The 223,446-nt window shown below is 40.9% G+C and overlaps 3 protein-coding genes across 3 annotated transcripts; 2 read left to right on the forward strand and 1 right to left on the reverse strand.

Annotated features, from left to right (window-relative positions):
* The first annotated feature begins 42,855 nt into the window (after positions 1–42,855).
* Positions 42,856–130,287, forward strand: FAM184A (family with sequence similarity 184 member A). The gene is made up of 18 exons (XM_063124734.1): positions 42,856–43,084; positions 77,720–78,574; positions 83,100–83,235; positions 84,984–85,165; positions 85,967–86,164; positions 88,236–88,358; positions 96,458–96,619; positions 97,364–97,489; positions 97,642–97,788; positions 108,553–108,765; positions 111,217–111,370; positions 113,018–113,145; positions 115,041–115,225; positions 117,148–117,294; positions 123,528–123,645; positions 125,349–125,453; positions 128,182–128,381; positions 129,926–130,287. The coding sequence occupies exons 1-18, from the start codon at positions 42,911–42,913 to the stop codon at positions 130,005–130,007; spliced, it is 3,435 nt and encodes a 1,144-aa protein (XP_062980804.1). The 5' UTR covers positions 42,856–42,910; the 3' UTR covers positions 130,008–130,287.
* Positions 130,288–136,040: 5,753 nt separating this feature from the next.
* On the forward strand, positions 136,041–180,496 carry MCM9 (minichromosome maintenance 9 homologous recombination repair factor). The gene is made up of 13 exons (XM_063125732.1): positions 136,041–136,046; positions 138,493–138,809; positions 141,694–142,010; positions 143,878–143,959; positions 145,704–145,904; positions 150,278–150,403; positions 152,637–152,756; positions 170,191–170,365; positions 173,235–173,437; positions 174,703–174,906; positions 176,368–176,450; positions 179,554–179,699; positions 180,279–180,496. Exons 2-13 carry the CDS (start codon positions 138,500–138,502, stop codon positions 180,454–180,456), a joined length of 2,145 nt encoding a protein of 714 aa, XP_062981802.1. The 5' UTR covers positions 136,041–136,046; positions 138,493–138,499; the 3' UTR covers positions 180,457–180,496.
* On the reverse strand, positions 156,587–164,018 carry ASF1A (anti-silencing function 1A histone chaperone). Its single transcript, XM_063125731.1, has 4 exons — positions 163,867–164,018; positions 162,402–162,517; positions 159,098–159,274; positions 156,587–156,989 (listed from the first exon to the last, which is right to left on the reverse strand). Exons 1-4 carry the CDS (start codon positions 163,973–163,975, stop codon positions 156,777–156,779), a joined length of 615 nt encoding a protein of 204 aa, XP_062981801.1. The 5' UTR covers positions 163,976–164,018; the 3' UTR covers positions 156,587–156,776.
* Positions 180,497–223,446: the final 42,950 nt, after the last annotated feature.

A 223,446-nucleotide genomic window follows, 5' to 3' on the forward strand; every position in this document is an offset into this window, starting at 1 on the left:
ATAATTAACTCAACGGTTGTTTATCTAGGGGGAACTCCCAACATATCATGATAATAATCAACCGTCATGTGGATTAGGATCAGCATTGAGTTTACTATTTGTTCATGCCAAGTTGACTCACTCAACCCCCACCTTCTCTCCCCCCTCAGTCCTCCCATTAGTATCCCATCAGCCATTGCTGCTGAAAATCTATCCTGCCAGCTGGACTAGAGCGGCAGCCATCACTTTGACCCCTCTTGCCTTGCGACTTTCTGGCTGACGAAATAACGAACAGTGGCTGAGGAAATAACCAATGGTGCCCTCCACACAACACGATAACCAATGGTGGTTCAAATAGCCAACTCTGCATAGCGTTGGTTATTTGTGTTGGCTATTTGGGCCAAATAACCAACTATTAGTTTAAAAAAAACCTCCCTCCTCACACAATAAAGCACAGTAGGTTAAATAACCAATTGTCAACTATTTAAACTACTGTTGATTATCGTGTTGCCTGAATCCAGACTATTAGTTATTCTTGTGGTTGTTACTGATTCCACTACCATGGTGTTGGGGCTGGGTAAGCTGCTCTACTAGAACAATGCCCATACATTTGGTCTCAAGAAAAGTGTAAATAAAGTGACACATCACATTGTTTGGATTTGTTGCTCTTTTGAGTTAAACATTTTAAAATAACCATTACAAAAAGGCCAAAGTAATTTCACACATATCTACCAACTGCATTCAAATTAAGAATGATCTTTAGAAAAAAAGCTCTATGTCATTTGGGTAAATAGTAAATAGCCATTTGCCCAGACAAGTGGAGAAGACATTATTCTTTAATTAAAACTAATTAATAAAATAAAAATATTAATAAAATAAATTTATTAATAAATAAGATAAACTAAATCATCACCAAAATTAAACCAAGTGAAGATTAGGCATTTCCCATATTGTAGAATAAGATTAAACAAATGGACAATAATCAGAATAACGTATATGAAGAAGAAACAAAACACTTGATATCCATACATGCTGTTATAGCCTCGACAAATTTACTATAGCAATCACTAAACTGGGAAAGTAGATAGCTCTGGACTGCCACCTCCTGGCTTTTTGCAGGTACTCAAGCCTTCCGTTCTGCATTCATGTTGAAGATGAATTGTCTTGTGTCACCATCCCCACCTCCTCAACATCCATTAGGGTTCAAATCCATTTAATACAAATAACTAATGGCTTCCATAATTAGGTTTTTCTTAATAATGAATTTCCATTGTACTGCTATGTGCTGTAATTTTTAAAAATGACAGAAGTATTTTCGAAAGCTATTTCAGATGAAAGAGTTATTTCTAATCTTTGAAGTTTGAGATACCCTGAAATACTATATAATGTTTGAATGCAATATGTGGCTGCAGCCAGAGGTCTGATCAAATCCAGGACCACTTCTCATTGCGGGGCTCTGCAAATAGCAACACTTGACACCATCTTTTCCCATGTGTATTCAAATAATATGACAGAAAAAGCAAGCATTTCTGCTCTCAACACATGTACTTTATAAAGACACCTTTTATACGTAGTACCAAGTAGAAATAGCTATGCTGCTGGTGATGTGGGAAGCCTGAAGGACACGAAAATAGGTACTAGGGTGAAAGCTTATAATGATGGAGTGTCGAAAAGCAGCTCCACCTTAACTAATGTAGCCACTCTTGCAGCTGTGTTTAATATGTGAAAAATGGGCACAAGGCCTTCAAGAGCTGCCATTATTTCCTATCTTCCTAAGCAGGGCAGAAAACCGGAAACACATATTAGGGAAGGGAAATTCATTTCTTTTTTTGCTAGAAAAATGTTCCTTTACTCATCTGTTTTCATGCCGGAAAGTGGGAAATGTCGCCATCTTGAATCCGAACATCTCCTACTGAAGAGCAGCAAAGTTATTTTGAAATGCTTTCACACTGCAGGAGTCAAAGAACAGAGTGCTTCATTATGTGACAGGCACATTTCAGATACCCAGGGGTGATGCCAGGTGCCTAAAAGATCTGGAACACAGGCCCATAGGGCAAAGAAAATGCACAAATTTGCATATAGTGATTTACATATGTAAATATATGTGCATATGTAGACATAGTTACTACAATTTAAACATTATTGAAGGCAAGCTAATGAACATCTGGCTTGCTTTCAGGACAGAATTGTGCAATGTCCAAATGGTGTTTACTTAACATTTACGCCCATACATTTCCTTGGTCTTTCAGGACCAATCCAGATGGGGTAGACAGAGTACCTGGGACCAGCAAAGTGCATTCATTGCAAACTGAACATGGCACACACTGGCTACGGAGAGTATGGGACTGTATTGTAGACTATAATAACCCATGCTCTTAGTCTGCAAACTTACACTATTACTAGGAAGTAACTCCCATTGAACATACCTTAAGAGCATGTTTATAAAGTATCATTTGAAAATCACACTTCAGCTGTCAGACGCAAGATATCCTTGCAAGGCGTCCAGAATCCATTTCCTTTTTTGTACATTCCACTACCATCACTTTCCTGCCTTCTGCTCTGTCTATTTTTATTCTCAGTTTTGTTTTTAATTCCCCTGGCTTCCTCATGGCACTTATTTTGCCTTATGATGTTTTTAAGTCTAAAGTGCCCTTTTGCACTCATTAAGCTCTCAGCAGAAAATTGCTGTAAGGATAAAATGACTCATTCTGCCAGCGCGTCGGTTGTGAGAGAAGAAAACATTGCAGACGTGCTTAGTGCAGGCGGGTATGCGCGGGGCCTTCCTCCGTGGTGCCGAGGGAAGGTTAATAAATGGGCCAAAGGTCACCACAAAATGCTAATGCAAAATTCCCCTCAGCCAGCTCTTCGGCCCTTGAACAGAAGAAATAAAGGGATGCCAGTTCTTCAAGCTTCCCAGCTACGTCAATTATGGGATGTCGGAGGAAATATTCCATTCTACATTTATGAAGGGCAATTGTACTAATACGTCTGATTTTTCTCCAGAAAAAGAGTGTACTGTTTGTCCAGTTGCAATCCTACACATGTCTACTCCAAAGCAAGTCCAAGGTACGTGGTATAGGATTGCATCCCAGGCTGCTTCCAAATAGTTAGTTCCTCCTGCTAACAGACATTGATCTTCGGCTGTAATCTACAACGGAATTTCAACTGACTTTCCACACTATTGGGGATATTGCATTTTTTCTGTACCTTCATCTTGCTGTTTTCTAACCAACCAGTGAATGTGACATAACTCCTGTAGATGGAAAAGGGGGAAATCCAATTCACCTGAGAGGGCATTTTGCAGGAAGGGGATATCCAGGGCCAGATCTACACCAAGCAGGATATAACACTTTGAAAGTGGTTTGAAAATGCTATATGGAATGTGTCTTGGGCTCCAACAGTTGTCACTGCACTTCAGTACCATTGTAAAGTAGTATTATAGATCCTGCCTCTTATTTATTTAACCATGACTGCCCATGGCTAGATCTACACTACTGCTTTATAGCGGTATTGAAGTGCACTGATAACTGTGGGGGCACAATCCACATGATTTGACCCAAAATGTCCAAAGGGTTGGATGCAGATTTAGTCATACTTAAAGCAGACACACTGAAATCAATGTGACTTAATTTAAGCCTCATTGATTTCAACAGGTCTTAGGTAAGTATGGTGAAATCTGGATGCATTCCAATATGTTATTATTGAATTTAGATTGATCATTACTCCAGATCACCTTTTCCTCCATGGGATTAAAAGAGTACGTTTCAGGGGACAGGAAGAGAAGTGGCTTAGGAGTTAGACCCTGTGAACTGAGGGCAGGAAATCTGCGGCCAGGAAAAAGGATTTAGCATCCTTTCTACTGTTCATGCTTGCTGCTTCTCCACTGTAAATTTCCAAAGCTGCTCTCCCTCCTGTATGCATTACATGGAGTTAGACCCTTATAAGAAACTGCACTCTCTCCGCTGTGAACATTCCACTTTCCATGGTCATAAACACATTTCTTTTTCTCATGTCATTTCCCCACAATAGATAGCAATATATGCATACACATACATGACAGCATAACTACGTCTCTTTGGCTTCATTGCAGTAACATTTGCCTGATGTCATTCACGTCAATGTCATAGCATTTAGCTTTGCTTCACTGGAAAGAAGAATACTAAACTGAATATTCATATAATTTTTGTAGAGGAGAATGAAGACTGCCTGGTGTCATGGCTTTAATGTGCTGATCCAGGATTTTATCCACCTTCTGAAAATCCCCAGGAGGAGATTCTCCTTGAGCAGGTTCTTTGTGGACTACTGCCTGAAAGGCAAGGGAGGCTGCGAGTTTAAAAATTTACAAGAAGGGCATAGAGCACATTTTTTGCTGGGAAAACTCATTGAAACCCAGGGGAGCTGTAGCTAGTAACGTTGATAATCCTAAACCAGTGTTGATAATCCTGAGCCTGATGGACCCATAATCTGGTTTGGTATAAGGTAGGGTGGCCATTTAGGAATTGCAAAAAGAGAGGAAGTGAATCACCAAAGAAGTGGACAAAGGGGGGCACAAATTTGTATAAAGTCTGCATATGTAAAGATGCAAATTTAGGAAGAAACTGTAATTTAAATGTATATACAATACATCTCACCATAGCAAAGAACATAATAAGAACTCCCACCCGCCACCACACTACATGCCAGGTTTGGATTGCAGCACAGGGAATAATGGAAATGGCAGTTATGTGCACAGCACACATGGGGCCAGGGGGAGCAGCCATGCTGGTTGCTTCCATTGCCACAATCGTCCAAACCAAATCATGGTGTACCGTAGCAGACACCAAGGAATGTGTCCAGGGACTCACTGGTGCCCATGGGCATTATATTGCCTAACCCTGAAATAGATTTCTTTTATAGGACATCTGACCACTCTAGTATAAAACAACTTCTTATGTTCCTAGCTATTAAACATAAACGTAAGGAAACAGAAACAAGAGAGCAAACTGTTTTCCAGTCTAGGGATGTATGATTGTGCAAAATCCATTCCATCTGTGTCTCACAGATTGTCAGGTGCCTTTTGTTCTGCCATCCATCCATTGACAGAATTGGATTTTTTTTCTTCAGTTTCTGAATTCGCATATGCGCAAATTGCCCCCAAATGTGCATTTTCATACTTTAGCCTATTGGGGAAATATACATTTTTGGCTGGGATTTTATTTCCGCATATTTTTCTATGACAAAATTTGCACAAAATTCCCGACGGTTATGGAAACAGTCCACGAGTTGGTAGGACTCCACCTGACAGGGGAAAAGCTGGTCCACTGAAGAATCTGAGGTTCAGATTCATAAAAATCCAAACTCATTTGGTTCCATTGCAAGATTTCTTCAACATCCCTGGACAGGCCAGCCAACCATCAATCTCTGCTAAGAGTCTGGCTTTTACTGAGTGGAGATCCCCCTAAAAAAGATTCCCTTAGTCCTTCTAGAACTTTCCTATATGCCATCTAACGGGAACCCAGATTCTCTCTCTCCCTCAGATCATCCTCTCAGCAATAAATGTGGCATAGGCTTTGAAACCAAGGCTCTGCTCAAGTAGGTAATGTGACTAGACTAACCTTTTAATTTCAATTTGGACTTCTGCATGTGTGTGACTGTTGCCTACCTGGGTCCCCCCCCCCTTATTTCTCTTTTTCCCTCTAAATAAACTCCTTTTTATATTGGACTGTTGGCTGTGTTGTTTTAAAAAGGATTGCTCGCTGAATTCTTCCCCACGTGAAAGACAGCATGACTACAAAGCTATTGCTTATGTTTTAAGAGTTTTAAAAGGTTTTGGTAAGCTCTCTGTTTCTGGACTTCGGGAAGGAAGGTCCGAAGTACCTTTCTTTTTCTTTTTCCCAAGAGCTGAGCTGAAGGGAGGGACTCCTGGCAATAGGGCTCAGAAACTCTCCAAGAAGCTGGACAGACTAAGGCATGACAGGAGTTCTTCCTGACTGGTGGCAGCCTATCGGAAACTCTTTTCCTGGGGAACCCATGTAAAGAATGGTTCCAGCAGAAGGAAAAATGATCCTCCCCCTCCTGTCCCATAACACACAGTTTGTCAAAACACAGTGACTAAACGCGATTAATCAAATTAAGCAGCTACATATAGCATACTGCTTGCGAATGAGAACATTTAACAAAAGGAAAATCAGATGCTTGACAGTTCTATGGACAAAGCCTTTATTTTTAGAAACAGTCATTTAAATCTTCTTGCCATCAGAAGTATACTTGGACTCTAACCCCATAATTTGTCTGCCTACTGCACCTTGAGAGGAGTTCACCATTGAACAAGACCTCAATATCATTAACAGGCCGCCTGTCAGTGCTTTCTAAAATGTAAAGGCTGAAGCAAGGAAAGATGACAGAAGCAACAGGAAATGATGACTAATGCAGGGCAATTTTATTTTGCATATTCCTGCATGTCATTTAGCAACTAATAAGCAGGTTCTGAAATCACATCTAGATCCCCCTGGCAACTGGATTAACACCATTTCACTGAGACTGCCGGGTGTGGGGTGGGGACTATATATAGTATTTTCATTGGACTGTTTGATCTTGTTAGGAATTTGATGGGAAATGCATGAATGCCTCTGCCGTTTCTGGTATGTTGGATAGATAAAGTCTAACTATGATTTTTATCTACACTTTTCAGTCGTTCCAGGCCATACATGGGGTTGGCTTTGATAAATCTATTTTAAACAGACTTTGCTGAGTTCTGTCATATGACATCATGACAAAGAGAAAGAAACAAGAGGACTGGCCTTTTTAATAAGCACAACTTGCCTATATTATGATGGGAAAGTGTGTGAGGCAGAAAAAGTTATAGAGTGCAAGGACCACTGAGAGATGCAGTTTCACACAACACACTAACCCATACTCTGTGGTTGAGTGTGGGTTAGTGTTGAATTGTGAGTTGCTCGTTGAACCATGGGTTACTGTGTTGTCGGAACCCAGGCCATTTCCCATAGGGTGGCTTATTAACCATGCAGTGTGGCATGTTAACCACCCTGAACAACCCAGCAACAAACCATGGCTTCTCAATGTGGTTTATTCGAGAAAATCAGCCACACTGCATGGTTAACAAGTCATACTGTGGAAAATGTCTTGGGTTCAGACAACACACTAACAACTCACAGTTCAATCACAACAAACAACTCATGGTTCAACCACAATCTACACTCAACCACTGAGTGTGTGTTAGCATGTTGTGCGAAGTCTGTCTTTAGGCATCTTCCGATTGAGACTTATTGTGCCCCCCAGAAGATCCCTGACAGAGGGGCAGGTTTAGCAATCCCTACAACAGCATCACTGGTGGAGCATTTAACTTTCCCCCATAAGACTGAAAATGGCAAACATTCACTAAAATTGAAGAAAGGAAAAGGCCGTGCTTGGGCAAATTGGGGGAGGGACTAAATTTATTTCTTGCATATATATCCCAGTTGAAGAAACTCAGGACAGCCCTTCTCTCCCCAGCCTATTTTATCCTCACAGCAAACCCTTTGAAGTAGATTATGCCAAGGGAGAGTAGCTGACCCAGGATCAAATAACTACTTAGCCATTATGATGTGGTGGTTTGAGTAATGGACTTGGAAGACCCAAGTTCAAATCAACACTCTGCCATGAAATTCAGCACACCCAGAATATTTTGGGTCTTGACAAGAGAAGGAAGGGAGAGACATATATTTTTATTTTATTTATTTATTTATTTATTACATTTTTATACCGCCCAATAGCCGAAGCTCTCTGGGCGGTTCACAAAGTGCAGACAACTATCTCAGTATCTGGACAGGTCATGTCACAGTGGAGTCGAGACGTGTTGACTCTCCTTACATGTGTAGTTTGCGTTTGTGTATTTATTGGCATCACCATGGCATCTTGACTAAAGGATCCACCGAGAAGCTATTTTAAAACGTCCCAAGGCTCCGATGTGAAAGGAAATTTGTCCATAGACATCAGTGGAGAAATCAAAGGTGTTCATGTAGCTGAGATTGGGCACAAATGTGTTCAAACAGCCCATGGGGGAGGGGAACTCAAATGAAGAAAAAGTCTGGAGTGGTGGAAACTCTGAACAGAAGCACTTCACACTACAATATTTTGTTGCAGGGCCCCACTTGTACATATAGAAGGGAATGGGACTTTCTCTTTAGATTGGTAACATAGTTTATTTAGTGCTTTGTCTGATCTAGTGATATAAAAACTTCACAGCATAAAGAGACACCAGTGCACCAGGTGGATTGTATACTGCAGTTTATTTGCTACATTCCAGCTCTACTATTCCACAAAACGCCCTTTTGGGACATGAAGAAAGCTTTGAAGCCTAGTCAAAAAAATCTCCACAGCAACCACCTGCAATGTGTCACAAAGAAATTACTGTCTTTTCATGAAGGAAGAGGAGTAAGGACAAGTTCAACTCCTCAGCGATAAAGGCCTTCTTTCAATACAGTGGTTCCCAGCCATTTTACTGATGGCTCCCACTGATGGAATTTTGTTTTCACTCAGGTCAGGACCACACAGTGATGCTACTGTGTGGGCAGCCCCAAAATGAATGGGTCGTAAACTGACTTAAATCCAAGCACTTCGCCTTTCTTGGAGCTGGTTCACACCTATGTATTCATCACTTGGGGACTAACTACAGCATTATGTGGCAAGGAATGTGTGTGAATGTATTATCGCACATCAAGTGCCATGGACAGAATGTGATGCTTTACTCACTTAACACATTCAGCTACCAGCCATCAAATAATGGCTGTCTATAACTGGTTTGCCTCCTATCTAGAGGGTCGCTCTTTCAGCGTGTCGGCTAACGGCAGCTTGTCCTCCTCTTTTCCCCTTTCAGTAGGGGTTCCGCAAGGCTCGGTGCTTGGCCCGTTGTTGTTTTCTTTATACATGCTGCCCTTGGGTAAGCTTATTCAATCTCATGGCCTCCAATATCACCTGTATGCCGATGATACACAATTATATCTCTCATCTCCGGAACTTTCTCCTGATGTTCACGATCGGATCTCGGCATGTCTTTCAGATATCTCAGCCTGGCTGCTTCATCGTCGTTTGAAACTTAATATGGCAAAAACTGAACTGCTTGTTTTTCCTCCTAAACCTTCTCCTCACCTCTCATTCTCTCTTACTGTCAACGATGTCACGCTTACTCCGGTCAAGGAAGCTCGTAGTCTTGGCTTTATATTTGATTCCTCGCTCTCCTTTATTCCTCATATCGAGGCAGTAGCTAAATCCTGTCATTTCTTCCTGTATAATATTGCCAGGATTCGACCATTTTTGTCTGTCTCTTCTGCCAAGACTCTCGTTCACGCACTGGTTATCTCTCGGTTTGACTACTGCAACCTTTTTCTCACTGGCCTTCCTTCATCTCACATCAGTCCGCTGGTCTCTGTCCACCACTCTGCCGCCAAGATCATCTTCATGGCCCACCGCTCTGACCATGTCACTCCACTTCTGAAATCTCTTCATTGGCTTCCAATTCACTCCAGAATCCAATATAAACTTCTCCTGTTGACCTTCAAAGCTTTTCACGGTCTAGCTCCTGCCTACCTCTCCTCTCTCATCTCACACTATTGCCCCGCTCGTGCTCTCCGCTCCTCTGATGCCATGCTTCTCACCTGCCCAAGGGCCTCTACTACCCTTACTCGGCTTCGTCCTTTTTCTTCTGCTGCCCTTTACACCTGGAAAGCTCTTCCAAAACACTTGAGAACTACAAACTCAATCACAGCTTTTAAAACTCAGCTAAAAACTTTTCTTTTCCCTATAGCTTTTAAATATTGAGTTTGTTCTGACCCTATACTGTCAGCTTCACCCTACCCGGTGCCTGTTTACACTTCCCTGTGCCTGTTTGCATTCTCTTTCCCTCCTTATTGTTTGCTACAACTTTATTAGATTGTAAGCCTATGCGGCAGGGTCTTGCTATTTACTGTGTAATCTGTACAGCACCATATACATTGATGGTGCTATATAAATAAATAAATAAATAATAAAAATAATAATAATAATAATTAAGTGATGGAGGAGAGTGCTTTAAATTCATCTGAATTAGCCCTTGGTTTATGGACCTTTTGGCGGACTTTGGGCATTTCTACATTAGGCTTTGGCTTCTGGATTCTTTGCAGGATCACGACTGGCTCCTTTAAATGTACTTTTCCCCAAGATTTTTCTTTCTTTGCCTTCATTATACAACCAATAGATGGTACTGTGGTGTAGCGCAATTGCGCAATTACACAAGACTCTCATTTCACCATTTCTAAATAATATCAGACTTTCCTCGTTAGGAAAAACAAACACACAATAATAGCTGCAAAGCACAGGCCCTGGAAGAGGAGGATGTCATTATTATTATTATTATTATTATTATTATTATTTATTTATTTATTTATATAGCACCATCAATGTACATGGTGCTGTACAGAGTAAAACAGTAAATAGCAAGACCCTGCCGCATGTAAAGGACCTGCAAACTGCCACGAGTAAGCATGATAAAAGTTCCATGTAGAAAGGCCTTTTCATTGTCTAGTTCTTCCATATCCATTCTCACATAAACTCTATTTTCCCCTGACCCCTCAACCCCACAATACTTCCTCAAGCCCACTGAAACTGTGACACAGATGGCAGGGAATCTTGCAGAATAAGGGTGAGATGTGGAAGAGGGATCCCTGAAATGAAGTATTTCTTCCATAAGCAGTGCCCTTCCATCAAGAGAAGTCAGATGCTGGATCCAACCCATACAGAAAATGAACCAGTGTCTGGAAGCTGTTTTGGGATGGATGAGGGTGAACAAGCTGAAATGTACTCCAGACAGAGGTAAGGTGGGCTGGGAAACCAACTACTTTGTTTAGAGGTTTAAAAATGGTCTTAGATGGGGTTGCACTCCCCCTAAAAGACCAAGTGTGCAATCTGGGAGTCCTCCTGGACTCGGAGCTAACCGGGGAAGCCCAGGTGACTGCAGTGTCAAGAAGTGCATTTTACCAGCTTAGGCTGGTAGCCCAGCTGCAGCCCTTTCTGGAAAGGACAGACCTTGCCTCAGTTATCCACACACTAGTGATGTCCAGGCTGGTCTACTCTAATGCACTGGATGTGGGGCTGCCTTTGAAGACAGATAAGAAATGCTAGTGCAGAATGTGGCCACCCGAGTATTGATGGGAACAAAGTGATTTGATGCCTATACTGCGCCAGCTGCATTGTGTTTCCAAGCCTAATTTAAAGTGTTGGACTGCCTTCACCCATATCAGCCTGCCCATACTTTAAGACCAGAAAGAGAGACCCTTCTCATTTGCCTACCCATGAAAGCAGTGAAATGTGTGATCACACATGAGTTGACCTTCTCTGCAGCGGCCCCACAACTTTGGAACAAACTGCCATCGGAGGTTCGCCATGCTCATCATTGAAGGCTTTTAAGAAGGCCTTGACAACATTTTTATTTTATTTTATTTATTACATTTATATCCCGCCTTTTTTCCTCCAAGGAACCCAAGGCAGCGTACATAATCCTCCTCCTCTCCATGTTATCCTCACAACAACAGCCCTGTGAGGTAGGTTGGGCTGAGAGTCTGTGACTTGCCCAAAGTCACCCAGTGGGTTTCCATGGCCGAGTGGGGACTAGAACCCAGATCTCCCAACTCCCAGTCCAACACTTTAGCCACTACACCACACTGGCTCTGTATATTACCTTAGCCTTCTCTTGATATGACTGCTATTGTTGCTGTTATTGGCTTGTTGTTGTTGCTGCTGGTTTTATTGTTGGCTTTTATCGTTTTTAACATTTTTAACTGTTTTTATGTATTTTATTACTGTAAGCTGCCTTGGGAGGGCTTCTGCCCTGAAAGGTGGCCAAGAAATATTTTAAATAAATGAATAAATAAAATAAAATAAAATAAGCAGAGGCAGTAAGAGAACCAAATCCCTGCACACCAATGAGAAAAATACAACCCCCAATAGCATTCCTGAACCAGGCTAGCCTAAGGTTTTTGAAAGAGACAAATTTTAGCCTGGCACCTGAGAGAAGGAAATGTTTGGGCCTGACAGATCTCCCTGGAGAGCACATTCCATAAAGCCGGCACCACTCTGGAAAAGGTCCCATTCCTGGTAGCTGCCTGCCAAGCATCGTTTGCCAGTGGCACCAGGAGCAAGGCTTCAGGTGTTGATTGGAACGTTAAAGGTTAAATGCAACCCTTTAGGAGTATTAGGCCTTATCTAGACCTAAGGTTTATCCTGGGATCATCCCGGGGTCATCCCTGTTCATGTAAATGACACACAGGATACCCCGGGAGCAGGCAGGGACGACACTGGGATAAATCTTAGGTCTAGCTAAGGCCTAAGAGAGAAGTGTGCTTCCAATCTGAATTCATTATATGTATGCCTCAGCTATCTGAAGTATGGGAAATACCAGCTTAATTTACTGTGTATAATCTGTACAGCACCATGTACATTGATGGTGCTATATAAATAAATAATAATAATAATAATAATAATAATAATAATAATAATAATAATAATAATAATAATAATAGATCTGGCCTTTTCCATACAAAATGAAGTATTCTTCAAAGTTTATGAAAATGATCTTTTCTATTGCTCTTAAGACAGTCCTTTCTTCCTTTCGTGCATCCTACCTCCACTCTTTCAGCGTGCTGCAGCCGTTTACCCGTTGATCCGTCTACCACATTTCTGGAAAGGTCAAGTACCACAAGGGATGCCTCTAGTGCTCTTTAAAAACACTCCATTCCCTTGCAGAAAGGATGGTAATGCTCTCAGGTGGCAGGCTAATTAATTCAGCCTTTTCAGATGGCCTGAACTCTGTGACATTTATTATTTATTCTGAAATGAAAATAAAAATAATTTACCCTGGTGGTTGTCTTTAATAACTATTTTTCCCTTCTAAAACTCATACCTTACAACACACCCTAAACAAACTTACTTGGGAAGAAACACCATTTAACATAGTAAGACTTATTTCCAAGTAATAACGCACAGGGTCATGTAAATTGTCCTTCATAAAGAAACTGGCTGCTAACAAGGACATATAGGACATAAGGCCTGCTATTCTCTAAAAGGATATATGGCTGCGAGAGCTGGACCATAAGGAAAGCTGAGTGAAGGAAGATAGATGCTTTTGAACTGTGGTGTTGGAGGAAAATTCTGAGAGTGGAAGGCAAAAGGAAGAGGGGCCGACCAAGGGCAAGATGGATGGATGATATTCTGGAGGTGACAGACTTGACCTTGGGGGAGCTAGGGGTGGCGACAGCCGACAGAAAGCTCTGGCGTGGGCTGGTCCATGAAGTCACGAAGAGTCAGAAACGACTGAACGAATAAACAACAAAAGATTGAACAAGGTAATTACAACACCATAATTAGTGAAATTAGGCAAATACAGGTACATTATCAGATTCCTTTAAATAAAGATATGATTAGAACTCTATGGTATTTAGCCTCTCCTCCCCAGATAGAGATTTGATATCTAGTATTCATCCTACATACCAATAGCAAACTCATTCTCTAAGTCTAAGTGCCAACCCTATAGGGATGCTTACGTTGGATTCCTGCATTGAGCAGAGGGGTTGGACTTGATGGCCTTGTAGGCCCCTTCCAACTCTGCTATTCTATGATTCTATGATTATCCAGCCAAAATGGCATTATCAACATATAAGAGAGGTAACAGGTTTAAGGGAATCCCACAGTTTACAGAAGTACCAAAAAAGCAGGGAGAACCCTAAAGGAAGAGGGGTCAAAAAATAGATCAATGAGGACCAAGCATGCTTGGTAGCCACACAGTGCTGAGTGACTGTTTTGGGGAGGAGGGAGAGAGAGAGACAGAAAATCCAAGGGGAGAGAAATGGCATGGAGTACCCTGAAAAGGGGCAGGCTGCCTGGCACCCTAAACAGCAGCACTCCACACTGCGAAAACTTGTTGCAGGTGCCACTTGCATTCACTATTTCATATGCATTTACACTAGTGCTGAAACAAGATCACACATATTGGGCATGTTTGGTTGGAATGCTAATGGTGGCTTTTAACATTTCGTTCATGAGCTTGCATGAACCTCAGGTACACATGCTCCTCCCTCCTTCTCTGGTGTAGCCATGAGGAAAAGATCTTTCATTTGCACCTGTATTTTACATCGTTCCTAAAATTCACAAAGGAGTGATCACTCCTCCAGGCAGCCCCATAGTCTTGGGGTGCAATTCAGTGCTAGAACCACTGTGCCAGTTTGTAGATCATTTCCTAAAACCTTCATTCCACTATCGCCTTCCTTTGTACATGATTCCTCTGATTTCATTAATGAAATAACATGCATTAGTATAGAAGACAGAGATATTCTAGTCACCATGGATGTAAGATCACTTTAAACAAACATACCTCAGGAAGATGCCCTAAGGATCATACAAGACGCATTGGACAGGAAAGTACAAAAACTCATTTCCCTACTCATTTCCTTCTTGCTCTTTCAAACATAACTCTGATGAAGAATTAATTCAAATTCCATGACAGCAGACTAAAGGGGTTGCCATGGGGTGCCCCATGGCCCCATAAGTAGCCAATTTATATATGACTGGATTTGAAAAATAACTTGTGTCCCCTGATGGGCCATTTGCTGAACATCTCCTGGTGTGGCTGAGATATATTGATGACGTCTTTACAATCTGGACAGGGGGTGAGAGGGCTCTAGAGGCATGGGTTAACTCAAAAAATGAAAACATCAAAGTTGACATCCATTATAACATCCTGGAGATCCACTTTTTAGATTTAAAAGTGAGAAAGGAGAGGCAGCAGCTTAAGCCTTCTGTTTATAAAAAGCCTACAGATGTCTGAATAATAAATAATAATAATTTATATAGCGCTTTCTATATTTAGTAGCTCCCAACTCTATTTACTTAGTGAATACCTCCCACATGGGTAGTTTTTAAGATTCAGACAGGGATTACCCATTAAGAGTGATCCACCAGAATTTTAACAGGACTGGCAAATAAAAAACATGAGGGGATCTTTTGAGAGAACAGGTGGGGGGGAGGAAACCACTCTCAAATTGGATCAACTGCAGTTTAACATTCAACAAGGGAGCACAAGAAAACACTAGCATGTCCTACAACACATTCCCAGTTGTCAGGACCTGGTGAAATTCTCTCTTCATCACAACAGTTAAACCTGCAGGAGCCCTGCCCTTTTTGTATCTGGTCACTCTGAGCAGGGCTCCTGCAGTTTTAACTGTTGTAATGAAAAGGGTATTTCATCAGCTGCTGCATGCATACAAATGACACATGCTGAAATTCCCCTTTCGATACAACTTTTAAAGATACAGGAACCTTGTCTTCCTTTCCACATGGTTACCCTATTCGAAAAGTCTGAAATGGTCAGGAATAGCTGAAGTATTAAGAGAGCATTTCTGCTTCAGATTCCATTTGTCCCTGCTGTGAAATTCCCTTTGCAGACAGACCTGTCTGTCCCTTGTCACAAATCAAAACAAAGCCATTCTTCAACTGCCGAAGGAACCAGATGGATGCCTTCCCTTAGGCTGAAATCAGATGTACCTTTCATTCATTCACTATGTGACTTGTCCTGCCAGGAGACCATGCCAGCAATAAGGCTGCCACAGTACAACGCTAATTACTCTGAACTTTCCTTTCAAAAAATATATGCTGGTCCTTCATCTCCATTGCCTTTGTGTGCCCTTTCTGAAGGGTCCAGACACCTGGAAAGCATATCACATAACAGGAGATACATTCCAAATCTCACTCGTTTTGCACGTCACCTGTTCTTCTGGGAGGAAAACTTTTGTTCCCCCTCATTTTAGACTCACAGCCACCAATGTCAATTACAATCACCATTCTAAATATGATTAAGATGTGAAGAGTCTTGCTTTTTAAGCATTTCTAGAATGTATTTTAATTGTTTTAATTTTTTTGTGTACTGCTCAGAGAGCTTCAGCTATAGGGCAGTATGGAAATATAATAAATGAATGAAATGAAACTTAATTCTGTACATGAAACAGTGACTAAAGCATGTTAAAGACTAAGTAATCAGAGCTTAAGAAAGTTAACTCTGTGAACAGAGTATTGTAGCTCAGTGGTAGAGCATATGCTTTGCATGCAAATGGCTTCTGGCTTGATCCTTGGAGTCTCCAGATATGGCTGGGAAACACCCCTGTGGAATCCCTGAACAGCCACAACCAGTCAGCGGAGACAATACTGAGCTAGCTAGAGATCTGACTTGTTACAAGGCAGCTTCCAGAGCCAGTTACTTGTAGAGGATTATTAAGACCACTGCGGAGTTCTGAACATTTGATCATTGCAGATCAAGCCAAGATCATTGTTCATTCATGAACAAGAATTCCTTATGGTGGTAATAAATGCCTTGATCAAATTAGATGTGCAGTTGATATGGTGGATAAAGTATTGGCTGACCTTTTCTTTCTTTCATTTGACTATTTTGGCCTTGTTTGTTAGTTTTCAAACACACACAAATAAAAATGGTAAATATATATATAATCCTCAGAATCACCAACATTTCTCATGGGGGAGAAATAGATGTGGGATGCTTCCCTGGCGCATTCCTCCAAGGCTGTTTCTACGCCTGCCTCCCCCCCCCCCCAGGATCATCCCTGTACATCCAAATGACACACAGGGGATCCCGGGAGCAGGCAGGGATGACCCCTCCATTTGCCTGGGATAATCCTTAGGTGTAGAAAGGGCCCAAGTATAAAGCGGGAAGGAGGCCATGATCCATCAAGCTTCTTAGATCTCAGTTTATTGCCCAACAGCCTCTTCTGGCACTGCCTGGAAAGTCTTCTCCAGAACTGGCTAAGACTATTTGAAAATCGAGAATCCAGAGCAGCAGTGGGCACCAGGTGGGCTTGCGTGTGGTCCCCGTACCCAAATTGCCACTGAATTTCGGCAACACATGATGACTACACAAAAAAGGCAGCATTGCCGTTTTAAAACAAGGTGCACAAACTGTATTTTAATGAAAATTTTCACTCCCCCAGGGCTCCTGGGACCATGACTTTGCAATAAAACAAGGTAGCAGCAATTTAAGCACCAGAGGGTGGTCCCTGGTGGGTTAAATGGCTCAGGGATTGGCCTCAAAACCCTCCAAAGTTGCCCATCTCTGGCCTAGACGCTTGGTGTAAATCCAGATGAAGAAATCTCCACCATTCCACAATTTCCTGGCTGTCTTAGAATTCAAAACATGAAATAACTTTCTCAATTCTTATTTTGTTCTTCATCGTGCCTTTTCAATTAACTGATAGTCCTGCACAAACATCTTCTTTCCAACAGATTTCCTACCGCTTTAGCCTCTCCTCACAGGGAAGGTACTTCAACATGGACTGTACCTTTTCCAGTTTTATGTTATGCTGTCTAAAGCTTTCTCCCTTCCATTGTGGTACTACTACATCCATAGTAGTGAAAACACTGCGTAAAGAGAAAAATGCAAGGTTATTAAGAGAAAATGCAGGGGCTTAAATAGCTTAGAAAGGCACTAATGCAGGGATGTATTTGAATGGCTGACAGGTTAATAATGGGTTTCAGCTGCAGAGGGCAGCAAACACTCAAGATTTAACAATGAATCATTAAACCAAGCTATTCAGCTTGCATAAAGTAGATGCAAAACAGCATTCTTGAAGTATTAACAATAATTTACAAGATTATATATAACCATAGAGTTGAAAGGGCCGTTTAGGCTATCAAGTCCCTGCTCCGTGTAGGGATCCTGTTTAAAACATTCTTGACAGATACCTGTCCAGTCTTTGCTTGAATACCTCTAGTGATGGAGAGCCCACCACCTCCCTAGGCAGTTGGTTTCATTGTCTGACTCCTCTGTCCATTAGGTTTTCCTGATATGTCCACCCAAAATCTGCCTTCCTGTAACTTAAGTCTATTATTTCGCATCCTCAGTCTTGGGTGATAGAAAACAGGATGCGGCCATGTCAGTCACATTCATTTATAAGCTACATTTTCCCCAAAAAATTAAATAACTATGTAGCACTGCTAGAGAGAATATTTTTGCAGAAATTTAAACTAGACGTGGTAACTTCAGTCAATTTACAGTCCCCTTGATAAGAGGAATCGTAACAAGAAAAGCTCCCAATCAGTATGGTGTTAAGTTCCACAGCTTGTCATCCTTCCTCCTAAGACTTCCCCAAAGACATCAAAGCTGACAGCAAAATGAAATCTCAACAAGGCTGGTCATTAACATGTCTGTCTACCTAGTGCATTAATTCATGATCTAGCCTATCAAAGCCGGCAAGCCATTAACACACAGTGTTATATTACAACAACCCAAAAGGAAATAGAAACCAAGCAAAATATTTGTGCAAGAAGATCTCCCTTGCATATAAACCAACAGTCGAGGCTCCAAGGGCCCAATTACGTTGTAGGCTTAATTACAGACAGCCCTCTTCCTAATTTCCAAAGCCCTCTGCAAGCAATCAGTTCAGACTTCTGGCAAAAGAAATCTGTCCTTCATCCAGCTGAGTGGGAAGGGAAGAAAGAGAAAGGGGTGCCCCCCCTCCACGTGGCCTGCAACAAGACGCAGGCTTAACCGCGGGTGGGGGGGAGGTTCCTAATCCCAATATAAATGAACTCAAGCCCATGTACTATCTTGGTCCCTGAGAAGGAGGAAGCCAGGTTGCAGGATAAGGGACTGCCCCAATGTGTTATGGTGTGAACAGGAGATTGGGGAATCCAGAAATACAGGATCTTAAGGAGAAGCAGAGGTCAAGTGTGATGAGGTAATCCAAAAGTGGCCATGGCCCAACAGTGGGGTCATGAGGCACAGTCAAAATCAATCACAGTAGAGCAGCCCAAAGGCAGGCAGGATTCCAGGAGCCAGGTATTTACTGAGCTAATCTAGGGGTCAGTCAGGAATGAGAAATTGAGTAGCACAGAGTTAAGGGCTTCTGTTATCCCAACAACTAATAGACCAACTGAGGCCTTATGTACTCTGTTCTCCCAGCCCCAACTGCAACCCATTATCCAAGCCTTCCATGTTTCTTTCTCCTGAGGAGTCCTTTCTCCTGAAAAGCATGGCTCTTCTGGGCCTTGAGGCATATGCTCCATCAATAGGTGGCACCTGCACCTTCTGACACCAGTGTTCCCTAGGGCTGGGAGGGAGTTCAACCTCCTCCTCTGATTTCCCAAGCAAGGCAGAAGCTGTGGGTGCATCAGACACCCTGTCCATGGGTCCCTCTGCTGCAAATAGTCCTGTGTTACTTTTCCTGAAATGTCAGGATAGTCTGGGTACTCCATAGGGTCTTCAGTTGTGATGACATTGAGGTCTTCCTCTGAGGAGGGGGCATAATATCCCGCAAAGGACACAGGGATGAAAATATCAGGGTGCTGTAAGAAACTGGAAAGGGACATTGTTGTGAATGCTTATGCACATCTGAATCCACAAAAAGGAAATGAAAGACATGGCTGGTAACAGCTAAGACAAGCCTGTAGAAGTTGAGGCCCATGAAGAGGAACAAAGCCCATCAGCCATATTCTATGCCCACCATAGTCTAGTTAAGCACTTTGTTTTTGTTATCCCGGGTTGTTGAATTCCCTGGCTGGTGGGCTACATATGGTTTGGGTCACAGGTTGTACAGGTCTGATGCTGTGTTTTAATGCTGTGTTTTTAATATTTATTTTAATGTTATGAACTGCTGAGAGTTTCTATTATATTCAGCAGTATATAAATGTTACAAATAAATAAGAAGAATGCAGAAAATAAACTCCATCTCTATTATATCTAAAGAAGAGAAGCATTACATACCTACGCTGGTAAATGGTATTGCAAGTAAGTCTAACCAGAGGGACACCACCCCAGTGGACAAAGTAGCACCTATATATTAGTGGAAGGCCAACTGTGGGGCTGTCTATTCACAGGGAAAGCCCTGTGGTGCCTGCAGATCTGTGCTGCATCTGTTATACGACGCAGGCCTAGCTTTGCAGCTACCACGGGTCTTTCCAGTGAAGCTGCAGATTGAAAAAGTCGGGATTTACCCTGCCTTTTTCAATCAGAGCAACATCAGTACGGCTCTTCCACCATCTGACATAGATCTAGGCCAATCTGGGTGCAGTCCCTGGTGGAAGGCGACTGGCAATTGGTCACCTTCCACCAGGAAGAGGGCAGAGGGAGGCTCCGGTACCCAGTTGGCTGCCAGAACGCCCGCTCACTCTCCTCATTGTCAGGATTATCTAACTCAACCCTGGGAGAGGAAAACCATGGGGTTTTGGAGGGAGGTGGCACCAACCCAGTGCTGTGAAGACAGCCCCTTTGTTTCTAGGTAGGTGACAAATGTTAGCAAAGATAGCAATTATGGATCAAAACAAAACAAACGAAAGCCTCAGGAGAGATGAGAAGATGAAAAGGCAACTAGACAGGACTCAGTCAACTGCTGAAAAGGGTGCCAAAGAACCTCAGAGGGAAGGTTCAGGTAAAGGGCTCAGTAGGCCTTCTATTAGGATGCCTCTGTTAGAATCAAACTTAATACAAGAATATTTTAATATTTTAATATTTAATTTGCTTCTGTATGAAAATGGTAGCTTAGGAGAGTTTTGCCATTTATGAGAGAAATGTTGAAAGTCAATAACTTATTTTGGATAAATATTTGCAAGGCAGCCTATTATGCAGGTTGGTACAGTGCTCTTGCAAGATGCAAAGGCTTCTGAGGGAAATATTTGTCACACTATCCCCTTCTATCCTTCCATGGCACATTTTCAGCCATTCCACCAGGCTGCAGGAGACAGAGAAGGGGAGCTCTGCTGAGAGGACACCTGCTCAGCCATCCCTCTTGATCCCTTCCAGCAACTGTCACCTGGCAGCAGCCATTCCATTCCCCCCCCCAGTCAAATTGAGCTAATTAACTGTTAATTTCCCCTGTTAATTGTGTATTGTTGTTAATTTGCTATTGTGAAGTTATTGTAGATGTATAATGTATAATGGAAAGGAGGCGACAATACAAGTTGTACAGGGCAGAGGGAGATATGGTGATGGCAGGGCGAAGTGCCATTACAGGGGAAGGAGAAATAGATATTTAACACCCATCTTTTCTTCCAGTCGCCCTGCCACCCTGGGGAACTTGGAGAACGAACCAAGCCAACCACGGACCATCTCCTTGCTCCTATGCAATGCCAGGTCGGTTAAAAACAAAACAAATATAATTTATGATCTCCTCACAGATGAGGAGGCCGACCTGGCGTGTTTCACAGAGACCTGGCTGGGAGATGACAGTGGCTCCACATGGGCCCAGGCCCTCCCAGCTGGGTACTGTGTTATCGAGCAGGTGAGGAAAAGTGGGCGGGGGGGCAGAGTAGCTGTGGTCTATAAGGATAATCTCAACCTGACCAGACTTCCTGTCCGGGAGTTGAATCACATTGAGTGTGTGTACCTGAGTCTAAAGACCAGGGATAGACTGGGGATTCTGTTGGTGTACCAGCCACCCCGCTGCCTATCAGACTCCCTGGCCGAGCTCACGGAACTGGTATCGGAGTTGGTGTTGGAGTCGCCCAGGCTTTTGGTCCTGGGCGACTTCAACATCCCTTTCGGGAATGGTTTGTCAGGTGCAGCTCGGGAGTTCATGGCATCCATGACAAACATGGGCCTATCCCAATTGGTCTCTGGACCCACACATTCAGCAGGTCGCACCCTCGATGCTGTTTTCAGTTCCGAACAGACAGATCTGTGGGCGGAGGTGATAAATACCTCTGCGTTGTCATGGACAGACCATTTTCTGGTCAGGGTTAATATCATGGCTACCATCCGCCCTTGCAGGGGTGGCGGACCTATTAAGATAGTCTGCCCTCGAAGGCTGATGGATCCTCTTGGATTCCAGAAAGCCTTAGAGGGTGCTATGGCTGGTATTGTCGACGATCCCGTTGAAGCCCTGGTCAATAGATGGAATCAAGACCTAACTAGGGCTATCGACATGATTGCCCCCAAACGTCCTCTCCGACCTGCTTCCAATCGTGCACCTTGGTACACAGAAGATCTCAGGAAGTTGAAGCGGGAAGGTCGACGACTGGAGCGCCGATGGAGGAAAACTCATCTCATATCCGACAAGGCACGTCATAGAGGACATCTTCGTTCCTATGGGGTGGCAATACGTGCAGCGAAGAAAGCTTTCTTCTCTGACCGCATTGCGTCTGCGAATTCACGTCCAGCAGAACTGTTTAGGGTGGTGAGGGGTCTAACTCAGGCACCTCCTCCCCTAAACCCAGTTTTAGAGCCTTCGGTAGTTCGCTGTGATGCATTTAATGATCATTTCACAGATAAAATCTCTCGGATAAGAGCCAATTTAAATGCCGTCATTATAACAGAAGCTGAAGTGTCCAGCAACTCCGTGAGTAGGTTTACACTGGATCAGTTTCAGTTGGTGAGTACTGAATGCGGACAAGCTGCTTGGATGGGTAAGGAAGACAACTTGTCCTCTCGATCCCTGTCCTTCTTGGCTGGTCGCCCAGGGAGGAGATGCAGTTAGACTACAACTACAACATATTGTTAATGCATCTCTCAGGGAGGGGAGTTTTCCACCATGTTTAAAAGAAGCAGTGGTACGGCTGCTTCTAAAAAAGCCCTCCCTGGATCCCCTGGACCTTAATAATTACAAACCGGTATCAAATCTTCCATTTTTGGGCAAGGTGATTGAGAGGGCAGTTGCCTTCCAACTCCAAGCAGTCTTGGATGATGCAGATTTTCTAGACCCATTTCAAACTGGCTTTAGGGCAGGATACGGAGTTGAGACAGCTATGGTCACCTTAGTGGATGATCTCCGCAGGAGTATTGACAGGGGGAGTGTGTCCCTGCTGGTACTTTTGGACCTTTCAGCGACTTTCGATACCATCGACCAAGGTATCCTTCTGGATCGCCTGAGGGGATTGGGAATTGAGAGCACTGTGCTCCAGTGGTTCCGGTCCTACCTCTCAGGTAGATTCCAGATGGTGATGCTTGGGGATAGTTGCTCCTCAAAAAAGGAGCTGTTGTATGGCATACCACAAGGTGCCATCCTATCTCCAATGCTGTTTAACATCTACATGAAATCGCTGGGAGAGATCATCCGGAGGCATGGGGCGGGGTGCTATCAGTATGCTGATGACACCCAAATATATTTCTCTATGCCTTCAATAACAGCGTCAGCTAAGGATAGTGTGTCTCCTTTGAATGAATGCTTGGAGGCAGTAATGGGCTGGATGAGGAAAAACAAACTGAAGCTGAATCCAGACAAAACAGAGGTGCTTGCTGTCAAGGGCTCTGACCTAGGTTTGGAGGTGTGTCAGCCAGTTCTGGATGGGGCTACACTCCCCCTGAAAGACTGTGTTCACAGTTTGGGGGTGCTCCTGGATCTGTCGCTCCAAATGATAGCCCAGATAGACGCAACGGCCAGGAGTGCCTACTATCAGCTTCAGCTGATACGCCAGCTGCGCCCCTTCTTAGAGTCAGAAGAACCTAAAGACAGTAGTGCACACGCTGGTAACCTCAAGGCTTGACTTCTGCAATGTGCTCTACATAGGGCTACCATTGTACCTAGTTCGTAAACTTCAACAAGTTCAAAATATGGCAGCCAGGTTGGTCACCAGTACATCTAGGGGTGAGCATATTACCCCAACATTAAAATCACTCCACTGGCTGCCAATTAGTTTCCAGGCAAAGTACAAAGTGTTGGTCATTACCTTTAAAGCCCTACATGGTTTGGGTCCAGGTTACCTGTGGGATCGCCTTCTCCCATACAGTCTGCCCTGCACACTCAGGTCCTCTGGGGAAAACTAGGCTGACATCAGTTTCCCAGAGGACCTTTTCTTCTGTCGCCCCCAGATTGTGGAATGGCCTGCCGGAGGAGATTCGTAAAATTAACTCTCTGTGTGATTTTAAGGCAGCTTTAAAAACTAGCCTTTTCCGGCAGGCCTATCCAGATCAATGTAAAATCATGAATTTTTAAGATGTATTGATTCCTGTTCTAATGTTGTTCCCCGCCTCGATCCAAAGGGAGAGGCGGGTAAGAAATAAATAAATATATTATTATTATTATTATTATTATTATTATTATTATTATTATTAAATACTGTAACATCAGCATTCCAGGCACTAGGGAGTTTAGGAAATGCAAGTTCCCCTGGGCACCCAAATCCTTAGTATGAATATCCTGGAGGCTGCTGAGCAACAGGGGTCAGGTACTGGTGCAGCAGTCAGTAAGATCAGTCTGTAAAGAAACAAATATACTTCAGCTTTTAAATGTTTACTTATGGTTTGGCATTGATGTTAAGGCAGAATCTTAAACATGTTCGTTATATTTAGAATGTAAAGTATCAGAGAAACTAAAAACTTTGTGTTTTATTTTTTTTATTTTTTTAAATGTGTGTTTTTAATCTCACCCCCAACTTTTGGACATGGATCTCCTAGTGGTGATGAGGATGGTAGATCTTCAAAGAGGAGTTTATGTAATCACTTGACACTTCAGCTTCATGAAAGGAAGGTTATGCCAGTAATTAGGGGCTTTGCCTCACTCCAAATCTGGAAGATTGGGAAATTTTCCACACAGATGCAGCCAACACAAAGGTGATTATTCCACACTGTACATCATTCACGGTCTCCATCAACTACATTAATGAGTTGCTGGTTTTACATTTGCTGAAAATGAGTGTATTTCTTTAGGGAGTATAATCAAAATCAGGCAAGCTTAATTGTGAATGGTAGTACAGTAAGAAACTGTTTTCTCACTGCAGAATAGTGGCTCCAGCACAAGAATTTATTGGAGCAGAAGACATTTCCGGGGGCGCGGGGGGGGGGCGGGTGGAGGAGAGAGAGAAACAGTGTCACCTTATGAGTCAGAGAGAAAGGAGAATGTCCTTGGTGCGTGAGTGACGCAATGGGACAGGTTCACTCCCTGGGCAGAAATGTTAGGCATCACTTAGCAGTGGTCCTTATGACTGCATGCAAAAAGGCCTCCATTCTGTAATATATCCCCAGCTGAGAAATAGATGGAGTTCTGAAGTCACTTGGAGTGGGTAATGGAGGTACTTCCTTCCTTCAGGCATGGAAAGTCCCCATTTGCATTTTGCAGGTGAGTACATTTGTAGCAGATATTTCTAACCCACTAAAATATGCCTTGCCATTTTGAGAGAAATGCATGTGGGTGGGTGATCCCAGCAGAGCAATGTTAGCCAATGCTGCTATTCCTGCCCACTGTCCTTAAGCAATTTCCAATGCTGGTGCAATACCAACTCATGGCACTGTATATTGGTACATCACCCATTCTTCATCATCCTAGCCATGAGTTCCACATTGATGCAGCTCATAGTAACAATGCCATAGATAAGTATCATCTCAGGTTGTAACATTGCATGAAAAAGGAAATGAAGATGGCTTTGAGAATTGGCTTACACTCAGTGCAATGACACACAATACTACAATGGTCCTCCTGTTCAACCTCCTTTCCTTTGTCTTGGGCAGGATCTACACTACTGCTTATAACGGTTTATAAGGGTTATGACAACTGTTCAGGCCCAGGACACATTACATATACCGTTTTCATACTGTTTTAAAAGTGTTATATCCTGCTTGGTGTAGATCGGTCCTTGGCTATTTTATAATTGTCTCATTATATGATGTGCACTTTCTGTATATTTTCAGAAATATCCAATAGCTTCATCAGGGTAGCAATTAGTAGAAGAACAGCCTTGTGGTGTCTTAAAGACAGTCAAATCCTAAACTGTAGCCAATGGAGACAGTTATATTTTCCCTGACACACAAACACTGTTGAGAAAAATGAGATGTCTTGATGAGGCATCATTCTAGGGGCATCGTGTCCCAGGAACATGGTTAGGTTGCTCAGAGCAACCAGCAGCAAGGATATTTTTTTTTACATAAATAAAAGGAAGAACAAACCTTGGCCACCTTGAATTTAAAACTATGACCTTCCCCCACAAAACCCTTAGAATTTCACTCACCCACCCCAAAACATGGAATATCTCTCCCCATTTTTGCAGGAGGCAATTGTTCCCATGAACTGGGGGTGGAATTAATTTGGCCCATCATTGTAAAAGTTTAAAGAGACCAGAGAACTGTTGAATTTCCATTTGGTTCTGGTATGTAAGAAGAGTGTAGTTTCCTGGAGGGAAAGGGTAAGAACATAAGAACATAAGAAGAGCCATGCTGGATCAGACCAAGGGTCCATCTAGTCCAGCACTCTGTTCACACAGTGGCCAACCAACCATCGGCCAGGGATGAACAAGCAGGACAGGGTGCAACAGCACCCTCCCACACATGTTCCCCAGCAACTGGTGCACACAGGCTTACTGCCTCAAATACTGGAAATAGCACACAACCATCAGGGCTAGTAGCCATTGATAGCCTTTGCCTCTAGGAATTTATCCAACCCCTTTTAAAGTCATCCACATTGGTGGCCATCACTATATCTTGTGGTAGTGAGTTCCATAATTTAACTATGTGCTGTGTGAAGAAGTAGGTTTGATTGCATTCAGAGCTGCTGCTGTTGTGCACCAAAGAAGCACTTCATGTTACTGCAGAACATAAGGTGGGAGCAGGAGACATCTGCTATTTGTCTTTTGGGCACCAAAAGGGAGGGGAAAATGGATCCTGCTGGATCAGATCAATGGTTAAATTACCGGGGGGGGGGGATCTACACTACTGCTTTTAAAGCGCTTTAAAGCACTTTAAAGCGCTTTGAAAACGTTTTGAAACCTGTATATGCAGTGTGTCCTGGGCCCCAACAGTTGTCAAAACTGTTATTAAGCGCTTTAAAGCAGTAGTGTAGATCCCCCTCCCAGATCCAACATCCTGTTTCCTCTCACAGTGGCCATCCAGAGGCTTCTGGGAAGCCCATGAACAGGGCAATGGCATTCCTCCAGAGTTGTTCTGCCCCTCCCGAGTATGCTACTACCGTATTTCTTCGATTCCAAGATACACCTTTTTTCCCATATAAACATCTCTAAAAATGGGGTGCATCTTAGAATCGCGGGTGTGCTTATTATTTCTTAGAATCAAAGCTTTTTTTCTGTTGGTGGTACTGAAATTAGTGTGCGTCTTACAATCGATGGCGTCTTACAATCGAAGAAATACGGTAGTATTCAGTTGCATACTGCCTCCAAACATTTAGCTCTTGTGGGCTAATAGCCACTGATAGACACCCATGTTCCATAAATTTGTGTATTCCCATCCCTGCTAGAAGCCATCACCTTAGCTTGTAGCAGCGAATTCCATTATGCACCGTGTGAAAAAGTACTTCTTTTTGACCCTGGGTTTTAATGTGATGAGAGAAAAAATATTCACAACTACAGCCCTCATAGTCCCTTTCTACACCTAGAGGGAATCTACACGTTGTTGTGAGGGCGCTTACCTCCTCCGCCTCTTCCTCCGTCTCCTCTTTCTCGGTCTACACAGTCGTTGTGGGGGCGCACTGGGGGCGCATGTAAGAGCCCTCACAATGACATGTAGATTCCCTCCTACAGATGTAGAAGGAGGGAGAGGGGGAAATCCCAGACTTCTCTGCTTCCAGGATTGTTGCCCTGTGTCCATACGGCTGTGCAACATCCCGGAAGTGGAGAGGGACTTGTGCTCCAGCAAAAGGTAAGTATATATAAAAAAGCCACGACCCTGCTCCCCACCCCATCCACAATGTTCCTGGGCTGTCCCTGGCCCAGCTCCTTCCCTCTGCTGACCACTGCTACTTGCGAGGAGGAGGGAAGAAGCCAGGACAGGTGCCCACACCTCCCGCGGTCTTGGGACAATCCCGAGACCATGGGAAGAATCAGGTTTTCCCAGGGATTATTTATCCCTGGGAAAACCTGTGCTTGTCCCCCACCCCTTGCCCTCAGGAGTCCCTGTGCATCATTTGGACACACAGGGACTCAGCTGCGACCAGCCTGGATTTTCGGGCTGATGTAGAAATGGCCATAGCAATAACAATTGCAATGGAAGAGCTGGGGTGGGGGAGTCAAATTTTCCCACCAACAAAATATTTTATTTTCTACACTGGGAAAACAGGATTTGATCACAATAGCAGTATTTCTTCCAATGAAACTCTCTAGATCCTGTGTATCTCATTGTTCCACATTCAATGCTAAAAAAAGAAACGAAAAGAAAACCAGTTGGACGATAAACCCTTATAAGAAACCTCTCTACATGGATTAACCCTTAATGGCTTGGACAACACACGATTATTATTATTTTAACAGTTTCCTCGCAAATAAGCCCTTTTTACTTGTGCTACCATCTGTGAATACATCGCATAGTGATTGTGCTTACAGTCAGCTGCTTCCAATATTCACAAATGTCAAGCCACTTCACTGCTGACTCTTTTTTCCTCTTGCATGCACAGACTGAACATGAAACAAGCGGATCAATTGACAGAGAAGATACCTGTAAAATGCCAAATAACTATTGCACAACTAAGTGGAAAAAGGGGAAGGACAGCAGCATTTGAATTCAGCACATTTTGTAACATACATTATTACTCAGGATTCAACTCCCGCTAGAAGTAGGGTTCCAAGATGAGAGCCCTGCATCTATCCAAAGCACTGCCAGCAAAAGCCTGGCAGGACAGCAAAAACAACAGAGGCAATTTTGCCTCCTGTTTCTCCTACCCTTTTTTAAAAAAAAATTCAGGTAGATGGGCCTCCTAAAAAATAATAATATTCAGGTAGACAACAGCGAATGGGGATAGCAACAGAAAGGCCATAGGATCCTGCAGATCCTGGCCTCTCCTCACCACTCTCTGCCCACTGTCCCACCCCCTTCAACCTCCCTCAGCTCCTCCAAGGTCACTCTTGTGACCTTGGAGGAGCAGCCAATGTGGTATTTTTCATGGTGTCTGCAAGGTCCTGGGGCCAGGGATGGAGAATGGCCTGATGTCAGAAAAAGCAGGCCCAAAGTGTAGGGCTGTATCCCGGGGCCAGGGAGGGATGATCCTTCCCTGATCCCGGGATCCCCTGTGCGTCATCTGGACACGCAGGGATGATCTCAGGGTTCGCCCTGGGATAAAGGCTGGTCTAGCTAAGGCCTATATGTTTTTAAAGAACATCTGTGTTCCAAAGTGGGCCAACAGCCCCATCTATAGTGTCTGTGATTCTGGACACCTGCTGGGGAACAGATGTCCTTGGTTTTGTGTCCAATCCATTTTTCAGGTTTATTCCCATTTTTACAGTAATCTTTTCTTAGATTCAAAGATGCAAGACAGCCATTATGGAATGGTCTTACTACCTTTCCAGGGATTATTTTGTGTATAAGACGTGTAGTCCAAAACTACATCCCCTTCTGTTCAATAGGTTTGCTTACAGTCTTATTTAGTCCCTTAATAATTATCTACTGTATCATACACTGTTTGTGCCAAATGAAACTAATGAAAACAATGAATATTTAAAATCCACAATTTACCTCAGTTTTTCAAGCAAATGTAGGTCACCTGAAACTGCAACTAAGGCAACTTCACAGTTCACTGCTTCTTCACCTGAACTTTACCTAAGGGAGTCTGTGATGCTCATTCAAAAGACAAATTATACATTAAACGCTGGTGAAACACATATTTAAAACTCTAGAATTATGCCTTTGATCTCTATAAAGACAAAAATGAGGCCTGTTACAGGAGAATTAAACTAGAAAGAAAAATATTAAGTATTTGTAAAGGGAATTAAACATCTTATTCTATTTTAAAATAAAAGGTCATATTACATATTATATTGTAATTTTAATAAGTTTATTTCATTTAACTGAATATGCTATGAATTACTGAAAATGTCTAGTTGTTTTGTTTTTAAGCACATCACTATATTGCTGACTCAGCACTCAAGATTGCCTGATGAACTCCCTATTGAAAGATGTTTCAAAAGATTGGAGAACAAGATCAAATAATTATGGGGAACTAACTACAGGGAACAGATATATTCACCAATACTACCTTCAGAATCCATCCCTAGACATTGAAACTTGACAAGAGCCACTAAAGCTCTTGTCTTCCAAAACCTAGTCTTAACTTTGATTGGCATGGGTCAAGATCTAGGCATATTAGTTTAAGAAGGATTTTGAGAAATTGGAACATGTTCAGAGAGAGTGGTGAGACATTTAGAGACCAAGTCCAGGGAAGGCAGTGGGCTGTAATATAGATGTTGGAGCTTATTTGTTTTCTGCTGCTCTAGAAGGTTGGACCCAGGGTCAATGTCAAAGTAGGCCTACTTGGGCACCTGTTGAGGGCCCACATCCCAGTAAGGGCCCACTGATAAAACCCATCTGGACTTATTCCCCCTCTTCACCATTGCTACCTGTTTATTCATCTTCCTCTCACTCTATCCCAGTCAATGGTGGTGGTGAGAAGGAGGAGCAGTAGATTCGATTGCCTGCTTGTTCAATATCTCTCTGTCTAATAAGCAAGCAAATGGTAGCAATAGTGAGAAAAAGAATGACAGCTGGTGCCGAGGGTGGTAAAAAGGTAGAATCGATGAGGGAGGAGACCCATTAAGGATGTCTTGCCAAGAACCCTCAAAAACTGGAAGTTGGCATTAGTAGGACCCAAAACAATTGGTCCAAATTACAACAGGTCCAAAAAAGAATTTTCATAAATATTAGGAGGAACTTCCTGAAAGTGTAAGCTGTTCAACAATAGAAGAGATTGGGGCTCTTCGCACAAGACGGCAGCCCACTGTGGGTTTTTTAACCCACAGTGAACCTACAGCACATGCAGGATGTGTGCGGCCTCCATATGCAACCCACACTCAGAGGTTGCCGTGTTGTACAAACCCGTGAGTATGAGTTATATGAGGGTTAAACAACAATCGCATGACCCATGGTCTGTTTTAGGGTTATGCAAGAGTTGTTTACCCTAGCAACCCTCACATAACCTACACTTTCCAGGTTTGCACAATACGACAATCCATGAACTGGGATTGTATGTACAACTTGGTATCCACAGACACCACAGCTCATCTGAAACTTGGTTGTTGCCTCGCAAAGTAGTAGACTCTCCTTCATTAGAGGATTTTAAGCAGAGGCCATATTTCCTTTCGGTAGTGGATTTCTTGCATTAATGGGAGGTTAGACTAGATGATCCTTTAAGTCTTTTTCAACTTTATCAGTCTAAGATAATCAGCCTCATCCAAAATCACTTGCAGCTGCTCTGCCCCAATCTATCAATTACCTTGTCCAAAAATGGAACATTTGAGACTGATGTAAAGTTATTCACATCAGCCAAATCCAATCACTGTAGGATCAGGTCAATAATTGCCAAGAGGCATCACAACCTCTATATAACAGAAGTCCATAATCATCATTAGCAATAGGCCAAGACTCTCCTGGCTGGCCTTGATCTCTCAAGATAGACAAGCATAAAAGTGGGCAAATTTTCAAAGCAGTTTGTCTGCATCCTCAGGAGAAAGTATTTGAAACTGATCCAATTTAACTGGAGAAGAAATGGTTTCGGGCATCTTCACAAGAACTGCCATAACAGTAGCACTCGAATGGGATTAGATACAGTGCTCTGCAAACTAGTCACAGTGAATGGGTGAGAGGCCATCCAACTTCTCTGGTGAACAAGATATAACAAACCCATATAACAGAAAATAACTCTACCAGACAACAGAAAGCACAATGGTGTCAGCAATTTGTGTACAATGGCTTTGTTTCACCAACAGAACAGACACTGCTGGTGCATCAAATTTCCCTCCACCCTGTAGTCTCCAAATTCTGCTCCAGAGGTCTCAGGGACCCTCTGAAGCAGATAACTGGGTGTATGAGGGTGGTGCTTGAGGGAGGAGGGGCAAGGGAAGTCCCATTGCATGAGCAGAAATCATCTCACATAACCTTGGATTGAGCCCAGAGTAGCCTGCACCACGTGGAAATTGTGTTGGGGGGGTGGGCATGGGGATCCTTATACAGATGCTTCCAATGGATGTGTGAAACTATATAACTGAAAAGGAGTTTGCTAGAAAGCAAAGTGATACACACTATGGCTTAAGGGTCAGTGGCTAAAGAGGAAAAATACTCGAGGAAAACACAGCTTCAGCTGAACTAGATTTTAAAACCACAGGGGAAATCCAGCATATAGTTCTGACTGTGTAAATGGATACACATCAGTAACTACCTGCCCGTTGACTTCAGAGGGGTCAAGATTGCTTGCCAATAAAATCATGAACCAACAGAATAACTTCCTTAGGAAGCAACCTCAGCCATAGACAGAAAGCTATTAAATCAGCAATTAGAGGGGGGAAATAAACAATGTTTTAAAGATTTATGTTCATGGGATTATTTTGGGAATTGCTCCAATGGATTCAGCATGCTACAGCTTTTGTATAATAATTTTTCCTATAGCATCCTGAGATTTCTCTCCTTTTTTGTGTACATCTTAGATGCTCACCTGCCTTGCATCCTCCAATGGCTTCAGATGCTACATGTAATTGTCACACCCAAGCATCAAGTTTAAGTATGGTTCCAACTGCTGGATCTAACACAAATCCAAGAGTTGGCAATCCCCTCGAACAAGATGCATGTGCAAATTTGTTCCATAGATACAAAATGTTTCTTACATCTCACAGAATTTGTAGAGGAGTATACAAGAATCCTGTGATGTGTTTTTTCTAAATAAAACAAATTTGTAAAATATCACCCTGAAACAATAAAGCAACTGTTTTTATAATGTAAAACCTTGGCAGTGCTTGTGTTATTTTTTACACTATGATATAGTGACAATATGAAAAGCAGTTAACAACTGTAGTCAAAATCATTAATTTCTACTGGCTAATGAATCAAATAAAGGAGAGCTTCAAATAAATATTGTTCAAACCACCCAAAGAATGGATTCAGGCAATCACCAAGTTGCCATTACCATGACTGTATAGTAATGGACTGTCTGACAAAAATGTTTGTGTAACAATCTCAGCAACCAGTGTATGTCCATGAAACCAGACTGTTGACAGTTAGCAACTCTAGGTTTCACGATGCAATAGGAATTAAACAATCCAGATTCATCATCATTTCAAAACTCATTTAGATGATGCAGCAGCAGATTCAAAGCAACCTTGTGGAAAAGAGCTGAAGTTGCGCAGCTGAAAAGACAGGGACTTACCCCGACTTTTCCAGCCAGAGCGATGGAAGCCCAGCTTTTCTGCCGATTTGTCCTTGCTCAGGAGTCGCTCCATAACTGCTCCAGGGCATTCCGGGTGGGTGGAGACCACTGGGGCAGGGGTCTGGCCAGCGAGCAGAATGGCTATCAGAATGCCCCACCCTGCCTTACCATGGGGATAAGAGTTTTTCCCCCCAAGCTGCCTCCTCGTCCTCTTAAAATAAATTATTTTCTTCCCCCGAGCTGCCTCCTCCTCCTCCTCCTCCATAATTTCTGTCTCAGGGAGGGATGGGGCAGGGGCAGATGACCTCCGTAAACCCTGCGCTTGCTCCTTGGCATGGGGATTATCTGGCACAATTCTCCAGGAGTGAAAGCGTGGGGTTTTCAGGAAACGCGGCACCAACTTGGTGCTGTGAAGATTGTGCCTTGACCATTTTTTATTCATTTCATCCACCTTTGTTTCAGCTAGGGTGACCATATGAAAAGTGCAAGAGCTATACTACAGTGACTAGATTTAAAAGTGGGCAGGGCACCTGCAGCTTTAACTCTTGTGATGAAAAGGAAATTTCACCAGGTTCTCCATATATACAAATGTCACCTGCTGAAATTCCCTTTTCAATACAACTGTTAAAGATACAGGAGCCCTGTCCTCCTTTTCATATGGTCACCCTAGTTTCAGCTATATTTTGGGGTGAAGCAAAATTCTTTGGAGAGAAAAGAATCAGAGTGGCCACCATTTTGTTATTGTTTGTTTGTTTGTTTGTTTTTAAGAAGCCATTTTCTGAGGGGTGTGTAGGGGTGTGCATTTCAATTTTAGGAAATTCAAAATGGTTGCCATTGTAAAAAAAAGGGCTGACTCCTTTCCTCTAGCAAAGGGGTGGGCAACTTATGGCCCTCTAGATGTTTTGGGCTACAATTTCCATCAACTCCAGCCAGAACAGCTAATAGTGAAGTATTATGGGAGTTGTAGGCCAAAACATTGGAAGGGCCACAAGTTGCCCAGTTGTTCAGGTCATTTCATGAAACTAATACTCCTCAAATTACTGGGGCCAGATCTACACCAAGCAGGATATGACACTCTGAAAGTGGTTCTAAAATAGTGTATGGAATAAGTCATGGACCCCAACAGTTGCAAATACCATTGTAAACCATTATAAAGGAGGAGTGTAGATCCTGCTACAGTCTCGTCTTTTATGAACTTTTGGTTCAATCACTGTTTAAACCTATCCAGGTTTAAATGAGAGCATACTTGAACCTTCCACTGACATCAATAGGAATTCAAAGTGCTTAGCCTGGGGATTGTGCCCATCATCTTCAAACACCTATAATACATTTAGTCATACTTATTCTTTCTGTTACAATTGCAGTAATGACAACTACAAACCATGACCTTTAGATGAAGCTGGTTATAACTAAGAGACACCCAGGTTTCTCTATGATGAGTGTACATTAAGCACTTGAGCAGAAAGTTAACATTTTGTTCTGTTGCAAGGTATGTTTTGCAACTGTCAACATAAAGATATTAATTAACTTTGACAATTCTTCACCCAAACCATGCACTTCAAAATGAACTTTAGCTCATGTTAAAATACCAACACACCTAGAAGTAAATACAGAGCTTATAGGCCACCATTTTAAAATATTAGTTCATGCTTTCAAGATCTATACACATATTATTTATTTATTTATTTATTTATTTATTTCACTTATATACCGCTCCCATAGCTGGGGCTCTCTGGGCAGTTTACAGAAATTCTAAAATTAAGATAGAAACAAGTATATAAAATTTAAAATTCTAAAACACAGAACATACACACATAAAGCATTAAAACAGTTAAAAAAAACTAAACATGTGGGTGATTAAGATGTGCCGCCATATGCCTGGGCAAAGAGGAAAGTCTGAACCTGGCGCCGGAAAGATAGCAGCGTTGGTGCCAGGTGAGCCTCGTCAGGGAGATGAGGAAAATTAGTAGTAGGGATTAAGCTCCAAACACTGTAGTGCAGCATCAGCAACTAGATTTAAAAGTAAGGGCACAATCCTATGCATGTTTAGACCAAGAAAGTCCTATAACTCCCAGCAATTTCCCATTATTTAGATTGTTCCAGTTTTTTAAAAGCCTCAATTAAGCTATGGTATATTCAAAAACTCTCATTACTATCAATCTCAGTGCCTCAAGATTCCCCACCCACCCACCCTGATCTAAGCAATAAACCCTACAATGGACACATCCAACCATAGTCATGACTAAGTGCTATTAAAACAACAGAATGAAACCAAGTAATGATTAACTTATATCATATTGATTTCAATGAGACTAACATTTGAGGATTGTACCAGGGACATTGTTGCCTGAATCTTGTGGCAATTAAATTTATCCTTACTAGAGCACACCCAGAAAACCCTCCTGATCACAATGTATCCAAGACTAGGTTTTCAGAGCTGCAGGAGAAACATCAACTCCTTTCCTTGGAAAACAACCCAGAAGGAGGAGATGCTGAAGAATCAGCTTTTAACATTAAATGCAGGTTCCATAATACAGCTAGAATGGTTAGATCATGCCATCTCCAAATGTACTTCCCATGGCATTATAAATTAGATGCTTTCAATCATAGCTCATATTGTCCTTCAAAAATTAATGAAGGAGATCCAGAAAACTGTATGTCTGCTTCTATAATTGCAGAAGGACTTGCTAGAGAAGCCACTATTAAAAGGCAGATTTCCCTTGCTTCCATTTGTTCGAAATAGAAACTGTACTAGGTAATAACAGCATTGACACCTTCCAGTTTAGAGAACAGGGTCACTATACAAAAACATGTGGTTTGCTGGTACAAGATGTTGCAAAGAACATGGATAATATGTATATAAGTTGTCTAAGAGTGCAGACATATTTACTAGGAATTAACTCCCATTATGTCAATTCAATTTACTTCTTTGTAAGTCTGAAAAGGATTGTGACCCCAAACACATTATTACCTCAGGTTGCAAATGATGATGCAAGATGATGAGATCAACATACACCAAAGACCGTTTTGTCCCCCAAGATGGGTTCAGGTGGCCTCTTTACATTTAAATTAATTATCTGGGGGGCGTTTTTTTTCCAAATGGTCCAAAATCAAAATGAAATGTGTTTAATTGGCAGAAACCTGATACTTCACTGTGTACTATTATAGCACTTTTTAGATTAACTCAACATTCTGCCAAATTGTGCTGTGCCCATCAATAAAATTAAATACTTTTAGTATAAGGGTTGACTTTGGGCACAATATAGCCAACATTAATCACTGTAAAATCCATTTGAAATCAATATGTTCAACAAGTCTTAACTTTGATTGGATCTTGCTCAAGTGTCTTTCAGAAGTATCTGAGGAACTGAGCAATTTCAACCATGACAATGATACACTCCACATCTCAGGCAATGTTTAAGCCACCATTCCCTTCTATTCTGTGGATTACAGGAAGATCACTTACATTCCATATTAGACTTGTTGTTCTTTATTCGTTCAGTCGCTTCCGACTCTTCGTGACTTCATGGACCAGCCCACGCCAGAGCTTTCTGTCGGCTGTCGCCACCCCTAGCTCCCCCAAGGTCAAGTCTGTCACCTCCAGAATATCATCCATCCATCTTGCCCTTGGTTCCTTTTACCTTCCACTTTCCCTAGCATCAGCCTCTTCTCCAGGGTGTCCTGTCTTCTCATTATGTGGCCAAAGTACTTCAGTTTTGCCTTTAATACCATTCCCTCAAGTGAGCAGTCTGGCTTTATTTCCTGGAGTATGGACTGGTTTGATCTTCTTGCAGTCCAAGGCACTCTCAGAATTTTCCTCCAACACCACAGTTCAAAAGCATCTATCTTCCTTCGCTCAGCTTTCCGTATGGTCCAGCTCTCGCAGCCATAGGTTACTATGGGGAATACCATTGCTTTAACTATGCGGACCTTTGTTGTCAGTGTGGTGTCTCTGCTCTTAACTATTTTATCAAGATTTGTCATTGCTCTCCTCCCAAGAAGTAAACGTCTTCTGATTTCTTGGCTGCAGTCAGCGTCTGCAGTAATCTTTGTGCCCAGAAATACAAAGTCTGTCACTGCCTCCACGTTTTCTCCCTCTATTTGCCAGTTATCAATCAAGCTGGTTGCCATAATCTTGGTTTTTTTGTTTTTTTTTTGAGGTTTAACTGCAACCCAGCTTTTACACTTTCTTCTTTCACCTTTGTCATAAGGCTCCTCAGCTCCTCCTCGCTTTCAGCCATCAATGTGGTGTCATCTGCATATCTGAGATTGCTATCTGTCCATATTTCCCAGTCATTTTGCTGGCAATTGCTGTCCAGGGTCTCATATAGATGTCTTTAACCATCATCTGTTTCCTGTTCATTTTAACTGGAGATGGCACAGATTGAACATGGGACATTTGCATGCAAAGCATGTGCTCTACCACTGCTCTACACTCCCTCTAAACTTCTTTTGCCACAGTTTCTCAAGAAAATATCCATTCAAATTCCTCACCTTGTTTATATTTGCTCATCAATATTTCCTGACCTCTTTTCAGCATCATACCTACAACACTTTTTATTGGGTCTCAAACCAGTAGCACTCTTCTCCTATTTCATAAATATGTTCAGTAGAATATCTTAAGAATGAGTGCCTGCAGTTTGGCATTCCTGTGAAGTCTTGAATAGGCAAATACCTTTGTTTTTAAATACACATTCTCAGGATTATATTTTTATTATTATCATTTACAATGACAGAACTCGTTTGGACTGGCTAGTTCTTTTATCATGTAAGTGTAGAATAATTAAAGAAGTGGAACCAACCTCTAAATACATTTCTGATTGCCTAACTGGCCCATTTATATCAAATATAGCTTTTCTCATAATTGGACCAAAACCAGTTCTGTCCTCATTAAGAGATAGGCTTTTATGGGCCTCAAATTCTCATAAATACGTGAGGTTTCACCCTCAGTCTTCATCTTTCTGGAACTGACAAAACCAGAAGTCCTTTGAAGCATTGAAATCCAAGATTATAGTCAAACAGTTAAAATGCACCTAAAGGTGCAATTCTATGTATGCTTAGACAGAAAAAGTTCTACAATTCCCAGCATTCCCCAGCAATGTGCCATGGCCTGGCTGGTGAATACTGGGAGTTGTAGGATATTTTTTCTGTCTAAACATACATAGGATTATGCCCAAGGCTATATTGGCTTTACTGATGGTTGCCTTCCCCTTTCATTCCTCTTTTCCCCAAATAAATTGTCTTATACTGTACATGGATGCTTGGCTTCCTTGGTTTTAAAATGTATTTCTTTGGAATGTCTCACTAAAATCTTCCACATGCTAAGATTACATAATTATTAAACTACCACTTGTGTTCATAGGATATTTTGAAAGGTGTAGTGAAGTTGTTTCCTCTTGGCTTTGCATATGTAAATTCAAAGCTCCTTAGGGTGTCTCTACATGAGTGATTTATTGCACGCTTGTGATTGGCCCCACAGAAATTTGTGAGTCCTTTACACAATGTTACCAACCTCCAGGAAATCTCCCACATTTCCCCCATTTATTTTACTTTCAAAAAAGATCAGAGATAAGCTGTAATTTTTTAAAAAAATCAGGATGTCCCCAGTGTGTAATGCCAGCATACCACCATAATTCAGCAACTAGAAGGCACTGTTTCATAAAAATATAGAAAGCCCTGGTAAGCATGCCAAGAAAGGGCATTTTTAATTCCACATCACATGGTCGCCATCTAAAGAAGCCCATTTTAATTGCACTATGGAAACAGAAGCAGAAAGCCCTGGTAAGGCTGCAGGAAGCCCTCTGTATTTAATATTTCTAGAGCTAGGCTTACAAACTTCCCTAGCAGATGGACAGCCTAATGTTCAGGATAGAATCAGCCCGTGGTGGAAGCCTGTTACAACTCATTTTGAGAGGAGCCCTTATACAAGAAAGTGGTCTTCCACGAGGGAAGGTTTCCCCCACCCCCCAATCCATCACAGCTTGATGGGGTTTTGTCTTTGGTCTGCTGAGCCAGGAAGGAGGCAGGCCTGACATTTCAATAACTAGACCAATTGGATGGATGATTCTGCCAATATATGGTACACCTTTCTGATGCCTGTGCTGTTTGTGGCAGTCTTGTCACAGTTTGGTCATACATCTTATATGGCATGTTGATCTATATATTATAGAAATAGTTTTTTCCTTTTTTTTTTATTGAAAGATGAAACACTTTTACATAAATAAAGCTTATACCTTAAAATTGTTTCTGCATTTTAGAGCTTAAAAAAGACCGTTTTATAAACCTCAGGATTTCTAATAAAGTTCCAAAATATAGCAAGAATGTTGCTTGTGTTTTTATAGCAGTGGGCATCCTTCACTTAAACAGGCACTGTAATAATAATTGAGACATATTGTGCTCAAAGGATATAGACATTGGAGAAGATAGGGCTGTTTTAATAGGACATATACAAATGTGCAGTTAATTGTAGCCTCAGTTTTGGCAAGAAAAAAGTAATTAAATATGAATGAAGGCAAAAGTGGCACCGTTGGTCTCACAAGTGTGAGGAATCTGCTCCTTTGGGGCTGGTTTTTGTTTGGGATTTTTTGGTGGATTTCCCCAATCTGGAAATGGATGCCACCCCAGATGCACTTTGTGCCTGGAAATTAGCACATTTAAGGGCTTGTGATGCATTCCATGGAACAGGAAAAATGCATCTGATAAAATGCACATAATTGAAAAGTAAGTAAAGAATAATTCATTAAAAAAAAACCTACACAAATACACTTTATTCATACAAAAATACATGCACTTTGAACTATGTGGAATGGAAAAGGTGGGAAAAATAGGAAGTCCACAGAATTGTACTTTCCAAACCCACCCTTCCAACCAGCAACTGTTGCCAACCAGCAACTGGCATATATAGGCACACTGCCTTGAATACTGGCAGCAAATATTCATCAGGACTAATAGCCATTGATAGCCTTCTCCTCCACAAATTTGTCTAACCTCCTTTTAAAGCCATCCAAACTGGAAAGACCTGTACAACAATGGAACAGGCTACCTACGAAGGTTGTGGGTTCTCCGTCTCTGGAGGTTTTTAAGAAGAGGGTGGACAGCCATCTCTCATGGATGGTTTAATTGGTTTTCCTGCACATTGCAGAGGGTTGGACTAGAATAACCTTGCAGTCCCTTCCAACTCCACAATTCTATGAGTCTATGTCTTGTGGTAGTGAATTCCATAGATTAACTATACACTGTGTGAAGTACTTCCTTTTATCTGTCCTGAATCTCCCACTAATCAGCTTCATTGGATGACCACAGGTTCTAGCATTATGAGAGAGGGAGAAAAATGCCATACCATAAAACTGCAGTGTCACATCAACTTAAAACAGTTTAATTTTTTTAAAGTATTATTGATTATATAGGCAGAATCCTGTCTTAGCTAAAACAGATGGTAAAATTTATTACAGATAAATTGGGATGGGTCACCCTCCCTTTCGTTGGCTTCTTTAAACATAAAGTGGTTAAACACAGAGGAAATTAGAATATTATTTAGTGCCAATACTATTAGCATAATAAAAATACTAATCATGAATGGGTTTTCAACCCTTTACCAGCTTTCTAAAGTTAGGGAGTTGTTGTTTTTATGTACATTGAAGGACTTTGGATTATAAGGGAGCAATATAATGAGAGCCAGTATGGTATTGGACTGGGACTCAGGAGTTCCAGGTTCTAGACTTTGGGCCACTCACTAACAACAGGATTGTTGTGAGAATAACATGGAGAGAAGGAGGACCATGTAATCCACCTTGGGTTCCCTGGAGGAAAAAAGTCAGGATATAGATGTAGTAATAGTAATAAGAACATAACAAGAGCCATGCTGGATTAGACTGAGGGTACATCTAGTCCAGCATTTTGTTCACACAGTGGTCAACCAGCTGCCTGTGGAAAACCCCAAGCAGGACATGAGTGCAGCAGCATCCTCCCACCCATGTTCCCCAGCAACTGGTGCACATAGCCACCAATACTTATGCCTAAGTACACCATTAAAACAATTAGTGGTAAATTTCATTTTCATGTTTAGCCACCTTGTGAAAGCCCAAGGCCAGATCTACACTACTGCTTTAAAGCGCTTTATAACAGTTTTATAGTGCTTTAAAGCAGTTAAAGCGCTTTATAACTGTTATGAAGCGCTTTAAAGCAGTAGTGTAGATCTGGCCCAAATGGTGTTTCTATAAAAGCTGTTTTTATGCTTTTTATTGTTTTAAATTGTGTAATTGGTTTTAAATGTTCAATGTTTTTAATGGGGTGGTATATAAATGTAATAAATAATGATAATGATGATGATGATGATGATGATGATGATGATGATAATAATCTGCTAATGAATAAATATAGATTTGCTGTAATAGGATATATGTGCAACAAAGCTGCTCAAGCAGTAGGCAAAGCTAAGCACAACCTTCGCCACCAAATATCTCCTCTTGCATATACGGAGGCGGTGCTTTTCGTCTGGTCTCTCTCGCCCTGGAATATTCGTGTATGTCATGAACACTCTCAGTGAACAACCTCCGAAGTCCTTAGCGGGCGCCCGGGAAGGCCGTCCAAGTAACCTTCCCAAGTGACGGTCGTCATCAGTAAGCGGAGGGGGTGGAGGGAGTTATCTTCGCTCTCAACTGATGTTCGCATAGCAACCACCCGCTCTACCTGCCGTTGAGGCCACTCAGACGGTTGCGGCAGACGAGGAAAAGACGCAGCTCGCGCGCATGACGCCAGGAAGGGCGGGAGTTGCTTATTATAAGAATCATATCCCCAGAGCCATTTTCTTATGTCTATGGCATACAGTACTCCCTTTTGACAACTCCCCCCTCCCTGCCTCCTATTGCGCATGCGCCCACTGCCGGCGGGTTTCAAACCCATCGCCTCGGAGAGCGTGTGCGCGCGCGCGTTTTTAAAGCCCCTTTCCGAGGTTCTGAAAGGGGGCGGGGACTAGTAGCAGCCGGAAATGACGCCACGTGCACCGTGTAAACAGTTTGTTGAGAGCTTGGTAACAGAGCGTTCGCGTCTGTGGCCGAAAACGGTAGGGGGTGGATAACAGCCGCCGTGGCTCGCCTGCCTGCCTGCCTGCCAGCCGCGACTTCTTTTCTCTTTTCTGCGGGGCGAGGCGAGCGTCGAGAGGAGGGGGAGTCCTGTGGGCGCATCAGGACGGCGGGAGGTGCCCCCCTCGGGCTCCCCCTCCCCTCGCGGCGGCTAGGAAAGGGTCCCGCGGGCAGCGCCGTTCCTGAGGAAAGCGCTCCTGTGAGGGAAGAGCGGAGACGGGGCCGGCCCTCTTGGTCGCTCATCTCTCTTCCCCCCCCCCTCCACCACTCCTCCCGCTCCGCTCCTGCGGCCGGAAGGAGAAACGGTGGCAGGAATCCTCCGAGGAGCAGAAGGCGGCTTGTCATTACCTCAGAAGAACCGGAGCTCATCATCCCCCCCTCCCCCAGTCCCCTTCTTCCTCACCTGGACGGAAGGGAGAGGGGAACGGGGGCTGCTGGCCCCTGCCCCTCTTCCCTTCTGCCAACCAAGTAGGGCAATGATGCAGAAGGAGCCACAGTGACACACTGGGCCGGGAGGGAGGGAGACGCCGTGAGTGCCAGATGCTGTGTGTGAGTGCGCGCGCGCCCGTGTGCCTGTGAGAGAAGGTGGTAGTGGGGGTGAAGAGGTAGCTTGACCTGTCCCCCCACCTTCCGTCCCTTCTTTTCTCCCCACCCACCCTGCCACAAACACCCGCGCCCCTTCTCTATCCTTCTCTTCTTCCCTCTTCCCCCCACCCCCATTTTCCTGCCATCATCCTCTTCTACCCGGTGGCTGGCAGCGCGGTTGACAGGGTCTTTTTCCTGTGGAAGATGGCGACACCAGGGATGAGCTGGCAGCAGCATTACTATAGCGGCAGCTCCGCGGCGAGCGCTGGAAAATTCACCACTTCCTCTTCTTCCTCGACCACCTCCTCCCAGCTCGGCATGGAATATAATCAGGATCTCCATCTCAAAATGAGCAAAAAAATCGCTCAGCTTACCAAGGTAGGAGGGCACCCTCCATCCTCCAAGTCTCACTAGTAGTGCATTCTGTTGGACGCACATAGGCTGTTGTTGTTTTTTACTCCTACTTTTTTCTTAATGTGTGTATCTTAGATGTGTGCATTTAAAGCCTTACATCAGTTGCTGAGAGGAAAAATCCCCATTCTGTAAACCATTTAAATTACCAAAATTCTTTTCACAGAAAGACGTATTAATATCGCACTGACTGTTCCATCCCTTATTGCAGAAGGTCCCTTAGTAGAGGGTACGCTGTCTCTGGTATTCTACTTTCTCTAGATCCACTTACTAATAGTGTGTATTGCAATAAAGAGATTCATAAAATGGCAATTGGAATCCTGTACATAGTGGGACTTACTTAGGAACACAGTGGGACTTATCACTGTTGTCCGCAGGTTATGGACACCACATGGGCAAGACTTCCTCAATGGCCCCCCTCGCTCAGTGAGTCTACCTTCTCATCACCATTACCACCAGCTGTTACTCTTCTTCATCATCTTTCTCATCATTGCTATCACTGGCTTGATTGACATGCAGAGAACATCTACTGCTCTTCCTTCTCACCAGCAATGTTGTCTAGGTCAGACTGAGAGGCAGTTGAACAAGCAGGTTGCAATGGTGAAGAGGAGCAAGTCCAGGGAACTCTTGTCAGGGGGCCCTGCTTACCCTTGATGCAGGCCCTGTTACTTATGAGCAAAAATGCATATGATCAGGCTGCATGTTTGTTTTTCTGTGCCTCAAATTTGGTTACGTATAGATTTGTGTGGTTTAATAATTGGTTTGTTATAGCTTATGCACCTAGGCTTTCATTTATGCTAGCAGTAACTTTTTTATAACTTCTGTTGTAGCTTCCTTTTTGCATGATAGTTCCGCAGAATGAATAATTTTAGTTGAACTTTAACGGTGAATTAGAATGTGTACAACTACTTTAAAAGAAGAAAACCTGTCTTGTTTTATTAAAACTACTTCCGAACTGCTGTTTATGAAAATCTCATAATAGTTTACAAAATTAAAATAGTAAAATAATACAATACAAACTAAAGGCTCCGCATAAAAGAAAAGCAGCATCACAGTAAAACAATGTAGACTAGGGTATAATAATTGTTCATTCTCAAAGGCTCACTGGAACAAATTTTTTTTTACCTGATTGCAGAAAACGTTCTCTCTTTGAAGAGAGTTACGCAATCTCAGGGAAGCTACACAAAAGGCCCTGCTCCTATGCAACTGGGATTATTTAGCATGGATAAAAGGAGGGTAAGGGGAGACATGGTAGAGGTGTACAAAATTATGCATGGTATGGAGAATGTGGATAGGGAGAAGTTTTCCTCCCTTGAAGCTCATTGGTGGAAGATTCAGGACAGATAAAAGGAAGTACTTCTTTACACAGCACATAGTTAAACTATGAAATTCACTACCACAAGATATGGTGATAACCACCAATTTCAATGTCTTTAAAAGAGGGTTGGATAAATTCTTAAAGGAGAAAACTATTAAGGGCTGCTAGTCTTGATGGCTATGTGCCTCCTCCAGTATCAGAGGCTGTAAGCCTGTATACACCAGTTGCTGGGAAACATAGGTGGGAGGATTCTGTTGCGCTCATGTCCTGCTTGTGGATCCCTGCTTGACAGCTGGCTGGCCACTGTGTAAACAGAGTGCTGGGCTAGATAGACCCTTGGTCTAACCCAGCATGGTTCTTCTTGTGTTCTAATCTAGCCTGTCATTTAGATGTAATCCAGGGCAGAACCTCATTGGAAAAAAAATAAATACTATGTTCTGTCAACCAGTGTTTTAGGTTCAAGTACTGCTGAGAGAACCCAGAATTCCACAAGTTTTCATATATGCTTTTCCTGTCTCTCTCTCTCTGTGTATTAGATTTTATACCATTGCCCTGAACCCAGTGTGTTGTTTAGGTATTGAATTTTGATCCCAAAATAGATTATAGAAACTTGTTTTTACTTTATGTAAAGTAATCCTATTCTTTAACCTTCTTTAAATATGTTTAATGTGATGCAAAACTTCCTTTCAGGAGAATAGAATTTGCTTACTATCCAGGCTCCAGTTTGGTAGATTTTGGAATGGATATTATGGTGCCTATTTACCAAACTCTGTTACTATATACAGTAGTAGTTCTTTTTGTTAGAAACACTAAGTTTGTCATAGTAACTACAATTTTCAGTGCTAAAGTAACTTTGGAGGGCCTGGTATTGTAGGGCAACTGTGTCTGAAAAGCGGCTGACTGATAGTTTAAAGTATCAGTGGTATCTGTATAGTAAAGGACATGTTAACATTTTTTGAGACAAGTTCATACTTGCCTCAATATGGCAACATGCTCATGTTCATCTCAATGACAATTGAGAGTTCTGGGGGCGACCTTTATTTGACCATAGAAAATGGGTGATATAAACTGGCACCCATAACAGCAAATACTTTGAAGAAAGGTTGCTTGGTCTGTTCGTCAGTATAGAAATAAAAAATAACATCTAGTTTTAACTTTAACTAATTTCAGTTGCAGTAGGCTTGTGTTCCCAAAACGTATATTAACTCCTAATAATATAGTATCATAAATTCACAAATAAATAGGTCTACAGTGGCTTTCTTTAACTAGTTCATAAACTCAGATAGCTTAAAGGGAGGTTAGACAAAATTTATGGATGATAGGCTTATGAGTGGCTATGTGGAACTAGATTCAGAGGCAATATGCCTCTCAACTCAGTTGCTGGGAGAGCAACAGTGGGAGACAGCTATTTCCTTCAAGCCCCTCCTGTGCCTTTTTCCAGCTCACTGTGGGAAGCTGGATGCTGGACAAGACAGAACTACGCATGATCTGGCAGTGCACTTCATTTATTTATTATATTTTTAATCCAGTCAATAACAAACATTCTCTGGGCAGATTATAAAACAGTTAAAAGACTAAAATGCAATACAAACAGTTAAATATAAGATAAAATGCAAATATTTAAAATAATAAAATGCAATACAAAAGAACAAACAACATAGGAATAGATAAAGGTATTTGAGAACAGCCATAAAAATCTAGAACCAGGTCTTTAAAATATCATATGCAAATAAAACAAAATGTCTAGGCGATAACTAACTTTGTAGGTTCATCTCCATGTCATGTGAGAATACCAGAGTAACTATTTTTCATGGTCATTGAAAATCCAAAGGGTATAGATACTTTGTGTGTGAGAGAGACAAGCTGATATCTATTGTGCTCAGTGAAGAATATAATATAGGTATTGTGGGAAATGCCTTTTTTCTTTTACAAAATAGATTCTTCAAGCTCAATACAGCACAGGAGCAGGGTTTCTGGAACTCTTTGATAAGAGAGGCTAAGTCTGTGTTGTTTTTCCATCAGCAGACAAAAAAGTTTTTATTCAGGCAGGCCTTTGGCATATTAGCTGGTCAGATACTGAAGGGTTTTTTAAATTGGTTGGGTGCTGTTTGTTTATTTTATTGTTGTGTTATTCATTGGGTTTTTATGGATTAGTTTTTATGTTGCATTTTAATTGTACATTCCTTGAATGCAGTGATTCTTCACCATCACTGAGGGTGTTCTGGGTCCAGCACTGCTACCTTAGCTTCACATATTACCCTCCTAATGAGAGAACACATATATTTGATTCGCTTTCTAGCCTTTCCTCCTCCACCAACCGTTGCAGGCAGACTTGACTGGGGAGACTTGCAGAACTGGCTTGTTTTGTTTTGCTCTGCACTTCTTGAAAGCAGATGGAGCTCTGTCCTTGGGAGGAGGACCAGAAGCAGCAGCCGTAGCTCTCTTTAAGTAATTCACATCTTTAATCGGGTTGTAGCTGCCATTGCCGCTAGGGAAGACTGAGCATCTGTTGCCAGATTAAGGCTGCAGTCCCAAGTATACTTACTAGGGAGTAAGGCCCATTGAGCTCAGTGGGACTTAACTGTGCAATCTTAAACATGTTTACTTAGATGGAATCTACTAATATTTTTAAAAGCAACAATCTAAGCACTTACACAATAAGGTAAAAACGTAGGTCCTATCCACAGGTTTATAATCTTTAAAAAAATCAAAGAACTTGAAAGGTTTCTCTTTTCCTTCCCTTTTGAATGTTAAGTTCTTGTACAATTACAAATATATCAAATAACAATTAAAATTACATGTATGCAAGCCATTCCTATATTACAGAAATGCATTATTAAATAAATGTGTATTATGCGTATATATTATGGATGTAATTACACTTGCATTTAAGATTTCAAATATTTTTCAGTTAAAGAATTCTAATTTCATATTTGAAATATATCTAAATGGAGTATCTTGCATTTGAATTTCAAAGCATACATTTAGTCTAGTCTGCTTTACAGAACTAGATTAGTTGCAATAAGTTCTGAAGCAAACCACGTTAAACTCAAAGGAAGATTACTTATGAATAGCTTACTTTGATTGGACTCGGAGGGCTACATATGTATTGTCAGGTATTTGAAGATGCATGTGTAGTCTCCATTGATGTGTCTATTCTATGGCAAATTACGGGTATAAACTCTCCTAGATGGAATAATATGACAGAACACTGTTACCAGTCCCTTTAGCTGTACTAGCAGTAATTCAAAGCACTGTGCAAACATCCATAAAATGGTATATTTGAACAGTAGCATAGCTCTCTTTACAGTTGATTGGATCCTTCCCAGTGTAGATCAATGTGCCTCTCTCCCCCTCAAACCCCCTGTGAGTCAGGGGAGTTTCATGAACAGCATGTGATAGTGGCGTTGGAGGCTGTGGGAACCTTCCCCACAGGAGCAGAAGTGTCTTCACTGGTGTGCAGAAAGACCTTAGGTGTAACCCAGTATGTGCACCTCATTTGTTAAACCTTAGGTTTAAGCTTCAATAATTTGTCATAAATGTTGCTAATCCAGAGTTATGCAAATAAAGAGGCTTTAAATGTTGTTTAATAATAATAAAAACCTATTGAATACCCCTAGGGATGTGCTCTGAAATACCTTAACTTCAGATGCAAGCATAACATTTCTTCAGGTTTACTTAGTATTTCTTTGCCTGTCTTGAGAGGCGGGAAGTCTATACCACTCCTGTTGTAGAAGGTTTGTGTGTGTTTTTAACCAAGGCATTCATTCAAGTGGAAATGCTGGCAACTTGCCTGGAATGTAACAAACATTATTTCAGACTGAAGGGTTTGTCTACATGAAAATGTGTATGATAGAGTTCCTTTCTTTTTGTTTGTAGCTTTAATCAGTGTAGACACTTGTCCAAAGTAAAATTTCAGAAGAATAACTGCATTAGTCTGCAACATCATTGCAAAAAGTGCTATGGTATCTTGGAGACAGACTACCTTATAAAGGCAGCAGGACCTTTAATCATATGAATTGAATGGAGAAGGTGGAGGTTATGTTTTGCACATAGTCAGTCTCTAATACACCTTTCTGTACTGGTAACAGAAAGTATATGTGCCTATGAAATTCAAAGTTGTTTAGTAGACCATATGCTAGTTTTTAGAATCTTTGGGCATGCCTACACCAGTTGTTATCCTGGGAATTGCCCCGGGATCATCCCCGTGCGTCCACATGACACACGGGATCCAGGGGGCAGGGAGGGAAGATCCCTGCATTTCCCCGGGATAACCGGGATGGCTTTAATCCTGACTTTTCCCGCGGTCTTGGGATCATCCCCGCAGGAGGTGTGGGTGGCCGTCCCAGTTTTGTTCTGGCTCCTCGCGAGTAAACACAAGGAGCCGGGAACCGGGCATGGGGCACGAAGCTCCTCAGACACTCCATGCCCATCGGGGGTGGGGAGGGAAGCGGAATCGGGGTGTGTTTTTATTTTTTTATTTTCGCTGGAGTGCTCATGCGCTAAAAAAAATGGCCGCCGCGATAGGCACGATGCCCAGGATGTTGCGCAGCCACGTGTGGGCTGAGGGGGAGGATCTCGCCATCAGAAAATCGTGAGATCGTGTGTCCCCCTCTTGGAATGCCAGGAGGTCTAGAGATGCCCTTTGTCTCTAGACCCTTGCATGTTCTGTTCTAGAGTTATGCAGTGGGCTGTCGTGTTGTGCAAACCAGCCCATTGAAACTCTAGTCTGAAGGAAGAAACAACTTCCAGTTCTGTGCTAATTAAACAAAGGTGTTTTTCACTCTGAGTAGCTTGATGAAATTTATTTGTTTTCCCAGTTGTGGCCTTGGGATAATACCAGAATGGTGCTTATTTGTGTTTTCTGCTTGTTATATTCTATCCAAAATATAGTTAGTTCCTCTCCAGTGTAATACTGCAAGCTGTGTGCTCTTTTCTTTATGTAGATTTTAGAAAGTTTTTTAGGATGTTTTAAAGATGTTTTAATCATGTATGGTATGTTTTAAATCAGTTTTTAAGTGTATTTTATATCATGTTTTTATACTGTTTGTTTTATACTTTGAATGGTTTTAGTTTTTGTGAACCGCCCAGGAAGCTTTGGCTGTTGGGCAGTATAAAAATGCAATTCTTATTATTCTTATTATTCTTATTATTATTATTTAAGGGCTCAATCTTGTGCATGTAGGACTTCTTTCTCTCTAAACAGCAGCCATGCTGTCTGGGGCATTCTGGGACTTCTATGGCTTTTTTCTGTTTAATCATGCATAAAATTGGGCCTTAATTAAATTTTAATGTGCACCCTTCCCAGCTCTGTAAATGATTTGCTTCTCATTATGGCAAAATACTATGTAATCTGTCAGTAATTGAGGCTTGTTACATAGCCATCCTGTAAGATCTCCAAACTTTTGTGATATAAAACATAGATAGATCCAAATAATAATAGGCCTCAACATAACTTCTTGGGGGGGGGGGTGTTTTTTAAAAAAAACTGCCAAAAAAAAAGTAACTGCTGATTAGAGGCCTTTTTCTGATATATCAGACTTCTGAAATTGGCTCCAAACTGGTTCAGTCTGCTTCCGATGGTCCTTCAACCCTCTGGAACAGAGAGAAGTGGGGAGGGGTAAGTTCTTCAGCATGAACACAAGTTCCCTTGAATGATCTTGGATCTCACCCGCTGCCTGCACGGTTGATTCCCCTGCCCTTATGCTGCTTATTCTGTAGGTTGGATTCAGAGATAGACGTGCAGAACGCTGTTTTCAGAACAGTATTTCTGGCTTCTCCTCCCCACCCCTGTACCACCTTAGACCCCTTCAAAAGCTACTCCTGTGTGATAGGGCTCACAGGTGCAGAAAGTTAAGGAGAATTTGGCAGGGGTACCTATGCACTCAGAAGTGCCTTTCTGTTCATGCAAGGAATTTCTGGATCCAAGCCTATATGTTTGGATTTGCAGCTATCTGCAGAGATCTGAATTGTGGTCTAGCTTGTATATATGAGGGAAAGTATCTAAATGGTTCTTAGATAGTGAGAGAAAAAACTTGCCCTAATTCAGAAAACCCCTTCGCTATGCGGTAGGCAAGGAAATATGTACATGGACTAGTGGCTGAACATATGGAAAACATACAGTATTCTGCTACACATTGAAAACAAGCAGCTCCATCTGTCTTCCTTTTGTTTGTGAAAACTCATGTAGAATCCTGCTGTATGTAAGCAACAAAGGAAACCTGTGCATGTTGGCAGATCCACTCCTGCATGATTAAGGTTTTGTCATGGTTCTGGGAACCAATCAGCCTTGAACTCTCTAATGGATGATCTTTATCGAGAAGATGACAGGCAGAGAGCAATCCTGTTAATTTTGCTTGATCTCTCATTTAGGGTTAAAATGTTAAAAGCGATGAAAACATGAACACAGTAAAATATCAATAAAAAGCAACAATAAAACCAGCAAGAACAAGAAAGTCAATAATAGTTGTCAAGAGCTGCCCCTTTCAACATGCAACTCCTTTGCTCAGGGAACTGCACTGACTGCCTATGGTTCAAGGTTTTGGTACTAGTGTATAAAGCCCTAAACAACTTGGGACCATGATACCTCAGAGAGTGCTTTCCTACTTACCGACCTGCCTGGCAACTGAAGTCATCAGAGGGCATGCTCGGGGTAGTTCCACATGGACCTATGGCCCAATTGGAGTCCACCCAGAAAAGAGCCTTCATGTAGTGCCCCCTTTTTATGGAACCCCTGTCTCCAGAGGTCAAGCAGGCACTATGTTGTTTCTGGTACCTCCTGAAAAAATAATCTGTCGCTTCCTGAAAACATCCATGGTTTTTATTATGTTTTTTTAAGTAACTTTTTTTAAAATTGAGTTTTAGTCTTTTATCTTACTTTTAATCTTTTATTGTTCATCTTACCAGAATCTGTCAAGATGTGGAGTGGTGTATCCTTGATCAGATCCAGCATGACTCTTCTGTTCCTAATAGTTTCTGAAATGAAAGAGAGCTGTATTATAAACATTCATCTACAAGGACGCTGATTTTATTCCGGCGCCAAGTGAAAACATGGCTTTTTAACAAAGCTTTTAAATGAATTCACTAAGGCCACAGCTAGACCTAAGGTTTATCCTGGGATCATCCAGGGTTCACCCCTGCCTGAGCACTGGATCCCCTGTGTGTCACCTAGATGAACAGGTTTGACCCCTGGACGATCCAGGGATAAACCTTAGGTCTAGCTATGGCCTAAGTTGGCACATTGTTTTAACTGCTTTTAAATTATATATTGTTTTAACTTGGTTTATGGTTTAATTTGTTTTTAGCTGTGTATGTTTACTGGGGGGGGGTTGGTTTGTTTTTTAAATTTCTTTATTAAACTCTATTTAACAAAGCAGTTTAAAAAGTTAAATATATATATATAGAAAAAAACATACAAGTCAGACAGAGACCTCACGATTTCTGTAGATGCCGAACCAAGCTTGTTTTGTACTATTTTGTACTGTATGCTTTTATCTGTACGCTGCCCTGAGATCTTATTGATATAGGGCAGGATATAAATGTTTTAAATAAATAAATAAATAATATTTGGCTGTCCTTTCTACCAAGAGATAGTGGGAGAGGGAGGAAAAGGTCTCCCTATCCACATTCTCCATACCATGCATAATTTTGTACACCTCTATCATGTCTCCCCTTACCCTCCTTTTTCCAATGCTGTAAATACATTTTAAAAAATGATTAAGCTGGTCCCATAGTTAAACAAGCACAAAAGTGATGCATTGTGGACAGCTAGGCAGGATCTACACTACTGCTTTATTATGGTTTATAACAGTAGTGACAATTGTTGGGGCCCAGGACAACTAGATATACACTTTTCAAACCTTTTTCAAAGTGCCATATTCTGCTTGGTGTAAATCTGGCCCTAGTCTGTCTTTCCATACTAGTTATCAGCATCATAATGCAAGGGGAAGTGTATCTGGATCAAAGTATCACACTTAGTACTATATACATGCTGTGGCATTTCACATGAGTATCTCTGGATCGAGTTTATTTATCATCTAGACAGCAAAATCTGTGTATACCTAGAATTTTAATGTGATTGCATTGGCCAGTGATCTTTAGTACTCAAACACCCAGGAAGCCAAAACTTTGTTCCCATGCAGAGAAGATAAACGGATCACTAAGCAGTATGTGAAAAGCTTTCTTGAGGTTTTTTTTTAAAAAAATCTGCTTCTGCACTGTTTTGAATATCTATTGTTAGGATGCTTATTTCCTCAAACAATGGTAGGATTTGGGTCAGACAGTTCCCATAATATATTATTTTTCTTTTCTTTTTTTTCCAAATAGATAGCTTCAGTGCTTGGAAAACATTCAGAAATTTATGAACAAAACAAACTTTCGAAACCTATATATTGTAAAATTGTATAGCCTGATAAAATATGTCACATACATGGGGCAGGAAATGCCGTGTGTTAAACTAGATCTGCTTAAATTTGGACCATGGCTAGCACTACCACCAAAGTCAAGCATCCAAGGATATAAGAAAAGCCTTTCTGGATCATACCAAAAGCCTATCTAGTCTAGCATCTTGTTTCGCACAGTGGCCAACCCGATGCTTATGGGAAATTCCACAGTGGGACTTGAAGGCACTAGTCCTCTCCAAGTTGTTTCCCACTGATTGGTATTCAGAGAAATGCTGGCTCTTATCCTGAAAGTTACCTATAGCCACCATGGCCAGTTAAAATTGTCCTAAGACCATACACAGTTGGCACAACTTGAATCCTAATCCATTTTCCCTGGTACTTGACAACAGGGAGGGTGGAATTAGGGATGCTTCCAAAACCTTCTCCATATAAATTCCTTCATTTTGAGATTTCATATTGTTTCTGCTCATGGACCAACACTATTACATTACATATCAATGATTTGGATTGTACAGTACAAAGACAACTGAGCATGTGTTTACTGTTGCCACAGCTTTCTGTTTCTTGTTCAGGTTTTTACTCTAGATAAGTCATATGCAGAAGTGATTATATATATTGAAAACATATATAATCACTTTTTTAATGGTTTCTTTTCAAATCAGTCACCCTGATTCAGGTCTTGTTTGGGTTACTGTCACACGGTTGCTTCAGATGGAGATGTGCATTCCGGTGTGTGTCAGTAATACATCTAGCCAGTTAAATTGGTGCAGATAAGCATTTCAATGGAGAGGAGATATGAAATCAGGTGCACATTTGTATTCTCATTACCTGGAATAGTGGCTCTTCTGCAATAGCTAGAACAAAGTGCTAGATTTGAAACAAAACAGGTAACCATATTCAGCTGTGCATTTAGTGTATGCTCAAATCAGCACATCTTACTTGATTTGTTCTGCTGCTCCGTTACAACAATTGCAGAAAAACTACCATGCAAAGATTGGGTGGCGATAAAAAGCCATCATAGCACCCACTCAAACAGCTGCACTGTTGTTCCTGAAGCGTTATCAAGCTGTTGGCAGGTGGGTGGTAAGTTCTAGTATCTTCTTAAGATTCAGGAGTCCATTTGCTCTGCATCAAAATACCAGAAATGAGTAAGCGGTGTACTAGGGAGAGCAGGTCTCTTGCCATATAGTGGGAAGGTCTCTGCCACAAGGGCCCACAACCTGGATCTGGCCCAGGTGCACATTTAGCTCCTGACTTGGAGGGCAAGTTGTTTGAACTGATATCATTCATTCTGATGACAATTCAAAATATGCAGGTGTAGTTGTCAGAGCTCTTCTTTCCCTGTAATTAATATTGTAAAACTAGATGTTCTCTCTAGAAAGTAACTTGTGTTACCAATACTGAGCCCAGGAACTTGAGCTTTGAGTGTGATATACTGTATTTAATTAAATTATCAGATTTCTGAAGAACGCCTTGATTGCTAAACATTACATACTGAACAATGCTAGGCTTTTATGGCTGTATGCCTGAGTTCTGCAGTTAAGTGAATGTAACAGACTGGCTTTCTTCTGTTAAAAAATTTTTTTAACAGAAGAAAGATGACAAAATAGCCATGTTTGGGTGTTCATGTCTTAGTTGATTAAGTAGTGATATGAATGAAACTTTTGCACACAGCTCCTTCCCTTCTCAGTATGCTGCAATAAAATTTAAAAAGTCTTCAATGAAGCATAGTTTGTAGCTTATTTGAAATAGTATTTGCAGACATGGAGGTGGATAGCTCATTTAACTACTGATAACAGAAAGCTAGGCTCAGCTATTTGTATTAAGCTGAATGTGCCAGTTGCTCTAAGATACTTTACTTTATCAACTCTCTTTTAAGTTTCTCTCTATCTCCCCACCCCCCTTTTTCGGTCCCCAGAGTTCTATTAAGCCCCAAAGTGATAACTTGTGACAGATGAGTAAAGTCATAGCTTGGCCTTAAAATCTTTCCATTCTCATGTGCATACAGTTCATCCATATAAATGTACCCCAGAATATTGGTTTATTTGGGGAACAGAAACTGTTCTTAATCTAGTCTGCATGGTGTAGCATAATGTACATGAATATGTGTCTATGGTGAGCTACCCAGATTAATAGATTTACAGATTAATCCTATGCATATTTATTTGGAAGCTAGTCCTACTCAGAAGTGCTTATTCCCAAGTAAGTATGCATAAAACAGCAGTCCTAATCTAGTATATGTGCAATGACCATTTGAAGGAAGAAAAACAAGCAATGACCAATTTGCATGTAAGATCATGCAAGGCCGTTCTCCAAGTGCCTGTTCTCATTCCCCCCAATTAAGGAATGATCTCACTGACAAGGTCTGTCTGGCACCAACATTATTATGTTTTCTGTGCCAGGTTAAAACTATCCTCTCTTAGGCATTTGGCATCATATAATGAGTTTTAATGAGGTCCTGGATCATCTGCGGATGATATTTAGCAAATTGTTTTTAGATATATGTTGCCTATATATGTGTTATCTGTTCATATAGTATTTATGTAATGCTTTTTTGTACTTTGTATGATGTGTTTTAATTGGTTTTAATTTTTGTGAACTGCCCAGAGAGCTTTGGCTATGGGGCAGTACAGAAATATAATACATGAAATGAATGAAATATGCAACCTCCAATCAGCCTGATCTAAGGTTGCTTTGTGATATGTGAGCCCAAAGTGTCTGTTCATGGGTTTAAACAACCCAAAGTTAGTTGTTTGTTGGTTTAACCATACCAAAGTTAGTTTTGGGGGGGATGCCTTATTTTTTATATATTGTGTGCATAGAGTGGACATAGAGTGCACCAGACTCATTTCCTCCCCTCAAGGACAGTCGCTTGTAAAGTGCAAAACAATAATACAGTACAATAATCTGGATATTAACAAAGCATGAATTATAGTGGTTAAGTAGCAGTGTTCCAGAAGGGGGCACAATCAGCATATTGACCAAAGCTTGAAAGAACCCACTCTTCACAGCCCACTATCTGGCATTTCAGAAGCCAAGAGTGCATCCAGGCTTCATCCCTGATTCTTTGGAGAAAGTGCAACTAAATCCCAAATTGGCATTTTCTGGTCAACCAATTCTCCTATCATCAACTCTGTCTGGAGTTTGAGTTTATTTGCCCTCAGACAGTCTCTTACTGACTTCAGGTAACCATTTAAAGTTGCTGGTGCTTCACTTTGATCTGATGAAAATTGGCATACAGTGATTTTAAAAAGATATTAAAAAACATGGGAGACCAAATTAATCCTTGAGGAACCTTGCGAGATAATCCCCATGGTGAGGAACAATAAAGTCTCCTAGCATCTCTTCCCTGCAGAGTAGTCCCAGCTCTGAAAGACAGTCCATGGTTCCTATCTCTCCTTCCTATCTCTCCTCTCTCATCTCACACTATTGCCCCGCTCGTGCTCTTCGCTCCTCTGATGCCATGTTTCTCGCCTGCCCAAGGGCCTCTACTTCCCTTGCTCGGCTCCGTCCATTTTCTTCTGCTGCCCCTTACGCCTGGAACGCTCTTCCAGAACATTTGAGAACTACAAGTTCAATCGCAGCTTTTAAAGCTCAACTAAAAACTTTTCTTTTTCCTAAAGCTTTTAAAACTTGATGTTGTGCAGACTTTATACTGTTAGTTTTACCCTACCCTGTGCCTGCTTACCCTACCCTGTGCCTGTTTGCATTCTCTTCCCCTCCTTATTGTTTCATTATGATTTTATTAGAATGTAAGCCTATGCGGCAGAGTCTTGCTATTTACTGTTTTACTCTGTACAGCACCATGTACATTGATGGTGCTATATAAATAAATAAATAAATAAATAAATAAATAAATAAATAAATAATAATAATACATGGTTGATAGTGAAAATTGCTCAGATGTCAAGAAGAATAGAGGTGACACTTCTCCTTTCTTTTCTCAGCAAAGGTTATCCATCAGGGTGCCCAAAACAGTTGTCCTGAATAGTGGGCCTGAAGCCAGATTGAAATGGATCTAGATAACCAGCTTCATCCAAGAGTTCTTGGAGTGGGATGGCCCCAAAATGGGCAAGGGCTGTTTTGGCAATTTTCGGGGGGTGGGGTAATACAGCATTTCAAGAGGTGGGAACTCATTGCAGCACTGATCAACTGGTGGCTAATGTTTTGCTTTTCCAGAATGTCCCATTTATCGGTGTGGGGGGCATGTTGGAATGATAGCTGCCAGTGGGTGATGCTTTTTTGTGGGGGGCCCGTCATGTAAAAGAGCTGTTCTTTTAGTACTGAATTTTAGCCTTATAGATGTGTTTAATCTTAAATATCACTGAAGATATTTGGATTATAGGATTATCTGCATTGTAAACATTAAAGTGTCACTTATCTGTAAGCAGTTACAGTAATGCAAGCAGATGTCAGTATTCATATGGCTTAATTTACTGGAAGCTGCTCATTGGCACTTGGTTTCTAAGCACAACACTTTCTGATACCCGTTTAATAGCAGTTCATAGTCAGGAAGTACTTACTTGCTGTAACCCTGTAGATCTCAATGTTGGCTGTGCTTCAACTAAATTAGTGCCTGCTTTTTCCCTCTTCTATTGTGAAACTAAGTAGTACACACACACACACACACACACACACACACACACACACACACAGGCAATCCTGATAAAGATTGCTCTTTTTGCAGCAGGAAAAGAGCAACCTGTATGAAGATTACTGGGGGAGGCAGTGGAGAGCTTTCTCTCCACCCCCTCCCTTGAAACCTTGATTCAGAAGGCTCTCTACTCCCTCTCCCAGAAATCCTCATATAGATTGCTCTTGTCTCATTGGCAAGAACAACCTCTATTGCTGGTAGCAGTGATACTATTGGTGGGGAATCAGTAGGAGTGAGGGGATGGGGTCAGGGTGCACAGGAGGGCTGCAGTTAAAGCCTGGGGCCACAGACTGTCAATCCTTGATCTAAAGTCTGTGAATCATTAAACATTATGGAAGTGAATTGTTACTTTTAATTTAAATATTTATTTTATATTTTTAATTAAATTTTAATTCATTTATTATTTTTAAGAGGTGATAAAATACTTGTCTATTTTTTTAAAAAAAAAGCAATGAAAGGGAATGGATGTGGGGGTGGAATAGATTTGGTGGTGAGAGAATGAAGCAAGGAAATCAATCATTCATAAAGTATGTCTCATGTGAAGTGTGGGGAGAAAATATCAGTTTTGTCAGGGAAGCAGAGGAGTAATGATTGAGATTCCATGTCATTTTCATGTTTGCTTATTGTGCAAATTATTTTTGTAACTAATTACATTTCCTTTATACCCCAACCCATTTCACATAACCTTTTTTTATTCATGTATTTGATCATTTCCAGTAAATAATACATTAATAAAAGTCATTACTTACATGTAGTGATGGGCAAACTTAACTCAAATGAATTCATTATTTACTCAGAAAGTAAATTCTGAGTTCATCCATGTGAGTTTGGATGAGAGCTCTCCTTTAATATAAGATCTCATTCTGTGTATACATTTTTTTGTGTATGCACTGTGTCAAAGTACATTTGGACAGCTGCAGTTTGCAATCACATAGTGTTGCATGATGTCATGCGTCACCATGTTATGTGCCCTCTTCCTGATCGGTTGTTTTCATGTGGCCTGCCTGCATGATGATGTTCTGTGATATTTACTTGCCGATCACCAGCCTATGCACATGTAGAGTTCTCCTCATGGAGCCAGAGTAGCAGCATAACAACGAAGGAAGCAGTGGTGGACACACTGGATCATTCAAGGCTTAAACCAGCTCAGCACATGTCACAGAAATGACATTGTTTAGATGCAGGTTGTGCATGTCCCAAAGCTCACAATCAGTTCCAGATGTAATAATGAATTCATAATCCAGGGTCTCGACAAAGGTGAGCCTTATGAACTGATAGATTTTGACCAACAGGCCAATTAATTATGAAATTTGACGGCATCACAACTTACATGTAATGAGTAATTCTGCAACAGGCATTAAAATGTGTACTTGGAATATCATGTGACATTCAGTTGGGTTGGAATATATGATATTTCTATACAAGTGACAGTCTGTCAAAGGGCGATATGGGATTAAAGGGATTTTTGGAAGTGTGTGAAATACTTCATAAAAAGCTCAATTCATCTCTGTGAGGGTTTATTACTATTCAAAGGCTTTGCTTTTGACAAGCATCAGAATACTAGTGAGAGAGCTTGGATCACTTAGCAGGATTTGGAGTGGAATGTGCCATCATGAAATATGGCGACATTTATGTACCTCTGTTTTAAATGGCATTGTTTTAGTACTTTGTGTAAATCCACTTCAAGCCATTTGCTCTGTTTGTTGGTAAACTGCAATTTAAAAATAGCTTTTTATGTTGTAATAGTCCATATTATGCCAGCCTATAAACACTTTGGTAACACTTTGCATTTGGAAGTGGGAGTTAAAAAGGACACTGTTTAAGTCTCTTTGGAATGCATAAAAGTTCAGTTAATGTTGTAAACTACTAGAATATTGCTTTTCCTCTATATGTTTTATAAAATAAATTTCTTAATCTTTTTGAAAAATGTACAGAGACGATAGATATTTAATCTTTGTTTTGAACACAGTTATATATGTTCAGTTCTAAGCAATCATAGAGTAAACGTTGAATCCTGAAGAATCTCATACACCCAAAGCTGTGAGCTAACATGCCTCAAATACTCGTAACAGAAATGCTAATAAGGGGACCACCATCTTATGTGGTTGTCTCCTTATTCTATACAGGTGCATGCCACATTTCAAATCTATTTTATACCTCCAGTTAAAGCAAGCATTTCTCAACACAAACATGGTTTGAACTATGCCATACTCTGTAAAATAAAAAGGGTATTGAGATAAAGAGGCTTAAATTAACCGGAAGTTGGATGTCTTTCAAAGAGGCTCTTTTTCTTTAGTTTTACTACAGTTTTAGCTTTCCTGCCTACAGGCAGAAATTATCCGGATGGGTTGTTTCATGTCCTAAAGAGGTATATGAATTGAGATAATCCATTTACTTTTTCTGAGAGATCTTTCAGCTTGATGAATTTACTCTTGTGAGTATTATTGGAAAGGTGACTATCACTAAAAATATAATTTTCAAGCTTGAAATCTGGGCATTTATACATTGCTTTGGATAGTGTGTTTATGATGTAATGGCACCTTTTCCTGTGCTGCCTCTCAGAAATTACGTGAATTGTTCTGCATCTCCCTTAAAAGCTTTAACAGGTTACAGCAATTCCTTTTTAAAACAACAACAACAACCAAATTTAATCTCAGTTTGACTTAGTGCTCATCTACACCAAGAAGATATTCCACTATGAAAGTGGTATGAAAGCGGTATATAAAATGCAGGAGCCACACTACTGCTTTATAGTGGTATTGAAGTGCACTGACAACTTTTGGGACCCATGACACATACCATATACTGCTTTCATACCACTTTCATAGTGTTATACCCTGCTTGGTGTAGATGTGTCATGGGCCCCACAAGTTGCCAGTGCACTTCATTACCACTTTAAAGCAGTAGTGTAGATCCTGCAGTGCACTTCAATACCGCTATAAAGCAGTCGTGTGGCTCCTGCCTTTTATATACCGCGTTCATACCACTTTCATAGTGGAGTATCCTGCTTGGTGTAGATGAGCCCTTAGCCTGGCTTTCAACAACTGAAAGCCAGTCTAAACAAAGTGCCCTTGTACTTCTGAAATTTGCTTAGTTTCAGAAGGGGGCAGCTCGCAGCAACAGCTGAGCTGCTGCATTCTGTACTAGCTCCAGCTTCCGGAGTAGCCTGAAGGGCAGCCCCACATAGAGCGCATTGCAGTAATCCAGGCTTGAAGTTACTAATGCCTCCATAATTTTGTTAAGGAACCTCCCCACTTCCCCATAGAGTGTCTTAAATTCAGATTAGGGAGTCTGAAGGTTTAGGTACTCTGAACACTAGTCTGTAACCTCTTCCCTCAACAGTTCTTTCAATAAAGTAGTATTTCATAAAATAATTTGAAGAGGAAATCTAGTTCCAGTTCTCAACCAGTTGTTCTGGTATTTTCCCAGTACCTACACTCAGTCCTAAATCTGCTTTATGGAAAATTGAGATTGTTGAATGTCTAATGGCTAAGAGCTATTGTTTATAGTGGGTGGGAAGATCTCCATATGTTTTGGAGTTGAACTCCCATAAGCCCCTGCCGACATCACCAGGGGTCAGGAGTGCTGAGAGTTGAAGCCCAAAACTTCCAGAGGGAATCAGGTTGGGCAAGTATGCTGCATACACAGATGAGGGATCTCACAAAATTGTTAATGTTCAATCTTGAGTCTAATGGGGCTTATTTCCAGATAACTGTGCATAAAATTGCTGCTAAGGCCACAATTCTATGACCCTTGGAAAAGAATCCCAGGAGCCAGAGGAGAGATCTGATCGCCCTATTTGAGGCAGAGCTCTGATGTTGGAGGAGGAAATCTGATCTCAAATCCTCCCTACCTTACCCCTGTGGATCTTTCCGTTGTCCTTCCCTCTCTGACACCAGAGCTCTGACATCTGGCAGGGGGTGAAGCAGAGGCATGGCATGGGCAGAGCTGGGAAGGCTCTGGATACATGGTGTCCAAAGCCCTGCCAGGCCTATGTCACATCCCCAACATGTGGGAATTTAACACACACACATGAGAGAAAGTGTAAATAGATAGTGGTGGGATTCTTGGAAAAATGGGAGTAAAGGAGCAATGAGTGCTGCTCCTCCTTCCCATCTGTCCTGTCAGCAGGAGTCCAGCAGGGTTTAGGGCATGTTGGAGCATTCCAACCAAACAACAGAATTGCCTTGACAGTCACTTTGAAAGCTGTCCATTTATAGGGAACTGTGGCGTGGAAAATAAGTGTTTAGATGTCTCTTAACATGTAGACATCACCCTTCAACATTCTGGAAAGCTTTTAAAAATTAGGTTGTGTCATAGGCTTGTAATTGTAGTCCCTGTATAAGGTTGAGCATTCACAAAAATCCCTTGAAAAGACTTGGCTGTACATATTTCTTAAAATTCCAAGCATATTCATTCATACAACTTAATGTTCTTTATATTACTCTAAGTTTCCTTGCTTGTTAGTATTGGTATTTGACATTGTCTTTCTTCTAACAATTTTTCTAATATTGTTCAGAGTTAGACGGATCAGGTTGTATTATCTAATAGTGTGATACCCAGAGCAAGCATGTTATCTTCTGGCTAATATAGACTTTGGAGTGAAGTATCCAGGCGCATGTGTCTAATGACCTCCAAAAAATGCCAATAACCAAGGGCAAATATTCCAAAAATAACTTGAAAATCACTTAACATACATAAGTAGGCCATACTGTTCATTATCTCTGCCTACTTAACATATAGTCTTATAAAAATGAAGACTATGAGGAAATATCATTGTTTTGTTAGGCATTAAAAAGACATAGTTTGGGAACTGATCGGTTCATATACTCTTAGGTTTTATGTTTAACTTTTTAAATACAAATTATAATAATTGGAGCTTCCTTTCAAATAATTGCTCTTAATATTCTGCAAAATAATAGTTTGAGACTGCATCATTTGTTTAATAGGCACATTGAAACGAAAAGCTCAGGTTTGTAATTGGTCAGGTTTTTTAACCTGATGGGTATAATGTGGATATCTTCTAAGAGCTTTTTCAGATGGTGGTGGGGAGTTGAGTTTCCCTCCCGTTGCTTTGCTTCATGCTACTGTCCCACATTAGGTTCAAGCAGCTTCCTCTTCCTTTGGATGCTGAAGAAAGTAGTACACAAAGACTACATGGCCCATTCCGCGGGTGTTTTTATCACACTGCTTTCCCTGCACACAGCAAGAAATGGTGGCACATTTCACTGTGGGAGGGGAAACTTGATTTTCCGGGGCCTTTTTTTTAACGGGAGGCGCACAGAACCAGACTGCGTCATGAAAAGGATCTGCGAAAATCCGTGAGTGCCCAGTAACGAGCATGCTATAAAACACTCCTCTGATGGTCCTTTAAATGTATGGATAGTAATTATAGCAATAGCTTGTTTAAAGGGTGAAACTCACAATAGCCGCTGTCGCTATTTCATTTCTACCATCTGTCTAAACATATTAAGCACCAGCCCTGAACTAGGCATAGTTCCATCTAATCATGGTGTATCAGTCCAGTTGTAGTGTTTGTGCCACAGAAGTGGCATAGAAAACTTGACTACTGCAATTAGGAATACAGGAAGATGCCTTATACAGAGTCAAGTCATTGGTCCATCTAGTCCAGTATTGTCAACAATGACTGGTGACAGCTCTCCAGGGTTTCAGGCAGGTATTTTCCCAGCCCTAACTAGAGATGCTGGGGATTGAACCTGGAGCACAAAGCATGTGCTCTAGCACTGAACTACAGCCCCACTTTCATAAGAGAAACCAGACCTTCCAGACTTCTCCCTTTCATACAAAAGAGGCTTGAACCATAAGTCTGCGGGGGAGGACCATCTTAATCAGTCCCCCATCCCTGTAGGAAGGGTCTGTTACCAGCAAACCACATTTCACAAGGGAATGATCTGTCCATAACAACAGGGTTGTTGAACCCCCCCACCCAAAAAAATCAGATCATCCCCCATCCGACCAACAAAAAACACGTCTAGGGTATGTCCTGCCATATGTGTCAGGCCAGCGATGTACTGAGATAGCCCCATGTTTGTCACGGTAGCCATGAAGTCCGAGCTGGCCCTGTCAGGACAGCCTCAGCATGGATATTGAAGTCCCAAAAAACTACAATCCTAGGGTTCTCCAACACCACTTCCGAGACCACCCCAGCCAGTTTGGCCAGGGAGACTGCTGGGCAGCGGGGTGAGTGGTACACCAGCAGCATACCTGTTCTGTCTCTTTGGCCCAGCACAAGGTACAAACCCTCGAAACTGGTGCTAGGAGGGATGGGTTTCATTGTAAGAAAGATGGAATCCCTATGGATGAAAGCAATCCCTCCCCACCGGCCCTCCAATCTAGGCTGGTGCTGCACAAAGTATCCAGGTGGACAGAGCTGAGACAGATCGACTCTGCCCAGCAACTGTCCCTGGGGGGGTGGGGTGTTGGCAGTGGGAGTCAAAAAAGAGGATGGGGGTTGCATGTGGCCTGTGGGCTATGTGTTGCCCACCCCTGGGGCAGAGGAAGGCAGCTGCCCCAGGTTGATGTTAGGCTGCAAGTTGCCAATTACTTACTTTATTATTGTTTAGTATTTCCTATATCCTTTGGGTGGTGAGATGTTGTAGGGGCAGCATCTTTCCTTAGGAGAAGAAAGCAATGGAGACTTAAGATGACTTTGCAATATTTAAATTAATTAATTAATTATTTTTTATACTGTCCAGTATCCAAAGCTCTTTGGGCAGTTCACCACAATTAAAACGACAAGATACAGCATCAAGTACAATAGCAAATTTAAGAATGTGTACTTTTTAAATGTATTTTAATGGTTTTAAAATTTTGTGAACCACCCAAAGAGCTTTGGTTACTGGGTGGTATAGAAATTAATTAATTAATCAGAGCCTTTATGACAGCTAAAAGACTTATACTATCACATTGGAAGGACAAATCTACACCTCCCATAATGCAATGGATCGAGGACCTAATAACATTATCAACTTTTGAACGGGTGTTATATAGACACAACTTGAAAGTGATAAATATACGGATATCTGGTCTGCCTTTCTTGAAACCTTTGTATAACTCTCCCCCCCCCCTTTTTTTTTTTAATGAATGGTACATATGACGGAAAATGAAGATAATCTTATATACGTAATTTCCCCCTTTCTGTTTTCAGGATGTATTTTCTGTTCTGTTTTGTTGATATTCACAATTTAAAAAAGAGCTTTGGCTATGGAGCAGTATAGAAATACAATACATGACTGAAAAGTTTGAAAGTACAGTGTAAAAGTAAAACCAAAATAAAACCTAGCAATGCAGAGATTTAAAATACAATGACAAATATTTACTTAAAACCAATATCTAAAACAAATATTTATTTACAAATAAACAAATAGCTTCAGTGGAAGCAAATAGCATAAGCACATATTAGGAACGTAGGAAACTGCCTTATTCTGAGACGGACTAGTGGTCCATCTAGCCCAGCACTGTTGACGCTGACTGGCAGCAGCTCTCCAAGGTTTCAGGCAGATATTTTTTTCCTTACCTGGAGATGCTGGAGATTGAAGTGGTACCTTCTGCATATTGGAGTTACAGCAGAGCTGCTTTAAATAAAAGTGTGGCAACACAGTATTTAGTATTGACTGGCAATAAATGCAGGCTAGAGCCAGTTTTAAAAGAGGTTCAAATCAACTTATTAGTACTTTTATACATGTGTCAGAGAAGGCAATTAAAACACAGTTTAAATGAAAGCACCCCACTAACATTGGGTGTGTGAGTGTAAGTGAGCGAAGGCAAAAGTAATGGTTGCTAGCTTCCTTCAGGAGAGAGGCCACATGGCACTTGTTGCTGAGGCATAGGAGGAAGAGGAAGGGGAGGGAACAGGAAAAAAGGAACTGATCAAGCTACAGGACATTCTCTATCACCTCCAAGTGTCTCAAAGCATGTGAAGTTGTTCTTATTTTTCAATGTTGCATGCAAAGCATAATGTCCTTCCTGACATTATGGAATGCTTCCACTGTGTAGTGTGAGTGGCCCCCTCTTTGGATGTCCTTCGCTGGTTGTTGAAGACACTTCTATTCTGGCAGGCTCTTACCTCCTAAGTGTCAGTTTAATTTAAAGATTGTTTTATCTGCAAGGCTGGCACAAGCTGTCCTGCCTAAAGCAGGGAGAGCACACGTGCGCCTCTGCCAAGTCTCCCAACCCCCTCTATGGTCTACAGTATTACTCTTACTAAGCGTCATGTGGCATTCTTCAAAAATACAGTATAACACGACACATATATTGTAAGGCATTTTCTCTTTATTCCATCTGGCATGGAGTCAAATAATGATTTGTGTTCTACAGATAGCTTGTTATATGAAAGGTGGAACAGCATGGGCTCAGTGGCGGTCTGTCAATCCATTTATTAATTTGTCTAGCTGAATAGTATTGAAATTCAGAAACTGAATTTAAGGATGTAATCTTGTTACCAAGAATGTAACAATCTCTGTATACTTGAATTGCAAATAGTAAATGATTGAAAATAGTGAGAATACAAATTTATCTGTATTGTAGCACAAATTATGATATGCGTGTTGAAAGTATCTCTACTACATAATAAAACTATGATCCAGCTGCTGGTTTCTTGGCCTCTGCACACAAGAATCCTATGTGACCATTATGCAGTATTGCCAGTGGTAAATGCTTCAAATCTCACTATAGGACACCCATCTGCCCAAGCCTACTCTTGTATCCAGGTTACTACAGCTTGGACAGGTTGCAAGAGGAAGCAGTCTATCCTGAATGGTGTGTGTTGTAGTCTTACCATGGGTGGCCATGCTATAGGGCTGTACCCCCTCAACTCCATGTGCTATAACTGCACTTGGTGTTGCAGTATAGGTGAACACTTCTACTTTCTGAGCCTTGCCTAGAATAACTGCATCTTGTCCTATGTTTGGCGCTCTGTAGCAGGTTTAGGCAGAAAAACACAGGATTTAGCCAGGATGAAAAGAGCATCATGCTGATGAGATTGCTAGCAGCAGATACTGGCCCTTCTATAGTTGATCATGCAAGAATATGCCATCTGCTCCAGAGTCAAAATTGTGTCTTTGCCAAAAAAAAAGTCTTAAGGCTCTTAAATGCTGCAATGTATATTAAAACAGCTAAGCCAGTTTGTGTAGAATCATCTCAAGGCATACTGCAATCTAAATCTAAAGGAATATATTTTTATATGTAAATAAATCCTATAATTCTTTAATATAAAGCTTGTGAACCCCTTGGGGACAGAAGTGTTGACATTCGTAAAAACTTCTATAAGCTGCTTTGAGACATGAAATGGGGTGGGATATAAACCTAATAAACAGAATAATTTGTGGTAACAGTTCTTCTTCGTGGTCTCTATGCATCACACATATGGGCTTTGCGCCTGCGCAGAGACCAGACCGGAACCTACTATAGCTGAGTGGAACGTTTTTGGCGGGAACCCCTCCCCCCACGCTACCGCGCATGTCCATGGGGTTCCCGCCCTTACCTCAGTTCTTCGTCGTCCGCCATCGTGCTTAGACATAGAACCAGCCTACTTAGCGTATTCTCTATTAAAATACCTTTTTCTTCATTCTTTTCTCTTCTCGTTCGCTTCTCACTTTAACTTATCTTCTTTAGCCTTTATTCTGTCCTATATATATAAAAAAAAAATTGTTATAGTTAGATTTCTCCTCAGCGACTTCGGTCACGTGAGGCCTTTATGGCAATCAAAGCACCATTTAGAAAGTGCGTTAAGTGTGGAGCGAAGCTTCCTCCCTCGGACGGCCATTCTTTGTGTATTATCTGTTTGGGAGAGGGACATGTGGTAGAGACCTGCCACCACTGTATGTCTTTTACCAAGCAAACCAGAAAAAATCGAGCAGACCGACTCCGTTCGACACTCTGGGAAAAAGCTCTTAAGGCCACGGAGGCCCCTACGATGGAGAGAGCGGCGGTTCAAAAGTCTGTTGCCCGTAAGACGGCAGTTACAACGACTGTAACGGAAAAACCGCCAGACCACAGCACTGAAGTGCAGGCCAGAGCTAATAGGGCTGAGATACCCCTCACGCCTGGTCGGTCTTTATCAAGTTCGTTGGCTAAAAAGATCTCTAAAAAAGCCAGAACTTTGATACCTTCTTCTGAGTTGGAGAAGAAGAAGAAGAAGAAGAAAAAGAGGGACGCGGAGAAATCCACCATAGTGTCACCTCGGCCGCGGGAATCGGCCAGGAGCCATTCCACCCCTCCCGCCGCGCCGACCACTTCGATACCGAGGTCTCCTTCGGTATCGAGATCGATGTCGGTACCGATGGCCACGGTACCGACACGCCCTACAAGTCTATCCGAAGGCGAGATTCGAGATTCGGTATCGGTGGCCTCCGCTCGACAACCTGTTAGACCCCAGGAGCTCCAGGGTTTAATCCCCGGGCAGCCCTCGCCAAGACATACTCCAAGGCGTGAATGGGACAGAGTATCTCAGTACTCTGATCCCCAATCCAGATACGGCTACTACCAGTGGGATCGTTACCGACCACAGCAGTTTTTTCAAGGTGGCCAGGAGCATTACCAGCCTGAGGGCTATTATGCACATCCTCCTCCAACATCGAGGGTATGCCAGTTGCCCTTGCCTCCTCCTTCCGAGCATCAAGTCTCCACGGTATCGACCCCTCGACACCATGAGCAACATGTGATACCGATCGCTGCATCGACTGCACTACCTACACAGGAAGAACGTTTAGACTTGCAGGTGGTGACGCTGTCCTCGCCAGAAGGGAACTATCCATCTGACTCCGAGTCGGCTCACTCTTTGGTTCCAACCGCACCTTCGCCGGACGATGCAGTCGATGATGCTGACCCTTCTTCTCCGTCTGATGATATGGTCCGGTTCTCAGACCATATGCTCAGAATGGCTAACGCATTAGGTCTCGACATTCAGCAGGCAGATGAATCCGTCATCGATCCTATTTATGATGTGTTCCAAACAACTACAAATCAACGCTTGGCCATTCCTATACCCCACGCTCTAAAACAAGCGGCTCAGTTGTCATGGAAGACTCCAGCGGTGGCTCAAACAACATCAAAAAGACTAGAGACACTATATCGCGTTAGAGAGGATGAGGCACAATTCTTGGTACAGCATCCTAAGCCGAATTCCATAGTAGTAGAATCGGCACAAGGACAGTCTCATAAAGCCCATTCTGCGCCTGTAGATAGGGAGGGGAGAAAGTTGGATCAAACTGGAAGAAGAGTCTATGCATCCTCCTCTTTGGGAATCAAAGCGTCGGCGTATGAAGCAACTATGGCGAGATACCAGATTTTCCTTTGGGAAAAGATGGGTTCCCTATGCGAGCATCTTCCTGAGGATAAAAAGGAGCTCGCAAGAGTCTTTCAGAGCGAAGCGACGGCCATAGCAAGACAACAGTTGTCCACCGCTCGACATCAAGTGGACTGCCACTCAAAGTCGATGATGGGTGCCATTTCTTTGAGGAGGCATGCATGGCTCAGATCAGCTAATCTCACACAGGAAACAAAGTGGAGAATTGAAAATATGCCATTTGATGGCGAAGGTCTATTTAATACCAAGACCGATGAGACACTGGACTCCATCTATAAAGCAAGGACAACAGCAAAAAAGATGGGGTTTACTGCTCCTCCTCAGACCCAATACCGAACCAAAAGATGGACAAGGCCTCCCATACAACAACATCGACCACAATATCAGCCTCAACCTCGGCAGCAACAACAGCAGCTGCAGAGGAAGAGGCCTTACCAGGGCAGATACCAACAGGATAAGCGGCAGCCCGACTTCTCTAAAAAGCAGCGGGTTTGACTTTTCGGACCCAGATCCACCTCCCTTCGCGAACCGCCTAGCACCCCATTACCATCAATGGGAGTTAATAACATCAGACTCCTGGGTGCTCACTATCATCAACTCGGGCTACGCCATCGAGCTCGATGCCCTTCCTCCCTTTTCCGGCGTGAAAGTAACGGCTCCATCCCCTCCTCTGCTTCTCGAGGTACAGACTTTACTATCGAAGGGAGCTATCTCTCCCGTACCTGCAGAGGAGCTCAACCAGGGATTTTTCTCCCGTTACTTCACGGTCCCGAAGAAGGATGGAGGTCTTCGACCGATCATGGACTTAAGACATCTGAACAAGTTCATCACCCCGAGGAAATTCCGTATGACAACGGTTACTTCAATTCTGCAACTTCTACAGAAAGGAGTTTGGTTCGCAGTGGTGGATCTGAAGGATGCGTACTTCCATATCTCCATCAGGAAGTCGCATCAAGCTTACCTTCGGTTTTCGATCGGTGCATCTCAGTACCAATTCACCGTTCTTCCGTTCGGGTTGGCCACGGCGCCGAGGGTTTTCACGAAGGTCATGGCTGTTGTGTGCGCCCACCTAAGACAGGAAGGCATTTACATTTACCCATACCTGGACGATTGGCTCCTCGTAGCAGACAACAGAAATACACTCCAGTCGGACATACGAACCACCCTCAACCTCTTGGACTCGTTAGGACTGTGGGTCAACCGCGAAAAGTCCGTTTTGACTCCACAGCAGAGATTGGACTTCATAGGGGTAACCCTATCCTCTCAGGACGGGAGAGCATACTTACCTTCAACCAGGGCAAACACCTTGCAGCAGTTAGCCATCGATACCGAGAGCCGCCGAAAAGTTTCGGCATGGACAGTTCAAAGATTGTTGGGTCTGATGGCAGCTACTACGGCAGTCATCAGGTTTTCAAGACTCAGAATGAGGGTATTGCAGGCCTGGTTTCTGAGGACTTTCGATCTCAGGCACAATGCTCGACGAACTTACCTTTCGATACCGAAGCAAGTGAGGGCATCGCTGAAATGGTGGTTCTCGATGTCGACTCTTCTCGAAGGCGTTCCGTTCCAACAACAGGCGCCTTCGGTAACGATCACAACGGATGCATCTTTAGAAGGATGGGGAGCCCATTGCAACTCCCTTACCGCTCAAGGTCGTTGGCCTCGATCACAGAGAGAACAGCACATCAATCACCTCGAACTCCTGGCAGTAGAAAATGCGATAAAAGCATTTGCACAGTTGATCGAGGGCCAGAATGTCTTGATCGCGACGGACAATACTACCGTAGTGGCTTACATCAACAGGCAGGGTGGAACAAGATCTCACCCCCTGAACCGTTCTGCACTCAGGATATGGAACTGGTGCATAAAGAGAAGGACTTACCTGACTGCAATCCATGTAGCCGGCAAGGAGAACATCATTGCGGACTCTCTCAGCAGGTCCTTCCATGTCGACCACGAGTGGGAGCTCGATGTCGAAGTTCGAGAAAGTCTTTTTCGGTACTGGGGCCGCCCTGCTGTCGATGTCTTCGCTACCGAGGACAACGCAGTCTGTACCAAGTTTTGCAGCAGAGCAGGAAAAGGAAAGCGCTCTCTAGGAGACGCTTTCACCAGGACTTGGAGAGGAAACCTCCTGTACATGTTTCCTCCCTTTCCACTATTGACAAGAGTGATAGCCAAGATCCAGATGGACAACTCCAATTGCATCCTGATCACACCGTGGTGGCCTCGACAGACGTGGTTCTCTCACGCCCTTCGGTTATCGAGAGGGGATTACATCAGGCTCCCGTCGACACCGAAGCTACTGTCTCGACACCGGGGCAAGGTTCGACACGCAGATCTGTCGACCCTCAAGATGACTGCATGGAGGATAGCAACTACTCCTCCTTCGGTACCAGAACTTTGACTGTGGACCACATTATATTGGCAGCACTAAAGCCTTCCACAAGGAAAACTTATGCAGCAAAGTGGCAAAGATTTCAGGACTTTGCTTCAGAACAAGATCAAACACCAGAATCTTGCCACTTATCTTTCATCCTCAATTATTTATTGACACTTTTCCAGCAGGGACTTAAGCTCGCATCCATCAGGGTTCACCTTGCTGCGATTACATCTTTTCACCAAGGTATAGATGGGTTTACACCTTTTACCCATCCAACAACGAAGAAATTTCTAAGAGGTCTGAAGAACACGATACCGACTGTGAAAAGTATCGTGCCGCCATGGAGCCTGTCAGTTGTGCTGCAAGCACTGACACGCAAGCCCTTTGAGCCCATGGCGTCGACAGACCTTAGGCTGCTTACTTTAAAGACTGTCTTTTTAGTAGCCATCACATCGGCAAGACGTGCAAGTGAGCTTAAAGCTCTTAGGATAGATGTCCCGTACACTATTTTTCATAAGGACAAGGTTGTGCTACGCACAGACCCAGCCTTCCTACCTAAGGTAGTGTCAACTTTTCATCTGTCCCAGCACATTACTTTACCTGCTTTCTTTCCTAACCCAACTACACCTCTTGAGTCTTCCTTGCATACTCTCGATGTAAGAAGGGCTCTTGCTTTTTACAAAGACAGAACGGACAATTTTAGAAAGACAAAACAATTGTTTATTTGTTATGGGGAGCCTTCTAAGGGACTCCCTGTCTCCTGCCAACGACTGTCACGTTGGATAGTGGAGACAATTGAATTGGCCTACTCTATTTCTAAATTAGAGTTAGTGAAACCGGTGACAGCTCATTCCACCAGAGCTGTCTCAACATCGGTGGCCTTCACCAGAGATGTCCCACTGGCAGAAGTCTGTAGAGCCGCAACGTGGTCCACTCCATCCACGTTTGTCAAGCACTACAGTTTGGACACCCGTGCGAGGCAGGACTGCTCATTTGGGAGGACAGTGCTTTCAGAGATCTTCAGATGATGCACCAACCCACCTCCAAAGGTATGTCAGCTTGCTACTCGCCCATATGTGTGATGCATAGAGACCACGAAGAAGAAATGCAGGTTGCTTACCTGTAACTGTAGTTCTTCGAGTGGTCATCTATGCATTCACACAACCCACCCACCATCCCCACTTGGTGGTGTGAGACTTATAAATGACACTGTTTTATTGTGGAATGTACTTTACTTTATTTACACTCATGTTTATGGGGGCACAATGTCGGACTCCTGTAAACTGAGGTAAGGGCGGGAACCCCATGGACATGCGCGGTAGCGTGGGGGGAGGGGTTCCCGCCAAAAACGTTCCACTCAGCTATAGTAGGTTCCGGTCTGGTCTCTGCGCAGGCGCAAAGCCCATATGTGTGAATGCATAGATGACCACTCGAAGAACTACAGTTACAGGTAAGCAACCTGCATTTTCTGATAATGCTGCATGTAATGTTTCTGCATACAGTTAAGTGAATAAATTTGTCCCCAAACTGTGTTGAGCTTTCAAAACTAGATTCTAATTAGGAAAACTAAACCATAATAAAATACAGTAAAATGACATACTGTGGTTAAAATGCTGTGGTTGTGCATGTGTGTGTGGTGGAGATAGAGACAGAAAGAAACTAGATGTATTAATGGATTTTAGCCCATGTTTCAGGGTATTGCTTTCCCAAGATGACTCACAAAATTTAAAACAGCATAAAACAAATAGCTAAGAATTCATAGCAGCCCTCTCTGACCTGATGCTCTTTGGATATGTTGGAATACAATTCCCATCATCCTTAACCAGCATAGCCTTTGGTTCAGATATAAAGGAAAACTGGCGTGCTGCAAACTAGGATGTAACAAAGCAGAGCATATGACCAAAGGAAGGAATGTGCAAGTACTTGGTTTGGAGTTGCACATGAAATTACTTAAGAATAATGTGTTTCTTTTAACAGAGATCTGTTTGTTAAAAACAACAGTATCCTTCAATTTCCATTTCAAAGAAGCTGTTTAGATGTAACAGAATCATTACAGGGAGCAAAAACTTCCAAGCCAAGAGCTTGTCTTGAGAGGCCTGGATCATGCCTTCCCTGAGGTGTTCAGTCATTTGGTACGAACAGCCTGCTGAAGTAATGTTTGTACTAAGTGATTGAACACCTCCATGAAGAGATGATTCAGGCCTCTCAAGACAAGAGTGCGGACATGACAACAGACAGATCCCTCAAAGACCTGAGTGAATTGACAGGACCATGTGAAAGAAGAGTGCCCTAGTCCCAAACTGATTAGCAACCAGCACTTTGAATTGAGTTTAGAAACAGATTGGGAGCTAACGAAGCTTAAGCAACAGTATAGTTATATGATCTTAAAAACCAGCTCCAGTTAGAACTCTGCCACATTTTGCACCAATTACAGTTTCCAAACACTTTGCAAAGGCAGCCCTATGTAAAGCATATTGCCATTATCTGGGCTGAATGTGACTAAGGCCAAATCCGCCTTCTATAGAAAAGGGTGCAGCTGGCACAAAAGTTAAGATGGACAAAAGCACTCTTGGCTGGAGCTGCAATCTGGCTATCCAAGAACAGTCCCAACCTGCAAGCCTGGAAAATGCAAATTCAAGGAAAATGCAATCCTATTCAAACAGGCTCTACACCAGCTTCCATACCCATTTTCCTACTATACAAAAGTGCCTCCATCTTGTCTTGGTTGTCAGGTGGTTTATACACATCCAATCCTTTAATGATCCAGGATACTGGTTCAAAATCTTCACCCCTTCCCTAGAATCGAATGAAAAGGAAATAAGAGTTTCATCGACATATCGATGGTGCAGAAACACAAACCTCAAGATAACTTCTTCCAAAGAGAACAAGCACTTCAGTTCAGGATCAGGCATATATTTTAAACTGTCCTAGGCCACAGCTAGACCTAAGGTTTATACTGGGATCATCCAGGGTTCGCCCCTGCCTGAGCACTGGATCTCCTGTGTGTAGATGAACAGGTTTGAACCCTGGACAATCCAGGGATAAACCTTAGGTCTAGCTATGGCCCTATACTCTCTGAGGAAAAACACATCATACTACTTCTTGAGCATACATCTGTTTCATCAGTGTAAGTTCCTGCTGGAAAACAAAATGTTCCAGCATGTCACCTGGCCCATGTATGTGGTTGGTTATAGATAGATGCTTATCTTGGTAACAGAGCACTGTCTCAAGACATTAACCTTTGAAGAATAAGAAATCTGGGTGACCATCTCAGTCCATTGTCAAACTGAGGCAAGAAGTCAGTTATGGAGCAGAGTGGCCCGTAGACCATTATATCCAAGCATTCTGAACTAGTATTTTCACTGTGTACACATTATATTATGAAATATTGGAGCTACAATTTGGGAAGCCTCTAATGTTTGAAGATTAACAACCTAATTATGGAAGTGCTGTGTCAGTGCTTCTGAAATGAATAGGGATTGCATGGAGAAAGGGAATTGAGGATTACCATCTGGGATCAGAAGCACCTTCTGTTTTATTACTCACATTTTATAGTGGTTAGGCTACTCAAGGCTGTTAAATTATACAGAACATGCTTTTATCATTCCTTTTTGTTTGCGTTGAGAAGAAAAACTTGGAATATTTCCCCCCGTGCAGGCTAATGTGTAGAACTCATTCTGAAGAAAGATTGGGGGTGGGGAGTTGCCTATCAAACATTTAATTGTCTCCTGTTGGGAAGGCATGCATCATAAGCAACGCAGAGTGCCTGGCTCTATTTGTGCTTCTTAATATATCAAAGCAAACTTTGTCAGTGTTAATTCTAGAACCCTACATTGTAGACCTTTAACACAAACTGAACCATTTTACTATTCTTGTCCAAAGTAAATTTTGTTCCACTCTTTACCCAACAGACATTTGTAATAATATTTTCATTGTCATTGTTTGAGGTATATCATGCGAAGAAGACTACACAGAGGATACAAAACCATTAGCAATTTAAATAAATAAAGCTATTCAGAACCGGCCATGCAGCATACTGCTGCAACACCAAGCTGGAAACTTAGAAGCATAGTGATGGTATTACGTGCCCTGTTATTTTATATCTCAACCACAGTTCATAGTGTAAATTCTTACCAAGTTTCTGGCCATTGTAGTCCAGATGTAGAGAGCTGGTTTGATTTTATTCCCCTCCCCCGCCCCAGCAGGCTTATTTTCCCCAACCATGTAAATAAACTCACCAAAATTACTAGCCTGTGGAGTGTTTTGTTTTGTTTTACTAGGCTGCTAAGATGTCCACCATGAAAACAAAGTGGGCTGACAGAGGAGGGATGGAGCTGAGGGACAGCTTCCTGTCCTCCATGGCCAGCACAAAACCACATTGGACCCAGCCCACTCACGTACATGGATTTCCTTGTGGCCTATGGGTACCAGGGAAAAGGTTAAAGGATGGTGGTACAGATTTGTATGCATAGTTCTTTCTGCTTCCAGTACTATATGTGCAGCAGATGAGGTTGCTACCTATGCACAGTGGAGGAACATACTGCCTGAATGATCACTGAACAGCAAGAGAAGTGTGGGAATCTGTTTAAGATTTGTTATGCATTTACTAATGTTAACAAGGAACTGGTTTGGACTACTTAGAACACAAGGCATGGCTAGCTCCAGAGAAGGGCAGAGATCTATGCAGGACAGTAACTGAACTTTGCTAGTTGATCAGTAAAGTTGTTTCTATAAAGTACCAGTAAGTCTTGCTTCTTCAGATAGAAAACAACAGAAGAAGAGAGCATATGCAAATAAGAGAGCAGGTCAACCAACCAACCCCGCCCCCATACATGCACACTGTAAGTCACACCTATTTGCTGATCACCTGCTTCTGAATCTTCTGTTGTCCATGTTTGTAAGAGGTGAATCATGGCTGTTATGGGTGATTTTGTTCTTGTTTGGTTTGACCATATCATTTAGAAAACCTTTATCTTGTCATTTTCCAAAGACTGAGGGAAATTACAAATGAGATTTCTAGCAAAAAAAATGGTTGAATACCCAGTTTTAACACTATCTTTAAAAACATACTTTTTTCCTGTTCCCCTTTCCTTAAACATACATGGGTTTGCTTCTATAAAGAAAACAGAATAATCATAATCCAAATGCCGACAGAATCAAATGACTACGTTTACATGCTAAACATGTAATCTGAAATAATGTATTTTATTTTAAAAGCAGGCATGGGGGGGCAGTTTTCATTGGGACTACAGCACCCATAAAAGTTTAACGTTTTCCTCTTTGACCATGGTCCTGACATAACCTCCCCTCCCAAAAAAATCTCCCATTAGGCCCAAGAAGAACGTTTCCATTTTTTCCTCCTCCCTGGTGTCTGCTATCAGTTATTTTTATAAAATGGATGCAACTGTAAATCATGCATTTAGTATCATGCTTGGTTTGCCTCAAAACTGCCTTTTAGGCAGTTGATAAGATTATTACATCATGGTTTGACTGGCTTTACTCTTGCATGTTCAACATCTTTCTTCTAGAATTCTTTTAGTCCACTGACTAGTGTGTTAAAGTTACAGGAGCCATAATCCAAAACAAAATTAGGCTTGGCTGCAATTGATATGCTTACCCATTGAAACTGGTACGTTTAAGCAAGCTTAGTTCAGAGTTGGATTGTAGCCAGGGTCTCCTATCTTTTAAGATGGGTGGGAAACTTGTGGATCTCCAGATGTTGTTGGACTACAACTTCCATAATGCCTCACCATTGGCCATGCTGGCTGGGGCTGATGAGAGTTGGAGTACAACAACATCAAGATAGCTATAAGTTCCCCAGCCCTCATTTAAGGCATAGTTCATTTATGTTAAGTGATCCTAAGTGTGTACTCCTGTTTAAGAGCATAATATCTGATCAAAAGGCCGTCAAGCTTCTCTCCCCCATCCTCCTAGATTAGCAGGTTCTGTAGGGTTGGGGTCATCACTGAGAAGTTTCTGGCCTGTGGTCTAGCCAGCCTCTTTCCCAAAATGGATTTGTAGGAAGGCCTCTGCTTAATGACAAGGGGCACGTGGAACTGTATAGATATTTACAAATTCTGAGTTGTATCCAATGGCCTCTTTCACCAGCAGAATGAGCACAACTGACAGAATGGGTTACCCCTTGCCCTCCAGCCCCCCAGATCTGCTCCAGATAGTTGGGAGACCCCATAGGAGAGGAAGTCCTGTTGTGCAAGTGGATGGCCACTCTGTGATAGTGGATATAACCTTGAATCCATATATTGCTAGTATTGCTACTTACCTTCATGATACCTTTATCAAAAAAGAGTAATTAGGCCACTTTGGTATTGCTAGCAAAATGAACTAATTCTTTCATATTAATATATGCGTTGTATTATCATTCATTTTAGAATCATGATAACACCTTTCTTTTAACAACATGGAATGTTCTAAGTAGTGCCACAAATGCCCCATCATGTCAGGTTATTTTAAAATTCTTTGTTGTGAGAAAGGGAATAATCTTTTATATATTTATATGTGCAGGTAATATATGCTTTGAACACAAAGAATGATGAACATGAAGCTGCTATTCAAGCCCTCAAGGAAGCTCATGAAGAAGAAATCCAACAAATACTTGCAGAAACTAGAGAAAAGATTCTGCAGTATAAGACTAAAGTTTCTGAGGAATTGGATCTGAAAAGAAAGATCCAGGTTTTAGAGGAATCATTGGAAGATCATAAAAAGATGAAGCATCAAGCCTTAACCGAATTTGAAGCTTATAAGGACAGAGTTGAGGATATGCAACTTTGTGCAGAAGCGCAGCATGTCCAACGTGTAGTAACTATGTCACGGGAAGTAGAAGAAATTAGAAAGAAATTTGAGGAGAGGTTACGGAGTTTTATACAACTTCAGGTACAGTTTGAGAAGGATAAACGTTCAGCTCTTGAAGAGCTGAGATCTGCACATAGACTTGAGGTTCAAGAACTTCTGAAGACCCATCAGAATCAGAATGCTAGTTTAAGCAAGGGACAGGAAAAGTTAGAAGAATTACACAGGCGGGACGTGGAAGAATTGAATTCCAAAGTTGAAGAGTTAAGATTGGAAAGAAAAAAGCTTATTGAGGACTATGAAGGTAAGCTCACCAAAGCTCAATCTTTCTATGAACATGAACTTGATACTATGAAACGGTCACAGCTGTTTACAGCTGAAAGCCTAAAAACCTGCAAAGAGAAAGAAATGGAACTAAGAAAGGAGTTTCAAAGCCAAGAATCTATTTTACGAAAAAACTTGGGGAAGCTTAAGACTGAATTGCAGATGGTACAGGATGAAGCTGGCGGTCTACGAGAAAAATGCCAGAAGCTTCAAGTAGCACTAAGTACAGCAGAAAACAATGTACAGGTGAGATAAGCATTGCTACACTATTTATTTATAACAAAATCAATGAAACTTGTAAGAAGTTAAAGACATTTGTATATGAATTGCTTATGAAAATTCGTCTTTGTCACTACCACTTCACATTTTTTCTTTTTTGCTATGTTCTCGATGAACCATTTATTGAATATTGAATCTCAAAGCCATTCAGATGTTAAGCATTTCCTATACACAACATGCTTCCATGTAAGAAAAAATATAAACAAGCCGTGAGTTGTTGAATTCTGCATTGTTGTGATGTAAGAATCCAACCATTTGTTAACCATGAACAACCCAGAAAGACAATCTATGGTTTGTGAATTTGGGTTGTTTAAACCATGGGTTGCTGTATCATATGAACCTACAACCATGGGTTATTCATAGATTGTTTCACCAGGCTACAGTAGTGATGGGCAAGAGTAGAGTTGTAAAATTTCCGGAAATTTGAAGCCATGTGAAAAAAACTGATTTTTTTCTGGATTTTTTCAGGGGGAAATGGAAATTTCGGAGGGGGGAAATTAAATAATGCAGTATTAACACTTTTTACAGATTGAAAGTTATATTGTTACTTTGGGAACATAAAATGTAATTAAGTCCAAGTTGGTTTGACATAAAATTATTACATTTGGTATATTAAAAGTACAGTGTATTCAAGCAATTATTACAAATTAGATTTACTTTTTTATTTTTATTTTTTGTAACAAATGGAGCGACAAGCTCCTGAACTGTTAGGAACACCTGAACTGTAAGGAACCTCTTTGGTTTTGCCAGTTTATGAGGAGCAGGCAAAATATAATTTAAAACAAAACCAGAGGAAACCATCAACATTAGTAACAAAGAAAATTATTTATGTCTCCACTACTCCTCCACAGCGTCAAGCAGACATAAAGCACCCATTCCCATAAAAAGAACTAAGAAAAAGAGGGGACCAAGATTCAATGAACATGCATGAAATTTAATCAGACTCATTTTCTGAGCTATAGCTATCAGTTTCAGTCTCTCCTTCAGTGGCAGTACCCCTTAGAGGCAGAAATGCATCTTGCTCTTGCATTTGAGAGTTGTAGTCTCAGTTTGCAACCTAGGACTTGCTTGTCCTTGGTGCACAGAAATAGTGATAATCTGATACTGTACATAGTTTTTAGAAATCATTTGGAGAAGTAAACATTTGAACACCTTGTCTTAAACATTTTATTCATCATGCTAAAATAAAACATCCCATAATCCATTTTTCAATTTTTTGGAAAAAAACAGGAAAAAAAAATTCTGAATTTTTCTGTTTTTCCCCCCAGCCCTTCACATCTCTATGCAAGAGTAGTAAAACAACAACAAACCAGTACTACACAAAGACATTTGGGATACAACCCAGGAATTATTGAGAAAACAAACTATGGTCTGTTTAATTATCTGCTAGACAAATCCTGGGAAGGGCAACAAACCATAGGTTAACCATGGTTTAAATAAACCATGGATTAGTGTTATGTGTGAACCAGGTCATTATATCCAAGAATGGGCTTTCCATTCATATGGGCTGTTTCACTAATTCCATTGATATGTGAAGTCCTTCACGGCTTAGTCATAAATTCCTTCAGTTCTTGATCATATTTTTCTAAATTCTTGCTATTTGAGTATTCTAAACTAGTTGCCTTGTATGCATCTTTTGCTACTGATAAGAATATATATGTTACTTGTTTTAACATTTTAACTCACTGCATAGTTTATTTGATTTTCTTTCTAGAACACTATGGAGTAATGTACTCACATTCTTCCTGCAAATTTGGCATATACTGCTGTGCTAAATAATGCAATCATTAATATTTAGTACATTGCCATTTTCAGTCTACTGTCTCCATGCATTTTAAGCACTTATCAATTTTCTATGAGTGTCATCTAACATAGCCTATGGCTTGAAGAAAGGATAAAAATTGTATATTGTGCATGCATAATAAATGGCAGTGATTTGCACTCAGTGGCAGCTTAGTCATTCCTTTTTTTTTCATTTTGCTTCTAGGCTGCTTTTTGAATTCACATATTTTCTTTTTTAAAAAAGTTCATTTTTGAAACAGGAATTTAATATATTGTCTAACTGAGCTACATATTTATTTGTCATTTTAAATTAACTTTTTTTTGTTAGGGAAAAATGCCAATATGTCTAGTATTACTAGAACATTGGTTATTTTTATATGCACTGTAACTTTGTGAGTATATGGGACTTGGTCTTTTTTATGGTGGTGCAAAGGCTCTTGAATGCCCTCCTTGGAAAAGCCCATTTGGCCCCTCTACTTCCAGCCTTCAGAAAGAGTGACAAAAGCAGGGCGGTTTAGATATGCTTTTGACATTATCTGATCCTTAGAATATTTTTAACGCTTCTGTTTTGGTATATTGCTTTTTGTTTGAATTGATAATGCTTTAAATTGCTATTGGGAAGAATCCAACATCAGGAGAATGGGAAGCAGTATGACTTTCAGCAGTCCCCCCTCAACCACACAGCTCCCTCCCCCCTGCACAGCCATGATCTGCTTTGGAAAGTTGGGGGACCTTGCAGAGCAGATTTTGGGGAGCATAGGGTGCTGCAGGTGAAAGGGAGAATCACTGAAAATCCCACCCTTCTCTGTTCCACTGACAGAAGCGTTCCATCTGTGGAAAAAACAATGGGCATTCTGACCATTGTTTTGTCATGTTTTGTGAGTCACATTGCAGACCCTTGTGGTGTTAATATTAACATTTATAATATTAAAAGTGGATGTACATCTGCCTTTCAGCACCATAGCTCCAGAAACATGAGATTTAGACACCTGAAAGTTAGCATGCATGCTAAGGTGAGCGTAGGGGTGTGTGCCTCAGGGACGTTTGGTTTTTAAAATGCATGAATTAATTTTAATTAATGTAAATGTATTCATGTGTTTGGAGTTTACAGTACCATGCATAGTCTCTAGGTGACAGACTTCTCTAACCAGCACATAACTTCGCAGTTAATATTGTTTGAAGTCTGGGGGAGTAGTCAAAGTGACAGTTAAATGGTTGCCCTGTCTCCGTTGCTGTAGGGCAGTTGCCTCTCAAGAGAATGGAGTGGAGAGACTCTCCCTCAGGGGACTGCAGAGGTGCTCCATGGCAGGGACTTTGCCTAGGGGTTCCAGCAGCTCTGACTTCACTCAGGCAGCTCTAACAATTGTGTAACGTTGATTGAAGGCTCTGCTGTATCAAACCAAGGGTTATTCCTAACCATGCAAAGCTAGGTCCATTTGCTAGTGTGTGGCCCTGTTCAGAAGACAGTTTAAACCATGGTGTTTAAGGGTTTAAAGTTAACAAAAAAGCCTTAACCACCGTGGTTTAAGGTGTTTTCTGAACAGGGCCTGTGTCTGTTTGTGTATATAAAATATGTATATCTACACACTTAGTATGGTATTGTTTTCTATATATGTGATGTATAATATATAAATATATAAAATATAATATAGATATATGTGTGTGTGTGTGTGTGTGTGTGATGTATAATATATAAATATATAAAATATTATATATATATATATATATGGTTTAAAATTTTGTATACTTTTTTTAATGTCTACTTTTTAAAACTTTTGTAAACCGCCCAGAGAGCTTCAGCTATGGGGTGGTATATAAATTTAATAAAATAAATAAATAAAATATGCTCTCTACGGCTTCTTCCAGGTGAGCCTTTTATTGTGTAATCATCCCGGCTCATTCTTGGAATTTAACAGAGGGTCTAGAAGTCATTGTCTTTAATTTGTAACCCTCCTGTGTTTTCCCATTGTTTCCTCCATCTTTTTACTTACCAAAAAAAAATCTGTTAAGGAGAAAAAGACAGAATACCTGCGCAATGCCATTCAACTGGTAGCGCTAGGAGCCCTCTGTCTGGAAACTCAGTAGGTTGGATCTAGAGGTATTCTCCTGCATACAGAAGGTGTCTTTTACACATTCAAAATCTATTTATATCATGCTGTAGAGTGCTGTGAAAGAAAAGTGAAATTAAATCCAATTATATTCTTATGTTTGTGCAAGGATTTATGCACAAGTGGATGAAAGAGAACTACTACAGAATCTACCTGTTATAGCACTGTGTGCACCCTGGTATTACCTCTTTAAAAACACTATGTTTTACTTCTAGTCATGCTTCTTAGATTCAACCAGTCTGTGAAAAGAATGCATTTCCTGTTCACCACCTGATATCCTGTAATAGTAATACCACTTTGAATAATCTGCCACAAAATGTTAATATTTTAATCAAATGATTACTACCAAAAAGTAAAAGTGTAAACCTGGGTTAGTCAGACTTGTATGCAAAAGGAATGTACAGCTTGTGGAAATCTCAAGATTCTTTGATTAAGGCACTGCAAAACAATATGCGGGCAAGAAATGTTTTTTTTTTTTTTAAACTGGGTAATAATTTATAAAATTATGCTCAGATGTCATCTGCACTGGTAAATTTCATTCATACTTGTCCAATTGTAAGACTGTTACTTTGTCCTTTTAATAAGGTTCTTTATTCTCTTAGGCACTTCAGAAACAGCTAGATGACGTCAAAGATGAGGAAATGTCATTGTTAAGTAAACACAAAGAGGTTGAAAGTGAGCTAGCAGCTGCTAGAGAACGCTTACAGCAACAGGCCACAGATCTAGTACTGAAAGCCAGTATGTGTATATATATTTGTATGTGCTTTGTGTGTAATCTACCATAAGTATTTATTCAGAATGTTAGTTTTTGTTCTGTATTTCAGTGGGAAATGCATGGTAGCTTTTATACTTTTTTCTGTGCTTTTCATTTAATTTTATTTTTATTGAAAGCAAATTGTAGCCTTTGAAACAGGTTTGTTTAGCAGACTCTATTTCCGTTGTTTTAGTGAAAAATCATACACAGCACAATCCTATGCACATTTTCTCAGCATAAGTTCCACTATGTTCAGTTGGAGATACTACCAGGTAATAGGATTCTGGGCTTATGACCTAAATGTATAGTTCATGAATTAAAAGCTTATAGGATAACTCTCTTGGGACCTTTCTACACTTAAGGATTATCCCAAGAAAATAGAGGGATCGTCCCTGCCTGCTCCCAGGATGCCCTATGTGTCATTTGGGTGCTCAGAGATGATCCCAGGAAAAAAGACAGGTGGAGAAACGGCTTTGGTCTTGCCAGAATTATCTTACATTTTGAACTTTTCAGCCTATGTGTAAACTATAATGCAACAACTATGCTCTTTAGGCCTAATTATAACAGGCAAAATGCAAATTGAAAGTAAGTGTATGTATAACAGTCCAGTTGAAATGATTGCATTGCATTGTCTATTAGATTTAGTGGTGTTGTTGCATTTTTGAAGGGGTTGCTCCACACATTGGTGAATCCAGTGTTGGGAATGGGCCTGTGCCAGCCACTGTGTGTATGAAATGATGCACACATGCATATCCCTGCATGTTTAATATGCTTGATATCTACTATCATCCCACCGTTGGTTTTTGAAGTGGAGGGATTATGCTACATCATGCATCTGGCTGTGCTCACATATGCCACATTTACCATTGTAGTGTGCCTGTTGTGCACTGCTGTGGATTAAGTAATTGATTATTGAATTCATTAATGTGTGAATCCCTGAAAATGTTGTCATTGAGAATTTCAGTGTAGCAGCAATTAGAAACATTTTCATCGAGATTTTAAAAAAGAAAGTCTCCTCACAAGGCCAACTCTGCCGTGCCTTAATTATGTTTCTGATTCTCTCTTTGACACTGATGTGGTTCTTCCTTTACTTTCCTGACACTACTTGTAATTTGTAATTAAGGTTCAGATTATCAAATCAGAGAAATGTCTTATTGGTGCTTTTTGTATTTTTTAGTCCTGAAGCAGGCCAAAGTTGCATCATAGAAAGCTTTTTGTGCCAAAAATCAGAGTTTTTCAGTTGCTTGTGAGGAACAGACCTCTCTATTTTCATCACATGTGAGAAACACCCCACAAATAAGCACTACTCAGTGGATTCTTTTCATGGAAAATAAGGCTATCAATGGCTACAAGTCATTTTTAATATACTCAATATGTCTAAATGACTCTTGGACAGTTATTGTACTTGGACAATCATATCTTGGTTTAATAAGATACCCTGGCTTAATAAACCAAGATATGAGCAAGCTTTGGGACCATGCACAGAGCCCCTTCCCTCCACCCTTCTCAGCACAGTTGATCCTTGGATTTTTTAAATTTATAGATGAATTAACTGTAGTTTCTTATGTCCAAACAACCAAACTGTGGTTAGCAGGTTTAGAACAAATCAAGAACATAAACCAAATTCAAAGCATAGCTTAAGATCCAAAATATCTGAGCACAGTCTATATGTGAAGCGATTCTAACATGAGATGCCAGAAGTACCTGAGATTCTAAGCTAATATTTTTACAGGTCACATGGGAATGCTTCAAGCTACTCAAATGACCCATGAAGTTACAATAAGGGATTTGGAATCAGAAAAATCTAGATTAAAGGAGAAGCTGTCTCAGCTTGAGGAAGAAAGAAGTCTATTACAAAGCAAAACGCAAAGCCTAGATGAAAGACAAAGGCAGCAAATCCTTGCACTGGAGAAGGTAAATGAAGTAATACACTTTCAAAAAGAAAACTGTTTTAATGATGTATCAGGAAAATGATCAGATACTGAATTGACAAACACTACGCAACAGGTAAGATTTTATAATAAAATACTTCTCAAATGATAGCAGTAGAACTTGTGAACAATCTAGAAAATGCACATAACATTACATTCTTAGCTAAGTCGGAGGAGGAGGAATAGAATAAAATAGAATGAAACAAATGTTGCTCTGCAGTAACACACACCAAGTTTTGATTCTCATTCAAAACTCATTGACAGTAGCAAATATATGGAAAACCACCAAGTTCTGTAAATGCATGAGGGGGAAGTGAGTTGTTCCAACATTGGATGGGCTTCTAGTAAAGGCTTTTAAGCCAAAAGCCAGTTGGACCCGACCCAGAGCTCAGCTACCGTTATCAGAACTCTCTCTCTATAGCCCTATTCCTGAGGAATTACTTTCTCTTGAGGAGACCTGTTCTGGAGGCAAGATCTCCTGCGCAGAGGAGCCCTACTAGCCTGTCACTTGAGGCAACGATGTTTACAGCATCTGCTTCAGTAGGGGCATGACAATCAGAAGGAGGAAAAAGAGGGGGCATCTTTAGGGATAGAGTTCCAGGCATGAGGGGACAGCAAGAGATTATGGGTGGAGTCCTTTAGGGGAGCACGAGAGACCTTTAGATCTAGGATGGCAAGAGTTGCAAAACTGAAGGTCACAGGTAGGAGCAACGACTATAGTGCATGTAATTTTTTTAAAAAAATTAAGCTGATTTTGAAATTGTTGTATTATTTGAATTAACAGAAAGTGAATGAAGCAAGAGAAACACAACGAGAATATTATGAGAAGGAGTTAATAAAACTGCAAGCAAGGCTGGAAGGGGAGGCTGCACAACTAAATGAGGCTCATTCTAAGACCTTGGAGGAGTTGGCATGGAAACATCATACTGCTCTTGAGGCAGCACATAGCAATGCTAACAAGGAGAAAAAGAAACTTCAAATGGTAAGAAAACTATAATGTGAGGACCATTCTTGCCTTTGCTGTGAATAAAGCTTTTGAGTAGAAATTTTAACTATATGACATACCTTAATTGTTCCAAATATTTTTTCACTAAGACGTTTGTCAAAACCTTCAGCTACACTAATTATTCCTGGTAGAAAATAGAGACTGGATATTAATATTATTTAAATAAAAATAGGCAGCAATTCCCTCAGATTTGGCCAAGTATCAGGGCTTTTTTGTGGCAGAAGACCATGTCATTCCTTGACTGCCTGCTGGAGGTCAAGTAGGAAGTAACTTGGGTGTTTTAAATGAAGGCATGCCGGTTGGCAAAGCCGCAGGCCAGTAATGCCAGACATATGGTGGATTGCAGTTCAAAGGTTATGGCTAGTGCCATAGGTTTATGCATGGTTAAGATCTCTTGGTCTGAATAAGGAAGTCCAATCTTGCATAGAAGATCTTCCGTTTGATGAGGATGTGTTATTTAGTTCAAATGATACAGGACACCCTCAACCAGGTGCAGAGAATAAAAATTAGCACCAAGAAGGTGGGCATGGGATCAACTCCATAGTCATACTACCCATGTTCTCAAAATCCGTTCTTTTAAGGGACTTCAAGTTCATGCTCAGTATTCTGACTAAGCTAGGTCTCTGCATGAATCATGACAAATTATACCCCATTATGTACATTCAATGGATTGGAGCTACTTTGGATTCTAGTGTTCCTGCCAATGGACAGGTTGAGAAGACTGCCCTCAACAACAAAACTCACTACTAGACAGGGCTCAGTTTCTGCTTCTGTCATCCAGAGATTACTTGGCTTGATGGTGACAACCACATATATCACATTTGCCAGATTGCAGATGCATGTTCTACAATTTAGGTTCCTCTGAGCACTTTTGAATAATAGTAACTTGGTTCAAACTTGGCATTTACTACCAAATATGGTTTGTTGATTGCTTCACTAGCAGACTGTTTGTTCTCATCTTCTCAGAGGCTGCCCTTTCACACCTCAACAACCGTTCCACATAGTGGAAACAGGTACCAGGGATGGAGGGTGCACTGCCGGTGCATGCCACATAGTTGGACACTGAAAAATGGTTTCTCATCAATGCACCTGAACTTCTGGCAGTACTGAAACCTGCCCATGTGTCCGAACTGGTACTTCAGAATTGAGTTATCCAGACTACATTGGATAACACAGCAACAACCTACTATATATAAACAAGCAGGAGGGTTGAGGAGGCCAGCCTGATGCCAACATAGTGATCTTTTCGGCACCAGGTTAAAATTTCCTTTTTTTCCCCTCAGGCATTTGGCAGCATGTAATGAGTTTTTAATCAGGTCTTAGATTGTCTTTGCATGCAGTTTGCCAGTTCATGATCTCTGCAAAGCTGCCACATGGTCACAGCCATCTATATTAACAAATATTAAACATCGGTGCTCGAGCCCAGGGAGATGCTGTGTTCAGACAGGCAGTAGTGCTGTTGTTGTTGTTGTTGTGATCTCCTGCCCCACCACCTCTGATAAGACAGCTTGTTACATCATCCACTTGTGTGATGCTCAGAGACAACAACAGCTTTCCATCCCTGCTGCAGGTTTTCTTCTATCTAACGGTGTTTTGGGGCCACTATAAAGGTCTTTTGAAACTGCAAGGGAAGGCAGGAGCTGTGTCACTTGAGTATGTGCTGTAGGCTTTCCTTCTTTAAACTTCTCAGCTCTAGAATGTTCCTCTGCTCTAGAAAGCTCAGCACAGGCGTTAAACCCATATGTGTGAATGCACAGGTGACCACTCAAAGAACTATATTTACAGGTAAACAACCTGACCTTCATGCAAGGGCTTGCATTAGCCCAGAGGAAATTTTTCAAAACCCTGATGCTCAAACCATATAACAAACTGTTTTTGAGACTGTCCTCAGTTTTATAAGCAGTTTGCCATGTGACAAGGAGAAAAATGAATCTAAAGTCCTTTCGGGCTCACCAAACGAGTTTCTTGGTGGTTTGGATCCTGACTACAACTTCAGTACATAATGAACACTGAAAAGCCATGAGATTTTTTGTTCCATTTTCTTAAGGAACTGGAGCAGCAATTTGAAAAAGAGAAGCTACATTTTGAAGACGAGAAGAATCAGCTTCGACAGCAGTTGGAAAACCTGAGGGAAGAGCTGACAACCAAGCTGACTTCATCCAATCAGGAGGCAAGAATCAGCTTAGTCATATCTGCTAACTGTCGTGTGCATTTGACCACATTTAATCAGTAATGATATGTTTTAGAGTTGTATATTAAGATTTGGTATGTTCTTCTTATTTCTATTTAAAAGAAGCATTCTATAAACTTTTAAAATATATACAGTTTTTATATTCACAACGCCGCCCTAAGATGTACGGCGCCCTGAGATCTTATTGATATAGAGTGGGATATAAATGTTTTAAATAAATAAATAATAAATACATATATAAATGATGTAGTAGGGCAGATGTGGAATGAGGTGGAAAAAACAGCACCTCAATTAGTCATACCAGAAGGGAGGAAAGAATTCCAGTGCAGAGTGATAACAAAATCTTTAGTGTACCTCTACACATTTTGAAATAAAGATTTCCTTAGAAGCTTGCAAGAAAAATGCAGATTCCAAAAGTAGGAAGTTTTATTGCTCTAAATATGTATAAAACCTTTAACAATCAGATTAACAAAACCAAAGGAGAAAAGCAAGGTCCTGAAGGAGTCTTTATTCCAAAATGCATAGATCTACATTAAAGATTTCTGTTATCACTCAACACTATAGCAGAGTGAGAGAAATTGTTCTCTCTCATGATGCTAGAATAGGGTCTCTCAGCTGATTAGTTTTCCACACAATACGTAATTTACATGTAGAATTCACTACCACAAGAGATGGCAGTGGCCACTAGCTTAGATAGTTTTTAAAACCATTTGTCAAATTGACAATAGGGCTATCAATGGGTATTAGATGTGATAGCTAAATGTGGAAGCTTCATAGGCAATGTGTAAGTTCAAAGGCAGTATACCAATACCAGATGCTACAGATAAACAGCAGAAGATCATCATCTTTATGCCCTACTTGTAAAAAGTAGCCACTGTTAAAACTTGAATGCTTTATTAAAGCTTTCATGATTCTACATCCATTTTAGAATAACTGCAGTTTGCCACGTTATCTGAACCTGAACAAACTCTGGTTAATCTTAACTATGGATAGTGGAAACAAGCCAACTTCCCCATCTTTTCCAGGTAGGGCAAGGAAAGAATACTGCCTGAAACCCTGGGGATCCACTGCCAGTCAGTGTCGAGAATACTGGGCTAGATGGGCCAAGGGTCTGACTCAATATAAAGCAGCTTTCTATGCTCCTATAGTTTGAAATTTGACTACATAATAAGCAATCCCGTTAAAATCTTGTATACTATATATTTCCTAGAATGGAATAAGAACGTTTTTTCTATAAATTTTAACAGTATTCCTTAATTTATCTCCCAAACTTTTGTTTGTGCATTCATTTTTAAATTGCTGTATGGTTTTCCTGAAGGGGATTGTTTTTTTCTGAAAAAGAGGGGTATTATTTAATAACTTGAAAACCTTAACATCCTGTTATTGCTGTCTAAAATACTTGTAAAGATATAATACAGCACAATTTATTGAAGTATTGCTGCTTCTCATAATTTCCTTGAAGCTACTAGTAATCTTGTGAAAACCTATTTTATGCTTATCTTCAGAGTAATAAGCTGAAATGTTAAAAAGTCAGCTTTGCAAATAATTGAATGCTTATAATTTGTTACAGAAATTATTGTTACTATTCAGTATCCTGAAAAGACCAATTAAGACAATTAATAATTTCAAAACTATTCATCAGGTTATACTTTATCTCATACAGATATTAGTAAAAAGCTTTTAAAGGAATTAGGAGCTGTTCAGAATAAAAGTTGATTGCTTCTATTGAATACAGTGGGGCTTACTTTTCAATAGATATGTATGTATAGGATCCATGCTTCAAAGTACCCCCAACATTTGGTGGGGGACTCTTTCAGTTCAGAGGACTGCTGCTAGAACTTGGGAGCTAAAGGATCCTTGTGCACATGCGAAACACTAAAGATTGTGCTTCGAACTTGGCTGCTAAGTAGATAGCAGTGAAGGAGGGTTGTAGTAGAATGCTGCCTGTCTCACATGTGAATGGTCAGATCCCCATTGTGATTGCTCAAGATCTTAAGTTAACAAGGGTGTTGCCTACATAACAGACACCTTCTTAGAAAGAAAATACCAAATAAAAGAGTTGTGTATAGTAATTAGATGTATCTGCAAAATTTTCTTTTTTGGGGGCTGAGAAACATAGTTATATAATCACAACAATATTTTTGAAGCAACATATCTAATAAAGTATAACAGAAAATCTTTTTAAAGGGGGACAACAATGGTGAGGGGACCAAAAGTACCAGCAGGGACACACTCCCCTTGTCAATACACATACGAAGATTATCCACTAAGGTGACCATAGTGGTCTCAGCTCTGTATCCTGCCCTGAAGCCGCTTTGAAATGGGTCTAGAAAATCTGTATCATCCAAGACTGCTTGGAGTTGAAAGGCTTTTGCCCTCTCAATCACCTTGCCCAAAAGCTGAAGATTTGCTACTGGTCTGTAATTAAAGTCCAGGGAGGGCTTTTTTTTAGAAGCGGCCGTACCACCGCTTCTTTTAAACATAGTGGAAAACTCCCCCCCCCCCGAGAGATGCATTAAAAACATGTTGTAGTTGTTGTCTAACTGCATCTCCTCCCTGGACGACCAGCCAAGAAGGACAGGGATCAAGAGGGCAAGTTGTCCTCACTCGTCCAAGCAGCTTGTCCATGTCCTCGGTATTCACCAACTGAAATTGATCCAGTGTAAACCTATTCAAGGAATTGCTGGACACTCCATTCTCAGCTTCTGCTATAATGACGGTGTCTAAGTTGGCTCATATCCAAGAGATTTTATCTGTGAAATGATCGTTAAAGGCATCACAGTGAACTACCGAAGGCTCTAAAATCGGATTCAGGGGTTAATCCCCTCACCACCATGAATAGTTCTGCATGAAGAGAAGTCAAGTTTTCCACCATCGGCACTCCAGTCGTCCTTCCTGCTTCAACTCTCTGAGATCTTCTGTATACCAAGGTGTCTGGTTAGAAGCAGGTCGGTGAAGACGTTTGGGGGTGATCATGTTGATAGCCCTAGTTATGTCTTGATTCCATTTATTGACCAGGGCTTCTACAGGATCATCGGTGATACCAGCCATAGAACCCTCTAAGGCTTTCTGGAATCCAAGAGGATCCATCAGCCTTTGAGGGTGGACCATCTTAATAGGTCTGCCAATTCCGCAGGGGCAGATGGTAGCTATGATATTAACCCTGACCAGAAAATGATCTGTCCATGACAATGCAGAGGTATTTATCACCTCTGGCCACAGATCTGTCTGTTTGGAACTGAAAACTGCATCAACCTGCTGAATGTGTGGGTCCAGAAACCAGTTGGGATAGGCCCATGTTTGTCATGGATGCCACAAACTCCTGGGCTGCATCTGACAAACTGGTCCCAAATGGGATGTTGAGGTCATCCAAGACCCAAAGACTGGGCATCTCCAACACCAACTCCGAGACCAGTTCTGTGAGCTCAGCCAGGGAGTCTGATGGGTAGCAGGGTGTCCGGTACACTAACAGAATCCACAGTCTATCCCTGGCTTTCAGACTCAGGTACACACACTTGATGTGATTTAATTCCCAGACAGGAAGTCTGGTCAGGTTAAGATTATCTTTATAGACTGCAACTACTCCACACACATCTGCCCACTTTCCCTCATCTGCTCACTAACACAGTACACTGCTGGGAGAGCCTGGGCCCATGTCGGGCCACTGTCATCTCCCAGCCAGGTCTCTGTGAAGCATGCCAGGTCGGCCTTCTTATCTGTAAGGAGAGCATAGATTATATTTATTTTGTTTTTGTTGGGATGCCACCTTAGGTCATTGTTATTGGACTTCTGCCAACCTTGATAAACATGCCAATACCTCTCTTTGGTTAGTCCCATTTTGGATCCAGTCCTATTGATATTCACCACCTGAGTTTGTTATTAGAAGGAGTGGTGATGGTGACAAATATGTAATTGCAGGAGGAAGCAGATAACAGCCAAAGAAATATAGTAGCACTATTGCATTGCAGGTACTTTACCTATTTTGCTAAAATGTTTTGGAGCATCCACGTAGATACCTCTGAGTATTGTACAACATCATTAATTACATTAATTAATCTTTGTTTAAAACACATGTTATGGTCCATAGCTACATGTAGTTCCAACAATACTGAAAGAATCTCAGGTACATCTAAATTAGAGCGGAACCCTCTGAAGCAAATGTAGAGCATGGGTGGGGTGCTGTGGGTTGAGGAGAGGATGGGAAAGCCCTGTTGTCCCAGCAGATGTCCACTCAAATAATGTTGGATCCAACAGAGTGCCTTAAGAACAAGACTTACTTTTAACATGACAATTAAATGTTAAATTAATAAAAAGAAGCTTCCTTGCTGATTCCTGTTTTAATTCCTATTTATCTCAAGAACCCTGCCTCTTCTTCCTATGCCTCTAATACACAGAGCACTTAAATTATTAATATTTTATTCCCCTTCCCTGTCTCCTAGCTTTTATTTTCATAGCTGGATTTCTAAGGAATTGTTTTAATGTAGTTTCAAATGAAAACGAATGTAGGTTAGCAAACAGACACTAGTTGAATATTTTAGATCTACTTACTACAATATAACTAGAGTTATTTAGATGGGTTAGGTTGTCACTTCACCCATTTAATTTCATGTTCTCAATCAGTGGCCTCACATTCACATTGAATGAAGGAATAAAATAGAACCCTTCTGATCACCAAAGGAAGGTTCGCAAGAAGGCTCGCAAGAACTCTACAGGAAGGACAGGGAAGAGCATACTGGGGGTGGTGTCACTGTGTACATCAAAGAGGGCATAGTGTTGAGTACACTAGAACACCTAAATGGGTCAGACTCTTCCACAGAAGTGCTGTGGGTGACAATACAGGGGCCCAGAACTAATTTAGTGCTAGGAAAGTGCTATCATTCCCCAGACCAGAATGCTCAGAGTGATCTTGAGATGAAAAATGAAATCAGGGAGGCCTCCAAATGAGAAAGTGTTGTAATAACGGGTGACTTCAACTATCCTTCAGAAAATGGAAGTCCTGCCCAAGTGAGGAAAATAAAAGGGAGCACAAGCTTACACAAAGGCGATGCAAGCAGATAATAAGAGATGCAAAAAAGCATTTTGAAGAGCATATCACTTAGAATATCACGGCCAACAATAAAGAATTCTTTAAATATATCAGAAGCAGGAAACCAGCTATGGAAGCAGTTGGACCACTGGATGACAATTGAGTTAAAGGAGTACTAAAGGAGGACAGGGAGATTGCAGAGAAGCTGAATGAATTCTTTGCATCAGTGTTCACTGCTGAAGATACAGTACAGATACCTATGCCTGAACTGATGTTTTTAGGAAGGGAGTCTGAGGAACTGAGGCAAATAGTGGTAAAGAAAGATGAAGTTCTCAACCAAATTGACAAATTAAAATCAAATAAATCAACAGGCCCAGATGGTATCCAACTTAGAGTTCTCAAAGAACTCAAATATGACATTGCTGATCTTCTAACCAAAATATGCAACATGTCTCTAATTTAAACACCAATTTTTAAAAAGGGATCCAGGGGGATCAAGGAAACTACAGGGCAGTTAGTTTAATGCCTATTCCAGGTAAATTGGTTGAAATCGTTATTAAAGACAAAATTAGTAAGCCTATAGAAGGACAAGTCCTTCTGAAAACAAATCATGGTTTCCTAAAATGTAAGTCCTGTCTCACTAATCTTTTAGAGTTCTTTGAGAGTGTAAATAAACATGTAGACAGGGGTGATCCAGTAGACATTGTTTACTTAGACTTCGAAACAGGTTTTGCTAAAGTCCCTCACCAAAGACTCCTGAGCAAATTCAGCAGACATAGAATAAGAGGAGAGGTCCTCTAATTGATCAGTAACTGGTTAAAGAATAGAAAGCAAAGAGTAGGAGTAAATGGTAAATACTCCCAATGGAGGAAAGTAAAGAGTGGGGTCGCAGAGGGATCTGTATTGGGACCAATACTTTTCAACTTGTTCATAAATGATCTGGAATTAGGAGTGAGCAGTGAAGTGGCTAAGTTTGCTAATGACACTAAATAATTTAAAGTGGTTAAAACAAAAACGGATTATGAGGAGCTCCAAAAGGATCTCTCCAAGCTGGAAGAATGGCCATCCAAATGGCAGATGCGGTTCAGTGTAAACAAGTGTAAAGTGATGCACATTGGGTAGGGGGCGGGGGAATACCAACTTCAAACATAACCTGATGGGATCTGAGCTAGTGGTGACTGACCAAGAAAGAGATCTTGAGGTTGAGGAGCCATTTTCAATGGCTCCATGAAAATGTCCACCCAGTGTGAGGCTGCTGTAAAGAAGGCAAACTCCATGTTAGGCATTATAAGAAAAGGAACTGAGAATAAAACGGCCAGGGTCATACTGCCTTTATACAAATCTATGGTGCAACCACACTTAGAATACTGTGTACAGTTCTGCTCATCACACCTAAAAAAAGATATTGTAGACCTGGAAAAGGTGCAGAAAAGGGCAACTAAAACGATTAAGGGGCTAGAGCATCTCCCCTATGAGGGAAGGTTACAACAGCTGGGATTGTTTAGCTTGAAAAAAGGAGGCTAAGAAGAGCATTATAGAGGTATACAAAATTATGCATGGTGTGCAGAATATGGCTAGGGAGACATTTTTTCTCCTCCCATAATACTAGAACCCAGTGTCATCCCATGAAGCTGATGTGTGGGATTCAAGACAGATAAATGAAGTAATACTTCACACAGCGCATAGTTAAACTATGGAATTCACTACCACAAGATGTAGTAATGGCCACCAATTTGGATGGCTTTAAAAGGGGGTTGGATAAATTCCTGGAGGAGAAGGCTATCAATGGCTACTAGTCCTGATGGCTATTTGCTACCTACAGTATCAGAGGCAGTAAGCCTGTGTGCACCAGTTGCTGGGGAATATAGGGGGGAGGGTGCTGTTGCACCTGTGTCCTGCTTGTGGTTCCTGGTCGACAGCTGTTTGGCCACTGTGTGAATAGAATGCTGGACTAGATGGGCCCTTGATCTGATTATGTTCTTATAAGGAGCTGAGAGCATCCATGTATGCCTAATACCGCAGACTGACCAACAGCTCTTTTTTTTCTTACAAAATAAAGTTTTGACGTGGAGTCATAACTAGTTGTGAAATGAATATGAAAATCCATATACTGAGTAGTTGGTAAACAAATGCAGATACGAGATCTTCCCTTTAAAAGAGTGGTATTGATAACCTTTGTAAGAAGCAATACCCCAGTCTTACCAAGCACAATGGACAAGGTATAGCTTATCATTCTAAAAATATTGATGGATAGTATCAATGATACTATTGATGGATAGTATCATTTGAAAGCCATTCCATATGGATGATACAGATATAGACAGCTCAAACTTTAGGCCAAATATGAGCAGAATATAAGGGAAATGTTGCTTTGTTCATTGCATTCGCTTATGTGGCCATCAGATTCAACATCTTGTTGATACTGTAAATAGTTCTTGAAGAGGTGGATCAGACTGTTTGATATTTTGCTGTTTTGTGATAGAAAGAGAGAATTGCAGGAAAGTAAAGTGTGCTGTTTTCTCTATATTTGAGATAATCCTTGTGAATAAAAAGCTATAAAAGATTTGCTTTCCACAAAATCCTGTTACAGAAACCTTTTATAGAGTTTCAACAGAGGTCATGGATTTGTCAAGAGCTATAGCAAAGCCACCAAGTGGGCTTGGCTGCAGTGCAGTTGAATATCTTGAATAAAAGCTTCCACAAATAGATGTAGGTCTATAGCAAATGTAAACCACATTTGGCACTATGGTAGCCCTTAGCATCCCGCTCTTCTCTTTGTGATTGCCTTTTCTAACCTGAAAAAAGGAGGGAGCTAAGTATTAGAAATTCATATTTTTGTCTGTTTGAAATATTTTGGGTATTTTTTTAAAGCAATAGTGAATAATGAAATGAATTGTGAAGTTGCTTCCTCTGTGTCAAAATAGTATTTAAATGATGACGGAATACACAGAACAATTTTTAAGGGACTAAATAACATGAAGCAAGCACAAGTAAATAATCTGAAATTAATTTTTGTTACACTATCATGCTTTTCCCCCTTTCCTTATTGTAGATGGGTCGTCTACAAGATCTAGTAAGAAAAAGTGAACAGGGCCTTGGTACTGCAGAAGGGCACATCTCCAATCTCCAGGAAACCCAGGAAATACTACAAAAAGAACTAGAATTAACCAGGGCAAGACTCAGAGAGACCACAGATTCCCTGTATAATGTTGAGGTAATTGTGTAATACCTTAGAACATATCAACTCCATCACACAATTCAGATGCTCAGAGGAGCACACACATACGTTCCCCCATTTACTACAGTGTCATTTACTGTAACCTCACACATGTATCACCACTGTGATTTGGCAATGGATTCTAGGTTGGATGGGATGAGACAAATTAATGGAGGATAAGTCTAGGAATGGCTGCTTGTCATTATGGCTATGGCTACATGCAACCTCCAAGCTTAGGTTCAGCATGACACTTAATTCCAGCTGCTGGAAGCAACAACGGGACAGAGCTGTTACCTTCTATCATGCTTGTGGTATTCCCGGGTGACCACAGCGGAAAGCAAGATGCTGGACTAGATTGGCCTTTGGTCTGATCCCACAGAGCTCTTCTTACATTCTACATGCACGTCAAACTGCTCGCAGAATTTTAAGTGCTATCTGCTTAAATTTGTTTTATTTACTTAATTTTGATTTGCTTGAAATCCTTGTTCTTTTATGAATAGTTCATGGGGGGAAATAAACCTAGTTTATATGACTAAGTATTATAAAAATACTCATATTTTTAGGAGTCACGATAGTAATTAAGTAAAAATTTATGAACTAAAATGTATCTTTGGGGCACATTAAAAATCATTCCCATTGCTTGGGCATTTGGGATAGGCATTGATGTTGCTTCAGAGCAAAATATTGGCTTGAAATTATTTTGCTGTAGCTTAAATCGTCATGTAAACTTTGTGTTTCTAGGGGGAATTGGACCAGGAAAGGCAACAGCATGAGGCTATGATTGTAGCCATGAGAGAAGAGGAGAAATTTAAAGTTGACAGAATGGCCCGTGATCTCGAAATAAAATGGACAGAAAATCTTCGGCAAGTATTCCCCCACCCCTCTTTTTCTTTTTTTAAGCAAAGCATTTATTAAATGCAGTAACGTAGTATTGGTCAAAACTATGCATTTCAACAGCATTTTTCTACTGTCATTAAACACCAGAATGTGTTTTAGTTCTGTCTCTTCTTCTCAGGCAGGAATGTAGTAAACTTCGAGAAGAATTGAGGCTTCAGCATGAAGAAGATAAAAAGTCAGCGATGACTCAACTCTTACAGTTAAAAGAGAGGGAAAAAAATGCCGCCAGAGATAGCTGGCAGAAGAAAGTGGAAGATCTCTTGGATCAGGTAACTGGAATTATTACACCCATGTGTTATTACCATCTTTAAATTATATCTGAAGTCGGAATATTGTTCCAGGACTAATTCATTTAAAATTTAAGGAAGAAGAGAGAGAAAATCATATGCAGAGCTTTGTGGCCATTGTGTCTGTTATACTGACACTGTATTAAAAAATATGACATGACATGCATCAGTGATGAACTGGAAAATGCCTATAAAGGCTAAGACATGGTTCTGTTCCCTTCATTGCACAACTGTGGACTAAAAGAACAGCCAGATTCCTATGTGACTGTCAGCTCACGATCCAGGTTTGAGAGGAATTTCGTTTAAAAGACTGAACAATATTTCTTTATTCAACAGTCGATTGCATCTATCTGTTTCAAAAGCTCAGAGCTACTCAAACAAAGCATGAAGCATAACAATAAAATCTGAAATATGAAAGCATACAATTATTAATTAAAATCTATCATGAAGTAAAAGTTACACAATGTATACCTCACAGAGCTGAACAAAATCCATAGCTCTAAATTTTCAAAAGCATTTGAAATGCATATTTTGCATTGCTTTCAAAAACCAAGCAAAGATGTAGACACATGAGCTGATCCAGTAATAAATGTCTTGATAGTAACACATATTGAAATATCTGTTCATAATAGAAACCACTTGGTTTTCTGTATGAAATTCTTTATTAGACCCTTCATATTTAAAAATGTTGCTTAAAGTTGTCAAATCATTGTGTTAGGCTCTGTACAAAGAAATAGACAGTAAATAAAAGATAGTTAACAACTTGTAAAAATATTGTCCTTCAGACAGCATAGGAATGGATGTCAGAGCAGGATGTCAGATGAAATAACATGACCCTTTCAGGATTGTTCCAGCACTGCCACCAAACATGCCACGTGGAGACAGGAACAAATCCTCCTCTAGGGATTATCCCACTGCTAGTTCCCAAAATGTATTTTTGTTCTTTAACCAATTCACTGCCACCATGAAACTTCCACCCTCTTATTTATTAAACCCCTTTTTAGGCCTAAGATAGCTGACCATAGAACAGGACAAAACAAATCAGAAGTTCATGTAGCTTAAAACAAAGGTAAGGTTAAAATGTATTAGGAAATAATAAGATACCTTTCTGAATTATGATAACTGTTTCTAAGAGACTTTAACAATGTTACTGTAAGCACCAAGATCTGACTGTGGAAGCTTTAGTGCTTTTCCGTAGCTAACCATAGAACAATTCCCCTATCAGGCTCTGCCCCAATTAACTCACAGGCCTGGCAATGACAGCTTGATAAGCAGTCTTCCCTCTAGTAAGATTTGGCTATGAACTGGAATCTTTGATGCTGTTCACCAGAGTTCCCTTGAAATCTTCTGTTTTGGTCCAGCAAGTGCTCTGTCTTCAGATCATCACCACCAGCTGATACTCAGGCCTCAGCTCTTCCCCCAAAGGCTGCCTCACAAATCTTCTTCAGCTTCTGCACTGTAGGCTCTCAGCATTCAATTTGGCTTCCAAGTACTGCTGCTGCTATTCCTCCTGGCTGATGTCTTCCTCACACTCCCAGTTTCTCAGAGACATACTTGATGACACTCCCCCAGTATGCCTCTCCACAGCTCCTTGTATTTGTTCCAGCCAGACCCTCCAGCCAGTCAGCTTTGTTGTGGCCAACATTCCATCACCCCATCCTCTTTCAAACCCAGGACCAATACATGCATTTAGAATGTTCAGATAACTACCACTCAAATTGTACCAATTTGGATTCTACCTTCCCATATATAGAGCCAGCAACCTAGCTTCACATCCCCAGATAAACATTGTATCTCTCCTCTAGCTCAAGTGAAGAGTAAAGGATGCACATTAATCCCTTCATACTTCAGTCCTTGTTTCAAATCAGTACACTTGAATATATTGAAATTTAGCTCAGATAAATACAGTTTGTCCACACAGGGCAATTATGAAATCTTATCCCACCATAGTTTCCACAGGAGCACAAATGTGTCCCACTAATGGACACTAAAGGAGTTTTGCTCCATCACATCTTGTAAAGTTTTCGAATTGAGCCTTCTGGTCTTTAGACATCCTTTTTTTTTTTAAAGAAAAACTTCACCAAATAAACCTTTAATGCATCAGAACTAGAAAGCATCATCCTTGAAACCAATGGCTGTGGACAGATGGAGCATGGATTTAAATCCCAAGTGATGCATCCTTGTCCTCTGTAGGAATGCACACAAAGATTAAATAGGATAAACTCTGCATTTTGGTATATTCAACATGCAACCCGTTTATAGACACATTTTAGAAATGTAATAACAAAACATAGTTTAATCCTATGCACACTTCCCTGGAAGTAAATCTCATTAAACTTCATGGGGCTTACCTATGGGCAGACATGCATAGGATTATTTCATTAGATTATTAAATAATAGTAGGTAGTTTATCCATGTTCCTCACACCAAGATAAACATTAAGATGAAAATTGCTTTAGATTATGAGGTGGTTTGGGCGTGGAATATCTAACTCAGTTATCTGTATTAGCATTCAGTGTGGATTTTTCAGCATTCTGGCTCACATAGAAGGCCTCCACAGATACAGGAGTTCTCTTCTTCAGACTGTCACCCTCCACAAGACGAGGATGCCAAATCCGATGAGAGGGGGGCAGGGCTGGAGCAGTCCTCACACGTTGATTTAACACCTTTCTGAACACCTGAATAGGGCTTAATCTGTATTCCAATACAGCAAGCTGGTTTTGTCATAAATACAGCTGCAAGTTCCGACATTTCCTGGATTGGGGTATTTGTTTAGTAGCTTAAGTTTTCTGGATTTAATTCAAATATTTATTTACTTCAAAATTGAGATTGTATCAATTATGGAAATAGTATTTTGATTAGTATGTTGAATTTGCATATTGAAAATTTCTCTTTGTAAATTTAGACTTTGGGAAAATATGATTCATACTTCTTTAGTAAAAACATTAAGAAAGGAAAGTACATACATCAGTAAGCATCTTATTGAGACCCTTACTGGTTTGATTGAAAGATGAAACAATCTAAAATGACTGGTGTCTGAATCATAAATCATGTCTCCAGCTATGAAATTACCCATCATTCAATTTAACAATTGTATTGCTCATATGTATGTTACATCTGATGTATATGGTGATGTACCACTTATACATGCTGACAGTACATCTTCAGCTTGTTAGTAAATGGCACTATATTGCTATATATAAAATGTCATTTTGCTATGGACCAGAAAATAATAATATTAAGTAAAATTCATATATAAAAATAAAAAAATGATTCAGTAGACATTCAATTCATTTATGGATTGATTTGAGGTTGACAAAGAAACAGGCTTAGATACTTAATTATGTTGTCAAGTTACCTGAAATAGCAAAATGTATGTGTTCACTATTTTAAAAAAATTAGCTGAACATTTGTTTAAAATATTTAAAAGGATACGCTGACAAAGGCATTAGATAATTGACCATTCTTCCAGAATAGATTTACTGAAGGATCAGATATATTAATTTGAATTAAAGAAAATTAATTAAATACAGGAACATAATAAAATTCTGAGCTGTATACCATTTCCCCCAATTCTTATCGTTTTAAAAATGGGACAAAATACTTCAATGTAATTTCCATGTGTTCAGTGGATTTCTATAACAAACCATAGCAAAAACTATTCTATGTAATTTCTTTCCCAATCAGTTTTCAACATACTTTTCCTTGTCAATTTAATATTAATGTTCTGTGTTTTACTGTCCCTTCTTTATCCCATCTTCTTAGTTATTTCTGAATGTTTCCCTTTATTCCTGTGATCTTTCCTTCATAGCGGCACTGTCTCGGTGAAGCTTTGCATAAATCTATCAGCAATGTAAGTGACTTGCACTTACAATTTGTACATGAGGGCATGCTTGCACTTTTCAGCTTGTGTACTGGCCAGTGCTGCTTCAAAGCATTAGCCTTTGGAAGAAAAAAATGTTCAAGGGAAGAGATTACATATTAATTTCATAAAAAGCTCTGTGCTGCATTCATTCATACGTGTATGTGTTCATATCATTTAACATCAAGCATCACACAGTCATTTTATGTAATGTAAAAGCAAGCTTGCAGGCAGTACATTTGCACATTATAAAACTGTTTATAAGCATGAAATGTGTGGTACTATGCTATAGTTTAAAATAAATGATGCAACTTGGCAATAGTTGACCTACTATATATCCTTCTCTTTTTACAAAGGCATGAAAGACAATCAGTGAGATCCAAATAGCCATTTGCAGAACATTGTGCGTACACACAGCGTAGTCCCTTCTTCTCACATACATACAGAGATGTGTAATGCATCGTGTTGCAGTGCAGCTGCGGGGGAGGATGGAATTGGCAACTCCCCGTGTGCATGTGGAAGTGCCTTTCACTCACACTTGGGGCTGTTTGGATCCCAGCTAATATTTACAAGTTCTATTAGGATAAATGGAAGAATATTGTTGTTTTTCATCTTCAGGACTATCAAAACAATTGAAGATCCTCTACTGCAGCCTTTTGCAACCTGGTACCCTCCAGGTGTTTTTGACTTAAACTCCTATTAGCCCCAACCAGCACGGCCAGCTCAATGCTGTGAGTTGTTTTCCAAAACTTTTAGAAAGCACTAGTTTGGAGAAGGTTGCTCTAAGGCATTGAATTATAGTGATGAAGAATTTGTGCGCAAGCTTTCATAGTCATGCCACAGTTTACTAAAACAGAATGTCACTTCAGCTGTAATAGCACAGATCTGCCACTACTATAGGCTCTTACAGTGCAAACGTATAGCTGTCTAGTCAGAAGTAGGGTCTCACTGAGTTCAATGGAGCTTACTCACAGGTAAGTGGATATAGGATTAGAACTTTAGTGTCCCTGTGGTTGTAACTGTGGGTAGAATTGCAACCATGGGCATCAACTGTAGATAGCCACATACATAGATGAAGAAGAAGCGCACACACATCTGGAAGAGGATTCCCCCCCCCCCCCGCAGCCCTGCTGTTTTTTCATTTAAAACCAACTTGCCAGATCAGATGGGAGTTCAGCTGCAGTAGAAATGTTCAAAATACATTAGGCTGTATGTGGGTTTTCCACCACCTGCGTATATGGCTGTTTAGATTGTAGCCATGGTGAATAATAAAAATAATGAATAATGTCATTAGTATCCAAATGGGAAGATAATTGCAGTAAAAAAAAGAGTATTCAAGCTATTTATACTGATTAATACAATTGGATTATTTCTATCACTGTATGCTATTTTGGAGATTCACTCTTAACTAAATGCTTATGAGTTGTACCCAGTGGTAGTACTGACTTAACACAATACATGTATTTATTATTTATTTGTTTGTTTGTTTATTTGTGATACTCTATACTGCTTAAAATAATAAAATCCCTAAGTGGTTTGCATACAAATATTAAAATCACATTTAAAATCATTATTAAAAACAGTTCCAACTACAACAATATTACAGAGCAATACAACTTGTAGGAAGATGGAGCAGCATGAATAATTGCAATCAATTACTGTTTTACTCGTCAGGACACCCAATTTTTGTTGATCTCCCCCAACCCCGATGCCCTCTGAAAAGCTGCTCCTGAGTGTCAAGGGAACAATATGGGATATGGTGAGGAGAGTTGAGGAAGGAAGGGAAGATCAATGAAACTGGTTGTCCCAGCCTGGGTAAACCAAAGTGCTTTCCACTAAGATAACAACATCATTGGATTCAATACATGTAAAGCACTAATGCTTGACAAAATATAATATTTTGTCCAGCTTTTAATAGTGCTTTTTATCTGATGAAATATAAATCGTAATCATCTAAAACTGTACACACCTACAGGGGTGGGGTGCAGAATTGCTTATCATAGATTCCACTATTGCCAATATAATGCAAGGAAAGGAAACAATAGATTATTATTGATAACTAACAGAATTGAAAACAATTTTAAAATGTGGAGGCTTAAAATAGATTCCTTATATTTATATGTTTTATATTAAGAGTGAAGCAGCATTTATAATTCAGGCCATTATGTAGATGACCAAACTGAGTTTTCCTTTTTATCCTTGTCCTCCTCCTTGAAAAGGAGATAGTAAGTAAGTTTCTAAAATTGATTTTTTTAAGAAAACAACTTATTTCATGCATGTTTGCATTGCACATAAAACATTATGGGTTGGATCCAGCATCTGCCTTCCATGGACATGCTGATAGAAGGTGCCTCTGCCTGATTTTCAGGGAACTCCTTATACCCACACCACAGTTGACCCCATTCAACAGGGTATCCAAACCCTCTGTGTAGCTTTTTCAGGGCTGAAGGGACTGCCATGGGGAGGAGGTGTGGGGTTCTACTTCTATCAGCCAAGTTGTAGGCACCTAAATCTGGATCCAACCCTTTGTCCTTAATTCTGCCACTTTTTATGGAGTTGAATGTGATGCATCTCTTTTGTACTTTTGTTTGTAACAAAATATGTTATTTACATATAAGGTATGTGTCCTGATTTGATAATGATTTGTTAAATTTAAATAAGAGTAGGGCTCATGTCCAAGCCTGGTCAGTGCTGAGTTATCAGACGTTGGATATTACTACTACCAAGGGGATAAAGTTTAACTAATTAATTATTTCTTTAAAAGATTTTTAACCTGGTTTTCAGGGCATACTGCTCCCATATATTGCAATTGAATATACATTTACAATTAACACACAAATACATATGTAGGAGCAGCAGCAGCTAATGCTTTTTAAGGACCAAATTCAGACTAGAATAAATGTGTTTTCAAGGGTGTTTTTTTTAAAAAACAAAACAAAACAAAAACAAAGTTAGCTCAGATGAGCCATACATATCTCCCTGGGGAAGGCACTCCAAAGGTGTAGGACCACCGCTGAGAAAGACCTGTCCCTAGTACCTATCAGCCTAATGGCACATGCTGATGGGTCAAAGAGTAGGGCCTTTAACGTTGATCTTATGCTTGGGCAGGCTCATACAGATTTAGGCGGTCTTTCAGGTAATGTGTTCCCAAACAATTAAGGTCTTAAAGGCCAAACCCAGCACCTTGAATTGTGTCCAAAAACTAACAGGCAGCCAATGCAAATGATATAGGATAACTTGGCTGGGCAATTTTGGGAGGACCGGGGCTGTTTTGCCCCCTCCCCCCTCCTGCAGGCGGCAGTCTTCCAAAAAATTCATTTCTAAAACAATGGCATCCGGAGCACCCCAAAAAAGTGAAATCTAGCTGGTTTGCAAGCTAAATTTGACCCTTTTAGAACTCCATAGCCATAAATGGGTCAAATCCAGTTTGTATGCAAGCAAGCTAGATTTGACCATTTCGGTGCTTGGTTGTGGTCTGGACATCATTTTTTTCAGTATTATTACTTTTTACTATTGGGGTGTGTGTGGAGGGGGGGCTACATATTGCCCAGCCCTGCAGAACAGGAATAATATGATCCAAATGACTAGTTCCAATAAGCATTCTAGATGCCACATTATGTACCAGTTGCAGTTTCCAAATTGTCTTTAAGGACATCCCCACATAGAGCGAATCACGGTGATCTAACCTGGACATAGCCAAGGCATGTATCACTGTGGCTAGGCCAGCTTTCTTTAGAAAGGGCCATACCTACTAAATGAGCCTAAGCATATGATAAGTATGATTATCTTATTTATAATTGTCATGTTTATAGTGCAGGAGCATAAAAGTCAAAAGCAAAGCTTTGCTGAAACACTGCATAGGTTGATTCCATTGTCCCTGTGGAGCAGATGAAGTAGAATATAGCAGTAACAAGGAACAGGACCATTGCTGAGATAAATATTGTTTATGGATGGAAAAGTATTTTGGAAATGTATGTATGTTTGGAAACAAACTCCTCCAGTTTGAAGGCTCAAGTATGGGGAGAGCTCAAGTATGTGCAAAAGCCTCTGTTGTAGGGAGCTGAAATAGAGAAGAGTCCATTTCCCTTCATCAGTGAGTTTTGCAACATATGGGACAGAAAGAAGGCAAGAAGGGAAACTGGTGAATGACATTGTCTGGCAACAGTGGAGGAGACTCCCCCAGGCTGGGTCTTTTGGTGCTTTGGAAAGTTATTGCTAAAAGTTCAAGCCTTTCCTGTTAATTCTCCAAAAGGTTTCCATAAGATCAGTAGTTTTCATTACCAGTATTGATTCTGAGACAAGATGGGGTAGGTTTCATTAACAGTACTGATGAAATAACAAAAACTAATACTTTAGAGAAGGTGCAAAAAATGGAGACCATGAACCATATGTGGCCCACCAAGCTATTTCTGGTGTAGATAAGAAAAGACTTCCTTTGCAGCACTAGCAAGAGAAGACTGTGTATGTACATGAGTGCGTGTGTGCATGTGGATGAACAGCTATTGCATTTAACACTTTCTATTTGGTATAATCATATAATGTTGGAGATGTCGGCCATTTGAGATCTGGAGAAATGCTATAGTTTCTTTAACAGTTTGCAGTAACAGTGTTAAGCTTAAGGTAATTAACAACCCATCTGTTGTCAGTTTCAAGGTTATTAGTTCCCATAGATACATAAAAATAATATTAGAGGTGGGAGGAAAAGCTCAAATTAAAGATGTATTGTGACTGTAAGTGAATTTTAGTACAGGCACTGGAATAGTTGTAGTAGCCTTTCGGATGGTTGGATTATAGGTGTATCATTTATATTAGTTTCTACAATTACATTTTATTTATTTATTTATTTATTCATTACATTTCTATACCGCCCAATCTGGGCGGTTCACAGAAATTAAAAACATTCAAAGTATAAAACAACAGTATAAAACCATAATATAAAATACAATATAAAAGCTCAACCAGATAAAAACAGCAGCAATGCAAAATTTAAAACACCAAGTTAAAATTTATTTATAGACTGTTAAAATGCTGGGAGAATAAAAAGGTCTTCACCTGGCGCCTAAAAGCATATAATGTAGGTGCCAAGCAAACCTCCTTAGGAAGCTCATTCCACAACTGGGGTGCCACAGCAGAGAAGGCCCTCCTCCTGGTAGCCACCTGCCTCACTTCCTTTGGAAGTGAGTATTTGTGTATTATACAACTATAATGTCCAGTATAATAATTAATTTAATTGTTACTTCATTATTTTACTTCTAACACAGTGTAAACACAGCTTCACTTAAGATACTGTGAAGTATATAAGATACATACTACTAAGTATATAAGTATATATATAAGATATATATACTGCGCATATATATATATATATATATATATATATATATATATAAAAAAAAAATCATTCTTGGTATACTGATCTTTACTTTATTTTATGCTTTATTTTATGCTGTGAACTGTTACAGGCTAATGCAGGGCATATTAATGATTACACTGATGTTATAAACTAATAACTTGTTCAGTCTGGTGAAACATCCATCCTATTACTAAGCTGTTTGAGGGCCACTACCCAATCGGTAAAAGCATGTGGAGGGGCCTTTGGTCCATGCTGTTACTTCATGTGAACTTAATTCAGAGAATGGTGCTGCCCCTACCCAAGTTTAAATGATCTATGTGGCATCTGCACAAAGTGATGTCAGTCCTCAGAGGCCTCTGCAATATACTTTCCTGTTTTGTTAAGAAGAGTGCTGGATCCACCACTGGGTTTACAGTGGCACTTTCTTCTTTTGCCTACTAATTTTGGCTTCAGTGGTTCTATTTCCCACATAACTCACCACAATTACTGTGTGTGACAAGTACATTGCTTTCATTGGTCCCGTTCAGATGACACGCTAAGCCACGGTGGTTAAGCATTTTGAGCTAAACATTATGGCTTATTGTGTCATGTGAACCATGACTTAGCATGTCATTCTTAACCATGGTGGCTACATAAACATGGTTTAAACACGCTCACTTACCATTTGCTGGCCTAACCATGACTTAGCATGTCATCTGAACAGGCCCTATGTGGCTAGCACCCTGCTGCCCTTCACTCTGTTTGGCAAGTAAGTTTACTTGTTGGGCAGGAAATCATCTGGTAATTGGTCCAGAAAGATATGAGCTGTGCCATGGAGTCATAATAAATTACAACTGAATTAAAAGAACATGAACTTTCCTTAGAAAGTATGAATTTTTTAAAAAAATATATTGTTTATTTGGTACAGTGTAACATATTAGACAATTTTTGATTGTAAAAGAGTCTGATCAGTTTTTTTAACATGGTGGTGGAGTGCTACTTTAAAAAATATAGGTAATTTACAGCACAATCCTATATTTGTCTACTCAGAAGTAAATCCCATTGAGATTTATGTATAGGATTGCAACCTTACACAGTGCAATCTTATATATTTTTACAAAATTCAAGTCCCATTGGACTCAATGGGACTTACTCCCAGGTAAGTGGGCATAGGATTGTAATCCTGGACCATTACAAAAAATCCCCAAAGCTGGGTGTGTTTTCATCTTGTCTTTCAGATTTATGAGAATCTTACAGAGACAGATGTTGCTGAGGTAGTTTATAGAAGCTGGCAACCTGTCTAGTACTTTTCCTTAACTTTTTAATTAATTTATAATAATTTTGTTTAGTTCAGTAAAATAAAGTATTAGTTATGTAGTATACCTGAATTCCTGTGGGGTAACTGCTATTTGGCAGGGCGGGACAATATATTTGTGGATCTGTGTAGTTCTCTGGATTGTGATCACTGACTATAAATAATCTATAAATAAATATAAATACAGGATTTTTATAATTTAACATTTCTAATGATCTTTGCTTTCTTGTGAATTAGATCTCCCTGCTAAAGCAGAATCTAGAAATGCAGCTTTCTCAGTCTCAGACCTCGATGCAGCAACTGCAGGCACAGTTTAGTCAGGAGCGGCAAAGGCTGGCCCAAGAAATTGAAGAGCTGGAAGAAGAGCATGAGCAGAGGCACAAGTCCATGAAAGAAGCACATATCCTTGCATTTCAGAACATGGAAGAAACAAGAGATCAAGAGCAAAAGGCATGTTCATTTGGTCGTTTGTAACATCTAACATTTTCAAATGACAGACCAGAAGAAAGATAGAAATGTGAGCTTTGTTTTGAACTATTACTCAAAGAAACAGCTTTATGTCAAAGAAACACACAGAAGGTTTGCACAATAACTACTTTTTAATCCCCACATCCCATATTTCAGAAACCTGTGTGACCTCAGACATTGTCCCAAGTAAGTCCTGGACAGGCAAAAAGTTGGAGTGGGGAGGCACGGAAGGAGCTGCATCAGTGCCTTCCGCCTTCTTCTGAACGTAGCGTCAGAGAATGTAGAGATGAGCTATCATTCAAATGTTACCTCAGACCTCTCCAAAGCCCAAACAACACACAGACTTTTATGGTCTCTGCCAGTCTTCCCATATGATTTTTCCCAAAAAGTGGGGAAAAGAGGAAGGTGGGGTATTCTACTGTACCTATGAGTGCTTACATTGGAAACATGGGTGCATTCCATGCTAAAAGAGGAATGAATGACCTCTTCTACCACTGTTTACATTTTCTCCTTAACTGATCAGCTGTTATTGTTGGCATACCACCATACAGTAATAACTATAAACAAAATGTAAACATGAAAATATAGTAGCCATAGAATTCCATTGCACTAGTATTTGCATTTATTTATATGCCTTTCTTAAAAAATAATAATAATGCAATTTAACATTATAACATCGCAACTGGGACCTGCAACAAAATGTTGCAGGATGGAATGCCAGCCAACCACGGATACTCCATTCCTTCCTTGCCCCTCCCATTGAGTTTTTGTTTCCCCCGCAACAGACACTCATCATTCTGTGGTTATTGAACATGTTCAGTCCTCATTGGGTTCTTTTAGTTTTTGCCGCCTTAGATTTTTTTTCCCTAAAGGTTTTTGTGTTTATGTGTACTTATGCAAACCTTGGATTCCCCCAAGCATATGATTACCTCCCTTTTGTTTTTCAGTGGCACTGTTTTGACTTCAATCCTGTTGGCACGCAGCAGCTCGGTTTGCTGTTAGAGAGAGTAATAAAGATAGATTTAACTTAAAACTGATATTCATCACCAGCATTCATCACCCTCTACAAATCTCTTTACGTTCTAAGTTATTTCTGTCTACTGAAACTATTTTGCTGATCTTAAACATTATTAGTACTTTTTTCCAGTAGCAGAATCTTTTCAGTTATGATATATGAGAGTATTGCTACTGTCTGTCCACACCCATCCCTTTTTTTAACCAAAACTCATTAGGTAATTTTATTTGGTCATGTAAATTCAGCTATTTTAGGGGGGAAATGAATAGCCCTCAAATCTTATTTCCAGTTCTTGCTTATGATATTCGTTTAAGGCAGAGATCCTTCATGTAACAGCCACTGAAAGCTCCTTTCGATGAGCGTTTTATTGCACACTCGTTACTGGGCACTCAAGAAGTTTGCTCAGGTCCTTCCCATGACGTCGTCTGCCTCCAGTGCGCCTTCTGGCCTTCCTTGCGTGACAAGAAAAACCCTCTTTAGTTCGATGATTTTTTAAACTCGGAATTGCTGCTCTCTTCTGCTATGCGCAGGAGAAGCAGTGCCATTAGAACAACAGACTCAATAGGCCTCGTGCCTTCCTCTTTTGAAAAGAGGAAGTAACTGAGGAACAAAAACTCGAAGGTAGGGAGCGTGTTAACCCCCGGTGTGATGGAGCTTTAAGTCTGAAGAAACTTACTCTGCAGAATAGGTGCTTAATGTACCAGCGTGCAAGCAAGCAACTACTGCCCAATAGATCACCTAGCATTATAAACATTTTGTCCTTACAGACAAGCAACTTCTTTTTGTTAGTTATTTAGTAAAATATGTGGGAGTCAAAATGACCATTAAAATTTCTGGTTTTAAAATGCTTTTAATTTTGGATTAAAGATGTGGTATGCCTCTCAGAACCAGTTGCTGGAGAAAATGCAGCCTAAGAGAATATTCTCTGTTAGTTCCCTTCTTCCTGACAGAAATTAGAACTTGATGAGGTTTAACTATTTTCTTTTTCTCTCTACTTTCGCTCTTCTTGTTTTTCAACTATCTGTCATTTACTTCATATTGATTGAAAGCATCCAAGTTTTGTTGTTATCATTATCTTGCTCAGAAAATTTAAGATTAGACTTCATTGGGGTTTTGCGAGGGTTTGGGGGTTTTGAGAAAAGCAGCAAAACACAATTGTGTGGTTTGTGGCAGTAGTATTTTGTGCTTCACGTGAAAAATGGGAGGCAGGATATGGAATTTTAAAACTGGGGTATCACAGTTTGATGTGATAAAATAGGAAATAAAACTTTTTATAACTGCTAGATTGGGTTGAGTTAATAAATGGAGACTGTTTAATAACAGTGTTTCTTTAGGTGAGTTAAAAATAATTCTACGTACCTCATTGCTAAGAATATTTTTATATACATGTAGAACAATTTTCTTTTTAAATTTCTTAGGAACTTGAAGATCGTTTACAACAAAAGCACTCAGAAGAACTTCAGACTCTGAAAGAAGCACATAGACAAGCTATGGATGCTTTCAAACTAGAAATGGAACAGGAACTGCAGACTCTTCGCTTCGAACTTGAAGATGAAGGGAAAGCTATGCTTGGTACTGTCACTGTTTAAAACTTAAGTCAACACTTTTTCTGCAGAGGGGAGAAAGCATGTGCTGCCAAATATACAGAGAGATAAACATGAACGGTTTCCCAGACATTGGGGTACATCAAGCCTGTTTTACATTAAAACTCTGACTACCCTCTGAAGGGTAGTAAACACCTCATAGTTTTATAAATAATCATTTTATAGCTATGATAAATAAACATTTTATAACCACTATGGTGAAGTCTGAATCACATCTTATGATTTCATATCCCCTGTTCATATTAATTCTTCTGTTGTTGTTTATGTGCCGAGCGAAGGAACTTGGAAATACAAACTTTCCCATAATTGCTTTGAACAGATGTGTTTTGCTACCCCTATTCTTGGGTATTGCCTCCCCCCCCCATCTTTCATTATCCGAGCCTTTTCTACAATTTTAGACTTGTGCCTATCACCCATTTACTATCAGTCAACAATCACTCCTTCTATTAGCAAACTCAGTGCCCCCATGCCAACAGAAACTGAACCAAAACGGGCCCACTGGGAAACAAGAAAAGTGGTATCAGTATAATTAATTAATAACTCATGAAGCATACTGCTCAAAAAAGATTTATTGAATTGTGTGTGGCATATTAATACAGTGTAATTATACACATACGGTGGTGTGTGTCGGTGGGGTGGGGAGTAAAAAACAAAACAAATTTCTTCCCCCAATTCCTGGAGAAGCAGGGGAAACATGGTTAATGTCAAGACAGCAAAGAGCAAAACAGAAATGACACATAACTTGACTCACTCATGTTTAAGTTGAAACTCATGGATACTGGAAGAGTAGATGTTGATAAGATGAAACTGAAGACTAACTCAAATGCAATACCTTGCAGATGCAATGTTGCTAAAGGAGTGATATGCCTTTTAAAGTAAATGAAAATGTACACTTTTCTTCCTTTCATATAGAACCCCCACTAGCTTCATTCCAGAATCAATATTGCTATAGACTCCTCCCCCATGAGAATTGTGTGTCCCTGTACAAACCACTTTACTGGTGCTTATGTTTTCAAAGGGCTGTATCAGCCTTTCCCTGCTTGTGTGGTACATAAAAAAGCACATAAATGATTGAAAAACTTTAAAGGATCACAAAAAATAATATAGGCATGGAAGGGAAAAGCTGTGTTGCTTTTTATAAATATCACAGGTGATACATATGCAGCTACATTCCATGAAGTACTGACAAGAAATCGCTCACATTTTTCTAACAATAAAACAATGCTGATTGTCAAGAAAATGTTGTATGTATTTAGATTGCCCACAACAAACTAAAGCAGACCTGGAAAGGTCCTAATTCTGCAAGCTTTCTAATGCTTAATTTGCATTTTGGCACCTTTTTATTAAATATTATTATGTTTTAATAAAAAGGTGCCAAAATGCAAATTAAGCATTTCCTTTTATTGATTGTATGACAATACTTAATATTTTCCAACTGAAGGTTGGAAAATAACAGGAAAATACATTTGTTAAAACAGATTTGCTAAAAGCTAGGATTTTAGGCATTTCGCAAAGTAATGAATGTATGCATATAGGGGTTGTGGTGGTTTTTTTTACTATTTGTAGAGCTGTTTTTTTTTAAAAATCAAAAAAACTGTGTATTTGTATCTCCCAGCGTCTTTGCGCTCAGAACTAAATCATCAACATGCTGCAGCAATTGATCAGCTACGGCATAGTCACCAACAAGAACTAGCAGCTGCTAAAATGGAGCTTGAAAGAAGCATAGAGCTCAGCAGGCACCAGGTACGTTTCTTCTGTATTAGCCAAAATAGTTAATTAGGGCACAGAATATTTGTTCTTACTAAGTAAAAAATATAACCTCTCTAGTATACCTTTTAATACATAACTAACTTTTCAAAGGTACTAGCTTCATGCTTTTTGCCATTTATTCCATCTTCCAATTTCACAGGGTGAGTGTCAATGCTTAAAATGGCCTAAGCCTAGGAGGTAGGTATCAGCATGCTCAGGGGAACCCAGAGGCATGGAAAAACTGCTCTGTGGCTACTTCCCTGCATTCTGAACAAGGCTCAATCTGGAAGAATGCTCCCATAGACCTCGAGTAATAACACTCAAGAAACCAAGTGGGCAGGGATGGAGCTGAGCAAGAAGACAGGACATGGAGGAGAGAGACAATGGATATATGGAAGAGAGGGAGAGAGGGAAAGAAAGAAAACAGAGAGAGCAAGCAAGCAAGCAGAGAGAGCACAGCAGGGAAGCAGCAGCAAGACACAGAATCAGGCTCAGCAGGGGAGGAATAGGTGACTGGAATTGGCCCTATGCCAGACAGAGTAGAACCACCCCCACAACATTTTGTTGCAGGTCCTAGTGTAGAGTCACCGCTGTGCATTCTTGACAGCTTGGGTTTTATTCTAGAGTTCTGTGTTTCTGATGCTGTAGCAGTCATTAAATGTAATTCTAATCTTATTCAGACAATAATTACAAATTTATTGAGTTTACTTTTAAACGTTTAAAATACAAAGATAATTTTATGAGCTAATTAAGTTACACAAAAAATAACTTTAAAAAGAGACAGGCTGCTTTGTTACTAAAGCACCTTTCCCCAAACTGATGCCCTGTGAATGTTTTGGACCACAATGCCTAGCATTCCTCACCATTGGCCATTCTGCCTGAAGCTGATGGGAGCTGAAGTCCAAAATATCTGGAGGGCATCATGTTGAGGAAGACTATCTTAAATAAACAGACTGACCTTAGATCTGTAAAGAGCACTAAAAAATGTATTGCTTATTTTTCTACTTTTCCCAAACTTTTTTTGAAAAATAAAAACATCTCTATGCTTGGATCCAGTGAATAGAACTTCACTCGCAGGATGCTCCCATAGTAAAAGGAGTGGATGTGATATTTTCCTTTCCCCCTGCATCTCTCTGAAAATCTGTTCTTGGGGTTGGGGAATCCTCCAGAATAGTGTGGGAGGGAGAGAGCACAAGTGGTCATAATGGCAATAGGAAAAAATCTCCTCCTGCCCACCCCTTCCTTGTGCCAGTGGGAGCCTCTTTTGAATTCAAGACCTTTCCAAGCCTGGATCCAAGCCATTATATCAAGACATTCCAAGTGGCTTAATATGGTCAAATGCAAGGTAGGCGAGGTTTTATACTAGTGGTAGAGACCACCTAACCTTACAGAAATATAGCAGGTGAGTCAGGATGATCCCCAGTACCTTCCCTGGATCCTCTCTATATTAAGGTTTTGCATGTGCGCTTCCCTCATGCTATTGGGGGACTTCCCTGGCAATAGAGGGTAGTATCTGGTAGTAGCTCTGGGCTTGCAAAGGGCTTGGGAATTGTGTTGTCTGAGAAGAAGCAAATACAGCTTTGTTAAGCCCAATTGCATTTCCATAATCATTGTTCAGCCTTCCCTTTAGTGCCAAAATGCCATATTTGATTTGTTGCAGAGAAAAGGAAGAGCGGTAAAGGGAGGGAACAACCATTGGTCCCCCTAATTACCTATAAATTCCTACTTGTAATCTTTCTAAATTTAATCTGAACTATTAACTAGTGAGTAGAAATATAAAAGCAGGCAAGTGTAGTTTGTTTATTCAAATAGAGGCAAGCGTGCTGCATAAGTGTTATAAAGTGTTGTTTACTTTAGAGTGTTATAAAGTGTTGATACTTGCTTAACAGGAAAAAGAATTTGTGTGCCGGATATCAGATCTCCAGGATGAAGTGAGGCATCGAGACCACCATATATCTGAATTGGATAAGGAGATACTTTCACTGCATGAGAACATAAGTGCACTGACCAAGGAACTGGAGTTCAAAGGGAAGGAGGTTCTTAGAATACGTAGTGAATCTAACCAACATATTAGGTATGAATATTTGTGATACAAGGTAACATGTTCTAATTAAGCAGCCTAAAACTATCAAAGAACAATACTTGGTTTTTTGAGACTTATGTAGAATATTTTAGGCAGTCAGATTCAAACTGCTGAACCTATATAAATCCATTTCATGTCAGTTGATTGAACCATACAGTTTAATTTTTGGACTGTCACATGACATTGCAAATTGCACAATGTAGACTCTAGCTATTGGTAAGGTATACTCTTAACTAACTCTTTGCAAAATCATGGAAGACAGGTGAAGTGCCGGACGACTGGAGGAGGGCTAATGTCCCTATCTTCAAAAAGAAGGCACCTGGGAACTATAGGCCAGTAAATCTGACATCCACCCCCTGGGAAATTTTTGGAGCAGATTATAAAGAAGTCAATCTGTAAGCACCTTGAAGTGATTACTGGAAGCCAGCATGGATTTGTCAAGTACAAATCCTGCCAGACTAATCTGATCTCATTCTTTGATCAGGTAACCTCCCTTGTGGACTGTGGGAATGCTGTGGACATAATATATCTTGACTTCAGCAAAGCTTTTGACAAAGTACCACATGCCATTCTGATCAGCAAACTAGTTAAAAGTGGGCTAGATAGAAGATCTATTAGGATCCACAGTTGGCTACAGAATCGGACTCAAAGAGTGTTTAATCAATGGTACCTTCTCAAACTGTGGGGAGGTAACAAACAGGGTACCGCAAGGTGCAGTCCTGGGCTGAGTGCTCTTCAACATTTTTATTAATGACTTGGATGAGGAGGTGCAGGGAACGCTTATCAAATTTGCAGATGACACAAAATTGGGTGGGATAACTAATACCTTGGAAGACAGAAGCAAACTTCAAAGTGATCTTGATAGGCTGGAGCGCTGGGCTGAAAACAACAGGATGAAATTTAATAGGGATAAATGCCAAGTTCTACACCTAGGAAAAAGAAACCAAGTGCACAGTTACAAGATGGGAGACACTTGGCTCAGCAATACTACAAGCGAGAAGGATCTTGGAATTGTTGTAGATCACAAGCTGAATATGAGGCAACACTGTGATGTGTCTGGGGAAAAAAGCAAATGCTATTTTGGGATGCATTAATAGAAGTATAGTTTCCAAATCGCACAAAGTACTGGTTCCCCTCTATTCAGCACTGGTTAGGCCTGATCTTGAGTACTGCATCCAGTTCTGAGTACCACACTTCAAGAAGGATGCAGACAAGCTGGAGGAAATTCAGAGGAGGGCAAGAAGTAAGATAAGCGGTCTGGAAACAAAGCTCTATGAGGAGAGACTGAAAGAACTGGGCATGTTTAGCCTTGAGAAGAGAAGGCTGAAGGTAGACATGATAGCACTCTTCAAATACTTGATAGGTTGTCAGACAGGATCTCTTCTCAGTCATCCCAGAGTGCAGGACACGGACTAATGGGCTCAAGTTACAGGAAGCCAAATTCCAGCTAGTCATCAGGAAAAACTTTCTGACTGCTAGAGCAGTACGACAATGGAACCAATTACATAGGGAGGTCGTGGGCTCTCCCACACTAGAGGCATTCAAGAGGCAGCTGGACAGCCATCTGTCAGGTATGCTTTGAGATGGATTCCTGCATTGAGAAGGGGATTGGACTCGATGGCCTTGTAACCCCCTTCCGACTCTACTAGTCTATGATTCTAATTTGTGTTAATTAAAATACCGTTAAGTGTACTTTGTTTACATTTCAATGTTTATTTATAAAGCATTAAAGGAGATGATGTTTTAGTGAAATAAGCTAGAAGGTTAGAGAATCATAAATAGTAGAATTAGATATTATAGTACTTATCAGTGATACTGTGCGCAAAAGGCTTTACAAACATGGCAAGAAGTCAAGATGAACAAAGCTGACTGATGTAAGAATAACTTTTTTTAACATAAAATAAATTAAACAGGCTGCATGAACAAGATTTAAACAAGAAACATGAGAAAGAGCTGGATGTCATGACAGCAGACCACATCAGAGAGAAACAAAGCATGCTGGCAGATTTTAATAAGACCCAGGAACTGCTCAAGGAAATTAATTCAGCTTTGCAAGTTTCGTAAGTTTTATTACATTAAACAATTTCATATGTGGGCTGCATTTAAGTGGAGTGATCTATAATTTACTCAATAAATTATGACTGATATTGGAGAGGCATACATATGTAGTAGCACTTTTGAATGAGAAGCCTAAGCCTGACTTACTTGGTGTATCTACTAATTTTGAAAACATTTAAACCTACAGTGAATACAGAATTGAACCCACAGGAAACAAAAATATAAGATGCCCAACTCTTAGCATATTGGAAGGGTTAAGAGGTCAGAGTTTTTAAAAAAATGTTAACAAAATTTAAAATGATAGTAATAAACAAGCACAGTTTGGGAACGACCAGAACTCTTGGTAAACAAACTTAATTTTATTAAAACCTTACCAAGGTTTCACGTTACCATGTGATCCAGAAGGCTCCTCTTTAAAACGTGAAAACTTTATCTTCATTTTTCCATGCTATAACTCATGAATTGTTTAACAAAAAAGTTACAGTACTCATTTTCAGAAATTTTATTTATTTACTTTTTATATTCCACCCTTCAGCAGTTTTCACTGTGTTTTATAAAAACAAGATAGAATATACAAATAAAATATAAGAACAATACATTAAGAGAGAAAAATACACACAGTGCAATTCTGTTCATGTCCACTTAGAAGTAAGCCCTATTTACTTCAATGGACCTACTCCTGGGTACATCTGTATAGGTCTACAAGCTTTTAGAAGTCTGGGAGACAAAGTTGACACCAGGCAGGCCTCCCTGGGGAGGAAATTTCATAAAAAGGGCGCCACAACTGACAAGCTTCTCTAAGCATATTACCAATGGAGCAACAGCTAGGCAAAATATGGAGGTGTTTTGTAAGCCTTGAAGATTGTTTACAATGGGCTGCTTCATGTGATCAAAACAAGCCACCCTGGCATCTTGTGAGACATGGTATGTACAGGGCACGATTAGCATAATCACTACTCAGCCGCTGCTTACTGTGTCATCTGAATATAGACAACATGGCTTGCTGTAGGGTAAAACGGTCCTCACAATAACCCTACAACAGCCCATGGGGTATTTGAGGGTTGTTTAATCCTCCAACAGGCCATGCTGCCTGGATCGGACAACATGACAATCCACTGCCAGGCACATGCCACAGCTCACATTAAGCCACCATGGCTTGATTAAGCCATAGTAGCTTGTTTTGGTTGTGCAAACTGATCCATTGAAAACTGTGTTGGATTGAATTTCTTTGGTTGCACCATCCTCATGGTCTCTTTCATGTCAGTTATCCTTATCTCTGTCTCTGTCTTGTCTTCTTGTTTTCTTTGTCCTGCAGGGCAGTGAAAGGGGAGAAAAAGAACGTTTTTGGTAGAAAGTTTACATTTCTCCAGTCAATTCTTTATTATTTTTGCATAAATATATATTCAAGCTTTCAGTACAAACTTATAAAAATGTTTGGAAGAATAGTTTAGTGATAGGTAAACTACTTTGCATACTTGAATGCTCTTCTAGATTAAAAAAAATCACTGAATGTAGAAAACCAACATATCTCGGAAACAGCTATGATTAGATTTCTTATCTCTGACATGCTTATTTTCTCTGTGCATTGTACAGCTCAGCAAATTTTATTGCATTAGTTAATTGCTTTTGTAGACCAGTTCTATTTGTAGCAAATAAGTAAACACACAGATCTGGCCTAAGCACAATTCCAATGAGCAAGAAAAATAGAAGAGATCTAAAAAAGCTGATGTGGTTGCACAAAAAGCTTAGTAAGGAGTTGAAAATAAAAAAGGACATATTTAAGAAATAGAAGGAAGGACAGGTCACCAAGGACAAGTACAGATGAATAGCTCAGACTTGTAGGGATGGTGTCAAGAAAGCTAAAGCTCAGAATGAGCTGTAACTAGTAAGGGATGCTAAGAGCAACAAAAACAGCTTTTAAAGGTATGGATGAAGGAAGCTGTAGGCCTGCTGCTCTGTAAGGATGGTGAAATATTAATAGGTAAAAAACAGAAGGGAGAACTGCTAAACTCCTTTGTTGCCTCTGTCTTCTTCCAAAGGGGGAACCTCACATAAGTAGTTATCAAGTGGCAACATTGCACTATCAATTTTTCCTGTGGGAAAAAGTGGGCGCTCTCTTTAAGCACCTCCTGAAGGACAGGAGGGACTTGACAACCCACTTTGGTGTCAATAAGATTTCAATCTTGGTACCAAGAATCCACTCAGTTCTGAGGTGGTCTCAAGGAACTGAAGGAATAGGTAGGATGTATGCATGGGGATGGTGGGGAAGATTCCTGCCAAAAATGCCTCAGCTATAGACATTTCCCAAATGGGGCTCCGAGCAGGTGCAGAGCCCATATGTGTGAACACCCAAATGACCATTTGAAGAACTACAGTTGCAGGTAAACAACCTGTCTATGTGGGATACCTGGTTTTGCAGTAGTAAACGTGAAAAGGATCTCAGGATTATAGTCAGTCACAAGCTGACTATGACATAGCTGGATTTCTTGCATCAAGCAGGGAGGTAGACTAGATAGCCTATAATTCCCCCTCCAACTCTAGGATATTATATGTGACCTCAAATATGCAGACATCAGGTAATCACAGAAGTGAAGCAAGCCCACCAGGGAGGGTGGACCAGGCAGGCCAAATCACAGTCCCTCACCATGCCTATACTATCTTTGGAAAGACTGTAGAAACGCACATGGTTATATTACTGCCACATTGACTTGATTTTAATGTTCTCCTATCTTCAATCCCCCTGGATATAATAGCATCTCCCTCTCACCCAAAACCCCTACCTACTTTCCAGTGGAGCAGGAAATTTTCTAGCGCTCTATTTTTCTGTGGAAAATGTTCCATTTCACACATTCATTAGCAACAATGAATGGATGCCGATAGCAAATACTAAGGGCCTGTTCAGACCACACACTAAGCTGAACAGTGAGCGTGTTTAAACTGTGGTTCTGTAGCCACCATGGTTAGGAATGGTTCACACGACATGCTAAGCCACAATGTTTAGCCCCAAACACTTAAACATCATGGTTTAGCATGTTGTCTGAACAGGGCCAATATTAGCCAAATTTGGCAGTTTTACAGTTGTAATTAATGTTTTCAGGTGATTATCCCAAGCAAGTACATGAGAGAATGCATGTCAATAATATACATACATTGTCGTTACCAATAAGTAACGACAGCAAAACTGAAAGTGCCCCAACAATAGTAGTGGAAGAGAACTGAAATAGATGAGTGGTTGTTAGCATATCATGCACAGTCCTTTGGGTGGCTAACATTAATTAGTACAGCCTTCCCCATCCTGATACCAAGCATTCCAATAAAAAAAATCTACATAATATAAATCACATTAATGTGCTTTAATTCCCCCCCTCAAATATTTCACGCCAAATACTTGTGGTGTATGGAGACAAAAAAATTAACATGTTTTTTTTTTAGCTTTGTTGTTTACTAAACACAAGTAAAATAAACATGCAAAACTAAAGCATCAGAAAATCTGATGCAAGCTGAAAATGTTCCGAAGAAAATTACCCAATGAAAATTAGCCATAGAAAATTTTTCCAATTCTAATTTTTTGGGGGGTAAAATCCATGTCACTGCTCTTCTCCTACACTGTCCTTAACACAGCATTTCATTAGGATATTTTCATGTATGTTACTAAAGGCCAGGGGTGACTAATATGCGGCATACCAAGCCCATTTGTGCAGCCACTCCTGTCGCTGCCATGCTGCCAAAACCACCTCCTGATTCTGCTGAGAAAGAAGGCATGCCGGAGGTGCGTGCTGTTTCCCAGCAGACTCACTGTTTCTGAAGAGAAACAGGGCACCCTTGTTTACTTGCACAATTTCTGGGATTCCAGCACCGTGGCCACTTCCACTAGTGGAATGTGGCTCCCTAGTGGTCTCAGAGAGGGCCAGTACCACCATTCCCAGCCCTTTGAGGTTTCCCAGCCCTGTTCTGAACGTTTTTATACTCTTTTTGTTCACATGTTTATGTTCAGATTCAGGAAGGATAGCTTGTTAGTTCTGTACTACCTTTAAAGACTAACAAATACATTATGGCATGAGCTTTTGTGGATAAAGCACATGCCATTCAACAAGTCATAAAAATGGAAATGGAGCATAACATTTGTTCCATATGTTTCTGCCTACCACTTTGTTCCATATGTTTCTGCCTACCAAATAAGTTGCACCAATTCCATTTATTAGACTACTCTCCTGCCTGAAGTAATCTTGATATTTTTAGTAGCTTGTTGAAGAAGCTCTTACTATCAGAGAGAGAAAAATTGTCCTTGGAAAAATGACCAAATAGGAATATTTTGAAGCTGTCAGAGTTATGAAATCAGAGCTATGTCACCCTTTTCAACTTTGCACACAAGCTGACTAACAGCAGTTAGCCAGGGGATATCTTCTCAGTGCTTGGACTGAATAAACTCTTGTTCATCAGCTGTCATTCATCTGAGCCTAAAGCTTAGGTAGTAATGTATGATCAAAGTCAATTATCTACTTTTGTAGAAATGTTCCTTTGAAACAGTAAGTTACGTATGGTCCAAGTTCCTTTATGAAGGGCAGTTTGGTCTGGCTAACTACCTGATTCAATGGTTTGGGAAATGTATTTTTCCTACCTTTAATTCCACAGCCTTTCCTGAAAGTCCCAAGGAGCATTCTAGATTCTTGAAGAAAGTATTTTCTAGACACAATTGATGATGATAGCTTAGGGTAGGTTCACAGCCCAGTCATGGAAGCTTTAGCTCACTCCTATGTCCCGTCCCCCCAACAATGCCTAGGCCATGTGTGAACTGCCCCTTCGGTTTATGATTATCTAAAAATTAATATTATGAACCTGATTGCCGCTGTTCAAGGATGTGGAACTTTTCATTAATCAATTATTTATTACTTGGTTTATACACCACCTTTAGGTCACAGTTGTCCCTTAAAGATGGTGTAAAAGATTTCATAAAATACAGTAGCAGTTAAAAGAGCAACAGCAATTAATAAATAGACTGAAATAAAAATGTTTTAAATTGTTTCTTTAAAGTTTCCAAAGATGAATACTTTTATATTTCCTGGGGGACAGAGTTCCATGTAAATACACAGACACCGCGGAAAAATCCCTGTCCCTGGTAGCCATTAGCCAAATATCTCTTATAGATAGGCCAGAAAGCAATGCCTCAGTGGTTGACAGTAAAGCCTGGGCAGGTTTGTATGGGTGCAAGTGGTCCTTCAGATAATGTGGTTCTAAAGTATTAAGGTCTTTAGAAGCCAAACTCAGCATGTTAAATTGGGTCCAGAAACAAACAGACACCCAGTGCAACTAGTACAGAATTTGTGTAATATTTTCTGAACACTTGCTGTTGTATTCTGTATTAATTATAGTTTCTGAACCACTTGTAAATGCAGGCCCACATAGAGTACATTGCAGTAATCTAGTTGGATGTAACCAGAGCATGTTACAGAGACAAGGTCCACTTTCTCTAGATAAGGCCACAGCTGAGGTTGGTAAAAAGTGATGAGGTTGCCATTGATGTCACCTGTGCCTCCATTGAGAGCATGGGATACAGAAGCACCTTCAGACTGCATACCTGATTCTTCAGGGGAGTGCAACCCCATCTAAGACAAGGTGCACACCTCCATCCAGATCAGCAGATTCGCAAGACCTCCATTTTGTCTGGATTTAGCTTCACTTTGTTCACCATCATCCACCCCAAAACTGCCTCCACATACCTGTTCAAAACTTGAAAAATGATTAAATACCAAATAGCAATCTGTAGTTGTATTCAGAAGTTACTAACCTTTCTACAAAGACAAGGCTTTATTTTCCAGGGTTTTCTATACATCTGTTCTGTAAATTGGTGTACTTATTTCCATTCTCTCCTTTAATGCTTCTTCACTCTCTGTGTAAAACCTTTTCATAGTTTTCTTGTCTTAATTGCTATTTTATGTTGTGATGTTTATACTACTTGTGCTAAATTGTTTCTCAGCCATTACTTTGATACTGTCTTACACATCATCTGATTTATTTTAGTTTTATTTATTGTAACTCTACTGTCACTTCCAAATGACAGATGGAAATCAGCAAGCTCAAAAAGCTATTTCCTTTACTGTAGCTGACAATGGAAGAGACCTACTTGTATGTAGAAGCTTATATTCCTTAATTGAGTTGGTTTGTATGATTTTTGGGGATTGCATTTGAAATTGGAGCTATTATTAATCCATGGGTGATGTTTTTGTCTCCTATAAAGTTTAGAAGAAATGGAAGAAAAATATCAGAACAGAGAATCAAGACCAGAAGACTTGCAGCTTATTGCAGAATTGAAAGACCTGATTGCTGAGAGGGATCAGCTGATAAAGAAACTGATTGTAAGACAGCATAGAACTCTTTTGTTATGAGCATGCCAAAAGCTAATAATCCTTTTCTAATCTTCTAAAAAAAATAAAGCCCTGTCAAAGGAGACTTAAAAGTTACAAAATCAATAGACAGTAGTAATTCTACAAATCACATACCTCTGAAGAAGAAGAAAAAAGTAACTTTGAATTATTTTTTAACTCAGTTACATAAACTATAGGTATTCCAGTTAACCTTTAATCTCCTTTTGTATTCTTAAAGAACAATGGCTCAATTTTTAAAAATTGTTTTCCTGGTCCTAGCCATGAAATAATTCATTCCTTAAAATAGTTAAATTTTGTTCTGTCTCTGCAATCCACAAGCCACTTAAAAAAGAGCGCTTGCATTGAACTTGATACCCCAAATCACACACTTTTACACTGTAGATCATACTCAATCCCAAATGAATTTAAAGAAGGGGGCTACTGTTTTACCACTCTGTAAACATCTACACTACAAATACAAATGTGACTCATTTGGAGTAAAAGATAACTTTTGTTAATGTTGAAATAATTTTCATGCATTCCCTAAAAAAAAATTAAAGTTTCCAGTGCTGCCATCAGAATTTGGGGGGCCACGAAAAAGGATCCCCAGTGGGCTTCCATAAGATGGAAATAGTGGGGAGTGCGAAATGAGAATTTTATTATGGTACCTCTGAACTTCTTGGGTGTTCTGTATAATATGAGAGTGGCAGTGCTGTTGGGAGTGATGAGCCCTGGCGATTGCCCATCCTCACCACCTTCTTAAGCTGGCTTCTGAGACGCCAATTCCTCTGAGTCTATTATGTCACTGTGATTGGGTTAGGACAATGCGATAACCAATGGTGGTTTAAATAGTCGACAGTTGGTTATTTAAACCACCATGGATTATCATGTGGAGTTTTTTAGCCAACGGTTGGTTATTTGGCCAAAATAACCAATGCAAATAACCAACACTGTGCAGAGTTGGCTATTTGGATCATGTTGTGTGGTTATTTCATTTGCCACCGTTGGTTATTTCGTCAGCCACTGAGTCTCAAGACAAGACTGGTCAAAGTGGCGGTGGCTGCTCTAGTCCAGCCGGCAAGATAGTTTTTCAACAACAATGGCTGATGGGATACTAGCGGGAGGACTGAAGCAGGGAGAGAGGGTGGGGGATGAGTGAGTCAACTCAGCTTGGTCTGACAGGCAACTCAACAGTGATCCTAATCCATATCACAGTTGATTAGTATCATGTCCTGTGGAGAGTACCCCCTTAATAAACAACTGTTTATTACCTCACCATTGACTATCGTGTTGTGCAGACCCAGCGTATAACTGCTGATATGGTTTGCTAGACTTTTGATACTAGCACAAGGTCACAGTTGGTGACAGAAAATCAGGAACCTCTTACAGCCCCGTTGTGGGGGCTTCTCCGCTGGTGGTTTTCGCTTTCTGTGGCAGAGAGTAACATGATCTGCTAAGGTGCAATACAGCAAAGTGGATTGGGACAAAAGATGTTTAGAAAATTAGGAAAGGCAATATAACCACATGCACAACTATCAATGAAATAAGAGACTAAGTGAAAATGTCCATGGTATGGGACAAAGTTGGATTGCTGTACTGCGCTTGATATTCCAAGACACCTGATGTAGAAATATAATTGTGAATTATTGAATATGCTTGAAACAATATGAACTTTTATTTTTGTTCTTTATTAGGATGACAAAAAATTCTATCAACTGGAACTAGTCAATAGAGAGACTAACTTCAACAAAGTGTTTAATGCAAGTCCTAATGTTGGTGTTATTAACCCTCTAGTGAAGGTAGGTATCATAGCTTTACTGTTAAACAGGGGGGAAGTGATTGCTGATATTACACAAAAAGAAAGGTGCAATAATAGCCAAACGGGGGTAGGGGGGATATCCAAACTCCTAAAGACAGCTGTACAGGTGGATATATATGCCCATCAGTGTCGATACAGTGAGTTTTTTTTTTAAAGTGAAATGTTCATGTTTTCATCACTGCCATACTTTGAGTTGTGATGTTTTTGTATGTAGTGCATTGTAATTAGTGTTAAAAATTGTTTAAACATTAAGCTCAGAAGCTCTATGCACTGTGTATATTAGGGTCAGATACTATTTTATTTGTTTAATGGACTATATCATATTAGCTGTTGTCTTTTAGAGTGTTTGATTTTATATTTGTTTTTACAGAAACTTTTCCCTTGATAAAGAATTTCCTTGCAATGCATTGGGAATCTTATCCAAATGTGTAGCTGTCTTTTTGGTTTGCGATTTCCAATATTCCCTTTGAAAATCAAGCTTTGCAGAAGGTCCAGTTGAACAGTCACTCACATTCTAATTATATGCAGTGATGAGCCATCAAATGTTTTTCTAGAGCTTGTTAAAGTTAATTTCAGATAAGATGTTTGTCCCATTACTGCAGGCCTCTGAGGGTTCTTTTCTCCTACACATGGTTAGGGTTGAATCCAGGTTTGCCTGGACACTCCCGTAGGTGGAAGGAAAGGGAGGCAAGTTTCATCGATTCACCTTTCCTCCTGCAACCCTCTATGTCTTTTGAAAATCTGCTCCAAAGGGTTGGGGACCCTCTACAACAAGAACATAAGAAGAGCCATGCTGGATCAGACAAAAGACTTGTCTAGTCCAACAAGCAGGATACGAATGCTACAGCACCCTCCCACTCAGGTTTCCCAGCAACTAGTATTCACAGGCATACTGCCTCTGATTCTGGAGGTAATATACAGCCATGATTACTACTAGCCTCTCAACAGGTTGGGAGGTGGCACTGGGGACTGCAGGGGGATGGAAAAATCAGCAACAATTGCCTCCTCTCCTATTCACCAGCCGGAGTCTCCACTGGAGCCCTTTCCATTTGCAGACAGACAAGTCTCAATTCAACCCATTGTCTTTTTTGCAATTTGATCAGTTAGGCCCTTTCCAGATGTCAATTCCATTGTGCATGGAATATGCAGCCATTATTAAGTTGTTACATGGGATCCAAATGTCTTTTCCCTAGCTATCATGCCTGTTATGATAAATGGTTTGTGCTAAAATATTATCAGCAACCTCACCAGTTCATATGTATTTCAAGTACCGTATTTCTTCGATTCTAAGACACACTTTTTTCCCCATATAAACATCTCTAAAAACGGGGTGCGTCTTAGAATCGCAGGTGCGATTATTATTATTAGAATCAAAGCTTTTTTTCTGTTGGTGGTGCTGAAATTAGTGTGCGTCTTACAATCGAAGAAATACGGTAGTAAAAGTTTTTCACTCTATTAGATGGCAGACATGAATCTTTATTAGTCTGCCATCTAGTGGAAGGAAATATCATTTTTTACTTTCTGGCAAAAGGCTAGAATAATACTCCTTTAGTCATGCACTTTTTACAAAGAATCTAGATGACAGTGCTTCCAGTCTCCTAGCATTGTCAGTCAATGATGTTTGCTGTAATCTAAAAAAATTCAATGTTTTGGCCTACAGTTCCTATCATCCCCCACCATTTGCTATGCTGGCTGGTATGCTGGCTAGTGGGTGGTTCCAGATGAGGCATTTGTGCTGCAATCACTCAAACATGGAATCCAAATTATGTTTTCTTCCATTTGTAACCATTCCATGTTTTCCCACTGTTACTTTTGTCTTTTTTCCTTACAAAAAGGAAATGTTATGGAGGAAAAGATGGAATAAGATACACAATGCTTTTTGATTGGAAATGCTAGGAGCCTTTCATCTGGAAGCACAGAGAGGCTCAATTCATATGATTCTCACAGCTATTTTTTGAGGGAGAAGAATCTCACAAACTGGGCTCCGTGATCAGGAGACTGTTTCTGCACATGTAGAAGAAAGCAATTCATACCACTCCACCACCAAGCTTTCAGTGATCTTGGCTGAATGCATGAAGATTGGAACCAATAGGGTAACCCTTGCTACACTCTCTTCAATGAATTTAAGATTACATTTGTCATAAGAATTTGTAATCCAGAGAAATAATATAGATGAAAATGAAGATTTTAAACAGATTATATACTTCCATAGTTTTAATTTCATTTCCACTTTAATTTTCCCTTAGGAGTGAAATTTACTGGATCAGAAGGTTCTTTCTGTCTAGTTTTCTATTTAATTGTATCAGACTGGAGAAGTGGCTGAAATAATAGGGGGTGTTTTTTCCTCTCTCAGTGATATTCTCCTGTTATATTTGAACAGTTGGTACTGAATTAGCACCTATCATGTTAAGTGTTAACAGAAAGGCAGCTTCCGTTATTCTTCAAGAATAATCTGTGCTCAGACTAAATCTGCCAACATTATTTAAAGCTAAAATAGACACCTTAACATTGCAGTAAATGGGCTGAATCATTTAGCTTTCATATCCCTCCAGAGAAATGGTATAAATTCAGCGGAAGTAACACTGCAATAAATAAATGATCCCCCCAAACCTAACTTCCAGGTAAATCAAAGAAACATTTAAAAAATAGCACCCAGCAATTTCCTCACTTTTACAGGCCCTTCCTTACATTTGTTATTTTTAATGCAGCAAAAGAAGAAGAATGATAAATCAGCAAACAGGTTTGTGAGTGTCCCCAATCTAAGTGCTCTGGAATCTAGCGGAGTGGGCAATGGACATGCTAACCGCCTGGACCCTATTCCTAATTCACCCATCCACGATATTGAGTTCAACAGCAGCAGGCCACTTCCACAGCCAATACCACCCAAAGAGCCCAAGACGGTTTTGAGGTGAGCACTGCCTCACCAGTTTTTGTTTTTCCTAACCTAGAAAAAAATGGATTTCTTTTTTAGCTGAACCCCACCTGTCTTAAGAATGACAACACAGGAGTACAAATCTTACTTTGGAATTTTAATTTTCGCACTATATTTTAAACCTCTTTACAGTATCCCTTTTTTATTGTAAAACTTGTTGAAATGTGATTCCCCCTGCCTAATAAGTCTTGAACCCTTCTTTTCATTTTTTTAAGGAGCTAGACTATCAATAGGATTCATGTGTTTTCAATTGTTTACATTTATGAACAATTGTGTGAAAAGTATGTGTTATTACTAGCTGTTCTTTAAGAACATGTTACAATCCCCATATTAAAATTCAATATTGTGTAATAGTGGTTGTTACCTGACAAAACTGTTTACTGTGTTAGATAAATGTGTGGTGGTTTATTCCTTCCTTACTTCAGAAAAAAAAATCTTTTTTGAAAGCAAGCTTAGAATAAGTGCATGTTTTAGGTGTCATTTAATGCTATGCTTCAGCATTAAAATGCCCAATTTTAGCTTTGCTTTAACAAGTGGTGGAATGGGTTTTACTACCAGACAAAACAATTCTTCATATTCTGGAGAGAGTAAATCCCTTCTCCATCCTGCTTTTTCATTCATCTTCATTGCTACCTACAAAAGCTGGGGGCAGGGGATAGACTAGTAAGATTACAAAGTAACAGCATATTATTAATAAAGGCAAAGCTGAGTTCCTGTAACGTATAATGTTCCTTATTTTTCCCTATGCATGTGGTATGCATGTATACTCAGACGTCACTAACATGCATGTGCATGAAATCATGGATTGTGATGCTGGAGTTTCCATTGCAAATTATTTCGTGCCTTGTATTGCCCTCAGAACGGTAGGGATTATTTTCTTTGTTTTTCTAACCAAAGAATTTCATTTTTCTAAAGCATTAAAATTTATATAGAGATTACATCATACAGGTTTATTGGGAAATTATTTGTGGGTGAAAAGTGTGCTTGTTTTGCACTAAATTCCTTGTAATTATGTATTCAGCTCCATCTGCATGCAACTACAATAATTCAGTCGGAGTTACTTAAGATTTAAATTATGTAATTATTCAGTTATTGACTAGTCCTTGTTCAGCACGTCTTTAAGAATATGATGCTTGCATCATACTTCTGACAACTAGTGACCAGAAGAAAAGGATGCTAAAAGAGGATCTTCCAAAAACACTTTTACCCACAACACTTATTTTTAAAGAAAAGCAGCAACCCCATTCTTTTTTTTTCTTTTCTTTTTTTCCAAAAGTACTATTTTTCCACCCTGTCATGTGGCTTAGTGAGTTTGTCTGTGCTGCTGATGCTCTCCAATGGAGTGGATGATCAAAGGTAGAAAGGGGCATTAAACGGCATCCTGAGCTACTGAAATGTGGTACTTGAATTACAAACATTGATTGTGTGCTGTGAATCGGCTTCTCTGTGCTTTTTCCAGGCCTTTTGCACTTTCACTGTTGGTTGTGGGTTAAACCTGTCTTTTCTCTTTACGAATTTAGCCCTCCTCAGACTGAAGCTTCTCCAATGGCTTCACCAGATCCACAACGCCAGGAATGGTTTGCCCGTTACTTCACATTCTGAGAGATTATTTTTGTGTGTGGCACAGCGTGGTGTGGACTGTTCATAAGAGCATGACCTTAAAATAAACCCTTACGTGAACATGCTTTCCTGTAATATGTCAAACACTGTGAATGAGAAAGTATTTGTCTCTCTGATTTGAAAATGCACTGTATTTTATGTGATATTTGTTGGAATCACTTGACATGGTAATATAAACGTGCTTAACGACACTTATTTTTATTTAAAATGAAAAAGTATTTAAACTTTGTAATTACTGCATAATAAATTTTCATAGAAGAAACTTAAAGCTTCCCCTCTGCTTTTCCTATAAATATGTATTTTCTTTGGTTTCAGGAAAGGCTTTCCCCTCCTGTCTCCTTCCCCAAATGCAATCAATTGCATGGTTATTGTATATCAAAATAAACTGTCAACAGTTTTAAAAAAACAAACAGACTGTGGCAAGATGTTGAAATCCTGTTTTTATTGAGTTATCTTGTAGAACTGACTTTGAGAATTGTGTTTACTTTAAAAGTGTTGAAGAATGCAAAATAAATAAGTTTATAGTAGAATAGCTTGATGGCCTATAGAGGTGAGTGGTTTTAAGATCATAGTAAGAAAAATGGCATCCTTATTTCTTGTCTACAATTGATCTGCCCTCTAGTAATTATAATTACTATATTTTAATGTTGAATTTCATCAGATTTTTTTGTCATAAATGTTTTATAAATACCTACAAAGACAATGCTCTTTAGAATATCTGGGATACTACACTATGTAATGCTGTATAAATGAAGAATCATTTATGGAAATCTGCATTTTGAGGACATTTTCATCCTTTGGGCAAAACTCAGGCTTTACAAAAAAAAAAATCGTGCTAAACCAATTATGCATAATGAAGCATGTAAATTTTTCATTAGAGCTCCTGCATACTTAACTTACAAAGAAAGATGCTCCTTCTTCCATTATAAAATGGAAGCCAGGGACCACATGACCTTTTTCATATGGAGAGTGCCCGATTTTCCACTTTATTACACCTGTCTTACAGTTGTACAAGTTCTCTGGCAGAAAAGATGTAATACTCTGGCAAATCTGGTTTATATACTTTTGTTGATGCTGTTGCTGTTAATTCCAAGATTACCATAATGTAACCAACGCTGGTAATCTCAGGGAGAATTTTTTTCTTTGTTTTATGAATGTACTTTAAGACCTGATCTTTGTATCTTTAAGGGGGAGGGGGGAGATGGCTTGGTTATTTTAAATAAGATTTTTATCCTTAGATACAAAAGTATAGCTCTTCATTATTTCTGCTGAAGCCCTAAACTGCGTCTTCCCATTATGCAAAAGCATAATTAACCAATCAAAGGTACCGTCACTAGTTACAATAAGTTTTATATGTAGCATATGTATAAAATAATAATTTGTATGTTTTCATATAAAAATATAAAATATTCTAAATCAAAATTTTAAAAATGTATCTCCTGTAAACTCAGCCTGAAAGCTTCAATGGAAGCAGTGTTCTAACGCCGTCCTGCTAATCTAAAGCAGTACCTGGAAGATACTCTATGGTTGATGGATTTAACTGTGGGTATATGCAGCCTTTACATTAAAAGAAAGCCATATTGAATCAAAGTCAGATTTCTTGGCTGTTACCTAAAATAAAACACACTGGATGATTTTGCTATGATGTTCAGAAGTATTTGTTGTGTGGTGTTTTTTTTCCTTCTCTGAAGTTACTATATCATTTGATTAGAATAGGGCTAAGAGTGAGGGGGTTTGCATCTCATAGGTATAGCAATATTTAATGTCTACTTTAATTTTCTGATTCATGAAATGCTTTTAATTCTTTCTATTTTAATAAGTGTTATGTCAGTAGAATCTGTCTTCAAGCTGCAAAATTCCATAGTGAGAACAGGGAAAGAACCATCGCTTTCATTCCCATACTTGCATCTTCAATAATATTCTACTCTGGGAAACTTATACACATTATTTGAGGACTTGGGAAGGATTGTAACAACCAAGTATTACACTATTTGATGTAAAGTTCATGCCTACTAATTTTCATAGAATGTTTTGTTATTCTGTTAAAATAAGAGCCTGCATTGTTCAGTTATTCATTATGCCCTGTTGCACTGGTTTTATGCAGTGTTTTTCTTCCTCTTCCAAATCTCTTATGATTTAAGGTACCTTTTCCACATCAGTTGGACTAGTGAAGAACCCCTGCACATGTTACATAGAATCTTAGAGCGCACATCCAATGTACAGTTAATGCTGGTCTGGTTTGTTGGGCCTAGATAGTATGTCCTAGAATATACTCACACTTATTGATAGCATACCCTAGAATAGGGGTCACTAACCTTTTTGGCCTCTGGGCACATCTGGAAATTTAAGGAAGTATCATGAGCACCACCACAAAAAGCCTGCCATCAAGGGGGGCATGGCAAGATACAAAATGGCTGTTGTGTGGACAAAGGATAAGTAACCTGCCCAAGAAACTGAATACATGGCAGGGGTTGGGCCTGATGCCCAAATGCCAAACCACATATTTGACCCCACATAGCATATGTACAAAAATATTTGTTTCACAGAAGGCAAACCAATTAATTTCCCTAAATCGCTTCTAAATTTTTACAAATTTAATGTATTTCCCCCAAAATAAGATCACTTGCAAGTCAAATTTTCCTCGATTCATTACTCAGATCCATTCCTCTAGCTCAGTCCAGTCATTTCTCCTCTGCCAGTCAACTCAAATACAACCCAAATCTCATTCTCTGTCCACCCTGAAAGAGCCACCATTTGCATACACATTCTCACTCTCAGATCAGCCATCCACACATGCACTTTCTCACCCACAGACACACAGGCCTTAGCTAGACCTAAGGTTTATCCTGGGATCGTCCCTGCCTGCTCCCAGGATATCCTGTGTGTCATTTACATGAACAGGGATGACCCTGGGACAATCCCAGGATAAACCTTAGGTCTAGCTAAGGCCACACACTTCCTTTTCCTCACACACATCATCCATTAAGATGGTACAGCGACTGGAGGCAAACTGTGGTTTGCACTGTGTCCTGCCGCCCAGGGAGGTGATCAATTTGGGGGTAGCAGGGAGGACTCCACATTAGGAAAACCCATCCTGTTCCAGAGTGTGCCAAAAATTAGGAGCAATTTTTCAGAGGGGTACATGGTACTGTAGTTTGATGGAGTAGGTGGGAAGCTGTACAAGCAGAAGTCTGCTCATTTTGGTCCTACCCATAGTGACTAAACATATTACAAACTTGCGTTCACACGTAGTCTCTCAAACACAAGGCATGTGGAAGGATTGTTATTTTTCACCAATGTACATGTCTACAAGTGGGGAAAGGTGATTTTAAAAAAAAACTTTTAAGGATACATTTAAAATAAGTTTTAATATGTTTAATTTCTATTATCTTTCAATTTTCACTGCTCCAGAATCTGTTTAGATGTGCAGGATAAAAATGTTGTAAATAAATAGAGAAAAGAGCTGAGGTATATTTTTTTACTAGATGAGTTAAACATTTTCTCCTTATTATTCTGATTAGATAGGTATTTGATTATAATTTAGCTGAGGAATTACAAATGCAGTACCTGTTCACATGTGCAATTCCTCATCCAATTTGGGATATTGCATGTGAGCCTGCTTCTGTCTTGGTTTATACCTAGCTGGAATGGAGCACTCGAATTTGAGACAATATAACTGGCCTACAATGTGCCGATTTGTAAAACAAAACAAAGTTATGAATGAAATACCCCAAGTTATACATCCAATGGCCTGAAGCAGTATTTAAATCTTCTTTCAAATAAAAGATTTTCTTGGGGGAAGATGAATATATAATTCTTTTCTATTGCATTCACCATTTTCCATTGACTTAGAGCAGTGAAGTCATTTGCTTATTATATTCTATCTCCATATGTAAAAGGTACTTTATTTATATCAGTCTTATAGTCTCTCTTTCCTACCCACCCATCAGCTAAAAATAAGTGAATCAAAAATGAGTCAGTGGCAGTTTCAGGAAATGTAACACGGTTGTGAAAAAAATTCCAAAATTTTTATCATCTTTATTAAGGTCACAAAATATTATGCAAGTTTTCAGGTTCTTCAGAAATCTTAACCAAGCAAAGAGAAAACAAAGCAAGAGAGGGTGGAGATGGGGTGTGTGGAAGAAAAAAGTGGCTGATGTTGAAGCACTGTAATAGGGGTCCACAATACGCCTTTGCCTTGCAATTTCCCCCTCCCCTCTAGCCTTGTTACTTCTCTCCACCCCATCCCACCCCACCTCTTTAGATCACTTTTGACTAGTCAGGGCTTCATGGCAACCATTATGTGCTTAGCTACATCCACTATAGGAGCCATTTTGTGGTGGCACCCACAGCAGTTTCTCAAATTTCCAAATGTGCCCGCTGGTCCAATTAGGTTGGGCTTTTGCATTTAGCTTTCAAAATTTCATTTTGTGTGACTTGGGAGAACACTGAATTGTTCAGGGTGCCACATTGATTTTATGGGACTTCATTCACTGAGGACATACCCCATTCAACTGCTAGGTAAATCTACCCAATTTGGTATATACTGACCCCCCCTTTTTTTAAAAAAAAAAACCTACTACATAATGTAAAATTATTCCCAGCTTTGTTAATATAAAAACTTCTCTACTTGTTTTTCACCTACCAAGAAACCTGTATGTTTTGGATTAACTCTGTGGATTAACCATTGTTGATTTGGAGTCCTTGGTGCAACCTGAAACCAATACTGCTACTACTCAATGGCTATTAGTCTTGATAGCTGTATGCTATCTCCAAGATCAGAGGCAGTATGCAAGGGCAGCAGGAAGCTGCAGCACTCATGTCCTGCTTGTGGGTTTCTGGTGGACATCTGGATGCTGAACTCGATGGACCATTGGTCTGATCTAGCAGGACTTGTCTCATGTTTTTATGTTAAATGTCTGCAGCCTCTCCCACATTCAAGCAGAAGACTGACCAAATGCAGATTATATGGCTTCAGCATCCACCACATTTTCCCTTTGTTTTCCATCTACACAATGCAGTATTGACTTTCTTCGGCTTTCGTCTGGTCTGGTTGGCTCTCACACTCTTTTATGCCCTCTTCCCCCAAAACAGAAAGTAAATGAAACTTAACCAGGGAAGGAACCTTGACTGGAGAAATGAAACTACTCTTAGGGACACCCCCTCTCAACAGAAAACTCCAGGCCTGAGTTTATTACCTTGCCTCTGTAGGTCCCAAATTTTCACACATCCCAAATGATAGATGCTTGGTTGCTGACTGATTATCCAGTGATGAAAAGAACACTCTCCAAGTACTCCACTCCCTGCAATGCATTTCAGGACCAAGCCCTGGCGATGGACACAGGTTTGCAGCCTGGTATCTGGCTCCTTGCTACCCCCATTTTGAACTGAATGCACTACAGTAATTTCTCCATCAGTTCAAAAATCTGATAGACCACCCAGCGTATAATACATTCCCATTCTTTAGTTCATAAGAGGTTCTACATTGGGCCTTAAAAAAGGACAGCTCTAATGCAGGATTATTCCCACTTCTTGAAAACTGCAAGTCCAGTCCCATACAGTATCTCATTGTACAGTGAAATCCTAGGATATTTACTCAGAAAGAAATCCCAACAGGCCTTATCTCCATTGTAAATGTATGCAGTGCTAATACTCAAGAGCGGCTTACAACTGTTAAAACAACATCAAGAAAGCAGAACAGGCGGGCAGCTAATCTTCAGCGGGGTTGGCCTATCCGCCTTAATTGGGAGAGAAGGCGGAGACCGAGACGCGCCGCAAGCCGGCAGAACTCCCCCGCCCCTTGGCAGCGGCAAAGGCCGGAGGGGCGGGTCCGACTCTGCACTACACCGCACCGCTCTCCCAGCCCAGGTAAGCCCCGAGAGAGCCTCTCATCCGGTCTCCACCAGCTGCACAGCCGGAGGAGAGGAGTCAATTACCGCTGTTTCCTCTTCCTCCTCTGGGGTTAGTCCCTCCCGCTTGGCTTGCATTCGCCCGCCAGCTCTTAACTTCGTCCTGCGGACGGTATGTCGTATGACGCGGGTGAGAAATAATTTACTACCTTCGAGAGAACTCTCCTTCGCCTTGCATGTCGCCGGTGCGTTACTCCGCCGCCCACCCCACGGCTCCCCCACGACAGCGGGTTTGCTTTGCGTAGGCGCTTACAGGGTTACAGCCTCACTTATTCAGCCGCTCGCGGGCTGCCTCCCCGCCTGCTATCGCTTGGCCTTCTCTGACTGTTTGTGCTATGGCGCGCGCTGGCGACGTTTCGAGCAATCAAATCCCCGAGCTTTTGGCGCCATGAGCTCTTGGGGCGGGACCGGGAGGTTGGCTGGCTGGCCGGCTGTTAACTGCGAGTGCTACTACTGAGCGGGTGCTGCTGGGAGTTGTAGTCCCACTCCCAGCACATCTGGAAAGGATAGGTTGGAGAAGGCTATGCTCCGTTTTGGAGACAACGAAATACCGTCGTTCTCTGTAGCAGATGCAGCCACCGGACCTCTCCACCTACGTGGTGGTTTCATAGATCCCTAAGAACCTGGTGTTCTCCAGATGCTGGCTACTTACCGCTCCTTAAGAGCTGCATGGACTCTGTCATGCGCAACGGTGAGACTCCGCAGTTCGGAAATCCTAAGCACTGACACTCCCCACCAGCCAGCCTCGACGTGCCTGCTCCTTTCAGCAGGACTTAGTTGGGTCCCAACTTAGTATGTGAAGAGCACCTTTGAGCATGTACAGAGTTCCTTTTCCTCAACACTGGAGTCACTGTGCTAGACTTTTCTTTTTAATAGAAACTATTTTGGGAGGTGCGGTGTAGAAATAACAGTAATTAGATAAATATTAATAGAGAAGTGAGAACTTGGGCCATACAGCTTTATTCCATCTCTCTACCCCCTTATCTCTTTACCACAAATATTATAGGAATGGGAGCCTATTGTCTTCCTTAACAGCCTTAGGACAGTAGCTCAGTCCTAAGGCACCTGAAGTGTCTGGGGGGAAGCTATCAGGTGAGTTCCTGTACCACTCTATGGAAATCAGCCTATGAGCATTGGTCAAATTGCTATTGGAAGGCAGGTCAATTTTAATTTGAACTCTTTAATTCATTTACTTGCTTGACCAATACAATCCCTGTCCTTTAGTGTTAATATTTTCACAATAGCTATCTATTCCAAAAAAGAGTAGACCTCTTGTATTTTGAAGAAGATGGGGTGCGTTTTTAAATTTACCATGCTATTAAATTTTAACAGCCTCCCTTTCCAAACATAATCTGCACCAAACGAGGTTTAAATTTGCATGGATTTAAATAAGCACTGTTAGACCAGACATAGTCATACTTGAAGTAGATCAGCTGAGATCAGCAGGGCTAAAGTTAATCATGACCAACTTAAGTCTCATTTATTTCAATAGGTCTACTCTAAATATAATTGTCTGGATTCAACCCTTAGTGTAGCCTTTCCCAGCCTGATGCCTTCCAGATGTTTTGGACTACAGTTCTCAGCATTCGTGACCATCGGCCATGCCGATGGGAATTGGTCCACAACATCTGGAGGACTCCAGGTTGGGGAAGGCTGCCAGACTGTAATAAGAACATTAGAACTGATTTGCTAGATCCATCATAATATTTATCATTGGTTAAACTCTGACAAGTACAGGCAATAAGTATGACAAAATAAATGAGATTTACTATAGGTTCACAAATCAATGGTAAAAGGAAGAGAAGAAGAAACAAATGGTGGTGGAGAAAACCCCAAAATGAATAAATCAGTCCTTAGCTGTCTCTTAGAATTATCATGGTAGGCTTTCAACAAATGACTGACTGGATGTACAAACACACTTGACTGTGAAGTTATTGACCCATTATGCCACATGTTCTGAAATGTTTTGCAGCACTGCAAAAAGCCTGTAACTCAAATGAACCTTCCAGGTTTTTTTAAACAATGGAGCACCATGTACCCCAGACTTCCTAACCAACTGCCCCCTAGATGTTTTGGACTTCAGTTCCCACCAGCTCCAGCCAGCATGGCCAGTGGTGAGGACTGCTAGACTTGGAGTCCAAAACATCTGGAGAGCAGCAAATTGGGAAAGACTGTTCCACGCTCTCATCCTTTTGTGTTGGACCTGAGCAATTTAGTTGAACGCCTGGCTTGGTTTTGGATTTGCTATACATACTTAAACATTGGTGGGAAATAATGGTAGTGTACCACCATTATAAATATTTTCACTCAAATGTGCAGGACTGGAGAAAATGGGAGAGGCTTCACACCAGAGACCATGCAAAATAGGAAATATAATAGAAGTTCGTGTGAAAGGCTCCAAATTAATTATAGAAATAAATCCAGCAGGATGGGGGTTGAAATATTGTCAATCAACAATGCAATGCAGCTTCTGGCTATTGGGCAATCTAGAAATGTAATAAATAAATAATGATAAAGTAATTATCACTGATTGAATTTTGCCTGTCTTCTAATTATAGGTTCACTATGCTTCTAAATACTGAACAGATAACTCTAATTGGACAAGTATTTGAGTCATATGTTTTGGAACACCACAAAAATGATCTCTTGCAGATTTTAAGAGAAGAAGAAGATGATGCTCATTACTCAGTTATTGTTGATGCTCTGACTCTTTTTGAAACCAACATGGAAATTGGTGAATATTTAAATGCGTTTCCCAATGAAGTTCTCCCTATTTTTGATAATGCATTGCGCAGGGCAGCTCTGACACTTTCCCAGCATGTTTCTCAAGCTCCTGACTTCATCGTTAAACAGAATCTTCATGCCAGAATCTCAGGTAAGACGAATTTCATGAGGCAGCATACACATATTAGATAGCACTGTCGAGAATCTCTCTGGGTTTTATCGTTAATGATATTGGAATAAAATTCCTATTAACCCTGACCGCTGGCCATGCTGTCTGGGGCTGATGGGAGTTGGAGTCCCAACAACATCTGGTGGTGGGGCATAGATAGCCAATTCTAGAATTACACTGTGCAAAAAAAGTTGTGGGGCTGAGGGTGCTGACTGTGTTGTTGAAGAGGACAAGATTATGGGATTTCAATTCAAAAATACACCGGTATCCATCTTTCCTTCACCAACTCCCGGACTTCACAAACATTTTTACACTGCTGTCATGGTAGATTATTTTCCCATTGTAATATGTTATTCTCTCTGTTCAGTGGGCCTCAATTATTTTCCCTCTGGACAATTATATTCCTTTCCTTGCTTGCCTCCATATATCTCTTACCTTACATTTTGTAAGACAGCCCCTGACTTCTGACATACTTATATTTTACTTTTAGATCCCAATTGCCTGTTTGTCTGATGCTTTGTCTGACAAATCATGTGAAAAAGATGTGCAGTAGCTCATTGAAGCACTGTAGCTTTCTCTGGCTTGAGGTTCATAAGCTGTTTTTAAAGAAGGTCATACAGTTTAGGCCTATTAATAGGAAAAAGGATTCTGCAGGCAAAATTGTAGGAAAACACAAAGCTCTTCTTAATTTGTGTAGAGATGTATGTTACGTAAATATAGAATCTTTTTTTAAAATACCACCAGAACTAATTTTGTGTTCTAACTGATGGAGGGGTATTTTTATTTTTAAAAATAAAGTGTGTGTGTTTTATCTAGTTTTATATAAATCACTCCATTAAAGGTTTCTTCCCCTAATGTGCTAAACAGGAGTACTGGGAACTATGGGAGCTCAACACATTATAACACTGTTTTAACGCATCTGTTTTAAACCTTCTAAGTATTTTTTTGTCTGGCTTAAGCATATTACCCTCATTATATACTAGTACTTAAGTTTCCCCTATTTTAGCCAATTGCACATTCACAGATATTTCTCATGTCATACCCAATCTTTGTTTTTGACGTTTTTGCAAAGTCATTCAGATGGAATGTACTCCAGTATGTATTTCTGATGTAATTCAGCAGAAAATAGTACCTGGTGGGTTAGTTGTTAAATATAACAAAGGCAAAGATTAAGGATTTTGCAGCAGAAGTAAAAAAGAAACGTTCCGATTAGTGCAATCCTATACACATCTATTCAGGAGTAAGTACCATTAAACTCAGTGGTACTTGTTGAGGGCCAAAATTTATCCACAGATTAGTTACAGCTCTGGTGGACTTGGACTTGGCATAAAGCCATGACAGGTGCTGGTGACTCATGAAGAATCTGGAGAGGTCACAGATAAGAAGTGAAGATTCTGCTAATTGAATAATTGGACAATTGCATGAGTCATGTAGATAAGAAAGTGTATATAAAGAGTTGTAATTTTAATCATGTCTGAACTCGGAGATGTACGTGTCGTGATATGCTGTGTTGTGTATGAAGAAACTGAATGTACTGAAAAACGCTGTTTTATACCTGAGTAAAGTTTTGTACTGAAGTGAGAAACTCTGGTGTGAGTATTTCTTTGAACAAAGACTTTCTAAACTCTGCTACGTTGAGATTCCCAACAGTACTTACTTCTAAATAGATGTGTTTAGGATTGCAGTAATTGTGACGTTTCTTTTAGCACTGAATTTTACTCCGTTATTGAATTCTAAAGTTATGTGAAATAAATTATAAACTTTCATGGGCAAATATATGTGGGGAAGTGTTTTACTGAAAGTTACTGTTTTTGGTCTCTTACCCACGAATGGATAGCTGGAGTTAGTGGATCAACAGTGTAGTCCTATACATGTCTATTCAAAAGTAAGACCCATTGAATTCAAAGGGGCTTACTAACAGGTAAGTGGGTATAAAATTGCAGCCCTAGTTAATAAAACAGTCAGCAAATCTGTATCTGAGACCTATGTGCCATGACACAGGCTCTGAACACCAGACCCGGCCGCAGCTACTCCCTGCTCAAGCCAAGCACCACCGCTTGATACGCCTGAGGCAAGGGATAAAAACCACCTTCCTCCAAACTATGTGGAGAAAGGGGTTAAAATGGAGAAGGATTTTAATATATATAATAATGCGCTGTGAGTTATATCTGCTTAGGTGAATGATTGTCAGAGTGGGTGTTATATGTGTAAACTTAAGATGATAAATGCCAAACAGACACATGGGCTTTTTGTGGTAGTTTAAAAACAAAACAATCAAAATTTATTTTAAAAAGTTCATAAGCTTTGTTTCAAATAACAACATTTAAAAACCTTTTTGAAACCTTTCATACAATCCTGTCACTCATTAACATACGCGCTTTCCTTTTTCTCACACAATCACTCTTGAACTTTCTTTATTCTCAGTATTGATTAATATACATCCACTACGTGCACACCACACTCTAAAGACACCACTCACTACACTGACTCTCAAGTTTCCCAGAACTTAAGTACCATGAACACAGAGAGCACTAAAGACTCTAAGAGTACCTAACAAGTCTCCCTGAAAAGATCTCTCCCAATCCCCTCAGTCATTCCCTTATATATCACTCCTCCCCCTCCTAAGACATTCTAACTCCGCCCACTCAGGCCAACATTCTAAAAACCACAGACTTACAAACTGCAGACATACATTTGGAATTGACTTGTGGGGTGTAACACCACACTATGTTCTGGCAAGAATGCATTGCCACCTTGTACTGCTAAGAAACTGACAACTCAAACCAGGGGGAGTGGATCTGCAATATTAAAATGAAATGATCTTATAATTGGTGTGATAAATGTTTTCTGTGTGCTGATTTCCCAGGTTTACCTGTTTGCCCAGAGTTAACCAGAGAACACATCCCAAAGACCAGAGATGTTGGGCACTTCCTTTCAGTGACTGGCACTGTTATTCGCACCAGCCTAACAAAGGTCCTGGAGTTTGAACGGGATTACATGTGCAACAAGTGCAAGCATGTTTTTGTGGTCAAAGCTGACTTTGAGCAATACTATGCTTTCTGCCGTCCATCAGCCTGCCCTAACGAAGAAGGCTGCAACTCCTCTAAGTTCACATGCCTCTCTGGAACTTCCCATGCTCCGAACAGTTGCAGAGACTATCAAGAAATCAAGATACAGGAGCAGGTTTCAAAAAAATATTTAAATTAATACCATGAACTTGCTTGGTCCTAGCTTTAGTGAGGGAGTTAATGGATAACTGTTTGCTGCAGTGAAAGATCTTTCCCAATTGTTCTAGACAGTGGAGGTTGGTGGCTCCCACATCAGTGGGATAGTGAATCCACTCTGGGTTTCAGTCAGAACTCTAAAGGAGCTCAGCACCTTGGATAGCTCCTTTAGAGTTCTGAATGAAACACAGAGTGGATTCACTGTCCCACTGACTTTAGAATTTATTTATTTATTTTTATTTAAGGATTTTTATGCCTCCATTCAGCCAAAAAAGGCTCTCACAGCGGCTTACAAAAGTATTTCTTGACAGTCCCTGCCCACAGGCTTACAATCTAAAAGACATGACACAAAAGGAAAGGGGATTGGGAGGGAGGAGGAAGAGGGGGGAAAGGAAAGCAAATTCAGGCACTACAATCTTAGTTGTAAAGTTCAGCAGTTACAGTTGACAGCAGGAGGGAGGGGGCTCTCAGCTGGAGCTGGACCCAGGCACAGTGGAGAGGTGCCTGGCTGCTACTTCCTCCCTCACTGGTGGCCTTTGCAGAGACAGTTGGTAGCAGGAGGGAGGGGGAATCACCAGCCTCCACTGATTCTAGAGGAACCCCAACTCTCCAGAGTAGAATGAGGGGGGCATTGGGGAGGTTCAATGAAGATGGTTGCCTCCATTCCACCATCAGGACTCCACTGCTGGACCAGAAGCCTCCCGTAGAGGGAGGAAGGTTCTGGATCCAATCCAATATGTATTTTCCCTGTTATTTTTCATTTTAGTGTAATAGATTTTCCTTTCTTTTCAAAACTGCAACATTTATAAAAAAAACACCATTATGCTACAGCAAAATGCCTGCAGTAAATTGCAAAATCACATTAGGTACAGCATAATATTGCTCTTTAATTGCTTTTTCTATAAATGTTTCCCCAAAAATTCTGGGAGATATGAATTAAAATGATCAACTCGGGAAATGATTTGAGTCCCAAGTCTGGTGTTGTGTTGGCGGCCTACTTCCAACCACATTTCATGGGGGCACCATGGCTGTTTGCATGAGTTCTATGAGAGAAAGAGCTTCTGCTTTAAGGCGGGAAAAGAACGATTTTAGTAATTTGGTACTTTTGTATTACAAAATGTGGCATTCCCAAGCTAATGTTCATGTACAAGAGCAAAGTGGCAATTGGGTAGCAGTTCGGTTCCTTACTGATCTCCCAAATAACAAATGTAACAGCCCAGCTTGGTTTTATTGATTTGATGTATCAAAGAAACTTCCATGAAGTAACAATCTGTGTCTGGTTAAGGCTGCAATCTTGGACATGCTCATTTGGGAGGAAGCCCACTGAACACAGCAGGACTTACTTCTGAGTAAACTTGCATAGGGTCAGGCTTGCACATGGTTTGGGAAGGTGCCATTGTACTTATCTGTCTGTAGTAGTTGCCTGATTCAAAATCTTATTGCAATATAGACCAGATGAAACCACACTTGGACTTAGGCCATAGCTAGACCTAAGGTTTATCCCTGGATCGTCCAGGGGTCAAACCTGATCATCTAGGTGACACACAGTGGATTCAGTGCTCAGGCAGGGGCGAACCCTGGATGATCCCAGGATAAACCTTAGGTCTAGCTGTGGCCAACGTCTCTTGCCTGGTAACCTGCATGTAGGTAAAGAATCCTTTTTAGGTAACCAGGCAAGAAAGCTTGATATAAATTGGCCACCAGTAGAGAACACTGTTGGGAAACAGCAGATTGTCTGTTACCTTCTGTGGAGTCGTTTGCTCTAGACATTGCTCGAGCATTGTTTATTTTGAAATAAAATTAACACGCTTTCTGTTGCTGTCTAGGTTCAAAGGCTATCTGTTGGAAGTATTCCTCGTTCTATGATGGTTGTCCTTGAAGATGACTTAGTTGACACCTGCAAATCTGGTGAGCTCTGTCAGATTTCCTTTTGAAAATATATTCTTTTTAGGGCAGACCACATTTGAAGAAGGAGAAAGCAAACTTGTGTTTTAGTAGTTACTGTTGAGGTATTGTCAGATAGTATAAATGTATGTGTCATATTGCTTTGTTGATGTTAAAACCATTGTGGTCATAAAACATGAAAATGTCATCACCTTATGTCAAAACATCAGGTCATATAACTTCTGCATTTAAAGTTTCCAAGCCCCAAGAGTCTGTTTCAAGATATCTTTGTGGGCAGCACAATTCATCCTAGTCCATGCTAAAACATTTCCCCAGGATTTGGGTCCATGTGTTCAGATTAGAAACATTTCCTCCCTGGTTGTATGTTCACATTCTCTGTGCCTCCATATAGTATAGAAGATAAACATTTCTGGCATGCAGAGATTTTTAATACTGCTAAATAGACTCTTTGAACCACCTTTTGTGAACTTACTGTAAGATTACTACCTGTGTCACATCAGCATCCTTGGAAATTCCTGATTTACCAACCTCTGTCTGAGTAAAGCTTCTACTATTGGTGGCACATGTCCCAAATACTCTGAGTCAGTGAATTCCCAAGAGGCAGAAACATGTGTGTGTATCTCTCTTGATAGGGCTAAAACATTAAAATGATTAAGCAAATCATTTAATTGATGGAGGTTTTTATTTATTTATTTATTTAGAGTATTTTTATCCCGCACCTCAGCCAAAAGGCTTTCGGAGTGGCTTACAATTTATCAGTAAAGAAGACAGTCCCTATCCTCAGGCTTACATTCTAAAAAAGACAAGACACACAAGGAAAAGTGGATGGGGAGGGAAGAGGGAGAAAATAAAAAGAAATTAAGGAGACTGCTTAGGCTGGTGAGAAGGCCCTGCTTCGTCCTCTCATCTCCCAATGGAGGGGCAAACCAACAGCTCCTTCTTCTTCCCCACAGGGTGAAGATGTTATCCTTGTGGCGGGGGGGGGGGGGGTAGGGTCCAACTGAAGCAGGCTCCAATGGTCCCTGCCTACTCCAGTCTCCCTCACATCTTCTTCCCCACAAGGTGAAGGTTCTGTGGCTTAATTAAAAATAGACTGTTGATTAATCTTGGATTGCCCCTAAACCAGGGGTGAGCAATTGCTGTCGCTCCAGTTGTTATTATACTACAACTCCCGTCAGCCCTTGCAGAATAGCCAATGGCGAGGGATGATGGAAGTCATATCCCAAAACATCTGGATAGCCACAAGTTGTCCACTCCTGCCCCTAAACAAACCTTTTCCGTTTTAGGAATTTCTGATTCAAGCCTCACTATGCCCATCAAAAGATGGGAAATCATGGGACCCTTCCATTTCCTGATGGGATGGGTGTTTGGAAGAGGTATCGGAATGTGACTCTTGTACACCCCTTGTGGAACTCATGAGGTTCCTGGTCCACTCCCTCCAGACCCTTTGCCCATCAGCGCTTCTGGGATTTCTCATTTCCTGGTGGGAAAGGTGCTCCAGCAGGGCTGAAGGGCAGAGTTGTGCTCTGAGCCTTTCCGCATGACCCCCTCATTGTCTCTACTGGGAGGTGGAAGTGGCTTGGAGTATTAGGCAAGGTCCTGTTTGCTGCACACCAGCTCTCTTGCAGGGGAAGGGAGCTACTTGGTATGGCTGCTTCCCCTGCATCAGTCTCTTCTTTGAGGTTCCTATGTTCAGACTGTTATGTGTGCATAATATTATTGTGACCATTCCTGTTTTTATCCTCAGGTGACGACCTAACAGTTTACGGAGTAGTCATGCAGCGGTGGAAAGCCTTTCACCCAGATTCACGCTGTGATGTAGAGATTGTCTTGAAGGCCAATTACATTCATGTAAACAACGAGCAGATGGCAGGAGTTATAATTGATGAGGAGGTCCGCAAGGAGTTCGAAGATTTTTGGGGAAAACATAGGAGTGATCCCTTAGCAGGTCTGCAAAAGGGATAAGATAGATTAGTGTACACAGCTGTTGGTGGAAGAAGACAATGCTAATAGACGAATGTTGTCGCCCCTCTTCACGCGGTCTTTGAATTGTATTCGCTGCTCAGTTAGAACATAAGAGCCCTGCTGGATCAGACCAAGGGTCCATCTAGTCCAGCTCTCTGTTACCACAGTGGCCAGCCAGCTGCCGACCATGGAACCACAAGTAGGACGTGGTGCAACAGCACCCTCCCGCCCAAGTTAGATTGGATTTCTGTGGGGCCTGGTTTTGTAGGGGGCAGGGGGTTCAACTCTTGAACCACTTGGCTAATACAAAGCAAGGCAGATCATTAAGGAGCCTCTGTAATGTTTACTCTCCCAGGGCCTTCCTGCACTATCAGTTGTTTGCTCAATAAATGCACATTTGATTCCTATTCCTTACATTCTGTCAGCCAGTCTTTCTTCATGGTAGCACTTTGGTTGTGCCTCCAAAATTGGTTCTTGAGCATTAAAAAGCACTAAAATATATAACTGGAGAAATGCAATGCTTCCCCTGCACCCCACCCCAGATAGTGAATTCATAGCAAATTGACAGTGAATTCGTTGCAAGCTCTGTGCTGAATGGGGCCGTGCAAATGACCTTTTTGGAAAAAACAAAAAAAAGGCACTTATTATTGAAGAGTGCCATCACTCTTCTTCCATCCCTCTGTCATGCCTCCCATGTTGTGAACTTTTTTTAACATTTTAATTTTCGGATTTCTTAAGTGGCTGTGTGCTCCCCTGCTATACAGTTCGTTTATTTATTTGTGATATTTATATACCGCTGAGTACAGTAAAGTCTTCTATCTGGGGAACGCACATCTAGCAAGAAAGATTTTTTTGAAAAGCAGTGGACAGCAGCACAACTTGGCAGCAAGGCTGTTCCCTCCACCTATTTCATTTAGATGTGACACGGTGATTAAAATGTAAGGAGCATTACCTGAGGGACTCTGCTACCTATGAAGATCTGTTTCTGCAACAAAATTTTGGCTTGCTTCAGTGGGACTTGTGCATAGCTTCAGCACACTTATGTGACTGTGCAGAAAAGCTCTCATTAGTTGGTTTGCTTTTTTACTGCCCCAAATACCCAGCATTAAACTGAAATATATGAGCTACTAATAATGTTTAATGTAATTGTCTTCATGGTGCTATTCATCCAGTTCTTTAAAAAGAAAGGGGAAACGGGTGTATTTGCATTTAAGATCTGTTACACCACTATCTGTAATTGATTTATCCTGGAGCGGTTCTGTTGATATTAAGTGGGAATAATCTAGACCAGGGGTGAGGAACCTGGGACCCAAGGGCCACAGGTGGAATTCAGTCCATGGCTGGTTTTGACTACACACACTGCTGGAATGCAAGACCCCATACAGATTTGGAGTGAGGTAATATGGCCATGAGAGGAAAATGGTTTCCCAGCTCGAGATGAGGCCTGCACGACTTGCGACCCGCAAAGCTGAATACCGCTCACCCCCAGCCATGTATGGTGGCCTACAGGTGTTTGACAGCTCGCCTGTATTTGCACTCCCAGACAAGCAACAAGAACAGGAGGTTTAGTAACCCTGTATTCCTGGTGCGTTGTGGATCACACGTTGCGTGAGCCTGATCTTTGGCTTGCTAAAAGCTTGTTACCTATAACGTCAGATTCCTATACAGCCAATGCAAGCAAAGAAAGTGTGGCATGTGGTGGCAGAATTAGGTCCTGGGTTAGGATCATTCCCCTCCCCTCCCCTCCCCCCCACCCCCCCGTTCCTCCATAACAAGAGTATCGTTATGGGGGCAGAGTAGGGGCAGCAGAACTGCTTTAAGATGGTGTCTTGTTGGTTGTGGAGACTAATACAAACCTCCACGAGATGTAACTATTAGCAAAACGATTGAGAGGGGCTTCCTGGACAGCGTTTCCTAGCTTCCATGACACACATCTCTGGTTGTGTTGCATCAGCTTATGTTGATTCATTGACCTGGGGTTCTAGTCTCTCCTCAATTGTACTGAATCAGCATCATTGCAAATATAATCATTTTCCGATAATTTTGCAGAAAGGGTTGTTCTTGCCTTGTTTCAAAGTCAGAGGAAACTGCATGTAATTTCCTTGAGTCTCCATTAGCCACCGGATCACTTTTGTCTTTGCATAGCTAATGGGAAAACACACAACCATCTTGACATTTTAAGCAATTTAAAAGTGCGTAGCATCGAAAACATAGTGGTCCATTGGTTTGCCATGTTATATGGCATGTTGAACAGCATTCCATATTGTTTTGTCAGCACAGGTTTGCAAGACTTTCAATGAGAAATATCAGAAGAACGATAACTGATAAAGAAACTTGAATAACACTATACTACTAGTAGTAATGTCAATAGAGCATTGCTTTATTCAGGTCTATATTAGCATTGCTTTGAATCAGGAGTGAGGTGAATACAGGTTTTGGGTGTTATGCAACATGCAGCTAGCGAGGGCTGGATGGAGATCCAGGAGGACACACAGACTCCCATTTCTAAAATACCCTGGTGTGCTACTTCTGTGTTTGCTTGTGGGGTGCTCAGAAATAGGGGGAAGTGGAGTTACCATAGAGCCCTGCGAGAATCTCTTCCTGCACAGGGATTGTGTCCTGTAAATCCATCGCTGTTCCTTCTTCTAATTAGGAAAAGTTAGCCCATCCTAATGTCTTGTATTAATTTTCTACAATAGAAAGCCCTGTTGCTTGTCTGGGAGTGCAAATACAGGCGAGCTGTCAAACACCTGTAGGCCACCATACATGGCTGGGGGTGAGCGGTATTCAGCTTTGCGGGTCGCAAGTCATGCAGGCCTCATCTCGAGCTGGGAAACCATTTTCCTCTCATGGCCGTATTACCTCACTCCAAATCTGTATGGGGTCTTGCATTCCAGCAGTGTGTGTAGTCTTTGTGTATTCATGCCCTAGGGTAGATCTGGCCTCCTTTAGGGATAAAAGGTGTTACTTTTCCCCCCATAACTGGCAGTTGAGTTTACTATGCTGAAAGTGGCAGAATGCACCATTGAAAATTTGGTCTCTGATACACTGCAAGAATGAGCACATCAGAAGGCAGCATTCATTCTGTCATATCTCCCTGCCAGTAAAATCGGCATGAAAGGATAACACAGAAGGGGACAGAGAGAGAGAGAGAGAAAGGGACTTTAAAGAAAATGCAAAAGAGAGTGACAAGAGTTGTTTCATTGTTATCAGAAAATAATGAGGCAAGCTAGTTTTGTGCTTAATGTGCAATATGTGTTGTCTAGTTTAATTTCATAGTAACTTTTACTTCAACTGATGGAACAACATGATGTCTATTCAAGTTGATGGATGGGGAAGAGGTTCCTTAGAGTCTGCTGGAGCCACGTTGCTTTGTTTATTTCTGGGTCATGTTTGTGTAACTAAGAGACAGAAGGCAGGAAGTTGGCTTTTATGTATATAATAAGTCTTACATATTGTTTTGCCAATCCAGAATTGCATCCGCATTTAGATATGCACACAGATCTTCTGCCCATGAAGATATGCCCATTCATTTCATTGGAGAGACTTGATTTGCAATCCTTCTTGCACTGAAATTGATAGAGGAAGCTTTTGGTGATGGGAGAACTACACCTGCAACAGAGCTTCCATTGCCACAATCAGCCTCCCATAGCCATAGCTCCATCCATGGGAACTAATATTAAAGTCTATCAATAATTCAGTTTTCCCCAACATGGAGCCCTTCAGATGTTTTGTACTGCAACTCCCATCAACCAATATAACCAGTGCTCAGGATGATGGAAACTAGGGCAAAACTTCTCCAGCAGATTATTCAAAGTATAGATTAATTTATCTAATTTACAAAACACTTTGTGCTCTTGCATAATGGGCTCAAGTTACAGGAAGCCAGATTCCAGCTGGACATCAGGAAAAACTTCCTGACTGTTAGAGCAGTACGACAATGGAACCAGTTACCTAGGGAGGTCATGGGCTCTCCCACACTAGAGACACTCAGGAGGCAGCTGGACAGCCATATGCCAGGGATGCTCAAAGGTGGATTCCTGCATTGAGGGGGGGGGTGTGGACTCGACAGTCTTATAGGCCCCTTCCAACTTAACAGTTCTATGATTATATGAATGAAAAGTGCTGAATCTGGCCTTTTTCCTTTTAGCATCATGAAAGACCATTCCACACAAAGCAGAGGTTAAAAAGATCAAGACGCATCTGATTTTTTTTAAACCCACCTGTAATCATCTCTCACTTTAAACCAAGGATAACATGATTAGTAAATTAGAAGAAGCTTGCTTGGAAATTGTGTTTGTTGCCAGTTCTAGCTTGTTTATCAAGTGTACTAATTTCTCTCTCACTCTTTTCCAGGGAGGAATGAAATTTTAGCAAGCTTGTGCCCTCAGATTTTTGGATTGTATGTTGTGAAGCTGGCTGTAGGCATGGTGCTTGCAGGGGGTGTGCAGAGAACAGATGCTGCAGGCACTCGCATTAGAGGTTAGTATATAAACCTCGATTCTTTATCACTACATGCATAAGGCACTGGCTTGAATTGCAGCACCATTTTCGAGGTAAACCAGCTGCCACAATATTACTTTTTCTTCCTTAATACTCAATAAATTAACCCTGTTCAAGGCCTTTGTATAAAATTACAAGTTATATCCTCAAAAAAAAAATTGTAAAATTCAATTTATATTTTTACAATACAAGGAAAGGATAAATCAAAACAGCTACAAACAAAATCAAGACAAAAAGACAAAAACATGGCCTATGCTTTACCATTTTTAGAGCTGAAAACATGCTTTATTATAATGTAAAGAAAATGAATAAGCTCTTAAATAATAAATCAATAATATTTTCTCATAATGTATCCAATAAAACATAAGGTTGTGCTTCATCTTGGACTTCATTATTCCAGTGTATAATAAACTCAATTTCTCAATAAACCAATTTTGCTGTTTTCTAAATTCTCCCAGGGCACAATCCTGTCTTGCACTCTCAATAGACAAAGGTTTCCAAGTTCAAACTCCTCCGCCTGTCCCATGCCCTACCAGCAAGAGCCAGGCAACGCAAGAGGAACAGAGGCAATTTCGCTCCCATTCCTCCGTTTAGATTGCAAGAAGGGGGCCTCTGAACCTTTCAGTGGATGGCGAGAGGACTAAAGAGGACACAGGAAACTGTGTATCCCTGCCTCTCCCCTCCCTGCCCACCAGCACACACCCTTTTCTCCTCCTCTGACTGCTCTCATGAGGTTGCAATTGCAACCTCATAAAAGAAGCCTTCCACAGCAGCTTGGGGATCTACAAACAGATCTCCTCTGTGCTTGTAACTCTGTCTGCAGCACGATGGAGGAAATCTGCAGCATCTTATGGTGCCTCAGACACTGTTTAGGGGCCACAGGATTGCTCTCTTAATGTGTTTGTTAACTTGCTCTTATACACTGCTGCATCCCATGCTATAATTTGCCAACCATCCACAGTAAGAGAACTATTTTCCACTGGAAACAAATAGCTATTCGATAGCTGTCAGTAAACAAATCATCATTATCCTCTGGTATCCTCTAGTATACATAAAATGTATACTACATTTTAAATATAACACAAATTCATATCCTGTCTTTTTTAGTTTTGATTATAATAGAAATGTCTAATAGAAATTCAGGTGTTTTTTTAATAATATTTTTTTTTGTTTATAATAGAAAGTTTATAAATAGAAAATTCTGGGAAACAAACTTTCCCTTTCTGGTTCTGCTTTGGAAAATAAGTTTCTGATGTTCAAGAGACAAAGTAAAAACAAGGTCCTTGTCATCATATCTGCCACAGATAACAGAAAAAGTGGGGGAAGGCAATGGATTAAAAAAATGGGTAAGGGATGAGGCAGATTTATCTGCATTTCATAACACAATGTTGGAAGTCATAAAAGCACTTTGAGATTTAAATTTACCACTTAAACATTTGTCATAATGTTTAAAGTAGGGGTTTAAAAATATGTATTTTAGCAAACTGCTTTTCTTTGTGCTGTTGGAAGGCAGAAGTGCTGTGTGTGAGGTAGTGGTACATGTCATCATCAGAGTAGGTGGACATAATCGTAAAAGGGCTTTGTGTATGAGTATGTATATCCTAGGGTCACCAGTGCTAAATTTAAACACCATCTAAATTTAAAGCATGATGTCATTCCTGTAGAAGTCTATTAAGGTGGGGTTTTCTGAAATAAAGACTATTTTATAGTATGGGACAAATATTCTTAAGTAATGGCCATTTTTATCAGATAACCACTTCTCTATTTAGAAAATAGGTTAATGCATATTCTTCTTGCAAAAGGATGGAAAATTTGTAATAGTTTTAATAGAAGTCCATCTTTTCCCTATTACATGTTATAGCTAAGCTAAAAACACAAATAATGGCAATCAGCACAAAAATTATAATTCTTCTAGCAAGACGTCTCAAGGGACTTGCCATGGAACCTGATAACACACAGTCCTTGCTCAGCAAAATCTAAATATTGCAAGTTAGTAAGCTTATGCTAAGTTGGACTATGCATTAGGTATGCCAGTAAAACGTGTGGGCACCATTTCAGATTTTTTGGGTTGGATCGAGATGTAGTCGTACTCGAGTAGACTCATTGCAATCAACTCATTCAGTTTTATTATTCCTTATTCCCACTATTATAGTGACTTACATCTAAAATGTACTTTTTAGAAAACATCTGTACATTTTTGTTTCCCTGGAAGGTGAATCACATCTTTTATTGGTTGGAGATCCTGGAACAGGGAAATCTCAATTTCTGAAATATGCAGTAAAGATTTCCCCACGATCTGTACTTACAGCAGGAATTGGATCTACAAGTGCAGGTAAATGGAGACGCTGAAATGCAGGGACATCAAACTCAAACAGGCTGGTGAGAACTTGGTTCCCCACCTGGTACCTGGGGCCACACTGGTGATTTTGCAACATGGGTTTATTTTGAGGGTGGGACAGACTCAGTGATTCGCTCTGAGTGTCTCTCTGTGATCCAGACCTCCCCCCCCCCACGTTCCCTTCATCAGCAGCACTGCTGTCTTCTAATCGCCAGCTCCACCCACCATGGTTTATCCCTACCAACAGCTCACAACTCCCCACTTGTGTGGTTGCTGGAGAGAGGACTAGGATGGGGTTTCATGCTGCATGAACTAGCCAATTCCATGTGCATTTGGCTATGATGGCTGAAGCCATGGCTCTGGCAGAGAAGACCACATCTGGGCTGCCAACATCCCCATCAGCACCACTGCTGTTCTCTAATCGCCAGTTCCTTCCTCTCGTGGCTTACAGCTCCCTACTTTCTCAGCCCCTTCCCTTGCGTTATTGCTGGACCCCCAAAATCATTCCGCAAAGCAGCTGCCTCCACATTCTGCAAGCCTAAACACCCGTCATCCAAGTCTCTTTTTCCACTGAGCAACCGCCACCATCCATTCCACATCCCCCCCCCCCCCCCCGGCTGAAAATACAGGCCATCACTGAGGCAAGCAGTGGCAGCCATTGGTAGGTCAACCCTTTCCCCCTGCAAAGCATATCATTTCCAGTTCAATAACTTAGACCCTAGAAAATCACTGCCAGTCAGACAGAACTGGGCAAGATGGGCGTCTCCTGTTCACCAGATATATCTTGCAAGGAAACATTTTCAAATGTTTCAGCCCAGGTTGGGTTTGCTCTTTGGGAGGACCTAAGTATCATACATGATTTCCTCCGTAAGAGTTCAGTTTAGAGAGGGTGATTCCTCCAGATGGACTTTAAAGGCTGGGCTAACTTCCTCATCTTCTCCAGTGACAAAAATCACCTCCCAGTTTGCATTCTGCCTTGAACAAGAGATCAGGTCTGAAGCATTGTGTGCCTGCTGCAAAACCCCATGACTCTTACACACACACACACACCTGCTTTGAAACCTCCCTGTCTGCCCCAGACCAACTTGTATTGTGGTAAGGGCAACAGCACAAATCCAAATCCTAGGCAGGTATTGTAGGCTGCACCACAGCCAAAGGCACTGTGACCTCACAAGACAAAGCCAACAAATCTGGACAGATAGGGCAGGAGTAGTGTGTGCTGTCACCACCAGTATGCGTGCAAAACAGTGGCTCTCATTTGTCCTCAGCCATTGAGTAAAGGAGCCCCACAAGTGGGCAGAGTGCATTAAACCCAGAGGGGAAAAGGAACTGTTCCAAAGAAAAGACTTTCAGGAAAGTTATCCTATTACCATAATTGTTTGATTCACATATGGGGAGAGGGACATTTCCCTTTCTTGCAGAAGCTTCTAAGCAACAGCCGAAAAATTTTACCATCTCTCCAGCGGTGCCCTAGAGACTGTTGAAACACCCCTGTGATTGCATTAATCTTCACATTAGTTGTCCCAAAGGATGGAAAGAACTCACCAGGGAATTTAGGTGATTTGAAAGGATGAATTTGACTTCTGCAAAACCCATAAGGCTTGTGCACTGGCTATCTATATTTGCCAGATGTCCTGGATATGCTAACTCTTATAGGGTATGTACATCTTCATAAAGAAACACCTCAGGCAGAGCTGCTAACTTCATGACACATGCTACCCTCGACTTCTCTGGATGGTGGCGGTTGCTGAGTGGAAAAAGACTTGGATGACGGGTGTTTAGGGTTGCAGAAGGTGTGCACAGCTGTTTTGCGGAATGATTTTGGGGGTCCAGGAATAACACAAGGGAAGGAGCTGAGTAAGTGGGGAGATGTGAGCCGCAAGCCATGGGAGGGGGGAACTGACAATTAGGGAACTGATGAAGTGGTACTGATGAAGGGATGTTGGCAGCCCAGATGTGGTCTTCTCTCCCAGAGCCATGGCTTCAGCCACCATAGCCACAAATGCACATGGAATTGGCTAGTTCATGCAGCATGAAACCCCATCCTATCCCTCTCTCTCTTTGTAGGAAACAAGTTCTTCAGGTAAGATATTGATGATATCCTTGTTGAAAGGAAATGGAAAGCAACACCTTTAGCTACCAGGAAAGAGTAGGCCTGGAAAAGAGGGGGTAATGGAGAGGGGGAGGGAGCAGCAAAACCACCAGAAAAATCCCTTTTCCTCGAAGGCCTTTTTTGTTATTTTTTAAAAATTGATCATTAGCTATGTTGTCTGAGAATTATGGGAGTTGCAGTCCAGTACATCTGGAGAGCACCAGGTTGGGGAAGGTTGAACTAGGGGGTTGTGCCAAAGGCTTCGCTGAAAAAGTGGGTCGTGAATTTGGTAGGATTTGAAAGGAGCAGGTGGTGGCATCACACAAATGTTCTGTGAGGCAGTTCCAGGTACATGGCCTAGCAAGGGGGAAAAGGTCTAACTTCTGACAGTCCATTACTGAAGGGATCATGGCCCATTCAGTACAGGGAGATGTAACTTGGCATACTTTGGACAAAATGACAGGCTGAGAACTAACATGGGGATTGTTGAGCTAACATGGGGATTGTATTTTTCACTGAAGTTTCTAGTGTGTCCCACATTACTCAAAATGTCCCACAACCATTTCTGGGCATATATATTCACTCATATTGGGCTATGCTTGTGATCTCTTATTGCATTAATGGTATCTAAGAAACTCAAACCGCTTTAATTCTGGTCTGCACAATTTGCAAGTCACTAGCCACGCCTGGTGGCCCTCTAGGGGCTCTATAAACCTCTAGTTTGGAGGCCTGCAGGTCACAATAAGTGACTGGGGAGCTGCATTCAGCTGGTCTGTTCAGTCTTTAGGGTAATGATTTACACTCGAAAACTTATTGCTTGATAAGGATGTCTGTAGTCGGGAGGTTTTTGTGGGTGTGTGGGTAGAATACAATGACCATGATGCAAAGAACTATGCAGCTTGATCCTTGCACTCATGGAGGTTTTGGGCTTATTCCTTTAGAATACCTTCCTATGGTAGCACTCAATGGCAGGCCACTCAGTTCAAGGGAGAAGGGGCCAGCCCTACCATAAGGCACATTGAGCATCTTGTCTCAGGCAGCAGATGGGGAAGTGAAACGAGCCTGCTGCCACTGTGCAGTTGCCATGCTAGAAAATACACACTCTGTCTGACAGGTGCTGCTGCAGCCACCTGGGGCCAGCATGGCAGGGGCCTCACTGCTGGCTGGACGTCCCACAGCCAGCCCCATCTCCAGCCAGGCTGTGGAGCACCACGTGTGAATTACCTTCTCTTTAAAAGTGCAGCCACCACATCTTAAACAAAAGAGAAAACGAGCGGCAGAAGCTACCAATATGCAGCTATGCAGGTCCACAGCTAGACGACCAGACGGAGCAGTGGCCACTAGAGAGTGAGGCCAGGTCCCATGGGTAGAGGCCTTATATAGGTCTCCCCAACTCTTGTAAGATTTCTCTAAGACTTGCAAATTGTGGAGTGGCTTCTCTGCAGCTCCTACAGGATACTGCTGCTGGCAGCAGCGGTGTTCCCTGTTAGGTGGTGAAATGGCTCAGGCTGGCCCTGCCCTCCACTTGCCGATTATGCTATGCTTCCTGCTTTCCATAGTGAGGCTAGTCCTGCATATGTATTATTAACAGCGAATAATGCATATTATTAACAGCTAAATAGATTCAACTTCCTATCCTCCTCCGCCCACCCCTATTTACATCTGCAGGGAGTGGGGAATCATACACATTTTATCAACAGATTTAGTGTGGACTAAACAAAACCCCAGAGAATTACTTAAAAATAGGTTTATTTATACATCCACTCAAATACTTTTTCCTTATAAACTTTCTACAGGAAATGGGAGTTTGTTTTAAAACTTTCCACATTTTGTTGAATATGTAATTCCAAGGAAGTAAGTTCTGGTGACAGGTGTGTGTGTGTCTACAGCTTAACACATACATAGCGCAGAAGGGTAGCCAGTCACATGCAGTCCATATGAGATTCTAACATAACGTTTAATGAGTTTTCTGATGTTGACCATCCTTTTGAAGCAGAAGGCAGTGCGTCTGTAGAAAGGAGTGATTGGAGGTTTGGGTTGCTGCTCTCTGCATCTGTCAGTTTTTCAGTGTTGTCCTCCCAATTAATGTGGAATCTTGTGACCCTGGGGTTAGACGCCAAAATATTCCTTTGGAGCTGGAAAACAAGGGTGTTCATTAACATTTTGGGATTAGTGAGTCAGTTTCCTAAAACAGTCTTTTAGCATTTTAGTACATGGTAGAAAAAGAAGAATGATGCTGTTGATATTCTAAAATAGTGGTGCACTTTGTGTTTCTATGACAGAATTGAAGATTAAGAGTAGATGTTGATGAATTAATAGAACAGTATAAAAGTAAAAATTCAGAATAGATTCTACACTTTCTCGTAAGTCTGCTCTATGATAAAGTATAAAAAGGAACCAAATTGTACAAATGTGGATAGCTGAGAAAGAGTTGGGTGTCCCCGTCCAGTGCAGGTATCCACCCCCTGAGAGATTTCCCCAAGGAATGCAGCCCTAACATGCTGATTCTGTAAAGTAACACTCCCCTCCCCTCTGTGCCCCTTATTTTTTTTTTAGTGGAAAATCTGGATCACAATATTAAATTGCCTTGGCAATTTTCGTTTGTGGTTTAGATCTTCACACTCAAGACCCTGTTCAGATGTAACAGTGGCTTTTGGCAGCAATTCATGGGTTAATTAATCCACAAATTTAGGGATGTGCACAGTGTGCGAGCCATTTCCACACAGAGCTGTTGTCTCTGTGACATCTGAACCCGGGCACCTGGGCTTGTTTGTGGGTTAAATAGCCCCAAGTTAACCCAAGAACAAACCCTTAACTCACAAATTGTTGCTGACAGCCACCATTGAATCTGATTAGGGCCAGAAAGTCAACAGACTACAGCAGCTTTCCCCAACCTGGTGACTCCCCCAGATGTGATGGACTGCAACCATGATGGCTAGGAAGTATGAGAGTTGCAGTCCAAAACATTTGGAGGGCAACAGACTAGGAAAGATTGGACTAAATTCTTCCACTGCAGAACTCCTGTTGCATATAACTGTTAAACGAATGACAAAAGAATTCTGTGCTGGAGCTTAAAAGTGACCTAATTTTCTGAACATGTTCTGTCCCAATTAGTATTTCCCAAATCGACATAACGTTTCATAATTATGTTAACAGTTGGATGGAAACAACACATTTTCACCACAGAGTGCTTATTAAAACAGTTATGTCTTCACAATTTACATGTAGGTTTGTGTATTAGTGCTACTGTTTTGAATGCCAACACATGTCATTTTGAATGAAATCAAGCAGTAGAACCAATGCACTCTTGCTTGAAGCAAACGGAATAAAATTAATACAGGAAGATTTGGCCATTTTGATACTGACGGCTAAAATATTCAGTTAATGACACTTTACTTAAAAAGGGTGGGGGGAAGAATATTTCAAGAGGCAGGGAACAGCAGACAAGACAGCTTTATGGTTCAGCAGCAGCTAGCCATATTGTACCCAATATAAGTGTCTATATGTAAGGGTTTTAGGGTTGTTGTTTTAAAAAATTAGTTACCATGAGCCTGAGATAATCAACCAGGGCCAAGTGTAACATACTGGCTCAGTCAGGCAGACATACACTAAGAATTAAGGAACAGTCTGTCTCTACACACATACCCAAACCAGGAATTTGTAAATTGGTACCATAATCAAGCTCAGCAATCCTTTTACACCAAAATCCACTCCTGTGAATTTGGGGGGACGTAATCTCCAAATGTTCTTTTTCAACAACTTTTTTTTTTTTTTTTTGTGGGGGAGCTTTTTAATTGTCGCTATTTTTAGAAAATGGAGAGTCAGAAACCCTTGCCGATCTACTGCAGATCACCCAGAGATCTACCAGTCAATAACATCAGTGATTGATAGTAACCCAAGACTACTTCAGATTTATTGACAGGACTGTCATTCCCTTTCAGAATTCTTAGAACAAGTCATTTTTTTGTTTAAATAACTTTGACTTGCTGGTTATTTCCAGCTCTGTTGATATTTCAAAGTAAATTAAAAAATAGGCGAAGTAGAATGGCTGGAAGTTTGGTTACACGACAGGGTTTCCTCCCTGCTGCACCTCTGAAAGTCTACCCTGGAAGGTCTCCCAAGCCTCTGTAGCAAATATTGAGGGTGTGCAGGGAGGAGGGAAAATCACCCCCTCCTGGTTTTACTGACAGAAGCAGTTCCATCAGCAGAATTAGTTTGTTGGATTTCACCCAGTATGACCTACCTTAGAAAAGTCTGGCTTTACTGGAGGATTTTCTCTCAGTTCTGTTTCAGTATATTCATTGTTTACATAATAGCCAACTCTAATAAATTCTTGACCTCTATATGTGCAGGTGATTAACACGACTGTTACTCCTACAGCATCTGCATCAGGAATAAGTCCAGGATTAGGAGCATCTGCCTGCAGCAAAAAAATAAATAATAATGTTAGAACAGGACTTTTAAAAGAAAGAAACCCCTTTGTATGTATAGTTAGAGTGATGTAGTAGTATAGTTCAACTCAACTAGATCAAGTTCAAATTTTGGAAAACAGATACTTATAGAGTTCAGCAAAACTACCTTTTAAATCTTTCAGTCCCTTGATTTAGATTGTTCTCCAAACTCAATATTTTATTATTTTGAGGACTTAAAATTTGTGACTAGTATCCTTTCTGTTATGGAATTTCTTTAGTACAACCATCTAAATGCATACTTGTATTTGGGAAACATTCCATTTTAGCCTAATCTCTCTAAATTCTACATTCCCCTCCCCACTCCCCCCAAACAGCCAAACATCACCACTTTTAGAAAGCTGGGTAGATTTATCCAGTTATTTATCTACACATACACACACAGGGATGATTTTGCTGTCTTCTCACAGGACAGAGCCACACAGAACTACAATGCGTGGTAACTCTAATCTACTGGAATCACAAAGTCACACCTTCAATTACCCTCAAATGTCCAATTGACTAGCATATGGAACGTTACACGTGCAGACCCTAATCCTGCTTTAAAATTGCTTTAGGGCACAATCCTATGCGTGTTTAGACAGAAAAAAGTCTGGGATGTATGAGCCACTCCCAGCCTTCCCCAGACAGTCATACTGGTTGTAGGATGTTTTTCTGTCTAAACATGCATAGGATTGTTCCAGTAAAGACTTAGAATAGCATCCTGCATTGTGTTCAGTATCTAGGTAAGATAAGCTGATAAATACCACAGAAGTTTAAGTGATCATGTCATTTAATGTTCAGGTCATTAAATGATCATGTTATATAGGTTTCACTGTCTTCTTTTCATAGCTTTCAGTTAACAATCCTGTTTAACATTAGCTGGACTTTGTCTTGAAGTGACAAGTTGCTTTCTTATAGTTCTCTTACCCCCCCCCCCGACTAAGTTAGTGTTTTGAACTCCTTTAAACAAGTTTAATATATATGCTGCTCTTCTACATACCAGTTAAACAAAAAAGAAGTTGAGAACAGGATTGACCAAAGTTTTCCTATTTCTGCCCAAATGATTAGGACACCATGTTTACATACCAAGCAAGTGACGCCTGACCTTCCTCAGGAGATCCACTACTTGCAGGATATATAAATACAGAACCATGAAGAGCTTTTTGAGCGGGAGCTTTTATAGGTTTGGGGCATTTACACATACCAGGACCATCTACCCCAGTAAAAGTATGTTCTATTGGGAGTCTTTAGGTTTTCCTTCTGAATTAGAATGTCAGCTGAGTCATTACTTCTGACCAACATAGCTTCACTTTCAATTTGTCTAAAGGCCGGTGATTTCTCATTATTAAAAGGAACTGTTGTGACTACATCCTCTGAACTTCAGAGCAGATTTAGAGGGCACAGGGGGGTGCAAAGGGGAGGAGAAACCCCTACCAATAACAGTCTGTATTCCACTAGCAGACAAACACTTGGGGTTGGATTCAGTGGTGTCCATTATAGTTTTATTGGTAGCATAGAGGGGGGGGGGGAACAATGGAGCTTAATAATCAGTTACATGAACCACAGTAGGCTGAATTGTGGTTTGTATGAGCCACAAATGGCTTCTATGACTGCATAGAACCTTTCCTGAAGATAGCATCTGAGCTAAACTATGCCCATGTCTTTGTACCATCCTTGCACTAGCATGCTCATACATCCTAGCTGACCCGACCCTTCAAGATAGGGCTGTGCCTAGAATAGAAAACAGGTGGCTCATATTCTCAGGGGGACTAATGGAAGTACGGAGGAGTCCTAGGGTTCTTCTGAAAATAGACTAGAGCTAAAATAAACATCTGAAAAGCACTGAGGACAGAGATCACACAGGTTGGACTGGCTCTTATCAGGTGTGATATATATAGTTTTGTCTCATTCTCCCCAGGGAAGGACATGAAGCACATACTTTTGATTATAGCTACAAAGCAAGGTAATTTTTGTGAACCGCCCAGAGAGCTCCAGCTATTGGGCGGTATAGAAACGTAATAAATAAATAAGGTAATTTTAACAGTTTTGTATGGGAGTTGTGACTTAAATAATGACTTGGGCCTGTATAACTGTTTGTAAAAATAATGAACATTTCTATCCTTTAAAGACCAAGAGCAAGATAAACAGTCTGGTGCAGTTCAAAAGATAAGATACAAAAAGATCAAAAGTAAAACAGCCAACTAAGTACAGCCAACCCAAAACATCATCATCATAGAACTGTTTTACTCTGTACAGCACCATGTACATTGATGGTGCTATATAAATAAATAATAATAATAATAACAACTCAGGGGGTTAGAGAGCCTTTTAAGGGTGCAAACCTATCCCTGTTTAGACAGAAAGAAGTCCTTCACCTCCCAGCATTCCTCATGGGGAATGCTGGGAGTTATAGGACTTTTTTTCTGTCTAAACACAGATAGGATTGTGCCCTAAAATATCTTTACAATCCTCCTCAAAAGTTGAGAAGGAGGGGTCCAGATAGTTCTCCTGTAGGAGGAAGTCCCAGAAGGCTCTATTTGCATACCTACCAAATGCACATCAGGGAGTGGTGGGGGGTGCAGAGAAGATCTTAATGAATGAGCAGTCATAAGCCAGACTGTACCTAGGGTTGCATGAGCACAACTTATGGTATTGCCTTTGTGAATAGTGTCCCTCTTTTTTCCAACACCCCTCCCTAAACGTATCAAAATAAGGCAACTTCTACTGAGTTACATTTATTGTCCTGTGTACAGATTTCCCTCTCTTCTGTTGCTAGAACACATTCTTCTTTAGCAACTCCCTGTTCTGGAGCCAGAACACTTATTGTTCTTATGCTGAATAGCTCTCTCTGTGTGTGTACACATACGCACGCTTCTGCATGTCCACACATTCTTGGACAGGCATCCAGAAAAAGAGGGCTGCCCAGCCTTGGGTTAAACCTTAGACTGGCAACTCTCTTTAAGCATAGGATAGCCCTGAGCTTCACTTGCATTTATCATCAGGATTTGTGACTCCTTATGCAGGACTTTAAGAACTGCTTCCTAATATAAACCTATGATTCTGTAGTATTTCCAACATATTTAAAGACAGACTTACCTGAAATACAAACATGTGCCTTCCTGCAGGAACAGGGCCCACCAAAACTGAATCTAACACTTGATCATATTCTTCACTTTCTGCTGATCCCACATAGATAATTTTCCATTCCAAATCTACATTAGAAGAAGAAAAGGTTTAAATGAAATAGCATTAAGTACTTTGGTTTTACCTAAAAGAAACCCCAAAGTTCAGAGTTGCTTCTAATGCCCCCATTCTTCAAAGAAAAAGGGTAAAAGAAACCATCCCCATGTTCTCAAAATCAGAGAAAATTAAAGACACCTTGAATTTAACTATGCTTATTTGAAAACAAGTGTTGAAAATTAGTGGGACTTTCTGAAAATTTGTGTTTGTTTCTTAATTCCCCCCCCCCAAATAAGTTGCATTTATTTTTATGATTTGCACCAACATCCAACATTTTTGTGTTAGCCTACACAGTTGCAGCCTTCTGCTCAATTACTGCATAATTTTCTAGTATGTGATGACGAGAAGTGTGCTAAATGTTCCACCTGGGGAGGAGACAGACACCACTGAAGGGTGTCATCAGAAGTTGCCCGCCTTCCCTTCTGGGAGGGAAAACATTGCTGACCTCACTACCGGCACCAGCATATCACAGTTTACAACAGGAGGAGGAAGAGGTCCCAAAGAGTGGACAGTACTTTGTTACTCTAGGGAGAAATACTCTACGCCACAGCCCCCCATCCCTGTTAAATCCAAATTCTGAGTTCCCAAAATCAAATAATCCTCTGAAAGGGAAGTGGCAAACAGAAGTTATGCAAGCATTAAAAAGTAGCACTGCCAACACTTTTTAAACTATATCAAAGAGAGAGTGATTGCGCCAAATGTGGTTTCCAGTTCTGCGTTTAGTATTTTTAGAGTTTTATCTAGCGAGGATGAGGATGATTAAATGATGCTGTTAATAATCCCTCTGTCAAAACATTGCTAAAGGAGACTACCGGGACTAGAAGAGGAGAAGCCGCCTAACGTACAGATGCCCGCCCGCCCCCGTGCTGACATCCCACCCACCGCCAACCCCGCGTAGGTGCTCTCTGCCCACCCCGCAGCGCGCGAGCGGCTCCTCGTTCCGCCCTCCTCTTCCTCCCGCGTACGCGCCCGACAGCCCCGGCTCGCTACAATGCTGGCAACATGGCTGCTCCCAGCACTCGCACAAGTTCCTTGCAACTTAACGGTCTTCCCTTTGCCCAAAGACCCGCGCAGCGGAACGGCCGCCCCGCCGCCCGCTCCCCCGCGGAGGCACTTGGGCGAGCAGCTGCCCGCGCCATCCTGCAGCCCTCCCGCGCCATGCAGCCGGAGGAGGAGGAGGAGCGGGAGCAAGCCAGGCTGCACAGTCCCTAGCAGCGGCACTAGCAGGCCTCGGCAAAGTTTAAGCCTGGGAAACCCCCCGACAGGGCTGGCCGCGCGGCCGGGAAGCCCCCCACACACACCCCGGCCGCGCGGCGCTCACCTTCGGACAGGTCCTCGATGCACTCGAAGGTGATTTCGAACTGGAACGGGTTATAGAAGGGCGACGGGTTGTCCAGCACCACGACGTTGTTCACCTGAACCTTTGCCATATCTGGGGCGCGGGGGGGGAGGGGAAGAGGCGCAAACAATAGTGGCGGCGCGTCCCTGCAGCCCCACAGCGTCCCGCGGGCTCTCCCGCTGCAGCAGGCGCGCCCCGGAGCCGGCCCCGGAGCCCGCGGGGAGTTTGGAAACTTTGGGGCTCGCCCCCCACGCCGGCTGGCTCCGGCTCTTCTTTTTACACCACCGAGCCGCGCTCCACACAGCTTTGCAGCTTTCCCGTGGCCACTCCACTACGAGCCCATTCTGCTCGCTTAACTGGCAGGGCCCGCGCGGATTGGCTGCACCCTGAGCTATGACCCTCCTCCTCGCCGCCGAGGCTTCCCTGACAGAGCAAGATGGGCTTCCGCGGCTGGAACCGACTGGGAAATGTTAGCTGGTGCTCCACCTGCTGGACCAGAGGAGGGCGAAGGGTTTGGAGAGGAGGGGGCTGGCGGCAGGCTTTGTGGGGTCGCTAAAAGGAAAAAAGCGGGGAAGGCTGCGATGAGGATCAAGGTAGGGCTGATGAAGACTGCTTCAAAAGGGGTTTTCTCTCCAGTTGGTTTCTTAATGGATGATGGACCTTAAACACTTGTTTTATTCCGTGTGTGTTTTAAAGTGAAGTTATAGGGTTGTATCCTATGGCGGCTTTGCCCCAGCAAAAAGCACTCCTGCTCATTCCAAGTTGAGGAACCCCGTTTTCAGGGATTCCACCCACCCACCCTGCTCCAAAAGGCTGCTCTGCAAGTTTGGGGGTCCTTTGGAATAGTACGGGATAAGGTATGGAGAACTGTATTAGGTAGGGTGACCCTATGAAAAGGAGGACAGGGCTTTAACAGTTGCATTGAAAAGGGAATTTCAGCAGCTGTCGTTTGTATATAAGGAGAACCTGGTGAAATTCCCTCTTCATCACAACAGTTAAAGCTGCAGGAGCTATACTAGAGTGACCAGATTTAAAAGAGGGCAGGGCACCTGCAGCTTTAACTACTATGATGAAGAGGGAATTTCACCAGGTTCTCCATATATACAAATGACAGCTGTTGAAATTCCCTTTTCAATACAACTGTTAAAGATGCAGGAGCTCTGTCCTCCTTTTCATATGGTCACCCTAGTATTAGGTAGGGTGCAAAAATTGGGTGCCCTGTCTTGCGCTAGTGAAAAGTCGCCATTGGTTGCAACCCATTTACTTTAGTTTTAAGGGCTGGTTGGCATCCGGTACAGATAACTGGATCCAGTCCGGTGAAAGTTAGTTGTGCTTAAGTCCAGTTGAAATCAATGGGACTTAAGATCTTTTCACATTTAAAAACTTAGGAGAAACCAAGTGTATGTTGCTGCCAGTGTAGATTTTGTTTTTGTGTTGCCCACCAGCAGGGCCAGCTCTACCATTAGGCAGAGTGAGGAGACAGCAATGAGGCTTTGGTGGAGAAAACTGTGTGCCATGCAGCCCGCCCCATCTTCCCTAAGCCATCTTGATGCTTTCAGGTGCCGTGGATAATGCTGCCCCATCAGCAGTGTTGAAAAAAATTCAGTTGCCAGTCTAGTTGGCTTTTGTACATAGGACAAAGCAGAAAAATATGAATAGAGGTTAAATGTACTACTCTCTGTCAATTATTAGATTTAAATTCAATGTATTTCTTTTTATTTACTTCCTTTCTTTTTATTTTATTTTATTTTATTTTGCATTCTTGTGGGTTTTGTTTTGGAAAAATAATAAAATATTTATTTTTTTAAAGGATGGGAGGGTGCGCTATCTTGTCCTTTGCCTCAAGCAGCAAAATCTCTTGGGCAAGCTGTGCCCACCAGTTTAAACCAAAACCAATGGCCTGATTCATACGTTCTTGATGAGGGAGTGGAAGCCATTGGGGTGTGACTCCTCTCATGACATTCCAGTAACCTCAGAAGGAAAGCCAATTAAGTGGCCTGATGACGTGGTTCTCTCCTACACCAGCGTTGTCCCAGTTCTCAGATGGATTCTTAGCTGTGGCTGTAATGAATGTGCTGCTGCAGTAGGTGTGATCCTCATTATCAGTGATCAGCTGATTTCAAAGTCTTCCTTTTTAATCATAGAAGTGAATGGAGAGGATATGCAGGGTTCCATCTTGTGCCTCCTTCTGTTTTAATAACTATGTGAAACTGCCAGGGAAGGTTGCCTCGAGATTTGGGATGCAGTATTGTCAGTATATGGACGACACTCAACTCTATCTCTTCCTTTCCCCAGGTCCTAATGAGATAGTAGACATCCTGAACCACTGCTTGGAGTCAGTGCTGGCCTAAATGTAGGAAAACAAGCTGAAATGTAATACAGATAACATGCAAATTCTGTTGATTGGAAATATGCTTGCTATGGGGTAGGCTTCAACCTGTGTTAGATGGGGCTGGATTCCCTCTGGAGGATTGGGATCACACCTTGGGGCTGCTCATGTATCTGTTGCCACACCTTAATGCACACAAGTGGCATTGTAGCCAGGAGCACATTCTATCAGCTTAGCCTCATTTGCTAGCTACAGCCTTTCCTGCAATTCATACGTTGCCCACATCTAGATTAGACTACAGAAATGTGTTCTATTGCGAATCTGCCTGTCTAGGAATTACAACTAGTTCAAAAGGCAGAAACTTATGTGGTGACTAGTACAGACCACAAGGAGCATATAACACCAATTTTGCAGCAACTTAATTAACTCCCAGTTGGGTTCTGCACTCAATTTAAAGTCCTATTTTTGGCCTGTATCGGGGTGGGCAACTTGTGGCCCTCCAGATGTTTTGGCCTACATCATCCCTAGTCGGCATAGCCAATAAAGAGGCATGATTGGAGTTGTAGGCCATAGTTTTCGGCTATGGGGCGGTATATAAATGTAAATAAATAAAACATGTGGAGAGCCACAAGTTGCCCATCTCTGCCCTATATAATCTTGGCACAGGAAACCTTAAGGATTGCCTGATCTTATAAAAACTCACCTATGCGCAGATTCTTCCTGCTTTCTGTGGCCTAACCATCTGGAACACAGTGGCTGGCAGTGTGAGAAAGGGATTATTTTTCCTGCAGTGGCATCAGAGCTGTAGAATGTTGCCTTCTTATTGACTTTCAGAAGCCAAGGCAGCCCTCTTCCAGAGGGCTTTTGGATTTCTCTGATTACATCTTAGTCTTGTTTCTGCTGCTCCAGTTAATGTTACTACAAATAGGTTTTTAGAAGGTTTTTTAAAAAAATGATCTTGTATTGCTTTTAATATTTTGCTTTTAATGCAGCTATACTAAAATATTGACTTTAACTTAAAACACAGGTTATACATATTAGAATTAATAGTATATCCATTGACCTGTATGGAGGAAGGAAGGAACTGCAATTTTGGAAGCCAAAGAGGGTTGCTTTGCCAACAGCTCAGAGTCAGAACTCCCTTCCCTCTATGCCAGGTTTTATAATCCCTGAAGTTCAGGGCAAGGAGCAGTACTGCCTTCTTCATCAAAGGTATTCATGCTTATTTCTGTTGTAGCCCTTTCTACTCCTGTCATCAGGGCCAGGCAAAGCTGGTTTTAGGCCTGGGCCAGATGGGAAATGTAGGCCCCATTTCAAACTGCTCACTAAGTATTTTTTAAACAGATCTAAATACATATGAACTAGAACAATTTATAAAAAGGTAATGGCAAGCACTTTTATTCAAGATGTATATAAAACATCACTTCTTCACATTCAGAAGTGCTTTTCGTGCTTTTCTTTGGGCAAATTCATCATCAGCAACAGAAAAATCAAGCAACTTTGCCAAGTGGGACTTGGAGTAGGCCCCCTCAAAATCGTAGGCCCATGCCAACTGGCCCCCCTCTGCCCAGCCTTGCCTGTCATTCTACTGCATTATGTCCCATTCCCCCCATCTAACTATGCCTCAATGGGTGCATCAAAGTTCCCAGCGAAGGCTGAATTTCAGAAGTGGAGGCTAAATTTAAGTAGACTCTGAAGATTTGAATAAGCTCACACCACTATTTAGTATCTGCATAGGGTTCCCTATGCTTGTCCCATTGCAACAGTACTATTTGCATCTCCAAGTTCATATATTTCACAAATGTATTGACCAAGAAGTCTAATTAATTAGTATTTTTGTTCAACCAGCACAAATAGTAATGAAAAAGATGGGATAATTTGGTTCGAGAGAGAGGAAGGGAGGGAGGGAGAGAGCAAGCCAAACAGTGGCTGATGATTTCAATACAATTCTTATTCTGTTCAAGTAGATGGAAATACAATTCAAATAGGACAACCATAGAAATGTCCTCTCGTCGTTCTTTGCAGGGATGGGCAACCTGTGCCCCTCTAGATGTTTTGGCCTACAACTTCCATCACCCCTAGTCAGCATAGCCAACAGTGAGGGATGATGAGAGTTATCAGTCCAAACATCTGGAGGGCCATAAATTGCCTATTGGAGACCAGGGCAGGCTAGGAAGAAGAGGAGCCATAGATGGGAATGAGAAGGCAGCAGCAATGCAAGGGTCCTAATTAGAGAGTTTTTAGGGATTTTGATCCATACTGAGACAAGGAAGGATATCAGTAACAGGGACTATGTGTTGTAACTGCCCAGCATTTGACTTTTTGGTATGCATTTTTGGGCCTATGAACCTTGAACATACTTGATGTATAAGAATGAGATATCTAAGTTAGATATTTGAATCCATGCAGTCACCACTGTGAGGGTTAAATAGCAGGTCAATGGGAATTTGGAAAACTGACATTTCTATTAGGATTGTTTTGCAGAATATTTCCCTTGGTCACTGAATGACCCTGTTACTAATATTACCACTTTATGCAAATGCCAGGGAATACAAGTACCTGCAACTTGCTAACTCTCTAAAGGCCAGCAGGAAAAATGACTCATAGTCTTGGTTGGCCTATGATGGTTTCATGTTTGTGTGTGGTCTTTCAGGGCGCTTCCTATTCACTGCATGCTCTCTGCTCCCTTCTCTGTGAATTGTGAGCATATGGGTATCATAAGAATGGGGTATGTGGCACTGTCTAATCGTGCCCATGCATTGCATGGACATTTGTGTGGCTTACAAGGCAGTCGCTCATGTGTTAGTACGTTCTTTATGGAGGCTCTTTGAGCTGAGGAACTTGCCATTTGATGGCCATGTTTTCTGTTGCAGTGTTTTGCCCTTGTATGTTGGGTGGGGCTCCTTGGTCCCATTGACATGGCTAGGATAGGGCTTTCTGCTACCCATGTATGAGTCACTAAAGGCTTTATGGTGCAATTGCACTATCTTGATAGTTACGCTAGCTCGACATCTGAGGTGTTTAGCTGAACCAGTTCACTAGCACAATTATTAATCATTGCAACAGTCCGTGCACCAAACCTTCTCCACTGGTCGCATGTCTCAGCATCAACAATATACTGAAAAAGAAACTGCCAAAGCAGCACAGAGTCAAGGATACACTACTACTGTTTTCTCTTTCATGGGCATAACGGAAGTTTTTATCTCCTTTGACAAACAAAAGTTTTCCATTAGCCCATTTATATTATGGAATACCACAGATGGTAAAATATCAGATTTAGGCTGAAGATGGATACATTATGTAAAGAGAACATGCAGTAGCTTCTCCGGCACAGTACGGGTTTGCCTCCTTCCCAGCTTCGCATTTAGATAGACAGACATATGTTACCAGTGTCAATTGATTGCTGGTTTCTCCATCAGTTTCCCCTCTTGCTCATACTTCAAGCAGACTGCCTACCTCTAAAAAGAATACGCTCTGCATGTATATCCAGCCATTATAATTATTAATTAAAAAGTAGTTTTTTAAAAAAATAAAATGCAGAACTTCTGTGAGGATTGATAAGTTTCTTTGGCAGGATCTAAGCTACTGCTTTATAATGCTTTGGAAGTGCACTGACAGCTGTTGGGGCCCAAGACACTTTCCATATACTGTTTTCAAATCATTTTCAAAGTGTTATATCCTGCTTTGTGTAGATCTGGCCTTTGTCCTGTCTGTGTTCACTGATGGTTATCTGCACTGTCACCCTGATGTGTTTTAGGTCTTGCTCAAATGGAACTCTGAGCCAGATCGCTCAGCCTTCCAGTGACATCTGAGTGCCTTTCTCCATGTGGAAAGAGGCCCAAACCTCTGTCTCTCAGTACGAGGTGATGGCCCCTACTGACATCATCCAAGCCATGGGGGGCTGGGTGGTGGTCAATCCTTCCCCCATCACAAAATAGTTCTGCACCCTGTTTTACAAGAATCACTTTGTCCCAAAGGTTTGACAGTGACAGCTGTGAAAGACTCTGGAGAATGGAATTTAGAGGCCGGAGCACTAGTGCTGGCCGATGGGGGCCTTTGCTGTATTGATGAGTTTAACAGCATCAAGGAACACGACAGAACCAGCATTCATGAGGCGATGGAGCAACAAACCATCAGTGTAGCCAAGGCTGGGTAAGTGGCTTTTCAGTTTGTGTGATGCATTAATTTCTGTATCCATTTAAAAAAAAATCTCTTGATTCTTAGGCTGATGCTGTAAGGAAGCTGGTGTGGTGTAGTCTGTATTGGGTTGAGTGTCAAACTTGGCCTGAGGTGACCATTCCCACTTAGCCATGAAGTTTACCAAGGTGACATTGAGCTAGTCAGTATCTCTCAACCTAACCTACCTCATAAAGGTAGCTCTGTTGGTTGAAAGAAAATTGCTGAAATCCATTATGGGCATAATACTTTTATTAGGGCCAACTCAATAGTCACAAAATGCTGTGTAAGCTTTCGGGTTCTGAATCGTGTATTGTGGGAAATGTGGGATACAAATGTCATATAATATTTTTCTGTTCCTACTGATGTCAAACACAGCTTGATGAAACTTCTAAATAAAGAGGAAAGGCCTACTTGTAGTTTTGCAGGAAAGTAGTTTTGAGTTGTGTCATCCCACAGATATTAAAAAATCTCAACCAAAGATATGTTAAAATTTACCGTTTGTATATGCCACTTGCGTAGGCAAGCAGGAAACCAATTTATTGTGGTTTTGAAAAAACAACAACCAACCTATAAAAATAATTTAAAAGCACGGAACACTCCATAAACCCCCAAATTAAAAGGATCATGGGCTGCAAAATAACTGGGTTTTTTCCGCCCCACCTTTGTTTTTATTTATTTTATTATTTATTATTATTGCATTTATATCCTGCCTTTTTTCCTCCAAGGAACCCAAGGCGGCACACATAATCCTCCTCTCCATTTTACCCTCACAACAACAACCCTGTGTGGTAGGTTGGGCTGAGAGTCTGTGACTGGCCCAAAGTCACGCAGTGGGTTTCCATGGCCGAGTGGGGACTAGAACCCAGGATCTCCTTACTTCCAGTCCAACACTTTTAGCTACTACACAACACTGGCTAAAAGAGACAACTGAATATGCCTGCAAGGCTGGAGATAGCCAGTAGTTTTTAAGAGAGCTGAAAAGTCTGAGAGGGGCTTCATTTCCCATGGTGTTCAAGCACAGTTCTTTAGTCCCGTCATGGCTTCTGTTCAGGCAGGTTTGGTAGGTTTTTGATAGAATGAATGAATATCCTTCCAGCCATTTTCAAACCTAGAAACCAGGCATTTTCAAAATATCTTCTGTTTTGTCTGTTTGCTCCCTCTTTGTCTCACCACCATCCCAACATGGAACAGATGGTGAAATGTATACGTACAGTAAAGCTGTAATCCTAAATGCACCTACTAGGGAGTAGCACCATTGAACAGAATAGGGCTCACTTCTGAGTAAATATACAAAGGATTGCACTGCAACAACTAAGTGTGTTGCTCAGTGTTTATTCTGAATTGTGTATATAAAAGCAGCATAGATGGGAACAAATAATGTACTTTGAACTTATGTTTATATCTTCCTTGTACCAATATAAGACTGGACATAAACACTGTCTTAAAATAACTATTATTGGATACTATTTTCAGTTTTAAAAAAAAGAAAGAAAGGGAAAAGCCATTTTTAGTCAGAAGAGCAATGAAAAGGTTTAGTGTTGCAGATGGAATTTTAGACCCTTCTTCCATTCCAAGTATGTGTTCTAGGTCTTCAACCCTTTCATTTCCATATTTAGAAATCCTTAAGGCATTATAGAGTGGGGTCAGTGTTGACTTCTTTTTTGAATCTGTGTTGTTACTGGCGAAGGATCAAAATATTTTTCCCATGTTACGTACTACAAGTATGAAAGCTAAGATTATTGGTGCTACACTTGTTTCCGCTCAATACATGAGGTAAGAGCTAAGATGGCACCAACTAGAAATAGATTACTTCTAAGTTAGATTTAGAACAGCTGTCTAGATGTCTGCGACGAAAGTCCTGTGCTATGACTACTTGGACAAAAACACCCCTCTGGAGCTCTGAAAACAAACCTTGGGTCAAGGTCAAGTGAACTGAGGAAAGGAAAATATTTGTACTGTACGAAAGCACTGTCACCGATACACATACTGCAAGCAGGGTTGTTTTGTACATTCTTTGTACACTGAAACTCTGTGTGTATGTGAACACAGATCTGCATATTTGCAAATGTGTATGTGAAAGGCAGGGCATATATATGGCTGTGCATCCAGTAGGCATTTGTATGTGTGAATGTTGCAGACAAGAGTGTAAGAGAACATTTTTTAATTTAAAGAATTGGGTCAAGCTATTGACCTTTGGGTCAAGCTATAGGTGGTGGGGCCAGGTAACAACCTTGTAGGTTGGGGTGAGGATGAAACTTGATGGGTTATGGGCAGATCCTAAAAGAAACTGGAGTTTTCAGAATTCAGTACTGACTTTTTAGGCTTTAATTCTAGCTATCTAATAAATTTTACTGGTCAGATCAATCAAATATTGATTAATTAAAGAGACGTGAGCAGTTTATGGCCTTCCAGATATTTTGGCCTGCAACTCCCATCAACCCTAGTCAGCATAGCAAGTGTTGAGGGATGATGGGAATTGTAGGCCAAACATCTGGAGGGCCACACATTGCCCACCCTGGGATTAGACTGTGACTGTGCCAATTTAAAACCATAAGTGTGGCCCCCAGTCCAGAAGAGGTTTCCCTACCCCGTTCTCATCCTTTGCTATGTATATGGTTTGTCACATACATGCACCTCCTGCTTTACATTATACTTTGCAAAGCTTGGCAGCCAGTTGTCACCTACCATCTAGGCTGTTCAGCCTGCATATACTTATGAAGTGCTCTGGGAAGATGGGAAATGGAAGATGCTTTGCCAAGAACTTAATGTTTCTTCTCTTTCGTTTTTTGATAGTTTGATTCTAGTTGCTATAGTTGCTAATGTAGGCGATCTTTCTCTCCAGCTTAGTGTGTAAACTGAACACAAGGACGACTATTTTGGCAGCAACCAATCCAAAAGGCCAATATGACCCTAACGAATCTGTCTCTGTGAACGTAGCCCTTGGAAGTCCTCTTCTTAGCAGGTTTGATCTTGTCTTAGTATTGCTGGATACAAGAAATGAGGAATGGGATCGCATAATTTCTTCTTTCATATTGGAAAATAAAGGTAAAGTGGCTTTAATTTAATTTAGTTATATAAAACAGCCTTCCTCAATCTGGTGTCCTCCAGATGTGTTAGAACTGCAACTCCATTGTTTTCACCATCATGGCCATTTGGAGGGCACCAGATTCTGCTATAAAATGTATCTGACTCTGTACACCAGCTAGACTATTTTGGGGTCACTGGGTGACTTTGGGCCAGTCACTGATGCTCAGCCTAAGCAGCCTCACAGGGTCATTGTGAGAATAAAGTGGAGAGGAGGAGAAAGGTGTAAGCCACTGGAGGTTCCTTGAAGGAAAAAAAAAGTCAGGACATAAATGTAATAATAAATAAAATATAATTTTAAAAAAGTGATCAAAAGCAAACTATTGATATAACCAACCGGGAAGATCTAGCTAGTGTTCATATTCCTAGTATTTCCTTCGCTTGTTGCTATTTTAAAATGACTTTTCTTAAAAGAAGTCCGTCAGCAACTCTTTTGTGTTCTTTGGAAAGAGACTACACAAGATTCCAAATCCCTTTAAAGCACTCTGATTTTCAACTTTGATAAAGCACTGGCATCAACAAGTGTGGGGTGTTTACAACTTCAATAGTGAAAGAATTTGTAATAGCAAAAGTTTAAATACAATTTTATATGTGATTTAATTTGACCTCGAAATTGATTTGCCACTGTCCGTCTGCATTAGCATTTGACATTTCTATAGTCATTATAAGATGTAACTATGGAATTCAGACCCTGCAGGTGGAGAAGGGTACACACAGATACACATGCCCAGCACACAACTGCATGTAAGAATCTTGGCTCTAGCATCGGACAGTTCAAAGAACCTTGAGCCTGTGTGTGTTTAGTAATGTAAGAGTCCTCTGGAGGCTGTGTGATATCCCAAATAATGTTATTGTTTTAATTTGAGGGGAAATTATTGTGATCCTGTTCCCACTGAAATGAATTACCACTCTAATCATGACTGCAGGCTACGGAGTGCTGCACCCAGAATGCAGCATGGGATAACTACAAAAATTATATACAGTGAAAGGGTGTGTGTACACACATACACACAAAATATCTAAAGGCCAATTCAGAGGGAGGGACGAATCAAATAGATAAAATGTGAGTGTTATTTTCTCACTGGATTTTTCTCACTTCAAAGACCATTTCTATCCACCTAACCCTAAAATTTGATGACATTAACTTGCAATTCATTCCATAATAGTTTTGTGTTTTGTTTTGTTTTTTGTGGCTGCTTTTGAAAACTTTTTTTTTTTTTTTGTAGGCTGCCCAAGTGTGTCTGAAAAGCTCTGGACTATGGAAAAAATGAAAACATACTTCTGCCTTATAAAGAACCTACAGCCAGTATTGACTGATGAAAGCAACCTGATCCTTGTCCGCTATTATCAGATGCAGCGGCAGAGTGATTGCAGAAATGCTGCCCGAACTACCATCCGATTACTGGAGAGCTTGATACGGTTAGCTGAAGGTGAGAGTTTGGTGTTTTCTTTTTCTTCCTTTCCTAGCAGTTAGGAAACATTTATGGATGCATCTGGAGCCCCTGTTTATGCGGCTCATTAGACTTAACTCCTAAATGCAGGAGCGGGTTTGAATGTTATAGCTCCCATACAGAGACCACAGAAAACTCTTTATCTGTTGGCAGAATCTCTTAACCTGTGCACCAGCTTATGCATGTGAAGTGTTTGCACGTCAGGATTGAATGTTTGAGGCAACGGCCAATCTGTCCGGCACATGTATGAGCTGGAAGATAGATTAAGAGGTTTTTAAATAATATGCCCACCACCTGGAACCCTAATATGAATATGTGGTTTTCTGTGAAAACGAACAACATTCACAAGTGATGTATTCTAGACTGAAAAGGCTCCTCACAAGTATTAGTTTCTCCCAAGCTCGGCCATGCATAAAGCTTACTGCAGCTTCTGAGTAGATCACAAGATGCCCCAAGGAGATGAGAGAAAGCAGTTGAATCTTATGTGGGTTTGCTGGAAAAATCCGAGCTGGGTTAAAATGATTTCTATGAATTTGATCTGTGGTTTCCACAGCAGACCAGCCTCTTCTAGTCACATGGAGTCCACGGACTTTCAGACCATTATTTACTTTCCCGAAATTTACACTAATTTGTTTGTTGGAAATACAAAATTTTATGCTGACACATACATCACAGAAACATTTTAAATGTTTAAATGTTTTAATATTGGGATGTATTTAATATATTTTAACTTTTGTATATTTCTATTTATAGGTTTGTATATGTTTTAATTTTGTAAAGCCGCCCTGAGGCCCAGCATTGGGCAAAAGGTGGGATCCAAATAAATATAACAACAACATCAACAACAACATATATGCCATTATTATAAAAATCTGCAAATATGTATAACATTTCTTTAGAAAACATATTTGATACATCTTCATTCTCTCTTCAGTCTTCATGCAGCACTCTTTTTCCTTTTTCCTTTTTTTGTCCACTCTGCTCATGGGAACCAAACAGAATGGGAGGAAATACACTAAATGTTACATGCTAACAAAAATTATACATTACAGCAAAACTTATAGCGGATTTTTTCCCCTATCCTAGAAAAAAAATCCAACACCATATGTGAATGGACAGCAGAATAAATGACACCTGACACACACGGGATGGATTCCACAAAATCAAGGCATATCAGCAATATACTCTATAATTGGTGTATATATGACAAATGGCTGCCAGTCTTTCTGAAAGCCTACCCAAAATGTATGTGTTTTCCCGCTGTGCTTCTGTTTCTGTGCATTCAAAAATTAGTTATATTTTAAGAATCATTTACCAAAGTAATGGTTGCTAGTGTAATCCTGCCTAGTTGGCACACAGACTCATCCATTTAATCAAATGATTTGTTCATCAACTTTAATAACTTATGCTGTCGTTTTTTTCTTTTTAACAATGTTTTAGCACATGCTCGGTTGATGTTTAGAGAGACTGTAACTGTGGAAGATGCAATAACTGTGGTTTCAGTGATGGAATCTTCCATGCAAGTAAGTTTCTTTTTTTCTTTCTTTTACTACATTTATATACCGCCCCATAGCCGAAGCTCTCTGGGCGGTTTACAAAAGAGAGACTGTAACTAAAACAGTCCTCTGTGATAGATGTAATCACAAGCTGTAGACACCAATAGTACAAAGAAACCTTGTCCTGCCTCTAAGAACTAATTTCTCAGGTGTTATTCAAACATTTGCCTACTGTTATGTAAATTTGAACATGGAAATAAGATGCCTCTGCCTCAGGTTATACCAGCGCCAGATTTAGGAACAAGTCAAGTAAGCCGTGGCTTAGTGCCTCGTATTATGAGCAGCCTCTAAATATGTTGGAGGCAATTAAGATGCATTACAACTAAAATCGCTTTGGCTTAAATATGTTGGAAAGTCTATAAGGCAGAGTTGCCTTATATAGAGAAAGTATGGCAATGCAGCATTTAGTATTGGAGGCAATAAGCCCAGGCTAGAACCAGTTTAAAAGAAGTTCAAATCAACATACTTTATTATTGCTTTTATACACAACTTCAGAGAAGGCTATCTTAACACTGTTTAACTAGAAGCACCCACTAATGCTTGGTGGTAGCCTTTCATTATCCTTTCTGTTATAATATAATACATTTTTCCTCTTTATTTCTATGGTATGAGGCCTCTGAATCTTGACATGATTTAGGGCCTCAGCATGTCTTAATCCAGCCCTGCATCACACCCATGTGCCTTCATGATAGATTTTTCTTTAAACGTAGCATTGATCTGTTTTCTTAAACAATTTTTCTCGTAACATGTATGGAACGCTAGCAGTGACCTAGGGGGAAATACAGAAGGGATAAGGTCCATGCCCAGCAGTGCTTACGATATACATCAAATAGGCTACATGGGAATAGTGTGTGTGTGTTTGTCACAGACTGATACTAAGTGGTAGGAAATATCCCGGGAAAGCAGTTATAGGTGGGATAGTTCTGGAATAAAATTAGTTTTAATCTTTTGAAAATGACATTGTTGAGCAACTGAAATACTGTGGTTCAGTAGTGGCTCAGTTCCTCTTTTTCCCGGGTAAATGAGTAAATGTGTAGTTATATTGTTTCATGTCAGCAAAGGATTTTAAAAAGTTTTCATGATCTGATATGGGTGTTGTTTAGCGTTTAATTTTAAGCTGTCTAATGTTTTATCTTTAAGTTGCTGCTTGCCTAATCTGTAGTCATACTTGGTTTTCATGTAGCTCCTGATGAAGGATGTATTTCCAAAATGCGTAGAGCAGATTGAAGAAATCATTAAAGATTAAAGAACAAGATTGTTTCATAGTACCAGAGTTTGGCTCTCTTTTTTCCTTCAGTAGTGATGTAACATTTCCCAGCCTCTAACCTCTGGCCAAGAAATTGGGGGGAGTGCCGCTTCCACTGGCATAGTGGAAGCGGCACACTTCCTCCCTTTTTATATGCTAACTGTGATTAGCATTACAGCTGAGATTTGAGAGTTCATCTAGACAGAAGACTGGGACGCTGGAGTTGTCTGTCTGTAGCTCTCACCAGCTATGGATTAGCCTTCAAAGTGCACTCTGTTAAGGGCACAAAGAGACAGTAATGGGGGATTGAAGGGGGCAATGCCTTGTTGGGTTCCCTTGACTTTTCAAGTACTAAATAATAAAAATGGAGCTGAAAGAGGAGAGAGGCAGGTGAGGGAGGGAGGGAGGGAAATAAACTAGCTATAAGGAGGAGGCTGAGCAAAGCAGAATTGAGCTGAAGTCGTAAGGTTCCCTTTTTAAATCCTTGGCTCTGGGGCAGGATTTCACACGTAGAATTAAGAAAGGAAGAGGAGAGAAGTGGGGGTGCTGTGGTTTAAATTTTCTGCCACGAGGTCTTGTGCAAAAGGGTTCCTGTATGCTTTAGAGTGGATTCCTGCATTGAGCAGGGGGTTGGACTCGATGGCCTTATAGGCCCCTTCCAACTCTACTATTCTATGATAGTACTGAATTTATGCAAACGTGTCAATATATTTACTGGTAGCAACAGAGCTTTCTAACGTGGAGCTTTCCCTCTTTAAGGGCTCTGGGTGGACAATTGAGGGTGCACCTTGGATGGCTCAATTTGGGTTAGGCAATGGGCAGAAGGAAGGCCTCTCCATATGCCATAGCATAAGAGTTATGCTCACCCAAAGAGAACAGCCCATGTGCATCTACTTCCTGGCCCTGTAGGTCCAAGCTTTTTCTTGACGTCTCTTCCCCCGAGCAATATGGAAGTTTCTAGAGTTAAGTCTCTTCATTTACACAGCAAACGCCGTGTGTGTGTGTGTGTGTGTGTGTGTGTGTGTGTGTGTGTGATCGCTTGGCCATGAGGGGCAGGAAGGAAAGCATTGCTGCTGTCTTAGCCATCCGTATGCCCTCTGTTTAAAACAATAAGTTAATTAATGTAACTGTACATATTTATATAATTATATTTGTATATATAAGCAGGCAGATATTATCCCTTCTTTAAAGCCACAACCCTACGCTTGTTTAGGTGGAACAAATGTCTGAAGTCTAATAAAAAGTGTTATCTTAAAACAAAAACAAACCTGAAAGCAAAATAGGTTTAAGGAAACTGGTAAAAACAATATATCAAATTTTGGTATAACTATGCCTGTTAAAATAAAACCATGTGTTCGTAGAAAATATATTTAATTTTAAAACAAATATCTTTAAACAGAATGGTTCATATACAACAAACATCAAACATAAATCCCAAATGTGTTTCGACCATAAAGGTCTTCATCAGTGGGGAAAGAATTATATGCGGATTTTAAAAAACTTATTATGCAAATTTTAAAACAACCTTTTTATGCCCCAGATACAGGGATTTTTTTCTCTCTAAACATGCTTAGATTTGCACCTTAAGTTAAGTTACCTTAGGATCCAAGCCAAAGAAGCCAGTATTTCCTCAAGGGCTTATATATTTATGTCTGTTTATATAAGCTAAGGATACAGTCTCTCACAGACTTACATAGGTAAATAGTATTACTCAGTGCTAAAAAAAACCCTACAAGTCTTCACCATGTTTTATTTAACTCATGAGGTTTACACAGATACATCTAATGAAAGTGTTTCTACATTATATTTCTTTTTTTTCTGAAGGGTGGTGCACTTCTTGGAGGTGTTAATGCACTCCACACTTCATTCCCTGAAAATCCAGTGGAGCAATACCGAATGCAATGTGAACTAATCCTGGAAAAGTTGGAACTGCAGGACCTTCTCCGTGAAGAACTGAAAAGGCTCGACAGGTGATAGACATTTATATGGGAGGGGAAAAAGGTTTTTCAATCAGTGTGGATTCAGACCACACACATACTACAGGAACAGACAGTGTCTGGGTTCACACAACATGACAATCCACACTCCAGGTTGAATATGGGTTGTTGAACCATGGTTGTTGTTGAATTGTGGGTTGTTGTGTTGTGTAAACCCAGCTGACTAACAAACCGTGGTCAACCATGAACAATCCACAGTTCACAACCCATCAACAAACCATGGGTTCTCTTCATGGGTTGTTCATGGTTAATAAATCATGATTTGTTAGCACAGCTCAGTTCACTCAACACTTCAACCCATGTAGTGCTTACTTCTGAGTAAACATGCATAGGATTGCACTCTTAAAATGTTTGAGAAAGACTTTTTATTTGCATATGAAATCTTTCATTCGATTACTGTAAAGCAAATGTACTAGTTTTTTTTCAAGTGTATGAAGTTATGTAATTACTATTTTCTATACCTTTGAAGTGTAGCAGATTCTGCATTTCAGAGGTTTTGAAAAATTGCAACATGCTTTTGTAAAGTATATTGTTTTATTTTATAGATTACAGAATGAAAATTCATGTCAGATTCTGCAATCCAAAGCAGCATCTTCAAGCAATTGCACCCTTGAGAAATCTGAGCAGATGTCTTATCCCCAACATTCAGACAAAATTGGAAATAATGTTCAGTTGCAACCGGTCTTACCCAAAATACACCCAGACGCTGATACGCATTCAACATTCTTAAGCAGCCAAACATCTGATGGGAACAGAGTAACTGGTGAGAGCAGCAATGATAGCAGCTTGAATTGGTTTGACACTATAGTAGATGATCATAGTGAAGCTGAGAAGTGCTCTTATGAGTCTCCAATTGCAAGAACATCTCAAGAGAGTTCGGCTTTGAAAGCATCAAGCACCAAACCCTGTTCTAAAGAAAGAAATTGTTTGAGGGAAACTAAGCAAGCTGAGAAGGGGGAATCCCTGACAACAATAGCCCCAGGTAATCCTTGCAGACAGGTTGTTTCTGGTCAAGCAGACAAGCCTACAATTGTCCTTTCAGGAGGAAGCAACAAGGGCTCAAATGTATCATGTCCTACTCCACCTGCTTTAGTAATTACTCAAAGGGCCTCTAAGAAATGGCAGAAGATTAACATTGAAAAGGCTCGTAGATTTTGTGCAAGTACACCAGATCCTAAGGCTGGGGGTCCTGTATATTCATTGTCTCTTCATCCCGTGGTTGCCCAAGAGAGCCCTATAATGGACTTGAATGTGTCCCCATCTCACCATCTCTCTTTAAGGCATGAGAAATTGGTGTCTTCAACCAGGAAGCGAAGTAGAAACCCAACAAAAGAAGGAGACATAGTAGAACTTTCTAATGAACCTGAAATCCTTGAGAACTCGGGAGCCGCACCTCCTAAGCTAGCTAAGTTTTCCTTTAAGCAGAAGCCAAAGCTTGCTCATTCTCCTGAAAATGTGGTTCATGCCAGATTACCCAAGAATGTCTGTAACCTTCAAACCGTTACCAGAAATGTATCTAAAGAAGAGAGACCAAGGGAAGAATGTCCAGAGAAGTATCAGAAAGAACACGGTACTAACGTAGGAAATAAGAGCATGGAGGAACAACCCTGTGGTAACAAAAGAGAGGCAGAGCAACAAAATAAAGTTTTTGCTCCTTCATCCACAAGGAAGACAGGAATGTTGGATAGTCCAACCACAAAACAATTGTGCTCGACTACATTAGCAAAGTTAGCCAGGTTTGCTTTCATACCAGCTGTTGAATCAACACCAGAGCCTCCTGCTACCTTGCATGCCACCAGGAATGACGAGGACAGACAAAGGCAGCCACTGAAGACTCAGACTGATAGCGTAGGTCCCACAAGGAAGTGCTTTGAACTGAGGAAAGGCAGCAATGTTCCAGGCAGATCTATGTTCTCAGTTACTGATTTTGATGATGCCATGTTAGACTTCAACTGGGATGAAGAGATCAAGGAAAATCCCAAATCTTAATTAAAACATGACTTCTACCACCACTTTAAAAACAGTCTGTGGTAGTTTTATACTTGGTTTAAATTCGGGTCTTGGCAAAATGCTGTAAATAACATTTAGATTAATTGTGGCTAAAACAAAAAGTAACTTATTGGCCTCTCTACAAATATTGCATCAGGCACTAGGAGGAACCTTCTAAATTCCAGGTACCTAAAATGTGATGCTCTCTGGCTGTTACCCTCAAATAAAATAAACTTGTTGAAGTTAGCAGGACTATAATGGAGGATTACCTTGAAGAGTGTGTCCAGTTCTTTTCAGGATATCTAACTCCGCTGACTGTTTGGTTGGTGTGTTTTTGGTAAATGTGAGGGAGAAATAATCCCTGATAATGTAGCAGGATCCACCACCACCACCAGTTATCTCCTTCGATCAGTTTACTACACAAATGCTTGATTCCATTAGGTCCAATTAGGTCCATCTTCAAAAAATAAGTGATGTCGAGTTCCTTCCACCCCACCCCCACTATCTTCCTCTTTCTGTTTTGTTTCATTGCCTTAGCGCAGACTGATTCCATTGCAAAATGGCTTTAGGTCTACGACTTTCATGTTATCTTCAAACTGTGTTAATTAGGTATTATTGTGTGGCATGAATACAATGAGCATTTTCTTTTAGCTGTTGTTGTGATGCAGCTTTTCATAGAAATAACGTCTTGTATTGCAGACTAACCTCAGGCTTTTGGACTCCTGGTATTTTACCCGAGAATTTCATTTCTTTGTTTGCTATGAGCCTCTCAACATAAAATATCCTTTCACTGTTACATTATATAAAGATAATTGATGGTCTTTATACATATTTTGTTTAACCAGGAGCTTGCATTCTTTGTCCAGTCGGAAAAAATGGAATGGTTAGAGCTTAAAATGATACTACAGTTAAAATTTATGATCTTCGTTAATCTTCTCCAGTAAATATCAGCTGGCAGGTTTGTCAATCCAGTTATTTAGTAAATACAAACAATATATTTGTGTGAGCCAAAAAGTAAATAAATATTGTACAGGTGCCTTAAAGTAATGAGAGATGATCTTATTTGTATTAAGAAATGAATAGGCAGCAGTTGTTCAAACAACAACATAGGCACATGATTCCATTAAAAGTGGATGTTGGTACATGCATTTGAATTACTGTGAAAACAACCAGCAGCTCGGTCTTATGTTCAGCAGTGCAGTGGTAACAAAGCAAAGAATACACCTGGAAGCTAAATCCATCCATGCACCATGACAGCTAAAAGTACTGCTGCATGAACACTGGGAAGAGCACACTTTCAGTGCAAGAACATGTACAATAAGGTTTTATGGGTCAGGGAGGTGGTAAACATGGGTTGGTTGTGATCTGAACTCTGTTCTAAAGGGCACTAAGACCAATCAGTACAGTTATGTGCTAACCTGAAGTAGGAAAGTTTCCCCTGTACTTGCTAGGAAGAAGATGTTGAGCTCCATCACACCATCGTTTTATCACACTCTCGTCATGCCCGATTTGTGTTTTTGCAGCACGGTACTCACATGACATCATTCCTGTTATGTACTCATCTTGCCTCTTCCCCTCACTTTTCTGTCTTATTTTGGAGTGGAGAAAGTCCGTTTCCCCCCCCCTCCATACGCAGTAAAACTTCTCCTCTGTCTCCATATATTGCTGCTATGTCGGAACATCCTGATTCTTTTGTCAGGTGTGTGTGTTGAAGGGCAGTCTCGCTGATGAAATGGCGGTTCACTGCGCCGTTTGAATTCCTTTCTTCATTCTGCTTGGGGACGCGTGCTGAGTTGGTGGAACAAACGATTGGTCAACTGTACTTTCACAGCTCCAACTCCTGCTCGATCTTTCGACTCCCACTTTTTTCCTGCCGGCTGTATGAGTGCTCAGGTAGAATTGTGCAACTACTCCTTCATGCCTACCCACCATTTTCAACCACTCATCCATCTACTTCTGCCTGCTCGCCCCCCCCCCCCAAGAGGCTGCCTCCCACAATGTCAATGGGGACTCCTGGCGGTACTAGTAGACCCTAGATTTAGGGGGGAAGTAAGATTTAACAGCAACTGAGGAGCCGGTCAAGCGCTCAACCAGAAACACCTTGTACAGAAGGGAGCATCATCTCCATTCGAAACACAGAAACAGCGCTCACTTGATCAAATGCCCCCCCCCTCCAGGTTTCGGAAAAGAGGACTTGTTGGAGTGTGATATTGTCCAGCTCCAATGGGCATGGGGGGAAAGGAGAGGGAGAGAGCCATTTGCCTCTACAGCAAGCACCACCACGAGCCACCAAGCCCCACCGCTTCTGCACTTTCCCAAGTCCTTGTATATCCCTTTTGAGGTAACATGATTGGTGCTGTACAAATCATTCAAAATGCAAGCTGCACCAGAAGACCATTAGACGCTTAAATGTTAGACCAGAGAACCAGAATGAGCGTGGGGGTGGGGGACATGTCCATCACAGCCAAAACAACCAATTAACTGCAGGGGGAGGAGAAGGGCACAATAGGAGAGAAAACAAGTGGAATGAGATTTTGCTGGCATAGTAGTGATACTAGGAAGTGTGAGCTGGCGCAGGTGAAAAGGTAACAAGGTGAAATAACGTAACAACCCACACACTTGAGAGTGACCTGCGCATGACACACTAATGAAATGGAGGTGGATATCCTGGAGGCAAACCGGGGGGGGGGGGGGAGTAGGTGTGATGGAGCTTGTTGCTTTGTATAAGCCTTTGCTATGCCGTAACTAAAGCAAAAGAAAAGACTGCCAGTAAGTACGATTGCATTAGAAAAGATCATTCTGAAATGTTAGACTTTCGACTATGTAAAGATTACGGATGCTTCCCTGTTTCAGAGAGTTACTCAGACAGGATCTACACTACTGCTTTAAAACGGTTTATAATGGTATTGACAACTGTTGGGGCCCGGGACACACTCCACGTACAGTTTTCAAAACACTTTCAAAGTGTTATGTCCTGCTTGGTGTAGATCTGGCCTCAGTCAGCTGATCCTTTTGCACAATGGATGAACAGGTGGCTGGCCATCATCTGCACTGAAAGTACCATGATGTGGGCCCTCCACGCAAAGTACCATGTATGCAAAAGACACCGTTTTTGTCACTTTCCCCACCCCCCGCCATGCTATCCCATTTTTTTCTCACTAGAGAAGAATTTATTTATTTATTTATTTATTACATTTATATACCGCCCCACAGCCGAAGCTCTCTGGGCGGTTTACAACAATTAAAAATGGTAAACATTAAAAGTATACAAAATTTTAAAACCATCAAAAACATATAAACAGTATAAAAACAACAGTACAACAGTTAATAAGAAGCTTATTAACTGGGCCCTTTTGCATAGGAAGGGCCTGAATCATGCAGTACTTTAGGTTTGTAGGGGAGATTTGGGTGCCCGGCCAGGTAAGTTTCTGACCCAAGACATGATCTACCTTTACTGCTATTTAGATCGCTGCTAGAATGAGCACATGATCAGCTGCCTATTCTCATGGGTAGTGTTATAATTTAACTCACTGAAATATGCTCCTTCCTGAAATATAATTTTGATTAACTAACAAACTTTTGCTTTCCTAGCAGTCAAGGAAAAGAGCAAACCTGAAATTCCAAAATATACTTTTTATAAAATGTTGGCTGGAACACACTACAAGAAAGTAATGGGGGGGGGGGATTAAGAGCTAATTCTCAAGAGACAGTTTATACAATAGTATAGATTATTATATTACAAAATTCAAAGGTACTGCATTCATTATGGATGGATGTGTATTCCAAATAAAGTCTTTACCATAGAAATTACATAGAAGTAGGGGCTGATCCTTTGAAAGTTGCCAATTCTGTGTATTTCAAAGAGAACGACTACAACTCTCCTAATCTATGTAGTGTGTCTGCATTTCATACAAATGTGTCTCAAGATTAGCAGTATGCTGGGAGGAGGGCTTTCTTGGCTGTGGCACCCCGGCTGTGGAACAAGCTCCCCAGAGAGGTCTGCCTGGCGCCTACACTGTACTCCTTCCGTCGCCAGCTGAAGACCTTTTTATTCTCTCAGTATTTTAACACTTAATCTTAACTTAAATCTAAATTTTACTGTTCTAATTCTGTATTTTAATTCTATATCAATTTCTGCTGCGTGGTTTTATCCTGGTGGTGCTTTTTATATTGTATTTTGTATTTGTGTTTTTAGACTGTTGGTTGTTTTATTATGGTTTTAATTTTTGTGATAATAGAAGAAAAAGGGAGATGTGTACTCTGGTGCTAAGTAAGGTTTAAAATATTTAATAATGATTTCTTCGATAAAAAATGATATAGTTAGTATCTTTTACAGTTTAAACAGTCCTTCTGAGGACAATACAGAAAAAGAGATACTACATTTTTTGGATAAACAAATTTTGACGACGATACAGCTCCTGATGAAGGACCTAAGGGCCTGAAACGTCGAGTTAGTGTACGCGTCAGTCTGTCTTATCTGAATTTACATATCATTTTTTATCGAAGAAATCATTATTAAATATTTTAAATATTTAGCACCAGAGTACACATCTCCCTTTTTCTTCTATTGTCATTGGTGCTTTTGTCCCCTTTTCCACTTTAATTTTTGTGAACCGCCCAGAGAGTTTCGCCTATTGGGTGGTATAAAAATGTAATAAATAAATAAATAAATAAATTTGTTCCAAAAATGCTTATACAGAAACAGAGCACTTTCCTTATGATTTACTTACTTGAGCACAATGCACCAAGTGCCGCTACAAGAAAACCATTCTTCATTTTAGTATTTATGTCCTGTTAAAATTATGGCACTGTAGAAGTACTTGATGGATTATGTACTGCTAGACAACTAATCCAGACATTAAGGAATTAAGGCATTAGTGAACAGTACCATGGATCTATAGCTAAACGTCAGTTCCTTAAATCATGTCATTTGTCAAATGTGACTTATTTATTATACATATGTTTCTGTTGTTCTTGCAAGAAATTGATCAGCAATGATATAGCACAATGTGCAGCAAGTGAGTACTCTTATTCTAGGTGAGAATAGTACCAGTGGAATTGCTCGCAGTCTTAAAAATACAGCGATAATTTGATGTAACTGGCTCAGCCTTATTGTATTGGAATATACTTTCAGATATTGGCTTTGGTTCCTAAGGCACCCTATGCAGTGAATATTGATTAACTGAAAACCCAACATCTTCTGTGCTCAGCTACCAGCAAATTTGGAGTGTGTGATTTCTGAATTTAAGGAGAATTCATGCAAGGATTTATTAGGAAAGGAGAGACCAAAAGCCTCTTTTTCCCTTACAAACGTGTGAAGAAGACATTTACAGTAGGAAAAATCAAGCCTCAGTTTTTCTATTACTGAAATCATCATCATCATCATCATCATCATCATCATCATCATCATCATCATCTTAATTTGCAAAGTGCTTTACAATCTTTAGAGTATCAGAAACCAAGTTTAGGCTGCATTGACCATTCAGCTGCCCAATGACCTGGGAGCAAGTCTCATAGAATTCAATTGGACTTAGTTCTGGGTTACTGAACTCTGCATCATTTGTTCAAGTCATTCCATGAGTTGGCTTTGGGCCATCTAGCAATCTACCTGATCTGTTCTCACCCACAACTTCCAGCTATTGTTCATTTGCACTCCTTAATGCAAAACAACTGAAAACCTAGTAACTGATCCTGGGTTTGGCACACACTCAGAGTCCTAGATTGGTGCTTGCTTGTTATTGTTTTTATTCATTTTGATGTGACCTTGTTTTGTGTTTTAAATGATTTTACTATATCTTGTTTACCATATTGGAAAAATATTTGTATTTTGAAAGGCTTAGAAATCTCTCAGATAAATACAGTTAAAATAATTATGATAGCAGCAACTGCCAGGCACTGTAGATGACTGATATAAGCAGAACATTGTCCCTTCCCCACACAACGAACGCACCACAGCACATCCCACACAAGAGGGTTCTTATATTCTTGTTGTGTCCGAAGCCATGAAGAGTTCATGCTGAGAGCCAGTGTTAATGAGAGCCAGTGTTAATGTGGGAGAAAGCACATTGATGTGCAAAGCTTTAGTAAAAAGCCTGATCTGCTTTTGGTACAAAATCATGACCCAAGAAGGCACCTCAAGGCCTTCTCTCTTTACTCCTAACTGCTGTACTTACTTCAAAGGACTTTTGCAGTTAAAACTAGGGCTTTTGTTTTGGAATGCTTCTAACAAAACAAAACAAAAAGATTTTGCAGAACATTTAAGCTCTCCGGAGTATCTGGTGTGTTACTTAGTTCAGTGTGGGGATATCACTGGCTTTTGATCAGGCAGCCTTAGTTACAGTTGAGGTCATTCAGTACCATGCAGTGCAGTGACTGTTCTTTCAGTATGTCAGGGGGGTGGACAACTTGTGGCCCTCAGATGTTTTGGCCTGCAATTTCCACCATCCATCACCATTGATTCTGCTGGTTGGGGCTGATGGGAGTTACGTATATCTGCAGAGCCACAAGTTGCCCACCCCTGTGCTACATGCTTAAATAAACTCCTGACCAAAACAAAACTCTCATTCAAGAGTCCAGATACATATTTACAAATATTGTGGCTGCATCTTGGGAAATCTTATGAATTGCAGCTTTGCCCTTGCTTTCCTTTTATTGCTAAGGTTTTGGTCTGAAGTTCCTTGTGGTTTTGTGAAATTCAGTATCAAAGATTGATCTCTGGTTGGTTTAGAAGTAAATTAAGATGTCACAGTCGCACCGGTCTAATGCTTGAAACACCCTATCTGCACGTGGTCTGTGAGCAGAGAACATTGTGGGTCATGCTGAAAGGCAAAGCCAGAATTCTTAGTGAATTAATAAATCATCAATTGGGTCTCCCAAATGATGCTCAACAGTATTGCATATCATAGGGAATGTATTTATTGATTGAAAACTACCACATACCCAGAATTTGTTGCAATGGGATCACTAATTTCATTAATAATAAATACTATGCTTTTAATCCACTGGTTACTGATATTACCTGTATTATCAGCTTTCAAAACAGATTACTTTCTGTTACACATGAGAACTGCAAAAATTCTCCTTGGAATGATATTGCTTTTTCTTAACAAAAAATTGTTTAAGGATACCTTGTATTCTTTATATTCCCAACAGTTTCTCCCACTGACCCTCTCCACAACTTGGCTTTTCATAGAAATCTGTGCTTTTAAAACAGCAATTCACAGCTTACTAAGAAGTAAGCTCCACTGAACAAAGTGGGACTTACCTTTGAGTAAACATGCCTAGGATTTACCAACACAACTTTTCTCCAGGTCGGGTGCAGCCTTCTGCCTCAAAAAGTGATGGAAAAGCAATGCCAGCTGATTTCTCCCCCCCCCCCAGTTATTTTATTTATTTTATTATTGCATTTATATCCCGCCTTTTTTCCTCAAAGGAACCCAAGGCGGCATACATAATCCTCCTCCTCTCCACTTTATCCTTACAACAACAACCCTGTGAGGTGGATTGGATTGAGAGTCTGTGACTGGCCCTAAGTCACCCAGTGGGTTTCCATGGCTGAGTGGGGACTAGATCTCCCGACTCCCAGTCCAACACTTTAGCCACTACACCACACTGGCTCTCAGTAAGGACACAGTAACTTTTGGGGATTAGTTGCTGGCAACAGTACCATTGACAGCCATCTGCACTCTGCCTGTGATGCCCTTTTGAACATTCAGTTGTCAAACTGCTGATAAATGCCTTAATGCTTATACTCATGCTCCTTCTCTATCTCCATATTAATACATAGGAGTAGAGTTTTCAAGTTGTTTCTTTTATGAATGGAGGCTCTAGGCAGTATCCATAAGTGGCCAGTCCCAGCAATGCCCTTCCACAAGCGGTGCCCACCACTTGTAGAATGGAGGTTTAGCACTTCTGGGGGCAACTCTGGACAAGGCCGATCCGCAGAGCCCATTCCAGAATGGGGGGACTTTTGCTTGTTTTGGGGCTTGCCTCTGGAAGCATTAAATCTCCATTCTGCGTGAGGAAGGGAATCAGCAGGATGCTCATAAAATGCTATTTTGGGCTGCATTAATAGAAGTATAGCTTCCAAACTGCGTGAGGTACTGGTTCCTCTCTATTTGGCCCTGGTTAGGCTTCAGCTAGAGTATTGCGTCCAGTTCTGGGCTCCGCAATTCAAGAAGGATGCAGACAAGCCGGAGCGTGTTCAGAGGAGGGCAACCAGGATGATCAGGGGTCTGGAAACAAAGCCCTCTGAAGAGAGACTGAAAGAACTGGGCATGTTTAGCCTGGAGAAGAGAAGATTGAGGGGAGACATGATAGCACTCTTCAAATACTTAAAAGGTTGTCACACAGAGGAGGGCCAGGATCTCTTCTCGATCCTCCCAGAGTGCAGGACATGGAATAACAAGCTCAAGTTAAGGAAGCCAGATTCCAGCTGGACATCAGGAAAAACTTCCTGACTGTTAGAGCAGTACGACAATGGAATTAGTTACCTAGGGAGGCTGTGGGCTCTCCCATACTAGAGGCCTTCAAGAGGCAGCTGGGCAACCCTCTGTCAGGGATGCTTTAGGGTGGATTCCTGCATTGAGCAGGGGGCTGGACTCAATGGCCTTGTAGGCCCCTTCCAACTCTGCTATTCTATGACTCTATGAAGACAGAAGCAGCAGTGGGCCCTGTTCATGGACAGACAGCGTTGGATACTGCCCTCTGTGCAGAAATCAGGAGATGACACTTTTCCTGGAATGGAAATGAAGTTATGGCAAAAGCTTTACTTGTGGACTTCTGCCCATTCTTCAGTTATTGATGGCACGGAGCCTGTATAACTTTTTAAAGAATGGCTACCCTATAGTACAAGCCTATGGCCCTCCCTGGATGACAGCAGGCCTTTCTGCTGCTGTAGCAGCCCTGCCAGTGATACTCTGCCACCGGCAAGGGAACAAACGGGGCAGGCCGGAGGTGGGGGAGATCACAGGAGAGTCTGCATCCACCAGACCCAAAGCTCCCTTGTTTCCCAGGCGGACCCCCAGAATGAGCATAATGATCTTCCCGTGCTTTGAAGGCAATGGGAGGAAATGCTCAAAATGCTAACTTAAATGGAAAAAAGGGAGGGAGGAATAAGCCAGCCTTCCTCTCCTGCCCTGGCCTCCATGAGCCCAGTAGGGCTTTGAAAGTGGTGGTTCTTCCACCAGAGATTTCCCTCCCCATCCCCATAGGATTGCTCTGCTTGTGACGAGTTATAGCTGAAGGTAAAAAGAAGGATGGGTAGCTTACGGGCCAACGTCTCATTATGCTTCATCCCAGATGGCCTTTAAGCCACCCTTAGCCAAGAGAGAGTCTTTATCCATTTCTAAACCCAGCCACTAGTATGTAGTGATTAAATCTTTAAACCATTACATTCTGCTTGTTAGAGTGGGGGTTTGGAAACTGTAATGTTTTAAAATTTTATTTTTTGGCCACCAGAGGGAGCTGTAACGTTTAAAGAGGGTGCTGTAATGTTTGGATTTCCAGAGGTATAGCCATGTAATGCTAGTCCATTGCAGCAAGATGAACAAAGAGTCTGGGGGCACCTTAAAGACTTAACACATTTCTTATGAGATAAGCTTTCATGGATTAGAGTATTCCGCCAACTAAGTGAACAAGCTTATAGCTTGCCATAATAATTGTGTTAGTCTTTAAGGGGGTATGAACATGTCCCATGGATTTTCTAAACAAAACTAGTTGAACCCGTAGGTCACAACCCAAAATTGGGTTGCGAGATCAGTCCAGATGGGTCGCAGCAAAGCTGTTGCTGCCATGTTGGGCATAGAGATAATTGTGAAAGCGTGTCCCATGTTGCAGGTTGGAAGTCCAAGGTGGGTCTTGAGTCTGGAACAATTGAAGGGAAGCGGACTCAAGTACCCTGGAACTTGGTTCCCACATAATAAAAAGCCACTGTGGGGTAATTTCCCCATGGGACTTCTTGTTGTCACAGCAGCTGCCATTTTGAATATACATTACAAGCAAACCCAGTTAGGGTGGGTTGTTGGGGTGCTTGACAAGCCACCCCAACCCTAAAACAGCCCAGCTCTACTAATCAAAATGATGGCTATCACAGCAACAAGAAGCCTCATGGGGAAATTACCCCACAGTGGCTTCTGATTGCATGCAGACCTACCCTAGATGTCATTAGGCTGGCACAAACAATGGGATTTGATTCAAGAACATTTACCTCACAGAGGCAGATCTCTTATGAGGTTAGAAAATACCCCACAACACCCAAATATGTTAGTTCTTAATAAAACTAAAGCTTAACCAAAAGTTTTTCCTTGACAATTTGATACTTTTCTAGTATTTTGAGTTTATAACTACTAGTGATACCTCAGACACATGTTTATGGTGGCATTTAACTACCCCAGGATAGTTTGGGAAATGGCTTGGGGTAGTAAAATGCCCCACAAAAATGTGTGAGTGTGTATATGTATATGTGTGTGTATGTATGTATGTGTGTGTGTGTATATGTATATATATATATATATATATATATATATATATATATATATATATGTGTGTGTGTGTGTGTGTGTGTGTGTGTATATATATATATATATATATATATATATAACAACCACTGCATGATGGTTAGCTTTGTATCTGTTTTGAGTGGCCCTGCTTTTCCAATCTTATGGTAGAATGGAATGAAATCATCTGAATTGTTTCTGATCACTGTATCCTCGTTTACTATTTTAATTCTGATATTATTTCAAATTAATTTTATTATATTCTATACGTTGCCTTGAGAAAACATTGTATTTTGAAAGGCAGCTTATAAATCTGTTAAATAAATAATTAAAAAGAACTGGTGTAACACAGCATCCTATGTAAATTCCAAATAACAAATCTAGAAAGGCTGCTAGTCTTAACCTTCTGGTCTCAAGAATACTAATAAGTTGGATTTGGATTCTTTCAAGTAAAGCCATAAAAAGACAAAAGAATTGTCTCCTTCTTCCACCCTCCTTGGACAAAGTCCAAGGAGAAAGTGTCATTGAACAGTACTTACTTTGCTTGTGACTATGTAAAATGATCCTATTTGCCAAACAGCGGAAACTGCTGAGCCAAGTGAATTTGTAGCACTTTCTCCAGCATCAGATCACTTTCAGCTCTCCTTGTATTCCTGCAACCATGGACCTTGATGAATTCCCACTTCCTGAGATGGAGAGGGGAGAGGAGGTGGGGAGGAAGAAACTGTTGGGCTGAAGGCAGGACAACAGAAAGTAGTTTCCAGAGAGCTATCTTACTGCGAACAGCACACAAAATAGAAGCCAGAGGTTGATCTGCACACACCACCAGCAATTAAAACAATGTCGCTGAGATTCCACCTTAGTCTATGGCTGGCAAGGGCACCTTTTTCTTAAAGCACTGGCAAACGTGCACGACAGGCGGCACATGCGCAAAACAGCAGGGTAGAGCCCTCTGTGCCAGCCAAGCAGCTGTACCATTCTCCGAGATATTCCATTCCATTCCCCCCTGCCCCCAACCAGACACTCAGCATTTTGTGGCCACTGAGCATGCTCAGTCCTTGCTGAGATTTGTGTGTTTGTTTCTGGTGGGGTGGGGTGGGGTGGGCAGAGTGATCCTAAAGATGGTTTCCTAGTGCAAACCACAGGATTCCCTCAAGCATGCTGATACCTTTCTCCCAGTACCCCCATTTTGGCTACAAAGCTATCACTGGTAGTATATACAGAAGTGGGATCTGCAACAAAATGTTACAGTATCGAGTGTTTCCATTCACTGTCACAACCTGGCAGCCATGTCTTCCTTCATGATGCTCCATTCTATTTCCCTCACACACAGTTACACTGTGGAGACCTCCCTGTTTGGGATTCCAGCCACTCCATTCTACTACTACTCCCAACCTCCCACCCCCTGGTTTTCTATCTCCACCCCCACCCAACCCACACTCAGTATTCTGTGGCTACTGAGCATGTTCAGCCCCCCCGGAGATTTTTTCCCTAAAGTCCTTTGTACTTCTGCAAATCTCAACAGCCCCCCCCCCCCCAATGTATGGGTGGTGTCATTTTGTCTATATAAGCATCAGCACTCAGAAAACTGAGTTTGATATTAGTATATGATGATACTATGTAAATATATAAAATGTCTTTTCATTTGTAAAATTGCTATGATAACGATGGCGGTAGTGTCTATTCTTATTTTTATTGCCAGTATGATGTAGTGGTTTGAGTGTTAGACTGAGACTCGGGAGATCTGGGTTCTAGTCCCCACTCAGCCATGAAGCTCACTGGATGACTCTGGGCCACTCACTGACTCTGAGCCTAATCTACCTCACAGGGTTGTTGTGAAGGTAAAATGGAGAGGGAGAGGATCCTGAAAGCCACCTTGGCTTTTTGCAAGAGGACAAAAAGCAGGATAGACATGTAATAATGATAAAAAAAATAAACATCATTATTAATACCAACACTGAGCCAAAGCACCATTCTTGTGATAATATATTTGAGCTTTGCCTCTGGTTTGACGTTAATATCTACATTTCTAGGGAAAGGCTCTTTTGTGTTAAATTAACTTTTTCCTGGCCAGGCACTTTTCCAGCAAGTGCATGCATGTTTGCTTTAGGTCTTTTTGATCTGAAAGCTATTAGCCCTCCACAAACCATTATTTAATGTTCACTAGAGCAAAAGCAAAAATGTTCCTTTCCATAAAGGAAAATCTCTTTAATGCCTGTGGCGGCGGGGGCGGGGGGGGGCAGGGGCGGGTAGTATAGTCGACTTCTAGCTAGATCTTGTTTTCTCAATACAAGATGAAAAGCAGAATCTAACCTGAGCTGACATAATAAGTGCAGGGTGATCTATAGTATGCATCATCCCTTCTCCATTCTATTGTGTGCATTAAGGAAGTAATATGGGGCATGTCCACAGCTGCCCGGCATTTTAATCACCTAAAGGTTTCTGAACATGCCCTTTCTAACCTATAGCAGCCTGATTCAGAAGCAACTAAAGTGAACAGAAAGCTTGTCTTTGGGGTTTTTTAATGGTGGTTTGGTGGCAGCTTCATATATTGTGGGCGGAATTAACACTCCCTAGATGGTAGTAGCTCAACATGAAGGCCATAAAGTTTTAGGCTTCTAAAGGAAGGACATAATTTCCCTTACATGTGAGGTTTCGGTCACTCATGCTCATCACTGTTGACTTCAGCATCAAGTGGGGACTTGTGCATGTGAATGAGACATCACAGATAAAATATCACACACAAAAATCAGTTTTCCAACCGTGTGTCATCTAGTGAGAAGCTATCAATTGACTGTATGTATGAACCTGCCCTGAGATAACGGCTTACAATTAGCGCAAGTAGGACAGAATTCTGGTTAATAAAAATCCAGTTCTGTCAATGAGCGCATGGCGGAGCGAAAGATGCCTGACAATTCACAAAACAGATGGAACAGATTTAGTCAAATACATGTGACCCTATTTGCTACAGGCCTAGTTCACCCAGCCTTCATCGCTTCCTTGATCTACGTCATCTCACCTCTCTCAGCCTTATTTTTACCTGCACCCATGTCTTGTCTCGCTTCGCCTCATCACTTGCAACACAGCATTTTATTTATTTATTTATTTATTACATTTATATACCGCCCCATAGCTCTCTGGGTGGTTTACAACAGTTTGAACCTTGTGAGGCCTACTAGAGAGAAAACCTGTTTTCTGCTCTAAATTCTCTATCCTAATTATTAGACTGCTCTGCCACCGTTCTCACTGGAAACACCTCAGAAACTGTTTAGAAGTGGAGTCAAGCTGAAAGGGGAATCGATCTGTACATATATTTTTTCTTTCGTCCCTCCTCCCACATTTAGCTTGTTGGGAGATCCAAGTCATCGCAGACATGTTTGGGAAGCATTGTTCTGGTTGCCAAGAAACTGGGCCAATACTCCCTGTATTTTTATTGTGGTAGCAGGCAATAAAAACAAAGTGTAGAGTGGGAAGATAGGAGTCATCAGCCTGGTTGTCTCGGCAACAGGGTGAAGCATTTTCTCCATCTTTCCATCTTATTTCAAAGTGCAGACAACACGAGAACTTCCTTTGCCTTCATTTATATCCCTGATTGGCTAGGATTACATAGCCAGCAAGTAGAAAGAGAGATTAAAAATAAATCAGCAAAGCACCGGCAGATTCAGCAGTGAAAAGGCTACAAGGTGGTACAAAAGAGGTAGAAATGTAGACGGCCTTGAGATAAAAACCACCTTTAGCACAAAAAATAGGTGCAAAAAAATTAGTGTAGCACTAATTATGTATTTGTCTGTTGATGTTCTGTGTAAAGGCCTTTCCAAATAATGAAGGCATTTTATTTATGATGTTTCTCTGCCACCCCATAACCAAAGTTCTCCGGGCAGTGTACATAAAACATATTGTTGTTGTGTTTTCATTGTTTAAAAAATATAAACAATAAAAATGCACTCACAATAATTCATTGAGAGGCTGCACCGAGGTTACAAAATGTGTTACATTTTATTCCCCTCTTCCTCCAAGATGCTCAGAGTAGAGTATGTGGAGTCCATTTCATTCTTTCAACATATAGGGTAACCATATGGAAAGGAGGACAGGGCTCCTGTATCTTTAACAGTTGTATTGAAAAGGAAATTCAGCAGGTAACATTTATATATATGGGGAACCTGGTGAAATTTTCTCTTCATCACAATAGTTAAAGCTGCAGGTGCCCTGCCCTCTTTTAAATCTGGTCACTCTAGTATAGCTCCTGCACCTTTAACTGTTGTGATGAAGACAGAATTTCATCAGGTTCTCCATATACACAAATGACACCTGCTGAAATTCCCTTTTCTATGCAACTGTTAAAGATACAGGAGCCCTGTCCTCCTTTTCATATGGTCACCCTACCCTTTAAAGTAAATTATGCTGAGAGTTGGTTTCAAGAATGTATAATGGATGCTGCATTTGCAAAAAATACTACCCAATTATCTCCTCGCAAGAACTGTGTAAGATGCAAGCAAGTGACTCACATGAGCTTGTCTCTGACCTTTTGTGTACCAGAAAATCACAACTTGAGATTTGTCAGCTTGAGAAGAAGCTGATGATCTGTCCCTGCTCAAGATAGAGGCCTCTGACAGTGCAATCTTGTACGTGTCTACTCAGAAGTAAGTCTCACTGAATTCTATGGCACTTACTCTGAAGAAAATGGCTAGAGGACTATAGCTGTAGTGAAATACAATCCTCAATAGAGGGAGACGGTGTTCACACAATCTCAGCGGGGAAATAAGCCCCGGTAGCTTACTTCCCCCACTGTCCATGTGGGTTGCATGCCAGGGAGATTAGCATAATTACCTTTGGCAGTGCAGCTTCCCATGTCATACAAACCTGCCAGAGTGGCTTCTTGACACGGGTAGCAAACCAATCAGAATCCATGGACATTTGTAGGGTTATGTCATAGCAACAACAAGCCACCCTGGCCAGGTTCGCATGATATGGAAAGCTGTGCTGCCAGTGGTAATTACGCTAATCTCCCCCACCTGCGATTGGCACCTACCGGGTGGATAAGAAACCACTGCAGCTTCTCAACCACCTGCAATCCTGCAAAGTGAGCTAATGCCTTGTATGGAAAAGTGAAATTAAAGGCAGAACGCCTGAAGCAAAAGAGAGAGGAGCCTGTGCCAGTGAGTTTGTTAGAGCGGTTTTCTAATTTGTAGATAATAAAATAGTTATTGCTAAAATACGTTAGTCTTTACTATTGACTAAAGAGCAACCTAGGTTGTAAATGAGATGTGTGTAAATGGTGTATAAATCAACGTGGTGTTAGGAGTTGCACATGCGAATTAAGTGTGTAAGTGATTCTGAGTTAGTAAATGGGTAATGGACACAGGTAAGGTACAATTTCAAATGTTTTATTTATATTGTTTGTTTTTTAAAAAAAATGGCTGGCATATTTATTGTTTTACACGGTTATTGCCTACTGTTAGTCTCATGGATAGGGCATGTTATAAGTCTAGATCAGTGTTCCCCAACCTGGTGCCCTCCAGACTGTTGGACTGCAGTTCCCATCATTCCCAGCCAGCATAGCCAATCGTTAAAAATAATAATTTATTTCCTGGCTCTCCCTCTGGATCGAGGCGGGGAACAGCATAGAATACAAAAATATTATAAAATACATAAAACTGATTAAAACGTGTAATAATAATAATAATTTTATTTCTTACCCGTCTCTCCATTCTGATCGATGTGGGGAACAACAGTAAATATAAAATACATAAAACTGAATTAAAACATAATATACGTTGTTAAACATCCTAAAATAATTTTAAAACATCCTAAAATTACACTGGATATAAAACTAATTCATTATTAAACTAACAGCCAGACATCTTAAAATTCGACTGGGTAGGCCTGCTGGAAGAGATCAGTCTTTATTGCTTTTTTATAGTCAGAAAGACGATTGAGTTGGCAGATCACTCCTGGCAGGCCGTTCCACGGTCTGGGAGCAGCAGCAGAGAAAGTTCTCTGGGTAACAGTTGTTAATCTAGTTTTTGCTGGCTGAAGTAAATTCTTCCCAGAGGACCTGAGTGTGCAGGGCAGATTGTACGGGAGAAAGTGATCCCACAGGTAACCTGGACCCAAACCAAGTAGGGCTTTAAAGGTAGTAACTAACACTTTATACTTCGCCCGGAAACTAATTGACAGCCAGTGCAGTGATTTTAAAGCTGTTGTAATATGGACACCCCTAGATGTACTGGTGACCAACCTGGCTGCCATATTTTGAACTAGTTGAAGTTTCTGGAATAGGCACAAAGGTAGCCCTATGTAGAACGCACTACAGAAGTTGAGCCTCGAAGTTACCAGCACGTGCACTACCATCTTTAGGTCTTCCAACTCTAGGAAGGGGCACAGCTGGTGTATCAGCCAAAGCCGATAGTAGGTACTCCTGGTCATCGCATCTATCTGAGCTGTTATTTGGAGCGACGGATCCAGGAGCACCCCCCAAGCTGCGAACACAATCTTTCAGGGGGAGTGTAGTCCAAAATACCTGGAGGAGACCAATTTGGGAAAGGATGATCTAGATGAAGGGTGGGCAAGTTGTGTTCCTCCAGGTGTTTTCACCTACAACTATTGGGGGCTGGGGTCTCAAATTTCAGTGGGGCTGTTAACTATCCATAATGCTGGACCTATTTGGGGGGGGGGTAGGGTTCAGCACCTTGGATGCCTCCATTAGAGTCCTGGCTGGTTCTGATTGAAACCAAGAATGGATTTACAGCCCTACAAAAAATGGAGCCACCAGTCTCCACTGCCTATTGCTCCCATCACTCCTTACCATCCGCTATACTGGCTAGAGCTGATGGGAGCTGTAGGACACAAATTGCTCACCCCTAGTCTAGATGAATAAAATAAATATCTGTGCTTTTACCTTGAAAGATCTTGTAGATGTTGACCACTGTAGATGTGTTTAAAATGAAAGATTAAAAAATATTCCTGTTCCTTTAACACAGCAAAAAAGATTTGCTCTAGGCTTTAGATTTACCATAGACAGAGGGATCGATTTGCATACTGTAACCACACAGCCTTCTGCTGCTTGGTGGCTGAGATCATCTTCTCCTGTTCTTCTTGGTGCTTCTGTTGTTACATTTCATTTCAGTTTTGCCCTTTGTAGATCTCAGCACCTAGTACAAGAAACATTCTCCTGTTGAAATTGTCGATTTAGGGCTCTGGGGGAGGGGGGCTTAAAACAAACAAAAATAAAGTGTATTAAGAACGTTTTCTTTTTAAAACAAAGGTAGACATGTCGACCATAAGAAAATTATTACAACAGCATGGGTTTTGGAAAAGTTTATTTAAAAATCTTAAAATGTCAGATCACCAGCTGTTTGTCCAGATGAACGGCTGCAACCACACACACAAATCCTAGCATAGTCAGCATGTAGTAAGCACAAAAGATGCATTGCTTTTAGGGCACAATCCTGTGTATTACCTTGGGAGTACCTTCCATTGAATCCATTGCGGCTTACTTCAGAGTAGATGTGCATGCAGGATTGTAAGTAGTTTAGGGTGCAAATCCTATGCATGTTTAGACAGAAAAAGGTCCTCCAACTCCTCTATTTGAAGGCATATGCTACTTGAAAGTTTCTCCAGTCCAATTCCTGTTGAAACCTAAAGAGTCATAAGAACTGCTATTGCCCATCAACAGTGACAACAGGCTGAACAGGCAGGGACAAAGGTCATCTGGCCATGGTCTTCTGTACTATGGCGAGAGTTACTGTATTTCTATTTACGTTATAATAATTGTAACTGGTGAGGCCTGTTCCTTTCATATTTTTCTGGCACATATCAAACCTCTCTTTTAGTTTCCCACAATGCCCTTGTGGGAAATTAACAGGGTGGATAGACTCATCAGGGCCCACTGACAGTGGAGGCTGGAGTGTCCGCCAGAGGACACTTGCCCAGGGCCCCTGCAAACGTAGAGCCAGACCTACACACAAGATCATACTTCATCAATTACAAAATGTTCCTGTGCCTCTTGTGGAAGACCGCCAAATGCCATACCCCAGACTAGTCTGGATGCAGCCACAGATCCAAAAAAGCTACGCCGTTCACAACCTGTTCATTAATGAGCTGCCCGTGATGAACGTGTCTTCTCGCTGTCTTCGGTTTTACAACTAGAAAGCTTTGCTCTTCTCTAGCAACCTGAATGAGGAGGAATTCACATTTTATCATGAACTACTTCTGAGATGGATTCAAGGAGTACCCTTTGGTGCTCTCTCTCTCCCTCTGGAAAACAAAGTTTGCAACATATTTCTGTCATTTACTGCAGGCATGCAAAGCTTCGGGCCTGAACGCCTGGTCCATTGTCCCTTTAAATTCTATTTTAAATATAGATTTTAAATTCTCTTCTAAATTCTATTCTATTGTCTATTTAAATGTTTCATTGCATTTAATTTTCTTTAGTTTTATTATGCTCATTGTTTTTAATTTTTTCGTGAAGCTGGATGGCAAGAGGCCAACTCAAGGCTGATCCAAATGTAACTTCCCTGATAACACTTTCTGCAGAAGGCGAGGCAGAATGCTCTCAGTTTTCTATGACATTCTTTAAGGTTAGACAAAAGTAACCTTTCCAGAGTAAAAAGCGAGAAGCATCAGCAGAAGCTGCTAGTAGCATTTGCAAGAAGCATCACCAGAAGCTGCCATTTCAACACTGCTTTTCCAACCCAAAACATAAAACAGGGAGGGGGGGGGAAGCAAATCTGACAGGTCGCATTTGCTGTCAGTTGAATGAAAAGATTAATATTAATGGAGGAGAAATATCAAATTAGCCAGCCTGCCTTCCTTTTGTAGATGCTGGCATGTCAAGGGCTATTCCCTCTCCTGAGGATAATGGGGCTCAGGTGGCTGAGAAACCTGTCATGACTTCAGACAAAACCCACACAAAATAAACCAGAAACTGTTGGCACTAGCAGGCATTATTTTGTTTTGTTTTTGCACTCCTGGTTTCTTCTCTTCTAAGAGTGAAACCAAATCTCTGAGAAGCTGTTTGTCCCTCATTCCAGCCAATTCCATCTGGAGCGATCGTTCCTTTTTAATTGAACAGATTTCTCACCCAGATTGGGTCGCTGCTTGACAGACAGTTTTATGGGACTGGCAATGAACTGACTTCAAAACAGGTTTATAGATATTCAAATGAAATCTCTTTCCCATTCATTTTTACTCCGCTTCAAAAGCTACTAAGTCTCCCATGGGGAACAGAACTCAAGGACAGCCTTTGGAATGGAAGAGAAGTATTGTGCCTTTCTATTTAAGTATGCATCTTTGGGGATTGTTTGTTTGTTGTGGCTTATTGAAGGATTATTCTCCTCACTGCACCCATCCCACCTCCACATATTCCATTTCTATATTCCATTGTCTTCTGTTCTGGCCTTATTGTGCATTCACTTGTGTATGCGGCTGCTTGTGAATTTTCGAGTCAAAATCTGTCAGAAGCGTATCAACTAAATCACCAGAGATGTCAGTGATGTGTATGGATCTTTAAGTTTACACTCTCCTTTTCTTTCTCTGGGATCTAGCATTTCACCGGATTTGTCAAACTGGATTAGCCTATAAATCCACTGATCCAACTGCATTGCCTTTACAACTGCCTTTTTTTTTTAGCGGAAATTGAATATTTCCTGCAATAACCACGCTAGTAGATTTCTACACAAGCAACCCTGCAAAGGTGGTAAGCGCCATCAACCCATGCGAGTATTTTCATACTCAGTGCAGAATAAAATAATGTTTTATATAAACTACAATCCTAAACATACTTATAAGGAAGCTAGCCCCACTCAAAACAAAATGACTTAGGTCTAAGTAAGCATGTATAGGATTGTACTGCAAATCTCTCATGCAATACTGAGCATGTATGTGAAAGTTGTGCAACAGGAGACAGATAAGAGCCATTTTAGAATCAAGCATACACTCAAGCCAATGAAGGTTTCACGACATTAGCAACAGATGTGTGGGATGCAAAAATGGCCTCCCTGGGAGGCCTATAAGGCCTGCACTTGGTTAGGAAAGTTATGACAGGCTTTTCCTTTCCCAGGGCCATCTTCTCATCAACTGAGTGAGTTTTTTTGTTATTCTGGTGACAACTTCTCAATTAACAGCATCTGGCTGTTTTATTTGGTGGGTTTTGTTGCTTATTTTATTCATTTACAATGCAATTCTACTCAGAAGAAAGTCCCACTGTGTTCAGTGGGGTTTACTCTCAGGTAAGTGTGCCTTAGATTGTGTTGCTTATTTTTTTAAAAAGAATTCTAATTTTTTTTTAACACAGACATCACATATAACACATACAAACAAAGGTATACATGAAACAACTACAGTTACACTAAAAACATTTAAGGGTAAGGTTAAAGCACATTTTTAGCCCTCTTCTTGCAAAAAATGCCCATTAATTACTTAATTACCATTTATATGTCTTATGATTTATCTGAGTCTCATACATTGGATTCACAGACAATTTTTTTGAAAAACGTTTGGCAGATTAATACACATCTTCCCTTATTGATTTATTTTATATATTATTTATTTATTTATTATTGCATTTATATCCTGCCTTTTTTCCTCAAAGGAACCCAAGGCAGCGTACATAAACCACCTCCTCTCCATTTTATCCTCACGACAACAACCCTGTGAGGTGGGTTGGGCTGAGAGTTTGTGACTGAACCAAAGTCACCCAATGGGTTTCCATGGCCAAGTGGGGACTAGAACCCGGATCTTCTGACTCCCAGTCCAACACTTTAGCCACTACACCACACTGGTAGTATATATATGTAGATGTATATACCACCTTTGCACCACTCTTGCCCCTCAAGGCAGCCAATCTAGACTAGGGTGACCAATTGTCAGGATTTCCCCGGATTTGTCCTGGTTTTTGTTCTTTCCATAGTGTCAGGGTTTTTTTTCTACAATTTTCAATAATGTCCTGGAATGACACACCTTCCCCTTTAAGGCTGCCATTAGCATGGCAGGAGGGAATGACATGCTTTCTTGAGGCACATCATTCCCCCACCCCGAGCTCCAATTGAGGTCTTAAAGGGGAAAGTGGGTCATTCGTGGACATTATAGAAAAGGCCCCAATTGGAGTGGATGGTGGTGGTGCAGAATGAAATCCTTTCCCCATCTCCACTCCAATCGGGTTCTTTAAGGTGGCGGGGGAATAACGTACTTTTTGCAGGACTCAGAAAGCTGCTTCCCCCCACACACACTAGGTGTCCTCTTTTTTGGTTTCCCAAATATGGTCACCCTAATCTAGACCTAACATTGAAAATATAGACTTTCCCGTAGCATGCGGTCTTGCTTTAATATTCATCCAAATATTATTAAAACGGAGAACTTTAAGTCCTGCTTTGACTCCACCTTCATAGTACCAAAGGCATCTCACTCATAGTATTGTATGTAAATCTGCATTCTTTAGTAATCCTACAATATTTAGAATATGTAAAAGCTGTGTGGATAACATTTTAAACATTCCAGGCTTATTGCAAGACAGTTCATTCTTTCTAAAGGTAAGACTAAGAAATTGTTCCTATGTATCCAGTGTCATTTTAATGACACATACATATATATTCATTCAATGCCTCACCAGATTTTTTAGGAAAGTGGAAGGTATAATTAAGAGGCTATCCAAATTAATTCAGTGTCCAAAGCTTATAACTACTGCATTTTCTATTTTCAAAAATGGGGGAATCAGCCATTATGTCTTTGTTCATCCCAACAGTCCTAAGTATAACCTGAAAACTATGTGACATCTATTGGAGCTTAATCCATTTAAATCTGCACTGGCGATTTCATCTTAAGACTCTGATGATGCAGTCTTCCTGACTTCAGCATCAGGTCAGCCTTTTACTCCCTGCCCGCCCATCCCCGTATCCTTTTCTCCACGGAGGGAGGATTTGAGCTTTGCCCCTCCTCTTTTCCATCTCCACCTGTGGCGGGGTGGGTAGTCCAAAAAAAAGGGGGGGATCTCCATTTAAAGTGAGCAATTTCTAAAACAAGAAAAAGGATTTATTTAACCAGGAAAGGGGGCAGTGGGTGATGGGAGAACAAAACAAACATCCAAATGAATAAATGATTTGAAGTAGAACCTCCCAGAGAGCTTTGGTTATTGGGCAGTAGAAATGTAACAAATAAATAAATAAAAAGCAAATCTTTAAACATTAAAACTTATAGATGGAAGGGAGTACAATATGTTCCCTAAAGTGATATGTTTCCTAAAGGTAGGCTCATCCTCTGATTGATGGATGCAAACCCCGCCTATAGCTGAGCAGTCCAGGGGGCTATCTATATGTGGGGAAAGCCCGAGGGTGGCTCCGCAGTGGCGCTGTGTTGTTTATATGTTGCAGCAGCCAATGCGCAGCCACCCCAGGGCTTTCCCCTGAAGCTTCAAAATATAAAATTCAGAGACTTACCCTGTTTTCTCTAGAGCAAGGCGCCGACGGCGCATCTGCCGTCTGTTGCTGCTCCAGAGTTGTGGCTGGGCAGATGGAGAGCCTGGACAGGGGAGAGGGGGTGGGCCAGCGAGCCGAATGGCTGCTGGAACGCCTCTGTGCTGCCTCCTGCATGGGGAGAAGGAATCGCTCGGCGGGGAAAGCCCCAAAAGGTAAGGTGGAAAAAAAACAGGGAGGGACGTGCGGACATGCAGCAGCGCTTGTGCAGCAACGTACAGTGGCATGACGTAGCATGGAGTGGCAGTGCACAGGGCGGTGGCAGCTCCTCCTCTGATTGATGGATGCAACCCCCGCGCTTGCTCCTTGGCGTGGGGACAATCCTGCAAGAGCCCAAGCAGGGAGTTTTGAGGACTTGCAGTTTCAATGCGTTGTCATCAAGAGAGCCCCCTGGACTCAGAAGTAATTGTAGGTCTCAGTTACTTCGTGTGGGGCACAGCAAACACTACACCTTCTCCCTTCCCTAAGATGGCAAATTGTTTTTCAGGAGACATGGTGCAAATGGAGAAATGTTACTACAAAGTGAACAAAATGTAATTCTATTGTGGAAAACAGACAATAGCTGTCAAACTGCTGGTGAGCACTACTCAAACTTGAAATTCCAATATATAAGCCCTTTCTGCTTCAAAATCATCATGAACTATCCAACAAATCAAACATCAGTCCAGTCATCAGTTTTGGCCCCTCAACCTTCAGAGTGGTTAATTCAGCAGAAAGGCACAATGGGTGGAATTAGGTGAAAACAGCAAAAAAAGAAGAGAGAGACTCTCACAATAAAACTGATAGCAAAAGAAGGACCTAATAGGTGGCTAAAGAACATGAATGTAATCACTTTCAGAGGATGCAGTTAACGGTAACTCTAGATTGTGTATTCCGTTTCTGTTTATCTTCATCAGTAGTATAAAGCCAAAATTGTGTTATTCTTCAACTGCACCATGGATGTAAGGATAAATATACATATATTTTCACTTTGGAATCCGTAGGAGACTTTGAGCACTTGCAGGATAGGAAATTGTTTCTCTTTAATTGGATGCTGGATACGGCTTGGTTTAATTGAGGTATCCGTCGGTCGCTATAAGATAACAGAAACACTTCTAAGTATAAATACGCTTGTAGTCAAAATATAGTATGACAAACGTAAACATTAGAAGATAAGGGATGAATAAAAAATGACTTGCCCAGAGAAACTTCCTTGAGTTTGTGCTGTTCTTGTCCTGACTGCGGATGCACCTAAATGCATGAAATCCCTATGATTATTTCTTTCCTCACTAGTACCAGAAGTGGCCACAAAAAGGTCTTAACACTGAGTTTTACTATGAAGGGCTGAAGGTTCAAATGATCACTGCCCTCCAAATGTTTTGGACTTCAACTCCCATTGGCCACAGCCAGCATGGCCAATGGTCAGGAATTCTGGCAGTTGTAGTCTAAACATCTGGATTGGGGACAGACGGACTATCACATTCCCACATGGCTACCAGTACAACACAATTACATTTAAAATGTCTACTAATAGGCTCTTAGTCTTCTGAATCTATCCTCAAGTATTCACCAAGAAGATTAGCTGAAGATACTGAGGCCAGCTGTATGATATAGACGCAATCCTATAAACTCTTACCTGGGAAAAAGTTCCATTGAGTTCAGTAGGCCCTTATCTCTGTAGAGACATGCATTGGATTGCTCTGCCAAAGAAGTAGCATTATCCCATAAATTCCTGTGACAATCCTATTAATGCCTGATTTGTTTTTAATAATAATGGTGAATAATTTTTAAAACAATTGTTCCAAATCTCTTGAAAGTTAATTTCAAAAGGTTCAGGGCTCTGATGAGGAAGAAGTGTCCATTCCTGGTTTTCTAACTTTGTGGATCATCCCGAGGATATCTTTTGTTTGGCTGATAGTTTGCTAATAGTCCAATATAATTTCTTGATGTTTTATCGGTGGGAAAGTAATGACAGGAGATTTTCTCTTAATATCCTGAATTCTCTCTCCAGATTTTGGAATGCGAATCCCAAAGGCAATATGCCTCCAGGTAAGGGAAAGAAAATGTGGAGCCAGTTGACAGCTTGATTTTGGAGAAAAGTGTGGAGCAGAGAAAGCTGTGAAGTTGGCAAAACCAGAAGCATCCTTGAGGTGCAGTTGCTTTCCTTAGACACCTGACAAAGGATTAATAACTGAGGGCATTTTTTGGTTTTTTTTGCTGAACATATCGATTTAGCTCTGCTTTCGTATTTGTAGATAAAACTAATATTGCAAAAGATACCATAAGTCTCCAGTGTACTGTCATCCAAAAACCGCTAAAGCTGCAATCCTATAACCACTCAATTGAACTCAGTGGGACTTGCTGAGTATATATGTATATAATTAAACTGTAAACCTTCTAGTGTTGTCCCTGGAGCTTCTCACTGCTTGAGGAAGCACATTGTCATCTCTATATTTGCAGACCCCAATTCTAACTATATTACTGTCTGTTACAGGACTGGGAGGGCATGGTAATTTTTCCTCCTGGTGAACCCCTTCTTTACAAGGGCTCCCAGGAAGAATTACTGATAGGCTGCTACCAGTCAAGATGAACCTCCTGCTGCTCGGGGAGTTTCCCTGCCCCATTGACAAGAATCCCTTCCTATAGCCCAGACCTAGGAAAAAGTAAGAAAGGTGCTTATTAAGTTAAGTTAAAAAGGTGCTTATTAACTTATTAAGTTAAGTTTTTAACTTAATAATGTTAAAAACAAACACCCTTTTAAAAATTCTAAAATAAAGTGTAATTTGGTAACCATGTGGTATTTCACATAGGGAAGAGTTTAGTGAGAAATCCCCTTTAAAATAACACATCCAAATGTCTAAATATAAAAAGGAGTTATTGGGAGAAAGGGGGGGCAAGGAGAGAGGGAAGGCAACAATCACACACACACACACACACCTAGAAGTCCTAATAAATCAGTAAGGTCAATCTAAATAATCTAGTAAGATGTTACCTACTTGAGTAAAGTCTTGGGTTCCAGAGAGGATGGTCTGAGAGAGGGCATGTTGGCCTCCAATTAGATGGCATATAGAACACTTTAGAAGGAGTGAGTTTTCTTCTATTATTGGGATCTCAGTTCAGTAAACACCAGCCTCTGCACAGAGGCGGATGGTTGTTTTGTCCAATAATGTGATTGCCTCCATCTCTGGCCTTTTCTACACCTTTGTTTTCCCCCAAGGTCACCCTGGGGTTGTCCCTGTGCGAGTAATTGCAAGGAGGCAGGAAACGGGCATGGGGCACGCAGCTCTTCAGGCGCTCCATGCCCATTGGGGTGGAGCGGGGTCGATTTTTTTTTAAAAAAAACTTTCATTTTTGGGGGAAGCACAATTGCACTTATCGACCCTATATATGTTTTTTTTTAAATATAGCAGACACAACATCCATCCTTGCTCCCGGGATGTAGTGCGCATGTATGGATCCAGGGGGAGGAATTCGAAAGCAGAATATTGCGAGATCCTCCCTCCTGGAATGCTGTAAGGTATAGAAAGGGCCTCTAATGTCAGTGGTCTAGCCAGAAAATCGGAAAATTACTTATTGCACAATCCTATGTATATTTAGACAGAAAAGAAGTCCTACTACTCCCAGCATCCCCCCGGCCAGCCATGCTGGTTGGGGTATGCTGGGAGATGTAGGATTTTTTTTCCCTGTCTAAACATGCATAGGAATGCATCCGTAGCCGTTGGACCACTTTCTTAATGACTGTAAACTTACATCTCAGTAGCCCACAGTGACTGGAATCAGACAGCCTGTTCTAAAAAAAAAGTATGTGATTTTGGTTGCATTTTTAGGACAACGAAGTAAGTTAAGGTGAGCCTAGCCTATTCCGGTTGCACAGCAGTGTGCCAACTGACCAGATGCTTTAGGAGGCACTGTTGAGCTACACCAGTAAATAGCCATTTCTCACATTCCCTAACATAGTTCTAAACAGATATAGAAAGTGTTACACTTTATGCCCTATTCTGTCCATATGCTTACTGTCGACTTCAATATTTTTGAGACAGAAAGATGGTTGTTGTGGTTGTTGTTTATACAGCCCTTAATATTTTTTAGTTTAAATACTAGCAGTTAAATGTTTAATGCATTGTAAACGTGCCAAGCTTACATTTCCTGCTGCATCTAAATGAAAGACCAAATTCAACTGCATCTGTCATACATTTCAAGCATTGTTAGTTTTGCCTAACACTGCATTTCCACTCATTTTTCTCTAGACTACATACCTCACTGCTCAGCTATTGATTTTCATTTTTACTACACAACTTAAATCTTTGACATAAAGAGAAAATTTGGCATAATGCTTTAAACAATTGCTTACCAACCATTTATTGACATTCCTTCCTTTTCGATCATTAGGCTGCAATTGGAACAAAATAAAGTACCAAGAAATGTAATCAACAGGAAGATTAATACCGTATTTCTTCGATTGTAAGACGTACACTAATTTCAGTACCACCAACAGAAAAAAAAAACCTAAGACACACCCGTGATTCTAAGACGCACCCCATTTTTAGAGATGTTTATATGGGGGGAAAAGTGCGTTTTAGAATCGAAGAAATAGGGTACCTCTCTATTCACCCAATCTGCACTAGTTGTTATATGGTTTTAAACAGACGTGAACCCCGTCATAAATGATAGGAATGCAAGCACTTCTCAAAGAGTGATGAAAGAGTGGAAAATGCTACCATGCATTATATGGTTCTAGATAATTGAACCCTTTCAATTGTCTATATCGCCCCATATTTCTGTAATTTTAATATACGTAAAACAACAACATTTCCTACATTCTCAAAAAATATGTGCTTAAAAGATATTACACAAATCCAAGAGATTTCCCCACCCCAGTATGCTTATTTTGCAGTAATATGGTTAATCTGTAAGGTATTTTTCAAATATCATTATTACATTCTACAATATTTGCTTTTTTTGTCAAAAAGCAATGGCGATGAAGAGGGGAAAGGGGCCACAAGATAAGGTTAATAGAACATGATAGGAAGTCATCAAGGGGGAAGGTAATTGCTATACAAGGCAGATAAACATATTTTAAAATACATTTTAATCAACTTCATGTTTTTTAATCTGCCTTCATAAATATATGTACTAGAAAGTTGCTTTTTCTATCCATACATGTATAAAAGAGCCATGAGTATTAATGCCAAATCCTGTAGAGCTCCATTCCACTTTTGTAGCACTTAAAATCAAGTGCTACATATTGGTTAATTAGGCAATAGCCCCTGTTGCGAGCGGAGAATGAAACCATGAAATAAGACAGGGACACCAGAGCTTGGGATAAATTAGGGCCTCTTTATGTAATAAGGAAAATTCACCCCTCCCTAGATCTGAGCGTGAAAGTGAGGGAATCTTAACCGCTCTTACTCCAGGCCACTAGCCTGCCAATATAGGGCGAGCCACTCAGTTGAACACAGTGGTTGGGTAAACCCGTCCACTTTTTCAAGCTACGCTTCAGTATATGGAGGGACTATCCTGTGTCATCCCCACCCGGAGCTGCACAGCTCCAGGTAGATGAGACAGGAAGGTCCCCAAAGGCAAACCATATCCTGACATGGAGCTGCACAGTCCCCGAGGAGCAGGACCTCTGGAATGCCAATCACCATAAGGTGATCACCATAAGGTGATCATGCAATTCCTGCACAACCCTAACACCCACACATTACTTATTTATCCTCCAATACTAATAATTAAGGCCAGTATGGAGTAGGCGAAAACCTGTGCACCACATGCCAGGGAAAATTCCTACTCAGCCCCCCTTGCAAAAGAAGCAACTGGCTGTTAGGGAGGGAGTGTGGGGCCAGAAATCCAAAGAGGCCAAGAATCACATGGGGCTAGACTTTATAGGATTGGCCCTGCCCAGGCTTAATGCTGAACGCATGCGTCTATTTGGCTCCTTCCCACCTGCAAAATCGACCCCTGTCCAAGCTGTGCTGGCTGGGCAGGAATTTGACACGGTGAACTAGTGGATTACTCAATATCATTACCTAATACAACAGGTGTTCCCCCATTTTTTTGTACTCATCATGATCAGTTCAGGGATGTAGAAAAATGAGATCCAGGAATTATTTCTTCTATACTATAAATAATCTCTCTTTTAGGTTGTACATAATACAAAGTTATTGCCAATCTATACTAGGCTAGCTGGATACATGGTGGCAAGTGCATTGTCTTCCTTGAAATAAGTTTTTAAATGTCCTTACCAAAGCAATTAATGAAATGTAACTTAATTTCTAACAAAGGTAAACCCACAAGCACCAAGAGCTTAAACAGTCAATGAACACTGTTGTGAATCCCAGGTAATTAATGAAATAGCAATTAACATTTCACTGTGTCTCAAAGTCTACTAAGCAGTAATCACTAGCCAATACTATCTCTTCCCTTAAGCAAAGCCTAGTCAACACTTCAGTTGATCACCTTTTAGCTTATTTTCCTGTACTTCAACATTTAAAAGCAATTAAAACAGGGAGGATGTTTTTAAGTAATAAAGAGATGATATCAGTACAGGTCAAAACAAAATAAAAACATGGTAAGAGGACTTTTGGGAACAGTAAGTCCAACTACTACATAACTAATCAATCATAGGTCAGTTACCAATTCAGCGCTAAATTACTTTGGGCTAGCATAAATAACCTCTAGTGAAATGCCAATAGCATTTGCTGTTGTGATGGCTTCTCTAGGAAATGTGGCCTTTTCACCATCTCCCTGTTCAAATAGCCATTTCCATTTTCCATATAGTGTCCTCCCTTTGGTTCAGTTCTGTCTCAATTTGATAATAACTTCTCTTTACACAAGTTGTGTAATATTACCTCCAAGGCAAACTTATATTGATTATATTTTAACACTGCTGAACCTGAAGAGTTAACCATGCCCTGATCATTTATTTGATGTTGCATATAACCTATAGCAGATTGTCATAAGTACAGCTGGCTGTGATTCAGCAAACAAATTGTTACCAATGTGCAGGACAGAATTTTTTTCAGAGTTCCATCTGTGCTGAGGACCAAGTTCAACCCAACACTCCATAGTTTCATCACACTGGAAAATGATAATGTGAGCAGAGTGTGATGTTGTTGACACTTTCAGCATGTGTATATATATATTCCTTTCTACACTTCCAGGTTGAAGTCAGTATGCTTTGAATCCCAAGGCTGAAATCCTATGCTGAGTTAGCATGCCTAAACCCATTGGCTTCAATGGATTTAGACATGCTTAGTTCTGCATAGGGAATGTTCTAAATGTTTATATTATGTAAACAGTCATGGGCACTATTTCACCCATAAGGTAATTGTACAAGGATGGTTCCTACGGACCTGGAGATGATGTCTGTACAATTAGCACTCATTAAAAAAAAAACCCATAATGAACTTCTTTGTGCATATTACCACATTTTAAAAGATCATGGAACTATTGTATGGCATATGGAAGGGAAAGTTCTTACATTTTCCAGCACTGTACTTGGAAAGAATGTGTACATATGATGTGCACATGGAAGTATGAAGGTCTCTTTTACCATGGTCACAGATTGGTAGGCTGATAAGGGTCCCCAGTTTGTCACTGGTGAAGGTAAGCAAGATGAGCACAGCACAGAATCCAAACTTGATCTGAATGGATCTAGTCTAAGTATGACTAAAAGTGGATCTAACCAAAATTCAAAATAATGATACTTACCTAAAATAATGATATTGAGTTAGAAACCATATACTCTGAAAGCATAGTCAATGTCAGATTCTTTTAGAGAGCAATCCTAGGGTCCCTGGGAGAGTGTTGCACCCTTGTGGAGACAACCGTGCTGGCCTCTCCGAGATTCCGATGGGCGGGGAGGAGAGCAGAGCAGAGAGACCAGGATACAATTTATCCTGAGCCTCTGCCAGCCTCCTTTCCTCCCCCTTCTGAATCACCCTTGCTAGATGGGCTGAAAAGTGTGACTAGCAAAAATCACAAACCTTGTAGGACAGGGAGGTGCAGATTGTCTCTGCTGCTGTTCCCGTCCTGCCGGCTTCAGCCTGGCAGGGTACAAGAATCGCAGAAGCCTCCAAGTTTGGAGGCTTCCAAGCAGTGAGGGCGCAATTGATAGGATTATGCCCTTAGTTGCTTTTTGGTGTTTTCAACTTGTAGCTCAATGCTAGAGCACATAGTTTAAATGCAAAAACGTAAACTGCAAGCAAAATGGGGCTGAAGGTGGTGTAGTTGTACAGCTCAGTGCTGATTTGCTCTTGCAAATTGCTGTGTGGGGTTTGAATTCTGATCTGCGTTCTCATAATTTGCACAAGAATACCACAATTTCCTGTCAGTGGCATCTCAGCTAAATATGTCCCAGAAGACGTTACTGAGAGCAGTAAGGTGTTGCCTTAACTTGAAGTTATCTGATTGAGATTTTTCTTCACCCTTTGCTCTGCTTGTTGGAATTTAGTTAAAATGCTAAGGTTTGGAGGGCTAGGGATAAAATGAATATATCTACCATCTTGGTTTAAAAGTGTAAAGTGTTTCCCCCCGATACATGGCTCAGAATGTACCACTGCATTTGGTTCAGGAAATGCTTTAATTTACTAAGTCTGAAACTGTGAAGCGACTTCTAACACGTTGACTGTAAAATGTTTCTGTGGTGAAGATGGCTCATAACAGAACCAAGTCCTTTGCTATAGAATATCAAGGCCTGCTGCAAAGTGAGCCCTGCCACAGTAGATTAGATGGTGCTCCTTCAGGCTGCATGTGGGAATCACATTTCAATGCCCCACTAGCATAAAATAAGAGTGCTAACACAGCAGCACTAGGGCCAGCCCTACCATTAGGCAAAGTGAGGCAGCCACCGCATACAGCAGATTTTCGATGTCATGAAAGGGCAGTAAATTATTAGTTTTTTACTTTGTTATTGTTGTATTTTTACTTCCAGGGATGCCTTCCAGATGCTATGGACTACAACTCCCATAACCCCTTACCAATACTCTTGCTGACTGGGGCTGCTGGGAGTTGTAGATCAAAATATCAGGTGGGAACTATGTTGCATACACAGGTGATAGGGTTTTGTTTTGTTTTGTTTACCTGCAGGGAGCTATTTACACATGGGAGCATTAAAAAGTGACACCATCTTGTGCTGCTTAAGGTATACAGTCCGCTCTACCACCTCAGGATTTTACCATTCCATTCTGCTGCATGCATAGACCAGGCATCAGTGTTCCTTAAGAGCTGAAACTGAAGACACATGTTTTCAAAGTGGTGAGAAGAATGATTTATGCCTCCTAATGAGATCTTCATACTCTGCTTGAGTGCAGGCCTCTCCTAACCTTGGTCATAAAACAGGTCATTTGGTATGAAGAATATTATTTGTACCTTTTGCTTAATGGTAATGGTTTCCTGACTTGGTAACAGGAAATGGGGTGGAGGGGGAAAGCAAGCAGACCCACCGTCTGACCTGTTCAGATAACACAGTTCTCTAAGCATTGAATTGCGGTGCTCTTCGGGGGAGACACTATCAATACAAACCCATTTAGAGGCGGATCTCTCAGCCGTCGCAGTTCGATTTCATAAATGCACTTAGATTACAACTATATTTCAAAAACAAAAGCATGAGCAACAACCCCACAAAATGGTTTTTTTCTGTTTGAAGAAAGTGGTGAAAAAATGGGGTTGCTGTGCTGCTGTTTCATCGGCAACACAGAAAATGAGCCAAACAAGGGTGAGACGAGGAGGCTGTTTTTACTGGCTGTTATAGCAACACAAAGCCCTAACAGTTTCCCCAGCACTCTTAAACTTTGAATGTCTGCACACTTTGTAAATTGCAGCTCTTTCTTTGATAGAGAGCTGAAAATCAACTGCTATGGTTGCTTCTATCTCCTGATGTTTATAATTTTTCACTGGCAGTTTTCACCCATCCCAGCAGTACTCATTTTGAACCAAATCTGGTTCAGTACTTGCTTTCTGTGTTAAAAAAACAAAACACCTGGTTTTATCTGTGGGAATGATTGCTTGGGGGAAGGAAACCAAATGCCCAAATCTGCTGTCTCAAGAGCTATCAGAGGGCATTTCTCTACTTGAAGGCATCCTCTGAGGGGCTCCCTGGTCCAAGTCCAGCTTTAAAATAAAGAACTATAGGAAGGGAATGAAGGGAAGGGCGTTGAAATAGTCATCAATACTTTGCACATAATGGACAACAGACTGGGCAGCACATGAGTCACCTGGTCACAGTCTTTCTCACTATGGGGAGCTGTACTGTATTTCTATTTAAATTAAACTGATTAAATCTAAATTTGCATCTATACATAGACATTACAAAGTTTAGACAAATCTGTGCCCTTTTTGATGATGATGATGATGATGATGATGATACAGTTACTTTTTTTGGTGGGAGGAGGGTGATGTGTAAGTGGCCACCCTAAGCAGGAATTGTAATGCAACGGTGAAGCAAATTTGGCCATAGAGCTTTGTGATCACAGAGTGGACCATTTTGTAATGGCTGCATGGAAAATAAGACCTGAGTTTGAAACTTTTAATGTTATAGGATTAGACTGAGACCCCCTTCCATGAATGGGAGTTCTACAGGTTTTTTATTATTATTATTTGTGCTGTAATCCTCACATATGGCAATAGATCCATGTTGGAAATTGCGATGAAATTCAGTCAGACCAGGATTGCAATGAATATTTTTCTTCAAAGATATTAGCTTGTATCGCCCATCGTTTTGTATGTAGTGCACTGTAGAGACCCCTTGTAGTTTTTGTGAGGAATTAACACACACTGTAATCTCGTAGCAAATGGCTTCCTAATTGGAACTAATTACAGTGATGCAAAGGGAAGGTCTTTGGTCAGAAAGTTGGAAATGCATCTGTGATCAAGAGAGTAAGAAAATGAACTGTACTTTAGAAGTAACTTTCTTAACTGGGTTGATATTCCAAGAAGAGCGTTTTCATAGTTGGCTTTTAGAGTTACTGGAGTTGTATGAGCAAAGGACAAGTTGCACAATAGGCCTTTCCTACCCTTTCTTTCCAGTTTAGCCTCTTGCATGAGGCCCAATTGCCCCTGAGAGTCAGGGGACCCTCTGGTGCAATGGGGGAGCTTGGGAAGCAACAGCAGGAGGGGAAATTGGCAGAAATTGTGTGGTGGCACTTTGCACAAGGGATGGAGAGGCAGAAAAGCCTAGTTGCACATGTGCAACATCTGCTTGCATTACTCTTGATCCAACCCACTCTTGCTATTCAAATTTATGGTCTGCTCCTATCATCTATTGTGTCATACTGACACACAGCGCATAGTTAAGTTATGGAACTCACTACCACAAGATGTAGTGATGGCCACCAATTTGGATGGCTAAAGGGGGTTGGATAAATTCCTGGAAGCAAAGGGTATCAATGGCTATTAGCCCTGATGGTTATGTGCTATCTCCAGTATTCAAGGCAGTAAGCCTGTGTGCACCAGTTCCTGGAGAGGGTGCTATTGCACCATGTCCTGCTTTGTTGGTCCCTGGCCGATGGCTGATTGGCCACTTTGTGAACAGAGTGCTGGACTAGATGGACCCTTGGTCTGATCCAGCATGGTGCTTCTTATGTTCTTATGTTCTAAGTATTTTTCTGTGCGCATGAGACTTTCTACTGATTGCACACATAAGAGTGTGGTAATTATGGTATGGATGAGCTTTCACATCCATCCATCAAGATTATATAATTTCAGCAACCTTTTGGAAGTTATACTGTGGGCAGCAGACCCCTGTCTTTAAACATGGATTTTCCCCAATTGCATGTAAAGGGTGCAATTTAAAGTTCAAAAGTGGTGCAAAGGTCCGGGGGCATGTTGGCCATCTCTCCACCAGCTGCTGTTTCTGCTCTGTCGTCCGTCAGTAATCAGAGTAATTTGAGAGTACTGTTAATTCAGGATAGAATGTAGAAAAGAGCTATCTTTACATAATAACTGGTGCCACTTTTATGGTCAAGTGGCATGTGTACAGGAAATGTAAAAACTGATTTAAATGCCACTTATTGAAAATAAGTTCAGACTGCCATGCTATGGGTACAATGCAATATATAGAAGTGAGAGGAAAGGTGTGTATATGCAGGGAAGATTTTATCTTCCTTTTCCAAGCAACAACCAGATTGAACTTGGAGACTGGGAAGCTGTTTGGAAAAAGTCTGTTGTGCATAGGCTAGCAAAGCTTTGCACAAGCTTTAACAGATTGCTAGATGTACTGAAGATGCAATCCAGCCTCCACCTTTTACAGATATGGAGCAATTATATTTTGCTTAAAAGTGGGGGAAATCCCATTGTATCTTGTTATGCCTTTTCAAGAACTGAATTAGAGACACAGCCTCAGTTCACTCAATTACTGCAGTCCAGTTTGGCTTATTAAGCCATGGGGTGTTGTGGCACATGCCGGTGAGCTGCAACTGCAGCTTATGTTGTCTGAACCTGGTGACATGGTAACAAAACAACCCAGAACTCATGGCCTGTTTTTACCGTTCTGGGTGGTTTGTTAACCACGCCAACAAGCCACCTGCGCTGGGTTCAGACAACACAACAAGCTGCAGTTGCAGATTGAATATTTAAAAGGCCCAGGGAGAAGAGATCTGGCAGCAGCTCTCCAAGTTTTTTAGATAAGAACATAAGAAGGGCAATGCTGGATCAGACCGAGGGTCCATCTAGTCCAGCACTCTGTTCACACAGTGGCTGACCAGCCATCGGCCAGGGATGAACAAGGCAGGACATGGTGCAACAGCACCCTCCCCAGCAACTGGTGCACACAGGCTTACTGCCTTGGATACTGATGGTAGCACATAACCATCAGGGCTAGTAGCCATTGACAGCCTTTCTCCCAGACCTACCTAGAGATGCCAGTGATTGAATCTACTGTATTGTATGTGCTTTACCATTGAGGTAGGTCCCTTTGACAACTGAATAAAAGCTGTACATAATACCTTGAACTATCAGGCCCCTTCCCCATCAGCAAATCAGCCCCCATTTAAACATGTGCTTCTACATGCTCCCCAACTAGTGGAGTCTGGTGCCTCCAATGTTGGTGGGGCTGAGAATCCGCTTGGGGTTTCAGTCAGAACTCTGAAGGAGCTATCCAAGGTGCTTGGCCAGTTCTGACTGAAACCCAGAGTGGATTCACCACCCCAGACATGAGAGCCACCAGCCTCTACTAGTTGGTGACAATCCACTATAAAACAATCTAAAAGTAAGATAATGTTTAATAGCCTCCTATCACATGCGCTTGATGTGGCTTTTTTGTGAACCGCCCAGAGAGCTTCAGCTATTGGGTGGTATAAAAATGTAATAAATAAAATAAATAAATAAATAAATTAAGCCGTAGACCTGGCAAATAGTTATCCAGAAGGAATTGAAACTGAATCTGGGTTATCTGCCATGCTGCAGGGAAAAACTGCAATAGGATGGAACCAGTGAGAGCAGCAACTGTGTATAATAAGCAAGTGTTAAACAAAAGAAGATGGTCTTGGTAAGAAAGACCTACTATTACAGATCTACTATACTGAACAACAGATGTAAGAAAACGGTTTCTCAGAAGGGTGGAGATAATAAGGGACACTTGCAGACTGGGGGGCTCCTCTAGATAGAAATCTGTGCTCTCATGCATTTAAGCTTGGTAATGAATCTGGCCCTGATCCAGAGCAACCATTCTCACTCACTTAGTAATTAAATATTTTCCCCTTTCAAGTGATTTTGTTTAAAATTATTCAACAAAACCTTTAGTGTGTGTGTGTGCGAGAGAGAGAGAGAGAGAGAGAGAGAGAGAGAGAGAGAGAGAGAGAGAGAGATTTTCCTTATGTAAGCAAACTTCATATTGTAATGATTGTTGGTGCAAATGGGAGTACAGAATATTGCAAGATGCTTAATGTAATCCTGCAAACAAAATGTAAAAAACAGACAAAAAAGAGTGAAGGGTTTTAAAAAATTTTAAGGGCTGAAATAGGGCAGTGTCCAGTAATGCTGCTCCGCTTACATCATTGTAGTTGCACTAGTGTAACTGACCTCTCGCACAACACCAATAGCATATACTGGTGCAAAGGGTTTCCTTGGAAAAACTGTTGAGCTAGCATCTGCTATTGGCATTGGGCTAGATGTTGCTTATGCTAGCAGAATGTTAATGGTGTAAACAGAGTGGCAGTATTGAATACTGCATAGTTGTGTGTATGACTTCTTTTCTTTCTCTTGCACTGTTGCTGTCCAAATGTTTCTAGTATAGACAAATGATGTACTATTGTTACACCCAAATGGTGGAAGTGAATTAGCCCACCTGCACCTTTGGTGTCAATTTCCATCATTTCCTGTCCTTCACGTTTTCACAACATCAGCTGTCTCACCTTAGGCAGCTTTTCCAGCAAGATTTATTTTTTTAAATCACCCCACCCACCCCAACCTGGGATATTTGATGTGCACACCTATGCACAATGGTGCATACTGGCTTTTTGTTTCCTTTTTTCTGAGCTGAGTAGCTGTGCACAAATGCACAGAGAAACTCTTCTCAAATTATATCTTTTATTGTAAATGTCTGGTGAAAATAGCCATGCAGGTGCTGGCACAGGATGATGTGCTAATGACATAAACCCCTTTTCCCCCTTCAAATAGAAATTTTCCAAGCTGAACTGGTGGCCATTCGCTTGGGCACACAATTCTGACTTCACAAAGACTAACAGCTGAAAACCTTCAGGAAAAGCAAAACAAAGCAGTGGGTTTGTCAGCTCAAAACTACAGTATACGTTGCCACTGACACTGCCCACAACCATGAAAGTCAGTATATCAATATTAATTAATTAAATCAAATATTCTCTAGCTGCCTGTGTGATAAATACCAGTATTGGGGTTATTCAGGGGTTGGGGCTGGAGGGAACCTTGGAATAATTCTGCTGTTTTTCTGAAAGACTAGTGTGGGTCTCTCGTAGGATAGCCATATGTGCTCATCCCATGTTACAAATATAGGAGCAACCATCTCCAGTTGCATTACAACTTCACTCTCACCCCTTTGGTGTACCATACTACGGATGAGGAGCTATGAAACGCTACTTAGCTTAGCCAATGGAGATTCCGCACCTCTTGAGATCTCTGCCACCTCTTCCTACCAGGAAAGATTCACTATAATTAGAAAGCTGTTTACTCTCTTGCGGCCCTACTTAAGTTTCTTGGGCATTACTTTTTTACTGGAAGCCATGTGAAGCAACATTGCCCCATGCTGAGCACATGTTGCGGAACGTGCTGTGTGTGACAACAACCATTAGCAGGGTGCAACATGAACTCCTCTTCTTGAAAAAAAGAGAAGGCGGTCAAGGACAGAGCCGCCCAGCCCCGCGCCTTCCTTTCGTGTCACTAGCTGATCCTTCTTGGGATGCTCATAAAATGAGCCTCCTTCACTCCTGCTCTCAGGGCAGGCTGCAGAAAGGAGTTTTAACTTGGCCTTACATGTGCTTCTTCTGCCTGAAAACTTTGTGAAAACTCATCCAGACAATTTTAAAACCTTGAATATTTATTTTATGGTACTGCTATACTTGTGCTACCCCTTATCCAGCAGCAGTTGCCCATATAGAATGTACAAATAGACTATTAAGGGGGAGGCACAGCTCTCAAAGAACATTTTAAAAATATAAATTATTTATTTATTTATTTATTATATTTTTATACTGCCCAATAGCCGAGGCCCTATTTTATTTCTTAAATAAAAGTTCCACAAAATGATAGGGCAATGTTGGGAGGGAGGGATTAATACAGAGGAGCCAGAAGTGTCTTTCCATGCCGCCTTTTGCGATGGTCCCTTTAGCCACTATTTTTGAAGCCCAGAGGGGGGCATAATTTGGCTAAGACTGAGCGGGGGCCTCTGGATTTCAGTAAAGCCCTCTACCTTTTCCTCCATAATTCAAATAGTCGTGTTTGCTCCCTTCTTTTTTTATGGTCTCCAAGTATTAGCAGCAGGGCATGGTTGGGCTCCTGCTAAGTGCCCACAGCCCAGCAAGGCTCACTAACAAGAGCCCCCTGGACTTGCTTCTCCTCTTCACCATTGCAACCTGTATGTTTCCCTGCCTCTCTCTTTGGCCCAGATAATGAGTTCCATCAGACGAGTGTTTTATCGCACTCTTCTTACTGGGCACTCACGGATTTTTGCGGGTCCCTCTCATGATGTTGTCTGCCTCCCGAGCACCTCCTGCCCCTTCTAGCCTTCTTTGTGCAACAAAAGAATACCCCATCAAGTCCGACTTAGTGTTTAAAATGGAAGTTGCCGCTATCTCCTGCTGTGTACAGGAGAAGTGGCGCGATAAGGGCAACCCCTGAATGTGCCACGTGCACGTTGTTTACTTCCTCTTTCAAAAGAGGAAGTAATGAGGGACAAATGCATGGGTGGAGAAGCAACAGTAAGCAAACACATTTTTCCTCCATGTGATGATGCTCAATGGCAGTGGTGAGAAGGAAGATCAGTGGATGTAGCTGTGTACTTGTTCTCTGCCTGTCAAGCTAGCAAGTGGTAGCAATGATGACGAGGAGGAACAAGAGCAGCTGATGACAATTGGGGTCCATTAAAGGGGGGGTCTTGCCCCAAGGCCTTTACATTCCACATGGCAAGTGCCAGCACAATGGATGTGCTCACTGGATGAAGAATCTTAATTTAAGATCCTAAGTGCCCTTCTAGGTCGGACCACAGACCCACCTACTCCTTTTTCCCTGTAATGGCCAACTGGATGCTTAGCACACAAGCAAAGCATAAATTATTATCTCTCTTTTCTCACTCATGGTGGTTTTTCCAGATGGACATGACAGGCTTTGCCAAGTCATGCTTTCTGGATGTTGGTGTGGATGTATTTTGGTAGGCCCAGTTTCTGAAGGTTTTCTGAAAAAAAAAATAGGGGGGAGGAAAGTGATGTGATGCCAGTGACTGATGTGACTAATGGAATAATTGTAACTTTTTTCCTGTTGCCATAGTTCCTTAACTTCCATAGCCAGTGGTGTATATTTTTCTCTCTTTTCTTCTTCCTTTTCTGTAACATTTTTGTTATTAGGTATTGCTATGTCAATGAAGTAAGTGTGTTTTTCTTTTTTGTCTATAACTGTTATGTTTGGTCGATTCCAAGATTGTTATCATCATCATCATCATCATCATCATGTCTATTATTATCATTATTATTTCTATATTGCCCCATAGCTGAAGCTCTCTAGGTGGCTTACAAAAGATTAAATGATTAAAAACAATATACAAAATTTAAAAGCGTAAAACCATACAACAGTATGAACAAAGACAACATATATCTAAATGTAAGAACCCTCCTCTTCTGTTGTCCTCTAAAGCAACCTTTATTCAGATAAATGTGGTCTTTGAACATGGAGGTTCCACATATTCATCTTTATTAATACCCATTGATAGAATTCATCTCCATTAATGTTTTTATAGCTATCTAAGTGAGTGGCCAACACCCCTACCTGAGTCTCTGAATTCAATGTTATTTATGCATTGTGTGAAGAAGTAGTTTCTTTCATCTGCCCTGAATGTATTGCCAATCAATCTCACTGGATAGTTGCGGAGTTCTAGGACCATATATTATGAAACCATGTGTTGGGAAAATATGATAGTACCAAGAAAGGCATAGATCTCTGTCTCCTTTGCAACGAATGAGTAATAACTATACATTTATTTTGATATAAAATGATGATTCAAGAAGACTCAGAATGCAAATAGTTTATATCTTATAGATTGTATGGGCCTCTTTACTTCTGTTCCCTCCCCTCAGGACCAAACAATGGAAACAATACTTGAATATGGCTTCACTTAATTCACAGAAGGTTTCAGTTAGTCTTCCTTGGGTAGGGGGTTCTACTTTTGCCTAAGGCTTATGCATGAGCGTATCTGGAGCAGACAGACACAGAAACACACACAGACACTTAAGGTAATTTAAATTCACAAGGCACGATTGAACCCCACTTTATTTCTAGATGCTGAATTTCAAATGTCTTAGAAAAACTGCAAGTCTGTCTTGTAATGGCTTGTATGCAAAACTCTCACTGGCTGCCAAATGCCAAACACAGCCTTTGTTTTCAGTAGTAAATGTCACACAGAGAATAGCACGCTGTGGGTGTAAAGGCTCAAGTGCAACCACAATGGATTATATGCCAACTGAAACTACGCAGCTCAAAATTTGTTTTGTAGAAGCCACTGGGTGAACAGGACAAATTGCTCAGAAGTGATTTTCACTCATCTCGGAACTATTTTTTCCCAGTGGATTTCGGTAGCTCATAGGCTAGCCTCACAGACCTTGGGCCAAGAGATTTTCACATCATTTCCTGCAGGACATGCAGGGGTTGATAATGGTGGGGGCCAGGATGCATTTAAAGGCACAAAACTAACAGTTATTTTTACACCCTGGTGTTTTAAGAGTTTGGATTATAACTTCACACTAGGGCTAATCTACACCTGCAGCCCTTTCGGAATGGAAGAGGCATGCCCCTGTAGGTTCCTGGCTTCTGCAATCGCCCCTCCTGGGGCACACATGACTGATTTGTATCACAGTTAGAGGAGTGCCATTGCAGGAGCACGTGTGCCCCATTACTGCAGTTCTGCGTGTGTATCAGTAGAAGTGGGCAGGGCTAGGCAAATGAATACAGGGCACAGGGTTTTTTTCTTTTAATGACTCATGAGGGATGTGCACCAGTGCAGATACACAGCAACATACGGGGTATAGGAACTGTGTCAAATATGCACTCCTGCGCAGAGATATGTTTGTATTTTTAAAAAAATAGTGGTAAAATACCCATAATACCCATGCC

This window comes from Elgaria multicarinata, chromosome 4 (genome assembly GCF_023053635.1).
Source record: "Elgaria multicarinata webbii isolate HBS135686 ecotype San Diego chromosome 4, rElgMul1.1.pri, whole genome shotgun sequence".
Classification (NCBI taxonomy): domain Eukaryota; kingdom Metazoa; phylum Chordata; class Lepidosauria; order Squamata; family Anguidae; genus Elgaria; species Elgaria multicarinata.

Bases quoted from the DNA above. Each gene is read 5' to 3' on its own strand.
- FAM184A (XM_063124734.1), top strand. From the start codon at position 42,911: ATGGCGACACCAGGGATGAGCTGGCAGCAGCATTACTATAGCGGCAGC. The intron at 78,575-83,099 runs GTGAGATAAGCA...TTATTCTCTTAG, and splicing joins CAGCAGAAAACAATGTACAG to GCACTTCAGAAACAGCTAGA. The intron at 111,371-113,017 runs GTACTGTCACTG...TGTATCTCCCAG, and splicing joins TGAAGGGAAAGCTATGCTTG to CGTCTTTGCGCTCAGAACTA.
- MCM9 (XM_063125732.1), top strand. From the start codon at position 138,500: ATGCTTCTAAATACTGAACAGATAACTCTAATTGGACAAGTATTTGAG. The intron at 138,810-141,693 runs GTAAGACGAATT...CTGATTTCCCAG, and splicing joins TCTTCATGCCAGAATCTCAG to GTTTACCTGTTTGCCCAGAG. The intron at 145,905-150,277 runs GTCTGCAAAAGG...ACTCTTTTCCAG, and splicing joins TAGGAGTGATCCCTTAGCAG to GGAGGAATGAAATTTTAGCA.
- ASF1A (XM_063125731.1), bottom strand. From the start codon at position 163,975: ATGGCAAAGGTTCAGGTGAACAACGTCGTGGTGCTGGACAACCCGTCG. The intron at 162,518-163,866 runs GTGAGCGCCGCG...CTTCTAATGTAG, and splicing joins CATCGAGGACCTGTCCGAAG to ATTTGGAATGGAAAATTATC. The intron at 159,275-162,401 runs GTAAGTCTGTCT...TTTTTGCTGCAG, and splicing joins GGCACATGTTTGTATTTCAG to GCAGATGCTCCTAATCCTGG.